The sequence below is a fragment of the Manis javanica genome, chromosome 3 (genome assembly GCF_040802235.1).
Source record: "Manis javanica isolate MJ-LG chromosome 3, MJ_LKY, whole genome shotgun sequence".
Taxonomy (NCBI): Eukaryota; Metazoa; Chordata; class Mammalia; order Pholidota; family Manidae; genus Manis; species Manis javanica.
Genome location: NC_133158.1, coordinates 149,078,405 through 149,366,762, shown reverse-complemented (window position 1 = coordinate 149,366,762; position 288,358 = coordinate 149,078,405). Strand labels below are relative to the sequence as shown.

General features: G+C 38.7%; 4 protein-coding genes and 1 non-coding gene across 34 annotated transcripts; 3 read left to right on the top strand and 2 right to left on the bottom strand.

The window, feature by feature from the left end:
* The first annotated feature begins 55,271 nt into the window (after nucleotides 1-55,271).
* On the top strand, nucleotides 55,272-181,905 carry ARHGEF26 (Rho guanine nucleotide exchange factor 26). 3 transcript variants are annotated; one of them, XM_017668217.3, is made up of 15 exons: nucleotides 55,332-56,359; nucleotides 56,771-57,899; nucleotides 59,265-59,304; nucleotides 62,873-63,018; nucleotides 81,485-81,541; nucleotides 84,114-84,274; nucleotides 119,462-119,614; nucleotides 122,122-122,251; nucleotides 125,787-125,861; nucleotides 135,780-135,869; nucleotides 143,155-143,309; nucleotides 156,219-156,428; nucleotides 177,685-177,752; nucleotides 179,038-179,142; nucleotides 179,725-181,905. In XM_017668217.3, the coding sequence occupies exons 2-15, from the start codon at nucleotides 56,823-56,825 to the stop codon at nucleotides 179,865-179,867; spliced, it is 2,610 nt and encodes an 869-aa protein (XP_017523706.2). In that variant the 5' UTR covers nucleotides 55,332-56,359; nucleotides 56,771-56,822; the 3' UTR covers nucleotides 179,868-181,905. The 3 variants fall into 3 exon arrangements, with proteins under 3 accessions (XP_073088290.1, XP_017523706.2, XP_073088291.1); XM_073232189.1 differs by lacking the exons at nucleotides 135,780-135,869; nucleotides 143,155-143,309; nucleotides 156,219-156,428; ... (1 more) ...; nucleotides 179,038-179,142; nucleotides 179,725-181,905 and adding exons at nucleotides 127,683-127,729; nucleotides 128,311-130,106 and having other exon boundaries at nucleotides 55,272-56,359; XM_073232190.1 differs by lacking the exons at nucleotides 55,332-56,359; nucleotides 135,780-135,869; nucleotides 143,155-143,309; ... (2 more) ...; nucleotides 179,038-179,142; nucleotides 179,725-181,905 and adding exons at nucleotides 127,683-127,729; nucleotides 128,311-130,106 and having other exon boundaries at nucleotides 56,366-57,899.
* Nucleotides 112,331-215,652, bottom strand: LOC140848477 (uncharacterized). Of its 28 annotated transcripts, none has more exons than XM_073232193.1 (8): nucleotides 214,749-215,650; nucleotides 205,651-205,736; nucleotides 204,566-204,638; nucleotides 188,825-188,982; nucleotides 181,756-181,804; nucleotides 175,584-175,698; nucleotides 170,014-170,084; nucleotides 156,334-160,019 (listed from the first exon to the last, which is right to left on the bottom strand). In XM_073232193.1, exon 8 carries the CDS (start codon nucleotides 159,956-159,958, stop codon nucleotides 158,183-158,185), a length of 1,776 nt encoding a protein of 591 aa, XP_073088294.1. In that variant the 5' UTR covers nucleotides 159,959-160,019; nucleotides 170,014-170,084; nucleotides 175,584-175,698; nucleotides 181,756-181,804; nucleotides 188,825-188,982; nucleotides 204,566-204,638; nucleotides 205,651-205,736; nucleotides 214,749-215,650; the 3' UTR covers nucleotides 156,334-158,182. The 28 variants fall into 28 exon arrangements, 8 of the variants coding, with proteins under 8 accessions (XP_073088294.1, XP_073088295.1, XP_073088297.1 ...); XM_073232194.1 differs by lacking the exon at nucleotides 181,756-181,804 and adding an exon at nucleotides 179,992-180,091; XR_012129422.1 differs by lacking the exons at nucleotides 156,334-160,019; nucleotides 181,756-181,804; nucleotides 188,825-188,982 and adding exons at nucleotides 119,631-120,090; nucleotides 122,190-122,303 and having other exon boundaries at nucleotides 214,749-215,574.
* LOC118970499 (U6 spliceosomal RNA) lies at nucleotides 142,670-142,776 on the top strand. The gene has a single exon (XR_005058548.1). It is a non-coding gene; the product is annotated as a U6 spliceosomal RNA (small nuclear RNA).
* On the top strand, nucleotides 179,878-197,336 carry LOC140848478 (uncharacterized). The gene is made up of 4 exons (XM_073232199.1): nucleotides 179,878-179,913; nucleotides 191,065-191,166; nucleotides 195,393-195,494; nucleotides 196,534-197,336. The coding sequence occupies exon 4, from the start codon at nucleotides 196,581-196,583 to the stop codon at nucleotides 197,334-197,336; it is 756 nt and encodes a 251-aa protein (XP_073088300.1). The 5' UTR covers nucleotides 179,878-179,913; nucleotides 191,065-191,166; nucleotides 195,393-195,494; nucleotides 196,534-196,580.
* Nucleotides 215,653-233,222: 17,570 nt separating the features above from the next.
* DHX36 (DEAH-box helicase 36) lies at nucleotides 233,223-286,489 on the bottom strand. The gene is made up of 25 exons (XM_037008218.2): nucleotides 286,181-286,489; nucleotides 279,495-279,619; nucleotides 278,515-278,743; nucleotides 276,143-276,181; nucleotides 274,514-274,684; nucleotides 272,307-272,386; nucleotides 271,548-271,622; nucleotides 271,241-271,407; nucleotides 269,822-269,903; nucleotides 265,493-265,633; nucleotides 265,150-265,252; nucleotides 264,683-264,770; nucleotides 261,699-261,754; nucleotides 260,151-260,215; nucleotides 259,281-259,424; nucleotides 257,114-257,231; nucleotides 256,334-256,432; nucleotides 251,904-252,077; nucleotides 251,667-251,753; nucleotides 243,134-243,217; nucleotides 240,530-240,629; nucleotides 240,346-240,436; nucleotides 237,783-237,903; nucleotides 237,013-237,165; nucleotides 233,223-236,617 (listed from the first exon to the last, which is right to left on the bottom strand). Exons 1-25 carry the CDS (start codon nucleotides 286,424-286,426, stop codon nucleotides 236,432-236,434), a joined length of 3,024 nt encoding a protein of 1,007 aa, XP_036864113.2. The 5' UTR covers nucleotides 286,427-286,489; the 3' UTR covers nucleotides 233,223-236,431.
* Nucleotides 286,490-288,358: the final 1,869 nt, after the last annotated feature.

The window sequence follows — 288,358 nt, the reverse complement described above, 5'->3', positions numbered from 1 at the left end:
AATTCTGAAGCTGAATTGAGCTTCAGATAGTGTCCAAATGAACCTGTTATACTGAATTACAGACCATTAAAAGTAGAAGAGATCTCAGGCATCTAGTCCAGTGGCTTTCAACCATGCTCCTGAGGAGAGGAGGGAAGGTAAATAGGTAGAAGTCAACCTCACCACTACACTTTTGACCAAAACAACTACCCCTTTTGTATTAAGCTACCAAACAATGTTTCTTGATTTTAAAAAATTCTGCTAAAGCAAAATTAAATACTAAAAGACATATATAAAGTCTAAATTATCAGTATGTCTTAATGCACTGATGCACCCTGTAATTTCATCCCAAATTCAGTGCCTTTCTGTAATGGCATGTCTTGCTAGTGCCTTACAGGATGTGATGGTAGTCAGGATTTACACTGAAAGGCCCAGACTTGAAATCATGATAAACCAGAAGGGAGATGATAGAATTTGGGGTATGCAGGTAGTTGAACGCAGGAAGTTTCAGGTAATGCAGAATGGTCAGTAAGTAGACACCTCAGCAGAGTCCAGAGTCCAGGTTGAGTGGTGATCCAAATCCACAGACGGTTGTGTTTATACTCTGTGTAGGTGGCTTTGGGCCCACAGGCTTTCACCATCATAAGAAGCCATGACAGCATAAAAATTACTGGGACTATTTTGTGCCCAAGTATAAAATACTTTATATTGGAATTTGGAATTGGAATATTTCAGATTTGAATTCTAATTATTTTAAATTCCATTTCTGCATCCTTACTTGTTAAAACTCCTTTTATATATATCTACATTTTGTTATCAAAATAACTCACATGATACTGGTTCTAAAACAGTTAAACTCCTGAGCTTTTCCATCCCGAAAGGATGTTTAACAGACTCAGACAGAAATTATTATGGCATTGTCATTCTGGCCCAATGAGGATCCTTTTCAGCTCAGACTCAAACTGAAAATTACTTTCCCATCACAAAATAAGTGAAATAAATCTCCTGACATTGCAACATGCACGTAGAACAGAGAGGCAATAGAGAGTACTCAAAAAGATGCCAGAAGTTACAATCCAGAAAATGCAAAGGGAAGTCATTTCCAGGGGAATAGATACAATTAGCAGACAGCATTTAGCAGAAAGCCCTGGATAGAAGCAACCTCTTTTAAAGACAGAGAAAGTAAAGATTCTTTACTTAAAGTGAACTCATAGCAATAATAATTTTAAAAAAACACAAAACCTTCTGTATGTGATAACTGAGGCACAGACTCAAGAATATAACTTTCCTAGCGGAGAGAGGCACATGACAGGAGATGTGTATCAAGACAACACAGACAATCTAAGAAAATAAAACAAGATCACAGACAAATGTGTGATCTTCAAAACTTTAAAACTTATTTTAAAGTTATGGCAGTAACTTAAAAAGGACTGTATGAATATTGATTTCAGAATTAGTTCCTTATTCGTGCTTTATTATTAACTCTGCAGGATGCTATATGTGGTTCTCATTCCAAAATACAGGCATGGTCATTTTCAAATCACTTCTCCTTTTGCTGCTAAAACTTTGTAAATTTAGAACCCTCTAGCCACTGGTGTAGATAGCTATTAGGACTCAATGCATCCACTTCACTATTTTAGTCACTATATGTGGGTAAAATTGTAACATTTCCAGAGTATCTCGCCTGGCTTTGGTTCATTTGCATATCTTCAGGGGTGGAGAGAAGTTCATGTCCATGTCAATGGTTAATTACCTGGGCAACCCAAGGGCGTGTCTGAACCTGAGAGGTTAAGGGGAGGGGCTTGCTAGCTTGCTTGTTTCCTTCCAGAGCTGGGGAGAGAGATGTTGGATTGCAGTTAGGAAGCAGTAAGCGGGTTTTAAACTTTATTTCTCCCTTTGACTGATTTCGGTTTATAGAGGTATTTTGTCCCAGGATTTCCTCTCCCTGCACTTACAGTATACTGCTGCCCAGAGAGGCAAATGAGATGAGAAAGAAGGGACTTGATCATACACAAAATGTGGGTAAGTTGCCAAATGAGAGTGAACTGAAGAGTATATGGGAGATTCAGAAGAGGACAAAGAGAGAGTACAGACAAGTCTCACCAGAGAGTTTGTATGGAGGGGAACATTAAACCCCATCTGCTCTGCTGTGATTTGAAAGTGGCTGCATTCTTCTGCTTTTAGGCCACACAAAATGGGGCCTTAAGACTCACCAATAGATCAATACACACTGTCTCTGTCTCTCTTTGCTTTTAATATACTCTTCAACTCACCCTAATACAGACAGTGCAGACATTAAAAGAATGAAGTCACTATAAAACAACAGTGTAACACGGAGGGAGCCAGGGAAATATACCTGCTCTCTCTTTTTTCATTGGAGGAGTTCAACATCAAGCCAGGGGGCAGGGGAAGCTGGGTGGTACAGTTTATAGAAATGAGCTTCTCAGAGCACAGAGTGTCATAGAGAAGGGTGGAAGGACAAATGGAAAACACCCAATGTCTTATTATCTCTTGGTTTCCTCCTCATTCCTCTGACTACCCTTTTCAATCTATTTCATCATTTGATTTTCTTCTGTCTGACCATTAAATGTTGGAATGCTGTAGTCCTCAGTCTTAGGTCCTCTTTTCACTCCACACTCTCCGCATTTACCACCTGTACACCAATGACCCACAGACACATAATTCCTTTCCTCATCACTGCCCTGAATCTGAGACCGAAGTATTCAAATGCCTAATGACATCTCCAGTTAAATGTCTCAAATTCAAACTTTCCACAATTGTCTTCATAATTTTCTTTAAATGGGACCCTCTTCCAGTTCCTGCTCTCTGTAAATGACTGCTTTAGTCAGGAAGTTCTGTAATCCCAGAATCCTCTCCTTCACACTCCATGCACAATACAAGCAATACTATGCCCAGTGGATTCACCTTAGAGACTGTCCCCTGTGATTTATATCCACCACCTCCAAGGCCCAGGGATCTTTATCTGCACCAGGCCTTTCTCAGTCCTGCCTCCACTCTAATCTATGTTCAACATAGTAGCCAAAATAATCTTTAAAAGTAATAATAATTCTGGTCATTCCACTGTCTTGCTTTAAAGCCTTCCACCCTCCCTCATTTCCATTCACCTACTGGTCGGAATAGTTACTGTGATCTACAAGGCTGCCTCCAGATCCTGTCCTACCTTTTCCTTCTCATTCTCCCTGCTCTCATCACACTGTCTTTACTTTAGTTCCTGGGAAATGCTTAGCCTCCGCTGCCAGAGGAGCTTTGTGTGTGTCTCCCTCTGCATGAAAGGCTCTCCTCACCCACACCTCTCTCCTTTGGCTATATAATTTCATCTTCCCTCAGACAAGCTGGAATTTTTCTGGGAGAAAGCCTTCCTGCCCATCCTCCCCACCCACAACCTGGTATGCTCTCTTATGGCACCAATCACCTTTCCTTCACAGAATTCACCTCATTTCTGATTTTAAATTATTGACAGTGATTATCCCCTACACTCAGTAGACTGTAAGATCCATGTAACCAGGACTTTGTCTACCTTTATCACTATGTTCACAGTCCTGAGCCTAGTATATAGTACATGATTGTGTTGGTCGTTTTTGGGCTGCCATAAGAAAATAGCATAGACTAGGTTTCTTATAAACAACAAACATTTCTTATAGTTCTGGAGGTTAGAAGTCCAAGCTTCTGAGAGCCCTCTTCCTGGGTCAAAGACTTCTCACTGTCTCCACACACAATGGAAGATGCTAGAGATTTCTCTGGGGTCACGTATAAAAGCACTAATCCCACATGACCTAATCACCACCCAGATTTCCAAAGACCATCACACTGGGAATCAGGTTTCAATATGAATTTTGGGGAGACATAACCGTTTAGTCTATAGCAGTGATCAACAGACATATATTTTAAATGAAGATGTGGATTGTTATCTGGATGAGTGAATAAATAATGAATGAATGGAAGCAGTCAATGCTAATCCCACAATGAGGAAGCACTGTGGTTCCAGCTGGGAGGTCTTGGGTGGAGGCTAATAGTATAAGAGTAAGCCATAAATGTTGAAACTGAATTTTTAATGATTTCAAGATCTGTGTAAATCAGAAAGTCTATTTAAGCAATCCCTTGGGTGGGCCCTCCATGAGGCATTCCAGGTCCTCAGCGTCCCAGGCCGAAAGAAAAGTGAAGGAACCCAGGGCCTGAGAGAATCCTGCCTCACCCACAGCACACATTATTGTAGGGCCTACTGGGAGGTGGGAAGCTTAGGAAAACTGTCCAGGCTGCTTAGAGTAACGCTTGGATGCTCTGAGCTGACAGAGCAGTGAACACAGAGCTTGTTTCTGTGTGTAACACGGAGGGAGCCAGGGAAATATATCTGCTCTCTCTTTTCTCATTGGAGGAGTTCAACATCAAGCCAGGGGGCAGGGGAAGCTGGGTGGTACAGTTTATAGAAATGAGCTTCTCAGAGCACAGAGTGTCATAGAGAAGGGTGGAAGGACAAATGGAAAACACCCAATATCTTATTATCTCTTGGTTTTCTCCTCATTCCTCTAACTACCCTTTTCAATCTATTTCATCATTTGATTTTCTTCTGTCTGACCATTAAATGTTGGAATGCTGTAGTCCTCAGTCTTAGGTCCTCTTTTCTGGCCCGTTGGGGGAGATGTGGACCAAAGACGCCTCTGTGAGTTGGCAACGAAGAGTTGTCCTGCAGGGGTTTGCCATACCTGTCAGTCAGGTGCAAAGACTTTCCAATCAGATAACACACAGGAGCGCTGGAGAGGTGAGGGAAATAGAAACTGGTCAAACTGGCTGTTTACATGGCAGAGCCCTCTCATTTCAGAGAAACCATTTTATGCATCTGAATGTTCCCCCCATTGATACCAGCACTGTTTCTTTTTCCACTTGGATAGTGTTTTGTAGCAGTCATGCAAACCCAGCCTATCATTCAAAATAATCAGCAAAATTATTTTTAGAAAGAAAACACACCATTCACCGTTTAGCCTAAAGTGAATGAAAGCAATTAAGGAACTTGTTTTGGAAATAATACAACAGCTCCTCTGTATCTGAAAATAACACACAACACCTAAATGACAAAACCTGCAGCCAAGGACTGTAACAGATAAGGTAGAATTGTTAGCCTGAAGAGCTATAATTATATACGGAATTAGGAATTTTCCAAAGCTTTAACGATGGTGTTCTTCAACATCAGGTGAAGTGTGTTTTATCTGTCTTCAGAAAATACCAAACCTCAGACTTCCTGGCAAGTTGGGTTTTGGTTGGTTGCTGTTTGTGTAACTTTTAGAGCTTTTCTCCACGTTTTGAAGTGTGTGGTGTTCCACCTTGATGCGGTCTTTTTCAGCTATTTGCAGAGCCTGACTGGACACAAACAGCATGCATGCAAAGAGGGAAGGAAAGAAAGAACAGTCCCAGGAAATGCCTTCCCTTCGAGGCATAATGCTGAGCCTCAGACTTGATTTCGCAGTTTTCCAAACTTGTCTCTGTTTCCAATGGCAACTGTGAAATTCAACCAGCAGAGTGGCTCACGTTTAGATTGCTTTTGTCGGTAGGTTGCATAATTAAGCTGAATGTGCTTAATCTCTCTTAGAGCGAAGACAGGGAAAGATTTCATCAGATGAAAGGAAAAAAAAACACAGGGAAAGTCCTTGACACTAAAGTAATTACGGATTTCTAACATCAGTATATAAAGTTCTTTCCTGGTTTGGTTTCAGAGGTTGCACACTGGAACTGCTGCATCTAAATGGTAAGGTTTGTAGAAAAACGTTTGTGGCAGTTGCCTCTTATAATCAGAGCCAGCAGAAAAAGGTTTGCATCATACTCATCTCTCATTATAGGGTTCGGGAAAGAAAACAAAGCTATTCCATGCAACCGACCTTTGTCAGGACCTGTGATGCCAAGCCACCATGTCTGGTCTGGCCCGTTGGGGGAGATGTGGACCAAAGACGCCTCTGTGAGTTGGCAACCAATTCAGGAGAATTTTACCATTAAAAATAATAACTAATGTAACAGTGACTGCTTTGCATCCTAAGACTGTCAAATTCCTCTGTGCCAACAAGATTAGAGGAGACTTTTTGGGAGAAAATGGTAGTTGAGCTAAGGCTTGAAGGAAATGAGCAAATGCCCAGATCAAGAAGCACAAACTGCCCTTCAGGTCCCACCCTCATCTAAAATTCCCTTGAAATGGTGACCAAAATACCATTGTGAAAATAACAAACAGCTTTTCTGAGTGTTTTAAACTCCCAGCTTTATCTCCAAGGACTGACACTTCTTTGTTTCTTTCTCCCCCTCACACCCACTCTTTTTCTTTCCTTCTCATTTATTTATTTATTTATTTTCAAGTAAGTTTCATACCAGAATTGATTCTGACAAAAAGAACTCCAGAAAACGCCTAAACCAGTACAGAGATTCCCATCCTTTGAGACCAAAGAGAAACTAGTTTTGTTTTTTGATTTTGCAGTCACATAGGCTTATTTCTATCTTTAAGTAAGGCTTACATCAGGCTCTTCACTTGCCAGACATCTATTGCCACTATGCCAACACCTCAAGCATCTCCTCTTCCACATACTTAATGTGTAGTCACCTCCTACTAGATACCATTTCTGCCTTGAAACTAAGAGTCCTTTCCTCTCTCAAAGCTGTTCTTCCCACACACATAGCTTTTCCTACACCCACAGGCATTGTGGGAGAGACAATAAAATTCAGCCCCCAAATATCTCCTCATTGTTGTGAAACTATCCCCTGAAAGCCCCAAGAAAAGGGCAATATCAACAGAGTGTGTGATAACTTCACACACTTTGGCAAAGCTTAGGCTTATAAAATCAACCCTTGATGACTGAGTCCAAAATACATATATGAATCTCTACTAGAGAGTTGCCCAATCTCTATTTGACAGGCTCATCCATGGAGAAGTCAATGCATTCCAGATAAGCCTTTTTGCAAGGACTAGTTTATTCAGTTAGCTGTCATCCAACAAATAACATCCATTATGAGTTCACACTTTGCATTTTAAAACAGTAAGTCATGTACTATTGGTATTTTATATTTATATTGTTTTTATTTGTAATATTTATAATCTCACTACTTCAGTACAAGTTTACTGGAAATTTTAGAAGATACAATTAAACAAAAAGAATAAAAATTCCAGCCATCTCTCTTTGTTGTAGGTTAGTTTGTAAGTGCCTTTTTTTTAGACTACACCTCTCCTGAGGCCATAGAACATATCCTGGAGTTCATCTTTTTAGCCTTCAGATATACTGTACATAACTGGGAGTCTGTGAATATTTAAAACATGAATTTCAACCTGGCTGGAGGGAGGGTGTTGAGAATCACATAGGAAGCTCTTTCCAAACCACATAGCCTGCCACAGATCCCTCGTGCACCATAACACACTTTCCTGAGAGATCCTAGAACAGTGATCAGCAACCTTAGCTGCACATTGGAATCAATAAGCTGAGCCCTAGAACAAGGTTTCTCGGCCTCAGCACTGCATCTACTTCACTCTGGGTCATTCTTTCTTGTGGGGACTGTGCTGTGCATTGTTTACCAGCGTCCCTGGCCTCTCTCCACTAGATGCCAGAAACACTCCTCTCCCCGGCTGTGAGAATCAGAAATGTCTATGGACATTTTGACCCTGGGGAACAAAACCACCCCTATCTCCATTTGAAAACCATGGCTGTAAATCAATTAAATTGGATTCTCTGGGAGTGAGATCCAGGGATACCAAGAATTTGAAAGCTCCCTGTGAGATTCTACTGTACAACCAATGAAGCTCCAAGAGAATAACTCTATCTGCCATTCCAACTTGTTCGCTGCTCTACCACCAGGCCCCAGGACAAGGCCTGGGCATGGCAGGCTCTTTGAAAAGTAACGGTTGTTCAAATGGTGATTAATTGAAATGGTGCATGATTAAGAATAATTAATTGAGTAACGTGACAGAAAAAAATCTCACTAAGGTAGAAACAATCATTTGAAAGTCTTATAATGTAATTCTGATAACAATCAGCACACACTCCCCTACTGGTACAGCTGAGAATCGTGCATTACACAATATTGGAGCTGGAAGGTCTGTCAGTCCCTCCCTACTTCTGACCCACAGACAAGGGGGGAGACACGATGAGATATGAAAGACCTGAAAGCACCAGCCAGGGGACTCAAGGCTTCACTGCACAAGAGTAATGCCAAAAAGGCACTTCTCACATTTATTGAGCCAATGAACATAAAATGAACTTAAACATCATTATCTGGCCTTGAGTCTAGCCCAAGGATGCAACGCTTCTCAAGGATTCCGAGAGGGCGGCCCGGAGCCGCGAGGACTGCTTTGGTTCTCACTATTCTGTTTTTGATCACACATCAAGAGTTGTGGAAAAAACAATCAAGTTATGTGTATTTGTACATTTGATTTCTATAGTACTTGATTTATGTATTAATCCCATTAACCCCACACTTCCCCCTTTTAAGTAGTACATAAATATAGAAATATAATAAGTAGACAGTTTCTAACAGAAGGGTTTTTAACATAGCTTACTTCTCCACATTCTGCAGTATAAAATAAAAGTCTATTTCTTGAATTTATGTGAAGTAAAGTAAAGATAGAAAATGAATGTAGTGCAATTAGAAGGTAGTTGCAGGTGAGCAGGTCTATGCCTGTAGACTGAGTTTTGATCTGAGCTGGGCAAGGTTAACGAAACATCCACAGGTGCAGAAGATTTCTCTCAAAACCTTGGGGGTTGAGGTTCTAAGCCTCACCACTATTGACCCCCACTTTCTCACCTGATGGCCCCCCGTGACTGTGCCTGTCTTAGGTTGTTCCTCCCTTGAGGAATCTTACACGTCTCTGGCTAACCAGCCATCTTCCGGGGCCATACAGGGAGGTGTAAAGTTGGTAAGTGAGAGAGAAGTAATATCCTTTGAAAAGGTTAGCTTTCCACTTCTTTACAGATTTATGCCCCATGGCCTCTATGTCCAGCACTTGTCTTGAGATATCTTTGTCAGTTGAAAGAAATATGATGCACAGTAATTTTAAGTATGAAGCACAAACTGTAGTAAAGGGCTGTATTTCAGAAGTAAGAAGAAAAGCTATAGAAGTAATAGACAGAAGAAAACATGAGAAGATTGAGTATTTCTTTGACATGATTTCCTGTAGAGTAACGTGAGCATGTATAGGTTTTAACAAACTACTAATTAAATTGCTTACACACAGGAATGCAGATACATAACAAAAGCAGACTGCAATTACCGGCCATATCCAATGAAACCAAAAAAAACCAGTTAGGTAACCCAGGCATTTGTGAAAAATATAATGGAGATCATCTAATTGAATTTGAATAGTTTGAGAAAAATCAGACAAATTAAAACAATACATTCCTGGAAGCTGTTCACATCCTATAAGTTCTTTTAACAGCAGATAGTTTATGGTAGTGTGATTCTGAAGCACTGCAGCTCGCACTTCTCCTAGCTCTTGGTTGAGTTCAGACAATATAGAAGCAGTCAATTTTGTAGTCTTACTATATGCACAGACCAGCCTAGATACCTCTTTTTGCATTCCAATGACAAGTCCAGAAACCAGCAGGAGGAATGCAGCTGCAGCTGCAACAGCAACAGGATCTAAAAGTTTCAAGCTGTCATCACAATCAGAAGGCAGAGCTCGGAGAAGTCTCTTGCGCTTATATCCAGGATGGTCTATGAGAGCAGGAAGAAGGCGTCCCACAACACAAACACCTCGATAGTGTGAAGAAAGAGCTTGATGTGTTTTGTTATTACACAAAAATACCCAACCGTTTGGAAGTCTATATCTAGAAGACCATTTTACATTGATTGTAAAATTACAATAAAAGGGTACACGAGTACAATTAATACATACACAGTCAGTGATTATAGTAGTACTAACAGGTAAATTTAGTTGGGCATCAGAAGTAAGCATCTTAGGGGGAAGAGTGATGTTTATGCCTGATATGTTAGTGAACACCGTAAGAGGAAGTCCTATGCCTATTAAATACTTCTTCAACAGCCCACTGATAGAGGAATCTCTTGCTACACAAAAGATGACTTAGGCAACCCTTGGCTCATGAGTTGTAACCACAGTTGGGTGAGGAAAAATTATTTTCTGGAATGAGTGATATATTTAAATACACATAACTACTTTTATATAACATGTCAGGAGTTCCCTTTTGAAACTTCTCACAGGTTTAATTGCCAATATCTTCTCAAGTCAAAACTGCTTTATAAATATCATAACAATTATTATCTCTAACAGATTGATCAGTAATATTATTCCATCCAAGTTTTCCTCCATCGTTTTGTCTATATATTTCTTCACCATTCTTTTTCCATACTATAGGGCCCACAGGAGTGGAGCAAGGAGATAAGCAATGCAGAACTACACCACGGCCTAAATAATGGGGGTTACTTACACTTGCTGTTATACTGCAAGTTTGTGTAGTAGGTACATGCATAAGTGCCAATATCGGTAATAAAACAAAGGTACTATGATTTGATGGGCTTCAATTTTCTGTGTGTGATGTATAGACCTTTGTTGAAGTTTTTTGATGGTCATCTTCTGGAATGACTTTTCCAGAGGACACTGACATTGGAAGTTCTTCCTCATATCGTATCTTGATTAATTTTCTGGGTAGCCAAATCAGGCACTGATCCTCTGTAACAACACAAACCCTTTGCCCCACACTTTGATATGACCTTTATACCATTGTGAAGAACCTATTGAAGACCACCACATAGGAACTGCTGTTGTTTCAGAAAAGGAAATATTATCAGAAAAATGCACTTCCATAGCTGATCGTCCATCCTTTAAAAGATCAAAACTAAGGATATGTAAAGCATGCATTAGTTGTTGACTTGCAGTTAATTTCCCCCTTTTTTTTAAATAAATAATGTTTAAGAGTGAAACGACGATGTTCAATTAGAGCTTGACCTGTAGAATTGTAAGGAATGTCTGTTTTATGAATGATATTCTATAGCTGAAAAAATTTTTTTAGCGTAGAGGAGAGGTAAACTGGAGCGTTGTCAGTCAGCTTAAGAGAAGAAGCTTAAAACATTTTATCAGCAACATTTGAAACAAAAAGCCACAAAATCATTTTATTTAGTTTACTTAATTTTATGTAACCATACCTGCTCTGCTGAAATTTAGTTCTTTATTAGTTTAGGAGTAATTAAACAGTGATTATAAATAACAAAAGACTTACAAATGACAATGGTTAAAGATCTGATCATAGCTTATTGTAAGACAGTTGATATACAGAAGTTTGGATATTTCTGTAACATAAAACATTCAGTAATAAAGTTTAGCATCATTCCCTTTGACAGTGCTTTCCAGGTAAATATAGATCAGATAAATAAGCCAAATTAGCCAAATATTTTCCCCGATGAGGAGAAAAAATTCCTCTGACATGTTCCAGGGGTCCTCTGGAAAATATCAGACTGAACTAGAGGTAAAAGCACTTTTTAAAATTTGGTCTTGGGAAGTTGTTGAAAGTTTTTAAGGCACTTGCCTAAATAGAATTATAGTTAATAAATAATACTTATTATTTAACCAGAATGATAATAAGAAGGTTTAAAGGCAAACACAGAAGGTTATACAGTTAACACTTAGCTTACAGTTCTTTTAATATTAATATCTTATTTTCTTAAGCATTCAATAAACAGCTGTATTTAAAAACAAGTTATCTTCTTTTACTTTCAATACAGTGCATTTCTATTATTTATACCTTCTCTTATTAAAACACACATTTTTTAGCATAGAGAAATGTTTTCCTTATTATATTAAGTAGTTTTAATTAGAATTTAAAACTATTTGGTACCTTAACCTTCAGTGAACACTGAAAAATAGGCCATTGTAAACTGTTGCACTAGCATTCTTCAGATTGATACATTTATGAACATATTTTATCATTTCTGGAAATGTGCCTTACAGCACAATTTCTCACTAAGTACAAAATGTGTCTATATAACTTAGTAAAACTTTAAGAATTTTGGTTACCACAAAAATTCTCAGGCTGTTTGCAGATATACACACTGTTATACATTAATACAGTATTATTATTAAGATGTTCATTTGCTACACTTGTTTACTTATTTTTAACAACTCTGCTAGATTACTTATAAAACTTTTATCAAACATTAGACAAAGTCGAGCCTTTCTTTAAGCATCTTCTTGAAATGTTTAACAGGTACATCAACTTGAATGACTTTAAGTAAATTTTGGCAGTTGATAGCTATAAGAACACTAGTTTAACTTAAATTAGCATTAATGCTTAATATCTTTTATTAGATTTTCTGGAAGTTTTAGAATGCCCAATTTTCACAAGCACTTGTCTTTAAATCGATTTTTATTAATACCATCTGGAGGTAGAAAATATTTTTCATTTACGCATTTAGACACACAAACATACAGATTGGGACGTAATGACTACAGTTAGCAACACTTTTCATAAAAGAACATATACACAGACAGATAAACTGATACAAAGATTTGAATTATTAATATTCAATTGCATTCTTTCTTTTTAGCTTACTTGATTTAAAAGTATCTCAATTTTTAAGAATACACTCTAAGGGTGAGCAGTTTACATAACTGGGTTAAGGTTTAGATGGCCCCAAACTGAAAGGGCTGATGAAGGCTCTGTACTGATAGGGACTGTGTGCGTCCAGGAGGCTGGAAATGAAATGCAAGCACAATTCTAGCACCAGTAATTTAAAGCCAGGCTGTATTGTAAAAGATAAACTTCTTTTATCTCAGGGAGTCTAGTTTAAAACTTCCCAATTTACAAATGATGAACCCAATAAGTAGAATAGATTTTCACTTAAGGAATTTAGAAAACTAGTTCCATATTGTAGTAGTTCATGGGACTTTTGACTATTTTCTTTCCTTGTGGCAAAATATATTTAGCTGCTTAACATTATATTGCATACTTCTTTCAGGGGCCAAGCCTCTCTAATCAGAGTTTGTATTGAGGCCAGGCTTGTGTGCAGAAGATAAGACACTTCTTTTTTAGAGGTTAGGGATCGAATTGCTCCCGATTAGTTTTCCTAGATTTCTCTGCCCGAGATTTAGTCATTCTTTGAGAGCCCCCTGCCTGTCTGATAAGTGCAAGGACTATGTGACCTCTCGCTGCTAGAGCCTTGATCCAAATCATAAGCCTGTTCCGCTTCCCCGGGGCTGCAGAAAAGGAAATGCCCAGCCCCAGGATGACTGCCTCTAAGGAAAGGAGTCAACAGAAAAGAGCCATTTACATGTTGGTCTGAGGTTTCAGCTTGATTGTTTTACAGACTTCATTTACATTATACAGGAAAAAGTGGTGCAGGTCTAAGAGGACTGATTTGAATGGGGAGCAAGATAAATTAATAAGAGTAAAGGTTTGTGTAAGTCAATCTTTGATAATTGAGTTTTTTTAATGTGGTGTTCTACCTACTTGAGTTCTTCAGCTTTTAAGGTTAAGTCTATAGGACTATTAAGGCCTGCGGGTCTTTTCAAAGTATTGAAGAGATGTTGCAGTTTATAAGTAGGAATACTTAATAACAGTCAGATCCGATTGATATCTCCTACTAATTTTTGAAAATCATTTAAAGTTTTAAGATGATCTCTCCTTATCTGAATTTTCTGAGGAATTATTGAATTTTCTTGAATTCTAATCCCCAAGTAATTCATTGGGCATTGTATTTGTACTTTATCAGGAGCTATTTGTAAGCCTCATTGTTTTAATTCAGCTTCCATCTCATTGAGAATAGTAGTAAGAGATAGATGTTTAGGCAGGGCTATGAGAATATCATCCATATAATGAATGATATAAGTTGAGGGCCATTTTTCACGTATAGGCTGAAGAGCCTTATACACTTAATTTTGACAAATTCTATGGCTGTTTAACATTCCTTGAGGAAGTACTTTCTTTTGGAATCTTTCTGAAGGAGCTTGTAAGTTTAAGGAGGGTACAATAAAAGCAAAATTTTCCCTATCTGCCAAAGCTAAAGGAATCATAAAAAAAACAGTCTTTAAGATCAATGATAACCATGTCCTAGTCTTTCAAAATCATAGCTGGAGAAGGGATGCCTTCTTGTAAAGGACCCATAGGTTCAAGGACTGCATTAATTTGTCTTAAGTAATGTAAAAGTTTCCATTTTCCAGACTTCTTTTTTATAGCAAATACAGGGGAATTCCACGGGCTTGTGGAAAATTCTAATCTATTTAGCTGAAGCTGTTCTTGGACTAATATGTGTAAGGCTGCCCATTTTTCTTTATTGAGGGGCTATTGGTCCACCCAGACAGGTACAGGGATAATGTTTCCTGGTCTGTGAGCCTTTTTGAAATCTCTTAATACATTACTTCAATCAGTTTGCCTGAGGGTTCCCTGTGGAGGCAACCAGTAACAATATTTTTTAATATATTTATGAAGCTGAGCAAAGTCCTTCTTAGAGGTTTTCACTCCTGATGTTTTCAGGAGAGCACAGAGTAATTTCAAAGAATCCTCCAGTTTAACTGCTTTAGCTTCATTTTGACCCATTATAGTGTCCCTGGCGTCTCGACCCTGTCCCTACATATGCTTTCTGGGAATCTTACCGGATTGACGATCTTCGGAGCTTCCCCGCTCTGGGTCTCAGGGTCCCTGTTCCGGCGCCACTTGTTGGTCCCTCCCTGCCTCTGACCCGCAGACAAGGGGGGAGACACGATGAAATATCAAAGACCTGAAAGGACCAGCCAGGGGACTCAAGGCTTCAATGCACAAGAGTAATGCCGAAAAGGCACTTCTCACATTTACTGAGCAAATGAACTTAAACATCATTATCTGGCCTTGAGTCTAGCCCAAGGACGCAACGCTTCTCATGGATTCCAAAACCATTTGAGGGTGGCCCCGAACTGTGAGGACTGCTTTGGTTCTCACCATTCTGTTTGGATCACACATCAAGAGCTGTAGAAGAAACAATCAAGTCATGTGAATTTTTTTGTACATTTGATTTCTGTATTACTTGATTTATGTATTGATCCTATTAACCCCACAAACGTCCTTGTAGATCACTTAGTCATTGCTTTCAGACTACTGTGCCAAGTCCTGGAGTTCCTTGGTGGGACCTCAAAGGAGGCTCAGGGAAATGAGGGAAAGCTATGAAGTGGGGGTTCAGACTCCATGACATCCCTTCAATATAGGAGCTCTGCTTTTGTTCATTTATCAGCTATATGCTGAATACATATATTTTGCCAGATGTTTGGTAGTCCTGAGGATACGAGAATGAGAAAAACAATTATTGCAACTCACACCTGTATGTATTTTATTTGTTGGGGTTCCACATAAAGTCTCCCAGAAAAGGGTTCTGCTTTGATAGATAGATAGGAAAAGAAACACACCGGGTGCCACTTCCTCGTTTTATAGGTAAAGAAACTGAGATTAAGTGAATTAACATAATTCACTTAACCAAAAAGTTGTCAGAGCCAAGGCTAAAACTTACTTCCTCTAACACCAAGCCCAATGGTCTATTCCTATTACATTCTGCATTTTAGAAGTAGTGGCTCCATGCAAGAACTGAGACTGCACACCAGGCAGATGCTCTCCTAGTCCTTCCAACCACTTCATGGAGCTGAGGTCATGAAAAAAATGGAACCACCTCTAGCTCAGTATATTTGTCAGTTGCAAGTAACTCAAAATCCAACTCAAACTAGATTATACAATGCAGGGAATTTATTGGCTCATATAATTGAAAAGTCCAGAGTAGGTTTTGTTTCAGAAGTTTAATCCAATGTGACTAGAATGTAGTTGCTGCCTCTCATTCGTCAGCAATACTTCCCTGCTCAGTTCCCAGCAGCGGTTCCCCTTGAAGTTTCAAGGTCTCCAGCTTACATGTTTCCAGCAGAAAAGAGCAAGTCGACTTCCATAGTTGGCATCCTAGAACACGGTTTTATTGGTCCTGAGTGGCCTAGCTTGTCAGTACCCATCTGGGCTAAAACCTAAGACATCCAAGGCACCTCCGATCCACACCTGGCTGGGAAGTCTGAAGTAGTTTTAGAAAAAAAGGAAGGGAGGAATGGTTGGAGGGAAGCAACCAACAAATGAACACATTATACCGGTCAGTCTAAAGTGTTGTATCTGAATATAACCGAGCAGCTCAAGAAGCCAATGGAGATGTTAACAAGAGATGTAGACCTTTAAGGTTAATCAAATGTTCAAAAAAATAAGAACCCCAAAACATTAATAGTGGTAGAGCTTCAAGTCATGTTTATCTTTGTTACAATATTATATGTTGTTCAAATTATTTATAAAGTAATATTTAAATAATCAGAATGAATATTTGAATGCTATATGTACAGAGGTAGTTCATTCTAGTTATGCAGTAAGTGACAAAAAAGAAATTGTTGGTTTATTCACAACCTTGCCTAAGGAATAAAATGAACTTGATCTGTTTGTTCCTGAGTGCTGAATAACCATAAGCAAAATATACAATTTTTTATTTTTAAAATACAGTTGATAAATCCCATACTTGGTGTGAATATGCAGTTATTTCTTCTAATTATAAATATTTATATTTTAGGTTTTATTTTTTCATTGTGTTGATTTGACATAAAAACAATTTGTTTTCATAAAGCAAATGTTCAGCCTATGCCGATTCCACGGACAGCATCTGCCCTGTCTCCTTATGAAATTATATTTGAAACTATATAAATTGGTAGAAAATATTTTATATTTGTGTGAAATTGTAAGTGATTTTTAAATTTTACATCCTCCATTTTATTTCTTAGACTTAAAAAAGTAAGAATAATATTTCATAAGCCAGGAGTTTGAATTTGAGAGAAAATTAGTATCTTCGGACGTTCATAATTTTTGTGAAGATATTCAAAACAATAGAAATTCTGAAGATAAGTATCCTCAATTTCCCTTGCTTCCCATCCAACCATTTTTTTTCCTCATGAATTATTTTGTCTGGCATTGTTAGATAATGACTAAAAAAGTGCTTTTTATAATCTTCCTGTCTGATGAAAATGTGAGCATCTGGCTAAAATGCAGAATGCAGAAGTGTTTGGGGAAGTCTGCCACAAACCATGCAAAAATACACCCAGGAATGTTTGTTCATTATTTGGCTGGTTTTATCTATGGCCAACATATAATATCAATAATTACTTTGTAAACACAATGTTCTTTGCATGTCTTAACATGTTTAAATCCTCACAAACACCTTAGGAAGTATTATCCTAATCTTAATGAGTAAGGATTACTTAACAAAGAGATTAAGTAATTTTCCCATGATTATTCTAAATGTCTTTTCCTATTCTTATCTATGAACTATGATTCTGTTAGATTATACAAAATTGGTTTTCAGCCCTGCTTCTCATGAGATACACACCACCTTTTTTTTTTTTAATATTGATGATCCTCAAATAAAAAAAACATGATACCAACTGTTGGTGAGGATGTGGAGCAATGGAATTCCCATACACTGCAGATAGAAGTATAAATTGATATAACCACTTTGGGAAAAAATTTAATCTAGCAATTTATTGGGCACAATGTAAGTAGCCAATAGACTGGCTTCATTGTTTTGATTTTCAGTTATTCAAGTTGTGAATAATGACTGGTTCTAAATGGTTACTTTGACCTGTCAGATTCATTCCTGCTGGCTTCCCAGAAAAGTGCAATTTTAATCCTCTTACTGTTTACACAGTTAACACTCTCTTGATCTAACTTTTTCCCAGTCCTCTCTACTATCATCCCAAAATTCACTTCCTATTTAGTGCCCTATCAACTCCAGATCTGATGATACTCAGCCCCACTATAACTTTCCCCTTCCTTCTTCACTATTACCTGTGCTCTTCCTGCAGCTCACAGGCATAGTTGTTCCCAGTAAACATTCCTTTTATGCCCCTACCTTGACAACCCATGAATGGGCAGAGTCTACATGGAACTAATGTGCCCCTGGCAATGGGACTGAAATTACAGGTTGTTGAAACCCATGGTTCCAAATTTGCCATTTTAGAACTCAACTGCAAGAAAGATAGCTGAATCTCCTAGTAATTTCTTGACATTACTTCTTGAATAGCAAAAATTATCTGCCATGCTTTATATGAGACCTGGATATGCAGCCTATTATTTTGGGTCTAGCACTATCCCAGGCCAACATAAATTATTCAAAAGTTTGTAGAATTGTATCACATGTCACAGTTTCACATCAGAATCACACATGTGCTTTCTCAGAAACTGATTTGCTATTTTTACATGAAATATCTTGGATTGTGTACATAAATGCAAATAATTTGAAGCTGTTTTTTTTTCTATTTGATTAAGTGTTGTGAAAGTGTGAAATAGAAAATCAAGCAGTAAATAAACAGGATGTTATAGAAGCAGACTGGGAGGAGTATAGGATTTTCTATTTAACAAGAGAAAAAAAAATAAAGCCTTGGAAGGTAGGGAATGATATTGTCAAGCTGTTTACTTCTTAAACTTGTTTCTAGTTAGTGAAGCAAAAAGAGAAAAAAAACAGTAGTGTTCATTTTGAGATGTGATTGTAAAGTATGACTTCCTAACTTAGGTAATAAATACATAGTAAACAACTTTCAAAAAATCTTTAGAACACCCAAAAACCAAGAACGCGTAGGTGATACAAAGCTTTTCTTGATGGACTCTTCCTGCTACAATCCTGGAAGGCTCTGATGTCCTCAAGAAAATCTGTGTAAAAAACCAGCTTTATATGTACTAGGTTCAGCATCTTCTAAAGAGATTTGCTCTTCTGTAGAACCCAAGATTCATGTCATTTTTCTTCTATTCCTAGAGTGCAGATTGTAATTATTTTCTTCCCCACTCTTATTTTTCCATTAGTGGAGATGAGGTACATGTAATTCACCTTAGGAATCTCAGCCTCTAGAATCTAATGGTTACTCTTTGTCAAATAACTATTTGGCACATCAAAGAATATATATATAGCCCAAATACATACATACATATATGTTTATATATGTGTGCATGATATATTACATGCATATGTGACATAAATACATACAATCATATATATATATCAGCCTTCAGGAATGACTTCACCTAAGAGCTCAGTCTTGTCTCTTCGGTTCTGTCCATTCCTTGGTGTTGCTTCTCCACTGGCTTCATTCCCTTATTACAGATGACTTTCTCCTGGCAGCAGGGGAAGAAGCATGGCTGCAGACAACTCCATGTTTGTATCATTCAAGTCAGTGAACTCAGGAGAGAGAGAGAGATATCTTGTCTTCCTGTATCCACATCTCAGGCACAAAGATGGTATTCAGCAGGTCTTGACTGACAGGTCCCAGAAATAGAGTGGAGGTGTACCAGTCCACCAAAAGAAGGGGAGATGCTGTGACCTGAAGAAATGAGTAGGAGATATTGGCCAGATAAAAACAGATGTCCTGATTTCCAATGTGGCAAATGCTGTTGGTGTCTGCCCCATAGCCTCTTGGCCTGCCTCTGAGTTCACCTGCAGCTGTGATAGGTGGTTTCTATTTTTTTCTATTTGAATGGCAGCTACCCATCTCAAGTTCCTGGCTCTGCCTATTCCTCTACCTGAGGGCTTTCTCCATGCTGCGGGAACCTTTACCTCTGCAGCAGGCACAACACAAGGCAGTGTGGAGAGTTAACCTCTAGAGATGCAGTTGACCTTCACCTAGTGAACAATGGAATGTGGGAGGTGGAGTCCTAACTTTCCCATTCTTTCAGAGGACAATTGCGAAACACATTCCATATGGTTTCTTAGAATGTCCCCAGTAAGATTGAATTCCTCTTGCCTGTAATGGTAGCAGGCTTATCAACATGACTTTTATTGGTTCTTTTCCTTTCCCTGTTTCACTTTCCTACTCCCTTGTTTGGCTGCTGGAGGTCACAAATCCCAGATAAAATACTTCCACCCAAGTCCTTATCTCAAAATCAGCTTTGAAGGAGAACTCATAGGAAGACAGTCAGGTTATCTATTCAGTCTGCCAAACCATAATTGTACAAGACACTGGGAATATAATAGTACATTATAATGTATTACATATAATATGTGTTATACAATATATAAGGTATAATCTCTCTGGGAGAGTATAGCAGAGAAAATTAACCTCTAATTGTAATTGTCACCATTTTATTTTGATGTGTATTCTTGGTGCCAATTAAAATAAAGAGAATAATTACAAAGACTTGCCTCACTTACTGGTATAGATACTGGCTATAAAGGAAATGTGTTTTTAAACATTGAATTAATATATTTATGTGCATTTATGTTTTCCTTTGTCTTACATTAGAAAATTAGAGCTTAGTTTTCACTCAAAAACTGTCCCCAAGTCCAAGAAAAAGTCAAATTCAGCAGTGCTAGAAATGGGCCCAGGCCCAGCGTGTTTTACAGCTCATCTTCTTCCCATCCAAGGGCTGCAGGTTCAACTTTCACCTTAAATTCCTCACTTCAACAAAGAAAGTGACATGGTTCTTGCCCAGTACTTTGGGATTCAACATCAGGTCACCTATAACTTCAAGTTACCCAGATCGTAACAAGACTTGTTCTCATTCCTGAGACTTGGTAATGTCAGTGTATCATCTTCTAACAACTGGGTTTCATTAGTCCAGGTCAGCCTCTAATGTATCAGGTGCTTTCAATCACAGGTGACAGAAAACCCAATCCAAATGACTGCAACAAAAAAAATGCATTGGTCCAAGCAGCTAACAGGTCCAGGGTTGGTGCTGTCTTTGGACATCACGAGATCCCAGGGTTACTGTATCCTCAGGGCTTTATCTTCATTTTCCTCTGTCTTGCCAATGGCTTTCAGCCCTGGGGAAGTTCACTAATGGATTCAATGTGACCAAAGAAATGACAGTAGAATGTTCTTGGGGTGAAAGGATTATACCCAACTTTATTTCCACGGTGGCAGGTCAATCACTAGAATCCCATTCACTCAGACAGAGTGTGCATGCAGCAAGCCTGTCTCTGCCTCTGGGCCTCTCTGCCTGCATAGCCATCCTCTGGGCCTCTGTCCTCGGCGCTGCCACCACTCCAGCCTCTGCTCTGCTCTCCTGCAACCTTACAACCTTACAGCCATGTCACCGTGTTACCCAGAGTCAATAATGATGCATTGCCCACACATGTGTAGTGAGCGAGCCAAACCAGAGCCAGGTGAGAATCCTGGCCTCAGGAATCTCCACTTTATCCACACCTGCCTAGGTCCAGTTCTCCCATCTTCTTGTATCAGAGTTTCCCTCACTATGGTTCCCTTCATAATGCTAGAACTGGCTGCAGTAGTGTCAGAGAGAAGAGAGCATCTGCATTTTAGCAGTCTTAGAGAAAGGTCTAAGGTTCACTATACTTGATCCAGCTTAGGTCACAGACAGTATGCTGCTTGGCCTAAGCTACTCGGGGTCACCCCAGGAGCCAGGTGGGGTCAATTGCATGCTCACCATCTGGCTCATTTCCCAAAGGAGACCTTTGGTAGGAAAAAAACAGAATGGAGGCTTGGCACTGTGGACAGGTCCACTACACTTACATCAGAACCTTGTAACTCTGGATTTTCTGCCTTGATTCTCAGACCTTAGTCTTTTTTATCTTAGTTAACTGCCTTCTTGCTATTTTGCACTGGGTCTTACCTTGTTTTTCCCAACACCCCTGCTAAGAATTTGGATACCAGGGTCTACTGACTAACTTCACTGAGGTTGAATTTCTGGGTTTCTGACCATCAAGCATAATTTGATTTCTTCTTACTCAGTCCCACACAGTTCCCAGGATGCCCTCTTAAAACCCCAATCCTCCATTTTTCTTATACCATACCATTCTGGCTACCCTAACTTGCTTGTTAGATTGATACCACTCAGTGTCTGTCACCAGGTCTTCTGGTAGGCCAAGAGTCAGGTCTGTTCCCCAGCTCCACACTCTATTCTACCTGTAGAGGTGGAGTACTCTGTCAAGGGGCTGCTGGGCCAGACCCAAGATATGTTATTTTGAAATAAATAAGCAAAAATTTAAAACCTTAAAATTATACATTTAGAAAGAAACAAAATCTAGTAAAGTCATAAATAGAGCTATTCAAAATAATTTACAGACATTATTTTGAAAAACACTGATTAGGATTGTTTCTGGAAAGAACAGTGGGAATTCTAGAGTGCTGTAAGAAAAGTAATTTTATTATTTACTAGTGATATTTTAAGCAAAGTGTTTTCAAATAAAGATAGTTTATGGTGATGAAACTAGAATGCCACTGAATAAAACCTTTCAGGTTCCTTCCAAGGATTTAGAATAGGTACAAACAATTTACACAGGGTTCATCTCTTTATTTAAGCCCATAATTCTAGTGTTTGAGAACAGCTTGTTCTTTATCATCTTAAACATCTCATCCACAGACTCATTTCTAACTTTAAGCTGCTTTAAAATTCTTTCACTTTCTTTAAATGGTTCAAAAACAAATTTTGACCCATGTCCCATCTGAGTTATTATAAGTTATTAATTAGCCAAAGCCAGAATGACTAACATTTTTATACCATGGGGAAGCAGCTCTTGGAGTCAGAATTCTGTGAGAGGACAAGACCTATTGGGCAGTTTCCCCAAGTCCTGAAGATTGTTTCTCCCCATCAGGGTAAATATTCCCTTCTAAAACATCACTCTCTTATATCTTTTATCTTTTCTCAAAAGAAAAATAGAGTTAAAAATGACATGCCGTCCTGATTAACTCAAAACAGTGTGATCCCTCCATGTCAGACCCTCCATGTTGCTCATATTAGTGTTTAACAAAATGTTAATTAAACTAATTTAACAAGTTTGTGATTACATATTCATGTTTCTTTCTAATGGGATATATCTTTGCCTTTTTCATAAAGAAGATACATTATTTTTATGAAATACCTTTTTTCTTTTTCATGGAAAAGAAAAAGAAAATAGAATTTCAGATCTCAAAAATATCTTGAGGATCTTCAAATGCACCCATACATCTGAATAACTTTCAAGAGGATTTCTAAAAGATTTAATTATTTCACCGCTGAAATATACATTTAAAGTTCTCTATTGTCTCCTGAAGATAAAACCTATGTTTCTTACTAAAGAAAAGGCAGTCTTATGTGATGAAAGGCCCACCAAACTTTCCAAGTCTGAAAAGCGAGTAAGAGAATAAATATAATGCCAATACCCTTTAATGTTGTTTAGCAGATACTCTAGTAATTTCGAAATAATTTTTCCTGTCAGATGACATGGTTATTTTCTAAGGAAATAGAATATTTCATTGTTTGGCAAACAATCATTTTCTGCTTCCCAAAACATTTTCATTCCTAAGTGGAGATATTAAGTCATTTGTTTTCCATGGCATAAAGCTGAGTGAGGTACAGAAATTATTGTGTTTCTTTAAATTTCAATATTTTCTTTGACCACTTTAAATGAGAGTTAAGGCAAATGTAGAAGTAAAAGTTTTGGCCTTCTTGGGTTTTTTAAAGTTACTACTTGGCAATGTCACGTCACTTCCTCCAAGAAGCCTTAATCAGTTGACTTACCTTTGTGCTCTCATAATATCTTGGACACATCTCTGTCACTCTACTTGCAACACTGTATTACAACTGTATGTTCATGTGTCTGTCTCCCAGCTGGGTAGTAAGGGAAGGATCATTTTACTGATATCTGTGCCAGTGAGGACTGCTAGTACTGAGCATGCAGGTCTCAATAAAATATGGTTCCTGCACTCTGGGAAGTCACAGCCTTCTAATCTGGCTTCTATGCCTTCCTTACTACTCAGAGAAATTGCAAATTAATAACCATGGCTTTCAAGAGGCCCTTAGATATGTTTTCATTGACTCACATAATATTTTAGAAGAATTTGACCACCATTTAAAGTGGGAATGATTTCATACAAATCTCAGCATTTCAGCTACTCTTCAAAAGTCAGATCTGGCAACACTTGGCCTGCCTTCTCAGATGGTATTAATAAGTTGCCCCTGAGCAATAGTTTTCCTTCACACAGGGCATGTACTCTGTAGTTTACCTCAACCCCTGCTGCTCCCTGTTACTCCCTGACCCCAAGAACAAGAACCAGTTGCCTTCTTATTTGTACTGGGTTTTTTTGGCATAGAAATACTTTTCTATGCCTATTTGTTTAATCAGGAAAAGAAAAACATGGACAGATCTAGATGTCCACGTGAGTTTTTAAAATATACCAACCTGCTTTATTTATCTGCTCACCAGGACCATGACACTAGCCTTCTGCTTAATTCATTCAGTTCACTCAAATGTGTGCTTTCGGATCCAGCTGGTCTCAACTCCCCTTTCTCCCTAACTGAAATGCAGTCTATGTACCCTTCTGGTGTCACTGCTCTTTCCTAAGACCTTTAGTAGTAGTAGTACAAATAGTAGTCGTAGTAACAACACCAGTTGATATCTACTGAATACTAATGCCAACCAGCTGTCCTTCCTGTTCTATGTGTTTTACTTGATTAGCATTTAATTCTTGTCAGCCATGTGAAGTAGGTGCTATTATTATCACCTCAGTGTGGACTCTGACCAATTTCACACAGATGTAACTCAATAGCACCTCACTTTCTGCCTGCACCACACACCTTTCTTCTCCTGCCCAAGGCTTCCTTGTGGTTGCTGACACTGGGGACCCCCATGTGGTGCAGCAGAGAGGAGCAAAGAACCAGTGTCCCATCAGGCAAACCTTGATCTTTTGGATATGGGAGTTAGTCATTCTGGTTACAAGTGACAGATAAAACAAACTCAAACAAAGTTAGTCAAAGGGATTGGAAGAATTCTGGAGTGAGGATTTCCCATAGAGGGGGAATTATAGGGCTAAAATTGGGCCTCAAAAAAAACTGGAAACAACTCTCTATTTCTCTGTCTCATTCTCATCTCTGCTTGTACTGGTATTTCAGCTTCATTTTCTCTATGGCCCAGCCTCTTCCCCATGGTGAGGGACATGGTGAGTGGGAGCTCCTAGTACACATTTCCCATGGCTCTTACACACTGAGTGTGATTGCTCCCACTCCTAAAAATTCATTTTGAGCATTCTCAACAGAGTACTCTGACTGATTTCGCTTAGGGGGGGGTTGGTGAGGAAGGGAGGGAAGGAAGGTCACAGAGCAGGACCAGACTTCACAGGAGTGGACTCCACTGTGAAGAAGGTCTGTAAGGCCCAGCCTCTGTTACTTTCTCATGTATCCCCTCTGATCCAGAAAGGTGTCATGTGGGGATTAAATGAGCCCCGTGCATCCAGCACGGAACAATAACTGAATTCTTCACACACATAACTTCCTAAGCCTTAGTTCCATCATCTGTGAAGTGGGTGTAGTAATGCCCACCTTGATGAGAGAAATATTTTTAAAATGCTGACCATGCAATAGGTATTCAATGAATTCCAACAGCCAAAAGTAGTATCTTACTTGAACATTTGCACAATGTAAAAATCTATATAACTCTATGTCTTTGCCATCATTTTCTTGTGTATATTTTATCTCCCCTAGTTGATCAAATATTCCGTAAGGACTTATTCTCATTGTTAGGTAGGATAGCCCTAGTACATTAATCTACATTAATCTAGCACTTGGGAGTCAAGGAACAAACATTTGCCTTTGTTAAAAGAGGAACTTTAAATGCACTCAATAAATCTGTTTCTATTTGAGGATTTTTACCACTTTTTGAAAATGATTAGTTCTTTCTCAAATTTAAGCCAAGAAAAGCCTTTTCCCAACTGTTTTACAAGGAAAAAGTTTTCCTTCCTTTCTCAAACTGTACCAAATGCCCTTTGTGTAGCAAGTCCTGTGGAAGTACTAAGAATTGAAAGGTGAATAATGAATAAGACCATCTCTGCCCTCAAAGAGTTGAATATTAATTTGTTTATATAGTTATTTAATTTTCAGATGTATATTTTTATATACTTAATTCCACATGTTCTTCATATGCTGAAAAAATTAACATCTTTAAAGTTGGCTCCTTTTCTATTCCATGTTGCCTTCAAATCCATGCCAATGAAGCGAGTGGAAACTCTCCATGTGTATTTGATTACAGGCAAATAGCTTATATATTTCCTCCTATTAATTACAATGACTCTAAGATTTATAAACTATTTCCTTCTCCACCCCATTTGCCATATTCTCACAGTATTACTTACATATCCTTAACTTAACATAACACAGAAATATTTGAGAGGTAATACATATGGGGCTTTAGTCACATTAATTTTCAGGGTTTTATGTATGAAATATTTCTCAAAATATTTTTTAAATGTTTGTTTATACAATTTGAAGAACTTACATTTTAAGTAAAGAATGACCAAGTTTTGTCTTTCAAACTGAAAAAAACCACTTCATTCTGTTCTAGCCTATTTCACTCTTTAAGGCTTAAACCATTTTTTTGTTTGTTTTTACTATTGCAAAGGAATCACTGTAATTTAGCTAGCTTTGTGTAATCAAAGGCACTGGATGAAATAAAGAACCCACGTCCTTTGAACACCTTAAGCTTAATGAGCCTCACTTCACTCACCAAAATGTAGAGTTTGTTCAAAGCTAGGAACACCAGGATAGTCTCTTTTATTTCTCCTTTCTAATATCAGGATGGCCTTTTATCATTTGTAATGAATGAAAGCCTTCTAAATCTCTGGCCTGGACATCACTGGCATCCCCAGGACCTCAGTCAACTGCAAAGGATCCCACCAATAAACACAAACCTGTAGAAGCCGTGGAGATGAGGAAGTCCAAGACCTTCACTTTGCGGATAAGGACAAAGCTCTGGCAAGGTGAACCTGTATTGAACTGGATGACTTGCCCAAGGGTACATACAAATTAATGAGGAAGCCTAGAGGAATGCCCAGATAACCTATTTTAGCAGAAGGACCTACTATCTCTAAGAGCCAGCTCTCTTTGATTGACTATTACTTCCCACCTGAGGCAAAATTCAGAAATGAAGGAAGAGCACCTTGGGTCTTGGTGCCACTCTTCCCTGTGCTCTCACACAGCCCTTCACCCAAGCAGGCCTGCTTTTCTAGGTAGCGCACAGATTCACACTTTCTTTCCACCATCACACCTTTCTTTTCTAGTCTTCCCGGTCATATTGGTTAAACTGCTCCTTCCTTCACTGTGCATCACTGATGTAATCCTTGCAGACGGGTTTGCTTGTTAAAAGATTTTGTTAGCCCAGAGGAATGACTCTAATGAAAGCACCAGGACAAGATGAGGGTCAGGATTTGGCAGCAGCTGTAAAGTTTCTGTAAAATGAATTTTAGCTGATGGCTGCCCCAGAATTTTTATGTAAGAGGTGCTTGGAGGACTCATTCTGGTTGGAAGGGGGTCCTGTGGGACTTTTTGTCAACCTGCATTTGCCTAGAAAACCCACTCTTTTCCCACAGATTTAATAGGAAAGTCACTCAGAGTGGCTTTGGGAACAATGATGGAAATCAGGCCAAGCCACCCCTTGGATACCTCAATAATTATAGTACTTTTCAAAACTGGTAGTATTTGGTCAAAGGAGCTGATCCAAAATCTTATCTCACTTTTTTACAAATTCTTTCCTTCCCAGTCCTGGTCACAGTTGTCTTAACCTTTTCCTGAAGTAAAAAACAGTCAGCATAAGCCAGGAGTACTGCCCTAAAAACACTCCATATGCTGTAAAAGCAGTTTTAACAGAAGTAGAGTGTAGGACCAGTTTATGCAGAGCTGGCATAATCCTTTTCCATTTTTTTGAATTGATTAGAAAAACAGAAATTTGATGTTATAAGTTACACATATTTTGCAATATGAAGAAGTGGGTGAAAGGCACTATTTCATGTATCAGACTTGAGATCTGATATAAGCTCAGGATTCTGCCTGACACCATCCTGACATATAACCTATAGGGTCAGGTGAATAGGGGAAGATATCTTGGGCCAGTGGTTCAGTCTGCACGGTGGAGTCAGTAATCATCCACCTCCAAACAGCCAAAGTAGTGCCAGTCACTTTCAACAGGCCTCTGATAACGAGCTAATTATATATCCCTTGAAATCTGCCCTGAATCTTAACCATATTATCTTCTTCCTTCTGCACCTCACACAGATTCAAGCACAAAATAGGTGCTTAATAAATGTTTCCTACATGGAAAAACAAAACAGAGTTCTGAACTTAGTCTATTATGAACTCTTCCAAAAATATACATAGCAGATAAGCCATTTCTCTAATGCATATTTCAATTGGCCCAGTTACCATAAAAGTCTATCCTTTCTACTTACATATGCTCCATTTGCCTCTTATTAATTATATTTTTAAAAAGTAATTTTCCGTAGGTATTTTTCTCACAAAAGGAATAAAAATGAGAAAAAAAAGGGGAAATGAAAATTATGAAAAAAAGGAGAATGCTTACTTACACATTTTAAGAAAAATCTGCCACTGTAGTTTCATATTTAAGTTTCTTCATAGGACATAAGTTCCTGAAGACTTATGTACACATTCCCATATTTTCTTAAAACATATTATAATTTTAGATATCCATAGTTAATAAATAGTTACTGAGCCTTCCCTGTAGCTCCATTGCCCAGCAGTACCCTTGGATAGTCTCATAAAAGCAGCTTGCTCACCAGAGTTCATGAACTTGATCTGATGGGTGTGCATCCATTGCTCACTTTCCCTGTCTCCAGGCCAGATCCTTAGTCTGCACACATAGCTTCTTGTGGCAGAAGAAAAGTGCTAACATGTGTCTTACTTTACTGTGCCACCCTTCCCCTTCCCTGCACTGTCATCCTGGTTTCTGTTCCCCCCTTAATTCTTGAATCCTTGTCGAAGCCTTTCTCATCCCATTTCTTAATGCTTCATGACCACTATGAGCACACTGCAGTTCTTCCTCTGGTGGCTTAACAGTTGGCCTGGGTTTTTACGATGGCTGAGGAGTCTCACTCCTCCACTTGGGGTAGCAAGCTGCCTTGATCACCTTCATGCCCTTCATGGCCATGGTGATGCATTGCCTATCACCTTCCCATGCACCTAGAACCAACTAGCTTTTCTCCAAAATTCACTGACCTTCCCACTGCAGAGCTTAATGGTTAGAAACATTAGCTCTGGAATCAGAACACTGGGTTCAAATTCTTACCACTTAGCCACCATATGACCTTGGGCAAATGAGCATCTTCAGGCCTTTGTTCCTCACTTATAACATGGGGGTAATGATAAAAATAATATTTATGTCAAAAAGTTGTTTTTAGGTTAAATAGGAAATAATATGTAAAGCACTTAGAACATAGTGTACAAAGCAAGCTATTAAACCTGACTATTACTGTTACCAATTCCCTCCCATTTTTAACTATATGTATATGAGAGTGACAGATTCATAAGCTTTATGAATGGAAGAAACTAGAAAATTATATAGCCCAAGGCTAAAATATTCAAAGGCCTACAGGGTCTAAACAGGCAATATGGATGACACAATTGAGTCAGACCCTCAGGACAGGAGGATGGGGGGCAGGACTGTGCTGACCTGGCTAGAGGGGCAGCTGTCACTTAGTGTGAAGCCTATTGCTGTCATGTGTGATCACGAGCCGAGGTCACCAGACCTTCCCATTTGTTAGAAAGTGAGAAATCCAGATTTTTGTGTGACCCCAATGTTCAAGTATTGACAGTTAATTCACATTTTTATAAAATGGCTTAGTTTCTTTTCTCCAAAAAAACTGTAAATGCTAAGTGTCATGCCAAGGCTTCCACAGCTAGTTAGTAACTAAACTCTGACAAGGCTTGCAGCTCCCATACCTTAGTCCAGAGATCTCTGACGTCCTTCCCAGTGATGCTTTCATCCTTTCTATGTCTGTTTCTATTCTGTCACTAAGAGCTGCTGTTCTATACTTTCTAGTCCATTGTGCTGGCCTCCATGCTTCCTGGGCCCACATTGCCTCATAATCTCCTCACTAAAGTTCTCCTAACTTGATCCACCCAGCCCACTGGTTGACTCAGATTGACTTTTTTCTATTTGACCACACCCCTACTCCAAGTCCTTCAAAAATTCTTTATCTCTTATTGCATCAGAGCCCAGTGCACTGGTCTGTCGTTTAATTGTCCGTTGTAAACTGATTTCCTTTTGCTGGCCTGTTTCCTGGCTCCTCCCTGAACCAGCTGTGCCACCTTAGGTGCATTATTCACTTTAGCTCAGCATTCATCCAGGTAAGATAAAAATATGGGAGAGCATAATAATAGCATTCACCTTAAATGAGTTCAAGTAAAGTGCTATTTACCACGTAAAGTGGTTCACAAATGGCAAACATTCTAAAATGCTGGTAATTTATGAATGTACCTGTGTTGTCTCTTCTACCAGATTCTAAGTGTCTTTAGAGCAGAGTCATTATCTAATTGGCATATGTTCTCTCTACCCAAATATTAAATACTTATAATGTACTTGCTAAATATTTGTTCAAAAAAGAGTGAATGAATGAATACACAAGTAAATGAAACTCTGTATAATCAGAAGAACATGTCCATGGACCAGAAATGGGGCAGAAATGAAAAGTGGAGGGTTCAAGGTCTGTTGGGTACCAGGGACAGAAGCAGACAGTGGCTATGGGGAGTTTGTCTCCTGCCAGGTAATGGCAACTAAAAAAGTTTCATGGAAGTAATGAGTTGGGGGTGCAGAAATCCAAGCCAAGTTCACTGTCTGAATAAGTGCCATGGATAGGGTCTCCTTACTTGTAAAAGGAGCCTTGAAACAGTTCTCCTGCTGCCTAAGATTATAGCTTAGCTGGGACCAGGGAGGTGAAAAAAGGCAGGCACAGCCTCATGGCTGGGAACTAAACCAAGCCATTGGCTCTTTTTGTGGCTGGACCTCTGGTCTTAACAGCACTCAAGAGTAAGAGTCCTAAATCACCATTATATAACCTAGTTCTGGATCATGGGCAAAGGGAAAGCCAGCAGAGGTTTTAAACAGGAGACTGCCATTATCTGATCCATATTCGAAGATAAAGTTTTAAGTTTACACATTTTGCCAACACTGGAAAGTTTTCAGCCATTATTTCTTCAAATATTTTCAGTCCCACTCCCTCTCTCCTCTCCTGGGATTCCAGTGATAGAAATGTTAGCTCTTGTGTTATTGCCCTACAGGTCTCTGAAACTCTGTTTATTTATTGTATCAGACTTTTTTCTCTCTGATGTTCAGATTGGGTAAATTCTATTAATCTGTCTTCAATTTCACTGATTTTTATCTTCTGCCATCTCCAATTTACTAGTGAGCCCATCCACAGAGCTTTTATATCACTTATTGTATTTTTCTATCTGTGATTTCTATCTGGTTCTATTTTATGACTTCTTTTTCTTTGCTGATAGTTTCTATTTTTCATTTGCTTCAAGAGAATTTGTTACTGTTTGTTGAGACATTTTCATGATGGTTGTCTCAAAATCTGGGTCAAATCATTCCAACATCAAATTCATCTTGGTGTTCAAATCTGATTTTCTTTTTCCATTCAAGGTATGATTTCTTGGTATGACAAGTGGTTTTCATTTTTGACTGCATCTGGACATTTTTGATGTTATATTATGAGAATCAGGATCCTATTTAATCTTTTTTGGCAAGCAGTCACCCTGATGAAATAGAGTGTAAAGACTGCATGGTTATGCATGCTCAGCTTTCATCAGGGCCCCAACAGCAGCACCCAGACAAAAGCGGAGCACTGACTCACATTGCCTCCTTGCAGATGGGGAGGTGGGACTTCAGCAACCCCTGGAAATTGTCAACCAGCCCTGCCTTCCCATTGAAGGTGGAGCACCACTAGCTCTGTCTCATTGCACCCGAGTAGGGGTATAAGCTCAGCTTCCCCTTAGGCTTGCTGACACCAGGCAGCAGGGAAGCAGAGGACACTGTCACACCACTTTGCTGCTGCAAGAGCGGGACAGCACTGAGCCTTGCTGATACCCAGGGGTGGAAGGATAACAAATAACTGACTCATTCATCTCTCCCCTGATGGGAGTGGAGGTTCAGCTCACCACTGGACCTCCCTGATACTACCTTGGCAGGAGAATTGGAGCAATGCCTGCTTCTGGTGGAAAGATCAGCAACTCACTCAGACCTGCCAACACTACTCAGGCAGAGGAATCAGAGCACCAGCTGCTTCTGAGGAGTGTGAGATGGAAGACCAGTTCCCCACTAAGTCTCAGAGACTTTACAGAATCAGAACCACCACCTGTTCCCATGGGGGATGGGGACAAAGGAGGGACGGAAGATCACCTTCCTGTTGGACTCCACTGAAACTACAGGAAGAGGGCAACTTTTCTGTTGTTGTTTAGTGGGAACAAGGCAGGTATAACCAAAAAGACTGTCCATTGTTAGGCCATCCTTTCCTGATCCTTTAGCTATGGGAACAGACATTTCCTGGAGCTTTTTTGTCTATGCTTTGAGAGTTCCAGTTTAGAGGCAATGAACTGTCTGAAATATATGAGAGGCAGTGAAGAAACTCAAGGACTCATCACCAGGTCCTTCCTCAAGTTCCAAGGCCCCTAGACCATCTGCCTACTTCTTTCTATCTTTCAGAATCTTCCTATGACTGCTTGTGGTCTCCAGGGTGTTTAGTTGTAAGAGGGAGGACCTGAAAAGACTGGGGATACCCCATCTGGAACATGATGTGTATTTTTAAGTGATTATTTTAACAAACACACAAAATGTAAAAAGACATTTTTGCTACCATTAAAGAAATTTGAATATGGACTAAGGGTTAGATGATACTGAGGAATTCTTTTTAACTCGGTTTAACCTAACTTGCTGTGGCTATATAAGAAAGTATCCTAATTCTTTATTCTTCAAAGATGTTTTCTGAAATATTAGAGATGAACTTATATAATGCCAGGAATTCCCTGCAAAACTGCATTTGCAAAAATATAAAAAGTAAAAAGAAGAAGAGAAAGAAGCAAGAGAGGTAGGGAGGAAGGAAGGAAAGCAATGAGAAAGGGAGAGACGTGGGGATGGAAGAGAAGGAGGATGGAGGGAAGGAGAGAAAGAAGGTCTTGTGGCGAGATGCTGGTAAATGTTGGATCTGGCTATGAGTACATGGGGGTCATTGTAGTATTTTTTTCTATGTTGGGGTATAAAAAAATTTTTAAATAAAAATTTGTTTATATAAAGGATCACTCTGGCCATATTGTGGAGAATAGATTGGAGGGGCAATGTAAGAATTGGAGCCAGAAGTTAGGGGCAAATGCAGTCAATGAGATGAGAGAAAACAAGTTTTCACTAGAATAGTGGCAGCTGAGATGGAAAGAAGACAGAAGGAGTTAGCAGAGGTCATGAGAATTTGTGGTGTTGATTTGGAAAAATTATCTGAAGGACAATTACATGTCAAGTATGACCAACAGGTGTGACTGGAACTATCTATGGTGGAAAAAAGTGGAAGAAGGTGGTTTTTCATGGAGGTGAGGGAAAATAAAAATTTGGTGTTGAATATGTGAAACAACCCAGGAGATCTTAGGAGCAAGGATGAGGCTGGAAGAGGTTTAGCACTGGAAGTCATTTATAGAGATGTTATATGGAGCCATGGGAAAGGCCGACAAGAGTTGAAGGTACTGAGAAAAGGCAGCTCAGGACAGAGGAACTTAATCGGCAAATCAGCTGGAGGAAACATTTCTTAACAGTGGCCAATGACAGGAATGCCCAACACCCAGATCTTAATTTCTCAAAACCATTCATTCATTAGATAATTAGATGTAATTATTTAACAAGTGGAGAGGGCCTTTGATCCAATGACTGGTGTCCTTATAAGAAGAGAAGACACATGGACAGGAAGAATCTGTGTTATGACAGAGACAGAGAATGGAGTGATGCAGCTGCAAGCCAGGGACACCAAGGATTGCTAGCCACCACCAGAGGCTAAGAAGAAGTGAAGCAAGACCTTCCCCTAGAGCCTTCAGGAAGAATGTGGCCCTGCCAATGCCTTGATTTCAGACTTTTAACCTCCCGGACTAGAAGACAATATATTTCTGTTGCTTTTAGATAGCTAGTTTGTGATAATTTGTTACAGCAGACCTAGAAAAGCAATGCACCATTCATTCATTCAAACACATTCAAAAAAAAAAAAGCTCTTTCCTCCTTCCTTTCATTTCTTCTCCTGAAATTCCAGTCTATAGCTCTTGGGGCCATTGCTGATCCCCCTATCACAGGCACAGGAACCCAAGTGGCATGAGGAGGGCTTCCCTGCATGTAAGGCATTGGGACAGGGTGTCAAGCCCAAGCAAGATGAGCAGGCCTTGACTTCGAGGGAGCAGCTTCCAATGGCAAGTCAGCAAGCCACCTGGGTGAAGAGGCTATCCATACCTGAGGGTGGTGTGGGCGTCAGAGCTGGGGTGAGGTGGGCAAACAGACATAGGAGCTTAAGCCACACTGTCAGAGCCTGCGTGGGGTGGCAGGGGAAATATTCAGGTGTATCGATTAAGTAAATATATCAAAAAAACAAGGACCTAGTTGCTTGTGCTAAGCGAGGGGAATTACAACAAAGGAAAAAAGACAACTAGAATGAACTCTGTAAGGACCAGAATTGGAGGCATCAGTGTGAGCTCATGGTTTTGAATAAATATAGGTATATATAGAAATAAATATAGATGCAAGTGTGTGGGGGTGTATGTGTACATACACATATGTACATCTAGTCCTTAGTTTATGTTCAGAGAGGGCAATGTGAGTGCCTACTGCCTAGATTTGGTTTCTAAATACCATTCTCTACTAAGAGGATCCAGGAATTTTTGGGAAAAATAGCTGATTTCAAGGCTGGGTTAGGGAAATTGAAAAATAATCAACACCCTTCTCCTCCCCAAGAAAAGACCACACACATACAAAAACCCTCAAAAAACAATAGAAACATGTCAAAAGGACACAGAAGTGACTTTGCAGGGGCTTCCATGGCCAAAATGGAGAAACTTTGAACAAAATAAATAGTTACATTAAAGGATCACAGAATAAAAATGAGTTTGATTGAATAAAATCTAGCCATGAATCTAAAGACAGATGTATAAGTGAATAAATCAAAAGTTTGATGAAAAATAGAATATTTTCATAGACTAAAAGAACTCCCAACAAGCACTTTTAAATTATAAAGTAAATGAGTAACTTTATAGCAGTGACACCTGGCAGACCCGACTTTCAAGTGGTGAAAGTGGAAATCATTAAAAATGGGCAAATTGAAATCATGTGTCACCTGATATGTTGCAATGAGAACACAGCATCACTTCTCTAATATTTTCATCAATGAAACATGTATAGCCTAAATCTAATCATAAGGAAACATCAAACTCAAATTATAGAACATCATACAAAATAATAGCTGGTAATCTTCGAAAGTTATTGAAGTCACGAAATTGCAAAAAGACTGAAAAACTGTTTCAGAGTGAAGAAGATGGAAGAGAAATAACAAATGTAACACATGATCTTGAAATTAACCCTTTTGTTATAAAGGACATTTTAGGGACAATTGGCAAACTTGAATGAGTTGTAAGGCTTAAGTTTAGCAGTACATCAATGTAGGAAAAACAAACTAAAATATTCTAGAGACTGGACATTTTGCCTACAACTGTTCTTTAATGGTCTAGAAAAAAAGTACTTGCAACTTTTCTATAAATTTGTTTTTATTTCAAAAAATTGTTTTAAACCTCTGTCAGCAAGGCACACTTTGAGATATGGTACAAAATACCAAGTTCTGAAAAGATACAAGATCTATGTATAAGGAATTTACAGCAGAGCCAATAAGTTGAGATTTTTACACACATATTCCTGGTAAAATTAAACTGAACCAAGATTCGCATTTGACCAAGAATTCCTCCACCTTGACAGAGTTTTTGCCATACCATATATTACAACATGTACTAAGGAAAGTTACTACCCCTTAAAAAATGACTGCCCTAACTTGATCCAACTTATTTGCAATATTGGATCTGTGAAAAATTCTTTATGCTTAAATAAAATCACTTGGTAACTGACTTGTGTGGAATGGAATGTATCAGTGTGGAATGGCCCAACTGTATAAAGAAATTTCTAAGTGAAGAAAATGGAGTTTTCATCAGAGAACAAAAATGGAGAACTTTTGTTTTACATTCACTATACCTGTCTCCTAGTAACATTTCTTTTCCAGAGTAGCAATCATGCCCCATAGAAAGCTAATGTTTGAGATAGGAGAGGCAGAGTAAACTTGTTTCAGTGTGTTTTGGCCTCCTCCTAAAGCAACAGGACAGCATGATCACTAGAGGGCACAGCTGGATTGTTCACAGGCATGTGTATACATGGGAATTTCTCCAATTTTTATATCTAAAAAGAGTTTATGCCATCATTTCACCTTTGAAACACAACGGATAAATTAGCTCATTTCCAAGTAGGTACCCTGTTTAACACATATGATTTAGTGGTAGAGGAAAAAAATGCTATCAGCAAATTAAAACTCTCATTTCTGGATTCCAATGTCATTTAAGGTTTTTTTTCTGGTTCTTATATCTGTTATGTTGCTGCATTTAAAATAGGACAATATGTCTACCCACCTTTGATTTCTATTTCGTTGTTAAGAAGCCCCTTTGCTTTTCATAACTTCTGGACAGCACTGCAGACAGCATTTCCTCACTGACATCTTTGCATTTATTTTACCCTTCAATTTTTTTATGGGAATTAATGTTGAAGAATTTTTTATAAAGACTTCCTTGGTCACTGAAAGTAATCGCTCCTATACAACTCTTACTAATGATTAATGAAGTTTTGAAATCTTACTAATATTCTGTAGAAGTTTCTGTTTTCAATTAGACACTCTAGTTATGTTAATCAAGCAACTAGGGACAAACGTTTTCTCCATAGCTGCTCCTGGCTTCAGCAGCTTATAGCGTGTGGCCCACAGAGAGCGGGCTGAGGGCAAGACCACCCTCAGTGCTGTGTGCCCCCTCCCTCACCTGTACCCAATACCTCTCCACCCACAGAGCCCGCATCCCCACACTCCTAGGCACGCCTTACCTGTTTCTTCTCAAAAATAACCCAGCCAAAAACATTTGCTAAGCATCTGAGCCACGTAAGGTTGGATAGAAAAAAGTAATCAATCATGTACACAAAAGAACCTTACAACCTAGCTAGAAAGAAAAGCATAAAACCCAGAAAAAATCTCAATGAAACAGGGCTATCTAGTTATTAATTAATTATTTAATAGCCCTATATTCTAAATTCTCCAGAACAGCAACGATTTAAAATATTCCAATGCACTGTCACTTCATGTGTTAGAATCTCAGCAGAGTGTTTGGGTGTAACATCCATGAGATATCTGAAGACCTGGGTTAGAATATGAATTTGCCACCACTTGTGTGACTTTAGGCATTCTTAATTTCTCTGAACTTCTGATTCCTGATCTGTAAAATGGGAATAGTGCCTATCTTTTAGAGTTCATATGAGGGGTACATTATCTGGAATAACATATGGTAAATGTCTAGCTCTAACGGGCAATACAGCATCACCATGTGTGGAAGTGTATGTTCGAAAAGCTTATTTTGAGATTCCTGTCGCCATGGCATCCATTAGGTCCTGTGCTGAGCACTGGATAAAGGTGACACACAGCCATTGTCCTTAAGAGGCTCACCATCAGACATTAATACTAATGTTGGTATTTTAAATATATAATAAGTATACTCATACTATAAACATATGTAAGCATAACTAAATAAGAATACATAGAGAGGAGGTTGCCCCCAAAGAGGGCAAATTTGACCAATAGAGGTACGTGATCAACAAAATTTTGAGGCCATTGACAGGCATATTAACAACTAATTACAATAACAACTTAAAGGGTTCTATGATGGTGATGTGAATTAAGTGAAATGGAAGCCCAGAGACATGTGATATATCTTGTCCAGCTTAAGTGTGACCAGGAATTCATCAGAAAAAGTACAGCAAGAAAATTTCAGGCAAAGATATGAACATGGGCTTGGGTAGGACAAAGCTGTGTTAAAATACTGACTCCCTCACTTCCCAGCTGTGTGACCTTAGCTTCTGCATGGTGTGTGCATAGAAATACTACTACCTAGCTCAGAGTAGCCTGAGGACCGGTTGCTTTTAATTTAACTCGATCATACACATTAATTCAATGCTGTTTCCTGGCTCTGAGGCTCTTCCTTTCCTCCTCATCTCATAAGGATGCTCCTGTCAAGATCTCCTGCACACTTAAGGGTCACTGGAGTTCCAAATTCTTTTGTTATTGTTGCTCAACCATTTGCCTGTGGGTCATGCTTGGCTTCAGTCTCCGACGACCACTCACTTTATATGGGTTTCTGGAGCCTGCTGTCTGCCTTTATGGACTTCTGACCCTCTGTCCAGTTCTGAATCATTGCTAACTATCATGCACAAGAAACCCTTCTTGTGCTCTGCGCACCCACACCTTTTCTCCCTACCAGTACTAGGGAACTACCCAGTTTCCTTGGCAACCCACCTAGTTCTCATCCAGCCCATGTGGTTCTGTGGATTCTGACCCAGGGCAGCAACTTACTCTCCTGGCTGGAGCAACTGGGTCCAAGATGGGCAATGTGAGTCCAAGAGAGCCAGGCCCAAGGCTTTTACTGGAACTTGGCAAGAGAAACTTTTTCTCTCTTCCTGATGTGCACCTTCAATTGCCAGAGGCCAAGAAAACTAAAGAAATACCTACTGAGAGTGAAGCTAGTGTAGTAAAGTATAACCAAAAGATAGAAAAGAAAACAGTTTTCTGAGTACTCTGTTAAGAACCTGGATCCAACAGTACCTGAAGCCAGTAGATCTATTACTGAATCTCTTCATATGTGAACCAATAAATTCTCTTTCCCTTAGCCTTGTTTTCATTATCTGTCATCTGTAATGGAAAGAGTAGTAATACCTCTGAAATTCGTCAGCCAATCCAGTGTCCTAATTCACTTCTTTTAACTTTGGCTGCCTCCCTAGATCAAATTTCCAGTTTTACCGCCACCAATGACAATTTAGCTTATTATAAGGTACAGAATAAACCCACCTGCTTTCTTACATCTTTTGCATTTATGGTAACTGTGGCAATGTGTCTGGTGTTTATTGATTACTTCCACACTCTGAAGCATACGGTGAGATTGAAAAAGTTTGAATCTCATCTGTTTTTGAAGGACCCTGCCTTTAATCACCTCCCCTAACAATCTCAGTGTTACTACCAATAATAATAATAATAACAAGAATGACAACTGCCATTTATCAAGTGTCTACTGAGTCCCAGACATGATGCCATCAGTGGGTTGTGTTTGGTGGACTGTAACCACCATCTAAAAAAAATAAGATGGGATAAAAAAAACATAAACCAGAATGGAATGAAAGGGAATTGTATAGAAAAGAAAATATCAGAAAGTATCCAAAGTAGCAAGAATAAGTATTGGTTTGCAAATTTTTCTTTCCATTTACATTGTGTGTCTATGTGAAGACTGATTTGCAATATAAAGTATACTTTTTAATGTGAGTTGTGATGAAAAAATTAACGAGTCCAACATCACATAGTCACAAAGTAAGTAACAGAGCCGGCCCTGAATGCAGGCATGTAGTGGCCAGCTGGCTGTCACAGCCATATGCCCTTTATAGATAAAGAAATGAGGTTCAGAGAGTTAAGAATATGGGACAAATGGTAATGCCTACTATGCAAAATTGTAAGGATTAAATCAGATAATAACACAACTGTGTAGTATGTAGTAGATGATAATAAAATTTAGTTAATAGTAAACCATTTTGGGAAGTTGTTTTACCATGTAACATTTTATGAAGAAATTTCCATTTCTTTAAATACTCCTTTACACAGCATTTTAGATGGCTGCAAAGTATTCCTGTGTTTGCTTTTGTAATGACTTCTTTGCTTACCCAATCTGATATTGTGAGATGTTTAGGTTGTAATCTTTTTACTATTTATAACAACAATTAACAATTTAAAACACAAGCCCAGTGTATAAATATTTCCTTAGGATGAATTCTGAGAAGAGGAATAACTAAGTCAAAGGGGCATACACATTGTAAACTTCAGAAAGTTTAAACCAATTTACACTTTCCCCTAGCAATGGCTCCAAGTTTCATATCTGTAAAAATGGTGTTATTTGTCAGTAGTTATCTAATAACTTAAAAACCCATCTTTAGGGCAATTACTTCTGTCATGGCAAGAACCGAGCTGGCTTTGTGCAAAACTCCTCAAAGCCTCCCCGTGCCTCACGTCCAACTCTCCTCGACCCCATCTCCTTCCTGTCATTGACGCAGCTTTATGTCCCTCCTTAGAGTATTCCATTTCCTCTCATAAGTAAACACTCCCACCATCCCTGGGTATACTATCCTTCACCTCAACCAAACCTGAATGCACAGGAACTGGGCAGAATCCTATTTTATCCCCAAACATGGTCATACTGGGGTTCAACAACATTGATTGCTTAATTGCTTTAGCACAGTCTGATAGCTGTTATTGCAAATAGCCAATGCTCCTGCCCATCCATATTCTTCTTTTAACAACTCCTTGCCTCCTTTCCCACCCTTTCTTTTAGGGAACCTTCCCAACTGCATGTCCTAGTGAGGGCTTCTGTCTCAGTTACGAATCCTTCCCACTGGCAGGCATGGAAACAAGATCCAGTCAGTACCTATGGAACAGTAGCATATTCTTCTGAACACAGAAACTGATCCAAGGGGCAGCCCCAGGACACAAGAAGGACCAATCAGAGTCTCTCTCTAGGATTGATATACAAATTTTAAGAGCAGGAACTTCCCTCCCTGTGGTTACTAAATTATAATTAGGGCAGCCTGGTGCTGCTGGCAGCCATCTTCCTGAGTGGCAAAGAGGAAACTGTCCAAGAAAGGTCAGCACAGCAACAGAAACAGAGACCAAGAGACCTGACAACATCACTGAGCCCCTATACCCAGTAGTGCCTGAATTCAGTGCCACCAATGGACTAATGGGTTTAAAAAAATGTTTTTGGCTAAAGCAAGTTTGATTTTTTTTTCTTTACCTCTAGTAACTAAGAGTCCTGACTGACACAGCTATGAAATGAGTGGTATTAACAACATGTATCTTGAAATTCAGAGGATAGAGGCATACAGTAATGAACTATTCTATGGGACTAGGGCAGGAATTACTTAAGATAGTCAAAATATATAAATAATAGTGGTTGTAAAAGAATGATGAATGCAAAATACCTCTCAGAAAGTTGTTTGTTTTTATAGGTGACATAATGAATTAAAAGGGGATGGAGTGAAAAAAAAAGGGTGGAGGATGGAGTGAGGAGAATGGTATGGTCTCAGTTCCACCTCTAGATAGCTCTGCATCCTTGACCAAACCACATCTCTACAGGGCTTCATCTCCCCATCTGAGAATAAATGGATCCAACTGGTTGAGCCCCAGGGTCTCCTGTAGCTCTAAAATCTGTAAACCCCGTTCAGGAAAGGCACTGTTGGCTGGTCTGTGTGTTCAGGAGATGTGTGCTAATTGGATCAGCTCTGAGTTTCTGTCTGTTGATGTGGCCAAGGGAGATATTATACCAAAAAGTGTGAGGGTATTACACATTAGGGGAGGCACAGAATAAATACCAAGAACACAATCACAGTGACCATGTAATGCCTTTAAATGTCATCTCTGTATGTCCTCAAAGAACCACTGTGAAAGACAATAAAGCTGTTCAGCATTTCATAAAACTAATACAGGCTCTGAGTGAGCAAACCTCAATTTACTACCACCCTCTTTCAATGACTGGCCTTCTCTGGGACAAATATTAGGGAGAGGTCACAAACTGGTAGGGCAGAGGACACAAACTGGTTTCAGGTCACAGATGGGTTTTGTTAGGACCACACATTGTTGGTCCACCTAATATTTTTAAAATTTCAAATTAGTTGTCAACATTTAGAAAACTGGGAGATTTTGCATTAAAAATCTGGGCTCTGGCTTGTCTGGAATCAGAAGCTGTCTCTGACAGTGCTGAATCCACATTCCCACATGGTATCAATAGACTGGGGCTGAGTAGCAGCTGCTCCTTTTAGAAAAGGCAGGCATTTTCCAGGTTTCCACAGATCTGAGGACTATTTTGTACAGGTAGGTCACTTTTTGGCCTCTGTTAACTTGTCAGTTCATGATCGTTGTCCTAAGGGCTGGTCATGAACTTGCCCACCCGCCATGCCGGGGCACACAATATGGTAACAATTGAGCTTCCTCACACTGACCCTGCACTCCATATGGCAAAAATGCTCTAAACTGTAACTAAGCAGTAAGTGCTCTGTCAAGAGCTACTTCCCAGAAACTCCATCTGTAGAGTCAACCAAATACCCAGCTAGCACATAAAACTACAGAAAATGGAAAATTCCACCTTTGCTTATTATGGACTGAAAGATTTATTAAGACAAACACATTTTTTTGGATTGACAAATTCTAATCCCGGGCTCTTTAAAAATGAGTAGAAAATAATCAGTAGCCAAAAAAAAAGGGGCCAGAAGTCCAAAGGAAAGAAGTTATTTGTGAGAAATTCTAACAAATATTCCCTTGGAAACAAATTTATTCCAAGAAACCAAAAAGCTTTAAATATTCTCATTTATAACCTCTGTAAGGGTCAAAGAACATTGTCTCTATTAAATGAGTGCACCCCAAGGTCCAAAAAGACTTTTTACAGATGGAAACTCTTTATCTGTTTTTAAAGTTAGGTTTGAGGTATGACTTGCACAGAGTAAAATCACCCTTTTTCAGTGCACAGTCACCATGAATTTTGAGAAATGTGTACAGTCATGTAACCACCACCACAAACAAGATACTGAACATTTCTGTCACCCCAAAGACTTGTCCCCAGCGACTTTGTGGTCAGTCTCCTGCCCCCACACTGAGACCTCTAGCAAACACTCCTATTTTTTCCATTACTATAAATTTGCCTTTTGCACAATATACAGACTTTTATCTTTTGCTTCTTTCACTGAATATGATTTTGCAATTCATCTATGCTATAGTATGTTCAAGTATTTTGTTCTATTTTATTGTATGAATGTACTGCAATTTGTTTATTCATTCACTGGTTAATGGAAATTTGGGTTGTTTCCAGTTTGAGGCTATTATGATTAAAGCTATTACAAACATTCACATAGAGATTTTTGCAGGAATGTATGTTTTCATTCCTCCTGATTAAATACTTAGCATTGATATGCTGGGTTATGGTATATGGTATATGGTAAGTGTGTATTTAACTTTTTGAGAAACTGCCAAATTGATTTCCATCAGCAATTTATAAAGGCTTCAGTTTCTTGCAACCTTGGCAGCACTTGGTACTGTCAGTTTTTAAATTTTAGCCATTCCAATAGATGTGTGGCAGTATGTCATTATGGTTTTAATTTGCATTTCACTAATGACTAATGGCATAGAACATCTTTTTATGTGTATGTTTGCAATCTGTACATCTTTTCTGGCTAAGTGTATGTTCATACCACTTGCTCATGTTTTTATTGAGTATTTTTACATATAAATAATTTATATATTCTAGATAAAAGTTCTTTATCAGATATGTGTTTCGCAAATACATATGAGTACATATGGTAGATTGCATTGGTTCAAAGCAACTTTAAAACCCAGTGTCAGTAATAAAAAATCAATTTAGATATTGCACAAAATGTAATCAATGACTTAGAAGGTTTTTCAAGAAACCCTGCTAGACCTTAAGGTAAAGGACAAAGACCTAAAAATGTATAAAAAAGAAGATAAGACACTTGGATTTATAATCAAATAAATAGAAGAAAATATCTCTGAACTCAAAAATCATGTCACTCTTCAAATTGAAAGGATGGATGGAATATCTGGAAAATCAAATTTCTTTCAAAGATAATGGAAACAAATTTCTAAGAGCACCCAGGTAGAAGAAAAAAATTACTTCCTTGAGGAAAAAAGAAAAAATGTTAACAGACTAGACTCAGATGTATTTTGCACAACTCAAAATGCTACAAAAGAGAAATTTAAGGAAAGCATAGTTTACAGTTATGTTTTTCAAATGCTGACCCATTGATCAGTCATGAAATCAGTTTAGTAAATTGTAACCAGCATTTATTTTTAAATCAAATAGAACAGAATAGAATAGTAATATAAAAGAATCTAGCATATATCAAAGGTAAAAAATTTGGTGTGTGTATGTTTGTGTGCGTATATGTAAACATGCCAGTAGGTAATGAAGTAAAATTAATTTCTTACTTTGCACTGCATTTGAAAATGCTTGAGCAAGGGAGCTGCAAAATGTATCAACCATGTGCCATTTCTGAAGATGTATTCAGATGAATACTGTAGATGATGGAGTAATGAAAAAAAATGAGACTGAAATATTACTAAAGAAAATACAGTAGGCATTTTCTTTCAGTCAAGTTTTTAGTTAGCAAGAACAAAAATGAATCTAGGTTTATTTAAATCAGGTAGATTTAAAAAGAAAATCAAGCTATTGAAATTATATTGGGTACTGTGTTAATTATTTATTACTGTAGAACAAATTGCCTCAAAACTTGGCAGTTTAAAATGACATTTCTAATCTCACAGTTTCTATAGGGGCACAGCTTACCTGAGTTCCTTGGTTCTGGGTCTCTCACAGAGCGGCCACCAAAGTGTAAGCCAGAACTGTAGTCATCTTAGGACCCGACTGGTTGTGGATCCATTTAGAAGCTCACCCAGCTGGTTGTTGGCAGGAATCAGTTCTGGTGGGCCATTAGGTGGAGAGCCTCAATTCCTCACTAGCTGTTGCTCAGAGGCCACCCACAGCTCCTGTCACATGTGCTCATAGAGCAGAAACCACTGTGGCAGAACTGAACACTGCACACAACCTTTGACACAGCCAATGTGGCCAGTTCTGGACTCCACAGACCCTGTACAGCATTACTTAGAAATAATGTCTAAATAGTTATTGACATGGTCTGCAAATATGTAAAATTATGCAAGTAGTTCTTTAAACGGAACATATAAAAATTTAAATAATTTTATTATAATCAAAATAAAATAATTTTATATATGTATTAAAGCATACAATTAACTAGATGTGTTAATACAGCATAGTAATTAAATGCAGTGTCTTTATTACCAGCCCAGCTAGGTTCAAATACCCACTGTGCTCCTAACAAGAGGGTGAAGTGAATTTAGATAACTCAACCTCTCTGTGTCTATATTTTTTTTCATCTTTATAGTAACAATAAATACCAGTGTTTGAGTCCAGAAATAGATTTGTGAAAAATAAAGAAGTTAACACATGTATTGCCTTCATAACACTGATTTATATATATATTCTAAGTGCTCTAACAGTTAAGAATTCAAACACTCAAAGACTTTTAATTAAAAAAGAACTTTAAATAAATATTTAAAGGTAGGATATAATGGAGAATATTGGATAAATATTGGAGAATATTGGGTGTCAGTTGACATGATCAATGTAGCCCAAGACTTACATTTCCTATGATGTATCCTCTGACTCTGAGAAAGAAAATGATATGAAGCTTAAATTAGAAGAAATAAGTTTTTGGTCCTGCAAGGGGAGAATTAATAAGCAACTAAATAAACATAACTTTAAAATTTTCAGTATGAAAAATTTCACACATAAACCAAAAAAAAGGAGAATATTATTAACTCACATGAGGCATCAGCCCACTTCAGTAATTATCAATATCTTTTGCCAATCTGTGCCATCTCTTCAGTACACTTTTTTCCAGCTAACATATTTTAAGGAATATTCCAAACAATACAAATAGTATGATATTGATGTTAATAAATCAGCAGCATGCAGAAATGACTTTTATAAAATGTAAGGTCATCATCAAATATATGTTTATTAAAATATCGACAATGTACCAGGCATCTAGGTAAATATACTATGATAAAAATTGTATATGCCCTTCCAAGCTCCATTAATATTTATATGCCAAATAGCATAGAATAAAAAAATACAAAATACAAACATGAGAAATTATAGTACCTAATTGAAAAAAGTCACAGAGACATTAACCTCATGTTTCTACAGACCAAGTTAACAAATACAGTATTTGTTATATTTAAATCATTATAAAACTTAAAACTTTAATTTGTAAATGTATTTAGTTTTTAGCACATAGACATTATATATGCTTTTTAAAAATCTATGGAGCATTTACAAAACATTGTAAAGGAAACTTTAACAGATCCCAAATAGTACAACTAGTAAAGGTACATATTTTTTTACTGCAACATAATGAAAGTATTCTATTTATTTTTGTGGAAATAAACATATTAGTACAACAGGAAAACTTGAATACACAAGAAAAGTTCATCTATTAACTAAAAATGGAATATACATGACTATTGGGTCACAGAAAACGAAAACATCAGTGATGGACTAATTAGAAGACAAACAACACAGAATTTAAATTTATGGGAAATTCAATTGTACTTCGAACAAAATGCTTATCTTTAAATGCTTTTATAATTCAGTAAGAATTAATGAAAACATGGGCTGGTTACTTATTGATTGGCTCTTATCTCCAAATTCACCCTTTTTGACTGCTCTGTGAAAATGGACCTGGGCCCTTTAAATATTTTTTGTTTGCAATTGCAGTTTCTGCAGTGCATGCAGCCAGCAGCACCCAGAGGTCAGCAGCTCCCACCTCCATACACACACCCTCCATTGCAGGTTTTGTAGAAGTGTTCTGCCTCCTGCCATGCTGGCAGATTCTCCACCTCTAGGCTCCTGCAGCACTCACAGCTTCTCTGATGCTTGGCTCCTTCAGGATGCAATTGACAGCAGCACCCCTTGCAGGTAAACTTGCGCTAGCAACCCTGTTGGGCAGTTTTGTAGCAAAGTGAGACACCTCCCTATGCATAGCTTCCTCTGGTGCACTAGAGGGCATATTTCCAGCAAGTTTCACCAGCATGGTAGTACAATGACTTCTCTGCCATCCAGTGAGCCAGGGCAGCACCCTCTTCAATAAGATCTGGATCTCATCACCCAGAAGAAGGGGATTCTTGTTTGGGTGCTCCATCTCAACCCCCCAGGGTAGTGGCTGCTCCTTATATAAGTGATTTATACAGCCTGTGGAGTTCTCTTTACTTCTCTAAACAATCCCTAATCACTTTAATCCTTTGTTGTGGTTAATAATTCTTTATATTAAACTTTTCCTGTTCAAATCATTATGTAGTTTATCTCTCCTGATTGGACCCAGATTGATATAATGTATGAATTTCTTAATTCAAGAAATTAGAAAAAGAACAAAACAAATAAACAAAATAAAAGAAAGAAAAACAGAAGTTGTTATTAAAGATAAAAGCAGAGATGAATAAGTTAGAAAAGAGAAGGTCAGTAGAATTGGTAAATAAATTTGAGAAGCATTTGGAAAACAATGTCAAATTGAAGTAAACAAGTTTGTATGGCAATGTTAAATAATAACATACAATGCAAAATATTAAAAATGGTATAGAAAATGTAACTGACCTTAGAAAATAGAGGCAATTAAGACAGTTAAGAGAACAATTAAATGAATCTAGGAAAATACAAAAGAAAAACGAACTCAAGAAGAGCTCTAACATCCAAATAAATGTATGATCCTGAAAGGAATATCAGGAACTATCCTCCAAAAAAGCCTGTTCAGGCAGTTTCACTGTGAACTTTTCCAGGTTTCGAAAAACAGGTGAGTCTTGTGCTATTTAAGCTGCTTCAAAGGATAGAGGCCGAAGAGTCCTACTCATTTAAAGTCTCCGCTAGGTCTCATAGGATAGTCAGATTGTAATTTTTGATGAGGTGTGAGACTAAAATAGTTAATATAAGAAAGCAACTGGCTCAGTTATTTATAAGCTGTAAGAGGAAAGGAGGGAAAGAAATAGTATTTGTTTAGGTCCCTATTACTTACTAGTGCCCTCTGGCCATAGGAGTCCCACCTCAGCCCAAACTTCTGAATGAACATTTATGCAGAGCACTTCATTTCTCCTCCTCTTTCCCCTTAAAAATAAAATGAATGCTGATGGCACTTCACTTCCACTTCTCTCTCCTTTCAGCTCATCATTACACTCTGTGAGGCACCTGCCTCCTGCACGATCAAACCCTTCCTTCACCTGCCCGCCCCTCAGTTCAGCTTTCCTGGGTGGAACCTTCTGGTGATTTTTTTGTCCCCTTCCATTAGCTCTGTCTTTCCCACATCTTTGGTCTCTTGTGCTGCAGCTCCCTCAGTGCCCTGGGAAAGTGTTTTTAGATCCATAAAGTTGGAAGCCTTGGGGGATCAAGTTAATATATGTCATGTATATTTTGTAAGTGTTATTTTGCTCTGCATTGCAAAAGTCTCTCCAAAATTGGGTTGCCAGGTTTAACAAAAATACAGATCACCCAGTTAAATTCAATTTCTGATAAACAATACACAAACTTTTAGGATGGTATGTTTGATGCAATCTTTAGTCTGCATTTAATCTGCCAACCTTATTCCCAAACCCAGTCAAGCAATTAAATTAAACAATCCTTCTAATCTGCATGTCTTTGCCCTAAAAACAAAGTTCTAATCCTCCCTTCAATGACTGTGGCCTATGAACAGCAAAACACCCCACCAGTTTCAAAACTGGGCATTTTGAATAGTCTTGGGCCAGCACAGGAAGCATTTCAAAGTGGTTGCTAGGTGGTACATCTCAACTCTGAAAAGCATTTTTCGGATTCTATTAGCACTGCTTACTGAGAGTAGCTTGGTAATAAGCCCAAATGTGTATAGTTTTGGAGCTTTACTCTGTTACCATTTTTTCCTTCCGATTTGAAATCTATGGTAAAACCGAGTTCAAATAGCACTTCTAAAAAGCTTTGTCTTTTGAGTGAAATGCCAGAATATCTATGTAAGCACAGAATTTAGTAATCACAGGCTTAATTTATTTCAGCTATTTTTCCCTGCTGAACTTTTGAGATAGGTAAGACTGGATTTCTTCCAAACAAATCTGGGCAGGAGAAAACTTGAAAGTCTTGGCCAGTTTGAAGTACCCCCACATGATTCTTGATACAGTGTTACCTGAAAAACGGAGTGCACACAATAAAAGTTTTTTTATCTTGAGTTCTTTTGCAAATACCAACCTCTTCACACAAAAGGAACAGTGCAGTCTATTCAGATACCTCTATTCAAATTATTTAACAAACTTCATGTAACAGGAGTTGTGATTCTACATACTGTCTTGATAATCCAGAGAGAGAGAGCGGAATCCAGAAAAGGACAGAAAAGAAGGGAAATAGACATTGGGAAATTATCAACAAAAGAAATCAGTGACAGTGATGATGGCCCCCCAGTCCAATTTCCCCAAAAAGAAACAGAACTGTGCTTAGAGCATGTTCAATTTTTTTCACCATTAAGTCTGTATTAACAGCAGACTCCAAATTACACATAACAGAATTAAGCCATACCTGCATCTTTGTTCAATAAAGTGTTCTTTGTTACTACCTTACCTATCCCAGGCATTGAGAAATGGAAACACAGCAAAGAAGTATGGAAATTTAGAGCTGGAAGGAATGTTTTTTTCCTTTACTGGTGTTCAGATTTTGCAAAAAGATAATTTAAATGTTTATCAACAGGAAATTTGTTGATAAAGGATATACTATTAAGTGGAACCATATGAAACTGTTGGCATTTGACTGCTTTTGACTTACAAAAATGGCAATTCCATTTGATTCTATGTAATGGTATGCAGACATTAAAAAATACGTGGAGTTCTGCAAGTGTTGGTATGGAGTGATATCCAAGGTAAATTATAAGGTACAGAACACTGTTAGAGGATAGTGGGTCATGTATGTGAGTGTCCGGTGAATGTGGGAATATATATGTTCATTTATGTCTTATTATAAGTCTGAAAATTTATAAAATACAATAAACTTAACAGTAGATGCTTTTAGAGTGCCAAAAAGGAAGCCAGAGACAAGAGGAGATACTTCTTCCTTTTGCACAATCCAGATTTTTAGAAGAATGTTGAAAGTGACCTCAGACTAAAACTCATTAAAGAAAGTGGCTATTCAACTGCTTATCTTATCCCTACAATTCAAAGAACAACAGCAAACAGTAGCTCCTAGAGCCTGACCAGCTCTCCACACTGCCATGTGGTTTACCTGGAATCTTAATTACTCCAGTTAAATGGAGAGCTTTCCCTTAAAACATGGTGTCACTGGAGGAATGTATCAGCGTAAATCATTCTCTCTGCAGTCATGGAGTGGCAGAGTGGAGGCTGCATGCAAGGGCTTGGAGCAAGAAAGAAGCCCATCCTCCCTTGAGCAAGTCTCCCCATTTCCTTAGGTTCTGTCCAGAAGAGTCCTCTGAGCCATTTTCAACATGCTCTAAACCTTTTCTCATTATGATCTTTTCTCTTAACTCCAGAGTTAGAAATTGCAGAATTTTATTTTAATTATTTGCTGTTCAAGATAGGAGGAGAACGTGGATTAGGAATTCATTATTGCACAGTCCTGGTCTTCGCACTTGCGAGTCCCACTTTGCCACAATTATTGTGCTGGCCACATCCTAGTTACCCTGATCTATACCAGTGTTTCCAAAACTGTGCTGAGGAGGTGGAACTTCATTTTGCAGTTGAAGAAACTGTGGGCTTGGAGATTAGGTGACTTGTCCTCACTCCCACAGTAAGAAAGTATCAGACACAGACTGAAATCCAGCTTTCTGACTTCCAGCCAAGTGTCCCAGTCTTGAAATAAAACTGCTTATTTCTCCCTTTCCCTCTAACAGCTGTCCTATTTTCCTTCTCGCTTTTACTGTCAAAATTCCCACACTTGCAGTTCAGTGCCTGTACTAAGTTTTCACACTGACTGCTTTCTCCAAAAGCCCTGCAAGTTGGATTCCACACCCACGAAGCCTGAAGGTGCTAGCTGAAAGGGCTGTGAGTGGGCAACATCATTAGCATTAGATGCCTCCCAAGGTTAGTCTCTCCTGACAGACGGCTGGCAGGACTGTAATCAGGATCATGTCTACTTTCTCTACCACTGTGTCTACAGCTAGCTCAAGGCCTGGCACCAGCCGAGAGCCAAATTTGATGAACAGCGCTGCTGATTCGATATTTTTCAGGAACTCTTCCTTTCTAAGGCTTTTGTGTTTCTCTTTTGAATTGGATGACCTCTCTCATTCTGCCTCCTTTCTCATCAAATGATCCATCTGTTCATTTCTGAAATATTGAAGGAGAAAGAACCAGTCTGAAATTGAGTGCTCCCATTTTATTAGAAAAATATATGAATATAAATAAATAATGGAATCCCAAACGATATGACAATAGTGTGATAGTCATGAGCCAGCCTGGGACCAGACTGCTTGGGCACTTCTCTGTGTGTTAGTTCCTCCCTTATAAAATGGAGAAAGTGGTAGTTCCTACTTTATAAGGTTGTTGTGAAGGTTAAGTTCTTTAGTACATTTGCATCATTTCAAAGAGGGTCTAATATATTGTAAGTGCTCAAAAAATGTTTTAAAAACACAGGATACAGATGGTAACTAGACTTATCAAGGTGATCATTTCATGATTCATAGAAACGTAGAATCACCATGTTGTACACCTGAAACTAATATAATATTGCATGTTCACCACACATCAATAAAAACCTAAAAACAAATAAAAGTGAAAAACACAGGATAACATATAAATCCTTATCATAATTGCTATAGAAAGCCTCCTTTTAAGAACTTATTTCCCTAGTAAACAACCTCTTTTTCAAATATCCTTTCCCACAAAATATTCATTCTTTTTTGACTTATTACTTCATTGTACCAAGGATACTAAGTCTGTGCAGGATGTTTAAGATCTAAAAAAGGGAGAATTGAGGAGCCCCAGCTAAGACCCAGCACCGACCTTCAGGCACGTGCATGAGGCTCCCTGTGTCCTTGTGAAGCAGCCTACACAGGGCTGGCTTCAGGGAGACCCACAGAAGGGCCAACGCAAGACCCACCGCGCCAGCCCACACAATGCTGAGGAACAATAAATAACAAAAGCTGCTATTTTAAGCCACTAAGTGGTAAGGTGGTTTATTTCACAGCAAAGCATAGCTGAAATACCACCTTTTTTTTTTTTTTTTTTCTGCACAGAGGTAGACATGCTAACATTCTGAGTATTTCAAATCAGGGTTATAAGCATAAACACATAGCTATTTGCATTTTTTTTACTCAAAGTAGAACATTCTACTTTGTTTAAAAGTAGCTTCCCCCCACTTATTGTATCTTGAATTTTTGTATGAATGATTATATGTCTACACTGTTATTTTTGATAGCTGCATTGTACATCATGATTTATTAACGAGTACCCCACCAATGAGCTCTAAGGTTGCTTTTAATTTTTTTACCACAGTAGGAAATGCTTTGATGAAAATCCTTGAACATGCTTCTTTGCACACACCAACAGTTATTTCCTCAGGAATATTTCCTGGAATTAGTAGGTCAGAGATTAGTTTATTTTCAAGGTTTTGATCAAGTATTATCTAATGCTCTCCAGAAAGTTTGCACCAATTTACATTCTTACCATGAAAGAGTCAGAACTCTATTTTACCTGCACTTTTACCAATAGTAGAGTTTTTTTTTTATCTTTGTTGATTTCATGGATGAAAAGCTATGATCTCATCACTGTTTCAATTTTGTTTTTATTATTAGGGCTGAATATACGGGCTGAATATATTTTCACATGTAGTGGGCACTGTGGCATCTCTAAAATGCATATTTTCCTACTTTGCTCATTTTTACATTGTTAGTTTTATCTTTTTTGTATTGATTAGTGGATGATATAGACATGAGTGCTGTATCTATTCTGTATGTATTTAAATATTTTTCTCTGATTTTCCTCTAAGAGAGTTCCCTCAGATTTTATGAGGTTAGGTAGATGTTTTTTAATGCATAAACAAATCTGTTTATTTTTATTTACATATTTATTTTGATTTCTTAGACAGGTGTTATCAGTTTTATTTTTTAAAGGATAGCAAAGTTTAAACACTTTCAGAGAGTGTTAGATGCTATAGAAGTAAAATCCAGACTCTCTAGTTTTTGTTGCACACCATATTCTATTCTCAATTTACCAAGCCAAGTTTATCTCCCATAATTTCTAATTGCTAACTGTCTGTCTTTGTGAGTTTAGTTCCTGGTATTTGAAGCTCATGGGCTCTGGAATCTGAGAGACCTGAGTTAGGATTCTGACTCAGCCACTTATCAAAGGTATGAGAAGAGCTTTTTTTGAGCATCATCTACTCCATATTTAAGTGGAGACAGGATTAATGTGAGATTAAATTATATGCAATGAATAATAGTGCTTGACATATAGTTGGCACTTCAAAAATACCAGTTTTCCAGCCATCCCTCCATGTTCTTGCTCATGCTGGGTCATGTGCCTGGGATACCTTTTTCTTCCCCACCTCCTAATATTTTACCTGTTCTTCTGGCCCAGCTCTATCCAGACCCCTTCATAAAGGTTTTCAGAAAACAGAGAGCTAGCTTGTCATGCATCTTACTCAGCTTGGGTGTTTTATATTATTATAATGTTTTAGATGTAGTTAATGAGCCAAGTTATAAACTTCAGGAAGGGTGACCCAGTGCTTGTTATTTAAATACACCCAATAAGTATTTTTGGAATGCAAAACAAATAAATAAGGAATGCATTAGATACAACTACAGGGTAATAACAATAGTTAACAACTTGCACTTAAAAATAGCCTAATTATTATGCCAGACACATAATTGGTGATCAATGCAAATTTGGTAGATGTAGCAATAATTAGTATCTCAGTCTCTGGTATCCTTTATTACATAGTTGAATATTTTAATAGTTTAATATCTCATTGGAGGTAATGGGTGAAGGAAGTCAAAAGATGCAAACTTCTAGTTATAAGACAAGTTCTGGGGATATAATGTACAGCATGTTGACTATAGTTAACAATGCTGTATTTATATATTTAGAAGTTGCTAACAGAGCAAAAGTCCTCATCACAAAAAAAATAGGTGTAATTATGTGACGTGATGGATGTTGGCTAAATTTATTGTGTTAACTGTAAGAAGTACTTCGGTCCCACATTTTAACATCCTTGAAACCAGAATGTGACTTACTATTAAAGAAAAAGCCATTGGCCTGGTGGCAGTATGATATAGCAGCCATTGCCTCTGTATCTGTGAAAGTGTTTGTAATTGTTCAAATTGTCATCATTTCACTGAATGCTATGCAATTTAGTAGTGTCAAAGCCATATGCTAAGACATTGCAAGGCCTGCATTGAAGGCATTGCATTGAAGGCCTGAGAAATTGCCATATGCATCAGATTAGGTGAAAAAAATTCCAAAGCAACAAGCGACTGATACAACCAATTCATTATCATACACGACTATAATTAAAGCGTAGTACTTCCATTCTCCAGAAAATTCCTTCTGGTCATTAAAGAGAAGCTTCATAGCTTTGTAGGGACATATGATTCAGTTTAACAAGAAAGCTATGCTTTTAGTCAAATAGGATAGTGCCAGCATCAAATCTGCAGAAAGGTGTCAGTGGCTAGGAAACATATCCCAGAGACAAGACTAGAACATTTTTTAAAGACATACTGCACTTTCACGGGTATTGTGTGGAAAAACACACATATTGATGTTCTTTGTGAAAAAGGATTCAGGAGAATTAGACTTAGTGTACTGAATTTTTAGAAATCCCTCAATCAATTTATTTTGCTTATATTTTCCTCTTCTATATATTCACATTACTGAAAAACCTGTCTAAAAGCACTGTTTCCATAAGTACAAGAAAAAATCCTATGACACAACCCAGTACCCTAGTTTAATTAGCAGTTCTTTTCCTTTCTTGGTGGTACATTCAATTGAAGATAGGTTAGATTTGAATAAATATGATAAATTGGAATGGAGATATGATAAATTGGATTTCTTCCAACCAAAATATTTGGTAAATTTCTTTTTCTTTTAATTTCTTATAAAATTTTTGATGCCATTTCTTTTAGTTTACAAAAGTATCTCAGATCAAAGTAATATATATTCAATGTACAGCATTTGGTAAGTACAGAAAAGTATAAGGAGCATGAAAAACATGCTTCATCTCACAAGCCAGATGTTGTCTCTTAATATTTTTGGCTATTATGGTCAAAGTATGTGGAGAAAACATGAGTAGCCTGGCTTGCACACAGGGCAAGATGCTCACTGCATCTCTGTTGAATCTATGAATGCTGAAAGACAACCTGGAGAACAGCCCACATATCCTGCTAATAGAATTAATTATACAGATCTTATGTTCATTTTTCTTCTCAAGTTTGACTTGTTCTTCTCACTAGCAGGAGCTCGGCCAGGACACAGACAACTTTCTACTGTTTGGCAACAGGGCACTCTTGGAGGGGAATAGTCATTGTCCTTCACTCTTTTCATTCACTCACTCGTTTATTTATTCATTCAATGAATATTTATTAAGTGACCACTACGTGCCTGGAATACAGAAGGGCAGTAAATAAACATGGCTCCTGCCCTCTTGCAGATATACATATATACACACACACATATAATTTGCAAATTGTGATGTCTAGAAAAGAAAACAGTTGGCTGGGAAAGTAAATAAACGGGACCGTGGTCTGATTCAGGAGGGGTCAGGGAAGTCCTCTCTTATGGAGTGACACGTCAGAAGGTCACGGAGGAACAAAAGGAAGGTTCTGAGGCTCTCAGTCTAAGTGGGTGCAGCCTGACAATAAAGAGGGAAGAAGTGTTGGGCGAAAAGTCTAGGCTGTAGAGGTAGTCACGTCCTGCAGGGGTTTCAGAAACTACAGGGAGGATTTTGAAATTTTTTCTATGTATGTCTGGAAAACGGTTTTTTTTTTGTAATTTAAATTGCGTTTATTTTTAATAGGTAACATTCACGATTCAAAGCATACATAAAATGCTAAGATTATTGAGTGAAAACTCTCCCTTCCTCCAGTGTCCTAGGCACTCAGTTCTCTTCCCGCGAGCTGCCCGTGTGTATCCCTCCGGGAATACTCCAGGCACAAGCACTCAAATCTCTAAATTATAAGATATTTTAAGCAGGGGAGCGACGCCTTCAGATTTGTGTTTTGAGACTACCCGAAGGCTGAGAGGATTGGCTCTGTGCGTTTGGAGCTAAGCGCGCCAGCTCCCTCATTTCACAAAGCCTACTCTGCCCAGCGTCCCCGGTTTCTACACTTGAGATTCCTTGGGCCCAGAGTTCGGAGAATTACGTCTGGGCAGGGCTCCCACGCTCCTCACGCTACGCTGCCGGCAACTACCCCGCGTGCCCGCAGCTCCCCCGCCGCCTCCAGCTGACATTTCCTCGCCCGGAACCGCGGAGCTGGGTACCCAGCCCAGGTGTGCTCGTCAGTTTTAGACAGAGCCTGTGCGGATCCAAGGAACGCGGGGGCTGGAAGGCAGCCTGGGCGTGGCCCAGTCTGGGGGCGTGGTTAGGCTTGGAGGCGGAGCCGGCGACTCTACGCTGCAGAGCTCTCCAGAGCTCTCGCCGCGGCGGTTCGGTCCAGGACCGGGCCACCCACGGGGCGGTGGGCGCTCCTCGGCCCTGGGCTCTGCGAAACCCCGAAGGTAAATCCGCCAGGGAGCCGGTCAGCTTGAGCGCCAGGGGATCAACGACGGGGGAGGTTGGCTGGATGGCGGCGGAGGGGAGCGTCCCGAGGCTAGTTTCCCAAGAAAGCTGAGTTCGTCCCAAGTTTCTTGTGCATCGGCTTCACCCGGCGCATTGGTGGCGGGCTCCTTCCGCGCGGGTGGTCTTTAGGTGCGGGAGAGACGCCGAGGAAATTGGATTAATCCGCTTGGGTGCAGCCCAGATATCTGTCCGGGACCGCGCCGCGCGGTGGGCGCAGATTTTGCCTGAGAAAGGGCGGGGAAGTTGTGTCCCGCGCAGCGGCCGGGTGGCCCCCGGGCTGAGAGCGCGCCTGTCTGCAAGGCGTGCCTGGTTGAACGGAGGCAAAGTTCCATGACTTCTTTCCTCTTTAGGCAAGACTAACTAGGTGCTGTTCCACCCGGGGCTGACTCCCGAGGCTCCGCTATGGATGGCAAGAGCGAAGTGGATTTTTCTAGCAGCAGTTTAAACCCCTTGTGGCGGAGGCGGTCAACCCCTGAGCCCCAGTTGCTGGGCCGGAGCAAGCCGAGGCCCCAGTCCTACCAAAGTCCCAGCGGATTGCTGATCACGGATTTCCCGGTGGAGGATCAAGGGACGCTTCCCGCGGCGCAGTCTCCCGCCCAGGTGCTCACCGCCTCCGACGGCAGGAGGGTCCAGGAGAGCACCTTGCTTCTCTGCGCCCATGGGAGGGCGGTGACCAATGGGAGGACCGTCTCCCCGGAGTGCAGAGCTGTCTCTCCTCGGCCTCGACGGCCCAAGTCACCGCAGGCCCCCAAAGCGGCGTCAGGCGGCTCCCCGAAATCCCCAGAGAATGGCACAGTGATCTCGCCTGCGCCACAGCCGCTGCGCCCCCCACGGACTCCTACTGCGCCCGCCCACTGGAGCCCGGAGGGGGACCGGACCGGATTGACCGCCAACCTGCCTACGCCAGCTGCAAATGGGCTCACCCCTAATACGGATCCCGCAGGCTCCCGTTCGCACACCGGCCAGACGGCTAAGGACCTTGAGCGGGGTCCCTTGAGACTCTCTCCTGCGCCCCAGAAGAGGTCTTTGGAACAAAAACTCCCCCTCCAAAGGCTGCCCTCACAGGAAAGCGAGCTCCCCGAGAATCCTTCAGTGGTTTTGAGCACAAACAGTCCCGCCGCCCTCAAAGTGGGGAAGCAGCAGATCATACCGAAGAGCCTGGCCTCGGAAATTAGAATAAGTAAATCCAACAGTCAGAGTGTGGAGCCCCACAAGAGACTCCTCAAGGTGCGCAGCATGGTGGAGGGCCTCGGAGCCCCCCTGGGCCCCGCAGAGGACGACGGCGAGGCCGAGAACGACGTGGACAGCCCGGGGTCTCTGCGGAGAGGTTTACGGTCCACGTCCTATCGCAGGGCGGTGGTCAGTGGCTTTGAATTTGACAGTCCTACCACCTCAAAGAAGAAGAACAGGATGTCTCAACCTGCTCTGAAAGCAGTGATGGAAGACAAGGAGAAGTTTTCCAGCCTGGGAAGGATAAAGGTAAGAGGGGGCCGGTGTTTCGAGCATGTCACTCGCTGAGCCCCCCATTCTCTAAGCCAGAGGTGAAGGTGGTGGTGGGGGGTGGGAGGGTACAGAGGAAACCGGAAGTTATGGTTCCTTTTACTTATATTGATCAGAAGGGTGTGTACATCTATCCCTTGGCCATTCTCTTGCTGGGAGGCACAGGCCAGGTTAATGCAGCTTTGTGGAGGTGAAACTCATCACTGTTTCAGCTTTCTAAGCTCAGGCAAAATGTGGGGGAAGAATGGGAAAAAGTTATAACAAATTAAATATTGGCTGAGTGTGTTTTATAATACAGTTGGAGGGAAAGTCAGCTGAGAGCAGGGGTGGATCTGCACTCTTGACTGTGTGTGGGGCTTGTTTAGAGGTGTCAGCCAGTGGTTGCTGAACTCACCAAAGCTGATACAGGGAACTACTGATTTCTTTTGACCCTATGGATTTTTTAATTATTTTAATTAATTAGTCAATTATGTGCATTACTTATTTCATTATGGAATATTTTTTCAGTGGTGATCATATACTAAATACAATTCAGGTAAAATATGAATTTTATAATCAATTGCCAGAAACACAAAAGATATAGGTAATTTGTCATCTGTTATTGCGTGCCCCTGTCACCTCGGCCCCTGGTTGTGTTTTATTCCCATTTTGTGCCCATTTATGTAGGAATGCATTTAACTAGTTGATAACTCAAAACTTCAGGTTCAAGTAAGCTGTGTGGAATTGCTCCTTGATAAAGTCCTAGAAGCTGCACTTGTTACAATGTGTCAAATATAACATAAAGAAATTGAAAGCTCCAGAAAGATATTTTGGATTGTTCATGTGCTGGTTTCTCCAGAAACAAGACAAATCTCAGCAATAGGGCAGAAATTCATTTTGGCAGCCACATCTTTTCTTGATTAATCAGAGAACTGGAACCAGTCTATATATATGTCACATATGTAATATACAAGCAAGCCTGTTTTATTTAAAATCCTATGGCCTTAAAGAAATTACATAACATTTTATGTTTTTTTTTCCCAACTCTCCAAGTATAGCAAAGTTCAATTTAATAGTGATGGTGAATCATGAGTAGTGAGTGAGCTGAACTGTTGGTCATTTGAGGATTCTCAAGCTGTTTTGATGGGATGTGGGGAACATTGTACCTTGTATTTCACCATTTTAGTAAATTGTAGTAGTCATGTAAGTGAACTACTCCAAGGATCATCTGCTGTATGCTTTTGGAAATCTAATGAATGCAACAACAAAAAAGTATTTTTTCTTAAAATGGCTGTATTTTTTCTATTTGCTCATTCATACATAGTTTGCTTTGCTTTTTCTTCTTTTGCTTTTCTTGTTTCTTAGAAAAAAATGCTGAAAGGACAAGGAACATTTGATGGGGAAGGTAAGCATTTGATTTTCCAAACTTCTATTGCTGTTTCAATGTGGAATATCAATTATAAGTTGAAATCCAACTGCAGTAACAAAAACACTTAAAATGAGAAAAATGTCCAACTTCTTCCCAAATTATACAGCACAAAGCTCTGGGCTAAGCTCAATTTTCATCTAGTAATACCAGCAGTGAATAAATGAATGGCATTCTTTGTAAGCTGTTAACTTTGTCAGCCAGTGTCCTGGGGTTTTTAAAATTCTGACTCCGTCCCCACCTCCCTCAAAAAATGGAGAAAGGAGTAAGGGCAAGCTCTAGCTTCTTAGTTAAAAATTCTGAGAGTCTGTCACTTAGATCTTAAGTCACATTTCCTTAGGTCATATTTCCTTTGACTTCATATTCTTTTCCCCATATTTCCTCATTTCAGTATGATTTCTGACTTCTGTTTCCTTATCAAGTTTCAATTTTGCAGAAATCTAACTCCCCTGGCCGATAGAAACATAATCCTAAGAATTTGTAGCCCGTATAGCATTTTTGTTAAGGATGTCAAAAACAAAAGCAGCTTCCACCAGGTGTTCAAACACTAATCAGATTAGTGGACTCTGTGTAAATAGATGGGTCAAGTGTCAGCCAACTGGAAGAGCTGAAGGAAGCAGCCCCAGCTACAGCCCTTGCAGGGCTAGATGAGCATGGTGGTGGAGGTGAGGGTCGTTACCTTCTGTCATACATTGAAATGCTTTCCACCTTTAAATAACAATGAAGAAGGGTATGCCCCCTCTATAAGTGTATCTAATGTTACACCACCCAGAGTTATGAAATATATAATCTTGGGTCATGACAAAAAATTTCCCTATATAATTCTTAAGTATCAGTTGCCATTGGAGTGTTTAAACATGAGTGGTTTATAAAAACTTTTTCATTGCACCTACCTTAGGAAACTGGAGAGAAACCCAGATACAGTATTTTAGTAGGTTGGGATAAATTCATCTCCCTAATTGAGGAAACTGGAAGTTTTAAGAAGTTTAGTTTCTTGTCCACTGTCACACAGCCTGCATGAAGACAAAGGTCTGGAACTTAGTCCAGTTTGCTTCCTTTTGTGCTGCTTTATGACCATGAAGTTAACAGAGCATCTGCCTAATATCTTTTTAGGGAGAGGTTGTGCATCTTCTAAAATCTGACACTGGTTCTGGGACTTTTGCCTCAAAGGGTTAAAAATGTTGAGTGTTTTTTAAGTCACAGGACAGACCTTCATTATAACTAGTTTTATGTTGTTTCCTTCTCTAAGGAGCTGTTTCTGAGCACCCTCTTCTCAAGTATGATGACCTAGAAATTCTTGTTCACATATATGTGCATGAGGAATGCAGCATTCTTGCAGTTAATGACTAACAAGAATGCAACTTAGATAGCGGTAGGTAGACTGGTGAGAACTGGTGATGTTAGAGCCAGGGACCTGGGTTCCTATCCTAGTGCCTCCACTCCTCTGTTGAATGATATTGAGCAAGTATCTTAACTTCACTGAGCCTCCGTTGCATGTGTAAAATGAGGCTAATAATACTACTGCCCACATTGTTGTAGGAATGCATGAGAAATCATCCCAGCAGTGTATGTATGTATTTTTGCACACCACCAAGTACTTTGAAGTACACTATGGAGGTGGGGGAAAATCAGTCTCAGCTCTCATATTCTGTTTTACTTCTGCAGAATAATCAGAGAATTGTAAAATCTTGTGTAGATCCCATTATTGTTTTAGTTGTAGTGCATGCAGAAGATGCAGTAGTTGATGAAAGAAGAGAAAGATGTTCGCTTGCTTCAGTGGATGGGAACGGCATTGCAACCTCAATATACCTAAATCAATCTTCCTCACTGAAGTTGGCTCTCTTATGGTGTTCCCATCCTTCTTTCACATTGTGGGACCTGAAGACCTAGCAAACATCTTTACCAGTGCCTCTCTGACCTCCACATCCAGTTCATTTCCAGCCCTTTCTAAGTCGAATAGCACAAGTCTCCACTATCTTTCATTGATCACTTGAGTAACATCCTCATTAGTTGCCTAAGTAGTCAATGTTTTGCTTCTCCAATCTAATCAAATCATTCCTTTCAGTGGAGTCCCATTGCAATCAGGTTAAAGTACAATCTACAGTGTAAAAGAAACTCAGTCCTTTCGTACTCAAGATAAAATCCAGTTCTCTAACATTGCCTGCAAAGCTCTGCTTGATTTGAACTCTCTGGCTCATCTCCCTACAGTCATCTTGCACCCTTTGTCCATAGACACCTGCTTCAGTGCACTAACCTTCCTTTGTTTTTCTAAGCCATTGTTTCCTCTTGCCACCGGGCTTTTGCATGCGCTTGTTCCTTTAGCTTTCTGTTGCTTCTTAACTTTCAGATCTTAGTTTTTCCTCATTAACTCCTCTGTTACTCTCAGACTGGATCACACCCTGCTGACAGTCTGTTCTCACAGCCCCTGTATGTAAACCTTTCGGTTTGTAGGCATGTATTTATGCAAGATCATTGTGTCCTCCATCTACAATAGCATACCTTCTTACTTAAAGTAAAAACCAAAGTCCTTTCAATGACATTGAAGGAAATCTCTCTACATGATCTGCCCTCTATTCATCCCCAACCCCTAATTTCTATACTTTCTGCCCCCCTCACCCTATTCCAGCCACACAGTTCCTCTTACTGATCCTTGTACTAATAGACACACCAAGCAGTCTCCTGCCCCAGGGCTTTGTACTTGCTATTCCCTCAGATGAGATGTTCTTTTCCCAGCTGTCCAGGTGGCTTGCTTTCTTACCTCTGTTAAGTCTTTGTTTAAATACCCCCTGGTGAGGTCTTTCTAAACCACCCTCCTTAAAATCTGCAGCCTCCCCCCAAAACACTCCCCAACTTTCTCTGTTTTATTTTTCTCCATGACACTTACCAGCATCTGCCATACTACAAAAGTTATTTATTTATTTATTGTCTTTCTCTCCTTACCCTGATGTCAGCTCTTTGACGATGGAGAGTATTAATCTTTTTTGTTTATTGTCATATCCACAGTGCCTAGCAGTTGTTGGCAGATAACTAGTAGGCATTTTCTAAATAGTGATTGAGTGAATAAATGAATGAGTGACTTAGACTGTTTTTCTCATTAAATGTTTATCTCATGAGGGCATGAGAAGTGTCTTTTATTTTCCATTTGCTCCCCGGCCTTGGCATATTGTGAATGTATAATAAATGTTTGTTAACTAGATTCATGAATGGTGATAGACCTTGAAGGAAAGGTAGAGTGGGAATTCAGTTTAACCAAAGACACTGATTTTACAGGCGAGGAGGTAGACAGAGACATGGAAACTTTCTTCAGTTGGTATTTCAAGTACGGACCCTTCCCCTTCCCCTTCCCCTGCAGATGAGTTTGGGACAGAGCTGTGTGAGTGAGAATATCACTTTTTGCTAATTACTCTTCAGTGACAAAATCCATTCGTATCTTTGTGGTTTATTAAACTGGAATAAAACATTGTATGCATAGGGATGTTTGTTTAGAACAAGCAGCCTAATGTGGGGGGGGGCCAGTTAGTGACATGTAGAGTTTCTTTTCCTGCAGAAAATGCTGTTCTGTATCAAAACTACAAAGAAAAGGCTCTTGACATTGACTCTGATGAAGAGTCAGAGCCTAAAGAACAGAAATCAGACGAAAAAATTGTGATTCATCATAAGCCACTGAGATCTACATGGAGCCAGCTCTCTGCCGTAAGTGTTTACCTTCTTTTCTATCTGTGGGGGTGAAAAAACCACATTGTGGAAATTGTTATAGTTTTAATTTTTTCTGCCAGTGATCCTGTAACCCTAAGGAGAAAGACTCTTTAGATTGTGAAATGTTTCTTGAAACTCTGCAGACACTTGTGAGAACGTGAGCTTTGGCACTTCTGATCAGGAAAATTAGGTTTCAGTTAAAAAAAGATGCCTTGAGATTGATGTACTATGCTCTGGAAACTTTCCCTACTCAGTATCTTATCTTGTTTTTTATTTTATTTTATTTTTATATGTAGTGTACATGTAGTGGTAACTTAATATATCCTATACTTTTTCATATTTATGGGCTATATATACATAGGGGTGTGTATGTATATATGAATGTATGTGTTATCCATGCACAATAGGGAGCTCATTACAGTTCTTTGGAAATTTCATTTGATGTAGATGCATTTATATTTCCTTGGAGTTGATTGATAAAGGACATTCTATTCCATCTCCCTCTGTGCATCTTTTGTGTGTGAGTGTCTGCCACTTATTTTTGTGTTGATGAGTAATTTCTCCTCTCTGCATAAAACATCTTTTGTTGTCAGCTATAGTTTCTTTTCCTCTGGGCTTAACAGATGTCACTATGTGAGGCTGAGGTTACTTGATATGAAATGGGTGCAGCACTGTGGGCATCTGCTGCATTACTAAGTAGAAAGAAATTCCCACGGCTGGCTTGGGTGGTGGGAGCATTGCATCACAGACAAGCCAGTAGACCTCTGTGAGTCTGTAGGCAGTGTGAGAGCAGCAGTGGTTCCCTCTTAAGCCTATGTGAACATCGTTCAGGGTCTAGAATCTCCTGTATTCAGGGAACCCGCCAGCACAGGAAAAGGCATTGTATCTGTGATGAAGCTCATAAACACGACCATGGAAATGAGTGTATGCTGATGATGGGGATGACTTCTGGTTCATGCTCTTCCTCCCATCTTCCACCCCCTGTGTTGGAATTCAGAATTTTAAAAACCAAGCCCCATCTCTGTCTCCCTCTTATCCCCTAATTTTGTTCTAAGGAAAATTTACTCATTTCCAGTATCTCCAAGGTGTGGCAGCCACAGATTAAAATGCCTACAGGCATAGGGCAAGTAGTGTTGTAAGTGATGCTGGTGAAGGTGGGTGAGAAGGAGCAGTGGGGACCATAGTGACCCTGCTTTATAAAAATTGAGCAGCTGCCATTTAGCTCAGACCAGCCCAGTGTTGCCAGATATATTGATAATTAAAAATAGAGAAATCCAAAACTTTTAAAGTATTAATCCTAATACAAGCTTTAAAAAAATGTTGTGTGAGCCCAATAAAATATCTATGGGCCAGACTTGGCCCTTGTGCTAACAGTTGGCAACTTCTGTGATATTTTAATGATTTTTTTCATGCAGTGAGCTGGTAGCACCTATCCACAAAATTGGCAGATTGGTAGCCTTGTACTCTGTACTCTAATCTAATGATCTCATGATACTATATACTAAAACAGATACTTGGAAAACCTGGTTGCGAAGCCCCTCGAGTCCATGTTGGCCCTAAATGGCTGCCATTCTGTTGTTGGTATGGACTGTTTGGTAGAGGATCCTTGAAAAGAAAGCTCTGGGTTTTCTGAGTTGTCTTTCTGTGACAGCAGCTGTGTTCGTTAGCATGGACCTAAATCCTGCTGCTGTTCTCTGAATGCTGAGCAGAAAATGTGTACTTCTGTGTCACTTACACTTTGGTCCTAACTTAGCTTTTGTACTAAAAATCAGGCTGCCGCATTTATGACCCCTGGGTTTCGCTGCATTCTGATTAACAAATGCACATTAAAATAGTCCTACATATTCTTCAGTACAGCTTCAAATATGGACATGCATTTTATTTGGCAAAGGACAAATGTACCGATGTGTTTTTTATTAACAAGATTGGTATCAAAAGACTATCTGGTGATAAAATAAAAAACTGTAAAACAGGTTCTAATTTTAGTGTGTGTTATCTTGGATTTGAGCGTTCCCAGGAGGCTTGTGTTTATTGTGTTGCTTGGCAATTACATTTAATCAAAGTGGCATGATTCGAGTTTGCCACTTTGCATTCTTAGATACCAGCCGCATTTACTTTGTGCCTTCTGTCTCTTTTTCACATTTAAAACGTTTTACTTTTTTATTAAATATGTCAAACTTTCAGAAAATTTAAAAGTAGGTACATGTAATAGATTTTTGGAAGCCTGGCCCCTAGACTGAACAAACGTTAACATTTTAGCATATTTACATCAGATCTCTGTTTTTTTTTAGGCAGGGCCAGTGAACCACCCTCCTCTCCAGCACTTTCCTCCTTTCTGCCTCCTCAAAAGAATCAGCATCCTAAGGTTCTCTACTCTCCTTCTTGCATGAGTTTTCTATCTACCAAACAGAGGCAAACATCTCTGGCTATTAGGAAAGTGGATACTTCAGCTGCAAGAAGCAGCCATTACTTTTTTAGAAGCCTCACCGCTGATATATCCATATTGCGGTTAGAACCCTGAAGAAATGAGGCCTTGTGAGTTGTGAACAATGTCAGGTGTTCCCGTAAGGGATGGGCATCTCCATTTCTCCATCTGATCCCTCCTTGCAGAGGGGCCGGAGTGTTTAGGGAACGTCTCAGAAAACTTCTTCTCTTTGTATTTTTTCTGCATCATCTTTTCATGCTTAACTTTTAATGTACCAAATTAGTAGGGTAGCCCTGCTCTAGTCTTACATGTATCATTTTAACAAAAAACTCTTCTTCGAGTAAAGCCTTGATCCCAGAAAGGAATACAAGGGGTTTTCTGGTAGAGGGTTAGGTCTCAATTTGATATCTACTTTAACTTCTAATGTTGTGTGTGAGCACATGTGTGCATTAGCTACTATTGGTTGTTTTATGGTCTAAAAATCTCTTTTCTCATTGCAAATGCCTCCCTGCCTCCTGGGATGGTGAAACTTTTCTTATCAGTTGACTGTAAGAAGCATTCAGTATACAGAAGACTCTTTAGAAGTACAGCAGTTTGCAGTCACTTATGGTTATATAGGTCTGTCATCCTCTGGTCGTAGTGTAATGTCCTAGTGTGTTTATTTCTATGTCTCCTTTGGTTCTTTGGGGAATCACACAGGTGACAGGTGGTTCCCTATTTACAGTTTTGGGGACAGGTCATCTAGGAATAAGGGAAACTTAGAACTGTGTGAGAGAGATGTTGAATTAGTTCTCAATAGAGTAATGGAAGTTTAGGCTGCCCCAGGCTTCTCCAGTCAGATTAAAGTGTATTTAGCAGTGGTGGCTCTGCCAATGTGTTTCTCCATGTAGAGGTAGGTGTTCTCTCTAGTCAGGAACACAATTTAAAATCTCATAGGAAGGTGGCAGGCTTACTCTTTATCCACTTGACTGTCAAAGTATCTAGATCTCTTCTTAATTGGAAATGCAGGATTTCTTCATTCCAGGGAATGTAACTTTGTGCTGCTATCAGGCCTTGGGGAACACTAATATATGAGAAATCATTTACATAATTATGGTTCCCAGTTCTTGGTTGGTCATAAGTGAAAGAGATTTGAGGTTTTGAACATAGTCATTTTTGGCCTCTAGAGATCGGTGCCCAGAGAGAAGGACCGTGCTGCACACAGGTGGATCACCTAAAAGGGCTGTGCGAGGACCAAGCTGACAGTTCTCAGATCTCTGGGAAAAGCCTTGGGGTGTGAAGAAGAACATCGACTGTATTGTTAGTCTGGGGTAGAACACTTTGTTACAGTTTGTGCCAGGTGGGTAGGCAGCAGGCAGCTGAGACAGGGATGCAAAGCGAGCTTCATGTTTTCCCTAAGGTTCTTCCTTAAATGGGTACCTGGAAGCAGTATTACAGAAAGTGAAAGATGGATCTTGACTGGAGGCTTTGGTTTTCCTCATAACTCCCCCTCCCCTAGCTCACATACCTTGCATGTACTAAAAATGACTTGCGAAACTTGTGTTTGCTTTGCTAAGTTCAGTGACAGCACCAAAACCCTACTCCCACGCTGTGCTTTGACCCCATTTATTTGTTATGGGGTGTGTTTGTGTAATTTCCATCATCTTGACATGCCAGGTACCTTTGGAAAGGGTGCTCAGGCTCCAGCAGCAGAAACAAGCGTGCCGGCAAAGTTTCCACTGGAATTTGGCACCCAGTAGAGTCAGCCTCCCCTGGACGCTTTGTTTCTGCTTGCTGACAGGTGGCTTCATTCGTCATCTTCAGTCATTTTGAATGTGCCTTCAGTCGCTTAAAATTTCTAAACTATTTTGTCAGGAACAGGTTTTTATATTTTCATCAGAGAATTTCTTCAGAATGCTTTGTGTGGCTAATGGTCTAATGGAAGACCTAGAATTAGGGCCTCAGTCTCTTGAGTGGGCTCAGCTCTTAAGGCACGCGTAGTTTGCCTCTGGATGACTTTCTGGAACTGCCAAGTGGGAAAGGATGATTTGAAAAATGATAATTTTATTATACGTGTAATTACATTTAGCTAAAATATCACAGACACATTGGCATCTCAGCAGTTCAAGCTGACGGAGCTTACTCTTTTAGAATTTACACTGTGTTCACTGTGAAAGACATATTATTTTCTACTAAAAGTCAGAGCTCAACAGACGTAACAAGCCTAAATGTCATTCTATGCGCAGAAATGTTTAGTGCTGTTATAAGTCGTAGAAAATCTCATTCTTTTTCCTTAAAATTTCATTTCACACTTGTCTGAGTAGGTTTTCAGTTGTTTAGTGGCTTGCTGCCTAAAATAATCTGTTCAGTCATATAATTTTCCATTTATGTTTTGCTACATTGCAGTCTCACAAAATCATTTTTTACCTTAGATGGTGATTAATGCCTTTTACCATATCTATCATTTGAGTTTAGAAGTAAAAAAAGAACATGCTCATTATTCATGTCTGGCTTCTGTTTAGTGCTCATAGTATAAATGGTCAGTCAGGGCTTTAGGTACATACTTTTCCACGCTTTTAAGTTGGACATCCTGGAATGTTTGTGTCTTTATAAACAGAAATTGAGGTCCATGTGCCTAGACATGAGAGCCCTGTACAAAGGCTGGAGCTGGGGGCTTGCTTAGCCTGGACCAGGGACTGGGCACTGTATGCTTTTGCAATTTCAGCACAATTAGATTATGGTGTTCTCTAACATTTTTAAAAATTAATTTGACTTATGCAAGCAACAAAGAACATTTTCCATGAAATAAAGAAATGAAACATTTCAGATGAGATTAAGGTCTCTCTTAATCATATCTGCAATTCCAATAACTTTCTCTTTCTCCTTAGGCAATGTTCTTCTATATTTGGTAATGCTCTTAAAATTCACATATATTCATTTAAGGAAAAAATAAAGATTATGTGTATTTACATAAGCAATATGCTGCACAAATTTTACAATTTCCTTTTTTCTGAATCATATGTCTTGTAAATCATTTCATATCTTTACATGGTGATCTTCAGTGTTCCTTCTAATTGCTCTGTTGTTTTATAGGAATGATTTGCACTTTGCCATCTTTCCTATTGGGGAGTTAGATGCTTTGAGACATAATAAAAGCTATGAGCCATGGATCTTCCCTTTCCCTTTAGAAAAATACGTATACAAGTATACATGTAAATATTTATTTATAATGTTTGTTTTTGATTTTTCACTTCAGTTTGAGGGCATTTTTTCTGTTTGATGTTATTCAAAATAATGGAAGCACTTTACTGTAGTTCTTTATATACTGAGTACAATTTACAGGTTATTCATGCCCCCTTTAGAAGTTTTTCTTTTTCTGAATGATTGTAGTGTTGGAACTTGAACTCTATAACTCCTTTTGAGATATATATATATATATATATATATCTAAAAGATATATATATCTTTTAGAATTTACACTGTGTTCACTGTGAAAGACATATTATTTTCTACTAAAAATCAGAGCTCAACAGACGTAACAAAAATCCATATATATATGGATTGAAAAAAAAACTATGCTGAGTAGTTAAAGGACAAATGAGTAGTAGATAAGCCAATATTGATTCCCCTGAGAGCAGAGTGGGACGTGACGGTGTCGGGGGTGGGGGTGGTGTCCTATGCCCCTAGGGGAGGCAGAGATCGGAAGACACAGGTGCCCCAAGAAAGTGGGAGGAGAATGAGCACAGATATGTTTAATTTTGGTTGGCACAACCACAAAAGGAGACCTTTAGAGCAGAAACCTAGACCTGGGACCCAGACAAAGAGGGTCTTGCTATTTCATTGAGCAGCAAAATCAATGAGACAGGTTAATGACTGATTCCTTCCTTCGTCTGGTCTTTATGGAAGGCCTGCTCTGCCCCTAGGCCCTGTGCTTGGCCCTGGAAGTGGAGCAGGACAGACTCTGCCTTGCCTTCATGCCTTTATGCCTAGTGGGACAGACATCAGTGATCCCACAGACAAGTGACGGGAGTGCAGCTAAGTTGCTGCCATGAGGGACATGTTCCTGCTGCTCTGAGATCCTGTGGGTGAGGGCGCCTATCTGGGTAAAGTACTATTGGCTGAGGATGGTGGCAGAGGAAGCGACAAGACCTGCTGTTGCTGGAATGTCCAGGCAGGCGGGGTGGCAGGGGCAGGAGGGAGGAGTCCAGGGAAGAGAAACTGTTGCGTACATGGACCCTTTAGGGTGACAGTGGGTAAGAGGAGTTAAAATCAGTGCAGCTGGAGCTTCTTGATCTACTTGGTGGGCTCTTCCTCATTCCTCTGGGCTCCCAGTGTTGGCGGGTCCCTAGGCTTGTCCTTGGGCATCTCCTTTTGACTGTCTGCAGTTGGTGAGCTCATCCAGTCTTGTGGTTCAGACACATCATATGCTCTGGTAACTTCCAGGCTATCCTAGACCTTTCCCTGAACTTCAGACAAGGATATCCAGCTGCTCTTCTGATTTATATTTGGCATCTCAAAGGTAACTGTCCAAAAGTTTACTTCCAATCACGCCCTTTTCTGTCCTGCTTCTCCTGGACCTGCTTCTTCCATGATATCTTTTTTTTCTTGGCAAATACCATCTTTCCAGTTGCTGAGGTAAGAAACCTTGAGCCATTTCCTCACTCTTCTCTTTCTCAATAACCTGCTTCCAATTTAGTGCAAAGCCTGTTGCCTTTACCTTCAGAACAGAGCTACTCTGCTACTGCCCTGTCCACCCAGAAGTAGATTAGCCCCATGGCCTCCCAGCTCAGCTCTCTGCATCTACCTGTGGCCTGTTCAGTCTCTTCTCTGTATAGCAGCTATATAATTATGTCACTGATTTGTGATCCTGTTAAAATATACTGATATTGTCTCTTTGCTCTGAATAGTCACATGATTTTTCACCTCTACGTAAAGACCAAGACTAACAGTGGCCAGTAAACCAGTGGGTTCTGGTTCCTGGTTACCTTTTGTACTCACCTCCTGCTTCCTGTTCTTGCTTATTGCTGGTGTTACTCAAGCACAAGGTGTTCTCAGCCTCCGGGCCTTTGCATTTGCCATCTCCTCTGCTTACTGTCTCTTCTTACTGTCTCTCCAGAGAGCCATGTGGTTTCCTCCCTCAACTTCTCCCTACTACACCTCAATATTTTTTACCCTCTCTATGACACTCACCCCTTTAACATACTATACGATTTTTTAAATTGTCCATTTACTCCCACTGGAATAAAAGCTGCATGGAAACAGAGGTTTTTGTGCATTTTGTTTCCTGCTATATCCCTAGCACATGATACAGTGCCGGACATAGAGCAGGTGTGCAGTAAATAGTTGATGAATTTCTGAATGAATGTATGAAGGGATGGATGAATGCAGAAACCTAATCATACAAGTGAAAATAAAAAAAAACTTACTCAGCAGTGAAAACAGCCAGGAACTTTCCTATTTAGAGGCCATTTGGAGGCTGTTTTAAATTTTTGTTTTGAAAGAAAAATTACTGTTGGCTGTTTGGCTATCACCTGAATTTAATAAATGTCTTTGATACATTGCGAAACTTGGCATCTTCATAGTTTAGGACCATGTTAGCCCATGGTAGGTGTCTGCATACTGTGAAATCAAATTAAATTACAGCCTTGTTCTCCACTTGGTCTTTTGGGGAGGTGGGTGGGTGCATTCAAGAGCAGTGGCAGTTTGGGAATACACTGCAATTAGGTAAAAGTAAATAAGGCTCAGGTACTTTAAAGAGTTCTGAATAACTGGAGAAAAGCTCATTAATACTGACCTTTGGATTATGGAAATCATCTGTCAGATTCTTGTATTTGTCCTCTTCACCTTCAGATGTCCCCTTATGGCATCTCTTCCCTTAGTCCAGTGATGGGACTGTTTCTCAGCGCCAAAATCCACAGAGCGGTTCATCTCCATTTTGACTGGAGATGTCGTCACCATCAAAATTACAAGGGAATCTTTAAATATGGAAGAAGTGCTTAAAAATTTGCTTCTCAAGTTTTATTTCCAGAGAACTTACAGCCTGTTGATTTTCTACATGATTAGTCTGTACTCTAATGTCTTAGGATTTTTAGGGTATTTATTATCTGTCTATCTAGTATTTGAGAGGGTGAGGCCTATAGAGCCAGTGGACAGCTTGTGCAGAAGGAAGTATTGTTGCCAGTGAAAGGAAACTGCAGATTACTTTCCCCTTGGCATAGGATATAAACTCTGCCATGCAGCCAACTGCAGTAACACAAAAATGGAGCAGTTCCCATTTGGGGCAGTAGGAACCCTGCTTCTAGTTAGTGGTGTGCACAGGGGTATGATTGTTATCTGGTCAACTAAGCAGCAGGCCTGTATATCCACATGGCTTTAAGATCTCATTGGGAGCAGGTAGTACAGAGGCTGACTTATAGGATAGCTGTATCTCTGGGACCTGCTACTGGATCATCACAATATCACTTTATTTACAGGTAGTTAAATCATTGACTAAATATTTGCAGAGAACTTAGTGTGCACCGAGGAGTGCACTAGGTCATTGCAGTACAGTTTTTGTAGTCCTCTGACAATACCAGGAGGGCAAGCACTAGTTCTCTCTCAGTCAGCTGGGACTCAGAGGTGTTAAATATGGTTACTTTCCTACTGTTTCTGTTAGGGCATTGGGATTACCTGGAATAGAGCCTCTCAAGTTCCCCCAGTAAGAGACACGTGTGCCTAGGGCTCTGAAAGAACAGAAATCATATTTCCTTGTGGTGCTTGGTCAATAATGTGACTCAGCAGCTATCTGCCTGTTGGCTCTCTTATTGTCATGAATTGGCCTATTTTCTAATTTTACGCTGTCTGTCTTTTCTCCTGGGAGCTCCTGCATACTCAGAGTTTCTGAGTTTCTGAGTTCTTGTAACTTGACATTACCTAGCATGGTCTACCCACCTCATGTTACCCTTTCAGCTTACACATATCACTACCCAGTTCAGTTTTGAGGGAGAATCGTATTGGATCATACTGGCTCAGCCACTTAATAAGTCGCTGAAATATTTATGGTTATTTGTCTGGGTGCCTAAATGGCTCTATTCCAATCAACTTTGGCCTCTGTGATGCATTATGGTATTAAGTGTGGCCCCCTTGGGCTCTTTCCTTCATGGAAGCTCTAAGTAGAATAGCGTTTCTTGTAGGGGTGTCTGGGGGTGTTAAGCAACATGACTGACGTATCTAGTGTAAATTTATACTTGGCAGAGTTGACATTGTAACTGTTGTCTTGTATCAGTGGCTTAACATAATGAGAAATACATTTTACCTTTTAACCCAGTGTGTATGTTCCTGTGTGTGTGTATCTCAAACAAAAGTTTTACAAGGCAGAAGTTACCTTAATACTTATAGTACGCTATGCTCATTTCTGTTCTTTTACATTTAAATAGGTGACAATCAGAAATTCGTGGACTTTATTTGCCATTCCATAAGAGGTTATAACTTGTAGTTTGTAAAACTCTGGTGTCTGACTCTGAAATTCATTTATATCCCAGTGCCTTGTAGTTGGTGGGGTCGGGGGAGCAGGCAAACAGAAGAAACTTAAAACCCAGTACCTGTACTGTAGGAACTTAAAAGCTGGTTAGAAGACAACAGAAATGAAATGTCTAAATGTTGTTTTTGAAAGAATGTAGTACAAAGTACCAAAATGAATGGCACAGATAGAAATCATGGTGAGCAGTAAAGGTCAGATAAATTCTTCCTAGAAGAGTAAGACTAACACGAGATGGGCAGAAGGGTAGGAATAGAAGCAATGGAAGATTCAAAATATCGTTTAAATGAAGTTTGCTGCATACCTACTGGAAGAAGAACACTGATAATTCTGTTCCTGTTTCTCAGATCTCCTCTGTACAATGTGATTATTCCTGTCTAAGGAAACTGTTGCATGCTTTGTACATCTAATGGGAAACATCAGTTCACTTTATTACCCATCTTTTCAGAACAAGTTTTGCTAAGGTTAGATTTTTATTGCAAATCTAAGAAATTAACTTCATTGTCAGTGGTGTTTTAAGTAACTGACTGTTTTGGAGTTGATCATTACACTCCCCAGCTTACAAAAATAACAAACAAAATAAAGTAGCCACGAAGATGTGGGCCCCACCTTTGCAAACAGGTGTTCTCTTCTGCAGGAGGAGCACCTCAGACCTGATCTGCTTTCGTCACCCCTGCTTGACTCACGCCTTCAGTATTTGTCCACGGTGTCATTCTCAATCATACCTACTCGAACCCATCTTCCTCCTCCTCCTGGCTCCGCCCTTGCACACCTGCCTGTCATCACTCACTTTCAACACTGCGTCATAAGCCACTGCTTGCTTTGGGCTTGACTGAACTCTCTCCTTCTTGGAGCTAGTGGTCACCTCTCGTTTCTCTTGTTTGCCTTGTTTCCCTTGTGGGAAATGACAAGAAATCAGATGTTGTTACAGGCATCCTTAAACAATCTAGTTGTCTGCTCTGCGTGCTTTAGTTCTTCTTTGAGAGCAGACTTTGAAACGTATTTGAGTTGTTATTAAAAACCATGTTTAGTTGCAAAGCCAAGACATTTTCATTATATAAAAATCAAAAAGTGAGTAAACAAAAAAAAAAGGAAAAATTACTTGAAACCCCACCTACTCATCACTATTGACATTTTAGCATCTAACTTTTCTGATCTTTTTAAAAATTTGTATAGAGATTTTTCTTTTCTTAAAAGCAAAAATTCAATAATGTAATAATGTTGTCTCATTATCCCATTTTCCCCTTAATAATATTGTAAATACATTTTCGTGCCATTAAACCTGCTGTTTTGTAACCCGTTTTTTCCCTCTTTACAATGTTGTGACTTTCCATTCAACTTCCACAACAATCTTTTTAAGGCCCATATTGCATTTCACCAAATAGGTGGATATTGGGTTGTTTGAACCCTCTGCCCATTGTTAATAATTAGCTGTGCCCAAGTTTTCAATTTAAAATTCAAAATTTAAAGCCAATTGTATTCTTGAAAACAATGATTTTTGAATTGCAGAAGTGATGCAAGTACCTTCTCCTTGTTACAAAATGAAATGTTAACAGTTAGTTCTGAAATCTGCTTGACTTTGCCATTCCCAACCTCTTCCACCCTAACCTCTGTTAGCAATCACATCTGCTCCTGGGTACTTCATTAAATATTCCACTTTTTAAAACCGCTCATGTTTTATTAAATAATTTTATAGAATTGCCCTTTTCCCCTAAAATAAGTTTCCTTCTCATCCTTTCTATTTGTGTGTCTATAGCTTTTCATGTATTTCCTAACTTTATTGTCTCCTCTGTGTTGTATAAAGGAGAACTGCATCTCTTGCTTATCTGGGGAATAGAGAATGAATACATGCGGTCAGGCTTAGTAGCCCACAGGCAATGAAGGATGGTAAGAGCCACCAGTCAGAGAGAGGAATGTGCCAGTGGGAGACTGTCAAGACTAAGCAACAAGTTAAATTGCCAGGGCTCCTTGCTGAGAGCTTAGCTTTCTCATGGCAGCAAATTCTGGCCAGCCCGTGAGATACGTGCTTTCTGAGGCTTGGGGGTGGGGGAAACCTTAGTTTAGGGGAAGAGTGGCTGCTGATCACAACCAAAATAAATTCAGAAGCGTTAGAAGGCAGCGTGTTGGGTGGTTAAGAACTCTACCTTGGGTGGGGCGAGCAGGCAGGTGTGGATTTGAATTCCAGTTTTGCCACTTACGGGGTTAATGACTTAACTTTTTCATGATTCTGTTCTTTATTTGTAAAATAGGGATAGTGCTACCTTCCTTGTAGGGCTGTTAAAAAGTTTTAGCTGTTACAAAGTTCTGATGCATAACTAATGAGGACTGGCTGCAGTGAAGGAATGCACACTTATCTCCTAAATCGTACAAAGCACAACAGTTTATTCTTTTACATTTGATTACCTATCTGGTTAGGGTTTGTACTCTCAGTCTCATACCTGTATTGCAGTAATTCCGGTCCATTCAGGAATCCTAGCTCTGTCTCTAGAAATGGCGCAGGCCCTAGAGGAGCAAAAACCTCAAGCCATGTCCTGCCTTCACTGAAGTTGCCATCATTTTTGTAGACCTGAGGTTGCCTCCAGGAGACTGAGAATGCTTGCTGCTTCTTGAGATCCAAGAACTTTGGTGAGGATTATGTAGAATCGAACTTCACAACAGGAGATCAGTTTTTTGAATAAATGAATTAGGAGGCCATTGACACATTACTCAATGTATTTTTAAATTAAGCAGATTATTTTATTAAAAGGGCCACTGTCTTCTACATCTCCTTAAAAATAGTGTTCCATCTATTTACCTAACCCTCCCTAAAAGTATGACACTGTCCCCATTTTACGTCCTTTATCTGATCTTTGGTTACACAGATCTCTGGTCCTTTGAGACTAATATTCTGTGGCAGCTTATAGCTTAGATGCAGTGATATCTCAGGGCCTTTCTCCCTGGATGAGGTCGGGCTGGAGAGACCTTCGGGTCTGGTTATAGAGGACACTATTTCTGAACCCTGCAGAGTTCTCATTTTAGGAACTTCACATGTACTCTCAGAGTATGGCTGCTCCCAGGTTACTCATGGGGAAAGGACTCTAGCTCATTTGTAATCCAGCAGCTACTTGGGTTATATGAAGTGTACAGAAAGGACCTGGGAAGTGACTGTATTCTGTGGTGTAAATTTGCTTGGCAATTCATTCCCTTCCTGCTTGAGCTCTTAAAAACAGAAGTCTGTGAATAGGGAATCACCAACAGGCATGAATAACCGGCTGATTTTCAGCAAGGGTAAATCCCAGCAAGTGTGAAGGTCTTAACTCAAATGGGTATTCAATGTACATTAGTGCTTTCTGGAGCCATAGTGATCTTGGGTTATACATTTGTTCTAATTTCAACTAACTGCATTTTTTAATTGTTTTGGTTGTTCAGTCTTTTGGGGCCCTCCCATTATGATTTCCTTGGCTAGTGGGGAAAAATTAAAGGAATGTGTGCACATCTTGTCTAGAAAAAATTATCAATTCTTGGGGGTCTCAAGAATATATTCCTATTTACCCCACAGAAAATGATGCCTAGTCGGCCAAGAGACTTGGCAATACTAATCTTGGCTCTTTCCATAGATACAAGACCAGCTCTACCTGTAGGTAAATTCTGTATAAATGGTAATACTGGGTCTCTGTTTGGGGCTTAGCAAACATGGTTTATACCTATACCAGTCAGTGGAGGCAAAGACCAAGGAATAGAGAGCAGAGCTGATGGATTTCCTGACACAAATCTCTGCAAGGTGCAAACACCTGTACCCATGGAGGGTGCAGGAGTGGAATTACTGTCGAAAGCCTTCCTGTTCCTTCCTGAAATAGTCACATGGGAGCTCAGACTTGCAAGGTATCAGGAAGGACCCAGGTGCCACAGGAGAGTGGGTGGAGGAATGGTGAAATAGGTGAAGGGGATAAAGAGGTACAAACTTTCAGTTAGAAAACATTTAAGTCATGGGGATGAAAAGTACAGCATAGGGAATATAGTCATTAATATTGTAATAACTTTCTATGATGACAGATGGAAATACATTTACCATGGTGAGCATTTTGTAATGTATATAAATGTCAAATCACTATGTTGCACAGCTGAAACTAATATAATATTGTATGTCATGTCAACTATACTTCAGTTAAAAATTAAAATTAAAAAAAGAAGGAACCCAGCATGAATTTTACATGGAGTATGTGGTAATTAACTTTCGGGTCAATATTTTAGGGAACTTACCCTTTTATAAATTATAAAAACTACATTTGGGATCTAACTAGACAATATCATATCCATAGATGAAGTATCTTGTACTGCCCTTTATTGTTTTAGCCAGTTGTTAATCTCTGTCTTGTTTGGGCATTCAAAATAAATCAGTTAAAAGATCATGGGTGAAATATTCAATACTGATTACAACAGCAAAACTATAATTTATGATTATGAATATAAAACTGTTACAATCTTAGTAAGTTCTCTATACTCACCTTCTTGACAAGCTACATATGTATATTCATGTTTTTAGCATGTCAGAATTGTAGTCTTGAGCTACAGTTCTGTTGTTATATTTGAATTAAGTCTTTTCCACTTCAAACATTGGAGATATTGATATGCATTCCTACTTTCTCCTTACAGTGTAGAATCTGCCATGGCAAGATTTGAACAGTTCTGTGACTTGGTTAGATTATACAAAGTTAAGAACTCCAAATCGACTCCAGTTCTTACTGTTTCATTAAACTACTTTTGCAATTCTGCTTATTAATGTTATAATCAAATAAAAAATTTTAAACAGTGAGGAATAAGAAAATGCAAGTGAGGTGAGAAGAGACCTTTAAAACTATGCTGCTTTGGCCATCTGGGTGTTCCCATTTATATTCGGCTGGACGGACCATACGAAATATCTATTTGAAAAATATAGAAGGAGCCTGTGCAATTTGAAGTCTTTTCATTTTGGATAGCAAAATAGGAATTTGGTTTTAGAGGCTTCTGCATTGCCTTTTTTTCCCTCACACCTGAGGAACACTTGAAGAAATGTGATAAATTTGATATTATCTAAGATTTCTTAGCAGGAATGTGCAAACTGCAAAAGACTATGTCTGTTTTAAAACTACAGGTAAAACATTGCTTTATACACATAAATTTTTCATGCAAAAAAAAAAAAAAAAAAAAGCCTGGGCCTACCAGTGATTTTCCTTAAGTTTACTGATAAGGTGACTGGTTTTGAATCAGAGAATATCCAGTAGTATTTACTGCTAAAACCTTGGCATGTGTTCTTTCTCCTTCTTTCCTTCCCCTTCCTCTCCTCCCTCCTTCCTTTTTCTTTCCGCTTGATATTTTGCCCCAGTGTTTTCGTTCTCTCTGATTTTCCCTTCCCTGCCTTTGCCTGTGTTTTTCAGCTCTTTTTCTATCGATTTCTTCCTTAATTTCTCTGGCTGCTTCTCTCCAGTCTCCTCAGTCTCTGAAAGCACCTTGTCTGCTCATGACTTTCTGCCTCCAGGCACCTGCTTTCAGCTCCTACTTAATTCACAGTTGAATGTGGGAAGAGATCTCAGCTGGACAGAATATTCCTCTTCGCTCTGGAGGAGGAAGCTGTCCAGCCCGTCCTGTGCAGGGTGGAGAAGGGTTGAGACAGGAGGACAGGCCCTGGGGCAGTGGCCTGGCAGCCATCCAGGAGGACCTGGCTTGTCAAACTCCAGAGCAAACTTTCAGGCTCCTCCAGTGTGTTGCACTTCATTTTTCTTAATTATGACCCAAGAGCACTTCCTGGAATCTTTTTTCTTTGTGTCACCGTAGTTTGTATGGGCTGCTGTTTTCTTCCTGATGACTTTTTGGTAGAGGACTGTTTTACCACTGTTTGTGTAAGATGATACTTCTGTACATTGGCTCTTTGCCTTTTTCGAAACTACCTTCTCTTCCTCGTCAAAAGAGCAACTATTTTAGCTGGGGATATATATATATATATTTTTTTGATAGGGTAAAGTATTCTTAATCTCTCAGTAAACTGGCTGCCATCTGTGGTGGTCTCTAAACCCACGTTTCACTCTCTTCCCCTTAAAGTATCTGGGTGTGAACTCATTAGTAGTTTTAGATGGAGATACCGGGGTGGGAATTCTTTCTGGTGACCTCACCTGCAGAGATTGTGGGCATGGTGCCTGCGTATCAATCTGCCAGAACTTTGTGTCAGGCAGGAAACCCTGTGAAATTCCTGCCTGGGGTTAACCACGGGGGAGCAGCTCTGAACAGTTTCCTTCTTTCGGCCAGTCTCCTCTCCTGTTAAAATGTATGAAGAAGTCATTTTCAGCCATGAATTCTTGCTGACAGGCTGACCCAGGGCCAGGATTGTGAGAAAAGCTAAGAACCTTCCAAGATATATGTAGATGAAAAAGAACATGTGGAGACTTGGTACAGACCTGCCATTATCTCAGTGATAATCGCCCAACCCTGGAAACAGGGTGCCTCTCAAGGGAGCAGGGGTTCCTAACCCATACAATATGAGTAAGAGCCCTGGGGTTGGCATGGATGCAGATCCTGGCCTTGTGATCAGTTAGTGTGATCTTAGATCCTACGCCTCCATTCTTATCCCCATCTATGAACTGATGAAATAGGGATAAGAACAGTATCGATTTCCTAGAGTCTATGAAGATTCAGTGTCAAAGGGAGGATAACTACTACCTTTTGTTGGTATACTATTCTAACCTTTTCCCCAAATCAGGGTAAAGACAGTAACATGTAATTGTCTTCATTTCCATGACAATACTGAGTGGAGCCCTGTCCCCCAGCCATCTTCATACTAGGATATGCCTCACATCCCTGGGATTCATGAAGACTGTGTGAGGTGGATAAAGGATAGTTTCAAAGGTATCATTTTCCAGATCCTCATCTCCTGGGATATTCTCCTTTCTAAAACTGAAGCTGCATGTGTAGTAACAGGGTTTCACCAAGGTTTGTGTTTTCCGAATCTTCCCTTTCAAAATTGCCCTTCTGCAATTTACTAAAGAAAGACATCTCCCTTGTGCATCTCAAATCTATGTTGCCTGTACCAAGGTGTCAAACCACTGGGGCACAAGAAAAATGCAGGTCGACCTGAAATATGGTTTCAGCATAGCCTCCTTTAATGAAGCCACCATAAGCCCTTCACATTACTAAGAGCTGCTTTCTCAGTAAAATTTTACTTTTAGGACTTGATGCATTAAAATTGGAAGTAATTGTGTTGTTTTGGACATAGGTTACTAATGATATTTGGGTGATGATATAATCTAAGAAAGTCTCTTATACTTAAAGCTCAGTTTTCACAGGAAATTTAGAAAATTAAATTTAAAAACATATTTTTGCATCAAAATATGCTAGGGTGACTAAACAAGGTACCCCAATTTATATTATGTTGCTATATCATATATATAATTATATATTTTGATATTATATTATCATATTACTATATAGAATTATATTACATTAGGAAATGTGGGGGGAAATTGACATCGAAATGTGATTTCAAGGAAAAAGAAGAATAATGTGAAATCTTCACCTGTTAAGGAAAGCTCGTTTAGTTTTAAATGGGTAATGGTGGGCATCAACTTATTTGGCTTTTACATGCCATTGAATACATTTAAAAGAATATAGTAACATGTTTAAAATACCTAGATTTACAATTAGCAGGAAAAGATATCTTTTTAATTCTTTAAACATAAGGTGACCAATTTGAGAAATGGGTCTAGGGGAACAACATGGTTTTTAAATTTGTTTTTAGGAAGTATGACAACAAAATTGTTTGAAAACTTGTATTATATTTTATTGCTATTAATTTCTCACACGAGGGGAGGGCACTCTCCTTTCCAGCTGTTTGTCTTTCTGTTAAGCATGTGATTTAATTGGCAGGTACTTTACGTATGCCCTATCTTTTGGTAATTTAATCTTTGACAAAAACAGGAATGCCTTTCATGTGCCAGACTCAGTGCCTGGCATCCCAGAAGAGACACTAGGTCCTGCCTTGGCAGAGTTCATAGTTCTGCCTCTACTCTTTCATTTAGGAACTGAATTAAGATAGGCTCTGCAGCAATCCACTAAAAATGTGTGGCAGTTGGGATAGGGTTGCAGTGATTTGACTAACGATACAACAGTGTTACTCCAAGTGTGGTGCTGGTGTTCTTGGTTGTTGCAGGTACTGTTGCTTCTCCAAATAATGTCAGGTCGACATCCTTACTTGTCAGTTTTCGATATGCTGAATAGATTGCTGAACTTGGGGCAGAGGGGGCGCTGTTGTCTTGTTTGACTGGGTTTTTATAAAGAGCATTAATATTTCATGGAGTCTTTGTGAAAGATAGTGTTGAAATTATTCTTTCAAGGTTCAGTCATGGACAGTAACCTTTCAGAGCAGTGACTTCATTTTCTTTATTATTAGATTTTTTCATTTGGATTTGGTAGATTAGTTTGAATTCAACATTTTGAATAATTTCTTTTAATTCAGTTTGGAAGATCAGAGTTATGCCTTGCATGTAAAGAAATTGGTAGAGTAAATGAACTCAACTTTATTTTGCTTTTTCCCCTAGGTGAAAAGAAATGGATTATCGCAGACAGTTAGCCAGGAGGAAAGGAAGAGACAAGAGGTATGTCTTCTATTGAGCAGATGCCTTCGAGTTCCACAGGGCCCGGGTGGAACTCTCAGCCTCCTGTGTACACTTGCTCAGTGTTTCCCCATGAAAATGTATCCATATTTGACAGTGATCAGATATATGTGATCACTGTAGTAATATTGTATAGTTCTCAAAGTACTTTTATTTTAATGACATGGAGTAACACAAAAATACAAGGGCATATTATAGTGCTGATTTGTTTTTTAGGTATAAAAAAGAATACTATATAACATTGATGTACGTATCACTGAGAATTAACAAATATATATGTTACATTTATTATTTTTTCTTCCTATCTTTTAAAGAAAATAAGACTTCAATAAAGTAGAATTCCTACATTCTCCTTCTTAATCCCATTCCTTTTTTCTCCTCCTCAGAGGCGACTGTAATTATGAATTGATGTGTATCCATCTAATCTGTTTTCAAATCATGTATTACATGCATTTATATACATATAGTTGTGTGTGTGTGTGTGTGTGTATGTGTTAATATGTAGATAGGTGATTCGATTCTGAACATGTTTTTGGTTACTTTTACATTCTGCATTGTTTTTGAGATTTATCCATGATGTTAATGCTTATTAATCTAGATCATTCAAACCACTGTATAGTATTCCATTCTATAAATACCACACTTAAAAAGAATTATATTATCTAAGTGATGAACAGTAGGTGATAGGTTTTTTTTCTTTATTGTTAATATTGTGACATAAATGATGTTTCTCTTTCCACGTAGACAAATTCAAGAGCTTCTTCAGGGACCTAATCCCATTTTAACATTTCTGCTCTTTTAAACCTTTTTTTATTTGAATCTATTCTATTTGCCTTATATCTTGAAAATACTATTCAAGTTTGAGTTATAAACATGTAATGACAGCAGCAAATCTAACTTTACTTTCTATTCCCATGTAGCAATTTTTATCGGGTATAACCTGGTTTACTTTGTACTTGATGGCTCTTTGTGGGTCTTTTTAGTAGTTATTACATCAAACCTATTATAATAAGCTACTACTTACTCATCTTTTCATGTGATCTAGTCTACATAGTTTATCATATCTTTTTGTTTGAATTTTAGTATTTTGGATTTGATTATGAAAGCCTTAGCTTTTGAAAATATTTTAAGTTGTTCCAAGGCACCTTATCCATCACAACCTGAAATCCATTATTTTTGGTCAGGAAGTGACAATTTTCTTTAGTTTGAGTTAACATTTCCGGAGGATAATTATATTGCTTGATTAGAATTAGACAAGGTACAGGTTAAGTGAGACTCTTAATGTTCTTACTCTTTACTCATTTACTACATCACTTAAGTCCCTGGGGCATATCTGAGGCTAGACCAGCACATCTAAGTAAGACTTCCCTAAAAGCTTATGGATGCTAAAAAAGGAGGGGAGCATAGAGACTAGTGTCATTAACCTGAATTATAAAATATGGCTCACCATCAGCAGCTAGGTGTCTACCTGCCTGTGCCTGCCTGCTCCCACCAAGCCTCAGCCATAGCACTGTTGTTATATTGTTAATTAATTAGTGCTGATTAACTAGCACTGGGACTTAGGGAGGGCTCCTCTGTGCCTTCTGGGCCAAGAGCTTGCTGGGAGGAGCTGTAGAGGCCAAGGTGAAGATGGCGGTGTCACTGGGGGGTCTCTGGGAGGAATGTCAGTCTCAAGCCTGCAAGGATGTTCAGCACTCCTCCGTGCGGAGGAATTCTCCCTGCTTTGCCATTCTTGGTGGATCTGAAGTTGACTTTGTTAAGAAGCTAGATGAATTCCTTACTCAGGGCGTTGGTGTCTGTTCACATACGTGGGTTGGTGTTTTATCATTAATGAACTCTTATCTGGTAAACCACTGTGTGCCTGACACCAAGAATTTCTGCAGAGGGTCCTTTGCTGCTTCTTGAGACACTAATGAGAGCAGAGAGGGTGGCTTATTGAATGGACAGAATTACTTTCAATTGTATGAGTTTATGTAAAAGAATTCCTGTGGCTGATAAGAACCTTTTGAGGGTAGGTAGTCATGCTCTTTTCAGACACCCAGAATATTTGCTGTTATTGACTGCAAATTAGTTGGATTAAAACATAGGGGAAGAATGGATCCACATTAAAGGGGAGTAAACAGATGTATTTGTGAGAAATTTTCTCTGAATCCCAAGTGATGTCCATAAATCCTTGCTGCCTCAAAGCAGCCTGCTTTGTAAGCAAGGCTGAATGAGATGACCCCAAAGGTTAATTAATGTCACACTGATATTTTATGACATGCCCTAGCTTCCTTCCATAGATTCCAGCCCTTGGCAAAGCATGACCTCAAGACTCAATCTCCAGTCATTCAAATGCTTTTTCCCTTTTACACTCTGGTCAGTGACTCTGTTTCTTGAGATTTGGGTGCATGTGCCTTATATAAAGACAGTAGTTTAGTGATGCAGTTTTCTTAATGCTTATCTTTTTACACTTTTCAAGATATTATGTCATTCTTAAAGCAGAATTACGAGAGTGCTATTTAGTTCTCCAGTTAAAACAATTAACAATGCGTTTCTTTTTCTTTCTTACCAGGCTATCTTTGAGGTCATATCCTCTGAACATTCATATTTACTCAGTTTGGAGATCTTGATACGAATGTTTAAAAATTCCAAAGAACTGAGCGATACAATGACCAAAACAGAGAGTCACCATCTTTTCTCCAATATTACAGATGTCTGCGAGGCAAGCAAAAAGTAAGTTCACCTCAGTTCGCCTTTGGTCGTGCTGAGACATTAGTGCCCACAAGCACCTGTGTTATCTCAGAAGGAAGGCATTTAGAGGTATGAAGTCTCTCATTCGTTCAGTAAACTTTATCGTTATTCCCTGAAATACATTTTAGATAATGTTTCATGTTGTTGACGTACAGACAGATGCTAAGTGTGCAGCTGTCGCAGCAGACGTTATGTCTGTATTCTCTCCCTGTTATAATCCCTATGTGCTAATTCATTCCTTCCCTCTCCCCCACTTTGCCTCACTCTTTCCCTTTACTTCTTCCTTTTTAATTATGCCAATAAAATAACAACATTTAGTTGGGAGGAAAAAAGTAACACAATCATACCATTAAAGTACAGGAATTGTTTTTGTTTATGTTTTTATATTCTTTTCTTGGTTCATCTATGTAAATATTACTTTAAACACACAGTTATGGTGGCCATAATGATGGTAGAAGTTTTCCCTATGTAACATTCTGTAAGCACTGTAGAAGAGTGCTTGTTATTATTTTTAATGAGTGCAGGAAGCTCAGTTTGTATTCCTGTGGTGAGCTTATATTCTTTTAAGTAAAATACACAGCTTGTGCTGGGGCTGTGTGACAGCAGAGTTGTAAAGTGAGTCTTCCACAGTTTCTATTTTGACGGGTCTAATGGATTGAATACTGGCACTTTTAAATGGTTTGCTCAAAGGTGGGTTTACTGCATAACTAAAGAAACTTAAGCTTCAAGGCTCCTCCCTTGCAAGGGTACCTTTTCAGGATATGCTTTGGTGCCTAATTTCTTTCTTAGAGGTTCTACACGTTGTACAGGCTTTAGGGTTCACAAAAACTAGATCTGCCCCTGGAGTGAGTATTCCTTGTGATTTGGACATTGCTTGTTCATCTCAGGGAAAGAGCCAAGTTGACAGTGACGAGAACATGTTCGTGTCTGTTGGCTCCATCTCTGTGTACAGGTAGATTTTCCTTTTGAATGACATGATTGAACATCCATGCTGAAGTTAGCATATGAATTGGGGCTACTTCAGAGATAAGGAATTCATGGTCAGATCAATGAGATCTCCAAATATTTCATGACAGTGGCACAATTTCAAAAGCCAGATTCTGCCCCAAGAAAAGATCCTTGCAGTCTTGTTATTGATGTGGTTACTTAAAAAGATGTGTTTGGGGGACCTGCTGGGCCTCAGGGAACAGTGGGCCTGTGTGTGCTCGTGGTGAAGTCCTCTTTTAGAAGCTGGATTCTTGCTTGTGTACCATCCATTGGTCCTTTTGGTACCAGTCTTGCCAGTCTTGGTAAGAGAAATGGAAATCTCTTTTCTTCCTTCAGCAAAGACAGCAGAACAAAGAGCCTTCGATGGGGTGTCCTTGTTTGAAAGGTCTTCAGATTTCAAAATGAGACCCTTTCATCTTAATTCATATTGTGGTTGAACTATGAAAACAAACCTCCATGTTTTATACATTGCTATGAAGAATTATTACTATTTTGATAATGTAAAATGTGATTCATGATTTTAATTAGATGTGTTTCCTGAAAACCCTGGTGGCATGTTTTTATTCCTTGAAGGAATTGTGTTTTGAATCATGTGGTTGTCAGTCAGCTTCTCATGGTGTGTAAGTGACTCCAGAGAAAGCTTTTAGTTCTGACTGTGAAGTAACAATTGTTAACAGCTGGGTCCAGAGTCCTGACCTCCCCAGCTCTGCTCCTATGTCAGCGTGGCTCAGAAGGAGCCTGGGCTCCAGCAGCTGCTTCTCCTTCTGGTAGTTGGTTAACTTTGGGCAGGTTGCTAAACCTCTCCAGCTTATTCCTTATCTATACAATGGGGATAAAGAAATCCATAACTGGTTAACCTTAAAATAAGTCATTTTATTTAAATTACAGATTAAACTTTTATTATCTTAATTTCAATCATTTATAAAATTTAAATCTTTTATGATTTTACTAAAAAGTTTTCATTTCTATAGAGGCTTATGGTGAGAGGCTATTTTGGCCATTTTTGTTTATTTTTTATTTTTAAAACAAAACTCAGAATCTTCTCAACCTCCATTAAAAGATAAAAGAAATATTCTTATCCTTACATTTTTGTTCTGTTTTTACTTGAAATGCACTGTTTTAATTTGGATAGCTGCCTATGTGGTATTGGATCTCTGCTATAATATATTTCAACTAAGAATGTTCAGCTTCTACGTGACAATCCTATGTCCGTATTATCGTAACTTGCATGACAATAGTTTATTTGATTTAGGTTGAAACACTCATTTCAGATATGGCCTTTTTAAAACTCATAGTGCTCTGAAGAATTGCAGAGCCCATTTCATTATGTACTGCTGATTTGCTTTGCTGAACTTCCAGCGTTTGGTCTCCAAGAGTGACTCTCAAATGAAAACTAATGTGTAACCTGTGAAAGCGTTTCCAGTGATATGACAATGTAAACTAAAATCTTGAATGAAGCAAATTATCAGGGCTTGAATTAGTCATTACTGAGTAAGCATGGTATTGTTAGGTGTGGCTTAATCAAGACAATCCTCATCTTTTTACTTAATGAAAAATTGTAGCTGGAGGTGATGGGACATTTAATGTACGTTGAGGTCAGAACGTGCTCGACATTCAGTCTAACAATGTAATGTCTTGTCCCCTTTATAGTTGCTCAGATTCTTTATTGTTTGCCAATAAATAATATTTAGAAACCCTTCTGTGTTAAGATGAGGTTATATGAAAACAGACAGGATAATATCATTCTGATTGGGGGGGGCAGTGTTTATTAGTGGCATATTTACTAAATTATTTTCTTCTTTATAAAGAATTACGTATTTCATTCAACACTTAGGGAACCTCCTATTCTGCAAGATGCTTGGATTCTAGTCTAGCACTTCAGCAAGTGGCACCCACCCAGTGGAACATCTTCAGTGTGTGCAAGCAGTCATCTTAGAGCATGGCTCTTACTCTGAAATGGGCAGGTTTGGGTCAGGCTGTAGTGATGGGCTTAAGGGAACCCTGGTGAAAATGAAAAGTGACAATGGGAGCAGGAGGTGAAGGCTTTTGTGAGCCCTGCTGAGGAGTTTATCAGGGTTTCCTGAAGGCTATGTGGAAATACTGAGCAATTAAATAGGGGACTGATGTGGTGCCCTGGGAGGTGATAGCTTGGTGTTTGCATTAGAAAGGAGCTGACCATGGTGGAAGATTTGAGGCCATTGCAGTAATCCAGCCGAGATGATGCGACTCTGATAGGGGTCCTGAGAGGCAGGACTCGAAGGACATTTAAAGCATAGTCTTGAGAACTTGGTGAGAAAGGAAGTTTTGTTTGTATCCCAAGTTTCTGCCTGGTTGACTGTGGATGCTGGTTGTATTAGCCAGGATATGAGAGAAATAGGTTGGCACTTAGTGGGGAAGATAAGGGATTCAGCTTTCGGCAAGTGTAAAGTGACTGTGGAGCATGAGGAGCAGGTGTCTAACTGAAAGGAGAAAACAGATTAGAATGCCAGACAAATCTTGCCTGGAGATGTGGATTTGAGTCATATAGGTGTTTGTCCACTCTGTGGGATTAAATGAGATACTAGAGCTTGTAGACTGGGCTTTTAAGTGGTAGTGGCTCTATTTGCCTCCTAGGGACATTTGGAAATGTGTTTTTGGCTGCCACAGTGATTGGGGTCTCTCCTGGCATTAGTAGGTGGAGTCCAAAGATACTAGACACCCTACAGTTGGTAGGATTGGCCCAAAAAGAATGAATCATCCCACCCAAATGCCAGTTGTGCCCTTTTTGAGACACATGGATAGAACAAAAAGAAAAAAGAAAACCAAGGTCAGAATTTTGTCACAGCAACATTTAAGGAGCCTGTGAATTGGGACAGCAATGAATTGAGTAGGATAAGGAGAAGTACATGGACTTGTCTTGAGCCCCTTGGTGTGGAGGGTTTTCTCCCTTCAATGCCTCCTGTTACTCTCTCCGTCAGTGCTGTGGCCTGCAGTGGTTTGCTCTGTAATCCTCCTTAAAGGTGTTTGTGGGGATGGAGCTGGAAACCCACTGGTCCCATATTTGTCCTTCCTTGGAAAAGTGTTGCCTTTTTCTTTCTCTTGGGATAATCAGAGCTAAATCCTTCAAGTTTAGGCGGAACCAGTATGCCTTTGGGTTGTGCCAGGTCAGAACCTTTGACCTCCCAACTCTGGGAAGGTCTCCTTAACTGTGACCTTCACTGTATTAACTTTCCTGACTCAAATTCATGAAATCTCCCTGGATTCATGATTTCCTTCTGTTTTAAGGACCAAAGATGTCCTAAAAGCCCAGCCAATCCCATGAAAAAGAGAGTATTAGATATCTTCCATTTAATAACGAATAAGCTTAATTCATAACTAAATAGCACACATACTATATGCTTTACATGTTTGTATATAGCCTTCGATTATTCTTTTTCTGTTTTGCTTTCACATATCTTATGTTCATTAAGAATAATTTACAGATGATTGTTGTTAATAGAGCAGGGCTGCAGGTATGATTAATTTACATTAATTTGCAACAGGGTATGATTTAATTCCATTTGGTTTTAAATTTAGGATGTGCTATGGTAAAAGACTGATACTATCAGGAAAGGAAATTGCCTTTTGCATAAGACTGAATATAGCTCTGTTGCTATGTTTAGAAATGCTCAGATATAAGTAAGGTCTTTTGTGTTAAAAACTATGCAAAATGAAAACTAGATGAGCCTTTGTTTTGATGTGTTATAAAATTATGTGTTTTTACTCCCAATTTTCAGTTTTCATTCTAAATATCTAGTCAAACTAACAATATTTCATTAAAATTTTTTTATTAATAGAGTACTAGCATTTGTAATTTATTAAAATATGCTGCTTAAGGACTTTGCAAAATGCCTTTTTTCTTTTCCCCATTACAAAGTTATAATGTTGGTATTTCTTTGGGAAGTAATTCAAAGCTAAAAGTTTGCTGTCTTCAATTTCTGCAGAATAAAATAAAGATATCCATCAATGTGCTTTTGTGTCCGGAGGAACTGAATTTGCTCCCAACGTATAGTGAGCAAGCAGCTAATACCAAATTCTCCAGTTTCTGCTTTGTGTGGAAGAGTAAATTGCAATAATAATGAACATTAGAAATGGTACTCACCCAACACTTGCTTTTCCGGAAGATTCTTTTCCCTAATTTTAATCAGATTATATTTAAAATGAAATATTATGGGACATTGAATACTTCTTTAAATGCACATGCCTTAATATTATTTTATGAAATGACTTCATATTACAGAAAAATGACATTTTATGCAAATAATGGTCCAGTGTATTTGAGTTATAAAGTGTGTTTTCTATTTGGTAATCAAAACTGTAAACTTTAATGCATTTACAGTAAACCTTCAAACATTTCCAAGTATTAGTATTAGCATTTCATTCTTCTTGACTAATTTTTAAAGTTAAATTTTAAAAGAAAAACATTTAAATTTAACCAAGCCAGAGAATATGGAACTCTTTACATTGTAGAGCCTGTTTGATTTTTACTCTGAAGTCGTGTCTGTTGCCATTGTTTTTCGTTAGCAAATGCTTTTTTCTTACTCATTATACAATATAAGTTTACTGCAGAATCTTTGATAAGTAAAGTACTTACCCTACTTCCCTTAATAAATGGAGAAAGTTTATTTCTAAAGCCAAACTTCCTCAGTGGACAGTTGAAGGACAGTGGCATTCAGAAACTACTTTTTAGGACATTCTTTGACTTTTTCTCTATCCTGGGATGAATAAACAAAGAAGTTCATTTGAAATTCACCTCAAGTACTCTACAATGGCATGGGTATTTTAGTCCACATTCAGCTTTTATCAATAACCAATATCTGAAGTAACAGTAAAAGAAAGAAGTAGTTATTTCATATAAGTAGAAATAAGTATCATTTCAAATAGAGAAATAAGGGCTACAGGTGTCCTAATAATGGATGCAGTCATTCCAGTTAAGACTGCAGGGAAGCAGTGGGGGGTCTGAAATCTGCATGAAAGTCCGTGGGAGATGCTGCCAGTTAAAGATGATGGATCAGACACACTCCTGACATTCATTCCCTTCTGAAATCCCGTTAAAAACAATGGGATAGTCAATGCACAAACTCACAAGGATTACAAAAACAAGGAAAAAGACAAAAGCAGCCATATTTTGGAAACCAGAAAACAGATGGACTCAGTAAGTATTGCTGGCAATTTGAGGAAGTTTAACTCTCTATGGGTAGTGAGGAATGCCAAGAGCATGCCAGGTGGAAACCCCAGAACCTCTAGAAGGTGTAGGAGTTGACGAAGTTGGGGAGGGTGTGAAAACAGGAGTTTTGTTGAAGTCTGTTTGAGATTAGTTAGAGCCCCAGACCCCTTCTTCAGCACTGCATAGCTGGTTGGTACCCTGACACCCCAGTATCAGGGCAAAATAGGTGAGCTCTGGACCGGGAGACCCAGGCCCAAGTGAGGGAGGGACTATCGTATAGGAAACAAGGATAAATGACTGGATACCTGAAGCCTCCTGCCCCCACTCTCCTTGGCAACATGGTAGCCAGAGAGGGGCATGTGTGTCCTTCCCCTTGTTTTTGTCAAGTAGGGATTGGCATTAGTTGGAGTTAAGTCACATTTTATAATTCCATCAATGGTATTTATGTTTAATTTTATTATTATTATCATTATCATTAAGTTTTTCATGACACAACAAGTTGAACATTACAGCACAAATATGAAAAGCTTCAAACTTTAAAACTTGAAGCTTATTGTAACATGGTAGGCAAGTGCTTATTAATGCCAAATCTTGTTTTCTCCTTCTCTAATAGGTCATTGCATAGAATAGTATATCTAACCTCATAGTGCTGGTATAGAATTAAATGAGAAAATACATGTAACGTGCTTAGCACAAAACCAGGTAAGCTCTCAAAAGCAGTGGTTTGTTGATATATTATTGCCATTTTGATCATCTGTATCTGTGGTATTTTGAAATGCCTCTGAATTTTGTGTTTATTGACATTTGTATGTATGCCTTTTTTATATTTGTCTCTGCTAGTGTTGGTCTTGAATAAAAAACAAGTCTTGTTTTATACTGACTCCAGCACACTGGATTTTGTGAGCTTGTTTTTAAGAATGATTGTGGCAAGTTTTAAACACTGTAGCCATCATCTTTATTTTGACACTGAAGGAAGTCAGAATACATGGATTCTTCCCTGATCATAAAGTTTATGAATCCTGACTTAGGTTAGGACTAAAACCTGAGCTGTTTTCTTTCTCACAGCCTGTTGTTTGCTTGTGAGTGGTAGAGTCCTTGGACCAGTGCTTCAAAACACTCTGATGTGCTCCAGCTGCCAGTTAGGGTGTTCTCCTGGTTGTATTTTGCAACCTTTGGGCCCTACTACATGCTTTTTTGCCTTCTTTGATTGCTTTTTCAAGCTCCAAGGGTCTGTGAATTCTGAGTTGTCACATGGAGATTTAAACTTGGATAGTGATCCTGGCTGGGACAGACAGAGTGTTCCTGAGCTTACTCATTAGCTGTTATCAATCTTAAACTAGGGTAGAACTTTGTGGAAAAAGAAACAATGGCTAGGGTTTAGTTGCACTCTTTCCTCTGCATTGCATTTACAGCTGTGGATTTTGAACCATTACATGGATTTTTAACTCTGCCAGTTTTGAGTTAAACAAGCAGGACCACACAGTTTTTCTGGCCGATGGAAAAGATTTTAATGTAAACTTTGTGAACCAGCCAAGTTAAATCTAGCACTTGACTTATGCATGAGGAAGATGGTTGATGAATTGAGTTTCCAAAAGCAAGCTCTTTTAAGCTTTCTGATTGCTTGTTTATTGTGGGATATTGCCTCTAATTGCTGTGCATTAATTGTTAGCATCTGGGCATCAATTTTATGTTTTTCCAACATTTTTCTTATTTCATCTGATTTAATCTTTTATAGCATCCTGTGAAGTGCCGTAATTTCCCTTTTGCAAGTAACGAAACTGAGACCCAAATTAATTATGTGAATTTGCTTAAGATCATTCACTTAGATGGAATTGAAACTAGTGAATTTTTTTATTCTTCAGAATGCATTCTACTAGCTCACTTTTAAAAAAATACACATATGTTTTAAGTGCAGTTAAGGTTTCAATCTAAAGAACTAAATTTCCATTTAGTCCTCTGCTAAGGATTATCTATCTGGAAAATTATTAGGATTTGCTCTTTTTGGTTTACATCACCCAAGGAGCTAGTCATAGAGATTAATTAGACCCTCATCTCACACTTGAATTTTGGATGTTTTTGACCTTTTAGAATGCAAAGACCTTACGAGCAAAGAGCATCTAGTTTTCTGTCACAGCTCCATGGCACATCATAGACATCACTGTCTTGTCATTTCCCTGTGGACATTGTTCCCTAAGTGAGGAATATTGTCCAGTGTCTTTATCATAAGGCTTCTTCGAATGGGTTTCCATGATTGAAATGTTTGGTACTTTCTAAAATAAGGGATTTAAAAAATGTGCTATAGTTCATAGCTCATTAAGTGTCTTAATATGACAATATAATACAAGTAAAGAGACATTCACGTTACTTAAATTATATAAAACTCCTTAAGCTACTTCTACAGTGATTTGAGGAAGAGAGAAAAAATGCATGTTTGGAAAGTGCTGACCGAATTCAGATTATTTTCTGCCTCTTCATATGAAAAATCTAGTGTTTCAAAAATAGAAACTTTAATAGAATGTGAGTTTGCAAGTCTTTCTTAGGACTTAAATGCAAGAATTCTTCATCCCTTAGGTGGTAATGTAAATACTCAGCATCCTTACAGCAAAACGTTTTAATTTTTTAAAATGTCAACTTTGTGTAAAAGCTATGAAAATATGATTTTATTAAAAAATTCTAACATCACTTTCTGTATGCTAAGAAGACAGGTGACTACTATTTTAAATATTAATTTGGTATATTATTACCATACTCTTGAGTCTAATTTTTTTAAGAATGTGGATTAAATCAAATATGCCTTATCATTTTAGTTTGTAAAATATATTTATAGAAAAATATGTTGGGGAAAATGTGCCTCATGAATGTCATTTGTTAAAGAACGTAATTGATACATTATCTATACAGTATTTTCCTTGAATTTCAAAAGGTTTCAGGAAATGATTTGAACTTGGAAAAAAATTTGGTGGAAAAGTTCCATAGAAATGTCAAGATTGGCTAAGATTGACCTTGTAACTTGTGGGGGATTCAAACAAAGGTCCCTTTGTAGCACGAAAACTGTTCTGTATCGGGAGTTCATTGGAATTTCTTTTCTAGCAGAGAAGAGTGATACTAACAACCAGAACAGGGCACAATAGCAGTGTTTGTGTTTATCTGCCAAAGTCGTCTTGAAATGTAACTCCTACTTCTTACTCTCTTGCATGTTGTGTATGTTTGATGTGCAACACATACTTATACATTTTTATGTGTATATTTATTTATGTATATAGATATCTTTGAAAAGTCTGCCAGGAATGAGATGTTTTCCAGGACATCTTTGATAGCCATTCTTAAAAGTTCAAATTTTACTTGAGTCTTTTCTTTTGAAAAGAGAGCAGAAATGATCAAGCCATGAAATTATTCTCACATTTCACTAAGTAACATTAAGTTAAAAATCTATAGGAGGACTGTTTTTCTATTAATCTGTATCACAGACTTAACAACCTTATCTTTAATTTTTGGAGCATCTGATAGAGTGACCTGGACAACTCATGTTTTGCAGATTTTAAAACACATTAAATACAGGTGAAGAGTTTGGTGTATTTTGTGTTTATGCCATTCCTGGGGATCACTGTATTAAAATGTCTCCTCTTTTGAACCTTTGCTTATCACTTCATTCCTTTTTCTCTTTCAGTCTTCCTGACTAATATTCAGTTTACTTTCACAAAACTGCTTTTGTGATCAGAATGTAATTTTCTCAATTTAGAATATCACAATATCATTTTACCAATTTATTAATAAATTTAGAGCTCAGAATAGCATTTTGTTAACATTTCTGAGAGGTACACACTAGGTGATTGTCTGTTTTGTGGCACTTTCCAGCTGAGAGATGGGGAAATGCACTTATTTCAACTCAGAACACCCTTCCCCTGTATACTGTTGGATAAAACATTCTTCTGGACTCCTTGCAGACTCCGTATTTGGAAACGCAGATGTTTAAACTCAGGAGAAACTATGGCTCGCCTTTGCCTGTATTTTTTTGCAAACTTTCTTGGCATGAACTAATTCCTAACTTTGAAAACTAGTTTTTATTGATCACATTTTTCACTCCTGAGACTGGAGCGAGGAATCCTGATCTCAACCTCAGGTAAATCTCTTCACCCCTCTGCAAGGTCAGCTGCTAAGTGAATTTTCCAACAGCATAGAACTAATGTTTATCAGACTAACTAAAGATTTCAAAACCAGGGTGCTGAGGTCCTCGCCTGCTGTAAGTCTGCCATCTCCAGCTCACGCTGGGAGCTATTTATTCCTACCCAACCTTCCTCTAGACAACATATTGTCCCCTTGGTACATGAATTCAGGGAAGTTAGTCTCACAGAGGGTGGGCTTCCCAAATGTTACTTTAGGCTCAGAAGTCTGGCTTACATTAGGGCCTGGATGTAGTAAAAGCCTTTTGGGAGTGGTATGAATAAATGGAGCTATGCATGTTGCCAGTACATTTTTTTTAAAGTGGGAAAGATTGGCTAGAGGAAGTGAAGATGTGAATAACCTGATAATAGGAGGATAATATATGAAAAAAGTTTTCTGAGAGTAGACATCGAAGCTAGAAAACAGGGCTGAATTTTCCTCACCTCTGGGAACCGTTGAACACATATTTGAGGAAAAGATGGTGTAACATTTTGATAATCTAAGTGGATATATTTCTTTCAATAAGCTTGGAATTGAGTTGTAGGCAGTGTGACATGGGAAAAGTTTAATTTGTCCAGAACTGCTTTTGTTCAGTTGAAGTGCCTGCTTTTGCCCTTGTGAGCTGTGTACACATCCTCGCCAACGGCTGGCTCGTGGTTGGTCCATCTGGAGGAGGCCAGTTTGCTTTAATCCAAGAAACAGTGGGTAAGAGGACCTGCCTACCACCTCCCAAAATAGTGTGTATGTATGATGCTGAGAAACTCAAATTCTGTCAAGGGTATGCCGTGAGAAGTCAGTCCCCCAGTACAGCTGGTTTGTGATACAGCTTCCAGAGATGTTCTCTGCATGTATAAGTATGCCTTTTTAAATACGGTAATAGCCTACTATACATGCTTTTATGCACCAGTACTTTTCTTTGAGTCTGTGAAATAGCTGGAGTCTTAAGTAAAGGATAACACTGAGCATCATTGTTTTCACTTCTTGTGCTCCACACATAAGCCAGGGCTTCTTCTCCCTGGCTTCTTTTCAGAAACTTTAAATGAATCGTTCTACATGAGTTATGGAACTTATTTTCAAGGGTAAATAGTCATCTCTCTGAATATGATATTTTTATTTAGCATTATGTCTTATTCTTTGATAAAATATTTTAGGGTGAGCTTTTTCAGCATGATTTATAGAACACCTCATGGGTACCAGGTAATGTGCTAGGCACTGGGAATATGTGAATGTATGTGACAGGCCAGATCTCTGTCCGGGTGATCTGGTGGGATAAAGACACATGGGACAGGCAACTGAGAAACAGAACACCCCTCAAAGTAGGGCCTTGGCATGGCCTAGGGAGCTGGGAAGTGACCTTTCTCTAACCCTTAATTACTCCTTTCTTTATGTTCCCTCATCAGATTAATCTCATTAGATTATTAGTCTTTAATAGGTATTTTAATTAAAAAATAATTCAACTTATTCTCTAACTATATGCAGAAATACCATACATCACATGTTGTTAATTATTTTATACTTACAAGTAACTTCATTAAATGGGCAACTAGGATATATGGAATGGAGCTTAATAAACCAACATTACTGCAATGTAATTAAATTGATCACTTAACTACAACATGAAAATTTTTATTTAAAGAATAACAGAACCTGGGTTATGTCTGTCTTGTTTCAAAATACTAAACCCTGCTTCTAGTTTGAATCCATAATTCTTTGATTTCCTTGCTGCTGAGTGATTATAAATCTAGGGATTTGGGTACTGTCAGTTTATCTAGCTTAAGGAAAAGTCCTGATTCATGCTTCGCTAAAAACTCCCTTCACATCCTGTTCTTAGATAACATTTAGTTTTTGTTAAAATTTCTGTAACTTATGATTACAGTTTTACCAGGTAATTTTTTTTGAGATATGACATAGATTGTAAAACCTATCAATAGTGTTAGATAATTAGCTTGCCTAAGTGTCTTGCCAGTACTTTTCAGCCCCGAGCAAGTTCATTGTGGAGTCAGTGAAACCTAGAAATGACAACAGAATGTTCTTCGGGTAAAAAGATTTATTACCCTGCTTTATTCTCCCGGTGGTAGGTCGAGCCCTAGAATCATGTCTGCATTCAGCAGTCTGCAGGTCTGGTGTAATCCTCCTCTGTCACTGCCTCTGCCCAGAACACTGGGCAGAGCTTCTTATACAGTGACCTAGTCAATACTAGCTTATTGCCCATGGAAGCAGTAATCTAGCAGCAGGCCAGTTACATCATCAAGTAGTTTAGGTTCAGGTGAGGATCCTGGCCATAGGAACTTCCATTGTCCACAAAGTAAGATGTAGCTCACTGGATGTTAATTTATTGCTCACAGTAAACACTTTCGTATAACTGAGCTCAGTTTACTCTTTTAATTTGTTTTGTGATTAAAGCATTTCCATGGAATTTTGGGATTGAGAGGGAGCTTAGAGGCCATCTATCGCATTCTGTAACTTACAGACTGTACCCCACGCCTCATAGCCGATTTTGAATCAGAGCTAAGGCTAGAACTCAGGACTTCTGATCTGTGCTTGGCTCATTATTTTACAGAAAATTATATTTCATTGTGTTTTTAGTAGGTTATATATTTACATGGCTTTAAAGTACAAGCAGCATGAAATGATAGACTGACACACTAGGATACCTTGCTTACCACCCTATCCCCATTGACCCCATTACCTGTCACCTTCTATTAACCTATTAGATGTCTTATCTCTCCTTCAGCATTCCTTTATGCAATGTACAGGGAAGTCAAATGGTTTCTTACTATTCTCCTTTTTTAAAAAAATGTAGCATACTGACTATATACATGATTCTGCATATTTTTTTCTTTCACTGAAGTTTAAATTTAAGCTCCTGAGAGGATTTAGTGTGCCTGCAGATCCCACTCCATTTGCTGCAGTTAGATTAGAACCAGGTTGCTATATTTAGCCTGACTCTACAGCACATGAGAAATATAGGAATTTAGCTCTAGAAAGACTATGTAGTGAAAAATGATTACGAATGGGAAATAAAACTCAAGATGAAAAGCTATTTAAATTACTGCTATTTGACCTAAAGAAGAGAAAGTCTGGGCATTATTACTTTATAGATGAGAAAAGGAAGGCTCTGAGGGAGGTAAAGTAAGTTACCTTCAGTCATCTACCTAGGGGTGTCTTGAGTAGGGACTTGCACTCAGATATGCCCAGCAATATTGAGGTCTCTCTACTCCTTCTGCTGCAGGAGCCTGATACTTTTGTAAGTGACATGTACAGATGACATTCATTATCTGTGGATGCCATATTTGTGAATTTGCCTACTCACTAAAGTTTATTTGTAACCCAGAATCAATACTTGCTGCACTTTTGCTGTCATTCAGATTTGCAGTCTATTTAATGCCACATTTTTGCATTTCTGTAGGTTTTTGTTGTTGGTGGTAGTGATTTTGCTGTTTAAAATGGCCCCTAAGCATAGCCGCTGAAGTTCTAAATAGGGAATCCATTATGTCTTATGGAGAAAATTTGTGTGTTAAATAGACTTTTGCTAGGCATGAGTTAACAGTGCTATCGGCCACAAGTTCAATGATAAGGAATCAACAGTAATATTAAATAAAGTGTCTTTAAGAATGAAACATACATAAAAGAAAGTTGTATATTGATCAGCTGATGAAAATGCTGTGACCAGAGGCTTGCAGGAACATAACCCTGGGTTGCCACTAAGAGCAATGGTTTACTTTTAGTATTTGCTATTCAATGTCCCCTGTGACTTTATAGCACATAACTACTGCAATTAATCAAAGTCAACAAGAAATGCAAAACTTAATTGTCTCGCTCCTTTCTAGCTCTGGTTGGGTTTATTTTTCTCATTCTACCCTAAGGTACAGCAGGAATAATTTCAATTAGATAAAAGATTTAAAAATTCCTGGCAATGAAAACTCAGGACTATGAAAAACTAAAATTGAAATTTAATTGCTTGTTCTAAAACACTGTAAGGACTGAGTCTTATAGGATGTTGCTACAAGTAGTGTCACCTGACAGTATAGCATGGTGATCAGCGTGTCATCAGTCTGCTGGGTTCCAATCCCTGCTCCACCTCTTGTCCTGTGTGACCTTCCTTGGGTGAGCCTCCTAATATCTTTGTGCCTCAGTATTCATGTGTGCGAAGTGCATGTGGTAGCAGTACCCACTTCTTTGGGTTGTTGTGGAAATTAGTCAATACATGAAAAGCAGAACCATCGCTGGCATAGAGTATGCACCCTTCAAATTATTAGGATAATTGCACATCCTTGATTGCCAAGGATAATTTCAGTTGTCTGTGTATAATTATTAATTGCCCTTTTCACTCTCAAAAGGTGCCCCATTTGAAGGATAAATTAGGTGGGGATGCCAGCCAGCTGTGAAGATGATTCTTAATTATCAACTATACCTATTTAGTAGCTACTTTTCTAAATGCAAGTTGGGTTGATCAATTTCTTTTCCCCTTCAAGAACTAAGTTGAAATTCCCTCTTCCTAGTTTTGGAGGGCTGCTTAGAGAAGAGGAAATAAAGAGGACCAGATTGCATATTCAGATGTGGTGAGAAGCTATGTAATGTCTACTCATTTTGTTTCCTACTATATGAAAGAGTAGTCTGGAGTCAGTTCTAGTTACCAGCATTATGTCTTTCCCACAGGTTAGTTCTTTCTGCAGTAGCCAGGAAAGACTTGTGGGAGACATACTGGTTGAGGAATCTGAGATTAGAGTTTAGTTAAGAACTAATGTTCATCTTAACTTTTAACCTCATGAAAAGAGTCAGGAAGCCTGTGGACTCCATTTGTTAAAAACAAATATAAACTGGTGGCAATGTCACTGCTACTGAAAGATGACAAGGACCCTCCTTTCTTCTGGAGATCTTTAAGAAAAGCATTGTATATTTTTCTTGCTGGGATGTTATAAATACACCCTGATACAGAGGAACAACAATTGAGTGATAAGTTTTAGGTATCTCTCTTCACTTCCCCTATTCACTGTTGTTATTTTTTAATATACCTTTTTTTTTTGAAACAAGTTTGGGTTGCAGCAAAAATAAGTGGAAAGTAGAGAGAGTTCCCATATATACCTGGCCCCTCCCCACCACAGCCTCCCTCACTATTGACATCTCCCACCAGAGTGGGACATTTGTCACAGTCAAACCTACATTGACACATCATCATCACCCCAAATTCTAGTTTACATCAGGGGTCACTCTTGGTGTTGGACAGTTGATGAGTTTTGATACAGGTGTGATGATATGCATCCACCATTATAGTAACATCCAGAATAGTTTCACTTCCCTAAAAACCCTCCTTCTTCTCCCCAAACCCCTGGCAACCACTGGTCTTTTTGCTGTCTTCATATTATGCCTTTAACACCAGTGTTGAGTTCTTAAGTAGTTATTTGTCCTCCATATCCTGTACCTCTTGAGATGGCTCTGAGACATCAAGAGGCATTTTGAATAGGACTTAGGTATGGAGGCCTGGATTTGGGCAGTCTGAAGGGTGGAGGTGTATTTGGTAGTAGTTGGCATATACATGGAACTTCAAATGATGGTGCTGGGTGAGGTTACTGGGGAAGGAGTGAAGATAGAGGAGAGAAAGCCAAGCAGCAAGCCCTGGGACCTTCCAGTGCTAAGGGATTGGGAAGGTGGGGAGGGGAGCCTGCAGAGGAGAAGGTGAAGGAGCAGCCAGGGAGGGAGAAGGAAACCCTGGAGAATGGTGTGCTCTGAAAGCCAAGTGGCATTTAGCTTCTTATTTTCCTTTCTATATTTATAAAGAAAGACTTTAATCTCTTGTAGAATCTTTTTGTGAAGCCATATTTTGTATTATGTCTGGGAGATGCAAAATTCTGCACAAGAAGCTGTTGCTGTAGGGTCACACTGCCTTGTCATCTGTGTATAAAGGATGCACCTTCAGAGCCCCTTAGTCTCAGCATAGTTTTGTGCCTCCAGAGGAGTATTAGAGTACTCAGTACATCTCTGAATGCAGAACGGAGGACTAGAGCACTTCATTCTAAATGGCAAGATGCCTTTGTTGAAGTGGCACTGCGGCAGTCAGACATAGGTGTTTCCTCTGGTTTTGTTTTTCTGAATGCAGGAAGTACAGGCTGTGTTTAAATTCAGGGCCTAAGGTCCAGACATATACAACAGGATATATCCTAATGGGGAGCATCTCCATCTGAAAATTACCTTTCTTTTTACAAATAACCATCCAAAGGTTTTTTAGTCATTTGTGGTGATTTGATGTAAAAATGTAATGTTTAATAAAAACATCTATTGCACAAATAAGATACCTGTCTTTATAACTTCATATTGTTGTGTAAGGGATAGGCTGTGCTTTACTACTATGCTTATAAGAATCATAATTTAGCCCTTGTTTCTATCTATTTTCACATATGTGGTAGTCAAAATCAACATGTGAGAAGTTGTTAAGGCTTTATAACACAGTTTACCACCAGAATATGGCTGCTTAGCCAGGTGCTATTAATACCTCTCAATATGTCATTGTAAGATAATTTGTTACTAAGGTTTCCATGGATTCTTTTACCTTTCTCCCCAAACTCCTATAAAAATTCATTAAGGTACTTTTGCCAGAATGCTATAAATAATTGGACTAAGCTTCTCATCTAGTTTCTTCTGGCTAGATTACAACTATAAGTCAACAGGACTTTTCTAGTGATTTCAAACACCAAGATTGCATTAAAATTATGAAGAGATGGTGAGGTATAGTTTTCTTCCTTTATTCCTTCTGTAATTGAACTATGCAAGTTCCCAATTAATTGTAGCTCTTACAGTTCTATCAGTTACTGCAACTTGCAAACTCCAAAGCCTATAATGAAGGACATTTTACAACCAGACATTTGTTAAAATTTAATGCTAACTGTAGCAATTAATTCTTCCTCACAGTTTAAATAACATTGTGCAGGTTAATAAAAGCTTGTATCCTTACTTCTTACATTAGTATGAAAAACTTTTCAGGGGTAGGGAACATATTGATGCATGTATGAAGCTATTTCTGATGAACATTATATTGCTTTTCTAAGGAACTGAATGAAAGCCAGAAGTTGCAAAGGTTTTTGTTTTCCCCACATTTGTGGAGTTTGGGCTTGTGGATTCCTGACAAATGGAAGCCAAATTTTAATGAATCCCTAACAACTCCGTTTGCGTCTACATAACATAGACTTTTGAGGGGTGACAAATAGTGATTTCAGAAACCTTTTGTCTTGGCTGGAAGTCTTGAGTGTCTCTTGGATGCTTTGTTACTTGATGGTGGTAACAGTGACAGCCACCATCATTCAGCCCCGCGTGCCAGGTTCTGTGCTAAGTCCTTTCTGTACTTCTTGTTATTTCATCCTCGCCATGATCTAGGTTATTCAGAACATGACCAACAGGGAGGTTAAGTCAGTTGCATCCCAGTAGTAAGTACTCAGATACCAAAGGATAAGCCAGAATTCAGCCCCAGGTCTGACTTCTCTAGTGGGGAACACATTCAGATCCTTGTCTTGACAGCCGGTGACAGATCTGAGTAAGGATGGGTGTGAGGAGGATCCGAGTGGTGAGGGTCTCTCCAAATGGGTGTGTGAGTGCAGCCCCAGCCACGGTGGCTGTTGTGGGAATGTGAGCTCCGTGTTGCAATCTGGTATTTCAAGAAAACTGGGACATCTGGATCTGTGGATGCAGTCACTTGAAAATACAGTCATATAATTTTCAGTAACATGTGCATATCTTTCCTTTGTTTTTTCTCCTTTGTTAACATTAGATGGGCACTCAGTTAACTAATACTTCTTTGTCAAATTTTTTATATTAGAGCAACCAAAGGTTCAGGCAGATTTGCCTTTTTCATAGTATTAACATGGAAGTAAAAACACTGCTCTTCTTTTTAAAAGAACAAGGAAATATGCATAAAGGATTTTTAAAAAAATTTTGAAACTAATTCAGATTTTTAAAATGCACATGCATAGTTCATAATGTTGAATCACTACATTGCACATCCGAAACCAATATAATATGTATCAACTGTTCTTCAATTAAAAATGAAAAAACTGTTTAATTGAAAAAACTTTCAATTAAAAATGAAAAACCAATATAATATGTATCAACTGTTCTTCAATTAAAAATGGCAAAAGATAAATTGACATCACGTAACATAGGTAATAAATAAATAAATAATATAAAAGAAAATACACATGGGTAGGGCAGTTTCAACCCACCAGCCACCCACTTGAAAGCTGCGATACACATTTTGTTGGTCTGATTATTTGGTCTGCATTAGCCTGAAAAAATTGATGGGCCTTATGCCTGTGTGCAAATCACACTCTTAAGGTTATTCAGAGACCCACTATACATTTAGCAAGAGTTGGAGGAAAGAGGAGGTGGGTATGTGTTTTATTAGGGTGAATGCTGTCACTAGGATTTTGGGAAATTGAGCATGACATTTTCAAATACCTTTCTCTCTAATATTATGTTGTAATTTGAGGCATTAAGAAAATACAGTTGTATAATTTTCAGCAACACATGCTTATCTGTCTTGTTCCCCCCCATTAAAATTCTGTGGACAGATGGCTAAATAATACTCCTTTGTCAATTTTTTATATTAGAGCAACAACAGGATTGGGTGGATTTACCTTTTTCTAGTATTAACATAGCAAAAACAGTGCCCTTCTTTTGAAGCAAACAGGGAAAAGGGTAGGTACACACACAAATACACTTAGGCTTTTTTTTTTCCTGATTAAAAAGCTAAGAAACTTGAGTTGATTCCTAGGTATTAGTCCCAGGTATAAGGAAAGGCAACTACAGAAAACTGAGAAATGCTTAAAATTAGGAAATATATACATAAGAGAATATATACCTTATAGCTGTGCATACAGTAAAACAACAAATTTGACTGAATCTATACTGTTGGAACTCAACCAAGAATTAGGAGAAGTGCAAGTTGCAGTGCTCCAAAATCGTGTGACTATAGACTATCTACTGTTAAAAGAACATTTGGGATGTGAGCAGTTCTCAGGAATGTGTTGTTTTAATTTGTCTGATTTTTCTCAAACTATTCAAATTCAGTTAGACAATATCCATCATATCATTGATAAGTTTTCACAAATGCCTAGGGTACCTAACTGGTTTTCTTGGTTTCACTGAATATGGCTGGTAATTGTAGGTCTGCTTTGGTTATGTAGCTGTATTCCTATTATGTTAATGTGTGTACGCAATTTAATTAGTAGTTTAAAACCTATACATGCTTATGTTACTCTACAAGAAGATATGTCAAAGATATAATCAATCTTCCCATGTTTTCTTCCATCTGCTACTTCTATAGCTTTTCTTCTTCCTTCCTAATTACAACCCTTTAGTAGAATTCGTGCCTCATATCGAAAATTACCAAGTATCATAATTCTTCCAAGTGGTAAAGATACCTCAAGACAAATGCTGGGCATAGAAGCCACAGGGCATAAATCTGCAAAGAAGTAAAAAGCTAACCTTTTCAAAGAATATTGCTTCTCTCTCACTTACCAACTTTACATTTCCCTATATGGCCCCGGAAGATGACTGGTTAGCCAGAGACGGGTAAGATTCCTCAAGGGAGGAACAACCTAAGACAGGCACAGTCGCAGGGGGACCATCAGGTGAGAAATTGGGGATCAACAGAGGTGAGGCTTAGAACCTTATCACCCCTCCGTTTTGAGAGAAATCTTCTGCATCTGTGGATGTTTTGTTGCCCTTATCTAGCTTGGGTTAATACTCAGTCTATAGGCACAGACCTGATCATCTCTGTTTGCCCTCTTACAGCACTAAATTATGTTTTCTACCTTTATCTTGCATCTACCTACCACTTCAGCATTTTATTTAAAAAAAATAATAATAATAAGGGAGAAATGTGGGATTCACATATAAATCAAGTATAAAAATCAAATGAATAATCATATCTGACTTGATTGTTTATAGTTCATGATGCATGATCAAAACTGAAAGTTTCTGTGATATGACTGCCCTTGCACTGTTCACCATGTAAGAACTTATTCACTATGTAAGAACTTGTTCACCATGTAAGAACTTGTTCATTATGCTTCAGAAGATTGGAGACTGTTGAGAACTAGACTTGGGGTTGATTAATGATTGTGCATTGAGTCCCCTATACAGAATTTTATTGTTATTAACAACCATTTGATCAATAAATATGAGAGATGCCCTCTCCAAAAAAAATAAATAAATAAATAAAATAAAGGGAAAAAAAGAGAATATATACCTTGTATAAGCATCAAAGAGATGCCAGAGGTCATTGTTAGGCTGACTTGAGGTCCTAGCTGTAGGGAAAGTACCCTCCACATTCCAGCTTTGATTTATCATTGCCTAGAATGCTTTTAGCATCTCCTTTTATGAAAATTGAATTTACCACTCTGTCTCACAGAGTAGAGGGTAAAGTTCAGGTTTTTTAAAGTCTAAGAAACAGTGATGGCATCCCTTTCATCTTGTTTTGAAGGTCTCTATAAGAGGTAAGGTTAGATCTTGGACCTCGGTCCCTACACCTGCTGCTCCACAAATCAAACTGCCCAAGTCTGACTAGGCCTACATGTAGAGCATGGCATGTGAAAACTGTGCCCATAGGCCATTTTGCCTGTTGCAGGCATTGTGGCAACTCTTCTTACCTAGAAATCCATATGTCCATTAACTTTCAAGAAATAAAATATTTTCCCCTTCTTTTTCTATTGTTTATCTTCAAGCTAACCTTAAAAAACACAGAAAGTAAACAGGAATTAATATCCAGAAACCTGAAGATTTGTAAAAGAAATGCAGGCCTTAATACACTTTTTTTTCCCCAAAAGCTTGAGTTCTTTTAAGATCCCTAGAGATAACATAGTAAAGACAAATCTGCCTACTGTTTATAAAGCTAACTGCCTCTGTTTTTTTTAGTATATCACTGACTATTAATAATAATTAAACCTACAAATGATTTTTTTTGTTTCAGGCACCACTTCTCACAGAACTATTCTCTACAGCTGAATTACGGTTTTTTAGTTTGCCAAAGGGGAAAAACAATCAGATTTATACTCTGTGTTTTTTTAGTTTTGTTTTAGAAAGAAGCCAGTGGGTATTTATTTTGTGTAGCTGTAATGAGTTCTAAGGGAATCCCTTGGGAAAGGCATTACTATTTAATGGAAAAATACATATAAAGGCACTTGAAAACTGTAAAGCACTATTCAAGGTCTAGCTAAGCTATCAGGAATAATAACAGATAATAATTTTATAGTTGGTATTTATGCTGGCCTTGTTAGCCCAGGTGCCAAGGAATTTTCAGTTTCTCATGTGCCACAGAAACTAGAGTTGCTGCTGGCAACTTGAGCTGTGCCATGCCCGGCAGGACCTGCACCCTGCAGGCCAGCTCTCCTTTCCACCCACAGGTGTAGCCTCCGGCATTCCTTTTAAACTGGAGACTATCACCTTATGAGGGGATCACAATGCAGCTCTCCCTCGAGTAAACTACAAGTAAGCAGTTTCTTCAGTTTTTCCCAAATTCCTGCAAGTAGCTGGGAGCCAGCGCTGCTTCTGTGGCAGAAAGTGAGGATGTAAAGTATGGTTGGGAACTCTACTCTGGTGGAGAAGCGCCCAGATGCAAGTGTGTATGTATATTGGCCAAAGTCCAGATTAGCTTTTGGCCACTAGTCTCCACCACAACTATTAAGATATCAATGTTTAAAAAAACAAAAGGAAAGTTAAAGAATGAAAAAGTCCTTGCACATTGTAAGCAGTCACCCCTACACTCTAGCCGCTGTGTATCTTGGCGAATGGCCTACTGTGGTGACCTAGAGTCAGCATTCTTAGTAAGCAACAAAAGGAGATTCTACAGTGAAATTGGCCTTTCGTGGCGTGTAGGTGGGTACAGGCATGTAGCTGGCTCTATAAAGTGGCGCAGACAGCTGGGAGGGAAGGAACCAAGAGGAGGTGTGCATCCGTGGACTTTTCTTAGAGGGCGTTGTGTGGTTAGAGGCCAACAGTTAGAAATTTGGTTTGGACAGCTGGACCCATTGGTGGTTCAGAGGAAGGAGAACATGGGGCCAGGGTTTTTAGAAAAGGTTTTGGTAGGTTTTCTAGAAGTGGATTGAAACAGGAAATAAAAAGAGTTGGTGGGGTAATACCATGAAGAGCAAAATACCACTGCAGAAGGTGTATGTTTTGGGGCCAGGGTTTTGGTTGAAAAATAAGAGAAGGAAGAGGCGGGTGTTTAAAACAGAACACACATGTTGGCAATGTGACTGCTTGTGGTTTATAAATTACTGACTGCCAGCAAGAAATGTAGATTTAAGAAATACACATACTATAGAAATTTCTCTAAAGAAATATGTAATGTACTTTATAATTCTGAACTCATCATTATTAAAGAAAGTAAAAGGCTGAAAACATCTTGGTTGTGAGCAAATGCTAGGCAAGATTTTTGGAATATTTTGACCCTTCTGGACTAAACTGCCATCATTGGAACTGTCTGAAAGCCTTATGGGAGGGTGTAGAAACAAGCCTGCCTTAGCTGTCTATATATGTATTTTCACTAGGGAATCTTATATGGGGAGGAAGCAGAAGGCTAACAGTCGTTACTTGGGTTAAGGGCCTTGCAGTGGGGCAGGGCTGCTTTGGTGCGAACACACTGTCCCTGATTCCCTGGTGTGACCAGGGAGATTTTTGATTCCCTCTCACTGACTCTGCAACAATGCTTAGCATCCCCCAAATTTCTTAGCCCTTTGGGTCTGTACAGTGGTTTCAGATTGCTTTCCATGGAACCTGGAATTCTCTGAGGCACTTTAGGGTTGGCTGTTTAGGTGCCAGGAAAGCCAAACAATTGAATTTGGACCTCCTGACACTGCTTCACCCAGAACAGCTCTCCTCTACTGTTTAAGTCTTTGGACTTCATAGGAATCACTTGAAAAGTTATTAAACATATACAAAATCTGGAAATAAGGAAAAGCGAGAGCTGTATACATGAACAAAATTAGTGGATATCAGCTTTTAATCCTTCTGTCAATTTTCCAGCTGCTGCCCTTTTTATAAAACAGCTTTATTGAGAGAATAATTCATATGCCATGGAAATAACCTGTTCCAGTTGTATAATTTGGTGGATTTTTGTATATTCACCACAATTTTACATTTTCATCACCTCAGAAAGCAATGCTGTATCTTTTAGCACCTCCCCATTTCCTCCCAAATTTCCCCTGTCCTAGACAACCACCCGTCCACTTCCTGTTCCATGGATTTGACTATTCTAGACATTTCATATTAATGGAATCATACAATATACGGTCTTTGACGATTAGTTTTTCACCAAATGTAATGTTTACAGGGTTCATCAATGTCATAACATGTATCAGCACCTTATTTTTCTTTTTACTGCTGAGTAAAATTCATTTGTACAGAGGTACCACATTAATTTATCCATTCATTAGCTGATGGACATTGGGCTGTTTCTCCTTTTTGCTATTATAAATTATGCTTCTATGAACATTTGTATACAGGTTTTTGTGTGCACATATGTTTTCATTTCTCTTGGGTAACACCTAGGAGTGGGATTGCTGGGTCAGTGGGATGCTAACTGTGTTTAGCATTCTGAGGAACTGCCAGCCTCCTCTTCTCCTGCCTGGGTGATGCGTTTGGATTTGCAGCTGGCCTCCCTGCTGCTTCTCTGCCTCTGAGTCAGTCCTCAGCCCCAGTCCTGGCCTTGCCCCTGCTACCTCTAGGTTACTTTCTAATGTATAAAAACCCCCAGAATTTCTCTATTATGTAAGGAAAGAATTAAAACTGCTTGACATGGTACCTCGAGTTCTTCACAGTCCAGGCTGAGGCTATGTTTATAATTTAATCTTCCAGTAATTCCCAGTTTTTGCATATCTAACTGTGTTAGGTATATTCATTATACAAAACCAGTGGTTCTTAAACTTCTTCCTGTCACAGATTGCTTTGAAAGCACCATTAACAAACCCTGAAGCCTACCACATTCCCAGAGCAAAACCTACACCCTGTCGTTGGTCACCTGGCTCCTCACCTCTCCCATCCCCTTCCTCCCCTACTTTCTGGTTGTCACATAACGTGAATGTCTGTTGCCTTTTAATTTGTCTTTTGTGAAAGCTAAAAGACAACATGTTCTGCTCTGTTTTTCATCAGTGGTGAGGGTACTAGCAGATGTTCATGAAGCCCTCCAGTCAGACCCCAAGGTTGTAGAACAGGGCAGCTGACCTCCCAAGAACTAGATTGTAAGCGCTGCGAATGCAGGGATGTTTGTAGGAATTGCCCCAGGATGGGTGTTCTTTGTGCTGAGAATAGAGCCTGAGACATAGTAGGTGTTCAGTAAAAAGTCCCTGAATGAATGAGTCAAGGGAGTGGAGTCTGGAACCTTCTTTCTGGCACCGAGGAAGCTCTAAAGTTGGGATTGTGAGCAATCAAAGGGCTTGCATGCCAATCCTAGATAGTGGATATTGGCTGGGGGTGGGAGGACCAGGAGGTTAGAAGATAGAAGAGAGAGGATTCTGAAATAGATTAAGGGCATGTATTAGTTTTTCCTTGCTTCTGTAACAAATAACTACACACTTAGAGGTTTAAAACAATGCACGTTTTTGTCTTACAATTCTGGAGGCCACAAGTCTGAAGTCAGTTTCACTGGGCTAAATAAAGTCAAGACATTACCAGGACTGGTTCCTTCTGCAGGCTCTAGAGGAGAATCTGTTTCTGTGCCTTTTCTAGCTTCTAGAGGTCACCTGCATCCCTTGGTATAGGACCCGTTCTTCCAACTACAAAGCTGACTGCAGAATGTCTCCTTTCCTTTCTTGATTTCTGTTTCCATCCTTACGTCTTCTCCCTGTTTCTGATCCCCTTCTTAGAGGGACCTTGTGATTACATTAGGCCCACCTGCGTAATCAGGAGGACTTCTCCATCTCAAGGTCTGTAATCACACCTGCAGAGTCACTGCTACCATGTATGAAACATTCACAGGACGTGGACATCTTTGGGGGCCAAAATAAACCCAGTGTCCTTCATATTTTTGCCAAGTGTGTCTGTGCCTTGCCTGGCTTAAAGCCTCTTCATTGTGACATGGCTTATTCCTCATGATGAATAGGAGGCCTAGGCCAAGAAGAGTGTTTACATGTAAAGAAATGTTCCACTGCTTCTTGGCAGAGACTTGTTCATTGGCCCTGGCTCCTTGCTTTCCCATCTGTAACTCTGAGGAAGTACCAGTACATAGGACCTAAAAAGCACGAAACCAGATTGTCCTCTGATTTCCTTATTGAAAAGTACCTATTCACATTTTTAAAAAGTTGATGAGAAAGCATATACCTGTGATTTTCAGCAGATTTGGTGTATGGCAGGATTATTTTGTACCTGCCCATCAGACTTCATTGATGGGAATACAGAAGGTAGGTTCACTTTACTTAAATACAGTGGACTGGGAAAGCAAGAAGCCTATTGGTATCATTTGAAAGACATGTGAATTTTATGACTTTATATAAGAGACAAAGGCATTTTTTTTTTCCACTTTAAGTGGTAGTTAATGTTAGCGAGCAGGTATGATGAGCCAGATCATGTTCTAGCCACTTGTTGTGTTTTAATTCATTCAGTTATCATGAGAACCTCACGAGGGTCATACCATTATTATTTCCATTTCACAAATGAGGAGATAGGGCATGCATATGTTAAGCAAATCGCCAAGGCTACATGGCTGGTAAAAGAGGGGTCGGGATTTGAACCCAGGCCATATGGCTCCAGAGCCTGCACTCATAACCAATACCCTGCATATATTTTCCAGACATGTGCTGTAATGGTACAGGATTAGCTTTGCTACAGTAAGTGCAGTGTGAAATGGACTTGTATTCCCTCACAGGTGTTATTATCTAATAGAATACTCATGAGATAAGAGATCATGTATCACTGATGTTGAAAGAAAGCATAAAGCTTGGGCAAAGAGAGAAAGCAGGCAGCCTGGTACATGGTATCGAGGTGATTTGGAAGCTTAATAATCACATCTTCTCTTTTTCTTGCTTTGTGCTCCCTGCCATTGTTCTGTAGGATCGACTCTCTTCTTTCCAGCCAAGTGTTTCCCTCTTGGCTGTCTTGCTAGTGGTTTTTCTTGAGCTGATTTGTGTGTGGCAGGACCGATGGTTGACCCGGTCTCCACCCAGTTGTTCATTTTGTTTTAAAAAGTGAAGAAACAGAAATTTATCATCCCAAATCCACTTGAAATCAGGATGAGAACTTGTTTACCCCATAGGTCCTATTCTTCAGATACTTGGCCAAACAGTGCTAATAACCATCTAAAAAGAAAGTATTTAAAAAATCCCTGATGAAAGTTGGAGAGGGCTGTGTGAAAAGGCAGACTGAGGCCAGCTGCTGCAGAGACGGGAGCAAGTTGCAAAAGCATCAGAGAGGACATGACATTCTGTTTTCCTTGTGCATCATAGCACCCGTTTTAAGATAATATGGCTTAGGGACCTTTAGAGTTTTCAGAATTCTGTGGCCTGGTTCCTTTTTCTTTTTGATGCAACAGATGGGAGCCATAGGAAGCATTTTTCTCCTTTAGGAAGACAGCTTTGGGGGGTATATTTAATAAAAACCAAGACGCAAAGATTCGCGGCTTACTTTCAATATTATTCTTCTTGGTTGATTGAATTCAGACTTGAAATACCAGGGGCCCTACTTAAAAAGGATCTGGAAATAGTGCCTGAAGAGAAACCTGTTTTTCCCTGTGCTGGTTTTATTCCAGAATGCCCAAGCCACGATTGGAAAGGGGATTTCAGCGGGAAAGGGCTGTTTTTGTCTTACTTCGCTCCAGTATCCTGTAACTTCATTCTCAGTGCTATTTCCAAGCAGCTACCAACAAGCATCCACATTTTCCTGGTTTGTTTCTTCACAACTGATTATTTTTTTTATATTCCAACTTACTCCACCCAAAGCACAAGGCCCCTTACAGTGAATGGCACGTGCTCACAATGAGGCCATGTAAGTGGGGAATAGAAACAAGAGCCAACAGAGCTGGAGCCATCTCACTCAGTCTCCTGTCCTGGTAATACTGTGAGTGTGGGGTAGACATCGCAATACTTTTCCAGGTAACCAAGGTGCAGGGTCACAGAAGTGGCTCTGTAACTGTCAACTCATGAAGGAAAACAGTTCCTTAGAAGTCATAAATCTTTTATAGGTTTTAAGTTTCAAAGAACTTTTGCCAAGCAGTGGATTAGCAAAACCATTCTTGAGGTTACAAGCCCCATATCTCGGCTGTTGTGTGAGGGGCGTAAACACCCACCGTGATATTTGCCAACCTCCAGAGCTATTCGGTGCCGCCTCACCCCAGCAGCCCACCTGGGTTGTGAGGACCCTGATAATATATGTAGTTGTTAAATCATGCCCAGTAGATACTTGCTTCATATCATCACTCCCTGTTCCACTCCTGGAAGATGGCTCTTCAACAATGGGACAGGAAGGAATAATAGGCATCTGTATTGGTTGATTCCACACATTTATTGAGTACTCCAGTGGTGTACCAGACATACTTGGTCTTAGTCTTCATGGTTATATATAAAATCTGGGAGAGATTTTCCCTTGAATGGATTAGAAAATAATTAAAAACAGGAAAACTGTCCCTAATCAAATCAGAGACTCACTCATACGCAGGCTTTCATCTCTTCTCAGGGCACTTTGATAAGACGACTGGCACAGGCTTTCTGCCATTCGTTAGATTGTTATCCTCATTTCTGGGAGAACTGGAAATACAGAGGACTGCATGTGAGAATCACTGAAACAAGAGTCAAGTCTGTGGAAGGTTTCCATGGGAACAAGCCCCTTCCCCTACAACATATTTTTGTGAAGCGGAATCAGATAATAAATACTTTAAATTCTTCTTAAGCAAAAACTCGGTCTAAGGGTACTAACAATTCAAAAGCTTTTAAAATGCTGTTTTCCTGTCTTTGTATGCTTAGGTCTTGTTCATATTCCTTCGAGCATGTACATTATCAGTGAGAGGCAGGATTAAGGAAAGGGGAGCTTAGCTGACTTGGCGAAGTCTCGGGGCCCTTGGTTCTGCGGTCTCTATTTGCCCCTCCCTCCCACCGCCCCAGCTCCCCCTTCCTTCTGTGGGTTTGCCAGGTGCCCTGAACTGCAGGTGTCTGTGGGAAGCTGGATCCAAGCCCAAGCAGGCTCTGGAGTGTGTGGAAGTAAAGGGTAAGACGATCCTCAGTGTTCACCTCAGTCTCTTCTGTCCCGTGTCCAGGTTGATTTTACAGGCTTTAATAGCATGATAAGAGTCTAATAAAAACCATTCTAAAGATTTTAAGGATCCAGCAGTCGCTCTGAGAGTAGGAGTCAGAACTACCAGAACTTTTTTGTTAAGAGCATTTTTTCTCGCCTACCCAAACACACTTTTAATTTCAACCCTTATCCCTTAGTATCAATCCAGAGATAAAATTTCAGAAGAGAAAGCTAAAGTAGGATGTGAGAAGACAGATAGTCTGCTAAGGAAGAAATCTTGTGAGACCTTTACCAGATCAGGAGGTAGGGTAATCTGATGGAGAAGCAATAGTCCCATATTTTTGTTGACTTAACACATTTTCTATCAGTGTTAGTCTGGTGAAGGATTTATAGATGAGTTGCATCTTGTTCATGATCAATTTTGATTGATTGCTAGTGGCCACGTGAAGTGCAAAGCCTGCATCTGGGGAGGCAGAGTGCCACAGCTGGCTAGGAATGCCCGCCACGGGTTAGTGTTGGTACTCTTGCCATGCATTTGCTGTACCTAATCCAGGGTATTAAAAGAAATCGATGCTGATCTTTAGTGTCAACATGACTACCAAGAAGAAAAAATCCAATCAAGCCCCAGATCTCACTTATCTACAGCGGAATGTAAATTCATTTTGGTAGAGCACAGAATGTTCTCTCCGTGCTCTGTTAGGAAAATATTTCCAGCAGCAAAGAGTTTGCTGCCACTTGTCTGGAATATTTCTTTGTTTGGTGAAGATATTTTATTAAATAACAGCAACTTGGCCATGTGAAACCTGCCTAGTATGTTACATGTCTCCCATGTAAGTGAATATGACCCTCTCTGAGAGGCCGCTGCAGATGCCCTGATTGGCAACTCATTCAAGTGAAGAAGTAGTCCAGGAATGATTTGCTTTAGGCAGATGGATATTAATGAAGGAAAAGTACCTTGACAGGATGCCATTCCAAGAAAGGCACAGGACAGCGCTGATTATAACCACAGCGCTGCTTCCCCAGCTGGAGCGCGGGTGCTGAGCTGATTCCTTGCATGGCAACCTCCCTGAATCGGCCAGGGAGGGGCTGGTCGGGCAGGTTGTTCAAAAAGTGCAGCTGGCAGTAGAGAAACCTGGGCTGTGCTGGGTCTCATTTTAGTGACTCTACTTGATAGATTGTAAAAGCTTGTGTGAGAAGTTTGTGTCTTCACGAGGGGCCCTCACTGTGCCTAGCTTATTTTTGGAAACTCTGTGGTCAAAAAATATATGCTGACTTGATTTATTGGTGAGCAAAGCAAGGTAGAGACTGACCAACTTGTGGGTGTTACATTTTTGGTAAAATGCCAGGAGAACAAAATTCCTTGAACAGATTTCATTTTTATGATTTTTTTCTTTAAAACACAAATTTGATTTATTCATATCAAATATTTGACTGTCTCCTATGTTCCAGGTACTGTGTGGCCATGTCCTAGACATATGGTGTTGAACCAAACAGACACGGCCCCCATCCTCTAAACCTTGCTAAAAGAGAAAAATGCAAACGAAATCACAACGTAATTAATTACAACCATAGTAGGGAAGGCTTCCTGGACAAGATGAAATGTAATCCAAGACATGCAGGTTGAGTGGGGTTCATTAGGCAAAGGCGGGGGGGATAGCAGGGCCCAAGGAGGGCCAAATAAATGACTCCCAGAGAGCTTCACAGGTCACCTGTAATCAGTATTTGCTCATGCTGTGTTGACCGGGTCCAGAACACATCACTGGCCGTGACACCTAGGGTGCTTGTTGACCCTTCTGCTGTCCTGCACATTTTACCACAGTACAAATCCTGTGATTTACTTGCTGAGATGATTCATCAGCTGGTCTTCTTGGAAAGTAATACATTTCAGTTTCAGCTGGTAGTCTTCTTGCTGGATGTCTAGATTGAGGGCTGGCCAGTAGTGACAGGCAGGCAAGGTCAGAGGGCCCGAGAGCAGAGCAGTTGGTGTGATGATTTGAGCACAGACTCTGGACTCACAAAGGCTCTGGTGATGGGTTTCAACTGGGACTCAGTTGTTTTGAGTTTTGACTGAAGCACTCATAGTCCTGGTTTTCTTATCTGTAAAATGGGTATAGTGGCCATTTCATAAAGTAGGCTTGAGGATTAAATTAAATGAGACAGTGCATGGAAAGCATGTAGTCCTGGGCTTGGTCATCTATAATTATCAATTGTTTGCTCCTTGACATTCTCCAAAGCCTACTGCACTGAGCTAGACACATGGGAGGAGATTTTGTTGTCTGACTGATTAAAACAGATTTATCTTGTGTATTAAATAATTTTAAACTCCTCTATAGATCAGTAGACTTACTGTACATTCATCAAGACTTTTCAGGAATGCTTCTTTCTGACATGCCGATTACATCACCAGTTAGAGTTTAAGAAGGCTATTAGTATGGTGTAGGGCAATTATACCCCACATTTGCAGGTCTTTCCTACCTATTGTAGAAGGATGAAAATGAGGCTAACAGAAGTACATGCACTGAGTGTGTCAGTATCAGCTACCTCACGTTGATTTTGTTTTTTCCCCCAAAACGCAGTTCCACATTTCAGACCATCACTTGATAGAGCAACCCCACAGTTCCTAGAGAGCATGTTATCTCTGCAATTCTAGGAAATACCAGAGGAAAAATTAAAGGCCACGATCAAGCTCTTCTAACGTGGACTTGGGTTAAGTCATCCATCTTGAAGCCCCACGTCCCGGGATCTGCCCTCATGTCCTTGGCACTCTGGCTGTTTTCCCCACAGCCATGGAGCTCATCTGGGCAGCCTGCACTCATTTGAAGTGTGGGTGTGAGTGTGCTGGTGAAAGTGACTCAACAATCAAACAGGGCTGACTTGGGTTTCTGGTTAGCAGGCAGTGTTTCCAAGGAGACTTTTCTGCTCCATCAGAGGTTTCTCAAAACCTAGACTTTCATTTCAGAGTAGAATTTTGTCAGAAAAAAAGAGAAGGTTGTGTGACATGATCAGTTATAAAACATGATCATCTTGGTAATGCTACAGAGACGAAATAATGAGAACGTCCCAGAAAAAGAAAATTCACAGGGCTGAAATACATATTTCCATGAAAAAGTTGTCCTTCGAATAAGACAGACAACTGCACAGACTTACTCAGATTTCATTCAGAGAACTAGAATGATTTTTTTCTTTTTTACTGAGGTACATATAATAAAATCTCCCAACCTATACAGCTTGGTGACTACTGGCATGCACAGGTCCTAGTCATGTAACCATCACCCTGATCAAGACACCAAACTTTCTCACTGATTGTTTTCCCTTTTACCTATTTCCCCCCTCCCGCACCCGCATGAGAATGATTTTTACTTTTGCTTCAGGTTTGTTCTGGATCTCCAGCATTCTTGGTTATTGAATAATACCTCACTTTTCAGTAGTACTTTCTTGGTCTTCTTGCAGCTCAACTCACTTAGTAAAATAGGCAAATTTGCCAAAATAACCAATAGATAATTTAACATAGAAAGCTACAAATTATGTTTTAATTATTCTAATGTCACAATAAAAGACGGGTGGTTTGGTTTATATTAAAATAAGCAGAATAAACAGATATTTCATTAGTACTGTGTTTTTAATCTTGTACTTTGGCAAAACTATCACTGTGATAAATGAATTTTCCTTTTCATTGGGAAAGGCCAAGTTACTGTTGTTTTTGGTTATATAGTTGCATTCCTTCAGACTATAACAGTTAGCCAAAGACAAAAAATTGTAAGTTCTTTGCCTCTAGGAGGATATTTATTTCCTCGATTTACACGATAATGCACTTATGAATAGTTTCTTCATTTTTTTAGTTTTCTTTATTTTCTTAAAAGACACTTGGAGTTAAAATAACATATTTTGCATTTATATGAAAACCAGCTAAAAATGAACTAGTCCTGACTACATACTACCTAGAATTCCTACGGCTCTGAATTCTCACAGACATATTTTCAGCTGTCCCTTTGACTTCCCCAAGGCAAAATTAAACTGTTTCCTCTTGCTTCTCCTCCTTCCTTCCAAGTCCCTGTCTTCATGAATGGTTCAGTGACCCACCTGGATGCCCCTACAGAAACCTTGACTAGAAACAGCATCTTCTTTGACTTCCTATCTAATGAGTTTCTCCATTCTATGAACCTGCCCTGCAAATGGGTACCCTAATCTGTGTCCTCTTTTTTCGATTTCCCATTGCCAGGCTTTATCGTCACTTGCAAACAAAGTGTGGTATATGCATGCAATAGAATATTATTCAGCCGTTCAGCCATAAGGAGGAATAAAGTTCTGATACATGCCTTAACATAGCTTAGCCTAAAAAACATCACACTATGTGGAATAAACCAGACAAAAAGCACAAATATCAAATGATTCCAGAAGTATCTAAAATAAGCATATTCACAGAGATAGAAAGTAGATTAGAGATTATCAGGGGCTGTGGAGTGGGGAAATGGGAAATTATTGCTTGATGGGTATACTTTTCTGTGTGAGTGATGAAAATATTTTGGAAATAGGTAGGGGTGATGGTTGCACAACATCGTGAATGTAATCAATGCCATTGAATTATTAAAATGGCAAATTTATGTTATGTATATTTTACCACAGTAAAAAATATATAGGCCATGTAATTAAAAAAGAACATACTACCACCTACAACTTCATGTACATAGGTTCCAACATGTGGCTATACACAAGCATGTTGTTTTCTTACATCATCTATGTTTATTTATCATCCTTACCTTAATAATATATCACAAATTGCTTAAATCAGGGACCTGTCTATGTAAAAAAAATCCTTTAAGAAATGTGGCTTTTGTTTGTATGGGGGTTTGGAGTTGGTTGTTTTTGAAATTGCTGAAACAATTAGGAAAGGGTTTGGCACTTTATTTGAATGTTAATAGACACAGAGACACAGCCCTTACAAAGTGATATGAAGATATTGATGGGGTTTTGGAGTGTACTGATGGATTTTCTGGCCTGCTGTCTAAAAATTGTGCATATTAACCTGACACCTTTGGAAGGAAAGCCAAATAGTCCAGCAAAGTATGCTTTAAATTTTTCCATTTTGCTGTTTTTAACAAGTAGATCAGATGACTAGGCCAATTATAATTTATGGATGAGAATCATACTGATTATTTTTTCTAAGTCCTTTTTGAGGGAAATAAAAATATGGTACTTTCTCAGAGTATAAATAATTTCACTGTTCTAGGAAGTTAAAATATATTTCTTACTTTTTTTAAGTTCCTATGGAAACTTCAAAAAATAAAACAGATGATGACAAAATAATGCAATTTATACTAAAATGAGTTCAATGTACATGTAAAAATATAAAACACAGGGCTCCATAGTGTCCTGATTGTTTTTTTCTAAGTGCCAGGATTTTCTTTGAAAATAACTGTGTTACAAATGTGAATGAATGTTGGCTCATATTTACTATAAATCATCCTGTATAAATTTCTGTTGTCTTTGTTTACTGTCAGCCTTGAAGTTTGTATTTTGGAGTTCCCCCTGGCTAACTGGTAAGGAGAATGATGTTCTGGAGGCTTATGAGTTTGTAGAAAATTAATTTCCCGTGTATTACTATTCCAGAAGGCAACATAAGGAAATACTGCTAATTTCACCTTTATCGCATTTTTTTGAAAATGCTTTGGTCCTGTGTGATAGTTATTTCTAATAGATTTTCCTACAACTCCAAACTTAGACAATAGGTGTACTCTAAGACAGTTCTCAATTTCAGTGTGCATTTAATGTGCGATCATCTGGAGATCTTGATAAAATGCAGGTTCAGATTGGGGAAGGTGTGGGTAGTGACATTCTGCATTTCTAATAAGCTCTTAGGTGATACTAGTGCTGCTTGGTCTGTGGACCATATTTTGAACAGCAACATTTTGGGTAGAAACCTATTTCAATTATCTGATTTTGGTGTTATGCTAAAATTAGATGCAATCTAGACATGCCAGATAAAATACAGGATACCAAAGATGTTCCATGCAATATTTGGCACATACTTGCACTAAAAATTATTCATTTTATCTGAAATTTAATTTTAACTGGGTTAGACATTAGATAGATAGATCTCTCTCTCTCTCTCTCACACACACACACACACACTCTAAATCTGATGGCTGTAATTGCAATCTAAGTAATTTATGAAGATATTTAAATCTTATACATAGTATTAGAATTAAAATATAATTTATTTTCAGAGAATGGACACATAGAATTAGGTTTATTTCAGACTTATTTTTTAAGCACTTATATGTTTTGCTCACATACCTTTTAATACAATAAGATATGTAAGAATGAACCCTGCCCCCTTCCAGTATCTAGGGAATTCTTGGAAAAATAGTGAACTCTGTATTTTCTAAAATGTACCTGAAAGCACAGAAATGCCCTGGATTATCAACATTTTAAGCCAGACACTAAAGTAATAAGGTGTTAATATGATAGATTTAAATTTTGGCAATTTTTGTAGGTTTTCTCCTTGTATCTTTTTGAGTTAGTATTGTGTACTGTTGGCATTTTCAATATGTATCTGTGTACACAGCATTACATAATGTCTTTTTAAAATATATGGAAGAATGTATAAATGCTTTTTTTGTTCTTTTCAGATTCTTTACAGAGTTGGAAGCAAGACATCAGAATAATATATTCATAGATGACATAAGTGACATTGTGGAGAAACATACAACATCTACATTTGACCCATATGTGAAATACTGCACAAATGAAGTCTACCAACAACGAACACTACAAAAATTGTTGTAAGCAATGTTGCATGTTACCGTTAATAGACTGACCTCCTTTTAATTAGGTCACATGATTGAAATTAATTGATCTCTTAAACCATATTTAGAAATGCCTCTTGGGCTGTTTCCCAGGGAGGATTAACTTTAGGCTTAGGGTGTTCGAGTAAAAAACCCTAGTCTGTGGAGAATTTGCTCTCTAGAGCAATTACGAAATTATAGTCTGTTCTTGTTGTTTTCCTTGTTTTTTTAAATTGCTGCAAGACACAGGGGTGGCCATTCCAAACTCTTCAGTTTTCTAGGCTGTTAACTGGCCACGAAGTAGTTTGCGGAAGCCAAGGGGAAGCTCTTGAGTGGTTGGGCTGGTGCCTAGGATCCGGTTTTCTCTACTATCCTAATCTTCCTCCAGTCAAATGACAACTTCGTTCAGTTGTTGATGGGAATTGCTGATTCTCCCTCTCTGGGTGGTTCAGGGTGAGGAGAGCAAAGAAGGTCTGAAGGAAAGCAATAAACGAAAAGGGTTCCTAAAGACTTTAGTTATGCAGCAAAAAGAATTAAGCTTTAGATTTCTCTTCACAGCTTTTCCCTTTCTCCTATTTAGGTTACTCAAAGTTTTGATGGGATTGAATGCCTGCCTACTGTCTCCTTAAGAGTCAGTGATTGTTCAGTAAATATCTGCCCTGTTTGATTTTCCGGGGCCCTGTTTATCTTAAGGAGCTATGTGTTTTACAGCACAATTATACACTGCAGTAAACTTAGTTTGGGGGCTTACTGGCTAATATCATTCTTACCCCCTCTGTGAGTTGTGGCACTTATGAGCATACATTGAGCTCTGGTAAACTGTGTGATGTGTGGGTCCCTACAGAGGGTCTGCATTGATAGTGATGACCTCATTGCTGCCTGGGGGAAACTGTTGAAGCTCCTAGAGTTGTGAGAATGGCTGATTATGCCCCTTCCCCTGCCACATCCTTATGAAATTCTTGCATGGGCTGGAGAGAAAACCCACAGCTGACATGCTGGGCAGGGCAAGTCTTTGCTATGGGGTATGTGTACCACCATCCCTGGCCTCCTCCCACTAGATGCCCTCATACCACTTGTGAAAACCGAGAATGTCTCCCCACATTGCCAAATGCCAAAATCTCACCCCTTGCTTTCCCTAAATCCCCACTCCCTGCTGAGAACTGCTGACACAGAGATTGCTCTGTACCTGTTCAGAAATGCAAGTTACATGTTTGAAAAACAGAGCCCTGAAGCAGAGCTAAATTTCATTCTGCTTTGAGGATTTAAAAAATTTGAATCAGAACTGCTGTATGTCATGTAACTCTTAAAAAAAATGCAAGTTTTATCTAAATTAACTTAATGATAACATCATTTGAACTTACACGTGGAAATTAGTGGTTGTGTTTTTAGGGGCTTTGTTGAAGGTGATGTGTATTTATATTTAGGGCAGTGGCTTTAGCTGCGCTTGGAAATGCTTTGAGAATCATTGAAAACAGTCAAACATGGAACGCCCAGGGTCCACCCCAGACTACTCAATCAGAATATTTGAGGGTGTGGATCCTGGGACCTGAGTGATTTAAATATGCAGCCCTCTTAAAGTTTGATCTTTTTTTTAACTTCCTAAAAATCTTTTCAAAGCCAGCAGGAAATGAAACTAATTGCAAACTGCAATTTGAGAAAATAAAAATAAAACATTTCTGTTAATTTCCTTTAGTTTGCTATTTTGGGTATTTGCTAATTGATTTAAGCAGACTTGAACTAAATCATCTAATTTTCAAAATACATTTTTTAAAAGAAAGGACACAATTGCCACTACCCTGCTTCTTGGTCTCCCCTGCCCCCTCCCTGCCACCACGGATGACAGTCTCCAGTGCCATCACCGTCCCCACCCTCCTTGTATGCCACAGGGGACTCCTCAGAGCTCCTTCTGGGTGAAGTAAGCTGAGAGAGTGAGAGTCTGTAAAATGTTGTGGCAGTATTATCACTGTTCTTATATCACCCGGAAGAAATATTCTGGCTGGCATGATCAAAAGGTTTTCTGTCTTAGAAGCTTTGGAAAAGGCCAGGATCCTCCTAGTAAATAAATGCAGTCTAGTATTTCTTTTTTAGATTATTATCTAGGGTTAGAGTAGTGACTTAAAATGCATCATTTATTATCTTTTTAGCAGAATGCTTATAGATGATCAGATATAAGATCTAATCTGTATCTTAATTTATAATTGATACTTTCACCATTACAATATCATTGCCTCTTCATTTGTTTACTTTCTACTTCTATAAATTTCTTACTCATAGATTTCTTGGTGTTCATACTGTTATCTCAAACTCGTATTTATATGCAGTCTTGACTAAAAAGCAGACAAGCCATCCATGTCTACTTATGTAATTATGTGTTTATTATTTTATATATTAAAAAATCATTGATAATATATGAATGCATCACAGTATTTTATAGTATATTTTTGCTTGCTTCTTAACTTGAAGAGGAAGTATTTTGAAGTCTGTCTTTCTTCGTTTTTCCTCAGAGCCACCAATCCATCTTTTAAGGAAGTATTGTCACGAATTGAGTCCCACGAAGACTGTAGGAACTTACCCATGATCTCGTTCCTCATTCTCCCCATGCAGAGGGTGACCCGCCTGCCTCTGCTGATGGATGTAAGATATGATCCAGTGGCCCTTTCCTCTGTGGATAGCTGTGCTGTGGCAGCTGATTAAGAAAAGTTGATTAACAAAATTATTCTTATTCCACTTAAATCGATGAACATCCGTCCTATAAAATACCCCAGTTAAGTAAGAAGGTGCTATTCCATTGGAGAGTCTCACTTGTGTCTAATATCTTTAGACATTATCTTCAATTTAGGCATGTATGGTCACACTGAAGAATTAAGATTACATCATTCACTCAACATTTTTGAAAATGGAAAAAATATTAACTTCCTGAAGCTAAAAGGCTTGGATGCCGTTTTCAGCTGATCCGCTAGGCGTGTGACCTTGGGCAATTCACTCCGTCTCTTTTGGCCTCAGTTTCCTCAACTTGATCACTAAGGTGCCTTCCCTGTATTGTTGCAAGACCTGTGGTGCTTTCACTGCACAAAGGAAAGAGACCCTCAGGCACTTCAAGGTATACACTTGCCCTGTTTTGCACTGCACGAAGTGGGTCAGGGAAGTCTAGCATCCTTATTTTAGGGAACGTTCATGAAGAAAACAAGTACTTGATTTTGAATAGTGGTAAGACATGGCTGGGAGCAGTGAGTAGAGCCTGCCTGTCATGAAGCGCAGCTGAGACGGCAGCCAGGTGGGGTACAAGGGGGCTGCAAACTGGCCTGGTTGGCACTGCAGTGGCAGCGAGGGGAGAATAGGGGGCTCCCACAACTCCCATCCAGCTACTGGGCCAAAGAGTGACTTCTTGATCAAATTAAAATTTTTGTCAAAGTTCTACCTTAAAATTGGGTCTTAATGTTAGGATGATAGCTGTTTTAACATACTTGATTTTTATAAATCAAAACAATTAAAATATGTCAAAGAATTATGATTGTGTAAGGTCACAAAATAAATTCCATTTCTTTTATTTTTCATTATAAATTCTAAAAGCTATTCTGAAGAACACTGAAATTCGCAAATGAGTAAAAGCTTGTGATCATGATCATTTTGTTGGCTCTGCTGCACAGTTTGGGGAGGTTTGGGCAGTAATTTCAGAACTCACAGCAGTCTGCTGCTCTCTGAGTTCACCTCAGTGCGTTACCTTCACACCATTCCCATTCCATCATCTGTGTCCTAGAAACTTCTCTCCTTGGAAACATTGGGAGACTTGCAGAATTTTTTAAATTTAGCTCTGATTTTTTTTTTTTTTTGTCATCAGTATTTATCATGTCTATGGTAAAATGCAGCCAGGCTATCAAAATCAAATTTTGGCTACAAAAAGGTTTATTTTTAGGTTCCATCCAAACTTATTTCCTACATATTCCCAGACTTTCTCACTCTTCATCTTTGCTCACAATGTTCTTGCCTTCCACTTTGCAACCTTCCATTTCCACATGATCAAAATAAGCACTAGCTGTAGTGCTCCTTCTTGCATAAATGCTTACCCGATGCCCCTCTCCCCACCCGGTATCTCTTCCTCCTCATCTGAACGCCCAGAGCTCTTTGGGAGAAGGGGCTCTGACATGTAACTTGGTGTAGTAGGAATCCTATGGCTTTTGCTGGGTACTAATTCTGGCTCTGTCACTTACTGTATGATCCCAGGCAAACACATTGTTTAACTTTATCTGAAACAAGTGTAATAGGTACTTGCAGGGTTAGCATGAAAACAAATGAAACAGCAAATGTTAAGCCTGACAATAATAGACCCTCAATGTTTCTTGACTAAATTGAAAAATATAGTATATAGGCTTAAGTTGAGTTGTATTAATATTGTGAATTTTTCAAAAATATCTTCAAGGAGCAGCTACTGTGCTTTCTTCTATAAGATTTCATCAAGTAAGAAATCATTTTTTAAAATAGTTTATTTCATGTGACTTCTAAGACTTTTATAAAAACATGAAACTTTGTTCCGTATTGGGAAATAGTATTTCAAACTTTATTTTTTTTAATGAGAAATGGGTGCTTTCTAAATGTAACATTTCTTTAAAAATGTTAAGAACTTGTAGAGTTCTTTTTCTGAAATGCATTTTTGCCATGTTTCCTTAGATTCTGTGTAGGTTGTGATCTCTCAACCTGTATTCTCTCTGTTTAATTTTGGGATTAACCTGACAATCAGTTAATTGGGATTCACAACATAGATTGGGATTCCAAAATGTAGCACACCATATGGTACCATGTCGGAGGTTTATCCCATGATTCCTCAGTGGACTCTAAATTTGAGGGGGCTGGGCAGGGACCCTTTTGGGAATCTGATTAAAGCTGTAGTCATTCTCCCTAGAAAATTGAGTATGCGCAAAATGTTATGAAAACTTAAAGTGTGTAAAGACACTATGGCCCCAAGATGGCTAGTTTCAGGGACATAATCTACCATTTTTCAAATTGCCTTTGTAGCAAGTGGGTCATGAAATTGACTTTGAATCATGAGCAGTGTTTTTAAAAAGTGAAATAGAATAGAGCAGGTGATACACAATATGAACATGGCTCATAACCACATGGGTAAATATTATTTTATAGAAAATCTTGTTTCACTTTTGTGGGTGCCTGTACTGGTTGCAGTGTGAATGTATTGCTCATAGTGGGCCACTGTACAAAAATGGAGAACATTAATATAAACCCACAGATGGCACACTTTGTGCTTCTTGCATATTACATATAGCAATCCTGACACCTGACTTTCGAATTTATAGGCCTGCTACTCATCTACATTTATGCTACTAGTGGCTGGCCAGTTCCTAGCTACCTTGCACCTCGGCTTGATGCCCGTGCCCTGATCTGTTTCCTGTGTGTGAGAATCTGGCCACTGAGGCAGAATTTAAATGTACTCAACACATTTGTCTCTCTAATTTTACTTTATTTGGAGATTCAATTATATTTGTTAATTGAGGTGAAATTTTTAACAGTTAAAATGGTACCATTGGCTTCAGAAGTTACATCTAATTTAATTGATGTCAAACTGACCCTCTTTTAACTCAACTTTCCCATCACAAAAATTGCAGTATAAATATAGCAAAAGAAAATCTAGCAACTTTTTTCCTTAATCTTTTTATTCAATTGTATCATCTGTAGTTACAGTTACCTCTAATTATAATGATGGTGGTGATATTAAAGTAATTTTATCATTCATCAAATGCCTACTGTGTGCTAAGCACTCATAAAGAATTTTAGGTGTATTATTATTTAACCCTTGCAACAGCATTACTGGCATTATCTTGATTTTAAGATGAGGAAACAGGCTTATCAAAACAGAGTAGGTGACTTGCCCAAGGTGGAGTAGCTAGTAAGGGACAAAAGTTGGATTTCAAAAGAGGTTCATCTACCTCTGGAGTCTGTCATCTATTTTAACCATTCCCTGGATTTTCTTAGATCCCGTGCATTTAAAGACTATTTCCTACTTTTTAAATTGGATTTTAATGTCATCTTCATACTCATCCATAATATTGTGCTCAGCCTTGTTAAGTTTGCCATGAGTAAGAGGATATGGCTGTACATTGGCTTTATTTTCTTTAATAAAAGAAATAATTGATTATGTTCTTTTTTTACTTCATTGCAGACTATCTGTCAAAAAACACCTAAGGACTCTCCAAAGTACGAAGTCTGCAAAAGGGCCTTAAAGGAAGTAAGCAAGGTAACTGTTGAGCAGCAGACAGTAAACCATTACAGTAGCTCAGAAGACAATGTATCTGGGTTTGATGCTGAAAATATGTCGAGTCTCATAGCCGTTTGCACAGCATTCTTTAGGTAGCTGAAAAACAAAATGATGTTTGCCATATTCAAACAAAATTAGTATTTTTCTGTTTCAGACAGTCTTGTTTTAAGGGCCTGGAGATATCTCATTACCTTTGGTGTCTGAAAAGCTATGTATTCATTTTCTCATTAAACAGATACTTATTATCTACTACTGTGCTAGGCATGATGCCAATCCCTGAAAATACAATGACGAATGAGACATTTGTGGTTACTGCCAGCATAGGGTGTGTTGTGTAAAGGGGAAGGCAGACACTGAATAAGAATTACAGTACAGGATGGTGAGTGACATGATAGGGAAAAACATGGTAATGTTTAATCTAAAACTTAGAGCAGGAGTAGCTCTGAGCCAGGGCCTGGGGCAAAGAGGCTCTTGGATGTGTGCAGGGACCCAAAGGCATAAAAGTATCTAGAGTATTCGAAGAATTGGAACGTCCTTCATGTGACTCTGGAGCCCAGTCTAGGAGATCGAACTGGGAGCCACGTTAGGAGTTGTGGACCTTATCTAAAGATGCAGAAGCTGTGAATTCATGTGTTGTGAAGGTGGCAGTGGGCTGGGACCAGTGATGAGACTTTTATAGTTGATTAGCTAGAGATGACAGTGGCCTCTACTGGTGTGATAGTAACGGGGAGAGAAGCAAAGTATGTGGAGGTAGGCATGGAGATGGATTGGGTGAACGTATTTGGGGTCAGAAGTCAAGGAATATAGTCTCTGGCTTGGGGAACTAGTTGGATACTCTCAAATACCTCTACAACAAATACAGGGAAAAGCTGATGTGTTCCATTTTGGATGTATTACAATTGGGATTGCCATAGAATATCTAAGTTGGCTGAATAAACAGGTCAGGAGCTCAGTGGAGAGACGGGAATTGGAGACATGGATTTGGGATTCATCAGCTTGCGGATGATCTTTGACCCTGGGAGTGGCGGGGATCACCCAGGAACAGTGTGTAGCGTAAGAAGAGCAGTGAACCTGAAACACAACCATGAAGAACACCAACATTCGTCTTGTTTGGGGAAAAGGAACCAGCAGGTAATTTGATAGAAGGAAGGGTATGCACACTGAGTGCTCCTGAGAGATCAAGTGAGATAATTAGGAAGCATTCATTGGGTTTATTCAGGTAGATTGTATCCTTGCCGTGGTCGCTGCGGAAACCGGAGTGTGTGAGGGATGAGTGGGAGGTGGGACTGTTGTAGCCAGACAGCAAGCGTCTCTACCGGTTCGACAAGGGACTGTGAGTAGAAAGAGAGAGAGAGCTGTAGCTGAAAGGCATGTGAGGGAGGGTCTTCTTTTGTTTAAAGGTGAGAAGAATGTGGGTATGTTTAAATGCTGATAGGTATATCTGCTAGAAGGTATGGGCACCAATGGTTGCTGCATGAGCTAGGCATAGGGGAGCAGAGATAGCAAAGGCATCAGCAGCTTCCTAAACATGTCGAGCTGTGTGCCACTTTGAGTTTGCTGCGTCTTCGTACCACTCAGCTGTGAAGCACTGTTTCTTTTAATCAACTTTTAAGTTAATTGTATTTTATGTATCCTCGTTCTTGCCAATAATAACTACAAAATCATGGGTTTTATAAGCTTTTTATTTTTCTAATGAACATTTTTTATATTAAAAGTAAGTTTATCTGTGTCCTAGTCTGTTTGGGCTGGTATAACAAAATGCCACATACTGAATGGCTTGTAATCAAATTTATTTCTCAGATTTCTGGAGGCAGAGAAGTCCAAGATCAGAGTGTCATCATGGCTGGGTAAGGGTCCTCTTCTGGGTCGCAGACTTCTCACTGTAGTCTCACATGGCAAAATGGATGGGAGAGCTCTCCAGAGCCTCTCTTATAATGCACTAATCCCATCCAGGAGGTCTCCATTCTCATGACTTTTAAGCACCTCCCACAGTCCGCACTTCTAATACCATCATCTTTGAAGGTTAAGATTTTAATAAAACTCAAATTAGTTAATAGGGGTCTCCAACATTCAAACCACAGCAATCTGTCAACCACTTAAATTCATCTGTTGTCCCATCGGTGGTCTGCACACACCACTTTGGGAAACACCAAGTAAAGAAACCTGGTCTGACAGGTGTGAAGTTAGCTAAGGTCCTACCATTAGTGGGTCTCTCCTCCAGGACCCCACATCCATAGAGGAGTGGGAAAGAGGAGGATCTTTACAAAAAGCTACTAGAATCAAGACAATTTGGTACTGGCACAAGAACAGAGCCACAGACCAGTGGAACAGAATAGATTCCAAACATTAACCCAAACATATATGGTCAATTAATATACAATAAAGGAGCCATGGACATACAATGGGGAAATGACAATCTCTTCAACAGATGGTGCTTACAGAACTGGACAGCTACATGTAAGAGAATGAAACCGGATCATTGTCTAACCCCATACACAAAAGTAAATTCAAAATGGATCAAAGACCTGAATGTAAGTAATGAAACCATAAAACTCTTAGAAAAAAACATAGGCAAAAATCTCTTAGACATAAACATGAGTGACTTCTTCATGAACATATCTCCCTGGGCAAGGGAAACAAAAGCAAAAATGAACAGGTGGGACTATATCAAGCTGAAAAGCTTCTGTACAGCAAAGGACACCATCAATAGAACAAAAAGGTATCCTACAGTATGGGAGAATATATTCATAAATGACAGATCCAATAAAGGGTTGACATCCAAAATATATAAAGAGCTCATGCACCTCAACAAACAAAAAGCAAATAATCCAATTAAAAAATGGGCAGAGGAGCTGAATAGACAGTTCTCTAAAGAAGAAATTCAGATGGCCAACACACACATGAAAAGATGCTCCACATCGCTTGCCATCAGAGAAATGGAAATTAAATCCACAATGAGATATCATCTCACGCCAGTAAGGATGGCTACCATCCAAAAGACAAACAACAACAAATGTTGGCGAGGTTGTGGAGGAAGGGGAACCCTCCTACACTGTTGGTGGGAATGTAAATTAGTTCAACCATTGTGGAAAGCAGTATGGAGCTTCCTCAAAATGCTTAAAATAGAAATACCATTTGACCCAGGAATTCCACTTCTGGAATTTACCCTAAGAATGCAGCAGCCCAGTTTGAAAAAGACAGATGCACCCCTATGTTTATCTCACCACTACTTACAATAGCCAAGAAATGAAAGCAACCTAAATGTCCATCAGTAGATGAATGGCTAAAGAAGATGTGGTACATATACACAATGGAATATTATTTAGCCAGAAGAAGAAAACAAATCCTACCATTTGCAACAACATGGATGGAGCTAGAGGGTATTATGCTCAGTGAAATAAGCCAGGCGGAGAAAGACAAGTACCAAATGATTTCACTCATATGTGGAGTATAAGAACAAAGAAAAACTGAAGGAACAAAACAGCAGCAGAATCACAGAACCCACGAATGGACTAACAGTTACCAAAGGGAAAGGGACTGGCGAGGATGGGTGGGAAGGAAGGGATAAGGGTGGGGAAAAAGAAAGGGCATTACAATTAGCATGTATAATGTGCGGGGGGTACGGGGCGGGCTCTACAACACAAAGAAGACAAGTAGTGATTTTACAGCATCTTACTATGCTGATGGACAGTGACTGTGAAGGGGTATGTGGGGGGGACTTGGTGAAGGGGGGAGCCTAGTAAACATAATGTTCTTCATGTAATTGTAGATTAATGATACCAAAAAGAAAAATGCTACTAGAGAAGTTCTAGCCTTGGAGATGCAAGATACTGTCAAATTTTATTTAGTTGTTACTGAAAAGTTGAAAAAGAATTCACACCGAAGAGAAGAGGAAGGTAGTAGTAATTGGCTATTGAATTGAACTAGGAATGATATTTAATTTTTTTTCAAGAATTTGGCATCCCAGTTACAGTAGACTACTATATCCCTTCAGGCATCTCTTGTTCACTTGACTTGACACTTGTACTTTTAGGAAAGGCTGGCAGAAAAATGTGGTGGCACAGTGAATTGCCTTGATTTGATACTGTCAGTATATAATAGTCTCTCTGAAGAACTGCTATGCCAGTGACTTGTCTTCTCTGTAGGGAAGCATGTCTTTCTCTTTTGAGCACAAGTTATGAACATCAGAATCATTCCCTTAGTTTTCTAGTGTTATATGAGAACTGAAATCATTCCTATAGCCAGCTCAGAAATTCATCTTTTTCAATTGTGAAGGTTACTGATGGGGTTTTATAGATCTGGGGAAAACAATATCAGTATTTTCAATAGAAAGATTGTGGATGTAATGCCTTTATGCAGAATTTTGCTTGCTGGTGTTACCTGAAATGAAAGAAATTGGGAGTTCCTGATATTTACTGAGGAGAGTGAAACTGAGTATGTCAAGGTCGTAGTTTTTAGAACTTCACCTAAGGCTCTGAGTAAGTCTCTCTAGATAGTATCCATTCATAGAAAAAAATGAGTAATACCTTCTTTGATACTTAAAATGATAATGAAATTTATTTGCATAGTGTGAGTAATAAATACATCAGTGTAATTGCTCAAGCACATTGTTGAAGTGACTATTACAGCTAATTGAATTTGGGGCCTTGGAAAGACTTATTGATCTAGTCAAGAAAGATGTGATGTTCCTATCAAATGAAAAATGTGTTTACTTTCTGAATTGCTTTTCACATGCTGGGGTGGAGCTGGGGGCAGAGTGCTTTCCAAGGAATCTGCTAAAAGTTTAGCTTGTGCAAAGAGGTGTCTGGTGTTTAAGGAGTGGTGGTCAGGAGGTGGTTTCTTATGTCAGTGAAATCGTTCCTGCTGCAGTCTTCTGTTTAGTTTCCCATGGAAAAAGACTAACTTCTTTAACTGTCACCTCATAAAAATTCTACTTATATTTGTAGGTTGTATTAAGTTATTAAGCTTTTCTCCTATTAGCAAAATAACCAAGTCTCTTAATCTTTTCTGGTAATTTATTTATTACTTCAGCCATTTGACATATGTATAAGTGTATGTGTGTGTGTGTGTGTGTGTGTACACACACACACATATATATATATGGAAAGATCTCTAAGCTATATTGTTAAGTGAGGAAGATTAACTTATAGAACAATACAAATAGTGTAATGACACCTTGATAATAAAGTGTGTTTATATACATGTGTATTTTATTGTTATATAGAAATACTCCCAGTATCATACCAAACTTTCCACTGTGATTACCTATGGTAAAGGGAGAGAAATATGGAAGGGAAGAACTCATAAGTTTTCTGTTTTTCATTCATAAGTACTGCTCTGTAAGAATGCAGTTAAAGTTTACAAAGATATTTTTTAGAATAAAGAAATAAGTGGTATATTACAGAAAATTTGGGAAATTTAAGAGACAGAAAATATAATTTATTAGTAATTTTATCAAAGATAATGACTATGTTGTTCTACTGCATATTCTTCCAATTAGGTTTCTATTCCAATACTAGTGTATAGGTGTAAGTGTACACTTAAAAATGGATTTGTACGGTGCCCATTTTATTTACTACTTTAAATGGTGCTGCATGGAACATTTGTCTTACATAAATGATTGTGCTCATTTGGTTATCCTAAAGATAAATTTCTAGAAGTGGGTTTATTGAAACAAAAATATGGGTATGTTTTAAAAGCCCCTAAGTGCCTTCAAGAAAGATTATTCCCATGTTTCTGACCACCAGAAGTATTTTTGTGTATCTTACTACATACTTTCCAGAATTGAATATTTTAATTGTGAATTCAATTGATTGAAACTACTTTGTTTTTAATTTACATTTTTTATTAGAGGGATTGAGGTGTTGTTTTTTTTTTAAATAAGCCTGGCCTAACAAAAAACTCAGCAAGTTAAATTTAATGTTTTGACAAATGATGAAGGAAGGCACAGCTTTAATATACTAAGGTTGATTTTAATAAAAACAAAAACAGCAGTGCACACATACCCAAATTAGAGTCCCCCTCTGCAAAATAATCATTAAAACAGACTCCACTGATGATAACTTAAGACATTGTGGGAACTTTCTTGTTTTTAGTATGCCTTCCGAAGCAAATTCTTCTAAAGTTGTGGCATGACTTCATCTTTTGCCGATGGAGTTGATATTTGACAGTTGAGGAAATAAGATGATACCTCAAACTTAATAATGCCATTTTTTCCCTTTCATTTCAAACTGAATAACTGTAAATGAGTTGTTCCTTTTTCTTTTTTTTTAATAAGGACTTATAAATTGTCTCCAAAATCAGTTTGTTTACACAGAAACATTGCTCAATGAGACCTGACAGACAAGGGGGAGGGGGTATGAATCTGGATGAGAAGGAGCCCGTTGGACAGAGTAGGGTGAAGGGTGTTGAGGCAGAGGGAAGCACAGATATGAAGGTACAGAGGCAAGATGGAGTGTGGTGCTTTGGCCAGAAATTTGGTAACACTGAGCCCAATATAAGAATAGTGACAGGTTAGGGATCAGTAAGTAGGTGGCAGATCACAGTCTTGCTAAAACTTATTTCTGAAAGATTTGGGGAGCCTTTTAAGCTTTTTAAGCCAAGGATTCTCATGATCAGATTTGAACTTAAAATGATTAGCAACATTATTTGGGGGGATACATAAAGGTAGAGCAGAAGTGATGGCAGAGGGTTAGGAAGTCAGTAATCCAGGGGAGAAGGGGTTTGAGCCTGAGTTGAGAGGGCAGGGCAAATGGAGGACTGTGGACAGCAGGACAGCAACATTAAGGAGACCTTGTGACTGTTTGGAGGTGGGAGACAAAGGAGAGAGAGGCATCTGAGAGTGGAGAGGGCCAGGCCTTTTGGCTTGAGGAAGTAGGTGATGGTGAGGTTGGTCCCCGAGCTAGGAACATGGGGCCGAGGGCAGGGGAGGGCAGATGATGCTCAGGTTAGGTCATTCTCGTTGTGAGTTTGAGATGCTTGTGGGAGATCCAAGGAGAGATGTTACCTAGGTACTTGGATGTAGAGCCTGGGGGCATACATCTGGGAGCATAGCTTTGGGAACTGCAAATATATTCCTCAAGAGTAATCACAAAAACGTCCTGAGCAATGGCTGCCTGATGGGAGTTCACTCTGAGCTGTCTTACCCCTTTCAGGACATTGCAGTCACAGTTTGCTCCTAACCCCAGCTAGGAAGATTTCAGCTCCTTGGTTTGATCACGCATAGAACCATCAGTCTGTGCATCAGCGAACTCTTCAGACCATTCAGACCCAAAGATACACTGTAATTGAAGATGATGTACTCTCCAAATCTAGAAATCTGTTAAGCAATTGGAAATCAGTTAAGTGTTCATCAGTAAGGGATTGAATAAATATTTCATGGAAAGCCCGTATGATCATAGCATAAATTGCATGATGTCATTTCCTTACTGAAATCTGCTGGTGGCCTCTCTTTGCACTTAAAATACAAAACAGTTGCCTTAAGAACTTGCATGCTTTGACCCTGGCCTGTCTCTCTAGCTTCGTCCTGTGTGATCTCCCTTGTGTGGCACCTTTTACTTTCTCAAGCACGCCAGCACTTTCCCATTTAGGCTCTTTGCTTACGGTGTTCACTTTGCCTGGACCACTGCTGTCCCCATATGCAGAGTCTAATTCCCTCTTTTAGCTTTCAGCTTAAATAGCCTCTCAAGAAAGGCCTTGACTGCCTCCCCACACTCCTCCCTCCAGCACACTGTCTGTCTCCTTTAAGATCTCAGCTTGTAATTATTGGATCTGGTCTCTGAACGTCCTTGAGGATAGGGTTTGTGGATCTCTGCTGAGCATTGTAACCCTAGCATCTGACACATACCAAGCACAACATAAACTTTCTTTTCAGAAATGTTATATTTATAAGGGGAAATATTAGTTAAGTGAAAAAAAAATCAAGTTACAAACAAGCATAGAATTGATCATTTACAAAAATTAAAAAATTTTTTACACATATGTGTGTGTTTATATGTTCGTAGAAGCATAGAAAAAAAGAGATAGTGTATAATCCAACCTGTTTCCAATTATCAGTGGGATTAGGTCAGAACTTTTTATGGCTCATTTTATTTACTTATGTATTATCAGGTTTTTTTATTTTGTTATGTTTTACAGTGGGCATATATTACTGACTTAATAGAGCAGAAATACTAAAAGTAAATCCAATTAGACTTACCAGCTTTTATTTTTAACCATCAAATTTGTCTTTATGGCCAATGACCCTTGATATAGACATTTTTTACAGATTTTTTTTCAGTTAATAAAAAATTGGACATACAGAGTTTGCTCTGGTTTACAGCCAAAGAACTAATTATGTATTAGGTTCAGTGTAAAGGAGAAACTCCTGTTTTTGTCTCCTCTGCTCTTAATAGTCTACTCACAGAATACTTCATTTCTGACCCTCTGGTCACCAAATGTGGTGGAGGGTGTTCCCCACACCAAGCCATTTTGCTACACCAGCTGGTGTCTTACAGTTTGGTTCAGTTCTGAATATACCTGGAGACAGCATCAGATCCTACTTCCATCCCACAAGACTCCCCCCTTCATCTCTGTAGTCAATCACAAGTCCAAGTTGTCACTGTGCTTCTGACAAGCTGGCTGTGAATCAGAGGTTCCTGTGGCCCTCTCATTGGGTTCAATTAATTTGCTAGAGCAGCCTTCAGAACTCAGGAAACAAGTTTACTCACTAGTTTACGGGTCCATTCCAAAGGATAGTAAAGGATATGAATGAATGGCCAGATTACTAGGTAGGCTGAGGCCCAGAGGGGTCCCAAGCACAGAAGCTATCACTGTGGAGTGCAGGTGTTGCCCCCTCAGCATGTGGTTGTGTTCTTGTTCACCAGCTTGGAAGCTCTAGGGACTCCCTAGTTCAGGGATTTATATAAAGGCTTCATTACTTAGGCATGATTGATTAAATAATTGGCCATCAGTTATCAAGTTCATCTTCAGCCCATCTCCCCTCTGCAGAGTTTGGGGGTGGGGCTGGAAGTTCCAACCTTCTCTCCAATTACTTGGTGCGTTCCTTTGGCAACTGGCCCCCATCCTTAGGGGCTTTCCAAAAGTTACTTCATTACCATAACCTCAGGTGTGTTTGAAAGGGGCTGGTATAAAAAGACAGCAATTCACTTATTTCACTTTTATCACTCGAGCTATTTCAAGAACTGGGAACAAAAGTAGATATCATATGTAAAGATGCCCCTATGACTCTTAAATACGATATTATAAGGCATTTAGGAGCTGCCTGCCAGGACCAAGTATGTGTTTCTTATTATAAATCACAATACCACAGACTCTCATCAGAAGACTTGGAATGCATTCAGTTTGTTGATAACTCAGTAGTTCTAACTGAACTGAATTTCCTTTAGCTTGACATTCCTTGAAGACTGACTGACCATTAGGTTCCAAGTGAAGGCTTCCTTCTTTCAACATCCTGTTACTGGTCTCATGCTTTGCATTTAGCACTCTGCTTAGAATTTGCCTTTCAGGTTGTTTAGTTGGCCTCCAGCTGCTTTGATATGGAAGTGGGGAGAGAAGTGCAGCTTGCACTGAGGTTGGGTGGGGTTCCTATGGGTGAAATTGAGGGGTGGGTGGGCCAGAAGAAAGGACGGAGACCCAGACGGTGCAGGGAACTGGTGAGTGTGTGCGGAGGGCGTGGTGTGAACAAGAGCACACAGACATTGTGTCCTTGAGAACTTTCAGGACATTTTTTAACCTCCTAATGACACCACTTCTAACTGGGTGCAGTGTCTTTACTGTGTCAAACTGTGAGTTCTTCAATGGTCAGAAATGAGTTTTCTTTCCTGCAAGAGATCTACATTTAAAAGTGAGGTTTCTCCATTCAACATCTTACCCCTCTTTATTATTCTGTATTTTCAGTTGGTTCGACTGTGCAATGAAGGAGCTCGGAAGATGGAAAGGACTGAAATGATGTACATGATTAACTCTCAGCTGGAATTTAAAATTAAGGTATTCCCTATGTCTTCATAAACAGTTTTATTACTGCTCTTACTTAAATCTTACATAAATACAGAGAGATAGTTGAGGGCAACAAGGTGGATAGGAATTTGCTTTTCAAATAAGGGCCATAAATTGCTCAGAGAGAGGCCAAGGAAGTAGCAGGTGCTCTGGGCAATTCTGCTCTTGCTTACAGTCAATGGATAAAGTTACTGTTTTCCAGGCCAATGCGTAAGGTATTATCTCATTAGCGCTTTCCCCCCAGGATGACACCAGCTTTGGGGGAAACAGTAATTCAGAATAACAGGATTTTAGAACGGAAAGCATTCTCAGTGTTCTGCAAAACAGTGGTATCCCATGAACTGGACCAGGGTGTTCTAAGTTAAATAACTCCTCTCCCAGTTTGCAAAAAAAGATTGTTTGTGGATTGTTCTTTTCATACTTGTTTTTCTTCCCCATAATTCTTTTCTCACTGCCTGTGACTGCTTGTCTGATACTGCTCAGAAGTGGCTGCCAAGATGAACCAAAAAGAAAGTGACAGCTAATGGCAAATCTAGGCTGTGGCCAGTCCTTTTTTTACTCACAACTGAGTGCTTAATGGATGTGAGTGCTCACGATTGTAATTCAATCTCGTTTAGTACCCATAAATTTAATTAAGCAATTTAAAGTGACTGATCACATTTTTTCATAGTAAAAGTGTTCCTCATTCATGCAGTGGAATTAGAGTGATCAGCATTTCATGACATTATTCAGAGAGCAGATTATCTGCCTTGTCATACAGCTTGTGGACCACTAATATATAGCTGCACACTTTTATTTTTTATATGAGAAAAATAAAGCCCATGGAGTAATTGTTAGGGAGTCACTGGACTAATGGGTAGTAGGATCAGGCCAAGGGCCCATGTGTCTTGACTTGCAGATCAGTGTAAGCTTCCGCTGTAACACCCTGATTATAGTGGTTTAGATGCAGAAACACAATCCATAAATCTTTGAACAGATGATAAGTATTTGCTAAAAACAACACAAACACATTCATATACTTTAAATAGTTACAATGTCTTCACACAGAAATTTACAGCAATTTCAAAACCCATCTTTTCTCCCATCTCTCAAAAAAATCTTGTCTTTCTCTGTAATTTGTTTAAAATATTTTAGAAAATATTTCTGGACATAAGAATTTTTTTTATCCCCTCCTTTTTAGAGATGATAAATCCCTTTCCAAAAGAATTTTTTTTATCCCCTCCTTTTTAGAGATGATAAATCCCTTTCCAAACTTTTTCTTTTTCCTTTTTGCTAACAATCAGTTGGTTTAATATACCTTTAAGCTCTATTTCTTCATAACCCAAAATTAATTTGTAATTGAAAAAATGCTTTCCCCAAGGGTCCTTAAAAGTAAGTGATTCACATCAATTGAGTTCATGAATTTTGTGTTGTTTTGTTTTCTTTTGGTTCAATGACTAAATATTTGAAGTTTTAATGGAAGATATTCTGTCTAGATTTTTAAATTCAGACCACTTAGAAATTCTAATACAATCTAGGACCTAATTTCCATAACACCTTATAGATAACCATGGACAACTTTACTCAGTTATTTTAAAGATGAAAAGATAGATGTGCAAAAAAGTTAAGTAATTTGTTGAAGCACATGAATTCTTTCAACAAATTTCATGAGTGCCTTCTTTGTGGAAGGCAGTGGGAAAACAAAGACATGATCTCTGCCTTCGGGGAGCTTACAGTCGTAGAAGATGACAGAAATATGAAGGAGGCAGCAAAGTCTACAGCTGTCATGGTAGATGGAAGACTATGGAGAACACTGGCAGTGGAAAGGGGGTGACAGCTCTAAGAGTGAGGATTGGAAGTGTGGGGAGTTCGTAGCCATCAGGCAAGTCTTCATACTAGAGGTATATTTCAGCTGAATCTTTAAAGGTGAGGCAGAAGGGTCTTCTAGGAGTGAAGAGCAGGAACAAATGCACAGGGCATGGTTCCAGCTGCTGTAGGCCAGGAATCATGCATATCCCGTGGATATACAGGAGTTGCAAGAGAAGTAAGGCAGAGCTGGAGCAGTAAGAGCTGCTCATGTGAAGAGCCTTGTGTGCCAAGAGGAGCAGCTGAGCAAGGTCACTTGGGAGCCACTGAGATGTTCTAAGTAACAAAGCAACACCATCATATGTGCGTTTAGTAAAGATGACTTTAGTAACATGGGACAGGCCTTTCCGACCTACTCCAAATTCAATAGTTATTAAAAGAAGGTATTGATAAATTCATCTATATGAAACTTTTAAAAATACAAGGCATAAAAAAGTGAAAAGGGAAATAGCAAACTGGAAAAAACGTTTGCTGCTCACATATAAAGAGTTAATATCCCTGACATATAAACTCTGAAGTGATAAGAAAAAGGTAAGGAAAAAACTCATTAGAAAATTGTAAATTAGAAAACTGCTTCATAAGGGGAAATACAAATGACTCTTAGACACTTGAAAACATGCTACTTCATTCAGAAGAAAATAGCTAATTGAAATTAAGATAAATATATTTCACATCTTAGATTTATAAGTAATTCAGAAGTTTGTTAGCACATTTTTCAGTGAGATTGTGGGGAAAGGCACTTTTATATGTTGTTGGTAGGAAAGATTGTTATAACCCCAATGGTGAGCAGTTTGGCAGTAACTATCAAAATTGTGAATGCAAGTTACTATGACTCAGCAATTTTACCCTTAAGAATTTATCCTTTAGATATCTTCATGAAGGTATCAAATAACACATACACATATAACATACAGAGTTATTGATATGCCATTGTTTATAATTGCAAAAGATTAGAAACAACCTCAATATCTATCAGTAGAGGACTAATTAAGTAAATTATAGTACACCCAAATAATATAATACCATGCAACTTAAAAAAAAGGAGAATTTTAGATACCAATATGGAAAGGTTTCTCATTTCTTCTTATTAAATAAAAAAAAGTGTAAAGCAGAAGGAAAAAAAGAATATAAAATTTGCTCATTTTTGTAAGAAATCTCTGCAAAGTTACAGGAAAAAAGTTATTATTACCTTCTGGGGGCAGTGGTCAGTAGGTAGGAGTTGTAGGTGGGAAACAGAGTGGGAAGGAAAGTTTTCACTTACTACTTTTTCACAGTTCTTGTCCTTTTTTTTAATACTGCCCTCCCCACTCCACACATTTTTTAATACTGCCCCCCCACACCCCCCACACCCCCCACACAGAACAAATTCAATTAATTATTTTTAAAAAAACGTATTAAGGCAGCAATGTGGAGGATGAGGTGGGAATATAGTAAGACTAGATCTGAGAAACCATTTGGGAGGTTGGAAGCAGAGTGCAGAGACAGGAAGGACCCCCAGAGGTGGGCAGGAGGTGGTGCCTCAGAGGTCTCATCTGGGTGCCTGGGGGGAGAGTCACACCCTCCACTTAGATAATGGATCCACAGGGAGGAAAACTTGAGAAAGGTAGCAAGTTCTGTGTCGGCGTATTTGGGTCACTGCCTCTACTACTAGGAGAATATTTGCTGAGTATGTACTCCATGTCATCTTCACATAGTTTCATTTAATTCTCGTAAGAACACCATGAAGTATCCCTTTATGGTTCTTATTTTATAGTTGAGGAATCTGGAGCTAGAGATATTAAATGATTTGCTTTAAGTCATATACCAAGAAGCAGGGAAGCCTGGATTCAGGCCTGCTACTGACTCCAGAATCCACATTCTCACCAAGGATGGTATAATAATGCTGATTCTTTTCTAATTTGAAGGGAAAAAGAAAGCTTATAGATGTGTATGCTTTTACATATGTTTTTCATTTTTAAATCTGTACATTTCTCGAATAGTGTAATGTGTTATGTAGTAGTAATGTGAGAGGGGTAGAAAGAATCCACTGGCTTGGAATTTAGGAAGCCAGTATAAGTTAAGAGTGTGGACGCTGGAGGTGGCTGGCCTGATTCGCAGGGAGGCTCCATCACCTACTACTAGCTGTATGACCTTGGGCATTATTTAACTTTATGTCTTAGTTTTCTGAACTGTAAAATGCTTTCTTACAGTTAATATGGGACTGATATTATCAGACAGTTAATTATTGGACTGATAAAAGTACTTTCCCTCCTGGAGTTACTGTGAAGATTAAATTAATTAATAGTTGTAAAGGACGTGGTACAGACCTGATTCATAGTAGGCAAATAGTAAATACCATTCAGATGCTTAGTTTCATAGGCCTGGTGGACATTTGCAAAGTGTTAAAGAGTGAATGGGATGTGAAACCATTTAAACAAATTGGACTTTTCCCGCAACAAGCTTGACAGGAGGAAGGGAAGGGAGGGTTGTGGAGAAAAAGTTAGTCCCCAAACTAATATCAGAGACTTAACCTGTGCCTCGAATTCAGTCTTTTTTTCCCACTAGGCTACAGCTTTCTCTAAAGGTTGTTTCCACAGAGCCTTATAATGGAAAATTTAACCTTATTAATAAGCACATGGAGAAATTGAGGGTTCTCAGGCTGTGCCATGAACGCTAAATGAAATGTGATTGAGGGGCGGTGTCGGTTGCTGTGTTAGATGGTAACTGAGTTTGCTCATTGGTGTTTGGGGGACTTGCTAATAGAAGTTCATGATGTAACAGACAAAATGAAGAGCTCTAAGGTGTTAAAAAAGTCTTTGCACTGTAGAAGACAGTTAGGTGTTTTCTCAAAAAGTTAATCATAGCATTACCAATTACCAGCAATTCCTTTCCTAGGTATATATCCAAGAGAACTGAAAACAGTTGTTCAAATATAAACTTGTATGTGAATTTTCATGTCATCATTCATCATAACCAAAAATGTGGAAACAATCCATATGTTCATAAACAAAATTGGTGAATTAATTAACAAAATGTGGTATATCCATACGATGAAATAGTGTTTTATTCAGCAAAAAAGGAATGACATTCTGATACATGCTACTACATGGATGAATCTCAGACTTAAAGGTCGCATATTATATAATTCCATGTACATAAACTGTCCAGAATCAGCAAACTGTTCAAGTTAGAAAGTAGATTAGTGGTTGCTATGGCCTGGCAGAGGGCAGAATGGAGAGTGACTTAATGCATATAGAGTTCTTTTCTAGGGAATGAAAGTGTTCTAGAATTATATAGTGATGATCATTGTACAACACTGTCAATGGACTAAAAGTCACTAAATAATCTTTAAAATGGATAAATTATTAATTTTTTCTCAATTTTTGAAAAAATTGCTCTTCAGACAAAAATTCTTTCATGTCTTCATGGCCCATAAAACTAAATTTTGTTCCAAGGCTAGTTTTGTAGGATATTAGGTAACACAAAAAAGAATGACAAGTCTTTTTTCCATAAGAATTATTTCTGTATTTTTAAGGATGTATTTTTGTTCATGAATTTCTCTTCTAGTTTTGCATTCATACCTGTATTCTAGTCTTAGAGCTTCTTAACTAGGAGAATTCACTTAGTCCCACTTTGGGGTGTTCTGAGTCTTTTCTTTTGGTCTTGTTGATCATTTCTTCTTAAAAAAGAAAACTATCCAAATGAGTTTAATCTTCTAACAATAAATTCTGAAACAAAATCTATAATATCAGATTTTTGTTTTCAAAAGAAGCATTGACATATTTCATCATATTTGGCACTGTCAGTTTTAGATTATGTTCATTAGAAATTTATTTTTGCCCAGTGGAGTTGAGGAATCCATAAAAATCCAACTATTTTAAAAACAAGAATATAACTTTAAAAACTTTCTTTCCCCATCCCCTAAACTAAGAACCATCATAGAGTGGCGTGTACACTGGAACCGAACCATAGTACTATCCTTAGGTCATCCTGTAGGGTTACACACAACAGCAAGACAGCACTGTGTTCCTGGTAATTACAGCCCTTCCTCAGGACCAAACCCGACACACAGCTCTTTGTGGTGACTTCTTGTGTGTTGCTGGTGGGGTCCTCCAGCGTTCTCTAAGCATCTCTTTGACGATCTTTCAAGTCTCAGCCATCCCTGTTGGATAATCGACTGATTTGAGATGTGGTGGGGTTGGAAACGCCATGAACTCCCTTAATAGCCAGTTTTGAAAGTCTGAGTCAGCCATAATTTCATCTTCCTTTTAAACCTTCAAGAAAATAGTATATAACCGATGAGCAACCTTCTTATAAAAGTCCTTTATAAAGTTAAAAAAATACACGAAATCCTTTCTTCACTTTTGTAGTTCCTCCCTAGTGACCTCAGTTGCCTTTAGCTATTTTTAATCATTATTCTTTGAGAAGGATGACCCATGGTTGTGCCATACTACTGAAGTTATCTTGTGTGTGTAAAAGAACTTTCGCTTCTTTTATGGGTATAGTTTTCTAAATCAGAATTTTGGCAGTAAGCATTTCTGGTAACCTAAAAAAAAAAAAAAAGTTCTCTAGGGTAAGGATTGTTCTGTGGTTTTGAGAGTTTTCCAGTTGGAAACTAGAAACCAAATAAAGAAAAAGGAGTATGTAATTCCTTGGATACAGCCTTTTGTATGAGATTAAGATGGATTCTTTTGGAAGAACTTTATTTCCACTGCCTTTAGAAAGTGGCATCGTGCTTTCAGGAGATGAAGTGCATAAACTTAAGAACAGGTGTTCTCCAGAATATGGCTAACTATATAATCAATAGACAAAACACGCTTGTAGGGACTCTTTTACTTTTGAATAAAGTCTTTTCAGTTCATAAAGTGAATGCAGACATTTTTATTTGTTTCTTGTTGAGTACAGTTATCTATGTTTTTCCATATGTTTAGATTCTGATTTGTGACCTTTAAAATAACTGCGGTTGAGTGCTCGCTTCGGCAACACATATACTAAAATTGGAACGATACAGAGAAGATTAGCATGGCCCCTGCGCAAGGATGACACGCAAATTCGTGAAGCGTTCCATATTTAAAAAAATAATAATAATAAATAACTGAGGTTGATTCCCATGGATGTCATTTTCAGGATCTTCAGTTTTCAGTGACTCCTTATCCATCTTTTTCAGTTGAGAGTTAATGGAGGCGTCATAACTCTTGGTTAACCTGATGACATTTTCTCATTGAGTTTTAGTTGTCATATAGGCAAGTCCATTTTTATATTGGAAAATAATTGTTCTTTTTCAACTTCCCTTGGAGAATGTACTTCTCTATTTATATTTCACTATTAGATGCTTATCAAATGATTGAATAGCATAAAATGTGTCATTTGGATGTGAGCTTTTATTTTACTTTTGCTACTCTTAGAAGGACTTTAATTTGGTTTTGGATACTGAGTTTTTCTCTTTTTGTAGCCTTTTCCTCTAGTCTCCTCTTCCCGTTGGTTGGTAAAAAGAGGTGAGTTGACGGCCTATGTCGAAGATACTGTGCTTTTCTCAAAGAGGACATCCAAACAGCCAGTCTACTTCTTTCTCTTTAATGACGTGCTCATTATCACCAAGAAGAAGAGGTAAGCCTTTTTGTGGCATTGCTGGCTGCCCATTCCAGTTTTAAATCTCTGTGATTCAAACACCTGTTAGAGGTCATCATCCCTTAAAGGCTTGATACGGTAGGAGTAGAGTTTCTGCAGCGAATCGTTGTAGCATCTGTGCTTTATCTTCTTTAAATTACCCACAAAGATAAAGACTCAAGTCATTATCCACATCATCATTCAGGCCAACCCTTAAGGAACTTTTGCAGTGTGCAAGCCATTGTTCTAAACATTTTACATATTTAGATCATTAAATTCTCATGACATTTCTGGGTAGGCAACACTCTCATTATTCCCTATTGCCCTTTTTTAAAAAAACTTCTGCTATAGAACCTTTGTATAGAACAGATAAAAGTTGCTCCAGCTGAGCTGGTGCGCAACTCTCTTGGTCCTTGTAACTTGATAAAAACCCGCTGCTCTTAATGGTTGCTAGTCTAAACAAGTTCCCTGTGATTGGGAAAATGTTAGCAATACTCCAACACTCCCTTCTGGAGGGAATAAAGTAAATCAACTGTTTTGCTGCGTGTTTATTCTGACTTCAGACTTCCGGTCATGTCCAGCTCTAGGGAAACATCCAGGTGGAATACTGTGCAAGCCTTTGCTCTACAGTATTTTTTCTAAGTGTCCCCACCCAAAACATAGACACGTGAGCACACGCGCACGCACGCACACACACACAAACACACACTCCCCTCAGCTCTGCCTTTCCCTAGGGAACACTCTGTATTAACTGTACCTAGGATATATAGGACTGTAAAATATTTTCCTGATGGTTCTACATACATATATTCCATCTTTCCTAGACTATGAACTTAGACAAAAAACATAAATCTGTAGTACGTTATTTCCACAGATGAAAGCAATAATGGTGGGCTAAATTGCTGGAATATAATAGGAGTAAAGGTAGTTTATGGGATATAATGTAGACAAGGTGAAGAGAATCAGAAACAGGCTTCCATGAATATATAAAATAAATGCCCAAATTTATTATGAAATATTTCCTTAAATACTACTTCTGAGTTGCTGACATTTTAGCTTGAAGATTCAAACTACATTGAAACATAGGCTGAGCTTTTCTTCTTGCTCCTTTTGATCTGATTGTATTATGAATTATTTCAGCTGCTTGGCTGTCTAGCCAAATGAAAACTTCATGGTCTACTCTGAAAAGCCATAATCTGACTTTGGTAAATACATAAAGATGCTATTGATCACTTTTCATACTTAGGAAAATAGAGTTTCCATAACTCCAAGAAGAAACTATTTCTTTTACCTGGGGCAGTTTAAATAGTACTAGCAACTATGTAAATGTTATAAATAAAGATGGGAGAGGAATTTTAATTTTCATATTTTTATGTTTTGTTGGTTTTCTATGAGATAGCATGTTTCTTTGGCTTTCATGAAATGTTTTGTTTTGGGAGGAGAGTAATATTATATATGACTCTTCAAATGCCAGAACTCTTGACTTTTAACATCTTCCAGCTGTTGAAATATTTGTTCTGTTTCAATCAACCAAAAGCTTTAACTAAACTTTTTATTTTAATGATAAAATATACATGGACAGCACCATGCCAATTTTAAATGTAAATGTACTTTTGATTATGATGTCTTCAGTGACTTGATGAAAACATTAAGGGTATTTAAACAGTATAGTACAGCTTTTAATCTTGAATGTACATAGAACTCCCAAATAATAGATTTTTGAAAGTTAGGAGTAAGGTATATGCTGTTGTACTTAGCTACATACTTTGCCTTCAATGGGAGGTTTCGCAATTATATTTAATATTACCTTCCTAGCTACCCCACTTGTATTTGCTCAGGTATGTTTGAACTTGCGTTATTAATAAAAGAAAGATCAAGATGGACAGCTTCAGTGGAGTGGGCAACCTTAGACCTAACTAAACTTTACCAAACCTGGGGTTTTCTTACCCTCACCAATTAACTCATCACATCTCTAAGGTGCTCTTGATTCAGAGAATAGCACAGGAGGCTCAAGTTGCTTATGACCTGAATATCTGGTGAGGGTGACAAGCAAGCCACGGAGACTTGATAAACAGGCCTGGCTAAAAATGTACAGTATGTGTAGCCATATTTATACTGTAGCTTCAAGGAGAGAACTGCAAATGCTGTGCATGCCAGAGGCAGCAGCAGAAGAGATACAACAGCTTTGAACAAGGTGATAATTTAGGCTTGGCAACAAGATATAAAGAAGAATCACCTGTGCTGGCTCTGTAGGCCTACTCCCACCACCCACTGCCTGTCATTCCAGTGTTCACATAAGGGGTTTAGCTGCTGGATCTCCAGTGGTTTTCAGCCTCCGCAAGCCTCCCTGGATACTGGGAGAGACTGCCTGGGAGGACAGTGAGCCTTCCTTCTCTGATCCAGTCTAGCAGATGGTTTATGTTGCACACGTTCCGCAGATGGCTGGGGTGTGTTGCCTCTCGGCCTTGTGCATGGCGGGTATCAGTGCTTGCAGAGTGGGTGGTGACCATGTGGCTGTCTTCCAGGACAGCAGTTTTCACTTTTTTTGAGAATACCAAAGGGAAGTTCTGAGTTTCCATGAACTCTGGGCTGTTTGTAAGTCACTGTATTAATGTCTCTTCTACCAAGTGTCAAAGGAATACATAACCTGTTTGGCTATTTGGAATAAGAAAGTGAATTCTTTGGCCGCTGAAGCTTTGACTGCAGGTTCTCTAGGTGCTTCCAGAGCAGAGTTCTCAGCTCAGCACCACTGAGACCTGGCAATTCTTTCTTGCAGGGGGCTGCCCTGTGCTTTGTAGTGTTAGCAGCATCTTTGGCCTCTACCCATTATTACTAGTAGCACCTCCCTCTCAGTTATGACAACCAAAAACATCTCCAGACATTGTCATATTCCAGGGGGTAGGGGGAGGCACAAGTCACACTCCAGTTGAGAAGCCCTGTTCTGGAGTGATGGCACACCATCAACTAGCTCTGCCCACAGAGAAGTAAGGGTGTGCAAACTGGTCAGACCTGAGGCAGCAATGATAGTCATGTTGTAATGAAAAAGGAATGATTACTGTGTTGTAAATTAATGAGTAATAACTTATTATGCTAACCTGTTGGTACCTACTAATAACTTACAATAAATTATCCACTCCCTTATACAGACTGTACCCCATGTATAACCTTAGGGATTAAGTACTATTATCCCCAGTTTTGAAATGTGAAAACTGAATCCAATCCCTGAATAGTTTCAAACTTCCCAAAGACTTATTCTGTAAGGTAGTTAACTGTCTTTTATTATCTCATTCAGTGCCTTGTATCTGGCTTCGGTCTTCCCTCCCAATTTCTTCTGAAGCTAAAAACAGTTTTTCACTCTCTGTTAGTTTCTTACAGCTGCTGTGGCAAAGTACCACAGACTATGGCCTAAAAACAACAGGAACTTAAAACTCACAGTTCTAGAGGCAGAAGTCTGAGATCAAGATACTGGCAGGGCCAGGCTCTCTCTGAAGGCCCTGGGTGAGAATCCTGCCTCACCTCTCCAGCCCCTGGGCTCCTGGGTCCCTTAGCTCTAGCAGCGTAACTCAAATCACTCTGTCTTCATAGGGCCTTATTCCCTCCCATGTCTCTGTGGGTCTGGAAATCTCCCTCTCCTTATAAGGACACCAGTTATTGGGCTTAGGGCCTACTCTGCTCCAGAATGATCTCACTCTAATTTGATTACATCTGCAAAGACCTTATTTCCAAATAAGGTCACATGGATAGACACCAGAGGTTAAGACATCAACAGACTTTTTTGGAGAACAGAATCTGTCCCCCTGCATACCCCCAATCCATCACCACTACCTCACTTAGCTTTACCATGTAGTTTCTCATATCCTTTGGAGCTTTACCTATAAACTTATGCATAAATGCCACCTAACCTCAATTTGAAAAACATTTAGGACTATATTTGCACAGTTGTGCTCTGTAGAGGAAGAGTTCTTTGGCTTGCTTTTATGTTGTACTATTGTGTCAACTAATGTTTTGATCTGCAAGTGAATGCATACTCATACAAAATGGTGTGAGCATCATAGATGCTGTAGTATTTATTACACACACACACACACACACACACACACACACACACACACACACACAGAAGTCAGGTAGACTTGGGAGCCCTAAGTCTCCATCACTCTTAGATCACTTAGGAGGGCTTTTGGCTGTATGTAACGGAATTCCCAAATAACAGTGGCTCAGGCACTAAAGACATTTACCTCTCTCTCCAAACATGAGAGTAAGGGTGGGCAGTGGGGCCAGCAGTCACCAATAACCCAGCACTTTTCCACCCTTCAGCTGCACTATGCTCTGTTCACTGTTTGCCCCTGTGCATGTAGTTTCATGGTTGCGGATGGCTCCTGCAGGTCCACGCATCATGGTTTCATTCAAAGACATAGGAGGGAGGCAAAGGTGAGGAACAGAGGCTGACCAAGGGGTTCTTTCCTCAAGTGGCTTTTCTTTTTTATCAGCAGAGGAAAATCTTTTCCAGACAATCCCCAGAAGACTTTTTGTATCTCATGGGTCAGGCTTGGGTCACAAGACTTGTCATAAGGCAGGCTGGGAAAGCCAGCATATGGCAAAGGGAACAGGAGAGCCATGTTTGTGCTGGGTCAGCCATGGTGCATCCCCTGGGGCTGGGCACACGCTTGAAGGACAAGAAGTAGGGGAGGCTGGCAGTTGATTAGAGAATAGACATTTCCACAACCAGGAAACCTCTTTTCCACAGAACACCAATTAATATATGAGTAGTCTGAGAAACAGGAAGAGATCTTTGAAAGAACTAAAACCTCACCTTTAAGATACATTCGGGGGTCAGGTGTGTTAGTTTCAAAGAAGGCAGAAGTGATTGGAGACTTAGAAGCCCCTTTCGTTTGTGTGATATTAGTCCTCCAGCTGTGTGTGAGTATCTCTTGGTAGTGCCTTTTCTCCTACCTGTTCAGGTGTGCCCCTCAGCACATTTGGGGTACACTGATAGATGGGCCAGGTCTGGGTGTTGGGCATATACCAAAAGCATGCAGAAATCTAGTCTAGTCTTGTTCTCTATCATAGAAAATATAATCATGCCCTGCTTTTTTCTTTTCTCCTTCTCCCAGTTCTCTATATACAAATGATCTAACCCTGATGTTTTCAGGTATTCCCTGAAATAATTAGTTAGACCAGTAGCAACAATGATAATGATGATAAGAACCTGTACCAGCGAGCACATACAGTGTGCTATTCACTGCATTCAGAGTCCAGTATGTGCAGCATATATCATTGAGTTATCACCGCAACCTAGTATTATTTCCATTTTCATTTTGCAACTGAGGAAGAGGAAATAAACTCTTTTGCAAGGTTTCTCAGCAAAGCCACTGTGCTAGTCTGAGTCTCTGACCCCAGTACCTTCTGTTTAAACAGTTTCTTCGTGTTATTACTTCTTGATTTAATTTTACTAGAATATTTTCACCTTTTCCCCATCCTATAATGTCATTGGGAAAAATAGCCTAGAAACTTACACTTTTTTTTGTTTTGATAAATAACTTTTCTAAAGCAAATTTTTGTTAAGAGGTGTTTTATGGTTGTACTTTCTCATAGGAGAAAATTAGAGCTCGTATAAAATTGCATTTGCGAGCTTTCCTCTACCTCTAGCTGATCTAGTGTCAGCGATTTCCTTCCTGCAGACATTTAAGAGAGTAGGTTTTCACTTCCTGATTCTGGTTCCATAAATATTGTGTGTATTGACATAACTTGAACTCTGTGACATGTTAGAAATCCTCAGGGTTTATAAAAAGGATTTTCTGTAATAGGATATGACCAGTTCATTATCATGAGTTCAAGGATTTAAATTAGAATTTGCATTTTCCCAAGCAGTGTGAATGCCCCATGGCTTAAAGCCATGCAAACCCCCTGGAAAGGGTCACGGCCTAGTTTGGCCCCACTCTGAGTTTTTCCATTTTGAAGGCTTTCCCATTGTAGAAAACTGAAGTCACCTGACATTGCCTCTCTTCCTCTACAGAATAAGCTCCCTTCTCAGGAAATTAACTTTAAGACTATCTTGGTTAAAGGAAAGACCATAAGGCTGTCTGAGTCAAAGCACTTTTATTCCTGGAATATAAAACTTAGTTATTTCTGACTGTGATAATGGGTTCTAATCCAAGGTGGTGAGATGAGGTGGGAGAGAAATGAGAGCCACGTTTCTTTTTTCTTCCTCCTCTTGTTCTCTGACTGCCCCATATACCCTTGATCCTCCTGACATTGTGGGTAAATGTATTGTTTCGTCTAGTCTGTAAGAAGACCTGACATTACCATCCACTGTTGAAACCTGAGGCAACTGAGAAGCATGGTATTGAGGTCTGGGGCCAGATGCAACTGGGCTCAAATCCTACTGTGTGACTTGGAGCAAGTTACTCTTAATCTCTCAAAGCCTCAGTATTCTTATTGCAAAATGGGAATAATAATTCAATTCCTCTTCTTCATGGAATTTCTGTGAGAATTAAATGGGCTAATGCATATAAAGCTCTTAACATGGGGAATAGTCCCTGCTAGTTATATTCCTGGTATTGCGTTTCTATCTCTCTAAAGGTCTTGGCACAAATTACTGCCCTTCTACTTCTAGAATGTTTTACTGTTTTAAAAATGGCTTGAAATTTTTACCCATTGCTACACATCTGAATGTTGGGGTGTACTCTAGTTCAGACCTGGATTTATGGCCTCTGAAATACGGCCTTAAGAATAAATGGCATTTAACTCCATGCCTCTCCCTCCCCATCAGAAACCTATGGCAGATGACAGGTGAGTGAGGCATAACTATTGATCTACTTTTATTCTTTTATAAGTTGATGTGAATCTTTTCTGCACTTTCGTAGAAGCGATTTTCTTATAACATCCTCACAGCTGGTATTAGATACTATGAGTCTGTGGCTGAGAAAAGTGAATTCAGTATATTTTTCCCCTTAGTTTAAGGAGGTCAGTGAAGTCAACCTGAATTGATGTGTGGGGGTTACTCTGGTAATTTGGAGTCACCTTGTTACCAACTTAAGAAACTGCCTGCTTGTTTTTCAGTGCTTGTTTACTTCTGATTATGCCAGGGGGAAAGCTTCAGCGAGGTGCTAACAGCCCCGGGACCTGCCGTCTCCTCTTTGTCAAGGACTGCGTGTGGGTTCAGGGCATCCTGTCAGCATCCGGGGCCCTGGGCTGTGGGATCTGCAGGTCCCTGGTGATGGGAATGGGGGCTTTCTAGTCCTGCTGTGGGTCACTGGCCATCTGTTTTGGTGACAGTGAATCACAACAGATACTTATCGTACCAACCAGTGTGATCCTGATCTCCACTATTTGTTATATTCTTGACAATGACATAGGAAGCATGTGATATGTTTGTTAGTCTTCAGAATTATTTTGAGGAACTGAGCAAGTAAGGCTGTTTGAAATCAGCTTCTGGATAAATTCCACGCCTTATTTTGCTAGTCTGGGCACTTGCCAAATTACAAATTTCTCGACATAGATACTTAGTTCTATAATTATGCTTAATTCACTTGCCTATTTGCAAAGCGCCTCTGGTTACCAAGCTTTTTATCAAAATGTCAGGCAGTTGAAATGCATGATGTTGTCAGGAAAATTTTAAATAATAGCTCATATTTGCTGGCTGTGAGCCGTACATGGTGATGAGAGCTTTACAGGCAACAATAGAAGTATTAGCTCATTTAATCTTCACACCAATCCAAAGAGATTGGCATTGTTACCCCCATGTAACAGATGAGAAAACTGAAACACAGGGTTGCTAACTTATTGAAGATCACAGAGTGAGTGATAGAACTGGATTTCTAAGTCAAGTCTGTACTTCTGCCTGTTATTCTCCACTTGATTCCTTTAAAATTGTATATTATTTCATTAAAAAAACTTGCTTGTATAATTTAAAACCAAGCTTTAAAATGGAGATCAACTTCAGTCATGTGACAAAGTGTTTTGACCTCTTCACTTGAAATAAATTTCAGTCTAGTTCAATATTCTTCTCCCATTCCAGACATGTTTAATTAGAGTGTCTTTGTGTCTTGTTCAGTCACAGAGCAGGATTTGAGCCCAGCTTTGTCTGACCCCAGACATCAATAGTGTGCTTCTCAGTATGTCATCTTTATTAGGCACAAGATCAAATGTGGAACTTTAGAATTCATATTTTTCAGAAGGAAGAAAAACAAGTTGAATTCAGCAGAGGAAGAATTCTCATACATGTCTTGAAAGGAACTAGGAAGAATCTCCTTTGATGTCACAACACCCCATGGACTCATGTGAATCAGCACCCTGGGAGACTGGTGGAGCCATTATAAATCTCCAAGAGAAGAGCGAGGGTCTAGGAGAGGATCTTAGAGAATGATCCAAAAGAAGGATGACTTAGAAATGTCACGGAGACATTAGAAGAGGAAGACAGGAGTTCCAGGAGGCCACAGGAGCTCAACATCATCACGTTCTGTAGCTTCAAGAGTAGTGGTGAAATGCAGGTCATTGGTTTTGGGTGTGCTGGGCAATGATGCCCTTGGGGAGTAGCATCACGACATGCAGGCACATGGTCTGAGAATACAAAACACAGGCAGCTGCTAGCTCAGGAGACATTTGTCTTGGCACAGCAGATTCAAGAAAGATTTTTTTTCAGAACAGGGAAGCTGTGTGAATGTGTTAAACACAGTCTAAGGAAAGAGAGCTACTGAATAGGTGAAAAATAAATATCACTATCTTGGCGATATATGTAGATAATTGTGTTTTGTTTTGGATAATTCTTGATAGCATCTGTTCTTTTAAATTTAACTTAACTCTTTCATTAAAGGAAGAATTAGAGGTGCTGGTTAGGTCCACCTGTTAGGTTTTGGCTATTTAAAGAAAGTTCCAGAACAATGCCAAAGTGGGATGTCAGACAACTCACAGTCAGCTCTGAGGAACAGTCAGTTATGGGAATGCTGGCCTTCGTTATCTAACCCTTCCCCATCTCCTCCCCCATCATTGTCTTTCCTTTTACACTCCTGGCTCATCTTGGCCAAATAGCCTCTTGCCCATTCCTGGTCATCTTTATTATGTACTTAAGATGTCAGCTAATAAGGGTTGAGGTAGGAACTCTCCCTAAGGTATTTGCATATTTAAAGCACCTCCCTGGTCACAAGGCAGGCTGATGGGTCTGCCCAGCAGACAGATCTGTTCCCACCTCTTCATGACTCAGCCTACTCAGAGCTTGGGCCCAAGGAAATATCCTAGTTTACAGAGTGAGATTGGAATCCAAATTATTTTATCTTTCATATGCTTCCCCGGATGTCCCAATGTTACTTGTTGACTAACCCATCAATTCCCCACAGATCTAAAATGCCACCTATATCATATACTAAATTCCCAGATGTGTATGGGGTCAATTTGTGAACCCACTGTTCTGTTTACTAATCCATCTGTCAGCTCATGCCCCCATCTCAGAACTGTATTGAATGATTGTAGCTTTATGTTTTTAATGTCATGAGCTAGTTCACACTCATTCTTTTGCAGTTTTTCTGACTGTTCTTACATGTTTATTTTTTTGTATGTTGTAGAATCAGCTTGACTGTTCTTCCTCTTTGTCCCCTTCCCAAAAGTCCTGTTTATACTTTTGTTGGGATTGTGTTACTTCAAGTTATATATTAATTTAGGAAGAACTGATACCTCTATAATATCAAATTTACCTATCCATTCAGGCCTTCTGAAGAATTTGAAGGCTGTCTCCATAGAGCAGGAACTTGTTAAGTTTAATCCTAAATATTATATGGGTTTTGTGGCTATTATAAATAAGATGGCTTCCTCCACTGTGTTTTCTGAATATCATTCATATGTAGGAAAGCCTTATTTTTATTTCACCCAACCACTTCACTGAATTCACTCCTGTCTTGTAATATATTTTCAGTCAATGATGTCATCTGCACATAATCAGTTGTTTGTAGGGCAGGAACAGTTCTGTTGCCCAGTGGTCACTTCAGATGCACCTGTAGTCATCCCCAGACCCCTGGAATGATGATAGTGTTTATAGCTATGCATTTATTTTAAAAAAATTTTTTTACCTTAAGTTGTGAAATATTTCAAACACACAGAAAATTATCAAACACTAACATACCTATCATCCGGATTTAAAAGAGTAACTTTTTGCCATATTACTGCCAGCTCCTTTTTAAACCAAAAACCTAACATAATACTGCAGATAGATGTAAGGTCTTACCACCACAATCCATCTTCCTCCTCCTTCTTCCCAGAATAAGTCCTGTGCTGAAGTTAGTGTCTGTCATCCTTTACTCACTACTGCATATGTGTATATGTACTTTTGGTGTTTTTTAAATGCATGTATGTTGTATGCAATTGTAAAATGTTGTCCTGATTTAAAAGTAATAAATGTGTGCCCATTAGGAAAAATTCCTACCTTCATAGAAATTTGTGGGCTAGAAAGTTAAAAGGGCTCCACACTAATCTCTTTAAAGAAAGGCACTACTCACAATAAGGTATATCATTTTTCAACCCATGCTGTTAGGTTGCATACAGTGGAACCAAACACTATCTGAGCTGCTTACTAAAAGAATGCCTTCCCTGAGGGAAGAATTGGGGTATGTATTTACCACCATATCCTGTTGTGTACTGACAGTTCTTTATCTTGTTAAAAAAAGAAATGAAAGGAATCTCAACAAAGGTTACTAGGACTTGAGTGGGTTTCAACAGGGAGACCCATTATTGTTTACACCACAGAGCCACAGACTTCTATAGATTTGACTGCTGCACCTGATAGCAGAGGCTGCTTGCACAAAGCAGCCTTGATGAGCAGCTGGTAAACTTGGAGCGCATATAAGACAATCAAAGGAAGTCTACATATAAACTTCTCCATGTGAGGAAAGGTGGTTTTTCCATTTGCCTTTTTCTGAGCAATTTAACTTCCTAATTACATGATCCAAATTGTTTCAGAGACTATGTAAACCATATGTTTGCTAAATGATGGAGACAAACATAGGAAAGTCTGATTAGCATCAACTTCCCTCAGGAAAGGGGTTTCTTCTCCAACACAGCTTAGCCTACTTTGTGCTTATTGGACGTGGGTGAGTAAGGAGAGGAGGGAAATAGGGTTGCAAATAGCTGCATCTGGCTAAAGATTCTCCCCTCTTCTTTTGCCAAAGCACATATTTTAACACAGAGCTACTTTCTGTTAAATTCATTAGCATCAGAGAGATATTAGGTACGGTTGACATTAGGAGCATGAATTTCATTCAGTACTTAGCGGAATCAGTGAAGAGAAAATACAATTTTTTTGAACCTTTACTTTATGAGATTGAGTAAGCACATGAGTGTGCATGTGGGGGAGAGAGAGAGCAGGAACACACTGGCAAGAGTGAGCTACTTTTCTGTTTTTGTTCCATTGGGTTTGAATAATAACTGTCAAGGATAAATAATCCATTTATTTCACTACTGTTAAATAGAATCTAAGCTTTTTAAATATTAAATTCATTAAAAGAGTAGTGAAGAAGTTGTGAACATTTATGTTGTAATGAGGAAGTATACAGGTCCAGTAAATAACAATATTGGATGGGTTACTATTGCATCAGTTAAAAAAAGGAGGCGGCAAATGTGTTTCCTGTGTCCTGCTTTAGATTCAGAAGTCAAAACACTGGGAGAAGTTCCCCAATTCAGGCCTAGTCAATGACACAGATGTGCAGATGTATAGAAGCAGATATCTTGGTGTGAACTCAGTAGCTATGGATAAGGTGGCCATAGCTAATAGTCCAAGTTGGACGTTGGAGGACCACGGGCATAATGGAGGACCATTGGGTCAAATAGTCACCCTGGATTTTAATGTGGTGTAGTTCTCATCACTTAAGAGAACAATTAAAAAATGTTCTACAAATTTATCTACTCTGTCTGTCTCTAATTAACCTCAAAAGACCAAAAATCAGAGCATCAGTAAAACACACTAGCCAATGTTGCTTGTATTCGGGTCGACGCTGGAGAAAATCTGAACTCTGAAAATGAAGAAGGAAAAAAAAAAGACTTAACTAGTTTGTCCATCCTAGTTTACAGTAATTTCCTGTGAGCTCTTGGGGACTGCCTAACAGGTGAAACCACCTGTGTCACCTGTGACTCTGCAGGCCTTTAGGGACTTGAGTCATCTTCAATGATGGCTTTATAGCATACGTATTTCTTTGCCTTTTATTTCTTTGTGAATACAGACTACACCTACACAGTGTCATTGGTCAGGGCATCACCTGAACACGTGTGTGCAGAGCCTTAGGGTGCCTCAGGTTTCTTTGTCTGAAGCAGAATCATTTTAAACTGGAAATAGGGACCTTGGACTCACAGGGCATCTTTAACTTGGGAGTTGAACCAAAAGAGTAAAGAGGAGGTGCAGAGAGAGGAGGGTAACAGGGAAGCCCTTGTTCATCTTGTTTTGTTTTTTTCTCATTTTTGATGTTGTTGCTCTTGAGGTTTCTCTTTCATTTTTAATTTTCTCATTTTTGGTTTTATCCTCAGTCCTTGGCTATTTTAAGTCCATGTCTGAGATGTCTAGACAACATTATAAGTTTTTCCTGCTGTGCTCAAAATTGCTTTGTTTCTGGTAAACAAGGACCTTTTAAAAATATAACCTTATTTGTGAAGTTATTATTCAGTTTCCTGTTTTATAAAAATTGTGTGAGCTTTGGTAAACCTCATTTTGATAGGAGAAATATTTTATGTATTTTGAATATGGCTGTGCTGGTTTCAGGAGAGGTTTGGAAATGATCTATCTGCCTTTTGAACTTCCAATTAATACAGATTATTACCCTAACAACAAATAGACTTGATCAGAAGGCAGTATTTTGCTTGTATAGTAAACTGACAATACCACAGTCTTATCCACTGAATTACTGACATGTTTCTTTTCACTCTTCCTTACAGTGAAGAAAGTTACAACGTCAATGATTATTCTTTAAGAGATCAGCTATTGGTGGAATCTTGTGATAATGAAGAGCTTAATTCTTCTCCAGGGAAGAACAGTTCCACAATGCTTTATTCAAGACAGAGCTCTGCCAGTCACCTCTTTACTCTGACAGTCCTCAGCAACCATGCGAATGAGAAAGTGGAAATGCTGCTAGGGGCTGAGACACAGTAAGTATGCCCAGGGAGAGGGTTCCAGAATACCTGGTATCCTTCTTCTCTACCTAAAGAAGGGTCTATTCTGGGTCTATAGACTCCCTAAAAACAGGGAACAGTAGCTACTATTTATTTTTTGTTGAGAACCTATTACGCGCCTGGAGCTGGGTCTGGGTGCTTTATACAGATACTCATATTTTTCCTGTGATCCTCTCAATGTTTCAAGAGATGGAGGTTGTTATTATTATTTTTTAATTAAGGTATGATTGATAAACACTCTTATGAAGGTTTCACAAGAAAAACAATGTGGTTACTACAGTCACCCTTATTATCGAGTCCTCCCCATGCCACATTGTAGTCATTGTCCATCAGTGTAGTAAGATGCCACAGAGTCCCTACTTGTCTTCTCTGTGCTACACTGTCTTCCCCGTGACCCCACACACACCATATGCACTAATCATAATACGCCTCAATCCCCTTCTCCCTCCCTCCCCTTTGGTAACCACTAGTCACTTCTTGGGGTCTGTGAGTCTGATGCTGTTTATTCCTTCAGTTTTGCTTTGTTGTTATACTCCACAAATGATTTTGCACTTGTCTTTCTCTGCTTGACTTATTTCACTAAGCATAATACCGTCTAGCTACATCCATGTTGCTGCAAATGGTAGGATTTGTTTTCTTCTTATGGCTGAATAATATTTCATTATGTATATGTACCACATCTTCTTTATCCATTCATCTACTGATGAACACTTAAGTTGCTTTCATATCTTGGCTATTGTAAATAGTGCTGCAATAAACATACGGATGCATATGTCTCTTTGAATATGAGAAGTTGTATTCTTTGGGTAAATTCCTAGGAGTGGAATTCCTGGGTCAAATGGTATTTCTATTTTTAGTTTTTTGAGGAACCTCCATATTGCTTCCCACAATGATTGAAGGAGTTTACATTCCCACCAGCAGTGTAGGAGCATTCCCCTTTCTCCGCATCCTCGCCAGCATTTGCTGTTCCTAGTCTTTTCTATGTTGGCCATCCTAACTGGCATGAAGTGATATCTCATTATGGTTTTCATTTGCATTTCCCTGATAATTTGTCGCGTGCCCTGTCCTCGCCGGCAAGAACAGCATGCAACAACAGCAGGATTCTTCTGCAGAAAGCTTTATTCTTCAGCTCTTTGTGAAACAAATGAGTTGGGCAGGACCCAGAGGGGAAGGAGAGGCTTGCTTATATAGTTCTCATGCTCTGACCTGGTTGGTGCGGCTCCATATGCCTTATTAGCATAACCATTTGGTGGGTCTCATTGGTCCTTATGCCAAGGCGCAATTAGCATGTAGTTTAGTGGTGTGGGATGATTTGTCATTAGGAAGTTCGGGGCCTTCCGGCTGCCCTGCATGGGGCGCTATTTTCTGAGCACGGCTGCCAACATCTCCCCCTTTTTTGTCTAACAGAAGCTCAAGGCGGAACTTGCCAGCAGAGGCGGAGACAGAGGCCTGACCTCCATCATACTTCCTGATGCCCCCTTTTTGGAGAGGGGTTCTGGGCATCTACCCCTATGCAGTCAGGCATGCCTCTCAGAGGGGTCCAAGACCTCTTGCAGTGCTTTGCCTCGCATCCTCTGGCTGGCGTTGGGACCGCTTGGTACAAAGGGTTTGGACCCTTTTTCTCAACCCTCTTGCACCATGAGCTTCTTAAAGAAAGCTGTGATTAAGCATTGAGGTACTCGGGCCTGGTGCAGTGCCACATGGGCTCAGGGTGCAAGAGCTACCTCAAGCTAAAGCCGAGCTTCCTTCTTAAGCATGTTGAGCCACACTTGGGGAGAGGCGCCAACGTCTATCGCCATTAGGGCTTGAGCAAGGATCACCTTGTCCTGCTTATGTTGGTTGCGGAGTCTACATAACAACCAGAGTAAGAGCATGAGACCTCCAAGCAGGAACACGCCCATCCCAGCCATGCCCGCCCACTCCTTGACGTGGGAGAGAGCTCTGAGGAACCAGGAAGAGAGTCCTTCCGCTACGGAGATATCTAGACGGGTGGAGTTGATGTGGATAATTTCTCGCCGCAGCTCTTCTAGTGTCCCATCGAAGTCTTGGGACCAGTTTCCTGAAAGATACTGGGACAGGTCTCGTGACAGATTAGCTGCCCGTGTAAAATTTTTATATTGAATGCTAGTGATGCAGAGGGCACGATATTTCCGCTCACATCCCAATTGGGCCATTTGCCAGAGCACCTCCATTTGTTCCTCCACGAGATCTATGCGTTGATTGAGGATCATTATTCCTCCTTTCAGTTTGCCATCAAGTGTGGACTGTTGGTCCAGGGCAGAAGCTACTGAGGCTGCAAGGTTATTGAGCTCTGTAGCCGATTTGATGGAGGTGTCTAAAGCTATACCAGCGGCGGTGGCTGCGACCGCGGTCGCGGAGATCAGGAGCACTATGGCGGCTGTAACACCGAAATCGCGCCTTTCTCGAAACAGAGTCATGGTGTTAGGGGCGTCTACGGGAACAGGGACCCAACGGGGGATGCGGACTACCAAAGCATTGGTAAAGTTACGCGCATCCCAACACTGAGACAGAAAGCAGGTTTCATTGGAGCAGGAGTCAAAGCTACTATTGGATAAGATAAACAGAAATGGGGGGTATACGCATACTGGAGAAGGTGGAAAAAGGGAATTAGGTGACTCTGGACCTGATTTTGCTGAACACGTGTAGTTCTCATTGTTATGGGTCATGATCATGTTCCAGTGTGCGCGCATGTGGTTATTCTCGCACCAAAAGGTGATATTTTTTACACCGATTCCCCCACCCTGGAGGGCGGAAAAGGGGGAGAGGTCGGTACACGAGCCATTGACTCCACACAGCATCCATTTATGGAAGGGGTTCATGCTCAGCTGCTGACGAAACTCGCCTTCGAGCACCTTTACTGGCCACCAAGCCTCATTGGCTGGCCGTCCCTCCATATCTGGGGAGATGGTAAACTCCTGCCTCTCAGTTGCCCACGTTACTACAGTTGACTGACAGTCAGTCCAGGGCCACAGCTCTCCCTCATAGTCGCCCACACAATGGGAGGCATATTTGGGTTGACGAGGCCTGTCGGTGGAATTGTTCCTGGGAGAGTGTACAAATGTGCCATTGATCCAGAGAACCATCTGGTGGATAGTCATGTTCTTATAGGACGGGCTCCCTTCCTTATTAGGCCCTTCAAATTTAGCTGACATAACGGGGAGGCTACTGGCCTCTAGAATTATGTCACTGAACCATCCGTATTTCCTCCGTTTCAGGGAGATACAGCCAGCTAGATTCTGAGTGGTGAAGCATAATGACCCATTAGTTACGAAGGATCGGTTTTCTCCCAGGGGAGCTACTAGGGTGTCTTTAACTAAGTAGGGCAAGTTCATACTAGTATTGGTAGTGAAAAAGCGCGGAAAAACGGCTGCATTGAAACGGACAGGCATAGGCTTAGGAAAGGCAGACAGGATTCCCCATCTCAATACTCCCTGAGTCGGGGTCTCCAGTGTCAGGAGCAGGGTCAGGAGGTACAGCGAAGTCATCTCCTTTGTTTAGGACTTTCCTCGTTAGGCGCTCCGGGATCCAGAAGGGATTTTCTTCACCCTGGGGGAAAACACACACAGCTCCCCTGGATCTGATTATGATTGGATCCGGGCCCTTCCATTGGTTAGATAACACGTCCTTCCATTTTACTAGTTCTTGTGGGTCTTTTGGCCACTGATTATGGCGATCCGCTGCTGTATGGCTTTGAGCATCCAGATTCAAAAAATTTATAGTGAAAAGTGCTAGGGCTATGGCAGTTTTTGGTGTGGGGGGTATATCTTCAATTCCCCCTTTTTGTTTAAGTAAATAGGATTTGAGCGTGCGGTTCGCGCGTTCCACAATCCCTTGACCCTGTGGGTTGTAGGGAAGGCCAGTGATATGTTTTATCCCCATGTGATGACAAAATTGAGCAAATTTTGTAGAGGTATAGGCTGGGCCATTGTCTGTTTTCAGAATCTGTGGTAACCCCCATGCGCTCCAAGCTTCAAGGCAGTGCTGGATGACATGGGAAGCTTTCTCTCCTGACAATGGGGAGGCAAAGATGACTCCTGAACAAGTATCCACGGATACATGTACATATTTCAGTTTCCCAAAAGACGAAATATGCGTCACATCCATTTGCCAAACTTGTAAAGGCCTAATACCTCTGGGGTTGATCCCAACATGAGGTGTGGGAAGGAAGCTGCAGCAATGTTGGCAGCTAAGGACAATGTTCCTAGCTTCGGCCCTGGTTATGCTAAACCGCTTGCGCAGTGTTTCGGCAGTGACATGAAATTGTGTATGGAATTTTGAAGCTGTGGTGATAGGGTCTAGCAGGGGAAAAGCTATATTTCTGGTTGCGAGGTCTGCCAGGTGGTTGCCTTGGGTCATAGGCCCGGGAAGGCCTGAATGTGCTCTGATATGAGTTATATACAAAGGAGATTGCCTATGAAGTAGTGCTGATTGTATCTGTTTGAACAAAGTGGCTACTGGGCTGGACGCTTTGATTAGCCCGGCCACTTCTAGAGATTTGACTGCATTAACTACATAACAGGAGTCAGACACAATATTTAAAGGTTCAGGAAAGATTTGTAGGACCTCTAAGACTATGCGACATTCCACTATTTGTGGAGTGTCAGGCGTGTAGCCTTTTGTCACAACTTTGCCATCATGGACATAGGCACCTGTGCCTGTCTTAGACCCGTCCGTGTAAACTGTTTTTCCATGAGGCAGCGGGGTTAGGCTAGTGACCCGAGGAAATACTAGGAGATGATTTTTGGCGAAGTTGATGAGGGGATGTTTAGGGAAATGATTATCAAAGGTTCCTGAGAAACTGTAAGCAAGTATGGCCCAATCATCGTTCATAGCACATAATACTTGTATCTGTTCTACGCTGTAAGGGGTTATAATTTTAGCTGGAGCCTCTCCGAAATGTGTCATGGAGGTTTTTACTCCTCTCAAAGCAAGTTTGGCCACGGCTGCTGGATAGTACTCTATTGTCCTAGCCTGAGAGGCTTGGGGATGAATCCAGATCAGTGGGCCGTGCTGCCATAAGACTGCTGTTGGCAGCTCTGGGGTGGGAAGGACACACAACTCAAAGGGTTCATTCGATTGCACTCTATTTAATTGTGCTGTCATCAAAGCCTGTTCTACTTTGCGAATGGCTTGTAATGCCTCAGGTGTGAGGGAGCGCGGTGACGTTAGTTGTGGGTCTCCTTCTAGGGTTTTAAATAGTGGAGTCAATTCAGTGGTGGGTATCTTTAAGTATGGGCGCAACCAATTAATATCCCCTAGGAGTTTTTGGAAGTCATTCAAATTTCGCAATTGATTATGTCTTATCTCAAGCTTTTGGGGGCAAATTACATCTGTGTAAATGGTTGCTCCTAGGAATTTGCTAACACTAGATTTTTGGACCTTCTCGCTTGCTATATTCAGTCTCCAATTTTCTAGGGATCTAGTGAGATCTATATATGCTTCTTCTATTTCCGCTGGTTGTGGGGAGCAAAGAAGGATGTCATCCATGTAATGGATGATCTTTAGCGTGGGATAGGTCTTACGAATTGGGTCTAGCGCTCGCTGAACGTACAGTTGACATATGGTGGGGCTATTTGCCATTCCTTGAGGGAGGACCTTCCACTGAAATCTGGCATCGGGTTGTTCATGGTTAATAGCTGGCAAAGTAAAAGCAAATCTTTCCCTGTCCTTGGAGCTTAGAGGTATAGAAAAGAAACAATCTTTAATATCTATTATGAGCACTTTCCATTCTTTGGGTAAGGCAGAGAGGAGTGGCAGTCCCCGTTGTACGGGTCCAAGCATTCTCATTTGAGCATTTACTGCTCTCAGATCATGAAGCAACCTCCATGATCCTGACCTTTTCCTGATTACAAATATGGGTGTGTTCCATGGGGACACAGAGGGTTCTAGGTGTCCCACTTGGAGCTGCTCTTGCACTAAGCAATGAGCTGCTTCTAATTTTTCAGAGGATAGGGGCCACTGAGGAACCCATACGGCCTCCTCTGTGAGCCAAGGTATGGGCATGGCATCTTCAATGGCCCCTATGAAAAACCCAGGCCGTGACGGTCATTCTTTACTTTGGGCAGGATGGGCTCTATGTGTCCCTGTTGGTGTTTCCCCAGCCCCTTGCCAGGGATGTATCCCATGTCCATCATCATGCCTTGGGCGGGGGTGGAGTATTCATTAATGAGTTTGAGGCCTAAGTCTCTCATGACATCCCTCCCCCATAAATTGACCGGTAGAGGGAGTACATAAGGGGTGACTGTACCCTCTTGTCCTTCAGGGGCTCGCCATTTCAATGGTTTGGCACTAATTGAAGGGCTTGACTCATATCCTAAACCTTGTAATGAATGTGAGGATTGGGTCACAGGCCACTTGGAGGGCCACCAGGTTGCAGAGATAATACTTTTATCTGCTCCAGTGTCTAGGATTCCCTCAAAGCTCTTTCCCTCTATTTGAAGAGTTAATTTTGGTCTGTCTGCTAAATCTAATACTATGAAGGCTGAATCCCAGTCAGAGGAGCCGAAGCCCCTTTCTCCCCTCTCCGTGTTGGTAGCAGGATAATTGGCGTGGAGACTAGGTAAAACTAAGAGCTGGGCTATGCGGTCTCCCGGGGATATAGGATAGATTCCTCTGGGAGCCGAACACATGATTTTTACCTGTCCTTCATAATCTTGATCTATGACTCCGGGATGAACTACCAGGCCTTTCAATGCAGCAGAAGAGCGCCCTAGGAGTAACCCAATGGTATTTGGTGGTAGGGGGCCTTTAAAGTCTGAAGGGATAGGCTGAACTCCCATCTGTGGAGTCAACACTATTCTGGTGGTGGCACGGATGTCCAATCCCGCGGAACCTGAAGTGGCTCTCCTTGGGGGGCCTGGTTGTTCCCGAATGACACTTGCGTGCTGGTTGCCCCATATATTTGCGGGCCCTGGTGACGGGGGCCCCTCTGGGCGTTTTTTGGCAACTCTAAGGGTTTCCCTTCTATATCTTTAATAGACCGGCACTCATTAGCCCAATGCCTGCCTTTCTTACACTTAGGGCACAACTCAGGGGTCTTTTGGGTTGTTTGTTCTGAAGCTGGGCTCCTACACTCTCTCTTTATATGTCCTAATTTCCCGCATTGAAAGCATTTGATACTTCTGTTAGTGATCCTGGCTTGTTTGTGGCTCTGTAATATGGCCGCGGCTAGGCCCGCATTGGTGAGTGGCCCTCCTATTTCTCTACAGGCTTTCAACCAGGCATGTATCCCTTTTTGTTTCCAGGGTGTTATCGCCTGTCTGCATTCCTTGGTACATTGTTCAAACACTAATTGCTCCACTAGGGGCATTGCTTGTTCCTGATCTCCAAATATTCTGCCTGCGGCCTCTATCATACGAGCGACAAAGTCAGAAAATGGCTCGCTCAGCCCCTGAATAATTTTTGTCAAATTGCCTGATACTTCTCCTTTGTTGGTGAGGGCTTTCCATGCCTTGGCGGCGCACGTGTTTATTTGTGCATATACCTGTAAGGGGAAGGCGGTCTGGTCGGCTACCCACTGTCCTTGGCCCGTCAGCATATCATATGACCATGCAGGCTGTCCTTCGGCCGCGTTTGCGCGTGCCTGGGTCATGCTGATATCATGCCACAATGCCTTCCATTCTATGTATTGCCCCATACTAGAAAGGCATGCCTTAGTTACATATTGCCAGTCTGCGGGTGTCATGGCTGTCTCTGTTAATCTCTCAACTTGTGCTATGGTATAGTTAGCACTGACTCCATAAGCCCGAACGGATTCTGCTAACTCCTTAACTTGTTTATGGCTCAGGGGCTGGTGAGAGCGTACACCGTTATCCTCAAATACAGGAAACATTTGTCTAATTGCCTGAAGAGTATCTGGGTGGCAAAAGGAGAGTGCGCCACTCACATAAGGTGGCGGGGCAAAGGGCGTCGGGGGACACCCTGCTTTCATTTTTTCCTTGGTCCGCTTTTCAACTTTGCTGGTTCCCTTACTTCTACACTCTGCGGTTTTATTTTCTTCCCCTTCCTCTGCGGACGTTAATTCCTCCTCAGATTCCCTATTGGAGAGTTGGAGGTCCCTCAACTCTTTCCAGGGGTATTTACTATTTTCTCCGAGGCGATTGTCACTCGCTTCTCGGGGCTCTTTCGCTTTTGCCCTAGGCGGGCTTTCTCCCTCACTCTGAGGTTTCTTTACCTTCGTTTTTGTGGCCTTTTTTCGGCCGCGCGCGCTCTCTGTTTCCCGTTCCGTTTCTGACATGCTCTCTTGGATATCTGTCAATGCTCTCTGACCTTCTTTTATTACCTTTTCACATCTCTCATCTTGCAGACAAGCTCTAATCAGTTTCCAGAGGGGCCTGGTGCCTCCCCTCAGGCTACCCTCCTCCTCCTCTCTATCAAGATCTTTCCCCAGTTTGTCCCAGCTCGGGATTGAGAGGGACCCTGAACAAATGAACCAGGGGGCCACACGGTCTATCTCCTTCACAAAAGATCCTAAGACTTTGCTGGAGACCTTCAAGTTTCACTCTTTGAGAGCTGTCTGCAGCGCCGTGACTAATGACGGTGCATTCCCCATGGTGCCTCCTTATTTACAGAGAACCATCAACCATTATCCTAAAAAGCAGGGGCCTCTCGGAACTTACCCCTCCGGGCTTTCTTCTGACCTGCAGTTCTGAATCCTCTCCAGATGTCTGAAGGGTCCTCCCTGTGCCGGTGATGTTCTGGTTCCCGGGATTCGGCACCACTTGTCGCGTGCCCTGTCCTCGCCGGCAAGAACAGCATGCAACAACAGCAGGATTCTTCTGCAGAAAGCTTTATTCTTCAGCTCTTTGTGAAACAAATGAGTTGGGCAGGACCCAGAGGGGAAGGAGAGGCTTGCTTATATAGTTCTCATGCTCTGACCTGGTTGGTGCGGCTCCATATGCCTTATTAGCATAACCATTTGGTGGGTCTCATTGGTCCTTATGCCAAGGCGCAATTAGCATGTAGTTTAGTGGTGTGGGATGATTTGTCATTAGGAAGTTCGGGGCCTTCCGGCTGCCCTGCATGGGGCGCTATTTTCTGAGCACGGCTGCCAACAATAATTAGCAATGTGGAGCATCTTTTCATGTGACTGTTGGCTAACTGAAGTTCTTCTTTGGAGAAGTGTCTGTTCATATCCTCTGCCCATTTTTTAATAGGGTTATTTGCCTTTTGTGTGTTGAGGCGTGTGAGTTTTTTTTATATATTTTGGATGTTTACCCCTTGTCAGATATGTCATTTACAAATATATTCTCACATACTGTAGGATGCCTTTTGTTCTGTTAATGGTGTCCTTTGTTGTACAGAAGCTTTTTAGCTTGATGTAGTCCCATTTGTTCATTTTTTATTTTGTTTCCTTTGCCCAAGGAGATGCATTCAGGAAAAAGTTGTTCATGTTTATATTCAAGACAATTTTGCCTATGTTTTCTTCTAAGAGTTTTATGGTTTTATGACTTATATTCAGGTCTGTGATCCATTTCGAGTTTACTTTTGTGTATGGGGTTAGACAATAATCCGGTTTCATTCTCTTACATGTAGCTGTCCAGTTTTGCCAACGCCAGCTGCTGAAGAGGCTGTCATTTCCCCATTGTATGTCCATGGCTCCTTTATCATATATTAATTGATCATATATGTTTGGGTTAATATCTGGCCTCTATTCTGTTCCACTGGTCTATGGGTCTGTTCTTGTGCTAGTACCAAATTGTCTTGATTACTGTGGCTTTGTAGTAGAGCTTGAAGTCAGGGAGCATAAACCCTCCCAGGTTAATTCTTCCTTCTCAGGATTTCTTTGGCTATTCGGTTTTTTGTGGTTCCAAATGAATTTTAGAACTATTTTCTGTAGTTCATTGATGAATGCTGTTGGTATTTTGATAGAGATTACACTGAATCTGTAGATTGCTTTAGACAGGACGGCCATTTTGACAATATTAATTCTTCCTATCCATGAGTATGGGATGTGTTTTCATTTATTGGTAACTTCTTTAATTTCTCTCATGAGTGTCTTGTAGTTTTCAGAGTATAAGTCTTTTACTTCCTTCGTTAGGTTTACTCCTAGGTATTTTATTTTATTTTTTGATGTAATTGTGAATGGAATTGTTTTCCTGATTTCTCTTTCTGCTAGTTTATCGTTAGTGTTTAGGAATGCAACAGAGTTCTGTGAATTAATTTTGTATCCTGCAACTTTGCTGAATTCAGATATTAGATCTAGTAGTTTGGGAGTAGATTCTTTAGGGTTTTTTATTACAATATCATATCATCTGCAGACAGGGGCAGTTTAACTTCATCCTTGCCAATCTGGATGCTTTTTATTTCTTTGTGTTGTCTGATTGCCATGGCAAGGACCTCCAGAACTATTTAGAATAAAAGTGGGGAAAGTGGGCATCCTTGTCTTGTTCCTCATCTTAAAGGAAAAGCTTTCAGCTTCTCGCTGTTAAATATGATGTTGGCTGTGGGTTTGTCATATATGACCTTTATTATGTTGAGGTACTTGCCCTCTATGCCCATTTTGTTGAGAGTTTTTATCATGAATGGATGTTGAATTCTGTCAAATGCTTTTTCAGTATCTATGGAGATGATCATGTAGTTTTTGTCCTTCTTTTTGTTGATGTGGTGGGTGATGTTGATGGATTTTCAATGGAGGTTGTTATTTTTATCTCCATGACTCCTGATGGATGCATTGCACTTTAGGTGGTATGCTTTTATATTGAGAGTGGTTTAAAAATTACTCTATTTGAATAATTGATAAAAAATATGACCCATAAGCCCAGGCATATGACATAACTAGCAGTCTAGACCATGTATTCTTTTAGATACTGGGATTGAGGTCATTCTGCAATCATCTACCTTCAGCCAAACAGCAAAAAGTCCAATGACAGCTGTCAAAAGTAATGGTCTGTTGGGGAAACACTGGTGCGTCCACTTTCTCACTGGGTCTATGCTGAAGCTGAAGAGCCATCCTGTGCCTGTTGCTTCACCAGCTGGCTGGTGCGGTCGCGGTCCATCCTCACCCAGGAGCAAGGCAAGGGGCTTAATTTTCAAGGCCACCCTCGTGGTTTGGTCCATTTAACAACCAATTTATTTGTTTGGAAACTGGAAATCCTCTTGGAGTATTCATCACAGGCAGGGCCTCTGTGGGTCAGAGCTGGAGCGGTGGAGGGAAAGAGAAGTTCCTGGTTGTTTGTCCTTCAGGCTCCTCCACACACCTCCAGCCACATATGCCAGGGCCCCCACGTGGTCTGATTAAAGTGGGCCAGCAGCTGGGGAGTCACAACCCTTAGACTGTAGCAAAATCTTGGTAAAAGTTACCGCAAAGACAGTAGCTCCACCTGTTAGGAGTATGTTAACAGTGTTGCTGCATCATTAGAGACTTAGGAAAATGATTAAAATCATAAAGCATCTATATAACATATTAAATAATCACTTTATATCTTTTGGCACTACAAATAACTTTTCAAAGGCTGAAGAAAACCCAGAGGGACAAGCTGATGTGAAGTGGTTTGAGATTTGAAAACAGCTAAAAACAGTATTCCAAATGAATTTGAGAGTTAATAGAGACAGTGAAAGAATAAAAAAAGGAACTTCATCCTGTGTGTTTGATTATTAAACAGAGATGCCTTTTTCTAAGGTCCCAGAGTCCTGCCTTTCAAGTTGCTGAAAAGCTCCGCGCGTTCCAAGCATGGTCCTCTGTGTTTGCCCCCCAGGGAAGGGCTATGGGTGGTGTGGGGTTCACTGGTCCGGGCAGGTGACCCACTGGAGACACACCCAAGGCCCAGCTGGGGAAGGCATTTCTTCAGTTCGGAAATCAATTAAACCACTTGGCCAGCAAAGACAGACCTTGACTTCCTTTGTTAAGGGAAGCCTTTCTTAAAAAGATAACTTAGTATGTCTGTGCTTTGGATCTCATATGACTTTAAGGATGAAAAAGTTTTCAACGCTTTGGAGAGTAGGGCTTGTCCGGATTTTCTAGAGAATTCTCAGAAACAGAGGTCTTCCTTCACCATTTTTCATTAGCAATTGCAAAAGTGCTGTTGGTTTTGCTTTGTGTTTCCTTTTCTTTGTGTTTATAAGGATTGTTTGTTCTTTACGCAGGTCTTGCCAACATATGAATGCAACTTTTCCTGACTGTCTCATTCATAATTTATGTCATCTTCTCTACTTGTTGCTGAGATTATTCCGGGAGAGTGGGGAGTAAGCCAGTACTTGTTACATCAAGGCTCTGTCCTTGCCTGAGACATTTGTAGCATTTGTTCCACCCTCTGGCCTTTTGATCTTGGCATGACTGAATAAATATTCATTTCCTCCATCAGAAATGTTCTCAGAATATCTAGTTATGCCACCCATAAGCCCATGGGTATGACTCATATTTATAGTTCTTTAATTAATAGCAAGAGAACATTCCAGAAGGGGCAGAGGAGCAGATGTGTCCTTGGGTACAGAGGGAGTGACTCCTGCACTCTCCTAACCTCCCACCAACTCAGTTACAGTTGGAAAATGAATAAACAAATACTTTTAAGCACACAAGGCATAAAATGGCATTGGTGTTGAAAGAAAATATATTACAGCCAAGATGCACTTTACTTTAAAGGAAAAACACAGTTGGCTGTTTTAAAAGTCTAGCAAATTGTTACATGCCGTGTTTGGAAATGTGCAGGACAGCTCTGGACTGCTTCACTTTGAGCAATCAGAGTTTTAGTCTCCATAGAATGTTTTCTTTGCTTCTAAGATTTGCAAAATGTATAGGTGAGCATAAGCTTCTTAGGTTTCCTCTCTTCTATGTTATCTGTGCTTAATATGGTCCATTTGCAAATGAGTTGAGAAAACAAGGCTTTGACTACTACTCTGGCCTTGAATAACTACAAAACTTGAGTCACATGTCTTTTGACTACTTATGCTTTGGGTTGAAAAAGAATGAGGTTCATACTTAAATGTTTACCTTCTTTGAAAAACTGTTGTCAGTAGAGGCCAAGTGGGGGATACACCAGATGCAAAATCAGCTATAGGAGGGTGCAGCTGTTTGGCACAAAGACAGTTCAATTCTCTATGATAGGGCTGTGAAATTGTGGAAGAACAGATCAATAGCATTGATTACATAAAAAATGCAGAAAATCTCACCAAAAGGAAATGGGGCAAACAGTTCATGAGCATCTGTGATGTGCCAGGCGCCAAGCCAGCTAGCTATAGAATATGAGGAAAGGGCCCTTGGGTGTTCTACAGAAGGATGGGGCTGAGGAAGTATCTGAGTAACTGACTGTGTATCTCAGTTTCCTCAGGATCAGTATTATGTCTGCTGTTCTGGCAAAATTATGAATGGTACCCTTTTTAACTCTCAAGAGTTTCTTGTTTAGAAAATAAGATATGTGATGACCCTAATTACAGGTCTGTAGTCCAACTCCCTCGTTTTCTCCTCAGGTGTAAAAGGAGACTCCCAAAGGTGAAGTGGTTTGCCTACATTCACACAGGAAGTGAGTTCTTGCCAAAGCTGGGACTACACCCTGACCCTTTTGAATCCAATATTCTTTCTAATAACAAATTTTAATTTTCTTACTGAAAAGCTGCCCCTCAGGAGCCTGTTCCACTGCCATCTTGCCACTCAGCTTAGTTGGTCTTGATCTGGATCTGGAAGGGACACCAGGAAACAAGTTGCTATGAATTGTGGGAAAATACTAAAATGTGGATTTTTTTAAAAGTCCATAGACTGTAAAAAGGAAGAAGATAGGAAAACTGTGGAAACCCAGATGGTAAATTTAGGGCATCATATGGTTTGAAATATTTTCTAATAAACTGCTGAATAGACACCACATCTCCAAAACTACTTTCTGCATCAAACTTGTTTTTTTGTTCCTTTGCCTGTTTCTCTTGCTTCCTGTAAAGCCCTCTTCAGATCCGCTTGGATTGCCGAAGGTCTCGCCTCTCCGGGCCCACATCAAGCCCTTCCTCTACCAGGAAGCCTCTCCGTGCTGATGTGCTCTCCTCCCTGAGAATTCCGCGTGCATCCTGTGCGTGCCACTCCTTAGTTCATTTTCTCTTTATGTTTTCTGTCTTGCTTACCCTCCACCGTGTTACTCCTGACTCCCAACCCACCCCTAAGTATCTCCTTCTCTTTATAGCAGCATTTCTCTAGACAGTAGCCTTCACTTCTCCCTGTTAATTCAGTAAATTATTACTGCGCACTACATCCTTCAGATACTATTCTAAGTGCTAGAATGTAGTAGGAACAGAACAGAGACCAAATCCCTGGCCTTTGGGGTCTCTGTCCAAATGAACAGCCTGTGCCTGTATGCTTCCCGTCCTCTTGGAGGGCAGTGAGCTTTTGCTGGCCTGCCTGGGCATGTGGCTTTACTGAGCTGGGTCAGTGGGAAAGTATGTCTTCTTGGTCCAGTTTTAAAAATAAATACGCAGTGGAGACAGTAAAGCCAGGTGATGTAAACCAGAGTGAATGTGAAGGGTCAGGGTTAGGATATGGACTCTAAATTAGCACAGGAGGACTTCTTTGAGGTGACATTTGAACTAAGCCTTGGGTGACAACAAGAAATCCACCCCTGGGGGAGTCAGGGTCAGAGTGTCACAGGCAGAAGGAATAGTGAGTGCAAAACTCCTGAGCAAACGATTTGGACGTCGTCAAACTTGGCCCGGACATAGTGAAACTGGCCAGACCTGAATAAACCAGGGGGAGAGTGGATGGTCAAGAGGCCAGCAGAGGCCAGAGCAGGTTGGAGCGGAGCTATTCTAGGGCAGCCTGTGAGCTGTCAGCCCTCAGACCATTACTGGCCCGGCACGAGGGAAGCAGTTAAAACTGACAGCGATTTGCCATTTGTGTAGGCATCAAAGCATGTGATCATCTCAACAGTAACTCATTTTTACTGTGTTCCTGAGAACACTTGACCTACAGTGGGTTGGGGAGGTAGAGGCGAAAACTAGTTCTTCACCAGATATTTTGAGAAGCACTGATGCAGAGCCTTGCAAGCCGTACTGGGAGTTCCTGGAAGACGGGAATGGGGCGGAAGTTTCAGTGGGGAGGGCACATAGGGTCCTGTTGTGGTGGTCAGGGGTCCTGCTGGTGGCTTGGACCATGGTCCCAAGAGGGCGTGGGGACATATTTTGGAGGCAGACACAACCGGTACACCTTAGGGACTGGATGAGTTGAGGTGGCTGTGAGTGAAAGAGGGGAATCTGTGGCGCTGTGGATTTTTGGCTTAAGCTGCTGAATTGCCCCAAACAGCTCCAGCATGACGTCTTACACCACTGCCCTGGTGAGGCCACTCCATCAAAAGATGAGCAGTAGCTTTCTAATCACCACATCCTGTCTTCCCCTTTCTTTACCTCCTGTATCATTTATTTGTCGACCATCCAGCTCTCTCACACTAATCCCCATTTTGAGATTTTTCTCAACCTGTTAGCTGTGCCTAGTTTTCCTCTTCACTTTCCCTTCTGGAATGCAGCCTGTGAAACCAGTCATTACCTCTTCGCCCTGCTTTCCCTCACACATTTCTGTAAATGGTACCATTAATACCATTGCGAGTTATCCAGTTTGGAGACTTGGTGTCATTTCTGATGCTTCCAGGTCTGAAGAGATTCATCATTGACTGGTTCTTCTTCTACTAAAGTCTATCACATCTTTTCACACATTTCCATTCCACTACCTCCTTCCTAGGACAACCCACACATCACTTATCACTTATCTTTTGAGCCCCTTGGATATTGATTGCCTCCTAGCCATTCCCCTTCTCTCCAGTCAGTTCTGCACAGTTTTAGTACTAATCTCCATACTTGGTTTCAGTTTTTTCCTTTTCTCCCTTTGTACATAGCAGGTTCCTAATAAATATTTTCAGAGTTAACCCACAGTTCATGTAATTAGCTCTTCTATATCCAAAGCCAAGTAGAATAGTGCCCCATGTGGGGAAATACAGCCGCCTCTCTGTCAGGCTGTGTGACAAGAACTGTCCTGTTTGGCTGCTGGAGCAGGTTTTCTCTAAGTTTCACTTGTTTTTCAACATTTGCTATTAAGGATGTACTTAAGCTTTTTTTAGGATGTTCATCTAAGCCATGTACCCTGCATTTTATCTGTTTGCCATGAAAGATATTAAGCCATATTGTTAATGAGACAGTAGTCTGTGAGAAATACAAAAGCTTATCCTTGGTAAAGGGACAAAGGAAGAGTGTTTTACTGCTATCAGCTTTTTCCCCCACGCCTTTCAACAAGAATGTGGGAGCCAGAGAGCCCCCTTTGTCTGCATCCATGGAAATGAAGCACAGACGGCTGCAGCTGGCACAGACAAGAAGCTGCAGCAGGGCGCTCCTTGGCTTCCTGGCCCTCCAGTGGAAGCGGGATGGCAGCTGGGTCCTGTATGTGCCATGAGGGACATCAGGAGGTGAACGTGATGAATGCAAACTTTGGTTACCCATTATGTGGACCTATTGTATATGATCACCTCAAACCGTAATCAGATACCCTTCCCCATGTTTCTCTCACAGAAAGACTTAGAGCCTGATGAACGTGGCTGGTCCTGTCAGCCATCCAGACAACCCATTCCTGGGCCTCCTGATAAAGGGCCATTGTTTGCAGGGAGGCTTGTGTGCTCTTCCTGCTTCTGTTAATGATTTAATTAACAACAGGAAGTAAATGGGATGGAATAAAAGTGTAAATAATATGTCTGGCAGACTCTTATGCTTCAGTCTTTAAGAAAAATTCACAATATGGAGAGAACAATTCATATGGAAAAAATATATATTTATTATAGGCTGTAGTGTTTTTTCCTCATTGAATCCAGAATCCACATCCAGTAATGAGCTTTTACATTCCTACTGTGCCCATCAGTATGTGATCTTTTGTGATCCTCATCACCAACCTCAATGAAACGGGAGCAGATGAACATATGCATCTTATCATCTTGCAAACACATAATTGACCAATTTTAGGTTAGTTCCAGGATTCCCGACTAGATTCTAGGTTTACTTAGCTACTTGATGTGATAAATGAAATAATTGGTTTAACGATATAACATGTCACAAAATCTGTGTTTTAGAGCGTTTTTAGTGGTAGTGGCCTATGGGGATTTTTTTTGCTTTGGTTACAGTTAGATCAGTTGAACTGGTGTCTAGCTTTGTAAGACTTTGTCGCACAGCATTCACAATGACATATTCTCCCCTGGGGGTTTTCTTTGATGGATCAGTTCACTGAACTAGCCTAGCTGAACTAAATGTGTGAAGGAGAAAAAACAGCCATCTTCAGTCTGACTCCTTTACAAAGGCTTGAAGGGCTTTATTCCCAAGCAGGGGCATAAGAGTTTCAAAAGGAGCCCTAGGTAAATATGTAGGCCGTGAGAAGGAGCACAAGGGTTCTGGCCAGATGCTGTTGGAAGAGGGATACAGGAAGGTTAAACAGCAGCTGGCATCTGTTCACTTGGATTGAAACATCAGGAAGACCCCTCCACCCCTACCCAGCGGAGGGCGCTCCATCCTCTTCATGTCCTGCCGCCTGCAGTCCTGCCTCTGTTTCACAACCCACTTTCCATGTTCTCAGTATGAATCTTTCTTTTCTAGCAGATGCCTGGAATTCAGTGAGGAGTCCTGTGTCACTGTATCTTCAGCTTTTGTGCAATTAAGTTCCAATCTACCGTGCCTAATCAGTCACAGGAGAGGCAGGACAGGGTGCACCACAGCTAGCTGCTGAGAAGGGAACTGCACCTGCCTCCCTTCATGCCATGCAGAGAATGTGGGGCTTCTGAAAGGACTGCAGATCCTTCTGTTCAGAGCCATTTTGAACTCAGTCTGCTTTCCCTCCACCAGTCAGATGTGCTGTAAGCAGAGCTATTACAGCATGTTGCCTGTACCCTCTATTGGACTATGTGTGTTTTCTGCTCTCTCTGCTCCTTCACATTAAGGGCTGTGATGAGCAAGAGGCCCTGTTTCATTCACTTTGCAGGCCCAGCAGGGCTGAGCAAAGGCAGGTGCTCAGTGAATGATGGTTGAAGGAAGGGAGTGGTCAGGTGTCTTGGAAGTCGATATGCCCCAGGCCAGTAGTATTTACTCTAGCCCTTTAGGCAAAGGGAAAAATCTATGAGCTATGTGTGGAGTGGATTGTGAATTCATGGGGATTGTTTCATATTGTCCCTGTACAGAACAGCTGTCTGTGAGCGAGCCCTGGACTTGATATCTAAATGTAATAATGGGTATGCCTGTGCCCTGGTTTTTCCCATTCTGAGAATTCCATCTCACAGTGACTGAGTGCTTTCTGCTTCCTGGTGGGAGGGAGCCCCTTGGCAGAGTTTTTGGAAGCCCTGGGAAGTCGTGCGGTTTGGACGGCATCTAAGAGGGGGTGGCGCTGACTCAATTGAAGCCATTTCAAGAAGCAGCTCCTTTCAGCAAGGGCAACAAGGAGTGTCTTGTTCTGTCCTCTGGAGTCCCTGTGAGGGACCGCCGTGTCTAAGGGATGCCGGTAGCATCCAGGCAGCATGCCACAGGGGCGAAAGACTTCATCAGGGACTTCTGGGAACTGGTTGCAGGGTGGGGCTGCCTCTGCAACTGGCCACTTGATGCCAGAGGCGAGCCATGCTTGGCAAGTTGTACACCAAGTGCTGCAGACAGCAATCAGGGCCATGGAAAGAGGCCGTGGTAAGCCCGAAAGGAGTCTGACTTGTTTGGGGATGGCCTATAGAGTCACAAATGGATCATTTTAGATTTATCTTGGTGAGCAACTCTTCCATCCGTAAGTATTATTTAGTTTTCAGTTGCCTTTGTACTTTGGAAATTCCAATTGAGCTTCAATAAAAAAAAATAGTCCTTACCCAACAAAGACATGATATAAAGATTTAAGTGTTTGCTTGGGATTATTTTAATGGTGCTTGTGCTGTACTTGTTCCTTATAATACCACCTTATGCCTTAAAACCCTTTGTTCTATCTGAGGGACAGTTTATAAAAGCAAGACAGGATCATCCATTTCTATATAAATTGTAATAATACTCCTTGACGCACCAGCTCTATCAGGGCCTGGCCTCATTTTGTTCTTCAGGTATGTCTGTTTGTCAGCACAATGCAGTTTCCCCGTTCCTTGCCTCTCTCTATTTCTATATTAAAGAGATATTAAGATATCTCTATAGGAACTATTTTGTAAGTACCTGCTAGGGAACACCAGCTCTTAGATCCCAGACTGCCTGGCTTATATTCTGACTCCACCCCTTAGCCGTTTCACTGTGAGCAGGTACTTAACCCTCCAAACATCAGCTTCAGCCTCTGAAAAAAAAAAGAAGGAAAAAGTAATGGGTATTTTCTTCCCCCAGATAATTGTAAAGAGTAGATTAGTTCTCTGAAAATCCCTGACTGGCACATAAATGTTCCCTAAAACTATTTAGAATAATACCCAATTCCTGCCTGCCTGGAGTTTATGGCCTGGTAAGAGGAACAGATAAGTCCATAAATGATGAGGGGTCATTGAGGATTCATTAGGTCAAAGAAAGTGTACTGAGCCCTTGTTACATGCCAGGCAGTGTTGTGGAGGTAATGCAGGGAAGCAGACAGATAAGATGCCTGCCTTCATGAGGCTGACAGCTGACCAGCAGTGTGATACCCTTGTGGCGAGGGGTGTGTAGGGTCACGATTATCAGACTGGATGGGGATGGAAGTGTGAGTTCATGTGTCAGATGAGGCCCCTTGGAGGTGAGGCTTGTGTTTTCAGTATTAAGTGGATGATCATTGAACAAAAGAAGTCAGATACAGAAGTGGACATACTGTAGGGTTCCATTTTTGCAAAGTACAAGACAGACAGACATGTGATGGAAATAGGTTGAGGGAAATCAGAATAGCAGTTACCTTCGTGGGAGGTCATTGATTGGAAAGGAACAAAAGGGAATCTCGTGGCATGTCTTTTTCTGGATCTGGCAGCCCATGTACCTAAGGAAACACTCACAGGTCTCTGTACATGTACAATGAGTGCAAGGCTTTATGTTACATATGTTCCTTGGTAAAAAGAAATGTAAATAGTGATAATGAGTGGGCATAGGTAGGTAAAAACAGGGAAGGTCGTATTTGAGAATAAGAAGAGCAAATAGAAAAGGGTGTGGAACAGCGTGACATGTACCAGTGCTATAAGCAGCTGGCTCTGCCTGGATGGAAGGGTACATGTGGGGCAGTGAAGATGTGTACCCTTAGGTTCAGGCTGTGAAAGGACGACAATAGATTTTCACATCCTGGGCATAAAGGCGTCCCTTCTTAAGAAAGGGTGGCATAGCACAAACTGACCTTGGTTAGAATCTCTTAGCTCAGAACTGTGTAGTCTTTGCATTCTTCACATGGACTTTTGGGGGATTACATGAAACAATGATGTCAAGTGCTTGTATCTGCCATGGAGGATGAGTTTCACAAATGCTTCTCAAGAGAATAGTGTGTGTGTGTGTGTGTGTGTGTGTGTGTGTGTGTGTGTGTGTGTGTGTGGTTTATTTAACCAGTTGTAGTCCTTGACTTGACTAGTCCTTATAATACTTGACTTTCCAAATCAAAAATTGGGGGGACTGTATTATGAAATAGTGCTTGCTGATTTGAAAATTTTGATCCTTTAGTTATATAACTATTTTGTTACATGTAATTACAGCTTACTATTATATAGTCTTGGTTGTTCTTTTTCCCTTAATTTTCCCCCTAGTTGTATTCATTAAACCATTTTAAGCATTCGAGAACAGTCTAAAAAAGTTCAAAGATTTCTATTTCAATAAGGCTCATATTTAGGCATTACTAATTGTATGAGGAACTAAACAACTTTAAATATGTCAAGTTTCTCATCTTTTCCAAAAAGGTTTTAGTTTTGGGGGAGGGCAAGGAGAGGGAAAAAGACTGAATTAGTAGGATTTTTTCTGAAATAAATTTACTTTTTTGAAATGTTGAACATCAGGTTATGAGCATACTAAATATCTTTTGTGATTACAGTGTGTTAGTGTAATCAGTTCTTCATTAAATGTTAAGCTGTCATAAGAGAAATTCCATTTACCCAATGAATTTAGCCAAATTCATTCACTCTTTTGGCAATAATGACTTGTTTTCAGCCTAGATTGCCCATATTATTTTTTTTTAATAACTCTGCCCCTTGCTTTGAAGGCAAGGCCAGCCCCGTAACTCTCTGGAGAATCTCTCCGGTTTTCTGGGAAGGGCTTTGCAATGTAGAACATACTTCATTCTGTGTCTGAACACGTTGAGTCTCACAGTTGGATGTGCCCTGTGTGTTTTCAGGAGCGAGCGAGCCCGCTGGATAACTGCCCTGGGACACAGCAGCGGGAAGCCGCCTCCAGACCGAACCTGTACGTACCCCGCGGGCCGTCTGTTCTGGAACGTGGCGGGCGGCGCCCCCTGCTGGACCCTGGGTTATGGTTAACCACCACAACCCCCGCTTTTTAAGTTTCCTCCAACGTTTTCTTCCTGCTGCCCTACTTGAGAACTGTGTGATCCATGCTTTGGAAATCAGGGGGTCTGAACTCAAAGCCAAGGTGCAGTTCTTGTGTAAATGTGGCATCATTGCAGAGCCTCCCCAAACCTGTTTGATGATCTGCCAAGCCAGGTGCATCATTTTATACAAGGTGGAGTTATTGTGAGGATTAAGTTAAACAGGCTGTGTTGAAAGCCCTGCATGTACTGTAAAGCTCTTAAATTTTTAGCTGTTGTTAATGGACAGTAACTGCATGTGTAATGCATACTGAGCCTGAATCTAAGCTGTATTCGTATACTTAAAGAAGGTGACTTTACCATTCCATTTGACCTTCTGCATTGAAGTGATAATATTAAGAAACATAGTTCATTCTTCTAGGGAAACAGGAAGTGGCATAGTAGACGGTCCTGCCCTATGCTTATTAGCTCCTTCACTTGGATGTTGTGCTTCTTTGGATGATTCTAGCCGGAAGGTCAAATCCAAAGAATTAGGGCAGCAGAACTGGTTACCCTGGAGTGCTCAGAAATGATAGCTTTAAGCTGAGAGCCAAAGCTGAAGCGATTATTTTGAAAGTTCCCTAAAATCAAGTTTTATATTAAAAAACATGTTAGGAAGCCATTTGGCATCAGTCAGTACCTGATGTTGCTGAAGTTAACATTGTTTTGTTATGATTCAGTGCTTTGGGGACCTTTAAAGGCTCTCTTTTTCTGGCTGGTGCTCTTTTTATTTCTACACTTCCCTGGCAGCTTTCATGTGCTGCTCCCAGGGGGCGGCTAAGAGACCAGGATATATTGCAGATTTGATTGTCAGTGGCATTGACTTGGCACATTACCTACTCTGTCTTGCCTCAGTTTCCTCAAAAAACAATGGCTGTTTTCTGCTCCATTGAGTGACATGACTGATGACTCCTTATCAAGGCTGTTTTTGAGGGGAATCGTACATAAAAGGCCTCTCTCAATTGATTCTGAGCTAAAATTCTAAAGCTCTTTGCCAAGATAGTTACTGGGAAATATTTCCTACTTCTTGATAGAAGCCTAACTTGTATCTGTCAGTGCCCACCCTGAACTGCACAAAAAGACTGAGTAAATGTGCACTGTCAATTTGTACGTTTTGTTTTCCCTCTGCTCCTGAAAGCTCAGTATGTCCCTTTTCCCCACCAGCACTGACCCAGGTGGAGATCATTAGGTCATTTACTGCCAAGCAGCCAGATGAACTCTCCCTGCAGGTGGCAGACGTGGTCCTCATTTACCAACGTGTCAACGACGGTGAGTGGGCCGGTTCTTAGGGGTCCTCGTGACACAGCCTTCTAGTGTGGTAGAACTAAGGAGCCACATTTTGTTAGTGATGCTCGTGTTCCATACCCCTTTGGTTTTCTCATCTGCACCTTCCTTTCTCTACCTACACTTCACTGTTTCTAATGTTTTTGAGTGGAAATGCTGTCTCATGGTTTGTTAGTCACAAGGAACCATAAAAAGTTTTTCTTTCCTTCCAAGTCCCCCAGTGACTTAGTTCTCATCTTCAGAGGTTCTTACTTCCTAAAAAAAAAAACCCACCATTTTCCTGCCTATTCTACACAAACACCCCTTTCCCCAGGTCAGCGCAAGCTCACACACTTTCCCAGCCTTGTCCCTTCAGGGCCTCTGATCCTGTTCTGCCCCTGGGATATAATTCATTCCCTTTGAAACCTTCTCTGCTGTTCCACTTCTCTCACCTTTCATTATCCATGATGCACAAACCCAGGGCAGCATACTGCCTCTGAAATTTGCTCATATCCTCCTCCGAGCCCAGCAAGGTGAAGACTCAGCCAAATGTGTGTTGCTTCATGAGGGCTCTGTTCTTTTCTGCAGGCTGGTATGAGGGGGAGCGACTGCGAGATGGAGAAAGGGGCTGGTTTCCTATGGAGTGTGCCAAGGAGATAACGTGCCAAGCTACCATTGATAAGAATGTGGAGAGGATGGGACGTTTGCTAGGACTGGAGACCAACGTGTAGCCTCTCCAAGGGCCATTCATTTCTGTGAGACTTGCACTATATCGTGGTGAGCTGGTTGGTTCTGGGCTGGTTTTGTTGATTTTATACAGCATGCTATATGAAAAGAATGAAAGCACGCACTTGCCTTTAAGCTTGCCAAGCAGTTATGCTCTCAGGAGAACAGCTACTGGATACGGTTAGTCTGCCAAAGCTCAGTTTGTGCACAGCAATCCACCTGCAAACCTCTAGGTACACAAAGAAGCCAAGCAGGCCACATCAGGGATCACACAGCCTCAACTCTCCATGTGTTGCCATATTCTGGCATAAAAGTGTATATAAGATGTTGAACCCTGGTTTTCTCTGTCCTCACTCAACCAAGAATGTTATCTTTCCTTCAGTTTCTCCTAAGGTTCTCCCAGTATTAGCAAGATCTTATGTGCTTAAGGAATGCCCCGTTTTGTAAATACTTCTCCTGCCTCTTGTACTTTAGATCTGACTGTAATGCTATGTTGATTTCAAAAGGAACTGGTAGAGTTTAAAAAGGTGAGCTGTTTTTATAAACCTCTTCCCAGGAAAGGGAAATTGACACTTGAATTTTTGCCCTCTTTCCTCATTAGTAGAAAAGTAAGGAGCCTTTCTTAGATTTTTTTTAAAAATCCATCTCATTCAATATTGGTCTCAGATTATAGCCTGACAACATCTAAGTAACTCTAATAACATAGAAGTCAGATAATTCACATGTGTGAAAAAATACTGAATATAGGTCCTACTTTTTAAAAAATATTCCCTTAAACTGATAAACTTATATGAAGCTGCTTTGCCTTCAATGCAAGGTTTTTGACTGTTCCTACTGCCATTTCCAAACAGGAAATGGCTGACATACAATCTCAAGGAAGGTGCAATTAGGTCTTATAAGATATTAAGATGGGCCAACATGGTACCTAATTGAAACAATATTTTGGCCTTAATGGGAACCCATTTTATTTGCACTAAAGGCCTTCATTGCTGGATTTGGAGACTCTCTTTACTGCAGGTGTCTGCAGAACTTTATTTCTTCCACTTGTGCAAGGAGAAAGAAAAATCATTGTAGTATGTTTTGTCAAGAGAGAATCCCAGGGTCTGGAAGATGGAGAGGGGAGAAGTGGTTTTGCCAGCCAGCTATGTTCCCTTTCTACTCCATTCTTTTCCACAAAGGGGTAAAACCTGGCCAAGCATACATGACACAAGGACTCAGATCTAAGTGTGACATGTCTCAGCTACTGCCTGCCAACCAGTTACATAAATCGTGAGTAAAGTGAGCAAAGCAAAAAGCCTAGTATGAGAACTAAGTGTGCTTGGCTCCCACACCCTGAGTCCTGCCACTCATCAGGGAGACAGGGTGGGGCACCTAGGGCCTTCTTGTCCCTGGATTGCTCTCCTTTACCTATGAATACATTTCTGTGTATAAAAGACATGCCAGGTCTCAAATTCCTTGAGGGCTGGGCCAGTCTGTCAATGAAGTAATAGCAGTGGACCACAGCAAAAGAAGCGTTAGAGTAAAACAAGAAGTCTGTCTCCTCTTTAATGTCACAGACTTTTTAGAGGATAGGCTAACAAGTTGTAATCTAATCTAATGTGATGTTTGCATTTAGGAAGGAAGGTAAATTTGTTGCTTTTAAAGGGATCATTATGTATTATTTTTGCTAATACCCAGTTGAAGCTGAAAAGCAATTATACAAATCCTGTGAATTAATTTATAAGTAGAGATGTTAAACAATTTTGGAATATGTTCATCTTATAACTCAAAGCCTTGTTTAGCAAACCAGTTAATACTGTTGTTAAAGTGTTGTTATATGGCGGGTATTTAACATTCACAATGTAATTCAACCATGCACCGTCCTTTTTACATGACACAGTATTGTTTTCAAACCTTTAGTTTCTATGGTTTCCCTGCATTGTACAATGACATCATGAATGACCTGTAGAGAACAAGAATATTCATTTTTGTCTTGATGAATTGAGACAGCTTGTACACTTTTAGTGAAATATGTGAATTTATAAAGATTTTGTATATATTTGTTCCTTTGTGTTGGTGTGATTTACTACTGGATGTATTCATTTAAGTATGTAATTTGCTGCAATTCTGGCCACATTACTTTCTACTGAAAAGATATCTACCGCTTATTAACATTGCAGGGGATTGATTACTTTTTGGGTGCATGTTGGCATCAGCAGTCCTAGAACTCATGGGAGCATTTTTAAGAGTTGGACCATGCTAGTTTCCACAAAACTGTATAACTGAATAGCTTCTTTAATAGTTCATAGTTCTCTAACTGCTGTTGACACCAAAGCATATCCTATTCATTTTGGCCACTCAGTATTTGAACCTTTGTGCTTGTGAAATTTTACCACCTTGTGAATACTGGAGGAAGACAAAGACAGATTCCTATATTGGTTTTCTTTTACTGCATAACAAATTACAACCAACTTACTGGCTTAAAGTAAATGCATTTATTGTATCACAGTTCTGTGATTAGAAGTCCAGGATGGTGTGGCTGAGTTCTCTGCTTTGTCTTACAAGGCTGAAATTAAAGTGTTGGCTGACTGCTTTCTCAACCAGAGCTTGGTATCTTCTTCCAAGCTCATACCTGTTATTGGCAAAATTCAGGTCATTGTGGTTGAAGAACTGAGGTCTCTGCCTGCTTGCTGGCTACTGTGGAGTGGGGAGGACACAGCTTCTAGTGGCTGTTCTTATTCCTTGCCCTGTGGCTCCTCCCATCTTCAGTGGCATGTTGAATCCTTCTCACACTTGGAATATGACTTCATGCTATGCTTCTGGCTGGTGAAAATTCTTCTACTAGAACTCACATAATTATACTAGGCCACAGGATAATCTCCCTTATGATTAATTCGAAATCACTTGACTTGGAGCTTCTGCAAAATGCCTTTGCTGTGCAACGTAATCACAGATGTGACACTAGTAGGGGCAGGGATCATGGGGCTGTCTATCCTAGAATTCTGCCTACAAGTTAAGTCTTAACATGCTAGGTACTTTTATTTCCCAGCATCCCTTTTAGTTAAAATACAGCCATGTCATAGGAAAAACCTATCAGATACATGTCTTAGGATACACCAATTAAAGGCACTTTTGGATTTTCACTCAAGCTAGTGATAGAAAAAGAAAGGGAAGGGAGTATATTCACTGGAAGCAGCAGAATACATATTCGCGTCTTTGCCCCATCTTCCCTCCCAAATTACTGCCGCATTTGCCTGAGGCTTTGGTGATGCAGTAGAGCTACATGGTGGACTTGCAGTGCTAATAATGCCAGTCAGAGTGTAGTGCCTACACCATCACCCTTCTGAACTGAATCCCCAGAGGCCTTATTCTGGAGTGAGAATATGAACTTTCTCTTTGGGCTTCTAGTATAGAAGGTCCTGACAAAAGCAAAGAAAACCTCATTGTAGTTCTCAATTATTTCCAAAAACAAGTTCTCAAATAAAAGGTTCAGCAAACAAGCAAACACTGAGACACAGCATCAATGATTCAGAAAAATATGCTCACAGACAGTATAATATAGTTATAATGACTATGTTTATAAAGCCAAACTCTAGAATGAAATACAGAGCTATAAGTGACACAAGAAATGACAGAGAAGAAAAAAAAAAACAACAACTAGAAATTATGGAATAACTAACACTAGATTAGATAAGATACTGGTGATTTGGAAAACAGAATATAAGAAACCACCATAAAAAAGCATGGGGAAGAGATAGGGAGAATGTAAATTAATTTAGTATAAGTCCCAGAGGAGAGGGGAGAGGCAGGGAGCACTGGTCAGGGGACTGCACCTTTCTAACCTTGCTCTGACCATAGGACGCAAGAGGAGGAGGATGGGGATGTGGCCTTGGGTGAGGGAGCTCTGTGAATCAGAAGAGGACAATTCCTGGAGAGGGCTGACAGGTGAAGGCTGTCATCTGGTAGCACTTGAAGCAGCTAAGAGTAAGTCCCTCAGTCCCGAGGGAGGATATGGGCAGAACATCACGATATTCACTACATGTAGCTATGTCAGTATTAGGTAAAATAATCCTTTAGACATTAAGTAGGAAAAGAACCTACTTAATGATGAAAGGTTTATTTAAAGAAGATAAAACAATTCTGAACACATACTTTCCCAATATACACAAAGCAAAAATGACTGAAATATAATAGGTCCATACCATAGCGTAAGACTTTAACATACCTCTCATTTGATAGGAAAAGTACTTAAGGTATAGATACAAATGATCGATGAAAATGTGGATTTGAACAATAACCTAATAGACATATATAAAACACTGCCACAATTTCAGTATATATATTCTTCTCAAGTGCACATAGAATATTTACATTTGACTATTGGGTCACAGAGCAAGTTTCAGTGATTACAACATAATTAGGTTAGAAATCAGTAACAAAAATAAAGAAATATCCATTTATTTGCAAACTTAGACATAAACACAAAATACAGAGCTATAAAACACCTAGAAGATAACATAGGAGAAAACTATGTGATGTTGGGTCTAGAGAAGACTTTTTAAATATAACAGCAAAAGTATGATCCATAAAAGGAAGAAACTGATAAATCAAACTTTATTAAAAAAAAAATCTCTGCTCTGTGAAAGGCAGGATGATGAAAAGATAATTTACAGAACAGGAAGAATCTTGCAAAGCACTCTGATAAAGGGTTAGCATCCAAAGTACAGAGAGAGAACTCTTAAAACAACCATTAGAAACAAACAACCCAATTAAAAAATAGGTGAAGATCTGGAAAAGTCATCGAAGATATAAAATGGCAAATCAACATATGAAAAGATGCTCAACATCATACCTCACCAAGGAGTTGCAAATTAAAACGAGATACCAATACCTGTTATAATTGCTAAAATCCAAAATCGTGACACCACCAAATACTGGTGAGCATGTGGTGTAACAGGAACTCTCATTCATTGCTGATAGGAATGCAAAAGCCACTGAGATGGCAGTTTGGCAGTTTCTTACAGAACTAAACATTCTTACCCTGTGACACAGCAATAGCACTCACTCATTGGTACCTACCCAAATGAGTTTAAAAAGATGCCCACAGAAAAATCTGCACACAAATGTTTACAGCAGCTTTATTCATAACTGAATATTTGGAAGCAACCAAGATGTCCATCAATAGGTGAATGGATAAAACAAATTATGAAACATCTGTACAATGGAATAATCAGCAATAAAAGAAATGAGCTATCAAGCTCATTGAAAAGATATGAAGGAATGAACCTTAAATGTATATTACTAAGCAAAAGGAACCAATCTGAAAATACTATACACCTTATGAATCCAACTATATCACATTCTGGAAAAGACAAAACTATGTAGACACGAAATATATATGTGGTTTCAAAGTGTTTGGGGAAGGGAAGGAGGAACAAGTGGAATACAGAAGGGTGATTTTAGGGCAGTGAAAGTATTCTACTTGATGTTATGGTGGATACATGTCATTATACATTTGTCAAAATGTAAAACACTAAGAATGAGCCCTAATGTAAACTAAGGGCTTTAGTTAATAATAATGTATCAATATTGGCTCATGCATTGTAACAAATATATTACGTTCATTCAAGATGTTAATAATAGGGGAAGTGGGAGGAGGTGAAGTGGATATATAGGAGCTCTAAACTTTCTGTTTTCCTGTAAATCTGAAACTTAAAATGGTGTTATTAATTTTTAAAAATTGCACAAGCAAGTTGTTCAAACAAAGGAAATGGGAGCAGAAGTAAAGTCAGAACATCAGGAATTAAGGAACAACATAATGGGTAAACAATTGGATAACTATAGACTATCCTTGTGTTTTAAAAAATTGTTAGATAGCTGAAAGCAAATTATAATTTGCTATGGTTTTCAATATATGTAAAGGAAATGTTTAGAAAATAAATTATAAAGTAGAAGAGAGGGTAAAGATACCTAAATGATGGCAAGTTTCTTACATTTCACTTGAAGTGGTAAAACGCAGACACTAGTTGACTGTGCTGTTACGTATATGTCCTGTAATCCACAGTAACCAAAAAACCCCAAAACTATATAAAGAAACACACTGAAAAACACAACAGACAAGGTAAAGTGGAATAGTAAAAAATTTACACATAATCCTGAGGAAGTCAGGAAAAGGGAAGCAGAATAAAAAAAACAAAGGGGAAGAAAAGAAAACAAAAAGGCTCACAAACACATGGAAGCTTAATAACATGCTCCTAAATAATCAATGGATCAATGACCAAATTAAAAGACATCAAGCAATATATAGAGACAAATGAAAACAACAGCACAATGCCCCAACTTCTGTAGGATGAAGCGAAAGCAGTTCTAAGAAGTATATAGCAATCCAGACCTATTTAAAGAAAGAAGAACAATCCCAAATGAACAGTAGAAATTCAGTTATTGAAACTGGAAAAGGAACAAATGAGGTCTAAAGTCAGTAGTAGGAGGAACATAATAAAGATCAGAGAAGAAATAAATAAAATTGAGAAGATTAAAACAATAGAAAAAATTAATGAAACCATGAGCTGGTTCTTTGAGAAAATAAACAATATAGATAAACCTCTAGCCAGACTTATAAAGAAAAAAAGAGAATCTACACAAATAAACAACCATAAATGAGAAAGGAAAAATCACTATGGATACCACAGAAATACAAAGAATTATTAGAGAATACTATGAAAAATTATATGCTAACAAACTGGATAACTTGGAAGAAATGGACTTCCTAGAAAAATACAACCTTCCAAGACTGACCCAGAAAGAAACAGAAAATCTGAACAGACAATTACCAACAATGAAACCAGTAATCAAAAAACTACCCAAGAACAAAATCTCTGGAACCGGATGGCTTCACTGCTGAATTTTATCAGACATTTAAAGAAGATTTAAAACCCACCCTCCTTAAAGTTTTCCAAAAAATAGAAGAGGGAATACTTCCAAACTCATTCTATGAAGCCAGCATCACTCTAATACCAAAACCAGGCAGACATCACAAAAAAAGAAAATTACAGACCAATATCCCTGATGAACATAGATGACAAAAATACTCAACAAAATATCAGCAAACCGAATTTAAAAATATATCAAGAGGATCATATATCATGATCAAGTGGGATTCATTCCAGGGATGCAAGGATGGTACATTTGACTATCCATCAACATCATCCACTATGTCAATAAAAAAAAGGACAAAAATCACATGATCATCTCCATAGATGCTGAAAAAGCATTTGGCAAAATTCAACACCCATTCATGATAAAAACTCTCAACAAAATGGGTATAGAGGGCAAGTACCTCAACAGAATAAAGGCCATATGACAAACCTACAGCCAACATCATACTTAACAGCAAGAAGCTGAAAGCATTTCCTTTGAGATCGGGAACAAGACAAGAATGCCCACTCTCTGCACTTTTACTCAGTATAATTCTGGAGGTCCTACCCATGGCAATCAGACAACACAAAGAAGTAAAAGGCATACAGATTGACAAAGAAAAAGTTAAACTATCACTGTTTGCAGATGACATGATATTGTACATAAAAAAACCCTAAAGAATCCACTCCAAAACTACTACAACTAATATCTGAATTCAGCAAAGTTGCAGAATACAAAATTAATACACAGAAATTTGTTACATTCCTATACACTGATGAGCTAACAGAAAGAGAAATCAATAAAAAATTCCATTCACAATTACATCAAAAAGTAAAAAATATGTAGGAATAGACCTAACCAAGGAAGTCAAAGACATATACCCTGAAAACTACAAGACACTCTTGATAGAAATTAAAGAGGACACCAATAAATGGAAATTCATCCCATGCTCTTAGGAAGAATTAATAATGTCAAAATGACCATCTTTCCTAAAGCAATATACAGATTGAATGCAATCCCTATCAAAATACCAATAATATTCTTCAATGAACGGGAAGAAATAGTTCTGAAATTCATAAGGAACCCGAATAGTCAAGGCAATCCTGAGAAGGAAGAGTAAAGCTGAGGGGATTACACTCTCTGCCTTCAAGCTCTACTACAAAACCACAGTAATCAAGACAATTTGGTACTGGCACAAGAACAGACCCATAGACCAATGGAACAGACTAGAAAGTACAGATATGAACCCAAGCATATATGGTCAATTGATATACAACAAAGGAGCCATGGACATACAATGAGGAAAACACAGCCTCTTCAACAACTGCTGTTGGCAAAACTGGACAGCTACACATAAGAGAATGAAACTGGATTACTAACTCCATACACAAAAGTAAACTCAAAATGGATCAAAGACCTTAATCCTCTTAGTACATAAGTTATATGGTACTGTTAAGATATGACAGTTTTACCATGTTCTATGGGGCAGGCATAGGTCTAGGCCTGGTTCTCCCAGCTAATGCCTTATCCTCACCCTTGGGGAGATTTAGTAATGTGGTTACCCTAGATACATACAGTAATTGTCTTTTGTTTAATCCACATCATTGGTTCTCAAGTTTTGATAATATGAAGTGCAAGATAAAAATTCAAGTTGATGGTAGTTTGTTGGGTAAAAGGCTCCACCCCTCTCTCATCAGTGGTCTGCTCTGATGCACAGGTCAGAATGCTACAAAACCCTGTCTCACTTACATTATAATGGCCCTGCTGGTATACTTAAGCACCGGCCAGGCCAGTGAATGAGTGAGGAGAGAGCCTCTCCAGTCACTTGTTGATTCTTGGCTATCACTTGAACCTGTGGCAGCAGAGTTCCAGGGAGGAAGGCACCTGATTTTGGTCACTCTCTGAGGTGCTGAGCCATGAAGTGCAAACAAAAAAGGAAACACCTTGAAACCACATGTGCTCCCAAAGTGGCCAGGGTGTCAGGAGGTTTGTGTCAGTGATATTCTCTGAGCACTGGGGAGCTAGAAACCATCTTCTAAAGAAAAAAGGAGCAAGGATTCCTACTTACTGGAGAGAAAGGGCAGGAAGGTGGGAAGGAGAAGGTGTGGGTGCGACGCTCATTCTCAGGGACCAGATCACCTGAGGGCCAAGAGGAGGTGCTCGAAACCAGGTCCTTGTCTCTGTGGCTCAGGACCTGTGTTCCCCACATCGTGCTGCTCTGGGTTCCTGTACAACAGATAGAGTGATTGACTGGTATAATATTTCCTATATAATGTATTTCCCTTTATTTCCTCTTTTACAATGTTACAAATTTTCCAATAATACTTTTTCCAGTTAATGAAGAAAGTGTGGCTCAAAGAGGTAAATGAAAAATTAGGAAAAAAGTTTGACTACCTAAAATTGGAGGTGCAAGGATGAGAATGTAAAGTCATACAGAAAGTGAACTGATTTCTTAGATAATCTCAGACATTGAGACCTTTCTTTCATTGTCTCAAGGTATAGACATGTAAATGTGAGGCTCCTTTATGAAATGTAAGAAAAAACCAGCAGGATACACACACATGTAGACAATATCATTTAACCATGATGGTTGAATTGAGAAAGTGTCTCTTTCAGGAAAAATGGGAAACTGAAATAGTTGTGGTGACTGTGAGGTTTTAAAAAGTAAACAAGTCCTATGAGGAAGAGCAGGTGCTCAGTAGTGGGAGGGGACAGGTCAGGACCAAAACCAAGGGTCCCAGTGGTGGCTCATGAAGAGAATGTGACATTTCCAACAATGTTTGGGATTTCAGCACACTCCAGTGGGGCCTTGGAGAGAGGCTTGGAAAGTGAGTCTGTCTTCAACTCAGCTTCAATACAAACAGTGCATGTTCAGAGATATTCTTTACTGTAAACTATAAGACACGTAAAACACATTCACACCAATTCACACCTACACACATATATAACATACATAAGTCAAGGGAAGACACAGAGTAGTTTCTAAGATAATGGCTTGCTTAATACATACCAGGTCCAATTATATGCTTCTCAAAACTCTTTATATCACTAACAGAGTAGAATCATTAGTTGGAGTAGAAGAGGCCTTAGTAACTAATACACGAAGGAATATATTTCTTATGTAACAATTAGTGTATGTGAAGGAATAGGGCAAGTCTCCCTGCTGATAGAAACTTTTTTATCATTAACACTCCGCTTTCAAATAGACCCCAGGTTATCCATATCCCAGAAAAGGAAAGAACAAGGCAGCACACAGAGTAGGACTTCATGCTTATGCCTGGTTGCCACTCATTTCCCACTGCAGAAAACTTAATCATATGGTCAGAACTACCTTAGCTCTGGAGGAAGTGTGCTCCCGGCCCAGGGCCCAGTCCCCCTTTGAAACCAGTGAAATGAAGATAACTCCAGGAAAAGGGCAGGTTGGGAGAAAGGCTTTTCCTCTTTGCAGTCACTGGCGGCTCAAGCTCCCCAGCCTGGCACACACACTACTTTCCCACCTCTTCTGGAGACAGTCTTACTCACTATGGTATGGGCCGAGAGCAAGAAGGGGCTGAGGAAAAGCCAGGCAGGGAAATGGGGCAACACGACGGCCCAGGCTCAGAACTGAGTCCCTTCCCTCAGCAGTGCCCATAAGTGACCCCTTGTCCAAGAACTGCCCAGGGTGTCCACTTCCAATCCATGGGCAGAAATGTATCATGTGGGTGTGTAAGCCTCCTATGAAAGAGCTTTTTAAAAGATCTGAATGGGAGGTTAAGAGTCTTGGAGAAATACACAAATACATTCCCAGAAGAGGAGTCTGGGGCAAGTCTGTAAAGTCTTCCTTTGAACATCTCCAGCACCATGGCTACTGCCCAGGAATTCTCTGCAAAAATGTTGTATCTGTACATCTCTCTATATTTATATAGATATCTCTATCTTTCTATATATCTACATCAATATAGATACTAATCTAGATAGATAGGCAGGCAGGTAGACATGCAGAATTCTTTTAAATCTTGTACCCCCATGTTCTCTAATTATATAATTTCTCATGAGGAAAAAGGAGCTAATTTTAGTCACTAGTTTTTGATATTCTGTATACATCTTTAGAAATATCACATACAAGATACCCAATATCACTGACATCTACTACACACAATTATCATATCGTTGTTTCCTTATATTTTGGAGTAAGTGAAGTTTCAAATGCTTAATTTCATGGGGGGGGGGGGTTCAATGCCTGACATGATTGTCCACTCAACATGTCTTTTTTGAATGGATACAGATCCCAGAAAATGCCACATCTGTTTTTTTGTATTCATTCCTCAGAATTCGAGAAGACCCCAGAGGATTCTCCTAAGCCTGAGGCACGTGTGGTGGTCCCAGGCTGCAGTGAGCCACCAGGAAAGCTTTATGCTGCTGCTGAGGATGGTAAGGGAGATCAGATCACAAAGTCTGGGCAGGATGAACAGCTGAGCTGCTCAGCCCAATCCCTACTTATTTTATTTTCCCTTCAAAAACAGGAAAGGGCTTCAGGGCAGAGGAACTAAGACTGAAGCCTCTGCAGAGGGACAAATTGGAGGTATGCTTTCGAGGATAGGACAGTTCCCCTTATGAACACTAGGACAGCTGTGAGTGCAAATAGTGGGCTGTGCTGATAACAGTGTGGGAATTCAATTACAACCTCTTCCCTCAGAGCAGCACAAACTCACACACACATACACACCCTATATTCCTTCATACAGATACAGCCCCATTATTCCTTCCTTTCACTTTTTCTCTCATATACACATGCCTTCATTCCAGATGTGTCCTTCCCATTCTCTACAAGTGTTACACAGATACACACTTCCACCTTCCCTCCTTAGGCAATCATTCTCAGACTCAGCTGTCTACATACTAACCCATAAATAATGTACACCCTTTCACACAGGTAGCATGTTTTACCTCCCTTGTTAGAGCTAGCTATGAATCTGTTCCATTTACAAAGACACACTTTGTGGAAATCCAGTCACTCATGATCTATAGTGGCATGACCAATATTACCATACATTTAAACTTTTCAAAGGAAAACCATATTATGTTACCCAAGTAAATGGAGGCTATCTGGAATCACTGATTACATAGCAGACTCTTACTGTTTTATTAATGGATGGATAAATACACAAACACCAAGCACAGACCACATCTATCATTTTAAATTAATTTTTCCACAAAAGCAGCCCTACAGCATGGACACAGGACAGTGGCCCTAACCCAAGGCCAGAAAACAACGGAAGCTGCTGCTGCTTCAGAGTGCGTCCCTTGTGAGGACAAGCTTGCTGGCACTCATAAAAAGGGACTATTGAATGGGATGCAAAGGACCGTGGGGATCCAAGCAGAGCCCAGAGGTGAGCTGAGTGACTCTGCTCATCAGTCAGCACAAGGCTGCCCAGTACAGAAACTCAAAATGCTTCTCCATCTTCATTAATACAATCCACAGTGGAAGTATTGAATTCCAAGGGAAAATACTTAGGATGGGAGCGAGCCAAAGAAGATAAGTGGAGGGCAGTGAGTTATTTGAGGAAATGGTGGAAGAGAAACATGGAGGAACATGTCAGTATGAGCTGGCCAAGGACAGATTATATTACCAGGAAGGTGTGACAGCACCAATAGCCTAAAACAGGCCCAACGTGGTGGGATCCTCAGGTCCTGACCTGAGTATAGGCCTACCTGGACCCAGACCCCAGCACAGCAGTATCTTTTCATAGCCGATGTTCTCAAGTTCAACCCTATACAGACCCATCTGCATCCATGATCCTCATCATTCACTTCCTTGTCATCTTCCACATGCATCTAAGTTCTCTACTCTGTTTTTGTCCCGACCATACAAAAATGCTGCATTAGTTGTCCCTGTGTTTTAATGTTATGTGAACACGAGTGCACAATACATGCATAGCCTCTACTTCTTTTCACTCTCTGTACTTGTGTTTGTAATAATCCATGTTATATGTGACTGTAGTTCCTTCATTCTTGGCACATAAATAGTGTCTTTATTGATTACACTTTAATGAGTATTTGGGTTACTTTCTATCTGGGGTTACTCTAAAAGGTGATATTCTGAACATTCTATTCTTCAGGGGCTTCCTCTTTCCCTGAAGGCTCTGGGGGCCTTACATGTGTACATAAGTTACATGGTACTGCTAAGATAGGACACTTAACCATGTTCTATAGGGCAGGCATGGGTCTAAGCCTGTTTCTCTCAGGTAATGCCTTATCCTCACCCTTGGGGAGATTTAGTAATGTGGTTACCCTAGATATATACAGTAATTGTCTTTTGTTTAATCCATATCATTGGTTCTCAAGTTTTGATATGAAGTGCAAGATAAAAATTCAAGTTGATGGTAGAGTTTGTGTTGGGTAAAAGCCCCCCCACCCGCATCAGCGATCTGCTCTGATGCACAGGTCAAAATGCTACAAAACCCTGTCTCACTTACATCATAATGGCCCTAATGGTGTACTTAAGCACCGGCCAGGCCAATGAGTGAGTGAGTGAGTGAGTGAGTAAGTGAGTGAGGAGAGAGCCTCTCCAGTAGCTTGTTGATTCTTGGCTATCACTTGAACCTGTGGCAGCAGAGTTCCAGGGAGGCACCTCATTTCAGTAACTCTATCAACTGCTGAGCTATGGAGCGCAAACAAAAAAGGAAACACCTTGAAACCACACGTGCCCCCAAAGCAGCCAGGATGTCAGGAGGTTTGTGTCAGGGATATTCTCTGAGCACTGGGGAGCTAGATACTGTCTTCTAAAGCAAAAAGGAGCGAGGATTCCTACTTACTGGAGAGAAAGGGCAGGAAGGTGGGAGGGAGGAGAAGGTGTGGGTGCACCGCTCATTCTCAAGGACCAGATCATCTAAGGGCTGAGAGGAGGTGCCCAAGACCAGGTCCTTGTCTCTGTGGCTCAGGTCCTGTGTTCCCCACATCGTGTCACTCTGGGTTACTGTATCGCAGATGTAGTGATTGATTAGTATAATATTTCTTAAATAATGTATTTCCCTTTATTTCCTTTTTTACAATGTTACAAATGTTCCAATACATTTTGCAGTTAATGAAGAAAGTGTAGCTCAAAGACGTAATTGAAAAATTAGGAAAAAAATTTGACTACATAAAATTGGAGGCGCAGGGATGAGAGTGTAAAGTCATACAGAAAATGAATTGATTTCTTAGATTGCCTCAGACATTGAGACCTTTCTTTCACTGTCTCAGAGCATACACATGTAAATGTGAGGCTCCTTTATGAAATAAAAACACCAGCATGATACACACACACACACACACACACACACACACACACACACACACACACACACAAATACCATTTAAGCATGATAGTTGAATTGAGAAAGTTTGGCTCTTTCAGGAAAAACGGGAAACTGAAATAGTTGTGGTGACTGTGAGGTGACTCTGTGTCTTCCCTTGGCTTTTATAGCATAAATAAGACAAGAGAAGACACAGAGCAGTTTCTAATACAATGGCTTGCTTAATATGTACCAGGTCCAATTATTTGCTTCTCAAAACTCATTATATCACTAATAGAGTAGATTCATTAGTTGGAGTAGATTAGACCTTAGTAACTAATACACGAAGGAATGTATCTATTTCTTATGTAACAATTAGTGTATGTGAAGGAATAGGGCAAGTCTCCCTGCTGATAGAAACTTTTTATCATTAACACTCAGCTTTCAAATAGACCCCAGGTTATCAACATCCTAATTAGCTAGAAAAGGGAAGAACACAGCGGGGCACAGAGGAGGACTTCATGCCTATGCCTGGTTGGGGCACATGTCCTTGCCACTCATTTCCCACTGCAGAAAACTTAGTCACATGGTCAGAACTAAGGCAGCTCCTGGAGGAAGAGTGTTTCAGGCCCTGGGCCCAGTCCCCCTCTGGAACCAGTGAAATAAAGATAAGTCTAGGAAAAGGGCAGGTTGGGAGAAAGGCTTTTCTTCTTTGCAGCCACTGGCAGCTCATGCATGCACACAGGGTGTCTGTTTCCAAACCATGGGCAGAAATGTATCATGTGGTTGTGTCTGCCTCCTTTGAAAGAGGTTTTTATAAGATCTGAATAGGGAGGTTAAGAGTCTTGGAGAAATACACAAATACATTCCCAGAAGAGGAGTCTGGGGCAAGTCTGTAAAGTCTTCCTTTGAACATCTCCAGCACCATGGCTACTGCCCAGGAATTCCCTGTGAAAATGCTGTATTTCAACACCTCTTTATATTTATATTGACATCCCTATCTTTCTATATATCAATACAGATACCAATATAGACAGGCAGGCAGGCAGACAGACATGCAGAATTCTTTTAACACTTCTATCCCATGTCATCTTATTATATAATTTCTCATGAGGAAAAAGGAGCTAATTTTAGTCACTAGTTTTTGATATTCTGTATACATCTTTAGAAATATCACATACAAGATACCCAATTATCACTGACATCTACTACACACAATTATCATATCGTTGTTTCCTTATATTTTGGAGCAAGTGAAGTTTCAAATGCTTAATTTCATGGGAGGGGTGTCAATGCCTAACATGTTTACACTCAACAAGTCTTTTTTGAATGGATATAGATCCCAGAAAATGCCACATCTGTTTTTTTGTATTCATTCCTCAGAATTCGAGAAGACCCCAGAGGATTCTCCTGAGCCTCAGGCACATGTGGTGGTCCCAGGCTGCAGTGAGACACCAGGAAAGCTTCATGCTGCTGCTGAGGATGGTAAGGGAGATCAGATCACAAAGGTTGGGCAGGATGAATAGCTGAGATGCTCAGCCCAATCCCTACTTATTTCACTTACCCTTCAAAAACAGGAAAGGGCTTCAGGGCAGAGAAACTAAAACTGAAGCCTCTGAAGAGAGACAAATTGGGGGTGTGCTTTCATGGGTAGGACAGTTCCCCATGTGAACACTGGGACTGAGTGAGGTAGTGAGCTGTGCTGATAATAGTGTGGGAATTCAATTACAACCTCTTCCTTCACATCAGCACAAACTCATACACACACACACACACACACACCCTATGTTCCTTCATAACAGATAAAGCCCCATTATTCCTTCCTTTCAGTTTTTCTCTCATATACAAATACCTTCATTCCAGATGCATCCTTCCCATTCTCTACAAGCATTACAGATACACACTTTCATCTTCCCTCCTCACTCAATCATTCTCAGACTCTACTGTCTACACGCTAACCTGTAAATAATGTAATCCCTTCACACAGATAACTTGTTTTACCGCCCTCATTAGAGCCAGCCTAAGCACTCAAAAACTCATATGCCCTGAAGGGAATGCACTTTCATGTACAGTCTTTCTATTCTACATACCAGTTCACCCACCAAACCTTCAGCCGAAAGCCTTCAGCCTTTCAGGGAGCTGCGCTTCTGAGAAGCTCAAGCACATTTCCTCTAACACGTCCATCTTTAACTGTTTCACAGTAAGAACACGTACCACCCCTGGTTATGTGTGTTGTTGCACCACACACACATGTACACCGTCATTCACCACCCCCTTACCAATGTCAGAAACTCTCACAGGGTATGTCCCAGAACATACACAGACCTCCACACCCTCAATCCCACATAATCACACCACACACATACCTCAGATAAAATGTACGTCTCATGGGATTCTGTGATTTCACATATGTATGTACTTTCAGGCCATGTGCCCACATAGGAATAGTCTCATGACCATCTCAACTCCTATAGACTTCATACACTCATTCTAGTTTTCTAATGTCTGAAATTTCCTTTCCCAGGAATCCCTCAGTTGCCTCCAGATACTGTTAGTACTGGGCCTCATGAGATGACTCAACCCCAGGTCTTGGAGGAATGGGAAGCTTCCTCCCTCTCTACCCAAGACTTCTTTCCACCACACCTGGGAACGGCACGCTTCAATAAGTGTGTCGAGATGAAGAGAGGTGCGGTTATCTCATGGGATAGGGCGGAAGTCGTGGAGCCTGCCTCAAAGAAGACCAGAGTAGAAGAATTTGCTTTGCCTGAAGGGGCCCCAAAAACATCCAGCCCCTTGTGTGCACAGGAATGCCGGCCTGACAGTGAATCCAGCCTGGAGAGCAAAGCCCCGCAGGGGACAGAGCAGGCTGGCAGTGCAGGGGAGCCCCCTGCCCAGGAGGAGGGCTCCAGGGCCGAGACACCTGAGGGGCTCATGGGCCTGGACAGTGGCTTCAGCTCCCAGGTTTTCCATCGTGTCTTTTCTTGTCTGAAGAGGAAGAATGAGGAAGAAGGGGACGAGGAGGAGGAGGAGGCATATGTGAAGGAGGTGGTGGCATATGTATCGGAGGAGGAGCCATATATATCAGAGAAGGAGCCGTATCTGGAGGAGAAGGAGGCATATGTGGAGCAGGAGGCATATGAGGAGGAGGAGGAGCCGTATGTGAAGGAGGAGGAGGCATATGTGGAGGAGGCGGTGGCATATGTATCGGAGGAGGAGGCATATGTGGAGGAGGAGGTGTATGTGGAGGAGAAGGCGTATGAGGAGGAGGAGGAGCCGTATGTATCAGAGGAGGAGCCGTATCTGGAGGAGGACGAGGCATATGAGTAGGAGGAGCTGTATGTGGAGGAGGAAGAGGAGGAGTACGTGGAGGAGGTGGTGGCGTATGTATCAGAGGAGGAGCCATATGTATTGGAGGAGGAGCCGTATGTATCGGAGGAGGAGCCGTATCTGGAGGAGGACGAGGCATATGTGGAAGAGGAGGAGCCGTATGTGGAGAAGGAGGCGGTGTATATGGAGGAGGTGGTGGCGTTTGTATCGGAGGAGGAGCCGCATGTATTGGAGGAGGAGCCATATTTATCGGAGGAGGAGCCGTATGTGGAGGAGGAGGAGGAGGCGTATGCAGAGGAGGCGGTGGCGTATGTATCGGAGGAGCGGTATGTATCAGAGGAGGAGCCGTATCTGGAGGAGGAGGAGGCAAATGTGGAGGAGGAGGAGCCGTATGTGGAGGAAGAGGTATATGTATCGGAGGAGGAGCCATATTTATCAGAGGACGAGCTGTATGTGGAGGAGGAGAAGGAGGCATATGCGGAGGATGCTGTGTGTATGTATCAGAGGAGGAGCCATAGCTGGAGGAAGAGGATGTATGTATCAGAGGAGGAGCAGTATTTATTGGAGGAGGAGCCATATCTGGAGGTGGTGGCATATGTATCGGAGGAGGAGCCGTATGTATCGGAGTAGGAGCCATATCCTGAGGAGGAGGCATATGTGGAGGAGGAGGAGCCATATGTGGAGGAGGAGGAGCCGTATCTGGAGGTGGTGGCATATGTATCGGAGGAGGAGCTGTATGTGGAGAAGGAGGAGTCATATGTATCGGAGAAGGAGCCATATCTGGAGGAGGAGGAGGCATATGTGGAGGAGGAGGAGCCATATGTGGAGGAGGAGCCGTATCTGGAGGTGGTGGCATATGTATCGGAGGAGGAGCTGTATGTGGAGGAGGAGGAGCCATATGTATCGGAGAAGGAGCCATATCTGGAGGAGGAGGAGGCATATGTGGAGGAGAAGGCAGCGTATGTGGAGGAGGAGGAGCTGTATGTGGAGGAGGCGGTGGCGTATGTATCGGAGAAGCCGTATGTATCGGAGGAGGAGCCATATCTGGAGGAGGAGGAGGCATATGTGGAGGAGGAGGAGCCATATGTGGAGGAGGAGGAGAAGGCATATGTGGAGGAGGCGGTGGCGTATGTATCGGAGGAGGAGCCGTATGTATCAGAGGAGGAGACGTATCTGGAGGAGAAGGAGGCATATGTGGAAGAGGAGAAGCTGTATGTGGACGAGGAGGAGGAGGAGGAAGAGCTGTGGGAATTGTCGGAGTTGTCTGAGGAGGAGATGTCGGAGGACTGGGATGTGGAGGAGGATCGTGGAGGAGGGTCAGGGGGAGCAGGAGTTGGATGAGTCGGATGTGGAGGAGGAGGATTACAGGAGGTGGCAATGAGGAAGAGAAGGCCGAGGAGGGGGTAGAGGTAGAAGAGGATCAAGAAGAGACCATTTAGACGCTAGACCAAAAAACACTGGCAGGAAGACATCCTCCTGTGAGTACACAGACTTTTTCAGGCCCTAGAAAAGTGGAAATGGAGGAGATTAAAGATGGTGGTATGAGAGGTGAGACTGAGGCTTCCTCCAAAAACTGCATAAAATATGAAAATATCATTGATGCAACTAATCCTGAGAGAGCAACATGGGAGAGGACGGCGCCAGACTGCACACACCTGGAGAAAGGAGCAGACCTCATGGAACAGGGTAACATACCAGAGCTGTGGCCTGGGAGGATCCAAGCCCTTCCCCCACCACAGCTCACCCATGGGAGGAGAGAAATGAAGCAGGGAGAGAATGGAGGCTTGAGACTGCTGAATACCTAGCTCCGGAGATCTGCTCTGGGAGCACAAACCTACATTTCATGGTGTTTTTGTGATACTCTCGTGATTAGGGGATTGGAAAGCTAAGACAGGCAGAATTCCTCGAGGAACTGAGATTCCAGCTGCTTGTGGAAAGCAGGGATCCATACCCAGCTGCTCTGGGACAAAAGAAAGGCAGGCATTCTGAGAGACGTCCTAACAAGGACGCCCTTAGCAAGAGGGCTGCTAAAGGGGCAAGGACTGCACAGAGTTTACTGCTCAGGAGAAAGGACAGGTAGACAAAATTGTCCAGGCATCAAAAAGAATAAAATACCTAGGAATAAGCCTAACCAAGGAAGTGAAAGACTTATACTCTGAAAACTACAAGACACTCATGAGAGAAATTAAAGAAGACATCAATAAATGGAAACACATCCTGTGCTCATGGATAGGAAGAATTAATATTCTTCCAAAATGACATTCTTCCAAAATGACCATCCTACCTAAAGCAATCTACAGATTTAATACAATTCCTATCAAACTACCAGCAGCGTTCTTCAACGAACTAGAGAAAATCATTCTAAAATTCATATGGAACCACAAAAGACCCCGAATAGCCAAAGCAATCTGGAGAAGGAAGAATAAAGCTGGGGGGATTATGCTCCCCAACTTCAAGCTCTACTACAAAGCCACAGTAATCAAGATAATTTGGTACTGGCACAAGAACAGACCCATAGACCAGTGGAGAAGGCAAACAGTGAATCTGTGGCATCTTACTACACTGATGGACAGTGACTGCATTGAGGTATGGGTGGGGACTTGATAATATGGGTAAAGTAGTAACCACATTGTTTTTTCATATGAAACCTTCATTAGATTGTATATCAATAAAACCTTAATAAAAAATAAAAAATAAAAAAACATAGTGGTATATGAGCCAAGGAAAAAAAATCCATCTGGAAAAAATGAGTAAATAGAAGTTTTTCTCCAAATTTCATTGAAACTGTGAGTTTTCTGTCTCTTGACCATTTCTTTGATATTCCCATGTACATGATAAACACTTCCTTAAAAAATTACAAAGGCTATCTTCTGAAATATTTATTAAGAAGGAACAATTTTTAAAAATGCTCTATTTGCCTCTCTTAGAAAGGAAGACCAACTCTGTAAAAGAAACACCAATGATAAATGAAATCTGACACGCAACAAGAGCAAACACAGTCTTCCTCGTATTCTTTTTATTCTGGTTTCTACATTTAAACTTAATGCAATTTTCAAATAATATTACAAAAAGTGTTGAAGTCACAGCAACCCATCTAGACTACCCTAACCACTACCACAAATTCAAAGAATATATACACTACTTACTTTATGAATTCAAGGAACATACAGACTATGAATCTTAGCTTTCTATGAGGCAACAAAATAAAAACCTTTCCATAAAGGTCTTATAAACCTATGAACTCTATGACTGCGCCTGATTTCTTACTGCTGATGAAATTTAAGGATAAGAAAAAACAACTTCCATATACAGATCAAATTGGATTTTCTTTTTTAATTAATTAAATTAAGGCAACTACTGAGAGTTACAGAAGGAAAGTATTCTAAAGAGTAATGAATCTTCTGTTCTCAAACTCTTCACATACTGCACACAGCCTTATTATGCATAATGCATCCTTCCATGATAAAATAAAATCAGCAACTGTATAGTAGTTCAAACCCTCTGGATAATTTAGGACTATGATTATAAACTATCCAGAAGAAATTATATGGAAAAATCTAGGTAAAGGAATGTAATTTAGTGAGGGCCCCAGCTAAAAGAAAGTGTAAGAGGCAAAAGGGTGAATCGTGATTCCTGTTTCAGTGTTGTCCTCAGAACAAAGGTCTCTGAAGACTTTATTTCTATAGGAATTTCATAGGAAAAAGACAGTATACGAAAAAGCCTAAATAATGTGTAACCCAAATTGACACAAATGATAATCAGAAGACAAGTAAAGGGTATTGTTACTGAATGACTGGATAAGAAGGGGGTTGGAGCTTTGAGAATGATGCATCAAATGGATTCCATGAATTCGGCAGTATTGTGAAAATAAAACAAATGAAAATACCTCACACCAAAGAAAAACCATGTCCTACAACTTCCACTCAGATTAACTGTGGTAATTTTGTCATATAAAACATTTAATTATCTCTTCAAAAGGAAAACATGGTGAGAAGTTTGATAATCTAACTCAATTAAAATATTACTGGGGAATAATCTTGCTTCCTTAGCTATCTCAAAACTTAGTATACCAAAACGTAATAGTCAAATATACATGCAAAATGACCCTACAATTAAGATAACTGTTGGTACCAAATGTTGTGTTTAAGTTCTGCAATAAAACAGTCTCGCAGACATTTAATAGTATGTCACTTGGTAAATGAAAGTTTCCACAAAGTAACAGCAGTGAGAAGACCTAAAAATTATGCTAGTGAAGAGTCTGGCTGAAAGAAACAAAAATACGGATCATTCTGATCCAACACTAATTTTATTGCAAGTTCCTACAGAGCTGAATAAAATGCTGACACCACCACACAAAAATTTATTGAGTTGGCAATAGGCAAAGCATGATGTCAGCCTCCAACATCACCATCCACATTACCAAACAGCATGAATGTTGAATGCTTGAACTTCTTAGACTTTATGGCTAACATTACAGTAGAAATAAAAACCTTAGGAGAGAACCAAGAGATGGAGGCGTGAGTAGAGCAGCGGAAATCTCCTCCCAAACCAAATATATTTTTGAAAATACAACAAATACAACTAATCCTAAAAGAGAGACCAGAAGACACAGGACAACAGCCAGACTACATCCACACCTGTGAGAACCCAGCACCTCGCGAAGGGGGTAAGATACAAGCCACGGCCCGGTGGGATCTGAGTGCCCCTCACCCCAGCTCCCAGCGGGAGGAGAGGAGTCAGAGCGGGTAGGGAGAGGGAGCCCAGGACTGCTGAACACCCAGCCCTAGCCATCCGCACCAGAGCGCAGACACACAGTGTGTGCATGGGGTGCTAGAAACTAGGGAAACAGGACAGTAAGACTTGTGAGCGGGTCCCCGCAGCTGGCACACCCAGGACAAAGAAAAGCTAGTGCTTTTTGAAAGTCTTATAAGGACAGGGACCCCACAGCTGGACAGAAGTGCCCCAGGACACTTAGCCCAGCAGCTGGGAATCACAGGGAACTCTGGGCACCCGAACCCCCACAGCGCAGCACAGAGGCCCCTCACCGCAATAAACAGCCTCCTGCCTGTTCCCCCTCCAACACAGCTCTGCCATATTGGAGAAGCAGCCTGAGACAGGCCATGCCCACAGCAACTGCAGCGCTAAACTCCATAGGGGCTGGGCAGGATCAGAAGCCCCGTCTGCATGCAGTTGCCCAGCACAAGCCACTAGAGGCTGCTGTTCTCCCAGGAGAGGAAGGCCACAAACTGGCAAGAAGGGACTTTCTCTTACCCAACACACACGCCAGCTCCCCACAAATATATCTATCGCCATGAAAAGACAGAAGAAATTGATACAGACCAAGATCACAGAGGCAAACCCTGAGAAGGAGATAGACCTAACCAGTCTTCCTGAAAAAGAATTAAAAATAAAGCTCATAACCATGATGATGGAGCTGCAGAGAAATATGCAAGAGCTAAGGGATGATGTCCGGAAGGAGATTACAGAAATGAAACAATCTCTGGAAGGATTTATAAACAGAATGGATAAGATGTAAGAGGCCATTGATGGAACAGAAACCAGAGAACAGGAACGCATAGAAGCTGATGCAGAGAGAGATAAAAGGATCTCCAGGAATGAAACAATATTAAGAGAACTGTGTGACCAATCCAAAAGGAACAATATCCGCATTATAGGGGTACCAGAAGAAGAAGAGAGAGAGAAAGGGATAGAAAGTGTATTTGAAGAAATAATTGCTGAAAACTTCCCCAAACTGGGGTAGGAGACCATGGAAGTGTACAGAACTCCCAACAGAAAGGACCCAAGGAGGACAACACCAAGACACATAATAATTAAAATGGCAAAGATCAAGGACAAGGAAAGAGTTTTAAAGGCAGCTAGAGAGAGGAAAAAGGTCACCTACAAAGGAAAACCCATCAGGCCATCATCAGACTTCTCAACAGAAACAACACAGGCCAGAAGAGAATGGCATGATATATTTAATGCAATGAAACAGAAGGGCCTTGAACCAAGAATACTGTATCCAGCACGACTATCATTTAAATATAAAGGAGGGATTAAACAATTCCCAGACAAGCAAAAGTTGAGGGAATTTGCCTCCCACAAACCACCTCTACAGGGTATTTTAGAGGGACTGCTCTAGATGGGAGCACTCCTAAGACTAAATAGATGTCACCAGAGAAAATAAAATCACAGCAAAAAAAGCAGACCAACCAAATACTAACAAAAGGCAAAAAATAAAATCAACTACCCACAAAAGCAGTTAAAAGAAGCATAAAAGAGCACAGAATTAAACAACCAACATATAAAGAATGGAGGAGGAGGAATAAGAAGGGAGAAAAGTAAAGAATGACCAGACAGGGTTTTAAATACCTCAATAAGCGAGTTAAGTTAGACAGTAAGATACTAAAGAAGCTAACCTTGAACCTTTGACAATCACGAATCTAAAGCCTGCAATGGAAATAACTACATATCTTTCAATAATCACCCTAAATGTAAATGGACTGAATGCACCAATCAAAAGACACAGAATAAAAGAATGGATAAAAAAAAGCAAGACCCATCTCTATGCTGCTTACAAGAGACTCACCTCAAACCCAAAGACTATAGAAACAAAGAAAGACTGAAGGAACAAAACAGCAGCAGAATCATAGAACCTAAGAATGGACTAACAGTTATCAAAGGGAAAGGGACTGGAGAGAAAGGGAGGGAAGGGAGGGATAAGGGTGGGGAAAAAGAAAGGGGACCTTACAATTAGCATGTATACTGTGGGGGGGAGGGTATGGGGAGGGCTGTGCAACACAGAGAAGACAAGTAGTGATTCTACAGCATCTTACTACACTGATGGACAGTGACTGTAATGGGGTTTGTGGGGGGGGATTTGGTGAAGGGGGGACCCTAGTAAACATACTATTCTTCATGTAAAAAAACCTTAGGCATGAGGCATCATTAAACATTGATGAGTTTAGTTTGGCACAGTTTGGCTCAAATTAGTCTAGTACTTCAACAAATTCTAGAAAAAACATGAAAAAATGCAAGCTTAAACATCACAATTTTCCAAATGTGCTACATTCTGCACCAAACAGACCCATATAAATAAGTCTCAGTCAACTCCAACTAATATTCAAGTAAATAACCCCTTACCCCTACCCCCTACACACCCACAAAGTGCAGGCTGACAGGAGACGTGGACACGCACATATGCACACACCCATGTAATAAGTCCTTACCTTCATGGCATGGATTTCTTCAAGCAATCGTTGTGCTCGTCTCTGGTTTTTTAACAGTGCATCTTCAGTACCCCTGCAGATAATACAATATGTAGCCAAGAAAAGCATTTCTCTTAGACTCATATCAAATGAAAAATTTCGTTCATTTCTTTTAAAAAGGCATAATAAATCTCTAAATAACACTCTGTCATCTTGTACTGTCCTCAACAAACTCAATTCCATCAACAAACTCAAGTTTTTGGCAAAAAGCATTGTCCCAGCATTATATTAATGACTATTAACATTAACAGTTTGCCTTCTATTCCTTAATAGGATGGCCAAATAATATTTTCTAAGTAACAGATTAATAACACTGTTTTAACATAAAACAAATTTCATAAGCTATAATTAAAGGTTGAATTAAATTTTATTAAATGAAAACTTCTTCTCTGGAGTTAATGAAATATCTAAGTTAAAAATCTGACTATACTGGAGAAGAAGGCTATCTTCTGAAATATTTATTAAGAAGGACCAAGAAGTTAATCAGGAATAAAACACATCTTAAAGCATAAAAACTATAAATAGCATATTTTTCCTCTAATACTACTGAAACTAAAATTATAAAGTACATTTCCAAAAAAATTTAGGTTGAACATGTTGTTTTCATAACCATTTCCACAAGACACTGAGAATTTCAAATTAATCACCAATTCAAGGAATAAAGTGATATAAAATCTTTGTAATGGATCCAAAGCATTAGTACATTTGTTAAACTATAGCAACATCTTAAAGTAACTTCCAATAAAATAAAACACACAAATAACACCAAAGGGCTTTCATTCCAAAATGGAAGAAAGTAGAGTTTGGGGCAAAATCAGAAGAATTCATCACATATTTTAAAGTAAATAAGGTCCAAACCATATAATGACATGCTGACACAGCACATTTTATCTCACTCACATCCTTTCACATATAAAACAAAGTGCTGCATGAGTAAGACATTTAATTATATTCCTCTAGGTCGCACCCTTCACTTTTGTAAATACTGAATAAAAACAACTTTTGACATTTTATTAGTACCAGGACCATTAGTTTAAGTGACTAACTTTTTTGACTCCAGTCTGCTCACACTCTTGACAAGTTTTCAGATAAAAATTCGGATTCTCTTCACTTCTTTTCTCATCTTCACAACCTGTGAGGAATAAAGCCAAAATTAGGATGGCTCTTAATTCAAGAAGAAACATACTTTGTTTTGAGTCTTATTATAGATTACCAATTGAACCAAATTTTTGTTTAACTATATTCAGTTTGATGAAATCAAACCTCTTCCATAAACAGCAAAGGAATAAATCAACATTCTAAAAACATGTCTGAGGATTTAAGAGAAATAAGTTGTGATTTTTAAAAAGGTCATAGCATTCCCTGTGGTTAGTACATTGATATCACCCATACATCCTGTTCCTGGATCATAATAAACGATGAGTTCCCTGAGGTCAGAGACCATCATGTTCATCTTTGTGTCCTTGTGGTTTAGAACAGAACTTCACCCATAATGGGAGACATTTAATTTCCTGAAGGAGTGTTTGGAACAACAATAGCAAATATGTCAAAGAATTGTATTGTATTTATTTATAGAGCACCTCTGCATTTACTTTTGGTAATATAGTATTTCAAGCATAACTTTAAAAGAAACACCAAAAACACAAGGACAAACACCAGATACATGCTTTCAATCATCCCATTAGAGAACAATGTTGAACTCTAGAACAAAAAATAGAATTATTGCCAAAGAGATGGAGATATTATAATGATAAAGAACTCCAAATCATGATAGTGCTTACTACCAGAAAGGATGCTATTATTTTGAGTTTATGTTCATCTGTCATTGTTAGGAGCCATACATCTTATAATTCTTCCTGTAATGTCCTTCTCCTTCTCTACTTGAGGAACTACATAAACTTCAGTTCAGATATAATCTCTCCTGTGAAACCTTCAATGATTTCTTCAGCTAAACATAACCTGTTCTTCCTTGAGGTTCCCTCTATACTTTGAAGGTAGGATCTCACTGTACTGTCACTAACTGCACATGTAAGGCTGCCTTCTTCTATAGTCTGACCTCCTCTCAGAGGACAGGGCCTTGCAATATTTACACAGTATTTTCTGTGCCTTGTAAGAGTGCCTGGCACACACAAGCCCTCAAATTCTTCTCACCAAAAGAGTATTATCAACCTCATCCTGTTTCTTCAAGGCTCTTGGATTTAGCCTTAACAGCTTCTCTTATCTCTTATCAGTATCATTCATCCCTTATCCACTGAAGATATTGGCAACCAATTTACAATTTCTCTCCATCCTAAGTTTTGCCATCATTCTGGGTGAGGTAGATGTCCACTTGAATAACCCATCTGATATTACATCCTCACTTCTTGACTTCCTCTTTTCTAATGACCTAATCTTTTCCATCTCAGCCACCCACAATTCCATGGTCAAACTGTAGCCCTTGTCATCACTAATAACTACTCCATTTCTAAAATCATGAATTCAAATACTCCACAATGAGATCACAACTTCCATCAGCTTGCTTATTCAACTTATCCACCACAACGGTCTGTGACTTCACTGAAACCACCAGTTCACTGACCCTTTTCACCTTCTCTCAAATGGTTAGGCCTTTTAATTTTCCTTTTATCCAGTTTGGGTACATGATCAACACTTGCCAATACCTTAAACTCCCTCTAGTTAATCCTGGATGAAAGCAACATTCTGAGTCTTTTCTCCCAGCACTCCAGTAGGCAGGAAATACTTGAGATTCTACGATAAATCCGCCAGGGCTAACATTGACTGGCCTCTACACTTCCTAGTAACTCTACTGTACTTTCTTGGTCAATACACTCTACAACAACTATTTTAAACCTTCGCGTGCTTTCCTAAAACATCTGACGTTCTTCCTCTTTTTTTCAATTTCATGGAGAAAGTAAATATCAGATGGGAACCATCATTTTTTATTACCACAAATACAAATTTACTTGCATCCTCATCCTCTATTAATAAAGTTATAAGAAATACCCCTACACATATGTCAGGTTAGTCTCCTAATTGTGTTTTGGGAGCCTATCCTTTTCTGCCTTCCTAGAACCCTTTCTATAGATTATTCCTTTCCTCTAGCATTGCCTATCTCTTTAAATGGATGTTTCCCAGTGATTTTTAATCATGCCAGGATCATTTTCACTAAAAACACAACAAAACATCCACACTACAAAGTTTACTGGGAGCACCCTCTCTCTTCAGCTGCCTCAGAACTAAGCTTTTAAAGAGTTCAAACTATTTCATGCATTCCATATAATTCCAGTTTCCCTTCCCAATGGTCTGCTTAAAGCTATCACAAAATTCAACAGGAATTTTTCAGACTTCATTTACTTGACATCTGAGCAGCATTTGACACTGCTGACTGTCTCCTCCTCCTTGAAACACTCTGTCCCTGGTTTCCAGGATAGATCAGTCCCCTGGTTTTCCTCCTTCCTCTACACACTCTATCTTGGTTTTCTAAGGCTCACAGACCTCTAATCAGTCATGAGTTCAAGGCCAACTCTTCTTTTCACAATATACCTTTGAACCATAAAGATGTACATGTATATATTGTTTTAATTTGCCACCTAACCAAAGATGACTCAAAAATTTCTACCTTTATCTGAGATCTCTCTTTTAGTCCAGATCTAAATATACAACTGCACCTGCCTACCTGATATTTCCTCTTGAGTGTGTTTAAAATTATTTCCAACTCACACTTGTCCCTCCCCAGTTATCCACAATTCAGTCATAATACATTATTTAACATGCAGATCCGATGTTACACTTTTACTTAACTCTCCCCAGTGGTTTCCAATTGCTGTTAGGATGGTCACACAGGCCTTTTTTATTCCTTCATACTTGCCATGATCACATCTACTTCCAAGTCTTTACACTTGCAATATTCTCTGGTATAAATGCTCTTTCTCCCCAAGTTAGCTTGTAAACATCTTATCCCTCTGATGTTGGCTCAACTGTCATTTCTCAGGGAAATATTTTCTGGCCTCCTGAAGAAGGTAAAACATTCAATTTATGAGCACTTAGAGTGCTGCTAGAACTTATTATGACTGTTAGTTTTAGTTTAATTTAGTTCAATTTTACTTTTAATCTATTTATGTTTAATGTGTCTTCCTTCCAGTAGGTTATAAATTCCATGAAAGTCAAGTATCTGGTTTTACTCAACACTGAATCTTACCACCTAACACAGTGGATGACATAACAATTACTCAATAAATATGTTAAATCAACAACCAGAAAGTTTGCAATACTCACTTGTTCACTCACTGTTTCAAGTGCAGAGTATATACTAACAGAATGCAGAGTAATCATGTTTCTTTCCCACTAGATATGTTAACCTCTTTAGATTTTGTTTCAAAGTTAGATCCACTTAGAAAAAAATCACACTGTAAAGAGTCTCTTCAGTAAATGTTGTTGAGAAAATTGGATAGCTACATGCAAAAGAATGAAACTGGACCACTGTCTTACACCACATCCAAAAATAAACTCAAAATGGATTAAACACCTAAATATAAAACCTGAAACTATAAAACATAGCTTTTATTCAACTAGAAGAAAACATAGGCAGAAAGCTCTTAAACATTCACATTAGTAATTTTTGGGGGGATGTGTCTCCCCAGGCAAGGGAACCAAAAGCAATAATAAACAAGTGGGATGACTTCAAACTAAAAAACTTCTGCACAGCAAAGGAAACCATCCACAAAATGCAAAGGCAGCCTACTGTATGGGAGAATATATCTGCAAATTATATATCCAATATGGGGCTAATAAAATATATTAAAAAACTCATACAACTCAACTCCAGAAAAATAACAAGTAATCCAATTAAAAAGTGTGCATTGTACCCAAATAGACTTTTTTTCTAAGAAGGCATATAGATTGGCCAACAGACATGAAAAGATACTCAACATCACTAATCATCAAGAAAATGCATATCAAAATCACAATGAGACACTTCACACCAGTCAGACTGGCTACTAATATCAAGAACACAAGAAATAACAAGAATTGGAAAGGATGTGGAGACAGGGAACTCTCCTAAATTGTTGATGAGAATGTAAGATAGTGCAGCCACTATGGAAAGCATTATGGAGGTTTCTCAAAAAATGAAAAATACCATACAATCTAGTAATTCCACTTGTGGGAATTTGACCTGGAGAAAACACAATCACTAATTCAAAAAGATATATGTACCCTTATGTTCAGTGCAGTATCATTTACAATAGCCAAAATATGAAAGCAGTGTAAGTGTCCATCACCAGACAAATGGATAAGGAATATGGGGTACATATGTACATAATGGAGTATTACTCAGTTATAAAAATGAATGAAATCTCACCATTTGCAATATAGATAGACCTAGAAGATATTAAGCTAAGTGAAATAAGACAAAGACAAATACTGTATGGGGAACCTAAAAACAAAACAAATGAACAAACAAAACAGAAACAGATCCATAAACACAGAGAAGAGACCGATGGTTGCCATGGGGAAGGAGATAGGGGGATGGGTGAATTAGACAAAAGGGGAAAAAATTAGTCAGAATGTCTGATATCTTGATATCATTGGCAGTGACATGAATATATACACATGTCAAAATTCCTCAAGCTGTACACTAAGATTTGTGCATTTTATTGTAGGTATCTCAATTAATAAAATACATGTAATCAATGAAAAGTCATTTAGACTAGGTTTAAATGAAAAGAATTGCTACATTTTATAAGCAACATAATAGGGATTTATGACACTTTTTTTGAAAATTACATCATTCATACAATAATTAATAACAAGTGATAAATTATGCATTAAAACTTATTAGCAAATGTTTCTAAGTGCTATACCCTGCTGGTGTATGAGGTAACTATACAGCATTTGCTAACCACTATAAAACAAACTTAGCTAATAAATCACAGAATTGGTCCTCAGTTGCACTGCATTCCAATCACTGGAGACTCCAATATCAAAATTCCAATGTAAGAAGTTCTATGGTTGCCAGTACTGTATCAGGGAATTCTTAAAAGCAAATGGAATATTTCATTCACTTAGTTTCATGCTGATGCCAAAAAATGCTTTCTAGCCTTTTTTTTTTTCAGTACGTATACTGACTTTAGTACTTTTCCTTCAGTATACTGATTTTTACAGTACCAGTGTGTAGGCAGTAAGAAAATTTGAAAAGCTCAGTATATTAAAAATCATTACTATATTCACTTTGCGTAAAAATGGAGTTAGTTTTATTTTTCTCCCACCTACTCACCTCAAGCACTTAGTTTCTTCCAAGAGCATTTCCATTTTTGTTCCACTGACACCTAGCTAGTTACCAATAGCCTTTCAGTTAGGATTTGAAAGGTTGACAATGAATTTGCATCTACTATGAAGCTGGTTGATAACCCAAAAGTCAACAAACAGGTCTAAAGCACCCAATATCATCAGAATGCCATGCAGTTTGAATACCAATGTTTTTTGTTTTTTGTTTTTTGATTCTTCAACCAAAAGCACACAGAACTATCACTGTTAGAAATGTGAAAAAGTATAATTTTGATGGGGGGGGAGGAAGGAAAGAGAAATAAAGTGAGCGGGAGAAAACAGCAGCATAATAATGGAAATCCTATGTGCTATCAGAGAAGAAATAAAATGAAAGAGAAACAACAGGAAAAAATATGAAGACAGAAACTTGTAGGTCATCACTAAGACTGACAAGCCCAAACTGAGCGCTTCCAAACAGCAAAAGAATGCATTTAATATCACCTATGAGAGCGGGAGGAGGAGTGAAGACTAGCACACAGAAGCACACAGCACAGCTGCCAGAAGGGAGGCATCACCGAGAACCCAGCCGTGCGGATGCCCTCAGTTAACCTGGTAATGTAACCTGCAGCACCTCTTCAGTAGACAATGACACAAAAAGGGAACCACAAAGAGCAAAAGCTGGCAGTGTCCAACTCAAGGAGATTCCAAGAAGAGTTCCCCTGCTCAGAGACTTAAGAAATCCAATTTGTACTGGAATAACTCAATAATGGGGACAGATGTGTCATAACTAAACACTGAATCATGTAACTAAAACAAAACCCTCTCTGTGGTTCTATATGCCAAGCAGCTAATGGAGATCAAAGGAAAGGAAAATAATGTGTTTTACAAGGTGAACGCTCCTATCTACATTAGATATATTTCTTAATAAGCCAGCTTTCTCATGCCAGCTTTCTCATGTACGTAGACTTCTATAAGCTTATGGTTAATGTGAACTGGCTTTTGAGAGAATGACCTACACTTGTGGGGTGACACTGATAACACGTGTCTGATCTACAAAGCTGAGAGCAAACATAAAGGTAAAATCTACTTTGAATCGACTCTCAGTTGGCTAACTGCTAGCCAGTCAACTAGCCAGGCTCTTTTGGTAATGCACTGACTCTGCCATGCATTTTAATTAACCTACAACAAAACCCCAGGGTTCTTACAAAACAATTATTCCAAGAGCTAGTACTCTTCTAGGGAAGCTTGCAGTATGAAGAAAAATGAACTATTAAGGATCATAAAAATAATGCCTCAAGTTTTCATTCAACAGATAAGCACTGAGGATATGATCAGTAAGCAAAACAGTAAGCAAAAATTTACTGACAGGCGGAGAGCATAAGAAATCTCTCACACACACACACACACACACACAGAACAATGACCAGAAGTGCTAAATAAATTGTGCAATTGGAGCTTATAAAAGGAGTAAATGAAAGTCAAGAAAGGTTTCCCTGAAAAAGTGAAAAGTAAAGTAGGAGTATGAAATGTAATAATGAGAGGAAAAAGAGCTTCGGGTAAAAAGAATACCATGTACAAAGGATCTAGAGGGTGCTGTGCTAGACAGTGAAGGAAGGCCAGCGCAGCTGAAGCACAGAGACTGAGGAGGATGTGGCAAGGGGAGAGACTGGCCTTACTTAGACTGTTCTTCACCAAAACCAACGGAGCTACCACATAGGTTTCAAGAAAGGGGTGGGGAGGTCACATGATCAGATTTATGTTTTGAAGACAGCACTTCAGCTGCACTAGAGAGATCAGATTAGAGGTAGTGAAGGGTCAAGGAAAATTGCTGGGAGTTAGTTGGTGCGAGATACAACCTAGACTAAGATGAGGGTGCTGAGTAAACAGTAATGCAGAGATCTGAAAGATAATAGTGAATTTGAACTCTTTTTCAGATACATTTTTTTCCCTTGAAGTTAATTATTTTGCCTATTTTCTATGACACATTCTAATTTTCATGAGCTATTTTATAGTGATGACATTAGCTGTTTATATCATATTGCTGTATTTCTTTTTTCTAATTGATTGTCCAATTTTTTTCCTTTGGCATGTTCTTCAGTTTTTCTGTAGGTGTGTCCATATTTTTTTCCCTTTGTAGTTCTTCTTTCATTTATTTTCAATTTCAACACCTTCCCTCCTCTCCACTTTTTTCTCTTTTTCCCCCCACCTTCATACTAGAACATAAAAAATTTGCTTCAGTGTAGGATGTGGATAGTTCATTCAGACACCCAGCAAACATTTACAGAGCACCTACGTTGTAGGGGAGAGAGACACAAAACAGAGAAACAGGTACAAGTGTTTCCAAAGTAGAAAGCACTCTGGCTGCACACAGAACAGACACCTCGCCCAGACTGAAGAGAATTGTCAAAACTCCCTGAAGGTCAAATTTTAACTGTTCTGAAGGGGCCTGGAAACTAAGTGCAAGAAGAAAGAGCCTTAAATGAAGAGTGGTAAATGACTACCACTCCTACTCTTGGAGTAATTTCAGAATTGAACAGGAAGCTCACTAGCATTTTCCATGAATTCCCAGGGATATCATTCCAGGTAAGGTCTCAGACTACCTCAGAGGTAATCTAACCGTAAAAGCCCACCAAATGTTTTCTGGAACTAGCACAAGCTTAATGCATGCTTATGAATATATACTAAATGCACTCACAGTTTCCCTTTCCAATATATTTAAAATGAAATCTAGGCTTAAAACCTAACAGCAAAGCAATAACATATTTCAGTTTTATTTCCTACTTCACCCCACAAGTTTCCATCAATGGACAGTTATCTATCTCTATACCTTCTAAGAGGCTTCCTACTGCCACCTCTTTCCTGCTTATTCCAGTCCCTCTGCCTGGAATGCCCTCTTCCCCTTCCCTCATCACCAACTGAGATTCCTGTGTAAGTTCCTTAAAAACCAAGAACAAGTATCACTCACTTCATTTTGCTCTGGGCATTATTATATATCATAGGTGGATGTTTCTTACCCTTTCCTATCTGAGTGTGGCTTGCCTGACTATTGAAAGTGTGTCATACACAACTTCATAAAGTATGAATAGTGACTTAGGGGCAGACACCTTCATACCCAATGAATAAAGATAACAAAAAACTTCCTTTGCTGTAGCTGGGTGATCCTCATTTGACCCTTGCTCTCCCAGATTACTTTAGGTCTTCAGATGACTATGACTCCCTTGAAGAGAAGCGGAAACTGGAAAGACGACAGCCGCAGAAAGGGTAGCCTACTGATATTGACACGTTATGGTGGAGGTGATGAGAGCAAATGCCTGATTCAGGGCTGGATTTACTAAAGAGAAAGAGAACTGGATACAGCATGCATTAAGTGGCTCTCAAAATTTCGGTGTGAATGGAGAGAAGACATGCGGCAACGAACATAACACAGTTATAAACGATACGGTCTCATACAAGAGCTGCCGTGTGTCAGGAATACCCACGGACAGTACCCACGGGTCTCAATCCCGCCCTCCCCTTCCGCCGGCGAGGAAAGGCAGGTAACGCGGAATGGCACCGAGCGCTTCACGGGCTCCAGTCAACACAGCTCTCACGACCTTGGGAGGAAAGCACCACGAGCTTCGTGTACAGACAAGGGCACCGAATGCAGAGACTGAATCATCTCCCCAAAGCCTCCCACACAGACACCCACGGGATCGCGGGGCCAGACACACGCTCCTCGCTGCGACCGCCTGCAGAACAAGGAGGCGTTCCCGCCGCCGCCCTGCGCACCCCAGGAAACCCGCCCGCAGCCGCGCTCCCCGCCCTCGCTCCGCGCCAGACCTCGCGCCCGCCGGAGGGACGCAGAGGGGCCGTTCCGAGGCTGGGGGACCGCGGCAATTACCTCGTTACTGAGGCTCGAAGTCGCCGGCCGGGCCACGACAGGTCAGGAGGGGCGGTGGCCGCCGCCGTCGGCACGTTAACCGCACCAGCCGGACCGCGGCTGCGTGGACCCCGTACGGGAGGCCCTTCCGTCCAAAACTTGTCTGCAGGTGGCTTCGGCCGACGCCCTAGGAAAAGCGAGACCGGCTCTGACGCGAAGAGCGGTACTGAGGGGAACCACTTCCGGAGCAGAGGGCCACGCGCCGGAACTGCGCTCTCTCGTGGAACCCGGGCTCCGGCTGGCGCCTCAGAGGGCGCGATGCTAGCAGGGCTTGTTGACTGGAAGTGTTCAGGATGCTCATTTTATTATACTCGTTCGTAGGCATGGCCTGGTTTTGGAAGAACATTGGCTTTGTGTCCCAATGTGGGTGAGGGAGCTTTGATGGAAGGATTGAGTGATTAATCTTTGTGCCGAGTTTTTATCTAGTGTTTGTGATGATTCCTGCCTTTATAACAACCACGCCTTATCGCCAGCCTTATATTATAGATCAGCCTCGGACATATTCCTCTGCACACTGTAAGATTTAAATGTAGATAGTAAATGCCTAAAGCAAGACCCGGCTGTGCATTTACTGCTGCCTGTGGAAATGTCTGTTTTGAAGGATTAGCCTGTGGGAGAGGAGGCGAAAGGAAGTGAATCTGAATAAGAAAAATGTATTAAAGGTTAACACGTGGTTTAAGTGAGAGTTGAAATGCGTCAAGTGCAGGGGCAATCACTTTGCATGAATTATCCCCAAAATATTCAGATATCCGGTGAGATGGGGACTATTATTATGATTTTACAGATGTGGCAACAGACTTCGCAGGAGCCAACTATTTTATTTAGCCAGAGTTGCCCAGCTGGGGCCAATCACTACTGCAGGACTCCAGGGCTGGTTACATGGTCAGCGAGGCCCAGTGCAAAATGAAAATACAGGAACCCTCATTCAAAAAGTAGGAAAAATGTCTTCTTTTTTCCGTGGTGACTTGGTGTGTCATGTGTTTTTATTTGGCATTTAATCTGAAGCTCCTCAAGCACAGCAGTACTAATGGGTCTCGTGTAGACCCTCACCTGTGCCTGGGACTCCTGCCGCAGGTCTTAGAGACGTGGGTCCTGGAATACGAGGACGGTAGTTTCCGGGCGAAGACCCGCAAGTGGGAAGCCCCAGAACCCAACTGGGAGGATGTGGGAGGCAGGGACGCCACACGACCTGAAACTAAGACCTTGACAGGTTTTCCATTGGCCCCCTACAAAACTCAGAATTCAGATAAAATTATTAAGAGTTTCAAGACTGTGGTGAAAGCACATTTAAGCCAGTCCCTCTTATGACACTCTAGGAAGACAGCCCTGTGCGAAGCCCATGTTCTTCGTTTGTGATTCTGTTTTTAAATTATACAAACTCAGACTTTTATTTGGATTGGTATTCTTTCAGTTTAATGTGTGATTTGGATACAAATAGCTTAATGGCTTCTTCCTGTTTGACTAGTGTCACATAAAGGTAGTTTTTGCCATTAATAAATCATACCCTGAATTGTAATTGTATCCTTATTCATCTACTTCCCATCATTAAAACTGAGCTCTTGGTGTGTAGGGGCTTTTAACCCAGGTGGGTCATAGGCACAACATACAAAAATACATAGGGAAAGACATCTTAAAGACAAATGTAAAGCTTTATGGAAAATGCTTCTCCTGTTTGGGAGAGAGGTGTTAAAAAAATTGATTCCATGTTCCTTCGTGTATTCTTCATGTTCTGTCTACACATGTCACAGGCTCTGTAGTGTTTTCTCTTGAGCACCCCTCTCCTTCTCCAGCACTTCATTTCCCAGCCACCACAGTGTCATTGAGCTCTGCATAGTTGTTTTCTACCTTTCCATAGCCCAAGCGCTCTCTGTGGCCTGTGATGCCCCCTACCATATCTGGGTTCTCAAGGGCTACTTCTCAAGACCAGGTCAAATTCCACCCATCCTTTTTAAGAATCTTATTTGTAGCCCCAAAGCAAGTTAATTTTCCTCATCGGCAGTTCATTCTTATATTGTTTACAATAGTCTAATTTGAAATTTCTTTTGTACTATTTTTTTTTACATTATAAGCACTCAACAACCTTAGATAGTCATTTTTAAAATGACGAATTGTTTTTCATTGTCTCATGTGTGTTATTTCCAGGTCACTCTATTTCTTCCTTTTGGTGCTACAATCTCAAAAATTATTTTCATTCCTTACAGAGATGATTCTACTAATCTGCTCTCATGAAGGTATGCACATTTCCTCTACTAATAATGTATTAATCATGTTAAGTTTCTCTAGAAAGCAACACATCAAAGCCCACCTCTACATTTTATTCTTGAAGAACTGATCTGGATAAGTTAAATGCTGTCAGATATATCAGATAATGAAACTATTACCATTAAAAGCATCTAGTGTGAGACTGTTTCTCCTCTTTATTACAGTGTTCCAATAAGTGAAAGTAAGGATCCACCAGCATGTTCAGTGGGGGCTCAAGTTTTTTAATTTGAGTTTTCTCAAGAGTTTCTGAAATCTCACTGTATTTGTCTGCTTGGTTGCCACAATAAAATATCACAGACTGGGTAGCTTAAACAACAGAAATTAATTTTCTTTCAATTCTGGAGGCTAAAAGTCCAAGATCAAGGTGCTGTCAGGGGTGTTTCTGGTGACAGCTCTCTTCCTGGCTTGCAGAGGCTGCCTTCTTGCTTTATTCTCACATGGCCTTTCCAACATGAGGGTAGAGACTCTATCTCCAAAAAGTTATGCAAATGACTATATGCATATGAAAAGATGTTCAACATTACTAGTCGTTAGGAAAATGCAAACTAAAGCTACAAGGAGCTACCACTTCATGCTCATTAAGAGGGCTAGTATGAAAAAAAAGAAAATACCAAGTATTGACAAGGATGTGGAGAAACTGGAACCCTGTACATTGCTGATGGGAATGTAATATAGTGTAGCTGCTGTGGAAACCAGTATGGCTGTCCTCAAAAATATTAAACATAGAATTACCATATGATCTAGCAATTCCATTTATGAGAAAAAGAAATTTTTTTAAAAAAAGGAATTTTTAAAAAGGATTTTAAGAGATTTTTGCACACTCATATTCATAACATTATTTACAGTAGCTAAAATGTGGTAGCAATCCAAGTGTCTATCAACAAATGAATGGATAAATAAAATGTGGCATACACATTCAATGGAATATTATTCAGCCTTAAAAAGGAATGAAATTCCAACACATGGTACAAGATGGATGAACCTTGAGGGCATTATGCTACATGCAATAAGACAGTCACAAAAGAACAAATATTGTATGACTGCCTTCATATGAGAGACCTAGAGTTGCCAAATTCATAGGAACAGAAATAGAACAGTGGTTGCTAGGGGCTGAGTAGGGGTCGGTGTTCAGTTGGTGTGGTGATTGAGTTTGGGATGGTGAGAATGTTCTGTGGATGGATGGTACTGATGACAATGTGAATGTGCTTGACACCACAGAACTATACACTAAAAATGGGTGACATGGTAAATTTTATATTATGTATATTTAATCATAATTTTTAAAAGATATACTTTAACTTGAAGACACAATGAAAGATACACAAGTCATGAGTTTCTATTAGTCTCACAACATAAAATACATAAAACAAAGTTAAAGATATGAGGAAAAGTCCTAAACAATGTAAGGAAGCAAGAAAAAAGTTATAAAGCAGTAGTATTGGAAGTGTGATGTGATTGTGTATTTATGGACAGCATGATTATACATAGAAAACCCCACTGAATCTACAAAAACAAAAACACTAGAATTAATAAGTTAGCAGGACTGGACAATATAAAATATTATGTTGTCATTCTATCTCCCACCAAGTAAGTGGAAAATAATACTCTTTTTAAAAGCATTAAAAAAGTCAAACCTTGAGAAATACATCTAACAACAAAGAAGATCTCTAACTGAAAACTACAGAACATTGCTAAAGGAAAGTAATGATGATCTAAATAATGCTTATGGATCCAAAGACAATATTATTATGTCCATGATTTCAAAATTAACTTATAAATTCAATACCAACTCTATTAAAATTCCAGGCAGTTTTTTGTAGAAATTGACAAGGTCATTCTAAAATGTATATGGAAATACAAAAGAACTAAAATAGACAAAACAATCTTGAGAAATTACTTCCTGATTTTAAGGTTTACCATAAAGCTACAGTAATAAAGACAAAGTAGAATGTGTATAAGGATAGGGAAATACATCAGTGGAACAAAGAGTTCAGAAACAGAGCCTTACTGTATGTTCAGTTGATTTTTGACTGAGGAACCAAAGCCAGTTCAGGGAGTTAAAGAAGCCTTTTCACAAATGCTTCTGGGATAGTAGGATATTTTTGTGGGAAAAAATGAAACTTGATCTCATTTCACCTTATATACAAAACTCAATTTGAAATGAATCATTTACCAACCTATAAAAACCAAAACTATAAACATCTTAAATGAAAAAATCTTTGTGGCCTTAGAAGTGAGCCAACATTTCTTCAAAGGGCTTTAAAAAAAAGCATTAATAAAATGTTTAAAAATTGGATTTCATCAAGATTTAAAATTTTACTCTTCAAAAGTCACCATGAGAAAATAAATAGAAAAGCCATAGATGAGGAAAAATATATATTCACAGTATTAATATGTGACAAAATATATTTGTATCCAAAAAATCTAAAAATATCCCGTAAAAGTCAGCAATAAAAAGACAACCAATTTAAAAAATTGGCAAATAATTTAAATAGTTACTTAATGAAAAAAGATGCATGAATGACGAATAAGCCCATGAAAAAGTGCTCAGTGTCATCAGGGAAATGCTAATTAAAACCACAATGAGAAGATGGCTGCGTGAGTAGTTCAGAGGAAATCTCCTTCCCAAAACATATATATATATATGAAAATACAATAAATACAACTATTCCTAAAAGAGACACTAGTGGATGCAGTACAACAGCCAGGATACATCTACATCTGCGAGAACTCAGCATCACATGAAGCGGGTAAGATACAAGCCGCGGCCAGGCGGGACCCAAACGCTCCCCCACCCCAAAACCCGGCGGGAAGAAAGGAGTCAGAACGGGGAGGGAGTGAAAGCCCAGGACTGCTAAACAACCAGCTCTAGAAATCCGCACCCAGACCGCAGACACAAGGTACATGGGGTGCTGGATATTAGAGAAACGGAAAAGCAAAACCTGTGGGCAGGTCCCTGCAACCGGTGCCTCTGAGACAAAAGAAAAGTGAGTGCTTTCTGCAAGTCTTAAAGAGACAGGGACCCCATAGCTGGATGAAGTTGTGCTGGCAGCTGGGAATACCGGGGAAACTTAGGCGTCCTAAATGGAGGCAGTGCAGCTCTGAAGCCCCTCACAGGACTAGGCAGCCTGCCAGTCGTTCCTCCAACTGGCGCGGACCCCGACACATGGGCCCAGTAGCAGGAGAGTGGGAGCGCGCGCTGGGGGCAGAAGCGCTAGAAGGAACCGAGAGCAGATCCATGCGCCACAGGGCTAGCCCACAGCAGCACCACCGAACAGCCCTGGCGTGGCTCTCACGCACCGGCGGCAGTGAAGCCAGAGCCTGGTAGAAGCTGGCGCGGAAAAGCCCTGCGTGCACCAGCAGCAGAGTCAGAGGGAGCAGGCGCGCTCCCAGGAGCTGACCGGAATCCCAGCCCAACGCACAGCTGCCCGGGCCAGACCCAAAGGCCGCTGCTGGTACACAGCTGCCCAGCAGGGTCACCGCTAGCATGGAGGAGCGCACCTGGCGTGCCTGCCACTCCCTGCAGGGCTCCGCGCTGCTCTGACAGACACCCCGCCCACAGCAGTTTAGGAGATTAACCCGGGGGCTGCTCCAGGAGTGCAGGTAGCCGTCACAGGCAGCGGAGAAGGGCAAGGCATCCAGCAAGCAGGAAAGGACTTTCTTCTTCCAGCTGACACACCCACAACCTGCCTACAGCCACCGCTATCACCATGAAAAGGCAAAAAAATCTGGGTCTGCAATGGCAATAAGTACATATCTTTCAATAATCACCCTAAATGTAAATGGACTAAATCCACCAATCAAAAGACTCAGAGTAATAGAATTAATAGAATGGATAAAAAAGCAAGATCCATCTATATGCTGCTTACAAGAGACTCACCTCAAACCCAAAGGCATGCACAGATTAAAAGTCAAGGATTGGAGAAAGATATTTCATGCAAACAACAGAGAGAAAAAAGCAGGTGTTGCAATACGAGTATCAGACAAAATAGACCTCAAAATAAAGAAAGTAACAAGAGATAAAGAAGGACATTACATAATGATAAAGGGCTCAGTCCAACAAGAGGATATAACCATTATAAACATATATGCACCCAATACAGGAGCACCAATATATGTGAAACAAATACTAATAGAATTAAAGGAGGAAATACAATGCAATGTACTCATTTTGGGAGACTTTAAAACACCACTCACCCAAAAGGACAGATCCACCAGACAGAAAATAAGTAAGGACACAGAGGCACTGAACAACATGCTAGAACAGATGGACCTAATAGACATCTATAGAACTCTACATCCAAAAGCAACAGGATACACATTCTTCTCAAGTGCACATGGAACATTCTCCAGAATAGACCACATACTAGGCCAGAAAAAGAACCTCAGTAAATTTCAAAAGATTGAAATCCTACCAGCCAACTTTTCAGACCACAAAGGTATAAAACTAGAAATAAATTGTACAAAGAAAGCAAAAAGGCTCACAAACACATGAAGGCTTAACAACACGCTCCTAAATAATCAATGGATCAATGACCAAATCAAAATGAAGATCGAGCAATATATGGAAACAAATGACAACAATAACACAAAGCCCCAACTTCTGTGGGACGCATCAAAGCAGTCTTAACAGGAAAGTATATAGCAATCCAGGCATATTTAAGGAAGGAAGAACAATCCCAAATGAATATTCTAATGTCACAATTATTGAAATTGGAAAAAGAAGAACAAATGAGGCCTAAGGTCAGCAGAAGGAGGCACATAATAAAGATCAGAGAAGAAATAAATAAAATTGAGAAGAATAAAACAATAGCAAAAATCAATGAAACCAAGGGCTGGTTCTTCAAGAAAATAAATGAAATAGATAAGCCTCTAGCCAGACTTATTAAGAGAAAAGGAGAGTCAACACACATGAACAGAATTAGAAACGAGAAAGGAAAAATCACGATGGACCCCACAGAAATAAAAAAGAATTATTAGAGAATACTATGAAAACCTATATGCTAACAAGCTGGAAAACCTAGGAGAAATGGACAACTTCTTAGAAAAATACAACCTTCCAAGACTGACCCAGAAAGAAACAGAAAATTTAAACAGACCAATTACCAGCAACGAAATTGAATCGGTAATCAAAAAACTACCCAAGAACAAAACCTCCGGGCCAGAAGGATTTACCTCAGAATTTTATCAGACATACAGAGAAGACATAATACCCATTCTCCTTAAAGTATTCCAAAAAATAGAAGAGGAGGGAATACTCCCAAACTCATTCTATGAAGCCAACATCACCCTAATACCAAAACCAGGCAAAGACCCCACCAAAAAAGAAAACTACAGACCAATATCCCTGATGAACATAGATGCAAAAATACTCAACAAAATATTAGCAAACCAAACTCAAAAATACATCAAGAGGATCATACACCATGACCAAGTGGGATTCATCCCAGGGATGCAAGGATGGTACAACATTTGAAAATCCATCAACATCATCCACCACATCAACAAAAAGAACAAAAAGCACATGATCATCCCCATAGATGCTGAAAAAGCATTTGACAAAATTCAACATCCATTCATGATAAAAACTCTCAACAAAATGGGCATAGAGGGCAAGTACCTCAACATAATAAAGGCCATATATCGTAAACCCACAGCTAACATCATACTGAACAGCGAGAGGCTGAAAGCTTTTCCTCTGAGATCGGGAACAAGACAGGGATGCCCACTCTCCCCACCGTTATTCAATGTGGTACTGGAGATCCTACCCATGGCAATCAGACAAAACAAAGAAATACAAGGAATCCAGATCGGTAAAGAAGAAGTTAAACTGTCACTATTTGCAGATGACATGCTTTGTACATAAAAAACCCTAAAGACTCCACTGCAAAACTACTAGAACTGATATCAGAATACAGCAAAGTTGCAGGATACAAAATTAACACACAGAAATCTGTAGCTTTCCTATACACTAACAATGAAGTAATAGAAAGAGAAATCAGGAAAACAATTCCATTCACAATAGCATCAAAAAGAATAAAATACCTAGGAATAAACCTAACCAAGGAAGTGAAAGACGTATACCCTGAAAACTACAAGACACTCTTAAGAGAAATTAAAGAGGTCACTAACAAATGGAAACTCATCCCATGCTCCTGGCTAGGAAGAATTAATATCTTCAAAATGGCCATCCTGCCCAAAGCAATATACAGATTTGATGCAATCCCTATCAAATTACCAACAGCATTCTTCAATGAACTGGAACAATATTTCAAAAATTCATATGGAACCGTCAAAGACCCCGAATAGCTAATGCAATCCTGAGAAGGAAGAATAAAGTGGGGGAGATCTCGCTCCCCAACTTCAAGCTCTACTACAAAGCCACAGTAATCAAGACAATTTGGTACTGGCACAAGAACAGAGCCACAGACCAGTGGAACAGAATAGAGACTCTAGACATTAACCCACACATATATAGCCAATTAATATTTGATAAAGGAGCCATGGACATACAATGGGGGAAATGACAGTCTCTTCAATAGATGGTGCTGGCAGAACTGGACAGGTACATGTAAGAGAATGAAACTGGATCACTGTCTAACCCCATACATAAAAGTAAACTCCAAATGGATCAAAGACCTGAATGTAAGTCATGAAATCATAAAACTCTTAGAAAAAAACATTGGCAAAAATTTCATGGACATAAACATGAGCAACTTCTTCATGAACATATCTCCCCGGGGCAAGGGAAACAAAAGCAAAAATGAACAAGTGGGACTATATCAAGCTAAAAAGCTTCTGTACAGCAAAGGACACCATCAATAGAACAAAAAGGAACCCTACAGTATGGGAGAACATATTCATAATGACAGATCCGATAAAGGATTGACATCCAAAATATATAAAGAGGTCATATGCCTCAACAAACAAAAAGCAAATAATCCAATTAAAAAATGGGCAGAGGAGCTGAATAGACAGTTCTCTAAAGAAGAAATCCAGATGGCCAACAGGCACATGAAAAGATGCTCCACATCACTAATCCTCAGAGAAATGCAAATTAAAACCACAATGAGATATCACCTCACACCAGTAAGGATCGCCATCATCGAAAAGACAAACAACAACAAATGTTGGCGAGGTTGTGGAGAAAGGGGAACCCTCCTACACTGCTGGTGGGAATGTAAACTAGTTCAACCATTGTGGAAAGCAGTATGGAGGTTCCTCACAATGCTCAAAATAGAAATACCATTTGACCCAGGAATTCCACTTCTAGGAATTTACCCTAAGAATGCAGCACTCCAGTTTGAAAAAGACAGATGCACCCCTATGTTTATCGCTGCACTGTTTAAAATAGCCAAGATATGGAAGCAACCTAAATGTCCATCAGTAGATTAATGGATAAAGAAGTGTTGGTACATATACACAATGGAATATTACGCAGCCATAAGAAAAAAACAGATCCTACCATTCGCAACAAAATGGATGGAGCTAGAGGGTATTATGCTCAGTGAAATAAGTCAAGTGGAGAGGGACAAGTACCAAAAAATTTCACTCATATGTGGAGTATAAGAACAAAGGAAAACTGAAGGAACAAAACAGCAGCAGAATCACAGAACCCAAGAATGGACTAACAGTTACCAAAGGGAAACGGACTGGGGAGGATGCGTGCAAAGGGAGGGATAAGGGTGGGGAAAAAGAAAGGGGCCCTTATGATTAGCATTTATAATGTGGTAGGGGTGGCGCATAGGGAGGGCTGTGCAACACAGAAGAGAAGTAGTGATTTTACAGCATCTTACTATGCAGATGAACAGTGACTGTGAAGGGGTATGTGGGGGGGACTTGGGTGAAGGGGGGAACCTAGTAAATGTTCTTTCTGTAATTGTAGATTAATGATACCAAAATAAAAAATAAAATAAAAAAAAAACACAATGAGACAGCATTTCATCCACCCTAGAATGGTTTAATCAAAGACTGGTTTATGCCAAATATTGGTGTGAATGGGGGGCAACTAGAACTCTCACACATTGGTGGGTGTGTAATATGGCACAACCCCTTTGGATAACTCTTTGGCACTTATTTATAAAAGTAGACAGATACATCCTTATGAACTAGGAATTCTACTCCCAAGTATTTACCAAAGAGAAGTGCAACATGTTCACCCAAAACAAAAAACAAAATAAAAACTTTTATAATAATGCTTATGGAAACCTTATTTACAAGAGCCAAATGTTGGAAACAGTCCTAAATATCCACCAACAGAAGAATGGATAAACAGACTGGTACATTTATACAATGGAATATTACTCAGAAGTAAAAGGGAGCACCGGCTGACACAAACAACGATGCATAATATGAACCTCCCAGACCCTGAGCAACAGAAACCAGCTGCAGGAGAACATTTGTGTGCGTCCATTGAAATGAAGTCCAAGAACACACAAAACTATTGGATCAGTGGCAATCAAAGTCTGGAAGCAGTTGCCTCTGGGAAAGAGAGAAATTGATTGGAAAAGGGTATGAGGAAATTTCCTGGGGTTGTGGTAATATTATTATCTTATTTTGGGGGGTTAAATGCATAAATGCAATTGTCAAACTCAGTGAGTTGAACACTTCAGAATTTTGCATGCTAGTGTATGAACATCATACAGCAAAAATTTTAAATGTAACTTTTAAAAAAAATTAGAAAACTAGGATAAAACTGGAAGGAAATTTCCTTTACTAGATAAGAGTGTTTTCCTTAAACACCCAGCAGACATCATATTTAATAAGGAAACATTAGAGGCATTACCATTAAATTCAGATGTAAAACAAGGATTCTTTTGTTTTTTAAAGTATCATTGATACACACTTATGAAGGTTCAGATGAGCAACATTGTGGTTACTATATTCACCCGTATTATCAAGTCCCCCACATGCCCCATTGCAGTCACTGTCCATCAGTGTAGTAAGATGCCACAGAGTCACTACTTGTCTTCTCTGTGCTATATTGTCTTCCCCATGACCTCCCTACATTATGTCTGTTAATCACAATGCCCCTCAATCCCCTTCTCCTTCCCTCCCCACCCACCTTCCCCCACCCCTTCTCTTTGATAACTGCTAGTCCCTTCTTGGAATCTGTGAGTCTGCTGCTGTTCAGTTCCTTCAGTTTTGTTTTAAAACAAGGATTCTTAACACCACTGCTATCCACTATTATCTTGAAATGCTTGCCAAATAATATTACAAAAAAAAAAATAAGGAGGTATAAATACTGTAAAAGAAAAAATAAATTTCTCATTTGCTGATGATTGTCTATCTAAAAAATTAAAGACAGTCAACTATAAACCTATTAGAATAGGAATTTTAGTAAGATGGTCAGACATAAGATCAATATATAAAAATATATTTCTATTTCCTTAATAATTTCAAAGCATGAAAAAGTATTCCATTCACAATAAAATCAAAACTATAACTTGCATGCTATACTGTCTGTCAAGAAGTATAAATCTGTAAAGAAGAATAAAACAAAACAATGAAGAAAGCAATAATAGGAAATAAGGACTTTTTTAAAGACCAAACTAACTACAAAAATTGGTAGTTTCTGGATGGAAAATCTCAGAATTGTAAAAATACCAATTTTTCCCAATTAATCCATAAATTCAATGTAATACTAGAAAAAGCTTAAGCAAGTATTTTATGAATCTTAAAATACAAGATAATAAACAAGATTTTTTTTTAGAAAAAGAGTAAGAGGAAAAAGCTCTCCCAGACATTCCTTAGAACACTCTGAAGTTACAGTAATTAAATAAAGGTGATATGATGTAAAACATATAGATAACTAAAACAGAATAAAAAGTCTAGAAACAGACTCACACATAAACAGGAATTCAGTATATTTCATGGAGGTAGTATTATAATCAGTTAGAAAAAGATATACTCAATTGAACAAAGAATATTAGAACAAATGCCTATTTGGAAAAAACATATAAAGCCAAACCTTACTCAAATTATACAATAACAATTATGGCAAATATCACAGAGAGCTAAAGGTGAAAACAAATTTAAAAAATTAGAGAAAAAAATACTTTTGTAATCTTAAAATTGAAGAGGCCTTTTTAAATTCTAAAATCCAGAACTCAAAATGGGAAGGGTGGATTGCTTTAATCAAATAAAACAAAAAACTTCTTAATGAAGTTTACCATAAATAAAGTTAAATGGCAATACTGGTAGAAATAGAACATAAAACAGAGAATTAATATTTAATCTACATACAAATCAACTGTTACAAAAAAGGTTATTTGCAGAAGAAATATAAATGGCCAATAAAAACTTATCACAAGTTGTCTGACCTCACTAGTAATCAAAGAAATATATATTAACATAGTACTATGTTTCTCCCATCAGATTAATAATTTAAAAGACTTATAATACCTACTATAAGCAAGGATGCAGGAAAATAGGAACTGTTGACAGATAAATTGGTAAACTGCTTTTGAAAGGGAATTTGGCAGGACTTCTTAATATTTAAATGCCTATACCTCTGGTCCAGCTATTCTATTTCTAGGAATTTATTTTACAGAAACTTTTTCCATGTAGAGAATTAAAAACACATTAGAATCTTCACTTAGCACTGTCCAAAACATTTCAAAATAGAGCTACATATTAATACAGGAATTGATAAGCAAATGATTAAATAAACCATGAAACAATCATATGGAATACTTATGTAATTATCATCAGAATGAGGCAGACCAAATTTTATGGCATATAAAAATCTCACAGGCATCATGCAATTTATAAAGCAATGAATATAGAATGAGCCCACTTACCCATTTTAAGTTTATATGTGAATATTGTGTTAATGTTTAGAAAAAGACTAGAAGGACACACTCCAGAAGCGGAACTGTCTTCAGGGAAAGTCCGTGGGTGGGGGTAAGAAAGGATAAACAGCTATTAACATTTTATTCTCTGTATTTTCCGTTATTTGAATCTTTTATTAGGTTACACCTCTTTCATTAGATGAGACTATTTGAAATTGCTGCTATTCAACCATTTTGACCTACAAAACTGGAAATTTCCTTACATTCAGTTTAATAGAGTAAGGATGCTTTGTGTAATCTAAATAGATGGATAAGAAAAAAAAAGAATATGTATATATGCTCCCTTAGGTCTGAATTAAATGAGCAGCATTAGCCAGACTCTAGAATTTATGAGACGTCCAAACAGAGGGAAACATTCAGTCATTTCTCACTGTAAATGTTGCCCATTCATCATGTCCTTTCTGCTGTTTTTCTAGAAGTTTTATAACCTTCTCAGTTTTGGAGAGACAGGCCCTCTTGCCTTTTCTCCAACCCTGGGACCCTGGCTATTGAGTGTGACTGTGGTCTCAGAGCAATGTATTTCTATTTGGACACATCTTGACATTTTTGTGTTACAGAATTCCACATTTTATGAGAAGCATTGAGAAATGTGATAGTCACTATTTCTACACCTCCATCAGTAGTTTTAAAAAATAATCCTGAATTCTGTGACAAATTACTGTAAAAACAATGACACAGGCATCTTTTTTTCTTGTCTTTACCAAAAACCCCATTAGCAATCATATTTGAATGTACTGAGACTTTTCCTGTAACCACTGCAAACAATTTGAAATCAATCCACATTTTTCCTTGACTATACAGTCTTCTAAATCTTCACCTATTTTTTAAACCATGCTTTTTTATTAACTTTGTACTGATTTACTTAGAACATATAATCTGTTAAAATAAGAGTCTATTCTAGTCTATTCAAAGGTGATATATATTAATCCACCTTTCAAAATTTTACCAAAGTAAAGGTGAATAAGGTCTGTAGGTTAGATAATAGTATTAAATTGATGTTAATTTCCTGGCTCTGTGGTTATGAAGAGCATGTTCTTGTTTTCAGGAAATACACACTTAGAAGAAAACATAGGCAAAACTCTCTTGAATATAAACATAAGCAACTTTTTCATGAACATATCTCCTAGGCAAGGGAAACAAAAGCAAAAATGAACAAGTGAGACTATGTCAAACTAAAAAGCTTCTGTATAGAAGAGGACACCATCAATACAACCAAAAGGCATCCTACGGTATTGGACAATATGTTTATAAATGACATATCTGATAAAGGGTTGACATCCAAAATATATAAAGAGCTCACACACCCCAACAAACAAAAACAAATAATCCAATTAAAAAATGGGCAAAGGATATGAACAGACACTTCTCCAAAGAAGAAATTCAGATGCCCAACAGGCACATGAAAAGATGCTCCCCATAGCGACTCATCAGAGAAATTCAAATTAAAAACACAATAAGATCCCACCTCACACCAGTTAGAATGGCCAACATCCAAAAGACAAACAACAACAAATGCTGGCAAGGATGTGGAGAAAGGGGAACCTTCCTACACTGCTGCTGGGAATGTAAATTAGTTCAACCATTGTGGAAAGCAGTATGGAGGTTTCTCAAAAAACTAAAAGAAATACCATTTGACCCAGGAATTCCACTCTTAGGAATTTACCCTAAGAATATAGGATATCCCAGATTCAAAAAGACATATGCACCCCTATGTTTATTGCAGCACTATTTACAATAGCCAAGAAATTGAAGCAACCTAAGTGTTCATCAGTAGATGAATGAAGATGTGGTATATATATACATAATGAATATTATTCAGTCATAAGAAGAAAACAAATTCTACCATTTGCAACAACATGGATGGAACTAGAGGGTATTATGCTCAGTGAAATAAGCCAGGCAGAGAAAGATAAGTACTAAATGATTTCACTCATCTGTGGAGTATAACAACAAAGTAAAAACTGAAGGAAGAAAACAGCAGCAGACACACAGAACCCAAGAATGGACTAACAGTTACCAAAGGGAAAGGAACTGGAGAGGGTGGGTGGGAAGGGAGGGATAAGGGGATTAAGGGGTATTATGATTAGCACATATGATGTAGGGGGGAAGGGTATGTGGAAGGAAGTATAGCACAGAGAAGACAAGTAGTGATTCTATAGCATCTTACTATGCTGATGGACAGTGAATGTAATGGGGCATGTGGTGGGGACTTAATAATAGGGGGAATCTAGTAACCACAATTTTGCACATGTGACTGTATAGCAATGATACCTTAATAAAAAAACAATGGGAATAAAAATAATAAATACAATGGCAGACTTAAGTCCTAACATATCAAGGAATACAAAGTTTAAATGGTCTAAATGGATTAAAAGATACTAAAAGTAGATTTCAAAAATGACCTAACTATATGTAGTCTACTTGAAACACATTTTAAATATAATTATATAGATAAAGAGTAAATGAATGGAAAAACATGTATCCAGCAAATACCAGTCAAAAGAAAACTGGAGTGGTAGGTAAAAGACTTCAGAGCAAAGGGAATTACTAGGATCAGAGAGGGACACCAAGTAGTTATAGAAGGGTCAATTCATGAAGAAAGATGTAACAATCCTAAATGTGTATGCACCAAATAGTTTCAGAATACATGAAGCAAAACTAACAGAACTGAAAGGAAAGAACAGACAAGTCCACAAGAGAGTGGTGAAGATAATAGAACAGAATGCCATCAAGGAACGGAATCTAACTGACATTTACAGAATGTTCTGCCCAACAGATTGTACATTTTTTTCATGCAAGTATGTAACATTCACTAAGATAGGTCATATTCTGGGTCATAAAACCAACTGAAAAACTTAAATATTTTATATGAGAACTGAGATCATACAAAGTATATTCTCTGATCTACATAATGGAAGCAAACTAGAAGTAACAGAAAGACAGCAGGAAAATCTCCAAACACAAATTAAATAGCATACTCCTAAACAATCTATGGGTCAAAGAGGTAAATACACAAAGAAGGAAACAAAAAAATAACAGAATGACATAAAAATACATCAAAATTTTTAAGATGCAGCTAAAGCAGTGCTTACAGGGAATTCATAACACTAAATAAAGAACTAGTAACACTAGAAATAACAAAGTAAACCTAGAGAAGCAGAAGGAAATAAGGGGGAGTAGAGAAATCAATGAGAAATCAATAGAGAAGGAATAGCCGGTTCTTTAAAAAGATCAATATAATTGATATACTGTGTAATAGATACACCTTCTAATTGATGAGACTTTTAAGAAGATGAAAAATAAAGAGAAGGCTAATTGCCAATGCTAAAGTATATCACTAGATTCCACAGATATTAAAATAAAAAAAGGATATTCAAATAACTAGACATACAAATTCAACAACTCATATAAAATGGGCCAATTCATGGAAAACCAAACTACCAAAGCTCTAAATAGTCCTTAACTACTAATTAAATGAATTCACAATAAAATAAACTGAATTCATAATTAAAATTTCTGAAAAAGAAACCTCCAGGTGCAAATGGGTTTCACTAGAGAATTCTACTAAACACACAAAGAATTAACACCAATTCAATCTCTTCCATAAACAAGGAGAGGAAGGCAATATTTACTAACTCATTTTGTGAGGTCATCATTATCCCTGCACGCACTCCCCACCCGCTGGCAAAGAAAAACTATAGGCCAGTATCACTCATGAACAGAGGTATAAAAATTCTTTAACAAAATATTTTAAAAAATCATCTAGCCATATATAAAAAGAGTTATACACTATAATCAAGTGGGGTTTACTTTAGGAATAAAGGCTGGTTCAATATTTGGAAAGCAATCAATGTGATTTACCATTTTAACAGGCTGCAATAAAAACCAAGTGGTTATATCAGTTGATACAAAAAGAATATTTGGAAAAAACAAATATTTTGAAAAACTCTCAGCAACCTAGGGCTAGAAGTCATCTTTGATATTTTGCTTTCAGCTGTAGAAGAAACATGCTTTTATGCCATTTTTAATTTTGTCATCATGGATGTATATTTGCCATGTTAGGAGAATAGAACATATTTTATCCAAGTTTGCTAAACTGATTTAAAATTTAAAAATGTTTAAGCCTCTAGCATATTGGCCTGCTCCATTTGTATTCTTACCCCAGATGTCACAAAAACATTTAACCATCTTTGCCTTTAAATAAAGGGGAAATCAATCAATTGGCTTTCAGGAATAATTAAAAATAACCAAATAATCTAGTAAGAGGAGTGTTAAAAGAAAATGGGGTGATAGAAGCCTACAGCAAAAGTTAAGCATTGAAGTTCCTTAAAAATATATATATATATTCAGCTAGGTTGAGAAAAAGAGAAATCACCAAAAAAATCACTATACTTCATTAAAAGAAAGCTTTGCCAAATTGAATTTTATTCCCCACTAGCTGTCTTCACTGCATGATGGTGATGTAATCTCTTCAAGGACTCAGAAATGTATCATCTTCCTTTTGAAAAAATTTACCTGAAAATTCACACCAGACCATTAAGACGTGAATCACAACAAAGAACTAGAAAAATGGTAGTCACAATTTTAAAGTTCCCTAACTCAGCAGGATTACCATTTGTGGTAAAGGTTGGCTGTGCTACTTCTCTTATCAACTATCTTCCTTAGCTCCCATGTCTTCACCCACACCAAGAAAATGACTTGTCTCATGTTCTATTCTTCACTTCATGGTAGACATGCAACCTCCTGCCATCACAACCACCTAAAATTGGTGGTGTTCTCTTCTGGCATTTGTTATCAGTGACCTAATTCTTTACATTGTGCCAGCCAACAGAAAAGTGGCATATTTGGCCAGTTTCAATGTCAAGGAACTTAATAACCTTCTGGATCTCTAAATTACATAAATAATAATCTTCTCTCTTCCTAGTCAGATATATCCCTAAGGCTCCAATTACTTAATGTAAGGTGGAAAATCAAAACACACATAAGGACATTAGACAACTAATGAAAACAGCAAATAAGCACATGAAATACACCTATCACTAACTATAAATACAAATCTAAACCACAAGGAGATGATGCCACATCCACTAAAGGCTAATATTAAACAGACTAACAAATATCAACTAAAAATACCAAATATTGGCAAGGGTTATAAACACCTGGAACCCTCATATACTGGTGGTGGGAATGTAAAATGGCACACCCACTTTGGAAATCAGTGTTGCAGTTTCTTATAAAGTTAAACACACAACTATATGACACAACAATCCAAACGCTAACCCAAGAGAAATGAAAACATGTATCAACACACAGACTTGCATTTACATATTCATAGCAGCTTTATTTATAATACCAAAAACCTGAAAATAATTCAAAGGTCCATCAAGTGGTGAATGAATAAACAAACTGGTATAACCATACAATGTAATACAACTAAACAAGAGAAAAAGAACTATTGATACTGATACCTTTAACAACATAAATATCTCAAAAGCATTGTTAACTGAAAGAAGCTGGACACAAAAAACTACATGATTCCATTTATTTGAAATTCTAGAAAAGGCAAAACTAGCGACAAAAAGCAGATCAATGTATACCCATGGGTAGAAGCGGGGGGTTAGGGAGACTGCAAAGGGGAACAAAGGAAAATTTTAGGTGACAGTAATGTTTTATTATCAAGATTGTAGTGGTAGCAATTATATGACTTTATACATTTGACAAAATTCAATGCATTATGTGCTTAACTTGGCTAACTTTATTATATATAAAATAATACCTTAAAGCTTAAAAAAATGTATGGAAATATATCAAAATGTAATAGTTGGTGACATGCTTTTCTTCAGATGCTGAATTTCTAAATATTCTACAATGAGGATGTATTATTTTGAAGTCAGAATAAAAATGCCATTTAAAAACAATTAGTAGATTATAAATGTATAATTATACCACATGACCATACTTAATATACACAAGCTAAAAACTGAAAGCGTGGAGGGAAATTTACCACTTACTTAGGGTAATGGGACACTAAATTTCTTCTAAAGCTTTTCCATAATTTCTATCTTTTAGGGTAGACTGTTTTAAAAATACGGTAAAACTAGAAAATCACTTGTTATAATTGATATAAATGTATCTATATGTACAGTTTTTGCCCAAGTTAATGAATTAGGAAGCATCACATGGACTCACCTTTCAAAGACTTGTTTTTAAAGACTATTCAACAGTTGTTTTTTTTCCTGTAATTTCTGTTTCAGGGTTGTTTTTTCAAGTTTTTCTGGGTATCACTCAGAATGGTAAGACAAATAGACATTTTCATCTTAATATTTTATTCTTTAAAATTGCTAAGCAACAAATAGTTGTTAGATCAGAATACATTTTCCACTCAGTGATACCATTTGTAAACAAAAGAAACAGAACACAAAAAGCACCTTCATTAAAAGTCATTTGATCAGCCACAGAGAAGACATAAATTGGGGGTAATAATTGTAGCTTAATCTCTGAATGGCTCATATATTAAGCAAATCTTAGAAACATTTTCTCCATTCACATGGAGACTGAATATTGGTTTGTGAACATGGAAACCAATTGACTACTACTCTTTTTTTTTTTTTTAAAGATTCTCTTGCAAGAACCATTTTGGCCAACTATGAATTTAAACTGGAGAGTAAAAGCAAGAAACACACATAAACATTCTTACAGAGCAAATATGACCTACTGGTCACCTAGAGTTTAGGGACAAAACTAATATGCTACAACACTGTAACATGACTCAATGCAAGAATTTAGTAAGAGAGAGAGATCATTTTGGGGAGATGAGACAAGAGAATGGACTTAGGACATACAGTACATTCAAAACCTTTGGAAGGCAATGATAGGCTGACATACATTCCCAGAAATGGGAGCAGTACCTGAAATCACTGCTGTTAACAGATCACCAAAGCATTATCAATACATCCTGGTCACTGTATGATATACAAATTCCCTTTGGTTGCTTTGCTTTATTGGAAGGCACATTAGGGCACAGCAGGATGTTCTTTTTGTATGTCCAGTACCACAGTTTTACACCTTTTGTCAGATAAATGGGTCATACTGTTAGATCACAAAACAAATGGTAGAAATAGAGGCCTCAGCAAAGAACATTCAATGATGAATAGCATGTTTTAGTGAATATGCTTTCTGCCAAGGTATTAACACACTCCACAAAAAGTGGCTAAAACCATGAAAGGTTTTAAATGCTAAAATACGTCCACATGTAGCACAGTTCTAGAGTTCTAGAGCACACCTAGCAGCTCAACTACATATCAAGGACTCTGGTGATTTTCATCTTTCCAGTGAGCCAACCTCAGGATTCCTTGTGATCATAAGATACTGCAGCAGTTCTGTGTGCCAGATTCAGACTACACAATGTCCCCAAAAGAAGAGCATAATTTTCTCCTTCAAGTCTACTATTGAGGAAAATCTTTCTCAGATGCCCCCTTGTAGATCTCTTTAGTTGCCATCAGTCAAGACAGGTTTACATACTCACGCCTCATCAGTTACTTACAAAAGGCGTAAGACTATGCATGATTGGCTTAGAACATTCTAGCTTCCCTTTGGGGAAGATGGCTCAACATCCTGGGTATAAGGCTGCACAGAGGAAGAACACCTGAACAAGGAGGAAGGGAGGGTACACATGGCTGCTGGATAGTAAGAAACAGTATCTGCCACAATCTGACAGGGATGAAAACATACAGTACTTGTTCTATGCACTTCACATTTATTAACATGTTTAACTTTTGCAATTATTACCTCTATTTTATAGATAAGGAAAAGGAAACAGAAGCCAAGTAACTTGCCAAAGACATCTAGTAAGAGACAGAGCTGATATGTGTGTGAACTTAGGTAGTCTGGTCCAGACCCATGCTCTCAATCGCTACACTATGCTGCACCAGGTGAGGCAAAAGGGGTATGAATATATTCTAAAAAGATTAAAAAAACATCAAATAAACCAAGTGATAGGTGGAGATGTAGAAACTAAGCCAAAAAGTTAGCTAAGATATACACACTATACATTTTATTACATATTAGGCTTTATTACAACAAATTAATTTACTTCTGATAGAAGTTTCACTTAAAAAAATGTGGCTGCGTTCAAATTCCTACTTGACACTGCTTTTTGGCAAACCGTTCTATTTTTACTAGTTCTATACTCAACCATTATGGGCAGACAGATTAATTTTTCAAAACAGAACAAAGGAATTTCTCAATAGTACAATACTCAATATATATATAAGAACAATATTCTCCAAGTATAGACATGACGGTAACAGAGTGTATTATCAGAGAACATATTTTTTTAATGATTTATTTATAATAGCTACAGATAACATTGTTCACTCATGCACATTAAGTCTTTACTACCTATTCAAGGTTTCTACCTTACACATGAAAATTATTCATGTCCCAGGGTATGGCATCTGGCCAAAGGTTAAACTATATATGATTAAGATGGTTGTCAAATTGGCTTTTCAGATCATCACAGAAAAGTTGTCAGCTGTAATAACCATCCTGGAATCGTGGTGGAAAGCTCCTGGGAGTTGCTTTTTCTTGTGTTTTAATCAAGTCTATAATAGCTGACAGTACCGCACAGTCTCTGGATTTAGTGTCTTTCCAGTCTACAGGATGGGGACTTTCAATCTTCTCTTGCAGAAGGATGTCTAGTTCCTTTCTTAATTCCTAAGGTAGGAAAAATTATACATGTTCAATAAAGGATGTACTATCAAACAGTATAATAAAGGTGACTTAACCTGGGACAAGGAATTTCCTAAGCTAATATACAAAAGATTGAAATACTTAGTAAGCAACTTACTATGGTGTGGTTATGAGTAGCCAACTGAAGTACAGTAAAGCTAAAAAAGTCAAACTTCAACAAAACTGAGCCATTTAAAATGGGTGGTCAAACTACCTCAAAAAACAATAGGGAAAAACTATAAATCAATTTCTTCACACTATTTGTGCTGCTGAAATGGAGTAAGAAATATTTCATATAACAAATAAAACTGGAACAAAACCATAAGATTACAAAGCTAACTTGTATGTAGACTCAAAGACAATCATGTAAAGTCAGTCACCTTAACAAGATGGGCAATTCTTGCTGGAGACTGAAAGACAATCCATTCATCTACAGCAATAGTTTCCTGGTCGTTATCCTTCTGGATGGAAATATCACCTCCAAAGAACAACAGACAGTATGGGGAAACCTCTGTGCAGTCATATAAATATATCTGTAAAGAGAATTAAAGCAAATTAATACATTCAGTGGCCAGGATTATTGCCACATCCATTCAACATCACCAGTATCAATCTATTAATGCTTTCCTTCTAAAATCAGTATTAGCCTGCTAGTGTAATTTCAGAAATTCTGAACAAATACCATTTTAAAGACACCATTCTTCATTAAGTTAAAGAACACAGAAATTTTATATTTTTGTTTCAATTCAAGCAATAGTACACTATTCTGTAAGCAACACCTAAACTCTAATATATCTGAAATTATTTAAATCTAAAAACAGAATTAATAATTATAAGGTATATCGACATGCCAACAAAATTCTTTGTACAGTGTAAACTGTATACCATAAAATGCCAGGATTTCTTGAAAGCAGACTCTAAAAGAAAACTATGCAAATCAAATAACTTTTGTCAATTAAAGATAAAGATGCAACATAACAGCCGTGCTGCATATTAAAATTATACATTGTTAAGGAAATTATAATTCATGTCAGAGGAAAAAATTTTTAAGAAAGAAGAAATTTTGTTTGTAAGTGTGAAGAGTATACAATAATAGAAATACAATTAAGACTGATACTCAGATCAATGATCATTTTAAATATTTACGTACACTACTTGTTCTCATCTTCAGGTGATAGATAAGCCAATTGTAGTGAAACTCTGTTTGCTCCACATTAACAGATTTAGGATGTATAGCAACTAGCCCATCGGTTTTTGTGTAAACTTTCACCCTTTAAAAAAGTTAAAATGCAGTTGGTTAAAAAAAATTCTTGGAGATCCCAAACCAATACCAGAATTTTAATAAAAACTCCACAGATGAGTTCAATTTATTTTTGCAATCATGCAAATTTATATTTGGGAACAGAGTTTTATTTTATATAATATGGAAAAATAGCTAAATATGAATACTCTATACATTATAGAAGGGTTCCTTACTTGCAGGTATAATTATTTAACATATTTAGAAAAGTGACAGAATATTCTTCAATTATGCTAATATCAGTAAAAGACAATTAAATAAATACCTGAAATAATTCTAAGTGATTCAGACCAGTAGTCTATAATATTGCCAATCATACTGATAAATAACTCAATTTACAGAACAATTTTGTAAAGTGATCAGTTTAAAAATTTCACAGGTTATTCACCCAAATATAAAATAAAAAATGAAGAATTTTAAGGATTTTAGCTATAATTAATTTTTTAAAACCTATGTTAAAATATGCTTTAAATGGTCTCCCATTCACTCAAATCCACCAGTTTCAAAAGAGGAATATCTGGAATAAATGTACTTTGACAGGGCTTTAGTCAGTATCAATCAATTCCTAGGGAACTTTTCTTTGATAGCCACACAAGTTTTACCTCAATCTGCAAGTCTTTAATTTATATTATTCAGCAAGGAGATGCTTGATGCTTCAAGTCAATGGTTATTACCTAGATTAGATGACAGCATAAAAGCTGACAATCCTTCTTTTTGTTTTTAAGAGGATCTTTTTCATAGTTTTAGGAATTCATAATACATCTACCAAAATCATGAATCATAGTTTTGAGTCATTATTCAGATATTATTTCTGAAATTATCTCTCTTCACCACACAATTTAACCATGCCATCCTGCACTCTTACATCACTATAGCAGAGGGGCACAGGACCAGGCCAAAGAGAAAACATTTAAGGCTCTGTGGGCCCTATGACGTGTCATAACTAACTGAACTCTGCTAGTGTAGCATTGATAGCATGTAAATGAGCAGATGTGGCCGTGTTCCAATATAAATACAGATAAACAAGTGTTTGGCCAGCATTCCAAGATTTGCTGACCCCTGGTCTAGAACACAACAAAGCACCAATCCTAAAGACCTACATTTTTCTTATAAATCCTTCCCAGGATGGCAGAGGATTATATAAAGTGTTTTATTTCAAAGAGTCTCTGTGTTAAGCTACCTGTAAAAGTGAGGGGCAGAAAAGAAAAAGAATTTGACCAAGTACTGATGTAAAAAATTTTGCATCACATAAAATGTGGGTAATCCACCTACAATGGTTAAAATTCGTATCACTCATCATTTTATACTTTAAAATAGGGTTTCTCAACCTCAGCATTTTTGACATCCTGAACTGTGTGTAATCTTTGTTGTGGGGAGCTAGCCTATACATTCAATGTTTAATAGCACCCTGACCTCTGTCTGCTAGATGCTTGTAGTAACCACCACAAATGTCTCCAAACACTGTCAAATGTCCCCTGGGAAACAAAGTCAACCCAGCTGAGAACCACTGCCCTAGAATCACATTTATACTTAGTCAATCTTTGAGGTCTATTATTTTTTGCTTATAATTACAGAGTACCTAACTTTTTCAATTAATATGAGTTAGAATTTTTATGTTACTATACAATGACTATATTTTATATGCACATCTAACTGAAATGTCATGATACAGTATAATAAAACCATAATTTCCCTACTGCTACTGGACACCCATGATTTTTACAATATAGCTTTTAAAAAACATTGAGAATTTTTTCCTTAGGATCTATTCCTCAAATTAAAATACTCACTAATGAATCCACCAGGCCAATGAGTATAATAATGAGTCTCAGTACCTAATTCTAATCTTGAGTGCCTTCCAAAAAGGTAGCACCAATTGACATACTACTAGTCATTTGTGATGTATGATTTGTCTCCTCACTAGAATAAGCTCATTTACTGGGCAAAAATATGCTTTGTTATTATCTCCAACTGCTACCAAGGCTGACTATGTGTACACAGACTTAAGTTATACTTTATTTCTCAAAATGGTAAAATCACCACAATTTTCAAAGAGCTGATTATGAAATTATCTCTTTTATAAGAAGATGAGGGAAAAATCCTGCAAAAAATATACTCTAAGCAATGTCCATCCAGGCACACTGATCTTTAATAGCTGGCTTACTTTCCTAACATTTAGTATTATATTTTACCAACTGGTATTATATGTTGCTAACATTCTTTGTGAATAATAGGTGGGAGAAAGTGATGCCTATGTTAGGTTGCTTTCTCCTAAACGAGTAAAAGTAAAGAGTCAGAGTATGGTGCAAATATGAATAAGAACAAATTTACAGTGTGAGCCCTACTGCACCAGAGGATTTCAAAAGCTTAAGGAGCGAATTAGAAGATATTCACAATAATCTTCAATGCTTACATTTTTCTTTTTTTACCCAAATTTAGTCGAATTTTAGCAACTTTGGGATATAAACCAGCACAGATGACAGCTTTAATTATCTTCTCATTATCTATTAGAGGTGGGAAGGTAAAGGAAAAAAAAGTAAAATACCGATACAGTGGACAACAGTAGCAAGTTATTTACACTGTATTTTCTGCTTTACCTGAATTTATATTAGATTTTGGGTCTTTAGGATTTCTACTGCTTACAAATCCAGCTCCAAGAAGATGCTCAGCAAACTGTCCTTTCATGTTATGCAGCATCTAGGAAGCAATGGTAACAAACAGAACTAGAAGATCTTTCACACAGATTTATAGGGGCTATGAAGCATACTCTCATAAATAAACTTAGCTATCAGCTTTCCCTGCTGCATAGAACATTTTTGTAAAACTATGATGTTTTAGAGTAGGGGTTGGCAAACTACAAAATTCCTAAAACCTGTCTTTGTCAGCAGAGTATTACTGGAACACAACCATATCCATTCAACTACATATTATCTCTACTTGCTTTGCATTATAATGGCAGAGGTGAGTCGTTTCAGCAGAGATCATATGGTCTGTAAGCCTGAAATATTTATTGTCAGATCTTTTACAGAAAAGATTTACCTGTTGTAGGGAGTATCAATGATGATTAAGCATCACCCATTTTGCAAAAAGTTAGTATAATTTTAAAAATTATTCTGCATTCTATATTTTGAAAAAAATACAGAAAAGCATAAAGAAAATAACCAATATCTATAATTTTAGTACTGACATTTAACTATTACATATTGGCACAAAAGCTTAAGGCCATTCTTTGTTTTTTACAAAATTTACTTTTTGGGCAAAATTGATACATGGTTCAGTATAAAGTACTCAAGTGATATAGAAAAACATAAAGGGAAGAAACTTCCCTCAACTCCACTGTCAGAAATAATCATTAACTAAGTGAATAATACTGCAGACATTTATGCATATACACTGACACAAGACCTAGACAGAAATGCCAGCCTAACAATAGTGATAGTATAGAAGCTAGTTTAATAAAAGTATTAACATTAATTTTAGTTCAATTTAAAGAAGAATGCCTAACTTCTGACTTCCCAAAAATTACTAAAAAGCTTATTGTTGACCAGAATCCTTACCAGTAACAAAGTTAACATGCATTTTGTATATGATATACTGTATTCTCACATAAAGTAACCTAGAGAGAGTTTTTTCAAATTGTTACACATCTCCAAAAAATTTTCCAACGTATGTGTGGACTACACAGTTCAAACCCATGTTGCCAATTATATCCTTTAATGAATTGTATGACTTTAGTTTCCCCACCTAATTTCTCTTGTAACTGACTCTCTAGGCCACCTCCTGGTGCTTACTACCATTACTTTATATTGTTCAGTATAATAACCTTTACATTCTATTCTGTATCCATTATTCCTAATACTGTTTTATATTTGTTCTATATTTAAATAATTTCAAAGCACACCACTAGCTGACTGAGCATGCATTCTCCATTCCTGAATTCCTTCTGACTCATCTCTTAATAGGCAGCATTTCACTGTCGGTGTTTCAAGAACAGCTCAGGGGTGCAGCATTTCAAGTGCTTTCTTGAATGCCTCTCCTATGTCATTATATCTCAATATCTTGACTGGATGTAATATTCTCAATTAACACTTGGATTAAGCCATCTTTTCATCCTTATAGTTCACTTTTTTCATTTCAGGGAAATGATCTCACATCTATCCTTGAACACATATTCAGTGACACTTGAATTTTCCACAGAGAGACACCTATATTATCTTCATGATGGATCAATCCTAACTTCTTGTCTATAAGCTTTTTGCTTAGTGCTTTAATTTTTCTTTTGTGGTTACATCTATAAACTATTACTTCAAGCCTTTCTTTCATGCAATAAATGAGTGTTCATTTTGTTCCTTGTGACTCTTCTGGTCCTCAATTTATCTTCCTAAATCATCAGTTTTCTTCCATTCTGTTGGTTTATTTTCTTATCTGTTTTGCTGAATTTATTTGCTTCTTAAATCCTTACTAAGAAGTACTAAGGTATTTTCTGTTGAGAAATGCTATACTCCATTCTTTTTCCCATTGGCTGCAGTACCTTTCAGGGAGTCGTTATGACCCTTCATTTTGTTAACATCTGGGCACTTCTGATTAGAGATGCAAGCTTCTTGAGTCCCTTATCTCCTTGTACTGAAGATCTGTTAAATGTCTGATACCAGGGTTCGGCCTACACAGCTGGAGTGTACATGTACTGGGGGAAAGTGAGGACATTCCCACCTGCTTGAAATCACTTCTCCAATTCACTGAGGAGTCTGAAGTCTGATGTGTATCTGCCCTATTCATGGTTTACTTTCTCTTGTTTCACAAGTGCCTCTTGTTCAGTGTTTTCTCACTACACCAAGAGGGTTAAAGATACCTACCCAGAAGTTAAAGACATTAACTCTACTTGATATTTTAAAATAGATTTTGGGAGTATTAGTGAAAACCTTCAGGTTGAGACATCAAAATGGCAACTATAGGGTGAGTGTAGGGTAACCAAGCCTTACTACCTTTCCTGCTATACTCTTGAATCTTGTTTCTTTTCTCAGCCATTAGTTTTTTATACTATACATCTTTTCCTGTTTTGTTGCAGTTAATAGATTCCTTCTGTTGTTTTCTATAATGATTAAACTTCATAAGGCAAACTCACATAATGAACTTTTTGTCACAGATAGAACTGCACAAAATGGTTATATATGTGAGAATCACTTCAAAACATTCACCATTACCTGCAATGTGTTTGAAGACAGAAAATACTCCCAGCAATAATCTTTTCCATATCTGAATCCACGTCTCCTAGCTTCTTCCCAGCCCTAAGGGGCAAAGAAATGAAGAAAACTATATTGGTTCCTCTAAGCAAAGATGCTTGCTAGTTCATCTTTATTTTGGTACTAATTTAATTTTCCAGATATTTCATTCTTTTTGCAAAGAAAAAATTCAAAGAATTTTGAAATTAAGAAACTAAAAAATCATAAACTCCCCATGATCTTAAGTCATTAAAAGATAACCACTGAATTCAGATTCAAGAAGGTGGTGTGAGAGGTGAGACAGAGAACTCTCAAAACCACATACAATACAAAAATATAGTAAATACAACTAATCCTAAAAGAGCAACAGGAAGGCTACACCAGACTGCTTACACCTGCAGGATAGAGCAGACCTCACAAAACAGGGTAACATACCAAAGCCTTAATCCAGCGGGACCCAAGCCGTTCCCTACCAGCTCACTGGCGGGAGGAAGAGAAATGGAGTGGGAGGGTATGAAAGCCTCGGACTGCTGAACACCCAGCCCTAGAGATCTGCTTTGGGACCACAAACCTACATTGCATGGTGATCTGGAGATTACTTGGGTTGGAAAGCTAACACAGGCAGAATACTTGAAGAGACTAAGATTCCAACCATTTGTGAAGGACAGGGATCCACATCTGGATGCTCTGCGACAAAGGAAAGGTGGGTGGTCTAAGAGGCTTTCTAGCAGGGAGAGAGCTACTGAAGGGGAGGGGTTTACACGGAGCTTGGTGTGCGGGAGAAGGGATAGGTGGACAACGTTGTCTGGGCGCGCTTTGCCGAGCAGGTTGGGAACTTTCAGGAGCTTCAGGCACTCCATTCCCCTGGCTGGCTACTCAGCTCTGAGGCCCCACACTGTGACATCCAGCCTGCTGTACCTTCCTCCTTGCCTGCAGGCACCGGCTCCAAAAGTGGCAGTCCCTGCCCTGGCATCAGGCCAGCCAGAGGGAGGCCCTGCCTATTGGGGCTATGGACGCAAAGTGCAGAGGCTTACACCTGTGTGCTCCACCCACCAGTTCTGACAGTGGAGACAGGCACTGCAGCAGAGAGCAGGAAACAGCTCTTTCCACCCGCCAGGCACCAGCACTGCTTCCAAGACTAGAGCTTCTGGGTACTAGAAGGCGCCACATACAAATATGAACATAAAAGGTACCTGGTTCAAACAAAAATCTCAGGAACACCAGAAAAAGGGCCAAATAAAACTGAACTCACCAATCTTCCTGAAAGAGATTTCAAAATAAATATCATAAATATACTCATGGAGGTACAGAAAAATATTCAAGAACTCGGACTAATTTAGGATGGAGATTCAATCATTAAGAAATTCCATATCTGAAATGAAACATAAAATAGAGGGATATAAAAACAGATAAGATGTAGTAGAAGAGCCAGTAAATGGAACAGAAATTAGAGAAGAGGAATACAAACAAGCTGAGGCACAGAGAGAAAAAAGGATCTCAAAGAATGAAAGAATATTGAGAGAACTGTGTGACCAATCCAAATGGAACAATATTTGCATTATACGGGTACCAGAAGAAGAAGAGAGAAAAAGGGATAGAAAGTGTCTTTGAGGAGGTAATTGTTGAAAACTTCCCCAATCTAAGGAGATAGTCTCTCAGGCCAAGGAGGTACACAGATCTCCCAACACAAGGGACCCAAGGAAGACAACACCAAGACATATAATTAAAATGGTAAAGATCAAGGATAAAGAGACTTTTAAAAGCAGCTAGAGAGAGAAAAAAGATCACATACAAAGGAAAACTCAGCAGGCTATCATCAGACTTCTCAACAGAAACCTTACAGGCCAGAAGGAAATGGCATGATATACTTAGTGCAAGGAAATAGAAAGGCCTTGAATGAAGAATACCTGGCAAGGTTATCATTTAAATTTGAAGGAAGGATTAAACAATTTCCAGATAAGCAAAAGCTGAGAGAATTTACCTCCCACAAACCACCTCTACAGTGTATTTTGGAAGGACTGCTATAGATGGAAGTATTCCTAAGGCTAATAGCTGTCACCAGGGGAAATAAAACCACAGCAAAGTAAAACAACTTATTACTAAGCAGATGCAAAATCAAATCAACTACCCTCAAAGTCAATCAAGGGATAGACAAAGAGTACAGAATATGATATGTAATATATAAAGAATGGAGGAGGAAGAAAAAGGAGGGGAAAAAAAAGAAACTTTAGGTAGTGTTTGCAATTGCATACTAAGTGAGTTGAATTAGGCTGTTAGATAGTAACTAGTAACCCTTGAACCTTTGGTAACAACAAATCTAAAGCCTGCAATGGCAGTAAGTCCATACCTATTGATAATCACCCTAATGGTCTGAAAACACCAATCAAAAGACACAGTCACTGAATAGATAAAAAAAACAAGACCCGTCTTTATGATGCCTACAAGAGACTAGCTTCAAACCCAAACACATACACAGACTGAAAGTAAAGAGATGGAAAAACATATTTCATGCAACTAATAGGGAGAAAAAAGCCGGAGTTGCAATACTTGTATCAGACAAAATAGACTTCAAAACAAAGAAAGTACAAGAGACAAAGAAGGCCATTACATAATGATAAAGGTGTCAGTCCAACAAGAGGATATAACTATTATAAATATCTAGGCAACCAACACAGGAGCACCTACATATATGAAACAAATACTAACAGAATTAAAGGGGGAAATAGAATGCAATGCATTCATTTTAGGAGACTTCCATATACCACTCACTCCAACAGACAGATAAACCAGACAGAAAATAAGTAAGGAGATAGAGGCACTGAACAACGTATTAGAACAGATGTACCTAATGGACATCTACAGAACAGTCCATGCAAAAGCTAGAGAATACACATTCTTCTTATTTGCACATGGAACATTTTCAAGAATAGATCATATACTAGGCCACAAAAAGAGCCTCAGTAAATTAAAAAAGATTGAAATTGTACCCAACAGCTTCTCAGACCACAAAGGTATGAAACTAGATATAAATTACGCAAAGAAAACGAAAAAGCCCACAAACACATGGAGGCTTAATAACATGCTTCTAAATAATCAATGGATCAATGACCAAATAAAAAGAGATCAAGCAATATATGGAGACAAATGACAACAATAATTCAACACTGCAAAAATATGAGGGACGCAGCAAAGGCCATGCTAAGAGGGAAACATACTGCAATACAGGTCCTCCTCAGGAAAGGAGAACAATCCCATACGAACAGTCTAAACTCAATATAAACAAAAATAGAAAAAGAAGAACAAATGAGGCCCAAAGTCAGTAAAAGGAGGGACATAATAAAGATTAGAGCAGAAATAAATAAAATCAAGAAGAATAAAACAATAGAAAGAATCAATGAAAGCAGGAGCTGGTTCTTCGAGAAAATAAATAAAATAGATAAACCCCTAGCCAGACTTAGCAAGATAAAAAGAGAGTACACAAACAGAATCAGAAAGGATAAATCACTACTGACACCACAGAAATGCAAAGAATTATGAGAGAATACAATGAAAAATTATATGCTAACAAACTGGATAACCTAGAAGAAATGGACAACTTTCTCGAAAAATACAACCTTCAAAGGAAGAAACAGAAATCTGAAGAAACCAATTATCAGCAAGGAAACTGAATTGGTAAACAAAAGTACCTAAGAAAAAAATCCCAGTAGACCAGATAGTTTCACTGCTGAATTTTATCAAACGTTTAGTGAAGACCTAAAACCCATCCTTGTTAAAGTTTTCCACAAAGTAGAGAGGAGGGAATACTCCCAAATTCATTCTATGCGGTCAGCATCATTCTGATACCAAAATCAGACAAAGACACCACAAAAAAAGAAAATTACAGACCAATATCCCTGATGAAAATAGATACAAAAATACTCAACAAAATATTAGTGAACCAAATTCAAAAATATCATCAATCATGATCAAGAAAGATTTATTCCAGGGATGCAAGGATTATAAAACATTCAAAAATCCATCAACATCATCCACCAAATCAACAAAAAGGACAAAAACCACATGGTCATCTCCATAGATGCTGAAAAAGTATTCGACAAAATTCAACATCCACTCATGATAAAAACTTTCAATAAAATGGGTATAGAGGGCAAGTACCTCAACATAATAAAGGCCATATATGACAGATCCACAGCCAACATCATACTTAACAATGAGAAGCTGAAAGTCTTTCCTATGAGATCAGGAACAAGACAAGAATGCCCACTCTCCCCACTTTCATTCAACATAATTCTGGAGGTCCCTAGCCAAGGCAATCAGGCAACAGAGAGAAATAAAAGGCATCCAGACTGGCAAGGAAGAAGTTAAATGGTCACTGTTTGCCCACGACATGACATTGTACATAAAAAACCATAAAGATTCTACTCCAAAACTACTAGATCTAATATCTTAATTCAGGAAAGCTGCAGGATACAAAATTAATACACAGAAATCTGTTGCATTTCTATACACTAATGATGAACTAGCAGGAAGAGAAATCAGGAAAACTACAATTTCATCAAAAAGAATAAAATACCTACAAATAAACCTAACCAAGGAAGTGAAAGACCTATACTCTGAAAACTACAAGACACTCATGAGAGAAATTAAAGAAGATACCAATAAATGGAAACACATCTCACATTCATGGATAGGAAGACTTAATATTCTCAAAATGGCCATCCTGACTGAAGCAATCTACAGATTCAGTGCAATTCCTATCAAAATACCAACAGCATTCTTCAACAAACTAGAGAAAATCGTTAAAATTCATAAGGAACCACAAAAGACTCCGAATAGCCAAAGCAATCCTGAGAAAGAATAATAAAGTGTGGGGGGATTATGCTCCCCAACTTCAAGCTCTACTACAAAGTCACAGAAATCAAGACAACTTGGTACTGGCACAAGAACAGACCCAAAGACCCCAGACATAAACCCAAGCATATATGGTCAATTAATATACGATAAAGGAGCCATGTATACACAATGGGGAAAACACAGCCTCTTCAACAACTGGTGTAGGCAAAACTGGAAAGCTACATGCAAGAGAATGAAACTGTATTATTGTCTAACCCCAAATCCAAAAGTAAACTCAAAATGGATCAAAGACCTGAATTTAAGTCACGAAACCATAAAACTCTTAGAAGACAGTATAGGCAAAAATCTCCTGAGTATAAACATGAGCAACTTTTTTGTGACTGCCTCTCCTCGGGCAAGGGAAACAAAAGCAAAAATGAACACATGTGACTACATCAAACTAAAAAGCTGCTGTACAGCAAAGGACGCCATCAGCAGAACAAAAAGGCATCCTACAGTATGGGAGAATATATTTGTAAATGACATATCTGACAAGGGGTTAACATCCAAAATATATAAAGAACTCACATGCCTCAACAACCAAAAAGCAAATAACCTGATTAAAAAATGGGCAGAGGATAAGAACAGACAATTCTCCAAAGAAGAAATTCAGATGGCCAGCAGACGCATCTTTTCACATCACTAATTATCAGGGAAATGCAAATACAAACCACAATGAGATTATCACCTCACACCAGTTAGGATGGCCAGTACTGAAAAGACTAGGAATGACACATGCTGGCGAGGATGCGGACAGAGGGGAAACCTCCTACACTGCTGGTGGCAATGTAAACTAGTTCAACCATTGCGGAAAGCAGTATGAGGTTCCTCAAAAAACTCAAAATAGAAATACAATTTGACCCAGGAATTCCACTCCTAGAATTTCCCCAAAGAATGTAATATCTCAGATTCAAAAAGACATATGCATCCCTATGTTTACTGCAGCACTATTTAAAAAAGCCAAGATACGGATGCAACCTAAATGTCCGTCCATCAGTGGATGAATGGATAAAGAAGAGGTGGTATATATACACAATCGAATACTATTCAGCCATAAGAATGAAACAAATTCTACCATTTGCAACAACATGGATAGAGATAGAGGATATTATGCTCAATGAAATAAGCCACTCAGAGAAAGACAAGTGCCAAATGATTTCCCTCATTTTTGGAGTATAACAACGAAGCAAAACTGAAAGAACAAAACAGTAACAGACTCACAGACTCCAAGAAGGGACTAATGGTTACCAAAGGAGATTGGTGGCAGAGGGCGGATGGGGAGGGAGGGAAAGGGGGATTGAGGGGTTATATGATTGGCACACATGGTGTGTGGGGGAATCATGGGGAAGACAGTGTAGCACAGAGAAGGCAAATAGTGACTGTGGCATCTTATACTGATGGACAGTGACTACAATGGGTTATGGGGGGGACACATAATATGGGTGTATGTATTAACCACATTATTTTTTCATGTGAAACCTTCTTAAGAGTGTGTATTAATGATACCTTAATAAAGAAAAAAAAGAAATGGACCAAAGACCTGGATGTAAGTCATGAAACCATAAAAACTCTAAGAAGAAAACATAGGCAAACATCTCTTGAATATAAACATGAGCAACTTTTCCCTGAATGGATCTCCTCGGGCAATGGAAATCAAATAAAAAATGAACAAATGGGGCTGCATCATGCTAAAAAGCTTCTGTATAGCAAAGGACACCATCAGCAGAACAAAAAGGCATCCTACAGTATGGGAGAATATATTTGTAAATGACATATATGATAAGGGGTTAACATCCAAAATATATAAAGAACTCACACGCCTCAACACACAAAATAACCCTATTAAAAATGGGCACAAGATATTAAGACACTTCTCCAAAGAAGAACTTCAGATGGCCAACAGGCACATGAAAAGATAGCCCACATCACTAATGATCAGGGAAATGGAAATTAAAACCACAATGAGATATCACCTCATACCAGTTAGGATGGCCAACATAGAAAAGAGGAGGAACAACAAATGCTGGCAAGGATGTGGAGAAAGGGGAACCCTCCCACACTGCTGGTGTGAATGCAAAATAGTTCAACCATTGTGGAGAGCAGTAATGGAGGTTCCTCAAAAAACTACAAATAGAAATACCATTTGACCCAGGAATTGCACCCGTAGGAATTTACCCTAAGAATGCAGGAGCCCAGTTTCAGAAAGTCATATGTACCCCTATGTTTATCACAGCACTATTTACAACAGCCAAGAAATGGAAGCAACCTAAATGTCCATCAGTAGATGAATGGATAAAGAAGATGTGGTACATATACACAATGGAGTATTATTCAGCCATAAGAAGAAAACATTCTACCATTTGCAACAACAGGACTGGAGCTACAGGGTATTATGCTCAGTGAAATAAGCCAGGTGGAGAAAGACAAGTACCAATTTATTTCACTCATCTGTGGAGCATAAGAACAAATAAACTGAAAGAAAACAGCAGCAGACTCACAGAACCCAAGAATGGACTAACAGTTACCAAGGGAAAGGGACTGGAGAGGGTGGGTGTGGAGGGAGGGAAAAGGGGAATAAGGGGCATTAAGATTAGCAAACATAACTTAGGGGGGGTGCATGCGGAAGGCTGTATAGCACAGAGAAGACAAGTAGTGACTCTGTAGCATCTTACTATGCTGATGGACAGTGACTGTAATGGGGTATGTGGTGGGTACTTGATAATGGGGGAATCTAGTAACCACAACGGTGCTCATGTGATTTTATATTAATGATACCAAAGGAAAAAAAAAAGATTATGTATGAAAACCACTTAAAAAATAAAAAAGATAACCACTGAATTTCCAGAGCTTCATACAAATATTAAGTTATATAATAATAGATTGTGTCTTTCACATAAAATGGCATCATATTATATACATATTAGTCAGAAGGCACTCTGTTGAACCAATTTCAATGCTATTTTATTTTCAAATTCACAATATGACTTTTTTTTAGCTAGAAGAGGATGAAGAGGAAAAATAATACTGAATGAGCTCAAAGGAAAAAATATATAAACTTTCCCACTATGTGTAGTACAAATTGAGTCTAGAACTACAGTAAAAAAGATGCCGTCTCTATAAACCAAATCACACCTGAAGTTTGCAAAGATGGACAATAAATGTTTTCCTCAGATAAGCCTGGCTCTTGGGAGCAAAAATTTTGTTTTAATCTGAATAATGTACATGATGATACTCTTATCAAAATGTTAAATCTGAATACAGGTATAGTTTACTAATGAACAAAAAGAGACTTTCTGTTATGAATGTCAGATGAAGATACAAATGGATAATATCAAATAAAAATTTAAAATCAATTGTCCAGCTGTTCTATATCAAAACATAACTATAGACTTCTTTTCCAAAAGCATAAATGTAATTACTTATTTGAAAACTGAAAAATGATGTACAATTTTTTTCACATGTTCATCTAACTTTAAATATTCTCACTCAGCAATTTATTGTTGATACCTATGAAAATAGACATTTTAGTAAGTTAAGTATGTTCTTATTCTATTATCAGTTTTTCACTTGCATAAACTCACAATCCAAAACTTATTTTCCTTCTTTCTTTTTTTTTTTTTACCTCAAATGCATGCACAACTGTTAGATGGTCACTTTTAGTATCCTTTGCCAATTCCTTTCTTCTTGCATCTGCGATCTTTTCTTTTCCCTTAAAAAACAAACAAAAAAAACAGATGAAGGTAACTTAAATTGACCTGCTAGTAAATAATAGAGGATGGTATTCTAATAAAAATGTATCCAAGTAACAACTATTCTGTGTATATAAATATGCCCAATCTTGTATCTGCATCTTTCTTACCAATGGAATAACAAAGGGATCTTTGAAGCTGAGACTAGCAGCAATGGTGAGTACTGGGTCTAAGCAACAGAAGAGAGCTCCAAAAAGAATCATTTTTCCAATGTGTGGCTCAACTGGTAATCGTGCTAAGTGGACTCCAAGAGGTGTCAATTCTTCTTGTTTATCCAATGCATTCTGCAAAGTAAGGGTTTAATGTTTAAAATAGACATTGTAAAGGATTATACTCAAAGCTATTTAAGTTTGCTTTAAAAGAGAATACCAGGCCACTCCTCGCTCTCTTAAGTCCAAATGCCTATTGTTCAGTTTTAGTGTTCTACATTGAAACATTAAGTTTTGAGGTCAGCAAATAGTTACAAACTCATAAACTAAAGAAAATCCACAGCTTCGCTTTACTCTTAATGTTAGGAAAGAAATAAGAGAAATAACACATAAGCAAATCATCAATCAAGTAAAGAATATTATCCACAAGATGACTGTGGAAAAAACTTTAAAAAAGAGATACTATTATGTATTTGGAATATATAATGCATAGCCCCTAGATTCTATAGTTTAGGAGGCATGAGACAGGATGGCAAGAGATAATGCACATATTTAGAACCCTACTAATTTGGGGTGACTTCTGCTCTGATCACCTAAATAATTTGGTCAAATCATCCCACTGACCATAGCTAGAAACGCGGCTTGAAGATACTGAGGAGTTAAAAAAAGAATTACGAGAGTTTTAAGTCTAGGATTTGGGGCAAATAACAGAAATTCAGGGATGTGAGCCCAATACTGGGGCTTCTTTTCCTGACAATAGCAACACAAATGCTCTCTGGAGAAATTATCATCATCCCAGGCTTCAAATTTTTATATACAAAGAACTTTTTAAATAAAATGTGCACTGCACAATTAAAATCATTAGGCATATAAGAAGATCTAACAACAAAAATATAATCCATATGTATCCTATCAGACAGACTTCTAAACATTTGACAGAAATAACTTAGATCTTACCAAAACTCTAAGAGAGTACAAAAAAATTTCACTACTTGTTTTTTGAATCCAGTGTTATTTTGGTATATAAACTTGACAGGGACATTTGGAGAAAGGAAAACTATTAATTTTATGCATGAAAACCCCAAAACAAAATATTGGCGAATTGAATCCCAGCAAGTTAGGTTTCAGGAATAAAAGCTGGTTTAACATTTGAAAAATCAATGTAATTCAAAACATTACAAATTAAACAAGAAAAACTGCATCATAATCTGAGGCAGAAAGGTGTTTGATAAATTCAATTACCCATGTATAATAAAAAGTTCTTAGTTGACTGGTAATAGAATAGAAAGATGCCTAATTTGATAATTTCTACAGAAAATCATCAACATGCTCAACGAATCACTGAAAACTTTCCCTTGAGAACAAGAAAGTAAGAATGTACAATAATCATGCCACTTCAGCTCAACACTGTATTAGGGGCCCTAGACAACTGGAAAGGAATAAATGAAATTGCAATTATTTGTAGATGTGCTTGTGCATGCAGAAAAATATCTACATACAATTATCAGAGTAAGTGAGTTTCATAGCATTGATGACTGTAAGGTCAGTTTTCAAAAACCTATTTTATTACTGTAGATCAGACTCACAAGAAACAAAATAAGCTAATAAATAAATCTTTTTCAAAGTCCAATAAAACCCCTACAGAAAACAATGAGACACTGCGAGATTAAATACCTAAATAAACGGGACAGATCATGCTCTTGTTTGGTAAGACTCAATGTAATTAAGGCAGTGTGAAATTGGCTCAAGATAAGAAATACACACCAATAGAGAACCAAGCCTACAAACACACACAAATCCATAGGCATTTGATCCAAGACAAAAGCTACAAAACAAAGGGAAAAGGACAAACTTTTCAGTCCAGTCAACTGACCTATACATGTAAAAATTTTGTCTCCTACTTTACCACACACACACACACACACACACACACACACACACACACATAAAATATCACTTGAAGATGGATTATATATCTAAATGTGAAAGACAAAAAACAGCAAAGTTAAAATAATGTATTTTCATGACTCTAGGGTAGTTTAAGACTTATTAAAGGATAAAAAAACAAAAAGAATAAAGAAAAGACTGATACATTTGACTACATTATAATTGGAAATTTAGTTCATCAAAACTCTATAAAAAGTGGAAAGGTAAAAACACAGACATGTGCAATAGAAAGCTGACAAAAGGTTCACTTTAAGAATACGTAAGAAGTATATAATGAGCTCCTACAACCTAACAGAAAAGCAAGCACTAGCAATTTATAAAAGAGGCTATCCAAATAGGCAATAAACAAATGAAAAGCTCCTCACAAATTCATTAATAGTCAAGGTAATGCAAATTATAACTACTACATACCTACCAGCATGGTTAGAACAAAACTACCAAGGGCTGGTGACACTATAGAGCAATGAGAACTCACCTACCACCAGCAGTGGTTAGGAGGGTAAAGTGGTTTAACTTTGGGAAACTGGCATTATCTACCAAAGCTGATAATATATATCTTTATGATCCAGTAAACTAAGTTAAGTACTCAGGAGAAATACTTAATCCACTGAATATTCATACCAGCATTATACTTAATAGCCTCAAATTGGAAATAACCAAAATGACTTTTGAGTGGTCATGAGTTTCATCAAATATGAAAAGGAATGAACCATAGCTAAAATCAAGATGGATCTCACAATATTAAGTGGAAATATGCAGAACCCCATTCTTCCCTCCAAAAGTCCACCTGTATCCTCTGGGAGTTCATGGCAAGCTCACAAAAGTAGGACAAATTAAATGGAGCTCTTTACAGAGATGTACACTGGTATGGTAAAACCATCAAGAAAAACAAGCAAGAGATTACCAGGAAAGGCATGACAGAGGTTAACTTTGGGACTGAGGGAGAGTGGAGTGACAGGGAGAGGTCAGAGGGGGACTTCACGATACTGGGGATGTTCTCACTTCTTAACATGAGTAATGATTACATAGCGCTCACTCTGTGAATCTTAAACTGGACATTTTTTGTTTTGCTTGTTTATCCTGGATGGTCATGCTGTATTCCACAATAAAAAGTGATGTTTTGTTTTTTAATATGGGCTTCAGATCCTACTGCTGGCAAGGATTTGCTGGTTTTTTCATAATTCTGTTGCCTGCAAATGGCTAAGTAAAGACTGGCTATTAAATGCAGTTGGGAGAGAAGAAGTCATCCAACTCTGGCTTCAGAGCCAGCTGTCCTTTGGTGGTCCATCTCTACCACAAATAAAAAGTTGATTCTCTGATTGCCACCCAAGCTCTCCACAGCTATATCCTATTAGATAAAAGCCTGGAGGGGAAAAGAGGTGAGCAGTTAAACTTTTTTCTCCCTAAAACACCAGTAACTACACTAAATCTAGTCCAAATCTCAACAAAGATGGCTAGATAATTTACAATGCTTTTTCATTTAAACAACTTATTACTCATATTAGAAGCCATTGCAATGTTCTGATATGGGTCAAATTCTCAAAATTATCTGTATAGATGGCTCAAGTAAAACTGAAACACAGAAAATACATCTTCAGCACCCTCTAACTCAGCATTAGTGAACAGAATTTGCGGCAATGACAGAAATGTTCTATTTCTTTACCGTCCGATATGGTATCCACTAGCCAAACCACAAATGCCTGTTGAACAACCAAAACGTGTGTGACTGACATACTGATTTTGTAATTTAATTCAAAATTTAAACAGTCACATATGACTAGTAGCTACTGTATTTGACAGCACAGTTCTAACCTCTTCCTTTCCCACTTTGGACACTAACTCATCACAGTCATTCCTGTGCCTCTTCTCAGCATGATCTCTGAAGGAATGACTACTAACTAGATGGTCACTTGACTAAGAAACCGAAGGTAGTTTTCTCGAAATACTGACTCCATAAAAAGGAACTAAGGAAAAAGGCTGTAAGATAAAGACAGGGGATATGGTATTTTGGAGAAAAGCCACCTGCTATTATTCCTCCAAAAATATAAGAGTTGCCATTACAAGATGTCCACACTGTCATTAAGGTTCCTTGGTTGTGACAAAGCTCTAAAAACAGTACAGTAATCAGAAGAGTAGAATAAATGAACCAAATGCATTTCAAGAATACAAATGAAGACAAAGAGCAGTAACTGAAAGATTTCAAAATTTTATGTAATTTTAAATTACTTAGAATGAAAAATATTGTGTAGAAAGGGCCAAGTATAGGAATATCATAAAGGTATCATTTTATAACTTGCTAATTCATATTTTATATACTAAAGTAAAATAGTGAATCAAATTTGGCACTATTCACTCATTGGTCTGTAATGAGAGTAAAATTTATAATTAGCTGGCTTACAGGCTCTAAGACTAATTTAGAACTGGAAAAAAAAAATCAAATTTACCAATTCCATCAGGTGTCTTATGGAGAGTAACACTGCTTCATTTGATGGTGGATCCATTAACCTACTTAGAAAATAAGCAATTCCACCTAGCCTTAAAATCTGGAAGACAAATATAATTAAACATTTATTGACTTAACAGTTTAGTCCTGTCCTTGTGTCAAGCACTCAAATAAGCATCAAAACTATACACATTTTTCAAGTTAGTTTACTAGAAAAGTGTAAATTATATTTGTGATTCTGTTAAAACATGTTTAAAAGCCAATATTCTACTTTACCAGCTACCAACTCTATTAGTGGAAAAAGCAGCTGGTTAAAATCTCAACAAACAAGCTGATTACAAATTATCTTAGAGTAAGAAGGCTAATTACACAAAATATTTAAGATGCTGAAAAAATGGTTAAGTTCGTAATGAGGAATAACATCTTAAGATGTTAATAACAGTAGCCAACATTTGCTGAACACTTACTACATGCAGGCACTGATCTAAGAATTTTATATGAGGTTAATTTAAGTAACTTGTCCAATATAACAGGAAGTAGCCTGTCAGGGGAGGAGTTGTGATTCAAACACAGGCAGGCAGGCTCCAGTGAAGTACATGATTAAGAACTGTTTAATAAAACAGTTGAAGGAAGTTTAAAAACCACACTCTACTAACAGAAACAAAACAAATGCATAGTAATAATTTTTCTTGCAGAATAATATACTACTTTCCTCTATAAAATCTGTTGAAAATTAGAAAAGCACCTCCACTTAGTTTTGTAACTCTCCCACCTAATTTACCTTTATTTGTAAACAAAGTTCTTCTAAAGGAGTTCTCAAAATTTCTGGCAGTTGATAGTCATCCAGAAGACTTGCTCGAAGGCCATTATACAGATGATAGCAATGACCAGGTTTAACTCTTTATTAAAAAGAAAAAGGATTATCAATAATTTTTTAGAACTACAGAGAAAAGAGAAGGCAGGGAAAGTAACCAATATCTATTTCTTATAAGCCACATTGTAACTAATTTATTTAATTATTTCATTTTTAATCATATATTCCTTTTTCCCCATCTATTCTGAATAACCCTAAATCTACTATCCCTATGTCCTACTTTTAAGAAATGTCAAGATTCCTCCCCACCACCAGTAACTTGGCTCCTTATACATATCTTATAGATTACTGATTGCTCTGCTCCATTACTACAGTCAACTTAGGTTAACCTATATATGCCTTGTGGGCATTTTATGTAACAAACCCTAGCATTATGTTACCCTGTCTATATTGCTTAAAAAGCAAAAGTAAATGCTATTTAGTAAGCTCTCAGAGGGATGCTGGAAAAAAAAAATTTTGTTTGCATCTAATTGGACAATGTTAAGGATACACGTGGATATTTAAACAAAGTAAGTATTTCTTTGGGTTCTTGCTGCTACAGGAAGGGGAGGCCCTTTATCTATAGGAGTAAAAATAATCCTAAAAATCTTAGCTATTTCTGTCACAAGTCTACAAGGATACACATCATCTATTATATAATATGCCTGTAGAAACTAAAAGTAACAGTGCCTCTACTGAAGACCATATAATATAGTTTGCTCTGGCCATCAAAATAATTATCAATCTAACCAGGTTTTGCTAAAAGGAATTTATATCTATGCACTTACAAAGAACTATTTTCTATTTGAATTAAAACACTGTAATTCCATACTTAACCTCCACTAGTATAGTAAAGATAAAGAATTAGATAAAATCTAAATATTTCATTCACTTTATTTCCATGTTTCATGTATCAAACCTAAGACCTAATAATAGGTTTACTATTCAAATATAAAAATATGGCAGAAATTCACTATAGTGAAAACTTTTTGAATCAGTATCCAGTAGTGATAGGTCTGCATGGGAAAGCCCTAGTATTGCTGGGTCCCCAATTAAGTTACCCACAATAACTGATCTGAAGAGTAGTATACTTCTTGAACTGAGTCACAACTTTCATTCAACAGAACCAATCATATAATCTAATAAACTGCCTAAAAGTCAAGTTACCCCGGGATAATCTGCAATGATTACAGCAAGTTAATCAGTGCTTTACTGTAGTGCAAGCTTAAAAGTTTTCTTTCAGCTCTCTTTTCCTTACTTAAGCCAGTATCTATTTTTTTGCCTTTCCTTACTTGAGGCAAAAAATTTAAAAATAACCAAAAACAGAAAAAAAATACAATCCCCTATTCTACAAATCTACATTCGACCTTATCTGAATAAGAGTATAAAAATATCGTGAAGTATGCATTAAAATGAACAATAAATGCAATAATTTGTGCCAAGGGCAAATCATTTTTCCCACCATTAGAACAGAGATATTTTTATTTCTTATGCTACCACCACATCAATGGGAAAAGGTATTTTCTTTGTGTTTTTGTTGGTAATAGTGAAAAACCAGTACAGCTGTAAAATACAGTGATTAGGAACCCAGAGTGTGGTGCTAGACAAATCTTGGCTCTGTACTTACAAAGCTGTTACTTTGGACAGATTATTTGTTCCTTAGTTTCCTTACCCTTAAAATGGAGATAACCTACATCATAGCATCATGGTATATAGATTAAGCAAATTAATGCATATTAAAATATTTAGATGATCTAACATTTAACATAGTATTAGTTGTTAACATTATTGTCAATGGTATGTTTAAAAAAAAACCAAAATAATAAGTAACAGAGTAAGAATAAACTATGAACAGAGAATATTAATTTCAATCACTAGGTTGAGGAATTAAAGATAGAAAAAAATCATGAAATAGAAAACTTGGCAAGTATTTCCAAATTAAAACAATTTTCCCACTTAAAAATGTGCTGTACTAAGTTTAAAAAATTTGGATGGTAACTGTTACAATAAATAATGCTCAAAAATACCAACAACACATTTGGCTATGTAAAATTTTTACACTATCTAAAGGCTTCAGACAAAGGTTCCATCTTACCTTCCAGCTCGACCTTTCCTTTGTTTGGCATTAGCTTTACTAACCCACTCAGCAGACATCGTACTGATGTTGTTCTGTGTGTCAAAGTGTGTCTCTTTTATTTTTCCTCCATCTATCACATAAACTACATCATCTATGGTAATGCTGTTTGGAAAATAGATACTTGAAATATTATTTGAAATATTAAAAACACATCAAAAGCACATTCACTTATAATCGGCCTATGACAGGGATTTCAGTTCACTGGATCAAATGGATTTGGGCAGTACAGGATTTTCACCAAGGTAACGGGGATGGACCCGGCACCTAGCTGCAGGCAGCAGCAGTAGCTGGAAGTGGCAGCACAGAGCCCCCTCTGTAGTTCATGTGCTGTACTCGTATCTGCCCACAGCCAAACTTCATGGCTTGCCTGATCACTTTTTTTGGACCCAGTGTCATGGGCCCCCAGGGCCATGATTTCATATCAGCTTCAAAAGAACAACCTGTTTCAGTGACTATGCTGGTATATTAGTACCTCCAAGGGAATATACGAAATTTTAAAAGCTCTGTATGACTAATTACCAAATAACTAAAAAAATACAACCCCCAACCAGAAAAAGGCAAAACCAAAATTGACCTCAGCTTCCATGCTTCTTTAGGTAAGTTTTGAAAATTCACTTACAAGGCTGTTTCTGAAGAGGGCTAAAATATTAGGATAGGTATAAAACAAAACAAGAAACCTATGTTCACTGCAATCACTAAATTAAAATAGGTTTATTCTTAAGAAATTACAAAGTATACTATAGAGAAAAAAGAGTAAAGTATATTAAGAATTCATGGAGTTCAAAACTAATATAACCATCAACAGCTGATATTTGAAATAAATTTTACCTAGTCTCTGCAATGTTGGTAGCAATTACTATTTTCCGAACACCAGGAGGGGTTCTTTTAAATACCTGTAAGAATAAATACATCAAAACCCCAAAAGTACACTAATTTCTAATACATCATTCTTGCAAATAGAGGAATTACTTCAGATACTGTTCATTTGCAGCATTGTTTTCATTCACTGACACAGACATCTAATACTTTATAGTTACATTTATAATGTACACCATTTCAATACTACAAAATTCCCTTTTGGCAAACCAAAACTAAATTTCCCACAGATATCAGAACTTTATCACAAACAAGATTTCAAGTTAAATAGGATTATTTAAACTTAGAGAATAATTTTTAGCAAAAGCTGGAATATAAATGTCTTATTACATAGTCACATATGTAAGGGAGTTCAGTTTAAGTACTATACATTATCCAATACTCTATGGGTAAAGACACAATAGCCAACCCAGCAGATGTCCAACTCATCAGGTGTCAGCTGACTGTGCCACTGTATACTAGCTTTTAAGACCAGACTGGATTAAAGAAAATTTTTTTTTCCCCAAATGCTGAATCCTATAAACAATGCCTCTTTTGACAAATGGGAAGACATGGCGTCAAATACCACTTGGCTATAATGTAAAAACAAAAAAGCATAAACTTATCCTGTTGCTTATAAAAATAATAATATCTAACACCGGGAAAAAAAATGTTGTTTCCCACTCTAGTCACATATTCTCAAGCAAAGGAATGCATAATTTACTATTAGGATATCAAAATGGAAGTACCTTCACATTGGATACTCTTCTGTCTTATCTTTGGAATCAAAGAGTTCTCTCTTTTCCATCAGTTATGCACTCTGCATCTAACTGAGCTGGCTCAGCCTTACTCAGGACTAAGTTACCAGCACAAAAGGTATTAAAAGAGTCTCCATAAAAAGATCTTTGTATTTTTTTACAAAAAGAGTGGGGAAACTAGGAGGGAAGAGAGATTTTCTGATTCATCTCATTCTACCAGGGCCTGCAAACACTGCAGGCCAGAAACTATCTAGCCTTTGAGAATGCAGTGTTCACTCTAACTAGGGAAATTCCTTAATCTCACAGAGCCAGAATATTCAAAACCATAATAAAGCATAATTGATAAAACAGGAAATCTCATACCTGCAAAATATACCAATTCTGTTAAATCAGAATGTTAACCATCAAGCTATAGTATGTTACAGATAAGTATTTTCAGCTTATTTTTATTGGTACTCACATATACCTTTCTCTTTTATTCAAGAAATCCAAACAAGTTATTGGTGAAATCAATTTGTATACTTCTCCCTAATGTTAACAAAACTATTTGATTTGCAGATTATCCTTTATTATTCAAGTTTTTGTGCAATCATCCTCTGTAAACTTATTTGCAAAGGCTCTCAAAGAAATACTTTTTATAGATTGCTATTTAAAAAATAAAATAATGAAAAAATAATGAAAAATAATGAAAAAAAAAAAAAAAGCAGTCCTTAAAGCCTGCCTCAGTACGAAAGACAGAGAATGAATAAATTTAACAACATACCTGTGTCTGGTTAACTGTAGGCATCAGTGAATGTAGAGGTATAATAAGAAATTTATCTGAAAATTTGTAAAAATATTAAATTTTAATGTAAGTAGTTTAAGAAAAGCTCCATTAGATATATATGGAACAATGAATTCAGATGCTAAGCGACAAAATTCTTAATTTATATTCTTACATACAATTAGACCAATTTCACTTTTTTAATATTTTTGTTTCCTAAGTGCTCCAACAAATTCTTGTCAACATTTTATTATTAATTTATTTCATACTGATAAGCATATTGTCCAAAATTGTTAAAGAGTGCTTAAAAGTTGCAAGCAATCTTTTTAAAATTGTACTAGAAAAACATCCTTAATTACATTCCCATAACTTAACTGAAGACTGAAGAATTTTGCTTTAATATGAATATAAGTTTGTAAACTTTGGGTGATCCTCACTACCACTGGAGTGTTGGTTAAATACATTCCAAAAATGACTCACATTTTTAAACACAATTTTGTTAGAAATACATGAAATTATATTCCTACTCTTTAAGTCTCAAATGAAATAGCCCAATCATGATTATCAGCCAAAAGAAGGAAAACTTTGGTGTAGTGTAGTGATGGAAATGAGGGAGCATGTTAAGGAGGCAAGGGTAAAGTTCACATTTAGCTAAGGTCACAAAAATATGCAACCTGACTTACATCTTCAGCAACTACATCCAAATGACTCAATATACCTTATTTTCATGGTGAAGAGCTGTTGTTATAAAAAGACTCTTCATGGACCTTCTGAACTTAAAGGTTATACAAATCTTAAAAAGTAGTAAAAAGCTGTCAAGCAATTGGTATTGATAAAAAGAAGGCCCTGAATAACTTGTGTCTGTGACACAATTTGAAATACATCAACCCAAGCAATGCTGAAACCAAAAAAAGCTGGAACTGAATCAAGCTTTAAAATATAATTTCCAGTTTATTCAGGTTAAGAGAGGAGCAGAGGAAATACCATAAAAACTTAGACAAATCTAGAAAGTATGACCTAGTCTCTTCCATGAGTCATTAAGACGGGGAAAATAACAGTGGAAGGGGTGATGAGAGTAATGTTCTGGAACTAGAGTAAAAGATTTATCTGGTTTGACTTTTTCTACAGTTTGAACAAGTTATGAAAGACACTTTTGGGGCAAAGTGGGAAAATCTGATTATGGATGTTAAGGATTAGATATGATAATGGCATTGTGGTAATAAAGGAAATTGTCTTTTAGAGCTGCATGTTTATATATTTAAGGATAACATGTGATAGCTGCAATTAACTTTGAAAAGGAAAAACACTAGACCACAAAAATAATCATTGAAGTCACTGGTATATGGTGTTCATTATATGGCTGCCTAGTTTTCTACAAGTTTAAAATGCATCATTACAAAAAGTTTAAGAACATCAGCAGCAGGGGATAATTAAAGTAAAAACAATTTTACTGATGAAAATTTAATTGTGATAAAAGAGTTTATGTTGCTGATATTGCACAACTAAAATAGTCAGTGGAAACAGTCTATACTTCTATGGGAGAAGGAAAAAATAAGTTGATAAGCATTCAACAAACTGAGTTTCAAGATTTACTTTTCAGTCAATATGAGTTAGACCAATTTTTCCCACTTCGACAATGGCTAGTATAAATGACTGAGGCTAAATTTTAAAAATACAATTTATTTGACAAAAAACATTACTGTTAAATTTGGGACTTCATTTAAAAGGAATTGCACTAGTGATGAACATATTAACTTACACTTCCTTCCTTGAAAGTAATTTGTTAGAAAGCTAATGAAATCAATCATAATAATCTATAATATCATATCCTTTCCCTACTCCCTCAAAAAGGATAATATTGTATTTTGGTATACATTTTTCTCTGTATTTTTCTTGGTAAATATACACACATATTTTTTAAAAGTACAAATTAATCATATAGTAGTTTTTAGAATAGGAGAGGGAAATGCCAAAGTTGGAAGGTTTAGCCAAAAAAATAAATTCCAGCTATTTAAAAAAAAATTCAGTGGTATAGTTTAATTATGACTTTACCTTTTCTGTAGGTAAATGTTACCACTAACAAGAAAAGAGAAAGCATTTCATTACAGAGAAGTCACAATAATCAGATAAAAATATTTTCCAGCTAGAATGTAGTAAATAATTTTATTTATAAATAATGCTTTGAGTGCATGAGGGATTTAACAAAGAATAAAAAAATACACCTTTACTATTTTAGCAATAAAATTAGATCAAATATTTTTTAGTGTCCTATAAAAATAAAATGTGTCAGAAGTACTTCACCAGATTAAAGTTAGAAATTATGAGAGTTATAAAATACTAAATAGAATTTGCTTTGTATTTTACTGAAGTTAATAATGATTTCTGAAAATGCTCTGATAGAATTCTGAGGAGAAAAATGTCCTCATGCATTTCTCTAAGGCAAAGAGGTCATTTCTCTAAAAACATGCTGTTCAAAAAATCAGAAATCACCAGGGGAATTTTTAAAAACAGCGGATGTTCAGGTCACATTTTTAAATTGGGGATGAGGAGGAGGTCTGGGTATCCGAAGAAGCACCATGAGTGGTACTGTTGTAGAGTCAGAACTGAGAAACAGTGGGCTAAGAGATAAATTTCAAATGTCTTTTCTGCCCAACTAAATGCAGCAGTGAGTGAAAAAACAAAAAACCTAAAGTGCCAACATCTTAATTATAAGGGCTCAATCTTATTAGGCAAATTTAGAAGAAGAGGTAAAATATTTTTACCATAATACTAAATAAAGAACTTCACTACACACCCACCACATTCATCTGTGACCTAGAACTTGAGGGGGGAAAAAAAGATTCAACTTTTGAAAAACACCAACTTAGGCTAAGACCATGAAGTTCTTACATTGAAGTACCACTTCTTCAGTTGAAAGAAAAAAAACGTTACACATGATTTAAGTACTACTCTTCGAACTGCAATGAAATACATTTGTGTCATACCTGATTTAAACATCACTTGTGACATCAAGAGATCATGTAAAGTGCTGATATTGTCCCAGCCTGGTAGAAAGACCAGTATTGCACCATCCTGGATGGAGGGGAAATGGCTGTTAAAATGGTCACATAACAAAACACACTGAAAGTAAAATTCTGTGCACTTAAGTCTTCATTAAGTTATACTAGCTCAGGACAGTTGTAGTTACTAATTATAACTAAAGAATACAAGCTCATTTAAAAAAAATAGTATTTAAAATCCAGATTTCATGTTTATTAGTCTTTCCTTCAAATAAATCAAATGTCTAAAATTTTTGGTATCTGGAGATTCTTATTTCTGGTGTCAAAAGCAATTTGTTTCATAGGCTGTTTTTAAAAAGCATTTAAGAAAATTATTTTTCTTTTTCATGGCCTTGATATTCTAATAAAATTAAAACAATGTTGCTTGAAGAATAAAAATAAACACAACTAACCTCTTCTTCCAAAACAATGTATCGGATAAGGGCAGCAATCAAATTCAGATCAACCTTTTCATCATCTATCATTTCTATAACATCTATAGTACTTGAAGAATACCTATCAAAGTTAAAAGTCACAAACACTGGGTAAGTTTCCTAAGGTTTAACTTGTTACAAAATCTTAAAAGTAACATAACCAATATACAGGAGAGAATTACTAGTATAGTAATATGTTTACAAGTCAACTCAGTATAGTGTACCTAGCGGGGATAGGAGACTCACAATGCTCTCCTTAAGCTAATCCCTTTTTCACTTTAGTCAGTTAGCCACTGTGCTCTTTCAAACAAAACAAACTTACCTTTTTCGAAGTTCCCTTACATAATCTGGCCAGCGCTCTTTATAGATGACTTCTTTTTCTTCTTTTTCTTGTCTATTTACATGCCCTTGCATGAAACCCCTCTTAAACTGGGATCTGTGTTCTTTTTGTTCTGGAACATATCTAAATCAAAAACATTCTTAAATAGTTTCACTTTTTGGAAACTCTTTGGTTTTAGCTAATTAACTATGGCATTTTATGTTCAGGATTTTAAAAAGAGGGTTTTAAAGAACTTCCTAGTAAATGTTAGTTAAATATTAATTTATTTGCAACTATTCATTAAAAAAATACGACATTTCAGATAAAAAATTCTTCTCTATCAAAGTATGTAAATCTATAGATCACTTTAGCAGTCAAAATAAAAACATAAACACCAGAATAACTTTTGCTTTCAATTAATTTAAGTTTTCAATTTAATGTAAGTCCAAAGCAGTAATAGTAAATGACTACATAGAAGATTGAGCTTTTGAATATAGGAGGTTTCCAACCCTGAGGGCACATAAGAATGCCCTGGAGAACTTGTAAAATACAGATTCCCAAATCCTGCCTTGTGATTTGGATTCAGTAGGTATGGCTGAGGTATGTTAATCTAGGAATTTTAATTAGTACCCCAGAAAATTCAGATAGTTTATCTATTGCTCTACAGACTCATGTTTGTGAACTACTTAATGCTGCTCAGTCCTATAGTCAAGCTAATGACAGAGCCAGAATCAGTATTCAAATCTCTGTGTGTCAGTCCACTGCTATGCTGACTCCAACATTCTGTAGTGACTGTTCAAAACACAGAGGGCACCTCTGCTTAAGAAGGCTATCTACTGTAAGTGGTTTCTGAGAGGCATGAGAGTGGGAGAGACAAAGAAAAATGAACCTATCCTTTAACCCCAGGGCAGTGCACCTAGATGGAAGGGAATTTGGAACATGGAATTTGGAGTCAGATGATGTCCTTGCTCTGCAACTGACTAGCTTGTGTGACCTTGGACACAGTAAAAACCTCTGGCCTTCAGTTTGCTTATTTGAGAAATTAATACTCTTATAATAGGATGGCATGGGAATAAAAGAAATCTGGCCAGCGCTCTTTAATTAATTAATTAATTTAATTAATATGTAATGAAGCACAGTGCCTCACACATAGTAGACACATAGAAAACTGTAAATCCCCTTCCCTATTCAGTACCTGTGACCCAGGATTCCCCTAAGTCTTCAAAACACATAGAGGCATCAATGTGAGGTAGGGCAACCTGGGACAGAGATTAGTCCTAGTCAGCACGATGAACCCACAGGTGGCTCCCTTCCCAGCAATTCCCAAAACAGAGGTAACCTTCAGCCCCCAGCCCAAGTGCCCACACACAACCTTATCATCTCACTCCTACTTCACTGTAGTGCAGCTCTTCTTCTGGGAAGGGTGGGGCTGGTGGCTTCAACTGAAAACATCTATCCAAGGACCACCCACCTTCAACTCTCCTCTTAGGACTGACAAGGGGATGACAAGTACACAGACACCATCCTTTTGCTTCAAAAGGCCCATTAGTTTCCTTGTACTTTCCTGCCTTCTAGGGAACTTAAGAGAGCAATTCATCATCACATAACATTAATGATCCCCCAAATTGTTTTTCATTATTGTCAAGTTGTTGCCCATTATGCTCTTAGAAAATAACTGGTAAACGTGCCAAAGTGGGAAGTGGGATACAAGGTGGGAAGTGGAACTGAGGAGGAGATGCATATTTGTAATCATTGACAAAACCAGAGCATGAAGACCAAGATCTCCTCTCACTTGTAGTATATATCCTACCTTCTCTGACATATACACTTCCCTCTTTCCTACTCTGAATTTCACTGCTTTCCCGACTTGCCCAGTCTATCCCTGCTATATAGTCTTATTCCCAGTATACTCTTTGACTTCCTCCAGAATAGGTCAATCACTTTATATAACAATTTAAGTGTTTCCCTGTCTAGATACAAGCTTTGAGGGTACGGCCAAGTCTGTCTTTGTTTTATACCAGACCCTAGTGCACAGTGCAAGGTATAAAGTTTAATAAAAATCTGTTTAATAAATGTCCTCTCAGAATTCAGCTGACTTTTCTCCATGTAAAATATGCTATAGGATCTTTGTTCTCATATTCCCAGTTACTTCCTGGTTTTCTCACTTACCAAGTAAGCTATGGAGTCTTGAAAACTCACTAAGTGTTATCTACATCTGTCTACATGTTTATTCAGACTATTACATGCCAGGCACTGCACTATGCACTAGATAGAGATAAACAGGACAAAATCCTTCACCTTGAAAAACCTGAAATCTCACATAAGCAAACATAAAAGAGATACACTATGTGGCAATAAGGTAGGTATTGCAAGAGATGTAATAAAAGTACTGTGAGATTCCACACTTGAAAGCAACTCATCTGGAGAGGATCAGAGAAGGCTTAATGGGCAGTGAAGTTGGGATTTGTTCTTGCATAAACAATAGATTATATAGATGAAAAGGATGGAGAAGGTGGCATATGCAAGTCTAAAAGGAGGAATAGCATATAACAAAGCATAAGGTCATGAATGAAAGGGCACTGGCTGGCATATTAGGGAATGGTGCATTTGGCATAACTGGCTACGGGATACGTAAGGATAGAAAAAGATGGGACTGGACTATAAAAAGCTTTGAGATGATGAGCTAAGGAACTAGAACCTGACCCTATGGGCTGTGCCTTCCCAGTCCTTTTCTCACCAAGGAATACAACCTAATTTTCTACAGGCTCCCTCAAGAAGGCTGCTGGTCTGAATGGCCAGGGTGTTGCAGGGATCAATAACTTGGGCATACCAGCGGAGGTGCTCTCCTATAGGCCATGACAAAAGGTTCTTAAACAAGTTTTTAAGGGACATCTCAGGAGGCCTGACCGGTGGAAAGAGCTCACATGACCAGATTTTTTAAGGAAAATATACAGCAGCACTTGTAAGAGAGAAGACCACAGTGCCAAAAGATTATATTAGCACAGGAGAGATAATAAAGACCATACACTGGAGAAAACAAAAATGAGTAGGCATGTTCAAGGAGAAAGCTCTCAGGGTTTGTGTTGGAGGAGCACAGAATGACTCAGACTTAAATGCTTACTAAGCATATAAAGCAGTTAACATATCCTGGTACATAACTGCTTGATAAATACTAGCTCTTCTGTTTTACAGCTTAGACAACTGGGTGGAGTATTAGTAACCATTATAAAGCATATTGGGGAAGACATATTGTTTTGCTTAACTTTCTGGTGGAAGTATGGGGCTCAAAGATGATGATTTTGGTTTGAAAAATGTGAGGTTCAAGGTATCAGATACTGGAATGCTGCTTGTTATACACTTAGATACCAAATTTAGAGTTCAAGAAGAGCCTCAGTTCTGTGAGTTGTGAAAAGAGAACTGTATTCAGGGAAATTGCAGAGTGAAACCATAAAAACAATTGAGAAAAGGTTAACTGAGAATCATGAGAGGAGATCCTATTTAAAGAGTAGGCATGTAGACCAGTGGATCAGATTGAGAGCCCAGAAATAAACCCACCTTCATATAGTCAATTAATATATAACAAAGGATCCAATAATATACAATGAGAAAGTAACAGCTTCTTCACTAAATGGTATTAAATGCATGGGCAGCCACATGCAAAAGAATGAAACTGGACCCCTGTATTCCATCACGCACAAATATCAACTCAAAATGGATTAAAGACTTGAATACCTAAGACCTGAAACTATAAAATTCCTGAAAGAAAACATAGAGGATAAGCTCCTAGACATCAGTCTTCACAATGGTATGTTTGGCTTTGACACCTAAAGCAAAGGCAACAAAAGCAAAAATCAACAAGTGGGACTGCATCAAACTAAAAGGCTACTTTATGCAAAGGAAACCAACAAGAAAATGAAAAGACAACCTACTGAATGGGAGAAAACACTGGCAATCATGTAACTACAGTGCAAGCCAGCAAAGGAGAATGAAAACCAGGTAGGAGAACAAGAAGAGAGGTTCAAGCACTAAAGACAGCGGTTCCCAAACTTTGCTATCCAAGTGTCTTTAAAAAATACTGATACTTAGCTACCAGCCCAGACTTTGTGATATAATTAAGGTAGTAGGGAGTGTCAATGGGACACCTGGATTTTGTAAGGCTCCAGGTGATTTTAATGTGCGACCAAGTTTGGGAACCCCTGATTTAAGGAACAACAATGTTATAGAATGAAGGAGTTAGAGAGTTTCTGAGACTTAGGTATAACAGGAGAAAGGTGAAAGTTTAATCTTTTAAGTAACATTTTTTATCTTTTTTATTTTCTAATATTTACTTACCTTATTTTTTCAATTATATCTTCCAAAAGATATTCCACAACCGGGAAAGTAAAACCAGGTATGTGTATCATTGGACAGTTACCTATTAGAGCAGACAAAATATAAATCTGTAGTCAAACAACAAAAAAATCAACAGACTAGGTAAAAAGGAAACAATTCTATTTTCTTAACTTTGGCACATGTTTTTGGAACTTTTATAGTTCTTTATTTTTCCATACCCAGTTTAGTAAAAAGTAACAGTCTTGCCTTTATTCAATCCCATTTTACTGCTTCCAAACTATATACACATCTCACAGTTCTGGAGAGTAACCCAAAATAATAAAGAACAGAGCATTTTAAGTTGGATTCAAAAACCCATTTCTCATTAGCCAAGGTGCTGCCATCACAACCTAAGTTTAAGAAGCAACACTCTTGCAGCACCCAGAATTAGGAAAGGAAGTTCAAATGAGATCTAACCAAATATTAAATTGTTATTATTTTAGAATCACTAGTGGAAAAAAGAAGAAAATGTGTCCTAAACTGTTATTTAAATGCTATTTATATTTTGTACCAAACAAAACAAGTAGTACACACTATAGATAAAGGCCAACACTACATCAGAGGTCAAAGTATCTGAGCTGGCATCACAGCTCTGCCCCTGACTTGGCAACTCTGAGCAAATTTCTCAGTGTCAATTCTGGGTATCTTGTCCAAAACATGAAAAAAGACATCCAACTAATATTAATCTCACAAGGCTTTGTGGGTCACCTGGGCTGCATACAAGAACATTTATTAAATATAGCTCTATTCCATTTTAACTCCCTTCCATTTTTTTCTCCTTTCCCCAAAATTATAAACAGGAGAGACAGTTGGGCACAATTTTAAAAGAATGTATGTCACAGCTAGTCAAATTAGTTTCAAATCCCCTTAACTCTCTGTTAATTATGCAACCTTGGGTAAGCTACTTAACTGCTCTGAGGCTGATTTTCTTATATGCAAAATATGGGAATAACACCTACCTTACAAGGTATTATGAAAATTAATGAAGACAAAGTGCCAAATATACTACGTGGCATAGCAAAGGTGTTCCACATGTAGTCACTTCTATAATATCATTAGCAAATTGTCCCCCAAATCTGATAGCACATAGAAGCCTCAGAAGAATCACACATACGTGAAAAGAATTTATAAAACTATTCAAATCTGTGACTTCACTTCATTGATGCCACCAGACAGTAGCACTGCAAGAAGAGAAATGATGTAACCATATAAAATAGGCCCAGTTCCCTACTCCATAAGATTAGACAATAGGAGAACATTAAAATGAATTGCTTAGCATTTATTTTGACTATTCTGAATCACGGACTGATTTAGTTTTTTAAAAAATTAACTCTTAATTCAGTGTGGTAATTTTCTAAAGTGATTATAAATTTTACTCACCAAAATACTCTGAAAACTTCTCAGCATTTAGTGTTGCACTCATCAATATTATTTTCAGGTCACGTCGAAAATTGAGGAGATCTTTAATAACAGTCATTAAAACATCTGACTGTAGATTTCTCTCATGGATTTCATCAAGCACGACATGACTAACACTGGATAAATGCCTAAGGTGGAGGGGTAATATATGTAACTTAGCACAAAATTTAAAAACTGAACCATTTTACCTTATCAGTTAATAAAATCTATTAATAATTACAACTTTTGGTAATATTTAATTTAATGTTCTCAATTAAAACATACTCACGGGTCTGACTGGAGCCACTGGAGGATGATTCCTGTTGTACAGTATAAGATAGAACCCTGCTTCCTTGGTAATCGGCTGTGAATGAAAAGCACAAGTTAACAATTCTTAGTTTTCTTTTAATAAATTACTAAGTATCACAAAAGTTTAAAAGAAAATCTTCAAGTTTTAAAACGGTTTTCAGTTTTAATATACTTAGTATTTTTAGTTATTGAAAAGCTTACCATAACAAAGTAATGGGAAATACTATATTCAAGTTCATTACACGTTATTTTCATTGTCATTATATAATGTCAATTATTTCTTTTTAAAGGCATAATCATTAACATTTAGAAAATGACTGTGGGCCTAAACTTTTGTTCAGTGACTAGAAATCAGTTCATTTAAAAAGGTAAATGGATTAAAGAAATACAGTGGAGTGGGAAAGAAGGTTAAAGACACCAAAATGAATCAAATCAGTCAGGAGATGGGTGGCAGTACCAAGAAGTATTCGACTTCTTTCAAGGGGGAGTAACTGAATGTACAGGAAAAAAGTTACTCTTTTTATCACTCCACAATGTACAAGCACATTTAAAAAAGGCAATCCAAACCTGAGTTTGGGTTCAAAAATGAGTTCATGGGTTCTAAGTGGTCAATGCTGCAATACTTTAAATGTTAATTCTAATAGTAATAGTCAGCATAAAAGGGGGAAAAATCTTTCTTTTGAACCTTCAGTTTCAAAGTTTCACTAAATCTACCTGTAAACAAGTGAACATTCTTTACCTCTGGAGGCGGATTTGGTATCCAGTACTATTACCATTGCCACAAGATTCTGCCCTTTCTGCAGCCACTCTCTCTGCAACCTTTAATTAAAATAAAATATATTTACAAAGAAAATATATTTCCTTTAGGACAAATTTCCTGAATGTCCATGAAAATCTGGGATTTTTGAAAAATTGTTCATCAGATTTTCATATGTGTTAACAAAGAGATAGGTATTAAAATTGAAGGTATCTAAAACTGTGTCGCCTTTAAGAGCTGCAGGCTACTGAATTCTTATGTCCCCTTTTCATTTCACCTTACAAAGCCCTTCAAAGCCAAATTCTCTCATCACTACTTTCAAAGTGCCTTTCTATAGCATACTCTCATTAATTTCTACCTTTTTGTCTTCTCTAAGAGTTGGAAACCAGTCTAAGCCTGTAAAATTTGTAATCTTTGTGTGTGTAATTTTTGTGTGTAATACATGCTTATACTTTTGTTTCTATCTTTTTGGTAGAGATTAGTGTTACTTAACTTTTAGTTCTTAGTTGTACTGTGCAAGTTATAATGGCCAGCGATAAACTCTGGTTGGAAAAAATGGTATTATAATCCAATGCTGATTTGTGTGACCAAAAGTAATCATGAACAGTCATTTATGACACTTAATTCATAGGGTTAGAAAATAGATTAATTTTTAATACTTCAGAAGTAAAATTTTCCAATGAGTATGACCCATATACACTGACTTAGAACATTATTTCACTTCTCACTACTTACTAAACTGCCCATTCAAACACAAAGAGATCTTGGAATAAGCAAAAAAAAAAAAACAACCAAACAAACAAAAAAACTAGTTAGCATTTTTTACTGGTGTCACTATATATGGTAACTGCCATATATTAGTGAAATGATAGAATTAGACTTTTAACTTAAGTCAATCTAGCTATATAATTGTGTTTTGCCAAAAGTGGTTTATTTTTCAACATTCTGTGATCTTATTCAATCTCCAGGAATATGGTCCTCCCCAAAAGATTGTTCTACTTTTTTTTAACATTTCTTAGAAACCACAGTTTAAAATGGATACTGTATTTCCTTCAAAATATTGCCATAATTAATAATACAGTTCCTGACAATTGATTCTGCATTAAATGACTTAGAGATGTAATAAGTAGCAATATCATAAAGCCAAAACAACCATAAATCTCTGAAGTTTACATTTACACACAAAATTGTGTAACACTGAAATAAATTTACTACATACACTGAATGTGGTAAGAAACTCCAAACATCCTTAAAGAATATATAAACTATATATTTAAACTAGGTCATCTAACTAAACAAAGACGATATTTATAATAGACATGCACTTAAAAGTGTTGATAAACCTGAAATTATGCATTATTTTTTTCTATGATAAATTCCCTCTTACTGAATAATTAATTGCATTAGAAAATCAGAAACACATCTAATTATTATATGCAAGGCTTCCTGCTTCCATCACAGTTCAGTGTATAGTTGACCCCTGAACAACATGAGTTTGAACTGCGTGGGAATACTTATACATGGGGTTTTTTTTTCCATAAATACACTGGAAAAATTTTTGAAAACTTGCAACAATTTAAAAACATTTTCTTTTCTCTAGCTTACTTTATGTAAGAAGACAGTATATAATACATAAAACACAGAAAATACAAGTTCATCAGCTGTTTCTTATAAATAAGGTTTCCGGTCAACAGTAGGCTATTAGTAGTTTAGTTTCTGGAGTGTCAAAAGTGATACCTGGATTTTCGACTATGCAGGCGGTTAGTGCCCCTAGCTCCCGCACTGTTTGAGGGGCAACTATACTTCAGTACTAAACAGAGAGAAGTGAAAACAGTATTGAATGAATCAAACAGTAAAATGTAAGGCATCTAATGATGGAGATTATTTGAAACTCATGATCAATTCTATAAAAATTTATATCAGCTTTTCCATTCTTTCAGTTTTATACTGAAATCTGCCTGGATTTATAATTTATCTTGAACTCATAGACATCTATTATCAGGAAGAGGTCATTCATCTTTTGTTCTTTACTATCAAATATCTGTCAACAAATACTTGCTTTCATGTCAGTATTTCCTAAACATAATAAAGAATCACTCAAAACCTTCAAAATCAGTAAGTTCTAGTAAGAATATCTAAAGAAGAATGGGAAAATAAAACAGAGAAATTTTAAAAGTGAGGTTACTTACTGAAATGGCACTAATTCTTCTTGGCTGTGTACACACTATCCTGCATGCAGATCCTTTTCCTCTTTCAATATAGTTATCCAAAATGAACTGAGTAACTTGAGTTGTTTTTCCACAACCAGTTTCACCACTTATTACCGTTACCTGATGGTTATCAATCATATTTACCAATTCCTATTTCAAAAGGGAAAACAAGTGAAGGACATCACATGTTGACTAAGTCCAAAAAGAGAGTAATCAAACTTCACCAAACTGAAGGCAACTGCTTTTAACAAACATATTAATACTTTTCAAATTTTGCTGTATATAATGCTAGAAGTTTGGATACCTAGTTCTACCCATTTTCATGAAAGAAGCAGCATCAAATTATAAAAAGAACAAAGCCACGGCACTGTTAAAGGAAACAGACAAGAACAAGAGGGCACTCCTAAATTCCGTGCATAGGAAAGTGTATTAACTAAAAAGAGTGTCGGTATGTGGGGCTAATGAGTACAAGGCAAAGCTCCTGATACCTAAACAACTACTAAGAACATTAAGGATTTATATCATAATTCATAAATATGGCTTTGTTTGCAGGACAAGTTTTGTTAATTATTTTAGAAAACAGGGAAGAGTGTAATTTTCTAAAGATTATTTCCTTTTAAATAATTAGAACAAAGACAGGTTTTGAAATACTTAAATCAAATGGGTAAACTTCAAGTATTTGGAAAATCTTAGATATAGAAAAGATTTTTAAAAATTTTGGATAAACAACTAATATTTTTAACAGTAATTTATTGTATTAACAAAAGCATCCTACAACTTCAAAAGGGTGTTAGAAATTACAAAACCCACCTTTTAAAAATTCCCATCTATATTAACACAAGTGCATAGTAAGTGCCAAGTTTGAACACTGCAATTGTAGATGGTAAATAGTAGAAGTAGAATGTGTGATTCATCCACTCAACTCATATTTACTGGGGGTCCACAGAATGTCAGTCACTGTTCTGGATCAAGAGATAAACAGTGAACAAAACACTCTGTCCTCAAAAAAATTTATACTGGCCTACGAGAAGACACAAGATGTCAGATGGTAGTAAGTGCCATGAGAAGCAGAAAAATTAAAACAAAGGTTGAGAGGACAGAGAAGGATGGGCGACTACATTATTCTGTATAGTGTGATTGTGTGACAAAGCATAAAATACTAATTAAAGCACTATATTTTCAGTAGTGTCTCAATTTTATTTAAAATGTTTGGTCTCAAATTTAGAGCAAGGGTATTTAGCCAAAGAAACTGATCTGTGAAAATTCTATTTCTTACATTTTAAAGATTTCAATTATGGACATACACATGACAGAACTTCTATTTCTTGCATTTTAAAGATTTCAATTATGGATGTACTCATGACAGAACTTCAGGAAAATTGTGACCATTTTTCTTTGTGTCATTCAACAACTAAAAAGAATAAAATAAACTTCCAATAATACCCATTAGGGAAAGGTTCATTAAATAGTATTTCTTCATACAGGGCTTTTTAAAAAACTGTACTTAAGTAGTTTGAAAATCAAATTAAATGTCAAATGATTAATTTATATTAATGTTAATAATTTATGTTAAATGTTAAATGATTAAAAATTAAATATCCATTTTACCTTTTGCATTCCATACGAAGGCAGCTTTTCCCTGAAATGCTGAAAATTTTAAAAAAAGTTTTAATTTTCATAAAAGAAATATATCAATTTATAATGGTAATCATAATACTATATCATGAATATGCCAGAATCCTAGAGTATTTTTATTACCTCACAGCTTATGTGAATATTAAGACTTAAAACCAATTTTTATAAAAAAGAACAGATGAACTTAATTCCTTTTTAATTTTGAAAACTTTTATGGAACCCCACTCTACATAAAAATTGTATGTACTTAGAAGCAGTACTATAGTTTATGCTGAACTAGGCTCACTGTATAACATGAAAAATCTTCAGTGGCATAAAAAAAACTACAGTTTGAAAAGGGAAAAAAATGTCAAATTAGGACTCTTAATTATTGCCATGCTTTTTTAATTTCTTGAAATATGTTCTTATCTTCTTATTTGATCTGTCAAGATGAACACTATGTCAAATTTCCCTACTATTATTTTTTTTGAGATACAATTGACATGACATATTAGTCTCAAGTATACACAGAATGGTATCTGTATATAATACAAAATGATGACTACAGTACGTCTAGATAGCTTGCATCATCACATTTTGTTACAAATTTGTTTTTCCTTGTGATGTGAATTTTTAGGATCTACTCTCTCAGCGGCATTCTGATCTACAATACAGTGTTGATTATAGTAACCATGCTACACATGCCATGCTGGTTATGGTCAGGTAATTGTATCTAGTACCACAAACAAGAGTCAATGTGGTGACTTAATTGAAAAGTGCTTTGAAGTAACAAGTCACCACAGTTTTCTTAGTTATTTCTATTGTAATTTTTAAATTATTTAAAAACCATCTTAATGATTTCCAAAGACATTAACTTATGAACTCAAAAGGAACCATTTTATTATGTAAATATATATTGTTATCCCATTAACCTTGACACTAGCATTAACCATATGTGTTTTCTAAATATGCTGCTGTAAACGCTGAAGAGTTAAAACCCTATACTCTTTCTCAAGGCAAATGAACCTTCATTTCTGCCTCTAAAACCTTGAAATAGAAGATAATGAGATTACAAACTATTTAAGGACAGGGAACGTCTTATTAGTCTTTGGAAAACAGCACAGTGACAGGCCATCTGGTAAGTGGAAAATAAGTGTTTATTAAGTAATTTATAATATAAAGAAAAGTTACGGCATATTACGAAGGATTAAACAGTTGAGCTCTTAAACATATCTCAATTTTAGACCTGGTTCTGTTACAGCTATGCAACTGCAGATAGGTCACTTAACCTAAGATTTTTCCTCATCTGCAGCAGACATGTATAATCTATTATAAAAGGTGGCTGCAAGGTTTAAATGATGTCATACATGTGAAGCATTTATAATAGTGTGTGGCCAATAAGACCACCAAATATTTTAATGTTTTATACATTTCTTCTTTCTCTCAACTACATTTATCACTCACCTTCAATATTTCAGTTCTGTCCTCCATACAAAGCAAACAGAGACAGGAGCTAACTATCCTTGTTCCCAAACCTATAAAAGCAGCTCTTCCTTCAACTACAACATTCTGAATTAATTCATCTTGAAATCTCTGTTTTCAAATCATATTTTCATTCAACAGACATCAAAAAGCTACATGATTTGGCTCCAGACAACCTCAGCTCATCTTTTCTAATCAGGCTGTCCAACCTGCATTAGCGATAGTCAAAGGATCCTTTCTTTCCAACAGATGTGATATTCTGCCTTGCTCAAAAGTGGTAGGGCCTATTTGCATATTAAAGATATGGCCCTCAGAATTTCCTGTTTTTTTCTAAAAAAATCAAAAAGATATTTTATTACATATTACTTTGATCTCTAGTACATCCACCAAGCATAAAATTTTGTTTTAACAGGAAGGGACCTTAAAATATCTTGCCTATCCTGAAAAGAAAAATACTAGAAAAACTTAGATTTTTGGTTCTTGTCACAGTCCTATCTTTAAAATGTTGGTGGACATCAAGTAACATGGCAGATACAATTTTATATATAAAAGGAAGAGCTACATGGGCAAAGTTTAAATTCTAACCACCTTGTCTCTTATGACATCTCACTGAACTGGCCTAAAAAAGTTTAACTTAAGGGTCATTTTTGCTTTTCATCTGCAGTACCATTTCTGAAGTATTTCTTCTTATATAAGCTGCTATAGATGGGATAGGCTACTGTTACGGGAAATCCCATTCCCATTGATTTTGCTACTATAAAGGGAAAAAAAAAAACCCCCACAGAAAATAATGCATTAAAAATCTCACTCATCTATATCATGTAGCTACCGATAAGTGTGAGAAGTGCTGAGTAACAATTTCTTCCACATCTTTCTTTCATTACCTGCATTTCAATATACCGAAGATCAGTTTTTTTCTTTTGTAAATCTTCCAATAATTGTTGGTCTAAGGTTACATCTGGTTCATTTTCTTGCAAGAGATATTCAGAATCTCGGTCAATATATTTGCCCTTGATTCTAAATGTCTTCTTTTCCTGATTTATCAATTTCTTTTGGTCCTCAAGTTTCTTCTCTGAGTTTGGCTTGTTGTCAGGTGGAGCTTCAGTATCATATCTATTTTGACAAAAATGACAAAAGGTTAAATGAAGAACCACTTGAACCCTGAAACAAAGATATGCAATTTATTTCAAAATCATCCAAACCAAGAGTTTTTATTCCTTTCTCAGTAGAGCAATTATGAAAATACTCAGATTCTTAGAATGAATTCAATTTTTTCCTCCCTATAAACTGGTATTGCCATAAGTTATTTCTTGTGGTAGTTAAAAACATTACAATCTATACAATACTCATTCCATTGCAATGACTTAGTGATTTTCTTTTTCTGATTTTCAAGGCTAGTTTTATTTCAAAACTTCATTTTTTTTCCTGCCCCTTTTTTGAGCTACAAATGGGATGTTACATTACAGTCCCAGAAAAACCTCTACTGATTTTTCTTCTAAATGATAGAGCTCTTGTGATCTTCCTAAACCAGCAGTCATTTAACTTCTTTGTACATCTTCCTACAGGAGAATTTTGGAGATATAAAAACGACGGGTAGGAAGAACACCAAATAACAAGAATAAATCTCATATCCAGATACAGACTATTCCTACCATTTAGTTTTCTATGGGAATGAATATGCCATCTCTACTTTTAAATCTTTTACCAGATATGCTCAATCTACATAATACCAACTACTTTGAGGTTAAATTTCACTTATTGAAGGGTCATAAAGATGTATTTTTATTATCATTTTTTTCCCTAGCTAATGCTTTGGAAAGCACTACTCTTTGCCCATTCTTTGAAAGAACATTTCTTGCCTTACCCATGATCTTCAGGAGCAAACCAGGATATCTGTGTCTCCGAATCTTTATCATTCTTAGCTTGGACAGAATGCAGCAGCTGCACAATTTGTTCTTCTCGACGTTCATCCATGTGTACTACAGCTCTCTATTTTGTGCAAAGGAAAAATCATCCTTATCAACACTAGAATGCATGTGTGAAATTAGTTGAGAAAAATAAAGGCAAAATAGTATATGTTCAACAAACAGGCAAAATAAAGTTAGTTACCCTACACTTGTTCTCCAATTTAATTTCATTTCCTAGACCTAAATGATGCTAATTTTTGTCTCTATTCTAGGCCTCCTTTCTACTATGTATCTATATAAGCAGCTCTGACTGGCAAGAAAGCATATTTATATTCTGTACTAGAACTTTGGTTCCTTTACTTCCTACCCTCACATAGTAATTATTACCAAGTTTTCCTATCTTAATTTTCAGAGACCCACAATTGAAATGATTGAAACACAAATGTTTGTTTAAAAAAGAAAAACAAAGTTGAAAACTATAAATGGTATTTTGGTTGCAGTGAGCATTTTAAAGTTCTTTCACTAAAAATATAAAGAAGTTAAGAAGGCTGAGCTAGAGGGAATAAATTAAATTGATCAGTTTCATGAAGGTGGTGATCTACTTGTGGCAATGATGTAGCTGTTTCAAGGAGAATTGATAAAGACACACACCAGAGAAGACATGAGTATACAGTAAAAACAAGAACATTTAAAACCCTTCTTCAATAATTGTACATTACAATTAGTTGAGTTATAAGTAAACGAACAGTTAAAAGAATGGGTAGACATTTTTCTTCAAGTGTACAGACAGGAAAGATGTCCAAGGTATTAAATGAAAAAGCCAGTTGCAGAAAAATGTGCAGTAGGATCTTATTTTCTTTATAATTAATTTTAAAAAAGGGTATTCATTTCACATTCTACACTTTTTGCAAGTATTTCTTCCAGATATACTTTTGGCACATGGTAGATGCATCCAGAGAAGCCAGTCAAATAAATGGGTGAATGGTTCAATCTTTTACAGTAAACATGTATGACTTGTGTTAAAACCATATTTTTCTATAAAGAAATAAACACACAAAAAGAAGAGAACGAGATCTTTGGGGGAATTCCAGAAGATTTTGCTGATAAGTTTTATTAAAGGATTTTCTGAAAGCATCATTATGCTCAATTAAGAAGTCCAATAGAGTAAGACTCTGGCTGACGCGAAAGCCTTAAGAAATTACAAGCAGCAGCAATACCTCTTTACTGACAGGCACTGAAGCCCCAAAATTTGATTTGTTTTTTTTGGACATATGGCATAGGAATCTTCTTAAGTGGTTTATATATTAGACTACTGTGTCTTTTCTTCACAGTGTAGGATGTGTCCTCTGCATTAGGAGTGTAAGTTTGTATTTGGTTTCTCCTGGACTCGGTGTATCTTTTTAAAACTCTTACTGATTTTAATGTGTAATAATTTGCTGTAAAATATTGTCACCACCTTTTCAGTTTTGTGATTTCCTCTAGTGAATCATAGAACTTGAAAGTGGTTCTGGGGACTCTGAGCACAGAGGATTATGTTTTTGCTCTATGCCTTAAATTTTGTAATGTCTTCAGCATGTATTAACAGTTACTGCTCTGTGTACTTACAGGATATGGTTATCAATTACAATTTATTAGAAATCTAACCATCTACAGAAAAATTTTAAAGACTCCTCTAGAAGGAAGCCTCAGAATGTAGACATTCTCAAGCAGTTTCCTTGATTTTTGCACTCTTCTGAACCACTTCAAGGGCTGAAAGCCATTTCTTTCATTCAGTTTCAAAATAACAAAGATAAAATAATTTTTACTAAAGAGAAATACCAAATGATTTCACTCATCTGAGGAGTATAGGAACAAAGGAAAAACTGAAGGAACAAAACAGCAGCGGAATTACAGAACCCAAAAATGGACTAACAGAAGATCAAGGCCTATCTTGGACACCCAGAAAATGAACTAAGATATGATATGAGGAGGAGCTTCCAGCATCAGCACTCTCTGGAGGACTTGTGCCGGGGGATGATCATCAAAAAGCCTCCACAGGGATCTGGACGATGCTGCGGTTGTGGCTGCATCCAGCCCACCGTCTCCTGGACTTGCCATAGGAATGAGGAGGGAGATGTCTAGGCTGGCATGTGCATTGGCATGTGCATACAGTGAGACAACGAATTTGACCGGATCTGTACTGTTGGAACTCAACCAGGAGTTGGGAGGGGTGCAAGTTGTAGCACTCCAAAATCTCATGACTATAGACTATCTATGGTTAAAAGAACATATGGGATGTGAACAGATCCCAGAAATGGGCTGCTTTAATTTGTCTGATGGTTCAAGTACAGTTGGACAATATCCATCATATCATAGATAAATTTTCACAAATGCCTAGGGTGCCTAAATGGTTTTCTTGGCTTCACTGGAGATGGATGGTAATTATAGATTTGCTTTGTTTATGTCACCGTATTCCTATTATGTTAATATGTGTGTGCAAATTAGTTAGTAGTTTAAAACCTATACATACTTAAGGTACTATACAAGAAGATATGTCAAAGAAATAATCAATCCTCCCATGTTTCCTTCATATGCTACATCTATAGCTTTTCTTCTTCCTTCCTAATTACAACCCTTAAATAGAATTTGTGCCTCATATCGAATTTACCGAGTATCATAATTCCTCCAGGTGGTAAAGATACCTCGAGACAAGTGCTGGGCATAGAAGCCACAGGGCATAAATCTGCAAAGAAGTAAAAAGCTAACCTTTGCAAACAATATGGCTTCTCTCTCACTTACCAACTTTACATTTCCCTGTATGGCCCCGGAAGATGACTGGTTAGCCAAAGACGGGTAAGATTCCTCAAGGGAGGAACAACCTAAGACAGGCACAGTCGCAGGGGGGCCATCAGGTGAGAAATTGGGGATCAACAGAGGTGAGGCTCAGAACCTCACCCCCCCTGCTTTGAGAGAAATCTTCTGCATCCGTGGATGTCTTGCTGCCCTTGTCTAGCCTGGATTAATACTTAGTCCATAGGCACACACCTGATCATCTGATCATCTACATTTGCCTTCTTACAGCACTAAACTATGTTTTCTACCTTTATCTTGCATCTACTTACCACTTCAGCATTTTATTAAAAATAAAAATAATAATAATAATAGGAGAAATGTGGGATCAACATACAAATCAAGTACAAAAATCAAACGAATATTCATATTTGACCTGATTGTTTATAGGTCATAATGCATGATCAAAACCTAAAGTTTCTGTGATGAATGCCCTTGTACTGTTCACCATGTAAGAATTTATTCACTATGTAAGAATTCGTTCACCATGTAAGAACTTGTTTGTTATGCTTCAGAAGATTGGAGACTGACGAGAATTAGGCTTGAGATGGATTAATGATTGTACATTGAGCGTTGACCCCCCTATACTGAATTTTATTGTTGTTAACAACCATTTGATCAATAAATATGAGAGATGTCCTCTCAAAAAAAAAAAAAAAAACCTAAAAAAAAAAAAATTTTTACTGAAGAATGATTTATTTCCAACTGGCACTCATTCACACTAAAGCATTTCTTCAACCAACTAAAACCTCACATTTTGAAGCTTTTAACTCTACTGGAAGAGCAAAAGTTCCTCTCTTCACCTTTTGTATGTATTTTAGATATCCACAAAGGCATGGGGAGATTGAAAATGAAACAGCCCATGAACACATAATTTATATTTTCTAATAGAAACACAATTTATATTATTTATAAATTATTTTTAATGAGGTTATTCCTACAATGAGGCTCCAGAGGCTGCAGGCAGTGAAGAATTTAGGAGTGCTGAAATTCCAAACCTGGATCTAGCCTCTCTTTGTAGGCTGCTTCTCTACTAATATTCACCAGTTCCATCACCCTTCACATTACCTCACCCTCTGCCTAGACAATCTCAGACACACATTTCATGTTTCATAATTAATTACCTTACCTTGGTGTTTGATTTTTTTTTTTTTTTACTATTTCCCCTCTTTTGGGACATCCCCAAATATTCTTTCTACTTCTAGTAATAAATTCCAAAGTTGACCTTCAATGATGTCCAGCAAATTGTCTATGGTTATCTTATCAGCTTCTAATCATCTGTAAATATTTTAAACTTTCTCTATTCTCTGTAATACACAAATGCTACCTTCCTGTTCACCCTCAACATTTCATACAGTATTTCACAAAGAAAACAGCAGGAAAAGAAAAGTTCCTAACTGCTTGCCACAAAATCTAAACCCACTGTATCAGAACCCATCTTTTGTTCTTTACCTTACTGAAGGAGTCCATTTTCTTGCTTACGGTTAATCTTGCCTCCAGAACTCTACAGCACAACAGCTCCTCAGGGCCATTGAGATTTATCTTCCTTTCCTAAATCTCCATCTCTTTAGCAGTTGTTAGACTGCACTCAATATTCTAGTTTGCTCTTTCCAGACAACAGAAGGCATTTTCTCATCCCCCTGGCTAAGCATGGCCAAGAGAGATTCACTAGCCAGAGAATGTGAATGATTCCCTAAGTATCAGGGGCAGTTTACTGCACTCCTTCCTTGCTGCCACCAAAACCAGCTAGTTCAGATGGCTGGAGGTTCTGTGAGCCTTTCTCTTTAAAAGGACTCTCACTGGACTCTTAATAGTCAACTAACATGAGTAGAAAAACCAACCTTTTTGTTGTTATAAGGTGTTAATATTTGGGGGCTATTTACTACAGCAGCATCATTTAGTCTGATACATTTTTTTTCTCTCCAATGGCTCCATACCATCAGTACATGAACATAGTCAAATCTCTTCACCTTTAAAAAAGCAAATACAATAAAACTGCCTCTTGATTTCTCCCACCCTTATCAGCTGCTGCTCTATTTTACTTCCTCCCCTTCACAGTAAAAATGCTGGAAAGTGCTCCACTTCTTCATTTCTCCTTCTGCCTCCCCACTGCAATCTGGTTTTTACTCCACCACTCCACTGATGTGGGCTCTCAAGGTTACCTATGACCTTTTTGCTAAATCCAACAGACATCCTGAGCTCTTGCCTTACTTGACATCTGTGCAGTGCTTGCCACTCAATTACTTTCCCTTTTTATGGTGCTCTTTTCTCTTTAAACACTATTCAAAATAACAGCCACCTCCTTATTTTTCTCTTCTCTCTCTGTCCCTTCCTAGATCCTTTTGCAAGCCACTTTTCCTTGACCCACTCTTTTAAGGTTTCTTGTTTTACACTGTACAACCTGACTGGTCTGCAGACCAGCAGCACCAACATTATCTGAGAGCCTGTCAGGAAAGCACAATCTCTGGCTCCATCACAGTTCTATCTTTTAACAAGATACCAGGTGATTCCTATGAGCATTCACATTTGGGAATCAATGGCCTACAGAATTCAGGCCTGCACCTGCTCCTCTTTTCTCCGTTCATTGCCACACTTCAACTACTATCCACAGGATCACAAGCTGCCAAATGCCCACCTGCAGTCTGGACTTCCCTAGGCATCAGATTCACTTCCCTCCCACTGCCAATGTCCCAATTCAAGCCATCAAATCTCACCTTAATACTGGACTATTTAACTGGGTTCCCTATCCAAGGGCTGCCTCTTTTCAATCCATTTTCTACACTGCTATCAGAGTGAATTTAAACACAAATTCAATCATTTCATTTTCTGCTTCAAATGCTTTTAATGATCTGCAGGAGTTCTCAAGGAAAAGTCAATGAATTTTGAAGCCCTTATTTTTCTAACCCAGAGCTTTTCAAATGGTTGTAAAATTGTATTAAAGGATCAAGACCACTATTAATAAGAGAGGCGAGAAGTACAAAGAACAACAAAATCCAGAGCAATGTATAAGTAATTAAATATTTATTAAATTTTTTGTTCAGTTACACATTTGTGTGTACTGAATGGGCTGCAAATTAACATATATTCCCATTTTGGGGGAAGTGGTCAACAAGCTTAAAAGCCACTGAACACAGCCTCATCTGAACAAAATCCACACCCATACTCTTACTCTTCCAGTTCCTTGAACATACTCTTCCTAACCTGTACGTTGTGGCACGAGCTGCTGCCTTGGCCTAAAAATCCCTTTCGAACCCCTTAATCCCTGACACACACATACTCTGTTATCTTTCAAGTTTCAGCTTAAGCATTACTTCCTCTGCAAAGTCCTCTGGACTCTACAGTTTGGGTTAGGTGATTACATTCTTATTGCAATAATTCCAAACTAAGTTCTAACCATCTGTAGCCCCTAACACACCACAATCTCTGTAAAATGGGGACTACATCTTATTAACACATACAAAGGAATGAGAGGCCAGAGAAACTATAGGACAGTGACACCCCAAAGAAGTTAATTTCGGTTGGGACATTAACTTATATTTGTTCACAGTTCTCACGTTCTTCATGAAAAATACACATTCAGCATGCATGGATCGTGTTTCATGTTAGATGCCCCTGGCCAACGTTAAGCGATGTAATATCCGCTACTGGAAGTTTCAGTTTAATACCTCTGCATGTCGCTTTCACTTCACAAAACACATGCACCGGTTAAGAGGCAAAACCCAACAAAAAAAGTTAGGGGCGGCGAGTGGGAAAACAAAACAAGTCCAAAAACCGGTCCTGCCTCAACCCCCTCCGCTACCGAGTCTTAAATTACCTCCTGCCTCTCCGCTTCCTTGTTCTTCTGTCCCTGTTTCTTCGCATACCACAAGCCAATTTCGCGGCCTTTCAGGTGCCCGGGATGTCGGCCTCGGCCGCCTCGACCACCCCCTCCGCCGCCTCCGGAGCCTCGGTTCCCTCCATGGCCCCCTCCGTGGCCCCCTCCATAGCTTCCTCCGTAGCCCCCACCGGAGCTGCGGGGCCCTCCATCGCGGCCCCAGTTCTGATGACAGTCATAGCTCATTGTCCGGGCGGACTACAACCCGCGAGAACCGGCAACCGCTGGAAATGGCGCCCGGGCCCGGAAGCGGGTGCACATCCACTTCCTTTTTGCTTCCGGCGCGCAGCGCCACAGGGAGGGTGTGCAGCGACACCGCCAGCCGTCTTCGGTGACGTCACAGGCCGACGGCCCGGGTGGCCAGGAACCCGGCTCAGGTGGAGCCCTCTGTCGTCTGCTTTGGTACCTCCAGAGGGAGAGCGAGCGAAAGGCTCGAACGTTTTCTTCTATGCGCAGCTTGTGAGAGAATGGGTTTCGGCTTTTACTTGTTAATTCTTTAAAAATCCGGAGTTTGCTTCCAAATTAGGCCCTGGATAGTAAACATTGATTGACACAAGAGAACTTGTGAATCAAGTCATTGTCTTCTAAAAGTCTGTAGAAAAATGAAATGAATTCGTCATTTTTTTTCTCTTTAAATAGCTACGTCTTGAAAACAGCCTAGCACCTGTTTAGCATATATAATTATAAAAATGTCCCTGCGTCTTTTAAAGGATTGTCGTTATGTACTACCTTCACTCAACAGCATAAGGTAAGCATGTGTACCCAAACTGAGAGCAGAGAACTTAGGCAATTTAAACTAAACAGCAGTTGAAGATTCATATGTTCATGTACCGTTCATTGACCAGGTCACTGAGTGATTATTATAAGCTGTTCTTGAATAATCAAGTGACTGGGCCACACAGGCTTGGGTATTCAATATGAGGTATCCAGTGCACGTACACTTTTAACTGATTTAAAAGCTCTAGGGATACTCACTGAAAAAGACAAGTATGGCATCAGCTTTCATTTGCTTACAGTCTTGAGATAAAAGGTAAATCAGTGTCCAATGAGTTAAGAAAGGAAAACGTTGTATGCTCTGAAGGGAACCAAAATACACCTCTGTGGCATGAAAATATTTTGAGCAGAGGCATTCAAATTCTGAGATCTCTTACCTGTATAAAAACAGCTTCCCCAAAACACTCAATTGTTGTGAGGAACCAGGGAAGACTGACTCATCACTGGAGACTAGAAATCAGCACCACAACTAAACAGACATTGTCAGAAAACTATCACACCTTCCATCTCTTCTCACAAGAGCCCATTTATCTTTTCTAAAAGTCATTTGTTTTCCCATAAGTGCTTTTCTCCTCCTCCTCTTCTCCTATTACAATGGTGTATAAGTCCTAAGTTCAAATCATCTCCTTGAGTCACATTTTTTTGTGAACTCTGGGTATGGGTGTGATTAAATTTGTCCTGTCTCTTGCTAGTCTGTCTTTTGTCAGCTTAATTTGCAGGCCCCCACATACAAATCCTAAGAGGGTAGAGAAAAACATTTTCTTCTCCAACAACCGTGGGATGTTACAGCAAAATAATTTAATTTTAGAATCAGATAAGTCCTTTCTAAAGAATGAGAGATTAAGCTGCAACTTCTAGAATAAGTAAACTTTAGCCAGACTAATGGGGAGGGGACAGGTTATCACAGGGGGAGGGAACAATGTATGTGAAGAGAGATGATAAAACATTAGAGAGTGAAAAAACTATGCTTAAAGACTGATGGAGAAGGCCAAAGAGAAAGTCTGATCATGGAGAACTTTATATGCCACTTAAAGGAAAACAATATAATTAAGGGAATGATTACTTTGGGTGCTTCAAGTAGAAAGGAATAGAGAAGGCAAAGTAGATATAAAGAAACTAGTTAACAGGTTATGATGTAGGGGAGACAAGACAGGATTACAGCAAGATGGGAAATGGGAAGGACTGGAATTAAGAGGTATTAGGCAATAAAATTGTTAAGATTTGATGGTTTATTGGATGTGGAGACTTAGAGGAAAGAGTCAGATGACTCCTGAGTTTAAGATTTGAGTGACTACCAAATAAGGAGGTACCATATCCTGAGATGAAGAACACAGAAAGAGGAGG

What these genes read in the sequence shown, in the direction of transcription:
- ARHGEF26 (XM_073232189.1), top strand. Translation starts at nt 56,823, where the DNA reads ATGGATGGCAAGAGCGAAGTGGATTTTTCTAGCAGCAGTTTAAACCCC. An exon ending in CATGGAGCCAGCTCTCTGCC is followed by an intron (nt 63,019 to 81,484) that starts GTAAGTGTTTAC and finishes TTTTTCCCCTAG; the next exon opens with GTGAAAAGAAATGGATTATC. An exon ending in AGGAAAGGAAGAGACAAGAG is followed by an intron (nt 81,542 to 84,113) that starts GTATGTCTTCTA and finishes CTTTCTTACCAG; the next exon opens with GCTATCTTTGAGGTCATATC.
- LOC140848477 (XM_073232196.1), bottom strand. Translation starts at nt 159,958, where the DNA reads ATGACTTCGCTGTACCTCCTGACCCTGCTCCTGACACTGGAGACCCCG.
- LOC140848478 (XM_073232199.1), top strand. Translation starts at nt 196,581, where the DNA reads ATGACTCAACCCCAGGTCTTGGAGGAATGGGAAGCTTCCTCCCTCTCT.
- DHX36 (XM_037008218.2), bottom strand. Translation starts at nt 286,426, where the DNA reads ATGAGCTATGACTGTCATCAGAACTGGGGCCGCGATGGAGGGCCCCGC. An exon ending in CTTCGTATGGAATGCAAAAG is followed by an intron (nt 274,685 to 276,142) that starts GTAAAATGGATA and finishes CTTTTGAAATAG; the next exon opens with GAATTGGTAAATATGATTGA. An exon ending in CAGTGGCTCCAGTCAGACCC is followed by an intron (nt 271,408 to 271,547) that starts GTGAGTATGTTT and finishes CCTCCACCTTAG; the next exon opens with GCATTTATCCAGTGTTAGTC.